At 40.2% G+C, this 262,732-nt stretch overlaps 4 protein-coding genes, 3 long non-coding RNA genes and 3 pseudogenes across 12 annotated transcripts; 6 read left to right on the forward strand and 4 right to left on the reverse strand.

Annotated features, from left to right (window-relative positions):
- The first annotated feature begins 5,273 nt into the window (after positions 1-5,273).
- On the forward strand, positions 5,274-113,604 carry LOC132683219 (uncharacterized). Its single transcript, XR_009612107.3, has 4 exons — positions 5,274-5,624; positions 105,098-105,247; positions 108,773-108,865; positions 111,956-113,604. It is a non-coding gene; the product is annotated as an uncharacterized LOC132683219 (long non-coding RNA).
- TM4SF4 (transmembrane 4 L six family member 4) lies at positions 11,364-40,312 on the reverse strand. The gene is made up of 5 exons (XM_060638924.3): positions 39,851-40,312; positions 38,797-38,886; positions 27,222-27,358; positions 17,742-17,931; positions 11,364-13,899 (listed from the first exon to the last, which is right to left on the reverse strand). The coding sequence occupies exons 1-5, from the start codon at positions 40,022-40,024 to the stop codon at positions 13,882-13,884; spliced, it is 609 nt and encodes a 202-aa protein (XP_060494907.2). The 5' UTR covers positions 40,025-40,312; the 3' UTR covers positions 11,364-13,881.
- Positions 41,881-42,182, reverse strand: LOC132683217 (large ribosomal subunit protein eL43 pseudogene; annotated as a pseudogene).
- On the reverse strand, positions 109,246-128,484 carry LOC132683220 (uncharacterized). Of its 3 annotated transcripts, XR_009612110.2 has the most exons (5): positions 127,718-128,484; positions 125,962-126,043; positions 123,262-123,495; positions 115,438-115,528; positions 115,027-115,102 (listed from the first exon to the last, which is right to left on the reverse strand). It is a non-coding gene; the product is annotated as an uncharacterized LOC132683220 (long non-coding RNA). The 3 variants fall into 3 exon arrangements; XR_009612111.2 differs by lacking the exons at positions 115,027-115,102; positions 115,438-115,528 and adding an exon at positions 109,246-109,326; XR_009612109.2 differs by lacking the exons at positions 115,027-115,102; positions 115,438-115,528; positions 123,262-123,495 and having other exon boundaries at positions 125,470-126,043.
- TM4SF1 (transmembrane 4 L six family member 1) lies at positions 123,745-131,451 on the forward strand. 2 transcript variants are annotated; one of them, XM_060638923.2, is made up of 5 exons: positions 123,745-124,040; positions 125,471-125,560; positions 125,649-125,794; positions 128,521-128,718; positions 130,601-131,451. In XM_060638923.2, the coding sequence occupies exons 1-5, from the start codon at positions 123,864-123,866 to the stop codon at positions 130,704-130,706; spliced, it is 717 nt and encodes a 238-aa protein (XP_060494906.1). In that variant the 5' UTR covers positions 123,745-123,863; the 3' UTR covers positions 130,707-131,451. The 2 variants fall into 2 exon arrangements, with proteins under 2 accessions (XP_060494906.1, XP_060494905.1); XM_060638922.2 differs by having other exon boundaries at positions 123,748-124,040; positions 128,521-128,701.
- Positions 131,452-131,569: 118 nt separating this feature from the next.
- On the forward strand, positions 131,570-136,600 carry LOC132683216 (peptidyl-prolyl cis-trans isomerase A-like; annotated as a pseudogene). The gene is made up of 2 exons (XR_013549826.1): positions 131,570-132,755; positions 133,880-136,600. The product of XR_013549826.1 is annotated as a peptidyl-prolyl cis-trans isomerase A-like (transcript).
- An 8,305-nt stretch (positions 136,601-144,905) lies between these two features.
- Positions 144,906-158,201, forward strand: LOC144617374 (uncharacterized). Its single transcript, XR_013557776.1, has 3 exons — positions 144,906-145,013; positions 145,671-145,846; positions 158,047-158,201. It is a non-coding gene; the product is annotated as an uncharacterized LOC144617374 (long non-coding RNA).
- A 1,072-nt stretch (positions 158,202-159,273) lies between these two features.
- On the reverse strand, positions 159,274-160,454 carry LOC132676786 (SREBP regulating gene protein pseudogene; annotated as a pseudogene).
- A 17,220-nt stretch (positions 160,455-177,674) lies between these two features.
- Positions 177,675-204,397, forward strand: TM4SF18 (transmembrane 4 L six family member 18). 2 transcript variants are annotated; one of them, XM_060638919.2, is made up of 6 exons: positions 177,679-177,840; positions 177,942-178,135; positions 181,193-181,282; positions 197,276-197,418; positions 201,430-201,610; positions 202,371-204,397. In XM_060638919.2, exons 2-6 carry the CDS (start codon positions 177,959-177,961, stop codon positions 202,383-202,385), a joined length of 606 nt encoding a protein of 201 aa, XP_060494902.1. In that variant the 5' UTR covers positions 177,679-177,840; positions 177,942-177,958; the 3' UTR covers positions 202,386-204,397. The 2 variants fall into 2 exon arrangements, with proteins under 2 accessions (XP_060494904.1, XP_060494902.1); XM_060638921.2 differs by lacking the exon at positions 181,193-181,282 and having other exon boundaries at positions 177,675-177,840.
- An 18,156-nt stretch (positions 204,398-222,553) lies between these two features.
- LOC132684241 (ceruloplasmin-like) lies at positions 222,554-252,605 on the forward strand. Its single transcript, XM_078452629.2, has 19 exons — positions 222,554-222,708; positions 223,823-224,073; positions 225,515-225,727; positions 226,227-226,397; positions 227,223-227,465; positions 230,117-230,282; positions 232,081-232,211; positions 232,568-232,708; positions 233,350-233,561; positions 235,235-235,385; positions 236,017-236,229; positions 237,344-237,551; positions 238,368-238,501; positions 240,117-240,245; positions 242,096-242,202; positions 243,143-243,344; positions 245,872-246,011; positions 251,595-251,757; positions 252,459-252,605. The coding sequence occupies exons 1-18, from the start codon at positions 222,554-222,556 to the stop codon at positions 251,751-251,753; spliced, it is 3,126 nt and encodes a 1,041-aa protein (XP_078308755.1). The 3' UTR covers positions 251,754-251,757; positions 252,459-252,605.
- Positions 252,606-262,732: the final 10,127 nt, after the last annotated feature.

The following is a 262,732-nucleotide window of genomic DNA, read 5'->3' on the forward strand; positions in this document are numbered from 1 at the left end:
GGATTGCAGTCACTTTGCCCCCACACATGCAGCGAGCTAGATGCATACGAATTTATATTTTACAACAAGACCTTTAGCCAATGATGGGAGGCTATGTAACTTCTATTTCAAAGTGCCCTGTGGGATCAGGCAGAGACTGCCTTCTCTAGGACTTGGCCTGAGAGCACACTCTTGTCTCCTTCCCTTTCCTGTCCTGTTTCCCCACTCTCTTACCAGTTTCCCCTGTAAATACCCACTCCCTTGAAAAATCCTTTCTTCAGTAATGCTTCTTTAGTAAGTCACTTGTCCATGAGTCCTTGTAACAGGGTTTGCTTCAGAGAATGCGACCTAAGATACTATCTAGAATATACAACAAGCTCTTGCATGTCAAATGAGAAAAACAGTCTAATAGAAACATGGGCCAAAGATATGAATTGAAAGTGTATAGGATGGGAAACTGGGTGCTAAATAACTTGCCAACTTCATTACTAATCAGGAAAATGGAAATTAGATAGTAATGTTGTACCATTTCATTTCTAGCAAATTGCAAAATTGAAGACTGGTAACATGAAGCATCAGCTAGGATTTGAGGAAATGGGGACACTTAGTGCACTGTTGGTGGCAATGTAAATTGATAAAGGCATGAGGCTGGTCACTTGGTCTGTTTTACTGAACAACCACTGTATCTCCAGTCCCTAGGGCGATGCCCCCATCATGGTGGATGCCCAGTAAATTTGTTGAGTGAGTTAATTTTTTGGCACATTGTATTCCCCAAGTAAGTGAATAGTTTCAGAGGTGACACGTGGGGAAGATGGGTTGCAAAATAGGAGGGAAGGGACTTTCTAGATGATTTAGTTGAGTAAACAAATCTGTCACCAATTGATGGGGTGACAGGCATTGCAGCCACACTAGCTCAGAACTGGGACTCATGTTTATAGTGTATCCAAGTTTCCATTTTTTTTTCTTTTAGGATTGCAATGTTAAAAATTCATGTATTTGTATTTCCAATTAAAAAAATTGTAGCTGCCAAACTTAAGATTTTTTTTCCCTTTGGACACTGATTTTTAAAAATTATGATTAATATTGTGTGGATATCAAAGCTCCTAGGTATATAATTTACTTATCTTCCATTGAGAGCACATATGAAGGTATTGTACATGTAAGGTTAAAATCTAGAAAATTTATGATATCTGTCTTGCTGCCCAGAATAAATATATATAATGGATTAAAATGAATTTAGAATTAAGATCAGACACATTATGTCATGTTAGACTTTGTTGGATGAATTTCTAGTCACTGGAGTGAGATGGGTCTGTGAATTCTGGCCCTAAAACAGAATAGATTCATTCCAGGCATGCCTCAGAAGGTACATTCAGGTCCTCACAGCAGAACTCCTTAGAACTTTCTCTGGAATGCTCCCAAATTTCAAGATTCACAAAAACAATTAGCCAATGCATTTTCTTTTTTCCCTGTCTCTGAAGGCTTTGAGAAACTGATCAAAGCTTTAGGTGTTCACAGTAAGATGCTCACACACACATTTTGCACTTAGTTCCAGATGGCTCATAGACTCACTGAAACCCTTCCACTGACCTTAGATTTTGCAGTTCTTTCCTGTAGGCTGTCTGTTGAAATAGGTCCCTTGTAGTAACTTAAAAGTGAGATGATAAAGCCTTAACTGTGGTTCACAGAGATATATAAGTTGTGTTTGGAAGTAATAATTTGCAGGGGTCACAGAGTTTACCATAAAGTTTTGTAGGTCTTAAATGGACTCTCCTGCTTGCAAGTCATTAGGTCATATTAATAATTGAACAAAGTGACACATGCCTCATATGTTTGCAGTTTGAGGACCAGAAATAGGGTGACCAAGTGTCCTGGCTGGCCTGGAATGGAAGGGTTTCCCAAGACTCAGGACTCTCAGTATTAAAATTGGGAAAATCCCAGCAAATTGAGAGAGTTGGGAAGGATGCATCTTGTACTCATTGGCAGGACTGGCTACATAATTTGTGGGACTCAGTGCAGAGTGAACATATGGGGCCCTTGCTCAAATGTATTAAGAATTGACATTAGAGCATTAAACTGTAGAGCTCCTATGAGGGTGGGGCCCTCTGTAATTGAAGAGTAAACATCCTGAAGCCAGCCCTGTTCGCTGTAATCCTGCAGATCAAAGGATTTCCTGTGCTAGTATATCTCTGTGTAAGAAAAAGAAAGAAGAGGCTGGCATAAAAAAGAAAAGAAAAGAACAGAAAGAAAGACATAATTATAAGAATTAAGGTGGGGAATTCTCAACATTTTCTTCTGAAATAACCTTTCACCAAATCTTCCACATAGTCAGTTGTGTTTCCAGCAGTAGGAGAGAGTTAAGGTGGGTCTGAGGCCCTTGGTCCTAAGCCAGATTTGGTTTCTCCTAAGGATGCCAAAGAATGTAAGACTCTCAGGATCTTCTTTGATATCTCCCAATATTCTCAGGGCCACTAATATCAGACGACCAGCAAATATATATTGAACCCACTCTGTACTTGCTAAGCCCCTGCCATCCTGAAGGCACTAAATAAGCATCAGAAACATACGAAGATGAAGAAAACTTAACTCTCTCTCTAGATGAGCCATATATTTAGTCAGGGCCACATATTACAGGACAAAGAGTAATGGGAGCTCAGAAGAGGGAAGGAAGAAAAGGAGTGAACAACCTCAAATAGGACATGGAGTGTGAACCTTAGCTTCTAGGAGATTCTCAGGCATTTCAGGAAAAGGAAACAGCATATATGAAAGCCCAGAATTTTGAAAGCACGATGGTGAGAAGGCCCATGGCCCTGGAGGGACAGTATAGGAAGGCAGTGAGGCAGGAGGTAAGTAAAGAAACAAAATAGATGGAGATAATCCTTGAAGGGGCTCCAAAGCTTTGTTCCAGAGTTACAGTTTAGCCTGAACAATGGAAGCCATGGGCAGGTTTCCAATAGTAGAGTGATTTAAGGAAAACATGCAGAAAAGTGAAGATGAACTGGAATAGAGAGAAGTTGGTGGCCCTCTCCAAGGACAAGGGCCTATTTGGCGCTGTAAGGATAGAAGGAAATTGAGATCATGGCCTCTGCCTCCAAGAAGATAATATACTGCCATGTATTTAGCACCAAGTGCATGCCAACATAGTTCAGGAGAGAGAGAGAGAGAGAGAGAGAGAGATCACTTGGGGCTTGCTGGTAGGATGAGGCAGAGCATTCTGGGGACATGGAGCTGGTAAACAGAGGCATGGAAGCACAAATGGAAGGAAAACAATGTATATTTTGACAACCTACTGTGTGCCAGGAACTAGACATCATTAGTTCCTCTGTGTGTGTATGTATGTGTTTACTGTAGTACCATTATACTTTTAGAGTCATTTAGGCTGAATTGACATCTTTTTAATATTAAGTCTTTCTATTCAATTCAATCTGTTTTCTTCACATCCTCAAAGAATGAGAGTTGAAGATGGGTAGACAAAAACCAAAGAAATAAACTCCGCTAAAACCTTAGTCTTGGAAGTCAGGCATTAGGGCCCGCCTGCTCTATCACAAATGACAGATATATGCAGTTCACCCTTGAACAACACATGGGATTAGGGGTGACCCGCAGTGCAGTTAAAAATCTGCATAAAACTTTTGACTCCTCAAAACTTGCCTACTGTTGACCGGAAGCCTTACTGATAGCAAAAACAGTCAAGTAACACATATTTTGTATGTTATATGTATTATGTGCTGCATTCTTACAATAAAGTAAGCTAGAGAAAAGAAAACATTATTAAGAAAATCATAAGGAGGAGAAAATACATTTGCAATACTGTACTGTATTTATCTAAGAAAACCCACATATAAGTGGACCCATGTAGTTTGAACTTGTACTGTTCTAGGATCAACTGTAATTATAATCTCTGGAAATCCACTTAACCTTTCTGCGTGTCATTTCTTAGTCTCCTTATCCATAAAATGCTTGCTTCCTCATGGCACTAAACCCTCCCATTCTAGAATCTTCCTTAGTGTATGAACAGATACTCCACATTGAGAGGTAGATGGATTTGTCACATACACAAACACACACTCTTTTTGTTACAGCATTTTTTTTCTTGAGACTCCAATCGTTAGACTGGAGGTTGAGAAACTGATATTTTAACTATGACTCTAATACGCAAAAGTGACATAATTTCAGCAAGCATGTTCATCACTGTCCAACTGAGGCCCTGACATTTCTATCACTGAGATTTAGGACTGTTTCAGAAAAAGGTCCCAACTCAACTCTCTCGCTTGGGTATTGATGATGTGACTAATTGGGCTGTAAGTGGAGAAAACAAATTTACAGGATTAGCAAATGATCAACAGTCAGTAATCTCTTACCCTCTAGGAAGAGAATCCATTTATGGAATTAGCATGGAGTAAAATAAGAGTCTCAGAGAATGAGAAGAGGGAAACACTAATAGGGAAAATTGAGGTCTAGCACATTCCATGCAGCATTGCAAGTCCTGGAGAAGGTGGGTGTGTGAGCATTAAGAAAGGGCATGTGTGAGCAGTCCCCTTTACAAATTTGCCATGGGCTTCATTCCTCCAACCAGTTAAGTTCAATGCCATGCAGCTATTAATTAACACCATAGCCTTAGCCAAGTCTCTTACAGTTTTGAAACTTCAGTTTCTTTACATGTAAAATTGGCTCTTGTAATAAAAAGAGGGGGGTATGGTGAGAGAGAGGTGAAGATTAAGAAAAGTGACTTACATAGAACACCCATTCACGGGTGGTCATCAAATGTTCATTTCCTTCTTTTTTGTGAGCTTTTCCCTCTCTTCTTCCCAGGCCATATTTTTCTCCAGAGCACTTATCACCATATAACAGTAAGAGATAATTCACTTCCCCATGTGCCATGAGAACAGGGATTTTTGTTTGTTTTATGTCTGGCACCTTGAACAATGCCTGGTAGACGGTTCAAAACTATTTTCAAAATATTTGTTGAATGGATGAATTTGTGAGAATATTGTCTTTCACATTGCAACCCTTCCTTTGCACAGTGCCATCTTTGATTGGCTTTTCTGTTCACACGTCCAGGTCTTCAACTGATGAGGCTTTGGGAAGAGAATTCTTTACGGGGAGATATTTAGAAAGATGGCCAAACCTGTCTGCTGAGAAACTACCTGCTGAGTGAGCCAGTATGCTGAGCCGCCACTAGAGGGCAGCAGCTGGCTCTGCCAGGGTGTGGCGACCAGCCCCCTGGGCCCCTCACCTTGCAGACTGGGTAAGGGGTGGGGTCTCAAGGAGGGGGAAGTAGAAAGTTCCGGCGGAGGCTGATGTTTTTGTTTCCCTGTTTGCACTCACCTATATATCCGTTTGCCGAGGCCTGTGGCTTTTGGGTGAGAAAATTTGTGTGGGTTTTTTGTTTTGTTTTGTTTTTTAAGAACAGAGCTAAAAAAAAAAAAAAAAAAAAAGGGAAAAAAATTAAGGCATTCTCAGAACAAGATTTATAGTGGACGCAGTGGATCACCTGCCTCAGAATATCCTCAGATGTTAGTGTTAAATGTGAATTTCTCTGACTTCCTGAATCTGAAGGAGGGTGAGGGCTGGGAATCTGCACTTATTTAACAAGCTTCCAGGTGATTCTGGCTCACTCTCACGTTTGATGACCACCACACCTGGTGAGTAGTCTCCAGACTTTTTATCATGAAGCACCAGTATATGCATTTTACGTGTTCATTTCTTTACTTATAAGTTAGTAATGCATAGATGATGGTTCTAATGTGTTGTGTATATTATAAAGCGTTCACAAAAGTAGAAGATTTGAAAGGATGAGAAATCATGCACATTAAAGTTTATGTATGAGCTTCCCACGCCACGTTTTGGATGAGAGGGTGAGGGTAATTCATGCAGGTGAAATGTTATTTAACTGATCCTCAGGGTGATTGTTATGGCACAACACTCATTTTCTCAAGTTTATGACTCTAACGTCAATGGGCATGAGACAGCATGATTTTCTGTAGAGGTTTTATTTCTGTTTCAGTAGTACCACTGGGCATTCTCGCTCTGCTTCCCCACAAAATTCACACTTGGTGCTCAAGAAAGTTGTCATATTTACCCTCCTCCCCAACCTGATGTCCCGAGTGCAAATTCTAGGTGGGAAACCAAGTGTAGACTGGTCAGTGTGTTGGTATACAGCCCGGCAATGCCTGGGTAATACATAAACACACATACACACACATACACACACTCCTGAGGCTGCTTTCAGACTGGAAAGGCTGCAAAATTGTCTCCTAGGAAACCCTGCCTACAGAAAGTTTTAAAGTTAATGATTTGACTCTAAATCTGGCTCTTAACCTCTCTGGGGTCATGGGTCTCTTTGAGAATCTGATGACATCTATGAGCTTTCTCTCCAGGGCAGGGGAAAAAAAATACTCATCCCACTACATGTACCATTTCAGAGGGCGTGAACACTTTGGGAGTTCTTGACGTGTGGAGTCTGAGCCAGCAACATCAACATTTCCTGGGAACTTACTTGAGCTGCCCCACGCCCAAACCTACTGAATCAGAAACTTTGGGGTGGGAATAAGCCCTCCAGGTATTTTTGATGAATACTCAAGTTTGAGAACACTCCAGAGCAGAAGTTCTCAAACTGGCCTCCTTATTAGAATCACCTGGTGCTTTTTTTTTTTTTTTTTTTTTTTTTTTTAAAGGACTGATGCCTGGGCTCCAATCTCCTTTAATTAAATCAGCATCTCTGGAGGTGGATCCTGAACACAGGGATTTTTAAAAGCTCTCCAAAGGAGCTAGGCTCTGTGGACCAAGGTGTTAATAACCCAGGCTACTTCTGACGGTCCCCCAACTAGAGCCTAAAAGCACTGGAGAAGACCTTCGCCACAGCCTGACTCATCACTTTCACTTACACACTGAGAAGCTTTTCCAAGGCTGCACGGTTACTGAACGTCTAGGCAGCCGGTTCTCCCTCTTTCCCCTGTTCCAGGAAGTGCCACACACTGCAATAGTGAACCCCAAACACTTCTGAAGAAGCCTGGCCAGCAAAGACACACGTATTTAAAAGTAGCCTAGACCGGGGCATTTTCAGCTACAGATCATTGACATCAGCTTCCAGTGGTTTTTCCTCTTTGGCTTAACTCTGCTGTTCATTGAACTCAGTTCAGTAAGCTTTCTTCAGAAGAAGCTTAACCTTGGTCTGGCCGGTGGAAAGCAGCAGAGCTGAAGTGGGGCGGTGGGACAGCCTTTCCGATGAGACTGGGACCTATGAGAAGAGAGGTGGGAGATGGGGTAGGAGAGCCTGCTTGGGGGAGGGGGAAGCCCAGGCCCTGGAGCCAGGAGTCCTGGGTTTAATGCCAGCTCTGTTACTGACTCACTCTATGACCCTGGGCTTCTTGCTCAGGCTCTTCATGCTTCAGTTTCTTCACTTCTCAGTAAGGGCGATAATAATAGCACAACTACCCCCATGGGTTGTGACTGCTGAAGGGGTTTGACGCATGTCGGGACTGATTTCCACATCAGACGGCATGCTCTGCAAGTGTAAGCTCGCCATGGGCAGCAGCAAAGTGACCGGGTAAGCCTCCTTGCTGCTGCATGGGAGGCCGAGAGCTTAGGAGCCTGCCTCTTCTTTCCTCTCCATTTTGAAACCCGCCTCCGCATTCCCGATTCTTCTACACAGAGGGGATAACACCTGGAGTAGAAATAATTGGGACATAAAAGGCATAGGAGTGAGCAAGGGACAGGGGCAGGGGATGACTGTGTGTGGTTGGTTGCCTTTTATATAGGTGCTCTGAAAGTTTATATAAAAGTGCTGATTTGGATTCTGATATTTTAATTGATTGCACTAATTCAGGTTAGCATGAATTGTATTTCATGCTGTTTAATTGATTGCACTCTACAGGCTAGCATGAACAGTATAAGTGATGACATAAAAATGACAAAAGGCTACTACTTTCAGTTCTATATAGGAATTTAATTTAGCAGAAGGAACCATCTCTCCCTGGATGCTGTGAGGAGAGTTAGTGAGGTTTGCAGCACTGTGCCTGAGAGTGGGACTCTTACCTTCCAATAGTTAGACTCTCTGGGTTTAGATCCTGGACTTTTCATTTGCTGTTTATGGGGCCCTGGAAAAGTTTATTTTTTCTAAGCCTTATTTTCCTCTTATGCGCAATGAGCTAATCATAGTTTCTATATCACAGGGTTGTGTCAGATGGAAAAAAAAAACAGACTTAGATAAGGAAAAACTTTATTCCGAAGGACTATTGCAACACGAAAATCTCCAATCTCAGGAATCTGCGGGCGTCTCAAAAACAGAAAAGGCTTTTTTTTTTTTTTTTTTTTTTTTTTTACACGGGTCGGGGTAAGCAGACCTTGGCAGGAATGGGAAGTTGGGCAAGCTCATGGCATGCTCACTGGGGTCTGACAGGAAATGTGTCTCCCTGTGGTCAGCCGATTCCCTGGATAAACTAATAAAGGGACACTTTCGTGCTTGCTCAGGCGTGGGGGCAAGCAGAGTTCAGGGGCCTTCAGGGAGGAGAGGAGCCTCTCTAAAGCTGGGGGAAGACAAAGCAGCATTCATGTGAGGCATGCACAGTTGTGAGCACTTGGTCAGTTGTTTTGTGGACTCAGTGAAATTATGCATGTATATTACTCTGGGTGTTACCAAGAAATGCTGGGGTTATTTTATTATTATTATTATTATTATTATTATTCCAGATGCTTGATTCTCAAGTGGTTGGGGGGAGCTTTTTCTTTGCCCTGAGCAGAATAATTCAGTCACACCGTCATGACAATGATAGCACCCATCCAGTGCACATTTCCTAGGTTCCAGGCCCAGGGTTGGGGAGAGGTCCAAACATGGATGAGATGAAGTTTCTGAGCTCAAGGGGTTCTCAGTCCAGAGGGAAAGAAGGAAATGTTATGTGGGGAAGGGCAGCCATTCTGATGTATACAGGATGCTATGGGAGAGTGTGAGGGGGCTGTCGATGAACTGGGGGGACTATCAGGAATGAAGAACCTGGACAGCATGAGCCCTGAATGGTGTCTGGAAGGAGAAGAAGCTTTTACCCTGATGAACAGGAGGGAAAGAACATTCCCACGCACATGGGACAGCATACTCAAGAACAGGGTTTGAAAGAGTGTGTGGGGCCAAGGACAAGGATTCCCAGATCCTGGGCACAGCGATACTGGGTCTGGTGAAGCCAGTGGGAGCTGTGTGATGAAAGCCACTGAAAGGGCAGGGGTGTAGTAGGGGCTGCAGTTAGGACAGTCCTCAAGCGTCCTTCCTGTAGTTCTGCATCTGCTTGATGCAGATGATGGCACTCTCTGACACCAGGGTTTCAAGAGAGCCATGCATGGAGGACTGGAAGAGTTCAGCCCAGAATTGTTGCTTTGAGATGCAAATGAAATGCTCAAGAACAGATATTTAGCAGACAGGGCAGGGGTCTGGGCTGGAGATAAAGATACAGGAGTCATGAACGTAGTCGTTAAAACCACAGCAGTGAAGGGGCACCTGGGTGGCTCAGTTGGTTAAGTGTCTGACTTTGGCTGAGGTCATGGTCTCGTGGTTCATGAGACCAAGCCCTGCGTCAGGCTCTGTGCTGACAGCTCAGAGCGTGGAGCCTGCTTCTGATTCTGTGTCTCCCTCTCTCTCTGCCCCTCCCCTGCTTGCACTCTGTCTCTCAAAAATAAATAAACATTAAAAAAAAAAAAAAAAAAACCCACAGCAGCGAAGATCATCTGGGAGAGTATTTAGACCAAGAAAAGCAGTGCTCTGAAGTCAGAACTCAAACATTTAAGGAGCTGAGCACCTTCTTTTAAATGTATGTGTGTCACTTTGGTGATAGGCAAATATTTCTTTATGCACATACGGGTGCCTTCAACTACTAATTACTGAGCACTTTCCGAGGGTAAAACACCGTGTTGGTTTCCAGGAAAAAGAACTAATGGTTCTTCTCCTCAAGCAGCACATGATCTAGACCAGTGACTCTCAACTGTGGATGAGTGTGCTCCCCAAAGGGGTATCTGGTGATATCTGGAAATATTGTTGCTTGTCAAACTGAGGAGGAGAGGTTGCTATTAGATCCCCTAGGGAGGGGTCAAGGAAGCTGTTAACATCGTGTGGTGCTCAGGACTGCTCTCCCCACCTTGATAATCATCTGGTGCCAAATGTCAATTGGGTAGAGCCTGAAAAACTTTGATCCACGCTAAGAGATAGTATATGTCACACACAAGAAAACGAAAGAACCATTCCTCTCTCTAAACTGGTGACGGTGGCTTTGTAACATGTCAACTTGGCTAAGCCAAACTCCATTCCCCAAACTGCCTTTGTCTATGCTTCCTGTTAGAGGACCCCGAGAACAACTTGGGCAAGCTTTGGAGGGCAGAGGGGAGGCAGCACCGTTTTGTAGCTCATCCACACTGTTGCCAGTCCACTGCCCCCTCTCACTGACACAGAGCAGCAACTGGGCCCTACAGCCACCCTACAGGCTCCCCCAGTATCCCTTGCAGCTTCGCAGACCCCTGGGCCAGGTGGGGGGGTATTTAGCTCTGTGACAAAGGGCCCTGGCTTCCGCAGGACGCCCTTACCACCAAAGCCAGAGGCAACGAGAACTGACATGGGTTTTGTCTGTCCTTCTCGGCTTTAGCTCATGTGGGTTTCAGCTCATTCTCACTGCCTCACGCTCTACATTCATCTCTTCTTCCTGCCGGCCTGCCCTGTGGACCTCAGCTCTAGCCTCAGACGTGAAGGCAACATGTTTTCAGAGACTGCTAGCTAGCTCCCACAATTACCAAGGGCAAGTTCTTTGTGTGTGTGTGTTGTGTGTGTGTGTGTATGGCTGCATATATGTATATCGCTCCACTGACACAACAAATTTATTGATTGCGTACTAGGAACTGGAGGTGCAGACTTGAATCAGACACTGTCCTTGCCTCAAAGAATCTGTAGTCCAAAGAATAAAGAATTAAGTCATATATGTGTGAAATCAACACAAAGTTGGCAACTCCCTGAAGAGAAGCTTTTAGACAGTCTTATGACCAAATGTGTGTGTGTGTGTGTGTGTGTGTGTGTGTGTGTGTGTGTGTAGGAGGATCCACCAAGGAGGGGCCCATACATCTTTACCCTTTGTTTCCTGTCTCTTCCTATAAGCCCTCTAATCCATGGTAAGCTATTTTTTAAAAATTTATGGTAATTGGAGTCAAAGAATGGCCTTTTGTGTAAAAACTTGTCAAAGAATTGTTTAGCTCTTCACCTATATAGTAATGAGATCAGATATGATGATGACTACAATTTCTTCATTTTTAAAGTTGTGAATCAGTGAAAACCACTAAATAAGGAATCGATTGCTCTTATCTATATTTAAAAATTTGTTTTAATGTTTTATTTTTGAGAGAGAGAGAGAGAGAGAGAGAGAGAGAGAGAGAGAGAGAGAATCCAAAGCAGGCTCCAAGCTCTGAGCTATCAGCACAGAACCTGACGTGGGGCTTGAACTCAAGAACTGTGAGATCATGACCTCAGCTGAAGTCGGACGCTTAACCCACTGAGCCACTCAGGCGCCCCTACATTTTTTTTAAGTCTATTTATTCATTTTGAGAGAGAGTGAGCACAGTGAGGGAGAGGCAGAGAGACAGAGGGAGAGAGAATCCCAGGCAGGCTCTGCACTCTTAGTGCAGAGCCTGATTCAGGGCTCAAACTCACAAACCATGAGATCATGACCTGAGCTGAAGTTGGATGCTTAACCGACTGAGTCACCCAGGCGCCCCTACATTTTTTTTGAGAGAGAGCGTGCACATGCATGCTCCCCCACAAGCAAGCTTGAGCAGGGGAGGGGCAGAGGAAGAGGGAGAGAGAATCCCAGGCAGGCCCCCCACTCAGCACAGAGCCCAACAACACAAGAGAGGCTGGATCCCAGGACCGTGATAATCATGATATGAGCCAAAATCAGGAGTCAGATGCTTAAGCAACTGAACCCCCTAAGGTGCCCCTTTACATTCTTATTTCCTCATCAAATAACTTGGGTAGGGGAATCAGTCCTAATGGCCTGATGTCTCTGAACCTCTGGACCATAATTACCTATGTCACCCTTTATAGGATTTAGTACGTACTACACTGTATTAACATTAATCAGTAGAGGGTGAGTTCCCGGTGGGCTGTAATAGGGTCTGACTCATTTTCATCCTTGGTGCCTGTCAGTCTGTAGTCTGTCTAAAGTCAACGGTTGCTCAAACTGACTGGTTTTTAGCATCACCTGAAAGGCTTTTAACACTCAGTAATAGACAAAAGATAGGCTTTTATGCCGTATGCCTAGATTTTCAGATGCAGTAGGTATAGGCTGGGGCTTAGGAATTGTAATTTCAGGACATTTTTTAAGTGATTCTGACAATCAAATTGGAGAACCAGTGTTCTACGCTGACTTGAAACTGTGTGTGTGTGATCTTAAAGCTTATTTATTTTGAGAGAGAGAATGCATACGTCGGGGGCAAAGAGAGAGGGGGAGAGAGAGAGAAACCCAAGCAGACTCCACACTGTCAGCGCAGAGCCTGATGTGGGACTCGAACTCACAAACCGTGAGATCATGACCTGAGGCGAAATCAAGAGTCAGACGCTTACCCAGCTGAGCCACCCAGGCACCCTCGGTGTAGGATCTTAAGTGCCTATCTGCTCACCTTTCTTCCTTCTGCCTATTAAATAGCACAAGATGTGGTCTCTGATCTCAGAGTTCTCACTGTAGCGAGGGCAAAATCAGAGTGTGTAAACTCCATGTCTCCAGTGCCCTATGGCCAACGCTGAGTGGGCAATTGTTAATTGCTTTACTGATGACTGTGGCAAACCTAGGTTCAGTGTGCCTACCCTACATAGTGTAGTCTAAGAGCCTGGCAGGTACAGAAGTGAGACTCTGGCTTGTACCTCTTCTGAGACGCTTTTTACTGTACATCAGTCATGTTGACAATCCCACAGGCCTCCTTGTTTCACCCTGGGGGAGCTTCCAAATTTCTTGGATGGTTGGTTGCCTTTCAGCAGTGCTTTTGCAGCTGGGGAAACTGAGACTTAAGAAATAACTTTCCCAGGATTCCCAAGCTGGTGTGGTGGAGATCAAATCAACAGAATGGATTTGACTGATGGTGCCTGATTCATAAAACCAAAGTTAATCTCGTAATATAACACATAGAATTAATAATACCTATTACCTTCATCCTGGTCATACGCTGACAAAATTATTACCCAAGTCAACTTTTCTAAAACATTGTTTTTGTTGGATCAAAAGAAGCCATTTGCAGAAAAGATGAAGAAAGTGTAGTATTCATTCAGTCTTCCCCCTCCTTCCCAAACACACACAATCTTTATTATATTACCTCTGAATTATGATTTAATTTAATATACATAAGAAAAATCAAAGACTAGACACAGGTGATTCAAATATGTTAGCCAAAAAGACACTAAATAAAATTATTTAGAATACATCAGTCATTCTGTTTTCCTCATAAATCTTGAAAACAAAAACTGGTCTTAGTTTCTCATTTTTAATGAGCTCCTCTCCTATGAATTATGTAAAACTTCCAGAGATATAAACAGCTCTATATACAAAGAAGCAGTGTGGCAGTACATGTGACTTTACATATCTTTCACTAGAAAAGAAAAATCATGAAAAATTTGCTTTGAACCTGTTCTTCAATTCTAAAAGGAAGCTAATTTGAAAGATTTGGAAACCTCACTGAAGTGGCCAAACTATTTTTTATTTGAAAGTAGCATAAACATCTAAGTTGAGCTAAGCCGTGAGCTAAGCTGTCTTGGAAAGTGGAAAGGATAGTTCCGCTGTCCCTAAACTTTGTCAGGGAAGCAGATGGGGAGTGCCAACCCCAGAAAGAAGAATGAGTTTAGTGTAACGTCCCAACTGCCGTCGAGTTAGAACAGCTCACCAAGGAGATTTAAACTGGTCCATCTCCCTAGAAGGTAGAAAAGTTAATTATGACATCATTCTTTTTTTGTTTTGTTTTTGCTTTCTTCTCTCCTCCCCTCCCCGCCCCCCCCCCCCCACCTTCGTCCTGATTATTCCTACCAGGTATTAGTTACCTATTGAATATTTTCAATACTTTTCTGTTTCAGAGCTTTAATCTGTCACTTACCTGTTTTTAGGTTATAAGAGATGAGGTTTCAATTTATTTTGTACCATTTATTATTATTTTTGAAAATGTTTGTTTATTTTTGAGACAGAGAGAGAGAGAGAGAGAGAGAGAGAGAGAGCGAGAGCATGAGCGGGGGAGGGGCAGAGAGAGAGGGAGACACAGAATCCGAAGCAGGCTCCAGGCTCCAAGCTGTCAGCACAGAGCCCGACACGGGGCTCGAACCCATGAACCGTGAGATCATGACCTGAGCCAAAGTTGGACGCTCAACTGACTGAGCCACCCAGGCTCCCCTGCATTGTTTAAAAAAATTTTTTTGATAAGAGGTGCAGAGAGCTTCAGTGAGTATCCAAAGCCACAACAAAGAAATAGAGGAGCCTGGATTTGAACCCAGGCAGGTTGATCCCAGAGACTGTGCCCCTTTCCTTGAAGCTGCACTGCCTCACCAATTTTCATATCTTAGTAAAGAACAATCAGTACAATGGCCTGAGCCTTCTGGCCGTTGATGTCGATGCATATTTATCACCCTGTGTTAGACTCAGCAACCTTAGGAAATAGGTTTAAAAACCGCATTTTGCAGACAAAGAAACAGTTGCGTGCAGCTGACTTTGCCAAGACTGTGCAGCTGGCATTCAACCCCGATCTCATAGCTTGTATTTAAGGCACGTTTCCATCTATTACCTCATTTAAGGACTGTGCCAGGCTCAGAAATCTCTCAATAAATACTTTCTGCTTGAACGGGTGGATCTGCACGCTTTCCGTAAAAGCTCGGCAAGAGGCAGTTGGGGTAACTAAGACTTGAGAAGTTAGGAAGCTTGCTGGGGTCACTCAGCTAGGAGGTTGTGGAACTAGGCCGTGAGCCCAAGTCCCCCCACAGTGGGACGCTGCAGGGGATGCTGACCAGCTGTACGAGAGGCAAGCTGCCAGCAAGAAAGGAATCCTCAGCAGACTGATCGTTAAAAAATGCAGCTCTCGTGTGCACTGAAATATCTGGTAGTGAAGGTTCTTCATGCCTGCAAATGACTTTCCAGTGGCTCAGAAAGAGAGAGCAAGCAAATATGAACAGTTTGTGGATCTAGGTGAAATTATACAGGTGTTCATTTTACTGTCCCTTTAAATTTTATGTACAGTTGAAGTTTTTCAAATAAAAAGTTGGAGAAGAAGGAAGGGAAAGGAAGGGAAGGGAAGGAAGGGAGGAAGGAAGGAAGGAAGGAAGGAAGGAAGGAAAGAAGGAAGGAAGAGAGAAGGAAGGAAGGAAGAAGGAATAGAGGAAGGGAGGGAGGAAGGAAGGAAGGAAGGAAAGAAGGAAGGAAGAGGGAAGGAAGGAAGGAAGAAGGAATAGAGGAAGGGAGGGAGGAAGGAAGGAAGGAAGGAAGGGAGGGAGAAAGAAGGAAGGAAGGGAGGGAGGGAGGGAGGCGTATTCAGGAGGTGTATATTCACCTTCTGATTCTCCGATTCACATGCACTGACAGCTATGGAGTCCATCTACTGTCTTTTGACTATCAAGTGATTTACTTGTTAAAATTGTTAAAATATAGTGTTTGTACAGATGACACTCACTGAAAAAAGTCAATGTACTGGCACCTATGGACATATTTTTTAAATTTACAGATAATCCTCAAATTTAATAAACTATTTTCTATTTAAAGGGCAGCTATATTTCTAATAAATCTTGCAATGAAAATTTGCTTCCTAATTAAATATATGATTCTCTTCTGTGTCAGAAAAGGAAATAATGAAAGTGTTTGAAATGAGATGATTTAGCAAGCATGAATTCATTTTGGATGACCCATAAGATTTAGATGCTCAATAGTCTTAACTTCTATCATAAAAATCATTTTGATGGATTACTCACTGGTAGTTTTCTTTTCTTCTCATTTGTGTTTAAAGACCAAAAAATTTAAATACAACATGATAGAACTGAAAATTTACAGAACAAAAGACCCAATACTCAGTGAAATTTATTTGTAATACATGCATTTTACAGTTAATTTGGGGGACCTTTTTATTTATATTTTGTATATTTTAAAATTTATGATTGTTAAACCTTTTTTTTGAATAATATAAGCTAGAAGGAAGGAAATAAGTTATTTCCTTCTTACCCATCATTTAATATTTGGGTTGGATTTCCTCTAGGTTTCTTTTCAATTCATAGTGTTTTTTTCTTATTTACATGGTTGTTTATTTGTATACTTTTTTTTATCTAGCTTTTTTTATTTTTATCTTTTTTAAAGATTTTAGTTTTAAGTAATCTCTATACCCAGTGTGGGGCTTGAACCCACAATTCTTTAAGATCAAGAGTCACATGCCCTTCCAAACCAGCCAGGTGCCTCTGTATCTTGCTCTTTTTAAATAACACTATCTCATAAGCATTTTCAGTATTATTACAGTTTTAAAAATCTTTTTCAGGGAGGGTGAATAAAAACAATAACGAAGAAACTCTGAGAGGATATAGAAGAAATCAGGTAGAGACCGAGAGGAACTGGGTAGGTAGAAGACAGGGCAGGCTTTCCAACTGAATACCGCTGTATGTTTCTGACACACAGACTTAATTTTTGACCTGTGTACGTATAATGCTTGTTAGAAATTTAAAGAAAATTATTGGAAACATTTAAAATTTGGGCATAACTGGGGCGCCTGGCTGGCTTAGTCAGTTAAGCATCAGACTCTTGTTTGCGGTTCAGGTCATGATCTCACAGTCTGTGAGTTTGAGCCCCGCATGGGGCTCTGTGCTGACAGTGTGGAGCTGGCTGGGGATTCTCCCTCTCCCTCTCTCTTTGCCCCTCCCCCACATGCATGTTCTGTCTCTCTCTTGACATAAATAAATAAACTTAAAAAAAAAAGAATAAAATAAAATTTGGACATAATATTGTATTAAATAGATGGGTCACAGTTTATATTTATTTACATAGTTCCTCAATTATGGGACTCTCAAGTTCTGTTTAATTTTTCCTCATATGTCAGTTTGTGTTTTTAAATAATTCTGTGTGTGTCTGAACAATTGCCTGATCTGGTTTGGTCACTAGTTGAAATAATCACAGTCTTGCAGGCCATACGTTTATTTTTACTTTTTATATTGTTGATAATTTAAAATCATACTTGGAGACTAAATCCTCAGTGATTTCCTTTTTTTCCCGCCCTGCGTGAGAACCACTTCTCTCTTCTATATCAGAAATCTCATCCAGTGTTAGGTTTTGCATTGGTATGTTCTGTTCTTTTCCGGGGAAAAGAAAATGCCCTGACATGTGTTCCATGTATTTCTTGGCAACTTCCATCCACTGTCTAGATCTATTTAGGGAATAGTGAGAACGTTTTGGGCCAGACCATGACATGTTATTGACAATACATGTGTATGACAAATGCCCACTTCCTGGGGGTCTTCGTATAAATAATAATAAACATTATTGTAAACTTCTACATGTATTTAGAGTCCTCTGCCTCCAGGATTGTGGTCAACTGGGTCTGAGACTGAGAATTTTGGTCCACGTCAGCCTGGGTCAGCCACACAGTGTTACCACTCCCCTGAGCTGGTAGAGAGGGCTGCCTGGCCTTTCCAGCCTGGTTTTCTGCAGCTACTGCTGTCTCCACCCTCTCCCCATTAGTGCTGGTGGCCTACCCTGGCCTCCTGAGCATGCCAAGGAGAAAGGACGAGGACCTCAACTCACCCCACAACAGCTGCAACACTGGCAGTCTCCGCACAGGGTCCCCAGGAGGCCGTTGACCACCTGGATGGCACAGAGAAGCATCTGGACTCCGCCTATGACCAGCAGGATGGAGAAGAGGGTCAGATGCCAGGGAACCACATTGGCAGGCTGCCGGCACTTGCTCCATAACGCCTCATCATTGAGGTAATCCCTGTCCAAAATATGGAGGAGAAAGGAGACATTTGTAAAACATATGCAATACGCTGGGCTACAAAGACACCATAATGATTTTTCTTTTGCAATACTTTCCATCCCAAACATAAGCTCCATAAGAGAAATGTCCCATAATGGAGCACCTGGGTGGCTCAGTTGGTTGAGCATCTGATTCTTGATTTGGCTCAGGTCATGATCCCAGGGTCGTTGGATCAAGCCCCACATTGGGCTCTGAGCTAAGCGTGGAGCCTGCTTATGATTCTCTGTCTCCCTCTGCCCCTCTCCCCCATTCACACACACACTCTATCTCTATTAAATTTAAAAAGAGAAAAAAGAAAAAAAAAGGAAACCTATCCCATAATAATAATTTTAAAAACAACACCTAACATTTTTATTAAATATATACCATGTGCCAGACTCTGCTCTAAATTTTGTACACATATCAACTCATTTTTTTCCTCATAGAAGCCTTATGAGAACCTTCTCATAGAAACCTAATGAGGAATCTTCCATTTCACAAATAAGGACATTGAGGCACAGAGAGGTTAAGTGGCTTACCCCTAGGTTGCATAGGTACTAAGTGACAGAGTGATTTTTGTGAGGGGACCAAAAGGATGGGTAAATCCAGTATCTATGAGGGGACTGGGAAAATGAAGATACCCTGGGAGTAGACTCTTACAAATGTTCATGGCCATTATCCTGCCAGTTGTTGTTAGGGACCATTTGGGCTTTTGACAAAATTATCTGTCAAGTCTAGTGGCCTTGTAAAGTACAGTCATTGTCAAAGGGACGCTTAAAGGGAAGAGCTTAATGTTTGAAGGCCTAATTCTAGCCAAATTGCGAATTTTGCTCAACTGTATTTTTGTTAACATGTAGGGATTCCGCATGCAAAAAGATTTAATTAACTAAAAGGAAGAAATAATCTGCTGCCTTAATACATAGTTTATAAAATTTTGAAACAGGAGAAACTGCAATATTTTATAAAAATATATATATTAGGAGTTTACTACAATATAAAGGGCATTGTGTCTTGAAGGAGAAATGGGAAACCTATTGTCTTTCAGACAAAAACAAGAGTAAAAGTGGATAAATGCTGTGGATTACTATAATTTTTTCTCACATTCTTAGAGCCACAAATTGGTCTCTACCTCTGCCTTTATGTATCCTCTATCCTTTCAAGGACTCCATGGGAAACTCCTTCTGGCTACTAAATTAACATCTACTCCTGTTTCTGACAAATTCTCCAGTGCATCAGTGCTCATTTTAAATACATTCCATATTAAGATTTTCAAAAATCTTTGGGATGATGGCAGATACCCTGGAGTTTAATAGAGCACAAGGAATAAAGGAAAGAAGGAGCATTTTGCTCTTGATTTAAAAGTAAAACACTGCATTGTTTGGAGCATTGATTCACTTTTCCATAGCTGCTCATTAACTGTGTGACTTGTGTACTTATCTGTAAAGTGGGAATAATATCATTAAATTGTAGGGTTGTTGTGACAATTACCTGAACTAACACTAGTGACGTGCTTAGGACAGTGCCTAACATATAGTAAGTGCTCAGTAAACGCTAGTATTTTTATTATTTTACTTAACCTGAGCAGTGTGGTCTAAAGGAAAGAGCCTGGTATTTTGGATTGAGTTGAACCTGGTTTGAATCCAAGCATTCATCTTACTCTCTGTGTATTCCTCATACAAGTTACTCCTCCCCACCCCCATAGCATCAGTTCTTCATCTATAAAATGGGCTGAGAACAACCTCACAATTGTGAAGATTCACAAAGATCATGTACTGTATGTTATGTACCGTTGTGGAAAACTTCCTTTTATTAATTACTTGTAAACACTCAACTTTCTGTTCCGCATTTTTCGATGTAGTCCTGTCTATCTTTACAGTTTTCAAACTTGACTATAGAAAGTCGTGAAGACACAATATTTTCCAGGCACATTTTATAAAGAAAGGATTCTAAGATGAAGCAATTGGCAATGCTGAGTTTTTTCCCCTCTGCAAGAGTTTGTGCAGAGATGGGATGACAGCACCTCCTGGTGGCGAAATTGGTGCAATGCTCACGGGGGAGCCTTGGAAGTAAGGGTGGAGTTTGGGCACCTGGAGAAAAAAATCCTCTCAGTTCCACCCACCTCATCCCCCACAAACCACCATAAATACGCATTCCAGACCCTTCTTCTCTCCTCCCAGATTCTCAGGGCCTGAGGCTCCCCGAGATGTTGGCAATGATTGTTGTGGCCAACTCCCCAACCCCACGAGACAGTGGGCCCTAATTTTTTGTGGAGAAAATCATGTTTCCACATTCTGTGAAGCAAGGAGAGCTGAGGCAGTTTAAATCCACTTGACTGGAGTTTTAAAGCATCCCATTATTGTGAAGGGTATTTCCATCTGAGCTGTAGTAATCCCGCCATATCCGTATAGAAAGCCATGGGTTTCATGAGACTCACCTCTTGAAAGCAACAGAGGCAGCTGACGGAAAGAAGAGGGGCTCCCGAATGCTTTGCCTGGCCCACTCTGCCTGGCTTGTTCTGGGGTCACATCCCCTGGGACAAACTCCCCTATCCTCCTCTTGCCCTCAGCTGACGTTGGTAGCCCTTCTGTGCCTCCCAGCTTTCTGTGTTTCCTCTGGAAGAGCACCTAGGACCCTGTGCTATCACCGTCTGTCCATTTTCCTGTTTTTCTTTTCAGGGCTGTATGCCCATGTGGACAGAGACCGTGTCTCCTAACACCGTCCCCAGTTCCAGCACAGGGAGTGATCGATAAATAACGGCAACTGTCACGTACTGGTCCTGCCCACGTGCTTTACATCATCTTTCTGAATCCCACAAGGAGGTGTTCTTTTACTTGAACGAGGCCTTGCATAGAGTATAGCCTCCACAAAACACTCATGGAACGAACATATACACACAGATTAAGAGGTTGAGGCGAGTGAACGGAAGTGCCTGGAAGTGGTCTTCGGTCTGTCTGACTCTGCAGCTAATGTTCTTAATCATTACACGAACTCCCTATGTTGAGTGATTATATCCCTTCGGTATATTTGAAATATGACTTATTTATTACATTTGATTTATACAACATATTTATAATAGCTTGTCAATTAAGGTTTACCTGTACCATGATAAAGGGAATAGCCTCTTTGAGCCTTCATGTGACTGGATGAAAAGATAGGAATTAAATCACAAAATCATTATGAAAGCATAACGTTTCAGAAAGCTCTAATGCATAGTCTGTTCACGGTAATGAGTTATATTCACAAAAATGAATAATAAGGCTGAACGTTTAGCAAACAGCATGTGGCAGTAATTGTGCCAAAGGCTTTCTGTGCATCGCGTTCTTTCATTCTTGCCTGAATCTGTGACGTAGAGCATGCTGTTACCCCATCGGACAGGGGAAGAGCTGAGAGGTCAATGCACTGCCCAAGATGACCCCACTGGTATGTGGCAGGGGTGTGACTGGTCCCTAAGTCCAGTCAGGCGAAGAGCGAAGCTGCTTGACATCCATGAGTGTTTCGTGCTTCCTGAAAGCTGGAAAGCCCGGGGGGCAAGCCCGCATCCCCCTGTCAGTGAGGCTTTCAGCTCTAGGGAATGCGTTCAAGAGCAGCTTACGGGGTTCCTTGCTGATGAGCAATCTCTGAAGTACAAATGCAGATGGTCTAAACTGAAAGTCCAGGCAGAACATTTATTGTACTCACTTCTGTGTTTTGGTGTGAAAGAGCTCGCCACACCTCACCTTCCCCAGGGAGCAGGCAGGGTTACAGCCAGACGGGGGAGTGCTGTGCTTGGTCGGGTCCCTTGTCCCTCCCCCACTGCTATCGTCCTTGGCCTTTCCTCTGGTTCTCCCTTCTGTGGCTGTCCCCATGCCTTGTGCCAGCTGCTTCCCTTTCAGCAGCTCAGGGTCAAGGTAGAGGTAGCCAATTGTCTTAGAAAGGAAGACCTTGGATGGGAGGAGGTCCTACTTCAAAGGAAGGCAAGAGGGTGTATCTCAAAATGTCCTAGGTTTCTTTTTCCTTCTAGGAGGCCTCTTTAGTATGGTTCTCATGACAGAGAAAGTTAACTGTCTTTGCTCTTTTAACAAGATTGCCAACAAACATTTCTGAGGGAAAAACAAACAAACAAACAAACAAACCAACCCAACCCAGGCTATGTCCTATGGCATTGAGTAGCCCTGAATTTTGTGCCCCAAGCTGGAAATCTTGGAGTCCAACTCAATAACCTGCCTCCTATTTCCTCACACCTAATCCTGATGATTCCATCTCAGATCTCTGAAATCTGTGTCCTTTGGAGCCAAATTCCACTGCCTTGCTGGTGATAACCTTATCAGGATTATTACTCCAATCTCCGACTTTTGTCTCTTCTTACTGAGCATGTCTTCATCCTCCACATCACTGACATCACAATCGTCCTAGAAATCCCAGGTGGCAGTGGCATGTCCTGCTTGAAGTCCTCTGCTGGTCCCTGAGGTCCCAAAGTTCTGGCCTACCTGTCAACCACGTCCCCAGGTGGTGTCCCCTTCTGTTCCTCTCCCCCACATTCACCCCGAGCTTCAGGCTTGCAGTGAACAGACATTCTCTGAGCATGTTGGGCCTTTTCATGGTTGTCTCAAGTCCTCCTCTTCTCTCTGCCTGAAATGTGCTTCTCCTCCCTATCTGGAAGGCACACCTTTGCTCATGTCCCCAAACCAGCCCATGTCACCTCCTCAGAGAAGTTTCCCTTGCACTCCTCCATTTCGTCCCTTTCTGCATTGTGAGGGTGTGACCTGTGTTGTCGCTCTAACTAGCCCTGTGCTCGCTGGGGCAGGGGCCACATCCATCCTTGTCTGCTTCATGTTTGGGACAGGCTTCAGCACAAAGTAGGGTACTGGCCAAGTGTGTGTTTGCTTTTTCAAATGCTCCTTCTGCTAATTACTAGCTGTGGAGCGCTGGGCCAATTAATCTTTCTGAATTTCATTTTTCTACTGCAGGGATAAGAATTCTCAGTTTTATTAAGAAGATTAAGTGAGATAATGTGTGCAAAAACATTTAGCCCCTAAACACTGAGAAGGAGAAGGAGGAGGAGGAATAGTAGGAAGAAGAAAGGGAAAAGAAAGAGAAAGAGAGAGGCGGGGGGAGAGGGGAAAGAAAGGAAAGAAATAAAAAAGAAGGAATGAGAAAGAAAGAAAGAGAGAAAGAAAGAAAGAACGAAAAAGGAAGGGAGAAAGAAAAGAAAAGAGAAAAGAAAAAGAAAAGAAAAGAAAAAAGAAAAGAAGCAGTGGTCATGGCTGCCACTGCCATTTGGTAATAAGGAAAGAGTGACAACTGTCCTAGGTCCTTATCTTCAGGCTCATACAAGTGATTAATACTTGCTCCTCACTAGTATCTGTGCATGTGTTAGATTTGTAGCTATAACAACCACGTCAGTGTTTATGCACTGGGATCCCGTGGATAAGAAGAGTCCACGGAAGCAGAGACCCTGAGCTATGCTACACGGAATCTATAATCGACACAAAAAGTAGAGAGTGCAAATCAATATCACTTATGTTCTAGAAAAGCCATTGTGACTTAGACTCAGAAAAATTGGATCTGAGCTTCAGTCATTAGGAAACAGCATTTATGGGGTGCCTGGGTGGCTCAGTGGGTTGAGTGTCCATCTTTGGCCCAGGTCATGATCTCTCAGTTCGTGAGTTTGAGCCCCGCAGTGGGTTCTCGGCTGTCAGCACAGAGCCCACTTTGGATCCTCTGTCTCCCTCTCTCTCTGCCCTTCCCCTGCTGGTTCTCTCTCTCTCAAAATAAATAAACAGAAGGAAGGAAGGAAGGAAGGAAGGAAGGAAGGAAGGAAGGAAGGAAAAGAAAGAAAGATAAAGAAAAGAAAGAAACAGAAAGAAAGAAAGAAAAGCAAAGAAAGAAAGAAAGAAGGAAAGAAAGAAAGAAAGAAAGAAGGAAAGAAAGAAAGAAGGAAAGAAAGAAAGAAAATGAAAGACCATTTCATTTCTTTGGGCAAGTCACTTGTCCTCTCTGGGCCTCAGCTATCTTCCCTCTGAAGGAGAGTTAATAATCCCACAAGTTTTCTGTCAGGATTAAATGAAACATGTGGGTGAAAGCACTTTGTTAACGGAAAAACACCAAGCCACCGAGGTTCGATTACTGTTATAAAAATTCAAGCTGAGCCCCTGCAGTCCGAGGGAAGGGTTGGAGCTGCTGTGGGAGATAAGGTCATAAAGGAATGTGAGTTCTTGCCTGAGAAGATAGGACACAGGATGTAGGAGACAATGGAATGCTGACAGGAGACTGCCAGGTGGCAGAGAGGATGCCATGTGACACATTCCACCTAGATCCCCCCCTCCTGAGAGCCTTATCCTGTGCCAATCTTGGCATATTTCACGCCTTGTACAGAGAGAGGACTTGCACCTTCTGTGGGATTAAATTCCAAAGTCAGGGCGTGAGGAGAAAAAAACCAAACCAAACCACAAATAGTCAAAATCACTCTTAAATAGCCTGTCGATCACCTGGAAAGCGTAGGCTACATGGTTTTGTAATAAACCCCTACACAGCGATATTTGATCCCATGATAGTTTGAAGCCACTATGCAGATATGGTGGCACTCAAACCTCTCTCCTGTCAAAGAATCATCAAAGCCTTACCATGAACAGAGGAGGGTGGAGAATTCTGAAATGTGCCTGCTTGCCTGCAAAGTTTATTCTGTTCTGTTTGTACTGTTAAACCTCTCTGATCTGATACAAGTTAATGAATAGGTTAGTTGTTGTGAGAAGATCCGGTACCATTTGTGAAAGCATCTATCACGGAGTAATGTGCAGTAAAGGGCTATGATGTGCATGAAAACTTGCTTCACCAGAAGGACAGAGGACTTTGAAAAGTTGTTTCCTGTCCTTCCCCCACGCTGGCATTTCCTGTAGTGGCCCACAGACCAGCTGTCACTCTCCTGACCTTGGGCATGGATCCCATTCCATCCCAAGCAGGGAGCGGGTGTGCCAGGGAGGGTGTTAGGGTCTAATGCTATTGTACTGCCTTCGGGCGTTACTGGGCAAGTGTGTTTCCTTTCTCCGTCCTTTGTTTTGGACATAGATTCATTCTAATTGATTTTGAGTTCGTCAAGGGTAGTATCATTCACATAACAGTAAATACAAAAGCGTGTTTAATACTGCGCTTCTGTTGTTGATGGAAATAATAGGAGAAGGGTCCTTGGAAGGAGACATAATCTGTAGTTTCATAAACTCTCAGGGGAAGAACCTCAGGAAATGGATCTGGTGTCTGATTTCTATGCGTAGGCTAACCCCACGGCAGCGGGGCCCCAGCAGTCCTCTGCAAGGTAAGGGGGCACAGTACAACCATTGCCTTTGGGAATCCCTGCATGTGATGTTTAGAGGCCTGTACTCCTGTTTAACTTTATTTTTTTTTAAGTTTTTTTAATGTTTATTTATTTTTGAGACAGAGACAGAGCATGAATGGGGGAGGGTCAGAGAGGGAGGGAGACACAGAAGCAGAAACAGGCTCCAGGCTCCTAGCTGTCAACACAGAGCCTGACGCAGGGCTCGAACCCACGGACCGCGAGATCACGACCTGAGCCGAAGTCGGACGCTTAACCGACTGAGCCGCCCAGGTGCCCCCTCCTGTTTAACTTTAGAAGGAGGGATGATACTTTACACGAATCTCTTGTGAGCTGTATCATAACAGAACCAGTACCCTCTGTCTCCTCATCTAAAGCCTGCTTTTGAAGTTCTTTAGACTCTCGTTGTAAATGAACATGTAGAGTTAATAAATTGGTGTCCTATGGATTTCTTTAGGCACGGTCCCATCGTCCAGTGTAGGGGCACCTCACAACCACATTTCCTGACCACCTAGATGTGTCAGTCACTGTGCCAGGTGGTAATGAACAAAGCAGAAATGGTCCAAGCCCTCCTGGAGGTCAGAGGCTGGTGCAGCACTGTCTCATAGACTGTCTGTGACAGTGGTAATGTCCTATATCGGTGAGGGTCAATGCAGTTGCAACTAGACACATGTGGCTGCTGATACTTGAAATACTGATAGTGTGATTGAGGAATTTTACCTTTATTTCATTTGAATGAATTTAAGTTTGAACAGCTACATATGGCTACTGTCTACTGTGGTGCACGGTATAGTCTATGGGCAGAAGGGTGTGTAGTCTAAAGACACTAGAACTCAAGGGCGCCTGGGTGGCTTGGGCGGTTAAGTGTCTGACTTCAGCTCAGGTCATGATCTCACGATTCGTGAGTTTGAGCCCACATTGGGCTCTGTGGAGCCTGGAACCAGCTTTAGATTCTGTGTTTGCCCCTCTCCAGATCACGTTCTATCTCCCTCAAAAATAAACAAACTTTAAAGAAATTTTTTTTTTTTTTTAAAGATACTAGAACTCAAAAGTTGGAAGGTAGGAGTTTGAGCCCTGCCTCTGGCCTTAACCAGCTGTGCGACTTTGAGCAAGCCAAAATTATTAAGCCTGCCTTGGCAGGGTGTAACTACCGCTTGTGGTTGTTGTGGGGATTAAATTATAAATTTGTTGTGTGTGGGGGGAGTTCTTTATCAGCTACAGAGTTCCATGACAACATGCAGTGTTATTTTAACCAGTTCTATTAAGTCTTGTGAAGAATCTACAATATTCTCAATGTCATTTTCCATAAATTTGTGCCTTAAAAGATAGTCTACTCATAGACGATCTAGGGAGCCTTTGAGCCCTGTTAGTGAGTAATCATTCTCGTTTTCTATTATAAGATTTTCAATGGGAGCCACCACTTTCTGTTAATTAATATTATTAGTTGCCTCATGTCGCTGCTCATAAATGTCGGGGTGTCAGTAATGACACTGCAAATCTCCTTCTCTCAGGCCAGCTGAAGCACCCCCTCTTGGTTATTTCTCCTGGTGTCTGTCAAAAGAGCAATTAAAAGGGCCCCTGGGTGACTCAACTGGTTAAGCGTCCAACTTTGGCTCAGGTCATGATCTCATGGTTCGTGGGTTCGAGCCCCGCATCGGGCTCTGTGCTGACAGCTCAGAGCCTAGAGCCTGCTTCTGATTCTGTGTCTCTCTCTTTGCCTCTTCCCTTCTCACACTCTGTCCCTCTCTGTCTCTCAAAAATAAATAAACATTAAAAAAAAAAAAAGAAAGAGCAATTAGAGTGAGATCTTGGGCAAGTTCACTCCACCCCCTCTCCAGCTCTGCTTCAGAGGAGCAACATGCCTGACACTAGTCAAATGAAGGTGACAGGACCTATGCAGGGTCTCCCTTGGGCCATTTACCTGCCTCGTGGGGACACGTGGACATCACAGGGTGCACCTTACCCATCGTGGAAGGGGTAGCCCCACGTGCTATTGTCCATGAGACATTTAGGACCCCTGTTGATTGAGATGGCTGAGATGACAAATGAGTATCCAGCACCCAAGAATCCAATCACAGCAAATATTGTGGAGGTGAACATCTGAAAGAGAAGGAGAGAGATAGGCGGGTTCTTAAGGTGTTCCAGAGGTTACCCCCAGCACACCTAACCAACCAGTCTGTCGTTGAGCATAGTGTCTCCAGGGAAGTTACGGGGTAAGAGCCAGTCTTCACAGTAGGTGGGAACTGTGGTGTCTCCTAGAATGAATTTTGGTATCTTTTTTCCCCTTCTTCCCCCCATTCCCATATCTTTCTTTACCTATTCATTGATGATTGAAGTGCTAGTTATGGTTGATACCTTTGAACCATGGTTTTTAACCTTGTTAAGAATAGAATCTCCTCCTGATCTTTCTCTTTCTCAGGACTAATATGAAAGGCTGTCTATTACAGAATCAAAGAATCTTAGAATTGGAAGTGATCTTAAAAGTCTTCTGGTCTGGAGTGCCTAGTTGGCATGAAATGGGCATGATAAGGCCTGCCTACAAGGTCTGTTGTGAAAGGTAGACATGACAACTTAAGTTAAATGTCAGGTACTCCCCTTCTCCCTTCTGTGTATTACTAACAATCTTATCACAGAATATAGTTGGCCAGGGGGCGGGGCAGGGATGGGTTTGGGGGTGGAGAGGACCTGATAGTGCCTGGACAATTGGAATCTATGTAATAATGGAGTTCCACTTTAGCTGGTGTTTGTTTTCATATCATATGTGAATGTATTTTTGGTGCAACTATCCAAGACTGACCTCTGCCCCATGTTCCTTATAAAGTCTTATCTGACTTCCTATGTCAAACTAACCATCCTCTCTTTCATCTCTTACCCCAGTACCCTGGACTATATAAACTTCTCTCATGGCACAGTGCCCACAAGACATTTATGCATAGCTTTTTATGTCCGTCTTCCCCAACCGGAACATAAGCTCCTTGCCGTCATGGACAATGAGTTATTTGAAGATAGGTAGGACATTGCTTTACCCTGGCCATCATGTATTTGGTTTTTCTTCTTCCCACCTTTTCAAAGGCACCAAATAACTACTTGTTGGATGTTTTCAAAGACTATGGTTTCATGTTACTCATTATTTGACATTTTCCCTTTGAGTTTTGTGTCTAGGGTAGCCAAAATCCATTCTCACCATTAGTAACATTACTGAACATAATCTAGGTAAGAAGTAAATGAAAATTTTGTTCAATTTATCAAGTTAGAACAGGCCATCTCTTTTCCAAAGGATATCTAGGTGAACAATTTTGGAGATTTCTGGATTATATGAAGTTAAATAGGCTTCACTCCTGTTTTACTTCTAAAAATCTTTGTGATACGCTGAAGTCAGTGAACCTCCAGGAAGGGGATATACTATGTATGCTGGAATATAAACAAAATTATTAGCTCCCAAGTTATCACTGATAAGTGAGGAAATTGCCTCAGAGTTGAGTCCTTATTTTGTCTATCAGACAATTGGGCACTTTCTCAAATACTTTATTTTGAACAACCAAGTACCGCATGGGGGAAGACATTGGTCAGAAACAACCCAAGTAATTTTAGCTGAGAGAATTGTATAAAAATTTTTTTCTGGGGGAGAGAAAAACAATTTTTTTTTCTGAACACTGATGTATTAATTATTCTAGGAAAGTTGGCCTCGCAATTTCTAGTTCTGAATGTTACAGTTAACAAACCTTTTAAAGGGCATTCTAAATGAGCATACGTAGTGTTGACAGTTGTGGGGATCGTTAACATACACCTGAAAGAGAGGTGTTCAAATACTGTCTTTGTCTGACGTGAATTGCTATTGGTGACTGAGTGAAATTTCCCCTGACCAGCATCATACATGGCTACAAAAATGTTGTATCCAAACTTAAATGGAAGGGAAGATGTGCTGTGGGAAACTCTTGATGGCTCAAAAGGTATCTGTAGTAGTAGCAAAGACCTGGTGTCAAAAAAGCAATAATACGTTTAAAAATAAATGAGTGGGGGAAAGACTTATTTCAAAATCAATGTATTAAAATTTTATAGAATGTGATTAAAGTATGTGCCCATAATTCAACGTTTGTATATTAATGTCAGTCAAAGAGCTTAAAAAATTTTTTTAAATGTTTATTTACTTAGAGAGAGAGAGAGAGAGAGAGCGCCTGAGCGGGAGAGAAACAGAGAGAGAGGGGGACACAGAATCTGAAGCAGGCTCCAGGCGAGCTGTCAGCAGGGCTTGAACCCACGAACTGTGTGATCATGACCTGAGCTGAAGTCACATACTCAACCAACTGAGCCACCCAGGCACTCCTCGAAGAGCTTTTTAAAAAACTTCTTTATGGGAAAATAAAAGATGGTTTGATATGCAGTTTAGCCTTATATTTGGGTGTATATGGTGATTTGCAGAGTTTCCTGGTCTCATTGGAACCTATAACTTTTTTTCCATGAGTTCTTATAAGAACACCTTTTGGAAAATGCTGCTTCAATTCTTAGTGACAGTTTATCTGCCTAGTTCTCTGTCTCTGGGCCACCACCATGTTCCAACAAAATTGCTGGTCAGTTAGACACAGCTGATGTAACTCTAGGAATGGCCAGAACATTCTAGTACAGCAATTAAAAACTTATGCTCAGGGCAGTTTCTTCTCGTTACCTTTTTTCAATTCAGAGTGAGGCTCTGAATAGTCTGAAAACATTTGTTGACAGTGCAGTTCTTTGTGATGGATTGGGTTGTCTCAATGAAAAGCAGATTCTGTGAAGAAAAGGTCTCTTAAAGGTATCTTAAAACTGGTTAAAAGTCTTCAAAAGCCAGGATTTCCACTAAATCAATGGTTAAATACGCTTATAATTAATTTTTGTACCAAAGATCCCAAAAACCATTTAATGCAATCATCTTGCCTTTTAGCGAATAAAAATAGCTCCATTCAGTGAGAACCTTAGATGCCTTATCTCATTTAATCCAGGGTTGAACTAAAACAACCCAGGGTTTCAACATCTGCTGATGAGTAGTGAGAGGAGAAGTCTGACTCGCTATTCCTGCTGTGTGAGCTGAGTAAAGGATTTTAGATAGCACTCCTGGAACATTTTAGCAGGCAAATATTTAAAGATGCAGAAAGTGAGTACAAATGCACACGTTCTTCATGTTAGGCAAGTCTGAGTAAATGAAAAACCAGGTTAGTAAAAAATATCAGTTAGATGGTATTTCTCTTTGCAAGCAGTCTCCATCGTAAGCACCTCTATACCAGTACTGTCCAGTGAATTGTAATGAGAGCCACATATGTAATTTAACACTTTCCAGTAACTACCATTTAAAAACTAAAAACAAAAACAAACCAAGACAAACAAAAAAACCACCAGTGAGAATAATGTTAATAATATGTTCTCTTTAACTCAACATATTCAAAAACTATTATTTCAACATATAATCAATATGAAAATTACTAATGAGATACTTTACAGTTTTTGTAGTAATTCTGTGAAATCTGGTGTGTATTTTATACGTATGCTACACCTTAATTTAGATCAGCCACATTCCACTGCTCAATAACCCCATGTGAACAATGGCTGTCCTATATTGGACAGTATAGTCTAGAATATTTGAAAAACTGATCTTTGGTAGCAAAAGTTTAAAAGACGTATGGATATAGTGTGCACTGAATTTATGATTATGGGTACTCTTAGGGAGGAGGGAAATATGATAGAAGAGAGGAGCACAGTGACTCCCAACTGAATCAATAATATTTTACTTCTTGATAAAACTACCTGAAGAAAATGCAGCATCAGGTTACAACTTCAGAAATCTACTGGTGGCATGGTCTGATTTTGTATCCAAATTTGAAATACTTCCCGTTAAAATAAAGAAACAACCCAAACTGATTTTTCATCACTTTTCCAAATCGGATGAACCATATGAAGCAAGGTATACTTTTTTTTAACTTTAAAAAAAAATAAAAAAATTTTAAAGTCTGTTTGTTTTGAGGGAGAGGGAGAGACAGAGAGCGAGCATGAGTGGGGGAGGGGCAGAGAGGGAGAGAGAGAATTCCAAGCAGGCTCCTGCACCATCAACACAGAGTCCAATTCGAGGCTTGAACTCACGAACTGTGAGATCATGACCTGAGCTGAAATCAGGAGTTGAATGCTTAACTGACTTAGCCACCCAGGTGCCCCAAAGCAGGGTAAACTTTATGTCCCTTTGCTTTAAGTAATTTCGCATTCAGAAGTCTTTAAAAAATTATCAAACTCACTACTCAGAGATATTATCAGTCTTAAAACCACTAACTTTTAGTTATGTTAAAGATAACTATATCATGAATTTCATGGTAAAAAATTTTTCATATTAAAAGAAAAGTTATTAAGCTCAAGTTGAATACACGAGGGTAGACATTCTAAATTGTTGTTAAAGTAAACAGGCACGGTGGGGGTACTTGGGTGGCTCAGTTGGTTAAATGTTGGTTGGACTCTTGATCTTTGATCTGAGCTCAGGTCATGATCTCATGGTCGCAAGATCTAGCGCAGCCCTGTGTTTGGCTCTGTGCTAAGTTTGGAGCCTGCCTGGGATTCTCTCTCTCCCTCTCTTGCCCCCACCTGCTCACGCACGTGTGGTCTCTCTCTTTCACTCAAAATAAATAAATAAACATTTAAAAAAAATAGGCAAAAGGCCTGGAAATATCTATGGAAGGAGACACAAAATTGGGAACAGAGGTAACCTCTAGAGAGAGGAGTTGCCAGACTTTTGAGTCAGGAATGTGAGACTCCCTTTGTAGGTTTTGTACTATGCCGATGCTTTCCCTAGTCAAAATGAATAAATAGTAAAGAGAGGCACCACTGTGCAGTGGTCAAGGGCGTGGGTTACAGACATATTGATTTGGGTCTGAGTCTTGGTTCTCTCCTTTATGACCTTGGGAAGTTAGTCTTTCTAAGACCTCCATTTCCTCTTCCATAAGATAAGGCTCAAAAATAAGTACCTGCTCAGGGAGATCATTATGAAAGATAGGCTAATTGATAGTAAATAGGAAATCAAAAGTACACATCTCCACAGGATCAGATAACCTTCAAGTGGGGTAGGCTATTAGATAATGCCCAGTACTTCACTGATAGGATACCTAGAAATCTTTTTTGTCCTACTTCTCTTTTTTAAAGTTTATTTATTTATTTTTTGACAGAGGGAGGGAGAGAGAGAGAGAGAGAGAGCACGTGGGAGCATAAGTGTGGGAGGGGCACAGAGAGAAAGGGAGACACAGAATCTGAAGCAGGCTCCAGGCTCTGATCTGTCAGCACATAGCCTGACACGGGGCTTGAATTCAGGAACTGTGAGATCATGACCTGAGCCAAAGTTGGATGCTCAATCGACTAAGCCACCCAGGCGCCCCTCTTTTGCCTACTTCTGAGTTTTGGATTATTTCCTATGACATTAATAAGCACTTGATAAATGTCATTATTATATTGTAATGTTTTTATTACCATATCCTGACACACTTTACTTTCCACAAATACCGAGAGCATCACGCTTGGCAGAAAAATAACAGGCCAACTCTAAGAACGCACGTTCTGTTCACATTGTTAAAGAAATGTGTTTAAGTATATGCTGTAAACACTTCCCTTGAAAAAGAAGATAAACATGCCCTATGATGAAATGCCCTCGAATTCACCATCTGTCAGCTTTAAAACCTTCCTCTCCGGCAGGCTCTGGAGGCAGAGGACATGGGATTGGACCCCAGCTCTGCTGCTGCCCATGGTGTGTTCTTGGCCAGTTGTGTACCTAGGTTGGCTGAACCCGATGGAGGAACCACTGGGGCCTGGGAAGGGAAGAGGAAAATGGGTGGCTTGGGGACAGCGTTTAGAGACTTGAGTAGTAGCAACGTGTTGCGGAAACATCACTGATGGGCGTGAAGGTTCCTCCTTAACAATTATTCTGAGATATATAGAGATGACCTGATGTATTTTTTCCCCTTTAGGATGTTAACGTTCTGTGTTTTCTGCTTCATCACACTTGGGAAGTGGGGGAGGGCTGGCGGGGTGGAGTGTGATGAACAGAAACTTAACTTGAACGCACCTCTGTTTCCTTAGTTATAAAACAGGGGGTTTAATGCCAAACTCAAAGAGTTAGTGTGAGAATTGAATCCGATAAAGTATAGAAATCACCTGAAATCCCTCCTGAGCATTCATTTGCTTCACTCATTCAACAACCATTTGTGTCCTCCCTACCCAGCCACCTGCTGCTCCTCTCCCTTCCTGGGCACACGGATGCTTGCAACATCTTCCCCCATCCTTGTAGTGCCCTTAGGAAGGGACATGTGTGCATTATCTCTTTCACAGCAGAGGATTTTGAAGCATAAAAAACATTTAGTTTTTTATTTCTTCTTTCAAGATATTCTTCATATTTTATTTCTTCTTTCAAGATGATCTATTATTTCAAAAGAACTGTCTTTTTTTACAATTTTTTAAATGTTTATTTATTTTTGAGAGAGAGAGACAGAGTGTGAGTGGGGAAAGGGCAGAGAGAGAGGGAGACACAGAATCGGAAGCAGGCTCCAGGCTCTGACCGGTCAGCACAGAGCCCGACGCGGGGTTTGAATCCATGAGCTGTGAAATCATGACCTGAGCCGAAGTTGGCTGGTCAACGGACTGAGCCACCCAGTCGCCCCAAAAGAACTGTCTTTCTTAAATTCCCCTCACACTGGCTGTCACACCAAGGAATGCAGAGGTAAAAGAGTCAGTGCTTTTGGCCTCAGGAAATGTTCCCTTCAGAAGTGCTCACACAGGAGGTGTCCCTAGGGGGCACTGGTGAGCCAGGCACTGCAGAAGTGCTGACTCCACATTGAATTTCAGAAGTAATCACTAATTTCAGAAGTAATCACTAATTTCATAAGTAATCAAGATCCTCCTTGGAGACATGTCAGTCAACCATCTGGCCCTGCCTGTGGGTGGGGTGGGCCTTTATCTACCTGATATGCGTTGAGGATGCCGAAATGTTGGCCTGCCCCTAATATCTCCTTTATCAATCTACCCTTCAGTCCCATTATTAGATACTCCTTTGAGTCAAGGCCAAGGTCTTCAAAAGGCTGTTATCTTTTTTTTTTTTTTTTTTTTAACATTTATTTATTTTTGAGACAGAGAGAGACAGAGCATGAATGGGGGAGGGTCAGAGAGAGAGGGAGACACAGAATCTGAAACAGGCTCCAGGCTCTGAGCTGTCAGCACAGAGCCCGACGAGGGGCTCGAACTCACCGACCGCGAGATCATGACCTGAGCCGAAGTCGGACACTTAACCGACTGAGCCACCCAAGCATACCCAAAAGGCTGTTATTAAAGCACAGACTTAACATGAATGAGTGGATAAAATTAAAAGAGATCCTAGGGACTCTGAGAGATCTTTTTTTTTTTTTTTTTTTTTTAAAGGATTAGTGTGCCGGAGACCCTGACCAGCCACAGATAAAGTGCTGGGAGGCCACTGAGAACCTCTTGTAGGGGAGGAAGGGGGTGGAGACCCAAAAGTAAATCCCCCATCTGGGTTTTCAGAGCCCACCTCAGAAGCCACCTTCCTCTCATAGTTTTTGCCCTAGGGCTCACTTTTCTCAACTTAATTTATTAAAAAAAAATTTTTTTAATATTTATTTATTCTTGAAAGACAAAGATACAGAGTGCAAGTGGGGGGGGAGGGGTAGAGAGAGAGGGAGACACAGAATCCGAAGCAGGCTCCAGGCTCTGAGCTGTCAGCACAGAGCCCAAAAAGGAGCTTGAACTCACGAACTATGAGATCATGACCCGAGCCAAAGTCAGAGGCTTAACCGATTGAATTAAGCCACAGCTTAATTTATTTAAAAGAGTGCAGCCCCCAAGTCTGGGCTTCAAGTTTGCTTGGCCTCAGAGGAGAGCTGGCCTCCATTTTCTGGTTTCACCATGAAATATTGGTTAGGTGATCTCAAGATTTTTTCCAGCTCATTGTCTTGCTTTATCTCTACAACCACCATATCCTGCTTCTACTATCTATTGATTATCCTGGTTTTACAGCCAGGGAAGGGGAAGAGAATGATGCAGTGACTTCTGAAAAGTATTCCAGAAAGACTTTAGCAAGGAAGAGAGGACAGAGAGGCCAGGAAACAAATGAGAGCAAGACTGTGGAAACAGCGACAGGATTTAGCCCCATAGCCCTTGGCCTAATTTGTTTCCATCTCATAGGACTTTGTACTTAGCTGGATTTCTTTTTTTTTTTTTTAACATTTATTTATTTTTGAGACAGAGAGAGAGCATGAACAGGCGAGGGTCAGGGAAAGAGGGAGACACAGAATCTGAAACAGGCTCCAGGCTCTGAGCTGTCAGCACAGAGCCCGACGCGGGGCTCAAACCCACGGACCGCAAGATCATGACCTGAGCCGAAGTCAGACGCTTAACCGACTGAGCCACCCAGGCGCCCCTATACCTAGCTGGATTTCTTAAACAGTGTTCTGCAGAAGCCTAGTGTCCCTTAAACGTCTGGCGGGGAATGCTGTGAGCCTTTGGAAAAATAATTTGAATCTTCAGCATTATAGTACTAATCCAAGTATGCTGCAGCCTTTTCCTTTTTGTCTGACAAAATGTTTTAGATTCCTTTCTTTAAAAATGATTATTGCTTGGTGCTCCAGAGCCTGAGAACATGAAGGAAACAGAGCTCTGAAACAGAGGCATGAACTCAAGAACCCTTGGAGGACCCTATAGGAAACACTCCGCCATGCCCACTGTAGGCCATCATTGTGTCAAAATGCAGGCCCACAAGTATCAGGTTCATTCATCTTTTTATTTTTTGAAAAAGAAGTAGGATATCTAAATACTTCCGTAGTATCTCTATTTTCAAAAGCTGGCAACTGATTAAGAACCAAAACAAAAGAAAAAAAAAAGAAAAGGAAAGGAATTTTGCTGGCCACCTAGAGGGTGGCTGTCCCTGCATCCCTGGTCCAAGGTGGCTGTGGTGGGTTGTCTTGGTTGACAGTCTGGCAGAGCTGGTCCTTTGCTGGGCACTGCCCTTGTGGACTATCGGCCAGTCATTTGGAGGAGTCATCCTCAACCCACACCAAGGGCAGATCCTTCGTGGGTGGGGGAGTCGGTTGGGGAGCTCAGACAGACAACCTGAATTGGGCAGACCAAATGTTTCAGGTTTTATTAATGCAACTGTGCTTGTAAAAATATGACTTTTCTCCCTTTCTTTTGGACTTCGCTTAAGTCTATTTAAAAAACAAGGTTCACACAATACTTTGAATATTATTTCACTTTTCACTGTGGTTATATATAAACCTAAAAACAAAAAGTAAACAAACAAAACCCTTGTTTTGATACTGGGTAATCTTCAGCCTTCTACTCAATACCAGAGAATGAGCTGTTAGGTTTCTAAGCAATGACTCTTTTTTAATTTTCATCCAGTTTCTTAATTGCCAGTTCTTTTTCAAATTCTCATCTTCAGCTTATTCTCCAAAAATCCACAAGGTATAACAGGATTACATTCAAAGGGCAAATGAGTTACATAATTCTTCATTTCCCTTATAATTAATTATATAAAAACATACATGTGTAAAACACATGTTATACAACTATATCAAATAAATCATGGTTAATTTTTACATCTCTTTGTAAATGATGATTTTAAATGTTATAATAATCAATGCCAAAAAAAAATGATCCGTGCTTACTTGGGACTCATGATGGTGTTTAGAAGGTAAGAACATTCTCTTTGAATGATCTTTGCACGCAGAAAACCGTAACCGTATGCACAGTATACCAGCCTCAGCCCTTCATATGTGCTCAGTGAATATTTTTTGATTAAATAAAAGAGCAAATAATAATGGGGAAGAAATGTTAGAAAAGATTCTATTTGGGAACAGATGGCTATACCTTTTCCTTTAAGAAGTTAAGTTAAGCTTGAGTAATTCATCATTTGGGGTTCATGAGCCTGTTAGAAGGACAGTTGAACTTCAGGGGGACAACGAGGGCAGGAACAGTCCTGACTCATCAGCCAGACAGTAATTCCAGTTTGACCTTCTTTGTTTTTGCCATATCAGTGTACCCGTGCTCTTAATATTTTTCTTTAAGACAACTCTCTGTTGCATTCATTTATATCACCACTAGGAGTGAAGAGCTAGAAACATTAGCAAAGACAGTGCAGTAGTTTCGAACTTTTAGTTCTTGTTGCTTATGTTCCTGGAGCCTGAAACTTATTCCCCCTTTGTTTTTTGCTTTTTAAAGTTTATTTGTTTATCTTGAGAGAAAGAGGAAGTGTGCATGAGAGAGAGTGGGGGAGGGGCAGAGAGAGAGAATCTCAAGCAGGCTCTGCACTGTCAGCACAGAGCCTGACATGGGGCTAGATATCACGAACTGTGAGATCATGACCTGAGCCGAAGTCAAGAGTCAGACGCTTAACTGACTGAGCCACCCAGGCGCCCGTTTGTTCTCCCTTTGTTAAAAAGGGGGATTATGAGGGTTTGGGATGGCAAAGACCTCTTTCCAATCAAAATTGAATATTCTCTTGATAAAATCAAAAGGACTGAAGGAGAATTGACAAGGGAATAACTTTCTATGCTATTGAAAGATACAGCCCACCTGACTGCCAGCAGAGCCTGTCCCATACTTGGGAAACTCTGATCTAGTTCAACATCTTCATTGTACAGATGAGCAAAGGGAGGCAGAGGGCAGTACAGTGACTCGTCCAGGTGCAGGGATGGGACCCAACCCCACTTCCCAGGCTGGAGTGGTGATGCCTAATCTCTCTAGCTCACCTACTGAAAGATGCTTGACTGCACGAAACAAGAAAGGAAACAGAAGTCCTGAGTCAACAACGTCTGGGTGGAAGTGGGGAAGTACTGGGCACTGAGGCAGTGAAACTGGCAGCAGTGTAGATGGGGAATTTAGAGGGCTGTTGGGGAGGGGCTGTTATCAGCCATTATGCTGCCCCAACTCCCTTTACAGATGAGACAATGCAGGCCAGAGAAGGGAAAAGACTTGCCCACGGTCTCAGGCCTCTCAGTGGCAGAGGGGAGGCTTACAGCCCCCATTCCTGCCTTCCATGCCTGCCATTCTTTTTTTTTTTTTTTTTTTTTTATAAGTCTATTCATTTATTTTGGGGGGGAGTGCAGAGAGAGGGAGAGAAAGAATCCCAAGCACTCTCCACATTGTCAGCATGGAGCCTGTCTCAGGGCTTGATCCCATGAACTGTGAGATCATGACCTGAGCCGAAACCAAGAGTCAGATACCCAACTGACTGAGCCACCCAGGCACCTGCATTCTTTATATGGCCCCACTCCAGTTATCTAGCTGTGACATCCCTGCCTCTTTACAAAATCTAAAATGATACTCGTATACTATAAGTATCGGGGCTTTTTAGTGTTTAAAATTGCATTATTATTGTTATTTTGCACCAGCAAGAAATCCCTATTTAGGTATGTGCCAGCTGCCTCCAGAGTCCTGCCTGGGGCTGGTGATTCATCCCCATCCCCACCATGCCAAGCACAAGAAGACAGTGCACCGTGGACTCATTCTGGCAGCCGCCTTCTGGGTTAACTTACCGCGAAGCGCTTCCCACAGCTCTCGTTGCCGCAGCATCCACAGCAGTCATTGTTCTTCAGGCCCAAGAACACCAGTGCAGGGAAAATCATCTGTCAGCAAGAGAAGCACCTCAGACTGGGTCTGACATGAGAAATGGGAGCCTGTGCCTGCCTGGCTGTGAGTGGAGCTATGTCCGTGATGCGGGACTCAGGGACTAAAAGGGTATGGCAAGAACTTACAGAGCATGGCTGGTGCAGTAGATGGAGTATTAACTGAGTATTACTGAGTGTCTAGTTTCCATGAGGCCTAATTGCAGCTTCAGTGAGGCAAGACTTCAGGACCTGACGCCCTGAGTTTCCATTTACATGGTAGGTTAGGATAGCGATAAGAAACTTGTCTGCAGTCGTTATGAAAAGTGAGTCTAGTCTCTCTCTCTTTCTAAATTGGAGGTTCCCATCCTCTACTGGAAACAAGGGGTAAATGTATCATTAGTGAATGAGTGGAAGAGGAATCCACCAACACCTGCTTCTTTTGGTGGTTTTCAGTCAATCAGTTTGACAGAAAGTGTGTGTCTACAACCCCCAGCACTATCTTGTTAGCATATAGAAATCAGCCTGGGCGGCTCAGGTCATGATCTCGTGGTTCGTGAGTTTGAGCCCTGAGCCTGGCTCTGTGCTGACAGCTCAGAGCCTGGAGCCTGCTTCAGATTCTCTGTCTCCCTCTCTCTCTGCCCCTCCCCCACTTGTGCTCTGTTTCTGTCTCTCAAAACTAAATAAACATTGAAAAAAAAATTTTTTTTAAATATAGAAATTTGGCAGCCCTCAGTCTGGTTCGTGGAATTCGATTGACCCATGAGAACTGCCAGCCCAATCTTGGGAATTCATTACTTATTAAATTTAGTGGACATGCTCTCGTCAGGTCCTAATGGAGAAGGGAAATCATTAAGACACTGACTTTTCGTCATGCAATGCTTGGGCGTTTGTTAGCAATGAAATATCTTCTTGTTCAAAAGTACCCAATTTTAAAAGGATTCGACAGAACTCTCTGGGGGGATTTTAAGGCTTCCCTACTCACCAAGACCCCGCTTCCTAATATTCCTCCGAAAAACCAGACCTCTTCAGAAAGGTGGTCGTTATTGTCTATCACTTTTCCTCCAGGGAAGAATAACAGGATGTTAGCCAGGAAGCCAAACAAGGCAAGGGGGATGAGGGTGCCCCCCAGGCACTTGGCGCAGCCCCCCGTGCACATATTGGGGAAGCACAATACAGGTCTGCGATACAAGGCTCTTCAGCGCTGCCTTCACGGGGTCTCTTCAAAGTTATCAGCCAGAGCGTCCTTGTAAATGTCCCCAGTTCAATCCGTGTTTTGGAGCTGAGAGCCAAATCAGCCTGTGAGCTGTGTCCTTGGAGTTGCTTCTGCTTCTCAGATGTAGCACACCCTTGATGACGATGGACATTTATATATTCTCCCTGACCTGAAGTCCTTTTTTTTTTCCTGCACTCCATAAATGAGATTATGCGCAGAGCAATAATTTTGCCATGGAGACCAATAACCTCTGTTAATAATCCACCAACACAGGCAAGACACTCACATTGTTGCAATCGAACACAGGGCTGGAACAAACAGCATTTAGAATTTGTGCACCTTTAATCTGTCAATGTCACTACCCAGATAAGGAAATATTTCCCCCAGGCTCTTCGTAATCACTGTATAATTGAGTTGCATCCTAAAATCATGTCTCACAAGTACTTAATGGTCTACAGTGTATGTCTTTTTGTTTCCACTGAAAGCCTGGAATGCAAAAGAATTATCCAAAAGAGCTTCTGTTTTCCTCAATAGGAAAATAACAATTTGATGGCCTCATTGGGTATCACTGGGCCCGGACCTACAAAAATTTTTTAAAGGATAAAATCAGAATGATTATTATTTTTTTCAAGTTTGTTTATTTATTTGTAGCACACAAGTGGGGGTAGAGGCAGAGAGGGAGGGAGAGAGACAATCCCAAGCAGGCTGCACATAGCACAGAGCCCGATACAGGGCTTAAACCCACAAACCGTAAGATCATGACCTGAGCCAAAGTCAGACGTTTAACCGACTGAGCCACCCAGGCGCCCTGCAAAGAGCACTTTAAATGCTCCTCATCTTCCGTGAAGAGGATATCATGCCCCTCTATAGGTGAAGACACTCGGGCTCAGACAAGTAAAGTACATTTTGCAAGGTCATTCCAGCATAATAAGGCAAGGAGCTAAGATTATAAATCAAGATGCTATGTTGCCAAAACCTGGGCTATGGTCTCCCTAATAGATGTTCCTTTTCAGAAATTTAAAAAAAAAAAAAAAAAAAAAAAAGATTATCTTTTCAATATAAATAGAATGTCACTATGTGCAAAATATATGGAAACAGTGGGACATACTTCCTTCTGAACAATAATTTTGATTTTGTCCCCTTATTAAAAATCCTATAAATATTCATATATTGAGGTTAAAAAGTCAGATATACAGACAAACAGAAGGATGAAAAGGAGAACCAACTGTGTTCCCACCACCAACAGATAAGGACTGTTATCACTTTTCTGGAAGTTGTTTTCCAACACTCCAAGCAGGTGCAAATCGGCTTTATTTATAACCCTCCAGTTCTTGACAGGGAGTCTTGAGAGTAATCCCACAGAAGAAGACAAGGTTCTAGAAATGTAAGGCTTGAATTAATCATCATTGATGCCACCTTGAAGCTAGGCAGCCCCCTCACCCCCAACCCCCTGGGTCCTGGTAACCTTCTTTCTTTTGCCAGGGCCTTTGGTCCCTAGAATTTCCCATCATGGCATTTGAATAACACTAGTCAACACAACCTTGACATCCTAGACTTTTCAGAGCAGCAACTGGAATTGCCAGTCTACACTATCTGAGAGAATAGATGCTAGTAAAGGGTACTGTGCACCACACCTCAGTTTCCTTCCACAATTTTCTTTCCAATAAAAATTAGAAGGATTTTTAATTTCCAAGTTTTTTGAGAAAGCAAGATTAATGCAGCAAAAATTGGAATATCTAGTTAATAAATTTAACAACAAGCCAAAGTAATTTTGTTATGTGAATTTCCCGTTTATTATAGGCTAGCTAACAATGTTTCAAATGGTAGAATTTCTACTGCTCTTCCAACTTCTTCAGTTGTCTGATGGCTGACTTGACTGTGACCGCAGAAGTGGTTTTGTATGTCCAGGGACCACTGCCTATCGTTTTCATGCACAAACTGCAATGCCAGATACCCACAGCTTGTCTTTTCCTCCTGGTTTTGCCACAGAAAGGGCAAGCGTGCTTGGCCTGCTGGCTTACTTCAGTCTTCTTCACCATTTCCTGAGGGAGGCACCATAACGGATCCCATAATTACTGACCTTCTTGGTATGTTTAGCCATGTCGCCACAAACTAGGTCTGAGCCCAGACAGTCCTTTCACAATTTTTGAGAAGTTGTGGCACATGAGTAACTGTGAGGGAGAGGGCTGAGGTCGTTTATTTCCTGTGTGGAGAAGAGGAAACGCTGATAGTCACTTTTCTGGAATGCTCTGGCCATTGAGACTTCAACACTTGGAGGATGACTAACTCATTTATTGTTCAGCTATTAATTGTGCCTTCAGACCTGCAAGCAGGAAGTGGAACACCTAATCTGGAGAAAAGTGGGGGGAGGGAGGCAGAAATTTACCCCCAGGAAGGGATGGGAGTCACCAACAGACTGCTCTAGGCACTAGAAAAAAATGTTGTGAGATTCTGGCAGTTGTTCTTGTGACACCCAAGCTTGATGGTTTGTTGCTTGCTCTCTGTTGAGCAGTGAAGCCCTTAAGCCAAAAAGGCTCAAGACCTCTTTTTCAGAGATCATAAAGAGCGGGGGAGTTGAGACTGCGTCCCATTTTGGATCCAGTCCTGTAAAAAGACCTCAGAAGTGAAAGCAGATGGCAGCTCTGGGAGGGACATAAAGACAGTAGAGATCTTTGCAGAAAGAATACAAGGATGCCAACATCCTTCAGTGGCAGTCTTGGACTTCACCCTCTGGGAGGTTTGACTGCTGGAGATTAAGCAGCAGGAAGTCCAGGGGTTCCTCTCTGTGATGAGACAGTAAGCACAGGAGTAGGAGATATTTTCCAGGTGACTGATCACCTGCTGGGGTGTGCACAATACTTAGGCGAAGCATAGTACTGTTTCTCAGCCTGCTAAACGTCTTTGCCTTGCAATGGATGAAGAATCATCAATTCAGTGGAATGCAACCAGTCAGTGTGTTTGAAGTGCCCACAATGTGTCCACCAATATGCCAAGTGCTGTTCTGATGAACAACAACAATAAAAATCTGACTGACTTTCTGTCCTCGATGGTATTACAACCTCTTACTTGAGACAAGAGACAATGGAAATCGTGCACAGAGAGTATAAGAATTAACTGCTCCTTAGCAGAAGAACTAGAATAGGCTCTTCTGCTTCTCGGAAAGGAGATCACTCTCATTTATTTATTTATCTAGCACATCATGGAGAATATGAGGGGCCGACACATTCATATTCAGGTGTTAACAATTTAGCTCCCCATCTTTGCTTGCCTACATTAATTGAAACAGCTCCTGAAATGTGATTTCCAAAAGGAGAAAGAAATGACAGAAAATATTAGTGGGCATTGCATGTAACAAGAATTACAGCCATTTTATGAAAGTTTTATAATGTGCGTGTAGATAATGGGTAATAATGCAACATGTTTAATTTACTTATAGATCTCCAAAAGGGATGCTTGGGTGGCTCAGTCGGTTGAGCATTTGACCTCAGGTCAAGTCATGATCTTACAGTTGGAGAATTTGAGCCATCGTGCTTACTGCTCAGAGCCCGCTTTAGATCCTCTGTCTCCCTCTCTCTGCCTGCTTGTGCTGTCTCAAAAATAAATAAACATTAAAAATAATAATAAGGGTCAAAAATATTTTAAGAGCCAATGCTAATCTGATCTAATATGCTCTTGCCTAAAACCCTCAGGAACCTCCCATGACTCTCATACCTTAAACCCATCCCTCTCTAATTTGCCTTCCTGCCAAATCAAGTCAATCATCTTCTTGCTTTCTTCTCTGCTCCCTTCACCTGCTTCCCTCTTCCACATCCCTAGGACTTAGTTCAGTGGTCCCTCCTTCCAAGAAGTCTTGTTGTACCAGAAAAGTGTTTCACAGTCAAGGTATGTTTGTAAAAATCTAGATAATACAAAGTTAAATAGACTTCTGAATGGCATAACTTTTTAGGGCTTGTAATTGGCAAATGCACTTGTAATTATCGAAGGAAAGTTAAGAAATGTAGTGTCCAGTGTTTCCAAAACTTCACCATGCACAACACTCTTCTGTTTTGCCACATCCTGAGGGACTAGGTTACCCAGAACATCCTTGGGAAACTTGGAGCTTGTTCATTTCCCAAGTGTTTGTGAAGGAATCTGTGTTAGCAGGGAGAAGGGGAGGGGTCATTTGAGGGAAAGAAAGGGTAACAAGTGAAAGTTGAAGATGGGATGAAGCGTGGTTTGGGGGAGCTGGATCATGCAGAGGGGCGTGAGTTGGGATCAGGACTGGGAACCAGTTCAGCCTCCACTGTCCTGAGGGATGGGAGATAGCTGGCCTGCAGGAAGGCAGTAGCTAATCTTAGGTGGAATGGTAAACTCTAGTCCTTCATACTTGGGGTCATTTCAACATGTGTGCTCTAAAAGGGGCCCGTGTCCTGGTTGAGATGAGACTATAAAAGGTCCAGATGGCCTGGAGACTAGATGACATGGGGCCCACTCTCAGACTTCTCTGTCTCAGAAAGCTAATAAGAGTTGTCATCCAAGCTTAACAGGAGACAAATTTTACAGAGCAATCGCCATGTGTTGGGCACTAGTCTAAGGGTTTTGCATTACTACTTGTTTAATCTTCAGAACAACCTGCTAAGGTAGGTCTTGTAATTATTGTCCCTACTTTAAAGGTGAGGAAACCAAAACAACTAGTAAGTGTTGTTCTAGTTATCTATCAAGGTATCATAAGGCACGTTAGAGCTTTGTATTTGGAATAGCAACCGTTTTATTATACATATCATGATTTTGTAGGTGAGGAATCAACTGGGTGATTCTTCTGTCCCAGGTGGTGTTGACTGGGGTTATTTGCTCTTATTCAGCTGAAGACTGCGTTGCATTGGTCTGTAGGGCCCATGAAGGCTTCACTCACCTGCCAGGTGCTTTGATGTAAAGGGCTGTAAGACTGGGCTCAATGGGGCCCTCACCTCCCCCTTTAGTTTTAGGGTTCTTCTTGTGGTCTCTGTAGCAGTGTAGTCAGATTTTTCATGGTGGCTTAAGGATCCAAGAGACAAGAAAGTGGAAGCTGCCAGTTTCTTAAGGCCTGGGCCAGAAACTGGGACAGGTCTCCTTTTATTATATCCCCTTGGTCAGAATTGTCAGAGTCATCTCAGATTCAGTGGAAGGGGCAAAGACCTCATCTCTCCAGGAAAGATGTCCACAAAGTCTTTGATACTTTAAATTGTCACAATGGTCGAGGTAGGATTTGAACCCAGGAAATCTGTCTCCAGAGACTGTGCTCTTAACTACCACAGTGTAAAATCTTGGTAACCCAAACTGGCATCTACTCTTACATTATCACAAGGAAGGCTGCCTGTGTGGATTTAGTATCAGATTAAGGGCTTTTCTTAGTTATAGGCTGAATAATCTGGGTAATTCCCTCTATTCATATGAGTAGACACAGCCCGAGTTAAGATTTGGGCTTGGGGATCTTGCAGGTGCCATTAACAAGTAAAAGTCAGTATTTCTAGCTGTTTTCACAACCGGAAAGAGCAAATGCACGCATGTGCTGCCTTATGATTCCAATGGGTGTTGTGTGGCCCTCTCTGTACAAAAGGACACAGCTTGACCTCTCAGAGAAGCATGAGCCCTGGCTGATAAATCTGTCCAAGAGAGCTGCCCAAATATCGACTGGTTTTAGCATTGTTTCATGTCACTATGGTTATAGGTAGAAAATTAACTTTCAACAGGAACTCAGCCTCCACCCACTCTCCATAAAGTATAACATGACTAACTGAGGGTTCTCATCCTCTTTTTAAAATGAAATCTACTCATGGGCTGCAAGAGAGACCAAGTTTAGAAATCCACGTTAAGGTTTTTACAAGGCAGGGAAATTTTAACACATTTGTTCTTTTATATTTACACCTCTGACTTTGTAAGATTATACATTATTCTCTTGGTCTGTACCTTTGGGTAGGTATTTCCCCAATTATTTTTGATACTATTTTTCCCTGGTCATATTTGCTTTAAAAAATTCACATACAGATTAGAAAGGAAGAACAAAAGCAGAAAGAAGACAATTGAAATTTGGAAAATAGTATTGAAAACAACTGGGTGAAAGCATTTATCATATCAATGAGCTAAAATCATGTCAATTTTAGCTTTCATTCATTTATTCTTTTAGCATATTTATTGAGCCCTTATGTATCAGGCACTGAACTAGGCACTGGAGAAGTGTTAAATAGAGCTGATAAGGAAAGGATGATAAATACTGATAATGTTAACAATAGAAAACATGCCTAGTACTCATTACATGCCAAGCAATATATTTCTCATAGCAACTGTATAAAGTAGGTTCTATTATTTTTTATTTTTTAAAAGCTTATTTATTTATTTTGAGAGAGAGAAAGAGCATATGCAAGCAGGGGAAGGGCAGAGAGAGAGAGAGAGAGAGAGAGAGAGAGAGAGAGAGAATCCCAAGGGGGCTTTGCATTGAATGCCTCAATGCAGGGCTCGATTTCATGACCATGAGAGCACGACCTGAGCCGAAATCAAAAGTCCAGCGCTTACTGGACGGAGCCACTCAGGTGCCTGTAAAATAGGTTCTATTATTAATGTGCATTTTACTGATGAGAAAACTGAGAGACAGAGAGTAACTTGCCCAAGACCTTATAATTAGTAGCAAGAGCTAGGATTTGATTCCATGCAGCCTGTGCTAAAACAAACAAAAGTCTGTGCTCTTAGCCCCACATGCTATGCTGCTTCTTGTTAATCACATAGTCTCAGAAACATAATAGCCAGCTGTGACCTGTGCCATGGCATAGAGGAAGCCATGAAAGCGTATATAGTGGCAGGGGGATGCAGGTGAGGCAGGAAAGGCTCCTCTGAGAAGGTAAAAATGCTTCTTTGAAACTGTTCGTTGTCAGGAATAAATCTCAATAAGGTTATGTAGTCAATATTTCTTGTACACTTGTTACATGCTATGTATGACTTTAATGCTTTTCATCTTTAACTCATTTTATCTCTACCACGTCCCTCTGAGGTGGTTACAGTAACTGCCTCTTTCTTATACCAGAGGAAACAGGCTCAGAGGGGTCTGGGGCTTGCTGAAACCCAAACAGCTAGAAAGCATCACGTCAGCCCTTGAACCCAAAACTACACACTGCTTGTCTTAATGAAAGGAAAAGGTAGTGCTGGAGGGCTCATGCTGTCCCACTGCCTGAAGATGCTCACATTGATTGACTTTAAGGACTGATTCCAAACTATAAAAGGATGAGCAAAGAGAGCAAAAAGTATGGTTAAGACCACATTCTGAGGCAGCGAAAACATTAAAACCAAGTTTTAAAGACAGAACTTAAAGTGCTGATCATATCAATGAGCTTTGAACTTTGAAAGGTCAGTTTTAACTTTCACACGTTTATTTTTTTTGGCATATTTATTAAGCCCTTATGTATCAGGCACAAGAATGATATCTAGGACCGATCGATATTTGGGCAGATCTCTTAAAGGTGTAGGCAGCTGGTGTGACATGTACTTACTCTGTGCTGATTCTGCTGCCCTTCCTCTGTCAGTGGTGCGGTCCAGAAGTCTGAGTTCAAGGATATACTTCCCTCACTTGAAATTGAATGACCAGCTCCAAACCACGGGAAGCCAAAGTGAAATACACTGTTTTCCTTTCATAGACTTTGAAGACTGAACTATAATTGCAAAAAAAAAAAAAAAAAAAAAAAAAAAAAAAAAAAAAAATTAATAACAAAAATAAAATAAAAAACCTTCCTACCTAATTACGATCTTTAAACCTAGAGGGTAGAAAATACGTCCCAGAGATCTTTGATGGTCTTCATAGTACCCGCTATCATATGAGACACATTGCAGAGGCCCAATATATTTCTATTGAGATTAGCATTACTGTGACTACCCATATGTATACTGAAGCTTCTAGGAAAGTTATAGACCAGGGCTTCTCAAACTTTAATGTGCATGTGAATCATCTGCTATCTTGCTAAAATGCAGATGCTGATCTAGAAGGTCTGGGATGGGGCCCGAGATATTGCCCTTCTAACAAGTTTCTAGGCGATGCTGGTGGTTTTGTCCTAGGAAATACATATGGCCCTAGGATCACAGTAAAGTTGTACACAGTTATTAGTATATTTATTTGGGGCCAGAAAGATACCCTCCCTTTGACTTTCCACTGGCTCTGCCCTTTGTGGGGTATTTCAGACAGTTGCTACTTGCTCTAGTAAATTTCCATTCTTGAGACAGTCATGGACAACTTGGGGATTTCAGAAGATTCTGGGATTAGAAGAGAGCTTCTCATCACTCTGGCTTGCCCTGTTTTCTGCATGTTTTAAGGCAGTAGTTCTCAAAACGTAAGCCCATTAAAAATTCATGCTGAGGTCCAGTAGGAAGGGCCCTACTGTTCAGCAGTCTTCCTGCCTTACTCATGTATTCCCTACTGCATTCCATGACACTGTTATTCCAACCTTCTCTCACATTCTTCGAGCTTTCCCTTCTTCCCCCAGCCCCTCTCCTTTGCATCCTGTAATCTCTCCTCCCATGTTGTGGTTATGGAGGCCCAATTTCCTCCATCCATCTTCCTTTTAGATTTATAATATTTTTATGCCAACACTCCCTCTTCAACCCAAATTTTATCTTTATTTTTATTCATTTGTATGTTTTTTCTTGTCAGAAAGTTAATTCCCTCACCTGTGCTTTTTCAAAAACAATGAACTTGTGTAGGGAAACAGGGAAACAGAACTTGTGTAGAAAGCTTAGAACTATCGATTACATATGCTACATTTTCCCTGGTCACTGTGGACATTGTACTTATTTTGGCCAAATGTTAAACAAACAAATGTTAAAATCAATATTCATACAAAATTGAGGCCAAAGCCAAAGATCAGCTTCATAGAACAAACATGAGCTATATGAGAATTAATCTGAAACTTTACCAACATGCCTAATTATCATTGCAATTTTATTATTTGAACTTTTAGTAGATGAAATTAAATTGTAAAAAAATGTTTGTTTTTTGAGGGAGAGACAGAGCATGCACAGGAGGGGCAGAGAGAGAGAGGGAGACACAGAATGTGAAGCAGGCTCCAGGCTCTGAGCTGTCAGGACAGAGCCTGACGCAGGACTCGAACTCAGATCATGACCTGAGCTGAAGTCACATGCTTAACTGACTAAACCACCCAGGCACCCCTTAGTAGAGTAAATTTGTAAGTCTGACTAGCCTCAGATCAGTAATTACTCAACACTGTCTACCTCTAGATTTCTGCTGCTGAAGCCAATATCCTGCATGTTTATGATACTAAATAGCTGTTCATTTAACTGAAGCTGGTGGAAAAACAAGGTATTTGGGGACACCTCACTTTTGTCTAATACTTCCTTGTTTTCTTCATACCAGGTTTTTTTTTTAAATAAAAATCATATATATTTAAGGCATGCAAATGATGATTTGACATACATATACATAGTGAAATGACTACCATAGTCAAGCAAATTAACATATCTTTTCACATAATTGCCTTTGTTTTTGTCATGAGAACACTGACATACACTCTTTACACAAAATTTCCAGGATTCAATACAGTATTATTAACTATAGTCATCATGTTGTACAGTAGGTTTCTGTTCATTCTACGTACTGCAACTTTGCACCCTTGGCCAATATCTCTCCATTTCCTCCACCTCCCCGGCCCCTGGTAACCACCATGCTACCTTTCCTTCTACGTATTCAATATGTAGATTCTATGTATAGGTGAGATCATGCAGTTTTTTCATTCCGTGTCTGGCTTATTTCATAAGCACAATGTCCTCCAGATTCATCCTTGTTGTAAATGACAAGATCTTTTTCTTTTTTAAGGCTGAATAATATTTCATTGTATATATATTCACAAGATATGGAATCATAGCATTACCCTGTCTGGATCAAGGATGATTTATCACAGATGTCATTGTGTGATTTTGGAGTTTCTCCTGCCCATGACATTTTAAGTGGTAAAGTTATCTTTATGCTTTTAATATATCCTCCTAATATGTAAAGAATTTCCGATTTGACTTTTCCTTGAAAGATATGGCTTAAATGGAATTTAAATAACCATGAATGAAATGCAATTCCACCAAGGTCAGCATTATTTTATTTTTATTAAAAAAATGTTAAATTTCATATATTAAAAAAATAAATAAAAAAATAAAAAAATAAAAAAATAACATAATGAAACCTTAAAAAAATTAAAAAAAATTAAAAAATGTTTTTAATGTTTATTTATTTTTGAGAAAGAGAGAGAGAGACAGACAGAGCGTGAGTGGGGGAAGGGCAGAGAGAGAGAGAGGGAGACACAGAATGTGAAGCAGGCTCCAGGTTCTGAGCTGTCAGCACAGAACCCAATATGAGGCTCAGACCACAAACTGTGAGATCATGACATGAGCTGAAGTCTGAAGCTTAACTGACTGAGCCACTCAGACACCCCAACAAAGGTCAGGATTATTGCATAAACTGTCGATTGATGTCCCTATTGATCTATTTAGTAGTAGTAGTTAACAGTTGCTTTTGTATATAAAATAAACAACTTTCACAATCATGATTATTTTGGCATTTTACCCTTACAATTGTAAACGTATACATTTACACTTTAGCTGTCCAACAGAACGTTAATGAAAATAGCATGTGAGGAGACTCTCCATTCTAAGTTATAGCTGGGATGGTTACCTATCTTTACAGGTGGATATTCAGATATAAGATATCTAAATGACGTGACAAGCTGTGGCAGCCTGTATTTCTAAAGATGACTGTACCAATATATATATATTTACCCTCCATGCTGTTCTCACAACGTGAGAAAGAGAGTCAGATCTATGTTCCTTCCCTTTGAAACTGGGTGGAAGTTGGGGTACCTGGGAGGCTCAGTTAAACGTTTGACTTTGGCTCAGGTCATGATCTCATGGTTTGTGGGTTCGAGCCCCACATCAGACTCCATCTGACAATCCCAGCCTGTTTGGGATTCTCTCCCTCCCTCTCTCTGCCCCTCCCCTCCTCGTGCTCTCTCTCTTTCTCTCAAAAGTAAATAAATAGACATTTAAAAACAGAAACAAGGCGCTCCTGGGTGGCTCAGTCGGTTGAGTGTCCGCTTTGGCTCAGGTCATGATCTCACAGCTCCTGGTTTTAAACCCCACGTCAGGCTCTGTGCTGACAGCTCAGAGCCTGGAGCCTGTTTAGGATTCTCTCCCTCTCTTTCTGCCCCTCCCCCGCTCACACTCTGTTTCTCTCTCAAAAATAAACATTAAAAAATTTTTAAAAACGATAACAACAACAAAGAAACTGGGTAGAAATGACACTGAGGCTAGGTCATAAAAGGTAATGCAACTTCTGCCTGGTTCTCTCTCTAGGGACTCTTGCCCTGGGAACCCATCTACTATGTTGTAAGGAAGCCCCTACGTGAACATTCTGGCTAACAGCTATGTGCTGTGCTCACAACCAGCATCTACTGCCAGATACATTGGATGAATAAGCTTTTTTTTTTTTTTTAATGTTTATTTATTTTTGAGACAGAGAGAGACAGAGCATGAATGGGGGAGGGTCAGAGAGAGAGGGAGACACAGAATCCGAAGCAGGCTCCAGGCTCTGAGCTGTCAGCACAGAGCCCGACGAGGGGCTCGAACTCACCGACCGCGAGATCATGACCTGAGCCGAAGTTGGAAGCTTAACTGACTGAGCCACCCAGGCGCCCCCGGATGAATAAGCTTTTGATGATTCTGGGCCTGTCTTCCTGCTGAAGCCCCAGGCATCGTGAAGCAGAAACACCAGAAGCTAGCCTCCTGTGCTCTGTCCGAATTCCTGACCCATAGAAAATAGGAGATATGATATATAATTATTATTGCTTTAAACCACTAAGTTTTATTATGCAGCCAGAGTAACCATAGCATATGCCTTGTAATTAGGGTTGCCAGATAAAATATAGGATCCCCAATTACATTTAAGTTTCAGATAAACAGTGAATTTTTTTTAGTACATCCCATGCAGTTTCTGGGATATACTCATACTAAAAAATTACTTGTTGTTTATGCAAAATTTGAATTTAACTGGCCATTCTGTATTTTTATTTGCTCTCTGGCAATCCTACCTGTAATATGAATCTCTGTGGAATCTGCGCTATCATCTTCATTGATTTCCTACAACATTGGGGAGGCCCCAAGTGTAACTGTGGACCCAGGTATGCAGCTTACCCAAAGCTGAGGCTCAAGCAGAAAAACAGATTATGGCTGACTGCAGCTGGAACTGAACTTTCTTCCTGCTGTGGCTCACAAGCTCTGATCCTCGGTCCCATTTATATGATTGTTTCAATTAGAGCTGACAAATGGCTGCAGAAAACTATATTTTGAAGTTTATTTATTTTTTATTGGGAGAGAGAGAGAGAGGTCATGTGTACACACGAGGAAGGGAGGGGCAGGGAGAGAAGGAGAGAGAGAATCCCAAGCAGGCTCCCCACTGACAGCGGGGCTCGATTTCAGGAACCATGAGATCATGACCTGAGCCGAAACCAAGAGTCTGTCACTTAACCCACTGAGCCACCCAGGCACCTCAGAAAACTATTTTTAAATGTGAAGAATACTCTGAAAAAAAGTCTTTACTTTTTGTTTCCCCTGTAAAACTGACCATGATGCATCTTAAGACCCCTTCTGATAAAACTGCTGTTCATTTGCAGTCACACTATTAAATGAAGACTCTCCTTAAATTTCTATATATGAGCAAATGCGATATTGTAGGGCTCCACATTTTAAAATTGTCCTTTTTCTTAAATTTTTTTTTTCCAGTAATGAAAACCAAGTGAAACAAGACGATATCTGGGGATTTACTTCAAAATAGCCACCGGCGTGGGTGGGTGTAGAAACACAACAACATTGGCCAGGGCTGGGAATTTGGTAGCTGGGAAGTTGATGATGGTTATTTGGGATTTGCTTTACTATTCTCTCTATTTTTATCCATATTTGAAGTTTTCCATGATAAAGAGTTAGAAGGAAGGAAGGAGGTATCTATATATATAACATAGCTAAGACTATTTTATGCTTTAGAATCAGAGACTGATAGAAGTAGAAAATAATCTAGCCCAAAGTAGTTATATTGTAGATGATGTAAGGGAGGTCTGGTGAGATAGTGACTAAATCACGGCCACACACTCAGCACTTAACAGAAGCCTTTGAATTCCATGCCAGTGTTTCACATGGGTCACATTATACTGTATTCTTTAATCTTTCCTGTCTCATATATCATAATTTTATAATCATTAAAATTTTGGAAGCTATTTTTAAACAATTATATTCCCTTGGATCTCAAGAGGAATGCATGAATTCATTTATCTTCTCCAGAAAAAGATTTAAGGAAATTTATTAACACTTGAATATAATATAATATAATACACACACACACACACACACACACACACACACACACACTAATAAATAATGAGGGAGGGATCAAAATGATCTAAAAGGAAAAGTGGGTTCAGAAACTCAAATAGAACCAGGACTAAAGATAGTAGTCGTCAACGAATTCATATACCCTAGAAAGTGGTAGGATAATAAGAAAAAAAAAGTTGCCCACAACATCCAGAATGGATTTGACTTTCACAGTTAGATGTCAATACTATTACAAGCTGGTCTGACACTCATGATGTCATTTTGTTGGACAGAGACAATTTTTATAAAATGTTTATTTATTTTGAGAGAGAGAGAGAGAAAGAGAGAGAGAGAGAGAATATCCCAGGCAGGCTCTGCTGTTAGTACAGAGCCTGACACAGGGCTCAGTCTCACCAACTATGAGATCAAGACCTAAGCCAAAATCAAGAGTCAGACATTTAACAGACTGAGTCAGGTGCCCCTGAACAGAAACAATCTTACAAATATCTATATCAAAAGAGGTCACTCTCAGACCATGATTGAGACAAAAACGAGGTCACTGTGCAACACAAAACATTCCCCTTGCTCACTGACTGAGTGTGACTCTCTAGTCTCTTCTCCCCACGAGAAGACCTGTTGGGATGTCCAATCATAGAACTCCCTCCAGGGGTGCCTGGATGGCTCAGTTGGTTAAGCATTCAACTCTTGATTTCGGCTCAGGTCACGATCTCATGGTTTGTGGATTTGAGCCCCATGTTGGGCTTTGTGCTGACAGTGCAGAGCCTCCTTGGGATTCTCTCTCTCTCTCTCTCTCTCTCTCTCTCCCCTCCCCCTGCGCTCTCTCTCTCCCTCTCTCAAAAATAAATAAACTTAAAAAAAAAACTGCCTCCACTTTCTGACAATCCAGAGTAAGTCCCTGCTTCCTAAGACTCTCCCCTGAATTACCCAACTGAAGCTCAAATTATTTACTAGCTTCTTTCTGACACCCTCTTACTGAGATGCTCCAGGTTCCTCCATGTATGTGTTGCCTTCGCAGCAACCTGCAAAAGCTCAGCTAGTTCAACTACAGGTTTTCCTGGTGGTCTTCGTCTGGAGAACATTGATAAAAGCAAAGCCAATTATCTGTTAGTACCATTTCTTCTATGAGACAATAACAGTGCCATCAGAAATGCATGTCTTTTGGCTCTTTAAAGAGTGCATATTTGCACTTTTGTGGCATATTTGGGAAGGGCAGTGGTAAAGATGGGCTAACTTTATGGTGCTTTATTGTGTCAGTATTTTTCAGACTGAAATCAGTAGTTATGAAAATTAAGAGTGCCCGGAGTATTTTTAGGTGTGATAATGTGTTTTACTTGTGTGCATGTGTTTAAAGTACTTATCGTTTGGAGATAGTTACTGAAATCCATCCAGGGGAGAGGGGAAATGAGTGGGTGGAGGTGTGAATGGAAAAAGACTGGTCATGAGCTGATAATAATTAAAGCTGCGTGATGAGTATAACAGTTTATTATGGTATTTTCTTTACCTTTAAAATTTTCCTTAATAAAAAGTAAGAATAAGAAGATTCCTGGAGTCCTCGCTCATGTGTGTTTCCAGTTTGGGGAGCCCCAAGGCTAAATGAGGCTGTGTCTGAATATGCTGAGAATCAGGGTATTGGAATTTAGTAGAGGATTCCAGAGTTATATGTGAGTGTGGAGGTGAGGCAAGGACAGACTTTTGAAAGATGTTGTCCAAAGGGGTTTGGATTTTTAGGGAGATTCTAAGCCAACTACACTGTAACATCCATCAGACAGGGGTGGGTAGCTGGGTATGAGGCAAGTGAGAAGGAATGTGAGATGGAGAACACAGCAATTGGAATAGTAAGTAAGAGTTCAAACCTAGAAATAGCCCTTTAGTAGAGACCACCTAGAGTGCTTCAGGTCATATCTACTGCTGTGGAAGGGATTCTGAAAGCTTACTTTGTTTGTACTGCTTGATTCCAGACTCCAATAATTTCACTTTTCTTTCTTTAAAAAAATTTTTTTTAATGTTTATTTATTTTTGGGAGAGAGAAAAAGAGACAGAGTATGAGTCGGGGAGGGTCAGAGAGAGAGAGGGAGACACAGAATCTGAAGCAGACTCCAGGCTCTGAGCTGTCAGCACAGAGCCCAACACGGGGCTCGAACCGACGAACCGTGAGATCATGACCTGAGCTGAAGTCAGACGCTTAACCGATTGAGCCACCCAGGCACCCCAATTTTACTTTTCTTAAGTTGGATACCAAGATCTCTAAGGTCTAGCAGTTAAAAATCAAACATTATGTTTTTGAAAATGAATTTTTAAAATTTCTCTCCATATTAATGGGTTTACCTTCTTTTACCTTTAAATAGTTCTGGAAAGAGGAAATATTTATTAATTCAAAGAACAGTATTGACTACCTGGTATATACTAGGCACAGGCCTACATGCTGGAGATAAATGGCACCTGAGCTTAGGGTCTAGTGAGGAAGGGAGAAATTAGTCCAACAATCTCTCAAATATAAAGATACAAATTAAGCTAAGTGTTTTGAAGAGTACAGGGAATTATTAAAGCATATGATTTATTCCAGTTGGAAGAATTGCCTGTGTAAGTAGAACTCTTTGGAATCTGGGATTAGGGAAAATGGAAGGATAAGGCAGCGTCATGGAATAGGATAAGAGCAGACTGTTGGTCTGACTGGTCAAAAGCCCTGGTTTTTATTCTGAAGATAAGACAATGAGCGCAAAGTGACATGCTCAGCTGGGGATGAAATTTGTGGGTAAAAAGAGTTCTAAAGTGACAAAGCCATCTTAGCTAACAGAAAAAATGTCATGATCTGATGCATTCACTGAATTTTCCCTTCATTGAGAAATCAATTTCAGTGGTAGGAACTCAGAAGCCTGAGGCATGTGGTAAGTGATTGTTATCACATATTTGGATGAAAAACTATCAGCTAAAAACAGTAAAATCATATGAGTAAATATCTTGTGTTTTTTATCCACATGGAACTCATGTATTGTATCCATTGGTAGTTTATCTCCAAAGATGTTTGGCTTCAATCACTTCCTTGCCTTTGGGTACACATTGCTACTCCCCCATTAAAAGATAGACTCTTCCTCTTCCTTAAATCTGGGCTGGTCTGTAGTTGCTTTGTCATCAGAAAATGGCAGAAGAGGCTCTGGACCTCTAGGCTTTAAGATCACTGACAGTTTCTGCTTTCTTTTTCCTGGAACCTTGAGCCATCACATAAGAAGTCTAGACTGCTCTATGAGAGAAAGTTGTCATGTGGAAGGGTCACTGAGATACCAGAAAAGGGAGTGAAGAAACCACCTTGGATGCCCAAACCAGGCAAGCCTTTAGATAACTCAGCTCCTCACTTACTGTTATTGTACAAAAACAAGCCAACTAGGTTGACTCAACCCCCAAAACCATGACAGTTAATAATACATTGTTTTACGACACTCTGTTTTGGGGTGGTTTTGGTAATAGGTAACCAGAAATCACCTTTAATGACCAGTACCTGCAAGGAGCAGAGCTTGTGCTCCACAAATGCTTGTCTGTCTTTTGTAGAGTATACCAGATCTGTCTAAATTCCTCCGCAGCTTTAAAAAAATTTTTAAGTTTACTTATTTTGAGAAAGACAGAGACAGCGTGAGTGGGGAGGGGCAGAGAGAGAGGGACCCTGACAGAGAATCCCAAGCAGGCTCTCCACTGTCAGTACAGAGTCCGACTGGGGCTCGAACTCATGAAACCCCAAGGTTAGAAACCAAGAGCCAGACTCTTAACTGACTGAGCAACCCAGGTACCCCTCTCTGAAGCTTTTAGTAAGTGGCACTGGGGAAAATTAGCAGAATGGGGTGAATTGTCTTGCACACAGTCCTATGGGACATGTGTGAAACGACAGTGGTCAAGGCAATACTAATATTTACTGAGTCTCTGTTATGAGCCAGGGGCAGCACTCAACACATGCTATCTCATTTCATTCTCAAAACAACCATTCAAAGGAAGTGATATAATCATCCCCATTTTAGAGATGAAAAAACTGAGACCACACAGTTGCTGAATGGCAGAGCCCAATGGATCTGTTTGATTGCAATGCCAGTTCCCTTGCCTAAAATGTGCACTTTAGTCTGGAGGGAATTCATTGTAAGTCACCTATGGAAGTTACTGAAAAGTTCCTATGATGCAGTGGCAGATTCTTAGCAATTGTCCCTCGGAGCCTGACCTGCTTCTCTGATGTTTACCCTTTGTGTGAATGTGGGGAAAGGTGTATTTGAAGGTGGAGGGGATATGGTAATGGCTGTATTGGCGTTCACCCGTGCTCCCTGGGATAACAGCCAAGTCTCCTCCTTGCTATCCACAGATGTGCTCCCCAGCATTCAGTATCACCCAGGTCAGAGCTCCAGAAAGCTCCAGCACTTATCTGAAAGCTAGAACATTCCCAGATCGTGGAGGGGGCCAAGAGAAACAGTCATGCAGTATGGCGCCGGGGGGTGGGAGGGTGTGGGGAGGCCAGCAAAAAAATGATCTGCCACATTCCTTCAGACCTCCACCCGGGCAGGACGCTCATTCCTCCAACACCACTCCTAAACCTCCCAGATAGTGCAGCCTCCACTCTCGGCCCAGAGGCTTCCCTGAGACCGGGAGGGAGGTGAAGGCACCCACGTGAAAAGCTCTGCTTCCAGCGATCTTCCTCTTGGCTTCAGATGCTGAGATCTAGCTTGGCCTCCCTGTGGCTTAGACGTCTGAAACCTCACTACTCTTCAGTACACAACTGGTGTTTCATCCTGCTCCCGGCTTGTTGACGAATGTACGTTGAATATGCTTCAGATATTCTTAAGATGTCTCCTTCCTCCCCCCGCAGTTTTTTTCTTTTCTGAGGGTTTACCCTCCTTCCTCCTGCTTGTAGTCGTCTTTTCTCTTTTCTCTCCACAATTAGGTTTAGGAAAGAAAAACACAGAGACACTCTGTTCCTTCCTGTGGAGTTGGGACTCTCCTTGGGAAGAGTCTCAAAGGGAGGAGTCCAATGTTTGTTGACTGAATTAAGTAATGCTGTGTTGTTCATCTGGAAAGAGAAGTGAAGTTATCATTTCAAGAGCTTGGGGCACCTGGGTGGCTTAGTCGGTTAAGCTTGCAACTTCGGTTCAAGTCATGATCTAACAGTTCTTGAGTCCAAGCCCTGCACTGGGCTCTGTGCTGACCGCTCAGAGCCTGGAGCCTGTTTTGGATTCTGTATCTCTTTCTCTCTCTGCCCCTCCCCCACTTGCACTTTGTCTCTGTCTCTCTCAAAAATAAACATTAAAAAAAATTTAAAAAAATAAAAGGGCTTAAAACACCACTGCACACCAGGGAAACTAGTACTAAGCACTTACTGCATCCCAAGTATTATACTAAGCATGTTAGCTCAATCCTTAAAATATTCTGTGAGTTAAGTATTAATTTCCATTTTACAGAGTAACAAACTAGAGATCAAGAAGTTCAGTAATTTCTAAGTAGCTTTTGGTAGTTCTTTAATCATCTTTTCAATCTATTATATGTGGCCACTGTATATTCTGGTTTTCCATTTCTTTTTGGGCCAATTTTGGTTATTTACATTTGCTAGGAAACTATTCATTTCCTACAGACATTTAAAAATTGCTGCCATAGAATCACACCTTGTATTTGCTCTGGGATTTTTTTTAACTTTGCAAATCAATTTAGTTGCAGCATAATTTGCATATGGTAAAATATGCCTATATATCTATTTTAAGTATTTAATCCAATGAGTTATGACAAAGATAGACACCCATGTGTGTATATTGGCACATTCAAGACATAGAACTTTTCCATAACCCCAGAAATTTCTTTTGCTTCTTTGCAGTCAACCCCCACCTCCTGGCCCAGGGCAACCACTGATCTGTGCCCTGTCACTTTGAATAGATTTTGTCTTTTCTAGACTTTCATATGAATGGGAATATACTACACGTCCTCTTTTGTTTGCAGTGTGTTCATTTTAACGAGTTTAATGGTTTTACATCCATCCATGTTGTTGCATGTATCAGTTTTTTTTTAAAGTTTATTTATTGGGGCGCCTGGGTGGCTTAGTCAGTTGAGCGGCCGACTTCGGCTCAGGTCATGATCTCGCGGTCCGTGAGTTCAAGCCCTGCATCGGGCTGTGTGCTGACAGCTCAGAGCCTGGAGCCTGTTTCAGATTCTGTGTCTCCCTCTCTCTGACCCTCCCCTGTTCATGCTGTGTCTCTCTCGGTCTCAAAAATAAATAAACGTTAAAAAAAAAATTTTTTTTTTAACGTTTATTTATTTATTTTGGGAGACAGAGAGAGAGAGAAAACGTGTGTGCACATGCCTGTTAGTGGGGGAGGGGCAGAGAGAGAATCCCAAGCAGGCTCTGCACTGTCAGCACAGAGCCTGGTGCAGGGCTGGAACTCACCTGAGCTGAAATCAAGAGTCAGACGCTTAACTGACTGAGCTACCCAGACGTCCCCGAAGTTTCTTTTTATTGCCATGTGGCGTTCCACTGAATGAATATACTGCAACGTTTATTGTCCTGTTGTTTTCAGTTTTTGACTTCTATGAATGTGTGTTAGCTATCGCCGCATAATACATTACCACAAAACGTAGTGATTTAAAAAGGAAATATTATTATATCCTAGTTTCTATGGGTCAGGAGTTTGGATCTCGCTTAGCTGGGTGCTTCTGCCTCAAGGTCTCTCCCAAAGCTATAATCCAGATGTTGGCCAGGCTCCTTGCTCTCATCTTCATGGTGTTCGTCAGGATTCAGTTTCTTGAGAGCTGTTGGACTGAGTGCCTCAGTTCCTCCCTGGCTGTTAGTCAGGGGCCTCCCTCAAATACTTGTCATACGGTCCTCTTCAAAGAGAAGCTCGTAATATGCCCCAGTGGCTTCGTCAGAGTGAGTGAGGGCGAGAATAAGAGAGAGCAAGCATATGAAAACCAGTCTTTTGTAACCTAATCTCAGAAGTGACCTCTGGTCACTTTTGCCATAATCTCTTTTGAGAGCTAAGTCACTAGCTTCAGCCCCCTCTGAAGTGGAGGGTGTCACACAAAGGAACCTTCCTAAATTCTAGGAAGCGAAGATCATCGAGATCCCTGTTAGAGGCTGCCTTCCGCAGAATACGACTGCTAGAAACATATATGTACAAGTCTTTGTGTGCACATGTTTTCTTTTCTCTCGGTTAAGTACCTAGAAATGGAATTGTAGGCTCACGTGGACACCTTGTAAGAAATTGTCAGATAATTTCCTCTGGTGGCTGTGTCATATTACACTCCCACCAGCAGTGTATGAGGGTCCCAGCTGCTAAGCTTAACCACACCTCGTACCGTGAGTCTTTCCGATTTTGGCCACTGGAATGGATAAGTGGTATATTTTTGTTCTTTTCACTTGCGTTTCCCTGATGATTAATGATGTTGAGTATCTTTTTATGTGTTTATTGGCTAATTGTATATATCGTCTTTTATGAAAGATCTATTCACATCTTTTGCCTGTTTTCTATTCAGGTGTCTTTGGTTTTTAAGTAATGTTTTCTTCAGTTTTTATTTATTTTATTTTGGGCAGGGAGGGGCAGAGTGAGAGAGAGAGAGACAGAGACAGAGACAGAGAGAGACAGAGAAAGAGAGAATCCCAGGCTGAGCTGGAGCCTGACACAGAGCTCGATCCCACCACCTTGGGGGTCATGATGAGTCAAAATCAAGAGTCAGATGCTTAACTGACTGAGCCACCCAGCCGCCCCTGTTCTGGGACATTTAAAGGATGAAGTTAAGATAGAGGAGGTGGACCTCCTCAAGATGGAGGAGGTCTCCAGATTATTAACATACGGTTATAGGACTTTTTCTGTAGCTTACCTTAATAGCCCTGAGGACAGCCCTCTGAGCCACCAGAGCATGTGGCAGAAAGTAAATTGGAGGTCCCCTTTGGGCTGCTAGTTCAGCCAGGGGTCAAGTCTTTCAGGCCTCTCGCTGGCTCTACTCCTGACTCGTGGGCTTCTATTGGGCACGTTGCTTGTGTGTCACAGTCAACTCCTCTATAAAATAGCAGTATCAAGCCTGAGGGTCTGAGGCACAATTAAATTCATCTTGCGAGTGAGTAAGCTAGTACGCGTGAAGATTAGAAGACATTTCTGCTTTGCTGGTTTGATTTTTATGTCTTGTTTAATCATCGTTTCACCACGGGGTATTTTTTAATTTTACAGAATGATTTCATGTCTTCGTCATCCTTCACACACACGCGAAAACATCATTCGATAGAATCACATGGAAGGGAAGGAGGAGGCAGAAGGGGGAAGGGGCAAGAAGTGAGGAGGGGTCCCCAGGGAGCTACGTGACTTAGGCGAGTCACCGAGTAAGTCAGAATTGAAGGGGAGGGCAGGCTGTACCCTGGGAGTTTTAGTCTCCTTGGCGGGAATACTGCGCTTGTCTTCCCGAAGCCTGGTGGCATCACCACATAGTAGCTCACTGAGAAGTTCGGCCATTCAGGTCAGATGCTTCCTAGGAATGGGAGCTGGGGAAGTCTGGAAGCCCTTCCGTTTCCTATGTCCCACGCCTGAAGTTTGGCACCAGTGGTTGCACTGCTCTAAAACAACTGTTAAATAATAATTTCAGTCACCATGTTTTCTGTCTGAAAACCTGTCTCTGTTCTATCTTTTATAATCCTCTCCCTACACACAGGCCTTCTCCAACAGCCTCCTCGTTTGGCTCCTGCCTCCCTAGTTGGAATCTTAATAATACCTGGTTAATACCTATTCTATGGTACTTGTCAGCTTCCTCCAGCTTGCCAGAGTTATTTATGCACTTCAAATAGTTATGTATCTAGTATGGTCACCACAAATCTCTGTCCTTCCAAAGAATATTAACCAGGGCTTAGTGGGTTCTTACTAAGTCTCAGTCATTGTTCTAAGTGCTCAATATGAATTACCACATTTAGTTACCACAACAGGCCTATGAGGGAGATGATATCATTATACCCATTACGCACAAGAGGAAAAATGTGCAAAAACTTGCCCAGGGTCACACTTTGAGGAGGTGGGAGTCTGGGATTCAAGCCCAGCCAGTCTGATTCCAGTCTTTAGTCTGCTCTGATAACCTGCCTTCCCAATACAGGGCAAACCCCTATGTCATCAACACTGAGTTATGTAAATATCTGTGGAATTAAATTAAATGAGAATTTGTGGAAAAGAAGGCAGGCCATTTGTAACCATTGTATATTTTTATGTTTCAGTGATTGGGCCACAATTTCAGGAAAAGATTTGCAAATGAAACATGCAGGAGAATGACTGACGTGAGGAGAGCCAAGTGTAGAGGAAAGAACTCCAAGCTAGAACTTGGAGTGAAATTTGACTTAATGTCGCACTCATGAAACTTAGCCGCTTAGAGCCCTTAGATGAGGAATTTAGGCTGGTTGAGCCTCACTTTTCTCATCTGTCCAAGAGGACTAATATTTATACCCACTTTATTTAAAAAAATTTTTTTTTAACATTTATTTATTTTTGAGACAGAGAGAGAGCATGAACAGGGGAGGGTCAGAGAAAGAGGGAGACACGGAATCTGAAACAGGCTCCAGGCTCTGAGCTGTCAGCACAGAGCCCGACACGGGGCTTGAACCCACGGACTGCGAGATCATGACCTGAGCCGAAGTCGGACGCTTAACCGACTGAGCCACCCAGGTGCCCCAAATTTATACCCACTTTAGAAGTTTGTTGTGAAGATTAAGTAAGGTAATATATGAAAAGTGTGTAGTCTTTGTAAACTGTAAAGCATTATAAATGTTTGCTTTCATTTGAAATAAAATTATAGAAGCTATGCATCTAAATTTTATTTTTAAAAATGGAATGGAGAAACAAAAACATGTCCTCCTGGTTGAAAAGATCGTTCCAGTTCCAAGCACTGTGATTTGTGAATCTTCCACAGAGTTTGTATTTCACACATCACATCTCTGGCTCAGTTTCCAACTTAGCAATTAGACCCAGAGTTAAGATGTCAACAGCAGTTTTATTTCAATGGAGCCATCTGAAAGTGCTGAGATAAAAGCATTTTTTTTCTGACTCCTATCTGAGAATCAATAGTTGAGTTTTGATTTATTTTTTTTTTAATTTTTTTTTTTAACGTTTATTTATTTTTGAGACAGAGAGAGACAGAGCATGAACGGGGGAGGGGCAGAGAGAGGGAGACACAGAATCTGAAACAGGCTCCAGGCTCTGAGCCATCAGCCCAGAGCCCGACGCGGGGCTCGAACTCACGGACCGTGAGATCGTGACCTGAGCTGAAGTCAGACGCTTAACCGACTGAGCCACCCAGGCGCCCCGAGTTTTGATTTATTTAATCAGAGTCAGGTTTAAACAAAACTATGCTCATATAGAAAAGACCCACTCTCTGTCCCATGTTTGTAAGAAAGTCACCTTGAAAATACTTTCTTTGGCCATGGGGCTCAAGTAGTAGTTTCTCCTGTGAGAGAGGGAGCAAAGAGTAGAAAAGCTGTAACTTTTAAACAGTAATCTCCATCTCTATAAAAAGCATTGTTAGAACAAAAATGGCCTTCTTTCTACAACAAGCAAAATTCCTTCTTCTTCAATTTGTCTTATCCACCAGGAAAGTGATCATGTCAGGAATTGTGGAGTGTTAAAGGGAAAGTAAATTAAAACTATCACGAAGTAGAAATACTTACTCGTGGTCAGGCAATCAATATGTCCTTGAGGAAGTTAAGAGCCCATGTAGTCCCACAAACAGACACTAATAAGTTCTTAAGAAGTATTAGAAGATGAACAAAATGTAACCAATGTGGCAGGGTGACTCTCTTTTCCAGCTCGGAGTAGTGAGCTTCCCTCACCTATCAAAGTGGGAGGCGATCACACTTCTGGTTTTATGATCTCTCATGCCCAAGTGTCTTCACTGACCCCTCCCAGGTCTGTTTTCTGTCTCTCTGTCTCTCCATCTCTCTGTCCCTCTCTCGTCTTGCTGATGACCAAAGGTGATTCCATACAAAAAGAACAAATAAACACTAGACTATTTCAAGCCTTTCCTCATCAAGCCCTGAAATTAACGGTGGAGACCACACTAGTCCTATCCCAGCTGCCCTCCAGCAGGACGCACCCACATACGCACACACTTTAGAATGCGTGCATAGTGAAGTCTCAGCATCAGTGCCTTGTATCAAAGGGAATTTTCCTTTACATGGTGGATTGGAAGCCCTTTAAACTGCTGATTACCTCGATTATGGTAAGCAGACAAAGGATGTGGTCAAGCCCAACACAGTCCATGCACTTGGGAAAAGTCCAGGGAGAAAATATGCAAATGACTTTGGACAAGGAGTTGGACTGCTTTAGTTGTAAGAAACCTCATATTCTTTGTGTTATGGGAGATTTAGGTAATTTTCAAGATAAATTTTCAATATATGCAACTTTCATCTAACGTGATGACTTTAGAAATCAGTCTGCCCCTCCCCATCTGTCATCCCCATCCATCTTTATGATGTCCTTCCCCCATGCCCTACCCCACTGTTTCAAAGTTATTTATTAAAGGGGTGGGTAAATATCAAATGGGTATTTCAGAACAGGAAAACAAACATTAAAATGCTTGCAGACTGAGAGAGTTTTGTGCCTTATTAAAAAAAATAAGCTCTCCTAGGGGTTTTTATTTTACTTTTCTAAACATATATTTATTTATTTTATTTTTAGAGAGAGAGAGAGTGCATGAGTGGGGTGAGGGTCTGAGGGGGGGGGGGGAGAGAGAGAGAGAGAGAGAGAGAGAGAGAGAAAGAGAGAAGAAGCAAGGCTTGATCCCATGACCCTGAGATCATGACCTGAGCCAAAATCAAGAGTCAGATGGATGCTCAACAGACTAAGACACCCAGGTCCCCCCTAAGGACTTTTAAAGGTCTTTAAAGGATGGGTGTCCTAAGATCTACCTGTTCTCCCACCTGTTTTTCTGTCCTCAAATCTCTTCCCCAGGCTCACGTACAGCTCTTCTCTCCTTCAAGTCTCTCATTCTAATGATGCCACTCTGTCCTTCAAAAAACCCTACTGTGCCCCACCCCTCCAGCGCCCCACTGGTGCCTCAGCATTTCTTTGCATCCCTATTGCTCATCTCCAGAGGATATGGTCTAATGCCATGAATGAGGATGAATGCTAGTCTCTCACTCCCATGCTGGCTCCCCTCCAATTAGAATGTGTTCCCATGGTGCAAAGCATTGCATTTCTGTAGAGGTACTTATTTGCTTTAGTGGCATAGGTTTGACCTATTTGTAAGCAAAGTTTTTACTTTTTACTTTTTTATTAAAAAATTTTTTTTGATGTTTATTTATTTTTGAGAGAGACTGTGAGTTGGGGAGGGGCAGGGAGAGAGAGATAGACAGAATCTGAAGCAGTCTCCAGGCTCTGAACTGTCAGCACAGAACCTGATGTGGGGCTTGAACTAATGAACTGTGAGATCATGACCTGAGCTGAAGTTGGGATGCCCAACTGACTGAGGCACCCAGGCGTCCTTTTACTTTTTATTTTTTTAAAGAGCTTGTGATGATGCCATCAAATAAGAACTTAATCCACAGGAAACAATTATTTTTTCAAGTTCGCTTATTTTCATTTTAGAGAGAGAGAGAGAGTGAGCATGCACAAGAAGGGGAGGGGCAGAGAGAAAGAGGAAGAGAGAACCCAAAGCAGGCTCCACGCTGTCAGCACAGAGCCTGACATGGGGCTCAAACTCACAAACCCTGAGATCATGACCTGAACTGAAGTCAGACGCTTAATTGACTGAGCCACCCAGGCATCCCTCCCAGGAAACAAATTTTAAGTACTCAAAAGAGAGAGTTAAAATGGAACAGTGTTTTCTACCTGTGCTTGAAGTTTGAAGTGAGAGATTAGTGACCTTAAGTGGAAGTTTAGAATCATTGTAGTCATAGAATTCAGAGCACGAGTACTCCTTTTATATGGGCTCAGCAAGAGGCAAGGAGAGAGACAGACTGCAACACAGGTCAGTGCTTGTTATTTGCACAGTTAGGACCAGACCCAGAACCAGAGGAGACAGTTGGGGAAGCCAACTTCCTCAAAGACTACAATCTTACATTCCCATCACATTGCCTTCTGGAAGGACAAACAAATGAAGAAACCGCGATTTCCCCCATAAGCCCTAAAAATCCTCAGGCTGCTTTTCTGCTCTTTCCCTATACAAATCTCCATGGTGGAAAATACTTTAGATTCCAGTTAGACCTAGGAACACATAGTCAGTCACAGTGTAGGAAGACACATATGTTTTACTGCTGCTAAAAATAAGTAGAGCAAGCCACACCTCAAGATAACTGGGAAGCAGGGAGTTTAATCACCTCAATGTTTTCTAAGAAAAGCTAATTACTTCCTTCTCTTTAATTGCTTATTTGTAGCCTTCACTTACTACAGAAGGTTGGATTTTAAAATGTCATGGGGCTTGGCTGGCAGAATGTGCCACATGAAACAAGATGGTTTGAATGGAAAAATCTTTCTAATTAAGATCTGAGAGAAAAGTGTGTCGAAAACACAGAGACACAAAATTGGCGGCCTGCAGATCCCAAAGCGTAAGCTAATTCTTTAGCTTATTCTTGAGTGATTTGAATGTAGTTATAAAAGCTAAAGTCTTTATTTTGGGGGGCTGGGAGAGGTGGTACTATTTTTAATAAAATTCTAAATTATCTTTGATCTTATTACTCCCGGTTGAGAAGTTTGTGCTATTGAACAGAATCAAAGTAGACATATTAAAACTTTAAGATGCAAGGATTTTTTTTCTGGGGGGGGGGGGGCTTCTATTGTTTAATAGTAGAATCTTCCTGTCACATATATTCTGTGTTCCTTCCAAAGAAACATCCATAGGACATTACAAATATAGAGAAACTATGGTTCTACACATCAAAACTAGCATACAGAATTACGACCGTATATTTTCAGTATCTTCAGGAAATTTATTGTATGTGGCAGATTTCAATTATATGTAGCGTAAGGCTACTTACTGTGAGTTAGTCATATACTTGCATGCCACCCAATATTAAGTCATAATTTCTAGAGCTAAAACTCTGTACCAGAGGCTGAACCCTTGTGACACTGCAGCATTCTTATTTTGGAAGTGCCTTGGTTTGATCTATAATGATAAAACTAAGTGTGCTTCGTGCACTGGAAAGTAGCTGGCTCTCCTATCCAGCTCGGAAGTCTGTTCCACTCCTCATGTGAAGTACACATGAGGGACTAGGGAAAGAACCAGTGGAAAAATTAAATGAGTTGACAACATGTATAAGAAAAGATAAAGAGTTGAGATGGTTAGGCTCAAAGATGAGAAGGCTAAATAGGAAGTAAAATTTTATGAAGGCTCTATCATTTTGTTGTTGTCTGTACTGGGATAGTCACTTTGTTTTTGCACAACTGTGTGCCTCCTGAAAGCCATGGTTCAAGGAAACTACCATCTTGCTCTGGGGCCTTATAGAAGCAGATTATTACAGCTGTGTTGTATTGTGACATCAAGTGCCAAGAATGATGGGGGCCTTAATATGCAAGAATAGATGTAAAGCAATCTACTGGCTTGAATAATGATTTTGCAGTGACTTAATGGATTTCATGTCTAAGTTTGGGCTGTTTCATGTTCATTGCCATCAGTATTGCTGAATACCTACTAAGTGCATAGCATTTGGGGAATGTCATACTGTCATTTAGCCATCCATTAAATGAATATATTAAAGGAATATATAAAATGCCAACATTTACTGAGCATTTTTCTTTATGTTTTTTATTTCATATGTATTAACCCAGTTAATAATTGTAATTACCTTGTGCAATAGGTACTATCATTATTCCCATTTCATGGATTAAAAAACTAGAAAGGCTAAATAGCTAAATTACTAAATTACTTCCCTAAACTCACATGAATAGTAAATGGCATAATCTGGATTCAAACACAGATATTCTAGGGGCGCCTGGGTGGCTCAGTCGGTTGAGCATCCGACTTCGGCTCAGGTCATGATCTCACAGTTTGTGGGTTCGAGCCCCACGTCTGGCTCTGTGCTGACAGCTCAGAGCCCGGAGCCTGCTTCCGATTCTGTGTCTCCCTTTCTCTCTGCCCCTCCCCCACTCACACTCTGTCTCTCTTTCCTTCAAAAATAAATAAACATTAAAAAAATTTAAAAAAACAAACATAGGTATTCTAAATCTATTACTTGTACTCTTAACCACTCAGCTATATGTGATTTTTTTTTAATGTTTATTTATTTTTGAGAGAGAGACAGAGTGTGAGCTGGGGAGGGACCGAGACTCACTGGGGAGGGACCGAGAGGGGGAGACAGAGACTCTGAAGCAGGCTTCAGGCTCTGAGCCGTCAGCACAGAGCCCGGCATGGGGCCCAAACTCCTAAACCCCAAGATCATGACCTGAGCCAAGGATGGACACTTAACCAACTGAGACACCCAGGTGCGCCTATATAATTTTTTTTAAGTATATATAGAAAGCCATTGAAAATTTTACAAACAGAATTTGATAAAATGTAGATGAAGTGTAGATGACTGTTCTGAAAGCTGATATTAATTAATAATTGCTCTGAGGAAAGAATCTGTGAATTATCTTTTGAATAACCAACAATTACCTATTTTTTTTCTCTTTTTTTCCCCCCAATAACCTTTGTGATTCTTGTTTTACTTGTGAGACATAGTCTTTGCGTTTTGAAACAAAATATCCTGCCCTCTTCTACAGTTATGTTAAAGGGTGGCAATGTCTATCAGTGTAAATATCATAGAACATGGAAGTGTTACGGACTGGGTGGAGATGACTCTGACATTAATGTAAAACCGCAGTAGGCACATCACATGACTTCCTGGGATAATAAGGTTTAGAGATAAGACCTCAGAAGACCATCCTTATAGATAGAAATTCAAAATAGTCATAATAAATTGTGAGATTACTCAGTACTCTCTATTTTTAGAAATCCTTTTCACTTTCCTACTATAGTAGTCTGTGAATTTTATCCATCTTGACTTCCTTGAGCTGTTAAAGCAATAGTAAGGCGAGAAAACACAAAGCATATAAAATACAAGCAGATATCCAACAAAACCAGAAATTCACATTATGTCATATATATTTAACTTTCTTGTTTTGGGAATGAAATAAAATTTCATGAATACAGTTGCATCCCCTTTAACTTTTTCTGTACTCCTAATTCTCTTTTTCGTTTTCCAGAGTGACTGCTATCACAAATATGGTAGGTATCTTTTAGGTCTATGCTTTCAAATATTTTTCTGTTTTTATATGTAATAATGAATAACATATACAATCTTCTGATTTTTAACACTTTACATAGATATGTTATACATCTATTTTTGCACCTTCCTTTTTTTATTCAATATTGCTTTTCTTAAAATTTATTTTGAGAGGGAGAGAGAGAGCACAAGCAAGTGAGGGGTGGAGAGAGAGGGAGAGACAGAATCCCAAGCAGGCTCTGCACCATCAGTGTAGAGCCCAATGTGTGGCTTGAACTCACAAACCATGAGATCATGACTTGAGACGAAATCAAGAGTCAGATGCTTAAACAACTGAGCCACACAAGTGCCCCATTCAATATTACTTTTTAAGATATCATTATGATAATATAGAGTTCATTCATTTTAATTGCTGTATGAGATTGCCACATGAATAAAACACATTTTAGTAATGCATTTCCTTAACCATGGAAATATAGAATGCATCTAATTTTTTTTTAATTGTATTTATAAACAGTTTTGCCCTGAGTTTTTTATCCTTTTGCACAAATGAGGGAACTTTCTAGAGTATATAATTAGAAATGGGTAGGCTGGGGAATAAGATATGTGCAATTTCAATCTTGTTAAAAATTGGCAGGGATGCTGAGTGGCTCAGTTGGTTAAACATCTGACTTTGGGTCAGGTCATGACCTCGCAGCTCATGAGTTCAAGCACTGCGTCAGGCTCTGTGCTGACAGCTCAGAGCCTGGAGCCTGCTTCAAGATCTGTGTGTCCCTCTCTCTCTATGCTCCCCGACTTATGCTCTGTCTCTCTCTCAAAAATAAACAGTAAAGAATTTTTTTTTAATTGGCAACTTGTTATCCAAAGTGGCTGATCTAATTTATGCTCTCATCATAAATATATGAAAATTCTTGTTTACCCAACGTTACTCAGATTTTCAAGATTTTGTCAATCTGATGGATAGAAAATGGTATCTCAGAGCCTAACTACATTTTCAAGTGAATATAAAACCACCACAGAATTAACACTATTATATTTACAAAGTATTATGAGGTAAGAAGTTAGAATTTCAATTCCCTTTTGCTCAGATTTTCCCATGCTTTGCATTCTGATGATTTTTGACAAACTATAAGGAGGTATATTAATTCTCTGCTAACAACATCTGTAAATGACTATTCAGCTAGAAGATATGTTCAGCTAGAAAATATGTTACTTGTGCAAACATTAGAAGATGCAGAATGCAATGAAGAGGAGAATGGCAACCACTTATAACCCTCCATCCAAGATAAGCACTGAGAGCATTCATCAGGTTTTGTTTTGTTTTGTTTTTCCTAGCCATATAAATGCATAGAAAGGTTTTTTTTTTTTCTCACAAAATTTGTATCATGAGCATGTTCTTTTTAAATCTGTATTTCCTTTTTTTCTTTTCTTTTTTTTTAAAATTTAAATTCAAGTTAATTACCATACAGTATAGTCTTGACTTCAGGAGTAGAACCCAGTGATTCATCTCTTACATATAACTGTCAGTACTCATCCCAAAAAGTGCCCTTCTTAAGGCCCATCATCCATTAAACCCATCCCCCCCCACCTTAAATCTGTATTTTCAATTGAACAGTGATTGTACTGTGAGCATTTCCCATTTCATTATCTTAAAAAAAATTTTTTTTTTATGTTTATTTGTGTGTGTGAGAGAGAGACAGACAGAGTGTGAGCAGGGAAGGGGCAGAGAGAGAGGGAGACACAGAATCCGAAGCAGGCTCCAGGCTGCCAGCACAGAGCCCGATGTGGGGCTCGAACTCACAAACCGTGAGTTCATGACCTGAGCCAAAGTCAGACGCTTAACCCACTGAGCCATCCAGGCACCCCTTTCCATTTCATTAAGTTATCTTATGAGACGTTGCCTTTAATGACTGCATACTTCTCCATCAGACGCAGGTAACATTTTATGTAATAAATCCCTTAGTGTTAGACATCTCTGCTCTTTCCTCAGGATAAGTTTCTAGAAAAGGCATGAATGGTTTAAAGAAGGAGTCAGCAAACTTCTTCTGCAAAAAACCAATAAGTATTTTAGGCTTTGCGGGACTCTCTGTCATAGCTATCGCAACATGAAAACAACCGTAGGTAATATGTAAATAAATGAGCATGGCTGTGTTCCAATAAAACTTTATTATGAACACTGGCATTTGAACTTTTTGTAATTTTCACATGTCACAAAAAGTTATGTTCTTTTGATTTTTTTAACCATTTAAAAATGTAGAAACCATTCTTAGCTTGTGGACTGTTATGGAAATGGTGGCTGTGGTTTGCCACAGATCTTGATCTCAGATTCTATTAGAACATCAGAACTGGGTAAACCCTTACGAATGAATGAGTACAACTTCTTCCCTTTTTTTAAGCTTATTTATTTATTTTGTGAGAGAGAGAGAGCACATGTACACGAGTGCATACATGTGTGCATAAGCACAGGAGGGGCAGAGAGAGAGAGAGAGAGAGAGAGAGAGAGAGAGAGAGAGAATGAATCCCAAGCAGACTCCACACTGTCAGCACAATGCCCGACTCAGGACTTAATCTCACAACTGTGAGATCATGACCCGAGCCAGAATCAAGAGTCAAGTCATTTAACCGACTAAAGCACCCAGGCACCCTAGTTCTTCCTTTTAAACATTAAAAAATGAGGGTTAGAGAGTGTAATTGACTTAGTTGTCTGCATTATATATGTACACATAGAAAATCAATAGTACATGTCAGAAGAAAATAATTTCATTACATAATTTGAAAGAACACCAATCCCAAACCACTTAAATAGATATTCCAAAGTGAATGAAGGATGCACAGGATCTCTCTGTTATTTCTTACAACTGTATATGAATCTACACTTATCTCAAGGAAAATTTCAATAAAGAAAGATATATTTCAGTGGAAGAAAATCAAATTTTCTAGAAGCCACATCCTGCTCTAGGAAGAAATCAGGAAACAATCTTTCCCCCTAAATAGCATTTCAGAATGTTTCATTAGCGATCATTTAATTTCTTGATATAGAAACCGATGCCTGCAAGAGTTAATGATATAGAAATCACACTACCAACGACCGTGCCAAACAAATTCACATCCACTTAGAAATAAATGTGCCAGAGAACTTGAAACGTTCTTTATACATTCGGCTCTATAAAGTCTGCTACAGCGAAGTTTTACAGCTAGCTAACTCTTGTCATTAAGGATAAACCTGGTCATTGAGGGCCACTCTTAGGGCTCTTGGAGCCAACAGGGATATCTCTGCACTGTTGTCACTATTAGTGGTCCAGGCATTTGCACCACAGTAGCGGCCAGTCATGTCTACAGTGGGGCCCACCCCAATTCCCAGCCATCTGTAATGGAAAGAAAATATCAGATCCTCATCACTATTGGGGCATCCCTTGTAGAGCACATAGGCTGGTGCTGGAGCTCCTAATGGCCAAATATAGTGTGGAATTTTAAAATAATACATCAAGGTAGGGAGAGGGCTGTGTGATTGCGGATTTCCTAGCATCCAGCAGCACAGATTTCACTCTGTCCCCTTCTTTTTAAGGCTGCCTTCGTGTTCAACCCCATCTGCCATTTCTCTGGTCCAGACAACCTGTTGTATTTTCTCCAGGGCAGCGTGTCTAATTGCATGTTCTACAGTGATGGGAACGCTCTGTTTCTGTACTGTCTAATAAGAGAGTCCCTAGCCACATGAGGCTTTTGAGCACCTGAGTGTGGCTGGTGGCACTGAGGATGTTTAATTGTATTTAATTCAATATCATTTTAGTTAGTTTAACTTTAAACTTAATTAGCCACATTGGCTAGTGGCTACCCCACTGGGCAGCTCAGCTCCAGAGAATTAGCCTCCGGCGGAAGTGGGATAAATATAATTTCTGAGGTGTTTACACAGCTTTGATCCCATCTTGCTTATTTCAGTCTTGCTTCTTTACCCCACCTCCAGAGACAGCTCGTGACATGTATTTGTGGGAATTTGCAAGATTCCATGGTATAAATTGCCTTGGTTCTCATATTTCCTATGGTAGGCTCATTATCACAGGTGGAATTGTGTCCTCCCAAAGTTTTTATGTTGAAGTCCTTCTTCTTGTATCTCAGAATGTGACCTTATTTGGAAATAGGGTCTTTGTAGCTATAATTAGTTAAGATGAGGTCATTAGGGGGGGCGCCTGGGTGGCTCAGTTGGTTAAGCATCCAACTCTTGATTTTGGCTCAGGTCATGATCTCACAGTTCATGAGATTGAGCCCCACACTGGGCTCTGTGCAGACAACTCAGAGCCTGTTTGGGAGTCTCTCTTTCTCCCTCTCTCTCTGCCCACCCCTCCCCCCCACTTCTCTCTCTCTCTCTCAAAATAAATAAATAAACATTAAAAAAAAAAAGATGAGGTCATTAGGGTGGGCCCTATTCCAGTATGGCTGGTGTCTTTCTAGAAAGGAGGTATTTGTACTTAGGGACGTGGACACAGGGAAAATGCCATATGAAGATGAAGGCAGAGACTGGGTGATGCTTCCACAAGCCAAGGAACTCAAAGACTGCCAGAAAACCACCAGAAGCTGGGGGAGAGGCATGGAATAGATTCTCCTTTACAGCCCTCAGAAGGAACCCACCCCGCCCAAACTCTGATGTTGGACTTTGGGCCTCCAGAACTGTGTGAAATAAATTTCTGTTATTTAAGCCATTCACCTTCTGGCACTTTGTTACAGCAGCCCTAGAAAGTGAAGACCCTCCAGGTTCAGTTTTCTCTCTGCCACTCGTCTGGCTTTAGAGCTTTCCTGCTTTTGTTGCAGTTACCTTTCCTATTCTCCACATCTTTGTGGGCATATATCTTAAAAAACCCAAAAACCTTTACTGCTGTGTACGTGAGAATTTAGGAGGGGTGAAATCAGCTGTGTCCATTTGCCATTTTGCCTGAAAGTCTAGATTTTATTTTATTTTATTTTTTTAAATTTCTTTAATGTTTATTTATTTAGAGAGAGAGACCTGGGGAAGGGCAGAGAGAGAGAGAGAGAGGAAGAGAAAGAATCCCAAGCAGGCTCCGTGCTGTCAGCGCAGAGCCCAATGTGGGACTTGAACTCACGAATCGTGAGATCATGACCTGAGCCAAAATCAAGAGTTGGACACTTGACTGACTTAGCCACCCAGGCACCCCTTCCTGAAAGGCTGGACTTTAAAAATTCCTTTTTAACTAATTAGAAATTAAATAAAAAATTTGAAAAAATGCAAAATGAAAAAGAAGGGAAATAAAAAAAATTGCCCCCCCCCCGCCAGTTTTGGATTCAAAAAATTCTTATTTGCAAGCATAAGCCCTGCTTTTCCCCCTCAGTATTTCCTTAAAGCAACAAGATGCCCTTGTTGAGAAAACAAATTAAAATTTCTTCCATGGGGCTCGGCACTGGTTGGAGGAAGAAAAGCAAATCATTTTTAGTGGAGACATGTCTCCACTAACATCTTTACTTTGTTTAAAATAGATAAAGGAAGTTAAAACTCCAGATGTGTGTGGGTGGCCGGGAAGCGGGGAGAGTGGAATATTCATATTTTTGCCTACAGAAGATGCTATATCACCCAGGAAGGAGGTTCAGACCTGTAAATCTGATAAATGAGTGCTGCAGTGTCTGTTTAGACAGCAATTACAGAAAGATTGGAGTCAGGAAGAAAAGCAAGAATGTTACAAGCCATGTATTTATAAACTATTTGATGGAGGCAAGATTCCAGGTCAAATAAGAAATTAATGATTGAGTGTCTCAGATTCCATCTTGGAGAGTTCAGCAATCATAGCAACAAGGATTCTCCAGGGTGGAATGAACTGAGCTCTCATTTTACATTTTATTTTATTTTTATTTATTTTTTATTTAGTTAAAATTTTTTTAATGTTTATTTTTGAGAGAGAGAGAGAGACAGAGCACGAGCAGGGGAGGTACAGAGAGAGAGAGAGATGGAGACACAGAATCTGAAACAGGCTCCAGGCTCTGTGCTGACAGCTCAGAGCCTGATGCGGGGCTTGAACTCACAGACTACGAGATCATGACCTGAGCTGAAGTCGAACGCTCAACCAACTGAGCCACCCAGGCGCCCCTCTTATTTTACATTTAATTTTATTTTTTAATTTTTTTTAATCTTTTTTTTTTTAACATTTTTTATTTATTTTTGATAGAGAGAGACAGAGCACAAGCAAGGGAGGGGCAGAGAGAGACGGAGACACAGAATCCGAAGCAGGCTCCAGGCTGGGAGCTGTCAGCACAGAGCCCGACGTGGGGCTCGAACCCACAAACCGGGAGATCATGACCTGAGCCGAAGTCGGACACTTAGCTGACTGAGCCACCCAGGCGCCCCTTAATTACATATAAAAAATGAAAATCCAGGGGTGCCTGGGTGGCTCAGTTTGTTGAACCTCTGACTTTGGCTCAGGTCATGGTTTCAGGGTTCCTGGGTTGAGCCCTGTGGTGTGCTCTCTGCCATCGGCACCAGGCCGCTTTGGATTCTGAGTCTCCCTCTCTGCCCTTCCCCTGGTCATGTGTGTGTGCTCTCTGTCTCAAAAATAAATAAACATTAAAAAAAAAAAAAAAAAGAAAATCCGTGAAGGATTCAAGAGAATTTTCTTTACCATCCTACCCTGTTCCCATCTCCCATGTAGCAAACTTTTTTTTTTTTTTTGCCAATTTTGTCTGAATAAATACCATACCAACTTCTGAATAATAGTAATACTGAAAGGTTATATTTATTGAACATTCGTATGTGACAGCATTTCAGTTATCTTCTGCTGATTGAGCCATCTGAAATGTGGTGGCTTAAAACAACATGAATTATTATTTCTTACCATTTGACTATTGGATGGACACTCATTTTGCTGGTCCTGCCTAGAATTTCCCATGTGGTTGCATTCAGCTGGCTGACTGCAGTTCTCTGTGTGGCTAACTTGGGCTCCCTCCTGGCATGACAGCCCAAGGGGAATCCTTTTAACAGCAAAGGTGTAGAAACTGCCTGTCCTCTTACGGCACTGGCTTAGGAGCCCCAGGATGTCATTTTCACTGCAGTGTGCCCATCATAAGCAAGTCACACTTAAAGTTTCAGTTGATTGCCAGGCTTGCTAAAGGCCGTCTCTGTATTTAGATTTCAGTAGATTCACTATCTACAGATGCGTGGGTCAATATTTGTCTTGTTATTCTTAATAGGGGAAAAAGTACTTTGAGTTCAATAATTATGGTGATATTTCAGAAGTATCCTTAATACGTGTGCCAGCCAAATTAAGGGTTTTCACCGCAATAACTAAACATGCCACTTTCATCCCGCCAGCATTTTTAAGAAAGCCTTCATGCAAACTTTAGATACTAGAAAAATAGTCAGCAAGTCAGCCCACGATTCAAGGGGAGGAGTAACAGACTGTGCTGCTTGGGGCAAGGAGCGGCTTGTGTGTACAGAGATGGGAGGAATTATTTGGAGACTGTCTACCAAAGGCATGCACTGGGTTTAATGCTTTACATGCGTTCTCTTGTTTAGTTTGCACTAAACAGACCTGTCACAGACGTGACACTACTTGCCTCGAATTCTTTAACGCCCAACCAAAGCCAGGGCTTCCCCACACCAAGTATCTTGCCCTTTTCACCAACTTTGAACGTGAAAAGAACTCCAGAATTAGTTAGAGAGCCAGGGGTCTGAATCTCACTCTATTACTCGCTGGGAGCATTTCTTAGCTTTGAGTCGAGAGCACTTCATCTGTGAAGTGGGAATTATAGATAGAGTCTTGCTTCAAGGGCTCTGGCAATATAACATATAAGCCAAATATACAGTTGAAGGAACTGGAATATTAGGAATGAAGGCCAGTGGTTTTACAAATGAGGATTAAGGAATCAAGAATACTTTTCAGTGCCTCTCATTAACATTTCTGTTAATGAATCATATCCATCGTTTATAAAGAGGACAAATAAAAATTGAGAGTGGTTTGGAAAGATAGTTCCAGTTATCTGTTGCTTTGTATTCAGCCACCCAAATTTTCAGGGCTTAAAACAACAGTTTATTGTTCCTCACAGATCTCTGGAGTTACTGGGTTAAGAATTCCCTGAGGATTTATTGTTATGGTTCTTTTGGAAAACACAGTCTGCTACAAAGTCCTGCCTCGATTCGTTAGTAACAGCCCAAAGCGACGTTTTTTATGAGCCCTATCCCTGTTGTCTAATCTGAGTTATTTTAGCAGATTCCACCACCTGTAATATCTTTGACAGGGAATGTTAACTACAGTAGTTCCAGTATGTTAACTACACTTTAAATAAAACTTAAAAAACAAAAAAGCATTAGGCACTATATAAGGTATTTCACAATCTAATTTTTGCAGGATCCTCAAAGGTTAGGAAAATATATACTGACCACAGTACCCTACCACAAAAACATACACACAGTATAAATTTTGGGTTTGTATGGAACCTGAACAACTTTGTAACGTGTGCTACTTTAATTTGATAGAAAATATCAGAATAATATATATGAGAAAATAAAATGACTTATAATGGTCTCTTTCTAATTCTAAAAGCTTCATTCCGTGTAAGTTTGATTTACATCAGAGACTATTTTAAGAATTTGTAAAAATACTAAATTATAGGGGCACCCGGGGGCCTCAGTCGGTTAAGCGCTTGACTCCTGATTTCGGCTCAGGTCATGATCTCACAGTTCTTGAGTTCAAGCCCCGCATTGGGATTCTATCCCTCTCTCTTTGCTCCTCGCTGGTGTGGGCATGCGTGTGCTCTCTCTCTTTCAAAATAAATAAATAAACTTAAAAAATATACTAAATTATAATCAGTTTTATAGAGCAGCAGCACAAGAATTAGAGTATTGTCTCTTGTGTACTGCAAGCCATTCTGTAGATAAGGAAATAAGGAGCTAGAGAGAGACGTTTCGTTAGGAACATTAGGTTTGGGTATGTTTAGGAGAGAATCATCAAAATAATGACGAGCTTAGAAATTATAGTAAATGAGTGCTTGAAGAAACTGGAATGTGGGCTTGGAGAATTTAGGGAACTATGCTTTCTTCAAAGATTTAAAGGGATGTCATCTGCTGGGAAAGACATTTTGGGTAGTTCTGCCTGATGGAACTAGGTAGAAGTTACGAAGTTCAATGTAAAGATGTTAGGTCAATAAAAGGCATTTTCCAATAATTACAGCCCTTATTCAGGGCTAATGCTCCTGAAACATTGACAATTTCCATTACTAGAAATGCTTAAACAGAAGCCAGATTAGCATCTTGCCAGAGAAGTGCAGGAGTGGTTCAGGCAAACTATTGAAGTAGAGGGTGGATGTGGGACTGGATGACTCTGGGAGGGTTTTAAATTTCAGATTTCTTTCTTTTTTCCTTCAATGACATTCTAAGGTTCCTGACAGCGCTAAGTTTCTACCAAGCAGCACATGGGAAAAAGACTCACCACATTTCTAACAAAGGTTCATGTAAATGTCTCAGTAAAACATTAAGATTCCAGTTGCTGAATGCTCAAAGGCCAGGAGTGGACAGTGTGCAAAAGACAAGGCATAAATAATTCACACGCTTTTAAAAAAATGTTCAGCCCTACTGGTAATAAAAGAAATGCAAATTTCACTATTCACAAGATACCATTTTTCATTTATTAAATTGGTGAAGGTAAGAAAAATAACATACAATTTTGATGGAAGTACAGTGAGCAGTCTCAACATGATTGGTGAAAATAGAATTTTAGACTTTCCAAGAAGCAGATTAATAATGTGCATCCAAAGCATTTAAAATCTTGACGCCACTCTATATGAATATTTGGCCATATTAAAGAATTATTATTATTAGATGTAATTATGGTGTTATAGTGAAGGCTAAAAACAAAAAGTCTTTTTTGTATTTTAGAATACATTTTGAAGTATTTACAGATGAAATAATGTCTAGAATTTGTTTCAAAATTATCCATTGGAGATTGGGTGTGTTTGCATAGGAGTGTGGATGAAAAATGACTGGTTATATACCCATCATTGTTGAAGCTGGGAAATGGTTACATGGGGATTCATTTTGCTATTTTCTCCATTTTTTTAATGTGTGTAAAAATTTCCACAATGAAAGTAAAAACAACAACAATAAAACCACTTCACCTCCTCCGACCTAAATAATTTTCCATTTAGGAATATATACCAATGAAGTAATCTGAATGGTGTACACAGTTTTATGCAGAGAACTAAATGTTTTCTAAACGTTCCCAGGCTCCTATTGTGCAGCGTCTCTCATCTGTGTAAACCATTCCGTGGCATCCTATTGCTGTCAGGATTAAAACCTGGCAGAACTTGAACCTACCTGCAAGGTTTGGAGACTCTGATCTCTATTTACCTCCACTTGCCAGGTGCCCCAAAGCACCCTGGGACCCACCACTTAGCTTCTCTCAGGAAATACCCTCTCCTGCCCATCAGCCTCCTTTAGGTCAACTCCTACTCCTACTTCAGAACCCCGGTCAATACTGCTTCTTCGGGGATGCATTGCTGCATTCCCCAGAAGGGGTTAGACCCTCTGTCCTGTGCTCTCACAACACAATATATTCCTCCTTTTTAGCCCTCCTTTCAATTCAAATTAAGTAGCTAATTAGATAATTAGATACTAGCTGCTTAATGACCTCCCAGCCCCCCATCAGTGACCTCTACCCTCTTACTGTGTCTTCTAGAATTCCCAAATATAACAAGGACTCAATAAGGACAGACTGAATCAATTGACTCACAAAATATATAATATAAACCCAATCCAGCCGACCAAACTCTGTGATTAGCTTTGACTCCTTGCTTATATTTCTGAGTGTTAAAATGGAACGGCAGGTTTTCCAAAGGCAATGGTAGGATGAGAGGCTTAATTTAAGAAAGGTGCCTCCTGCTCTTCTCTAGACTTCTGACGGTGAATATATTTTAGAACTGGTGGGTGCCTCCTTTGCCTTATGAGAAGACCACATCTCAAATGTCCCCCAAACCAAAATCACCTTCATTCATAGGACCACTTTGCACAGCAGTGCTTGACAGAGTAGAGAAAAACTTCAAAATGTCAGTACTTTATCAGGTAATACATGCCTGAGAGAGGTGAGACGATTGGGAGTAAAAAAGAGAAAACTTCAAATTGCACAGTGTGACTCTGGCTTTTATTTCATTAGCTCAGGAATATATGTTCTAGGGGCAGCTGCATTCTCTTAGGGCTTCTGGTCTAAGATAATGAGGTCAACCAATTTTACTCAAGGAGAGATGTTCCTCTTAATTAGGTAATGAGTAGGACTTTGCCATGATCTATATTAAATTAATTTAATTTCCAGAGCAAAAGAGTCTACTTCCTGGCTAGCTCACTTTCATAATCTAGACAGTGGAAATCAGGAGGCAATAGAAAAAAATGGCATCTCTAAATTCTCCTGCAATTCCTGGTGGTTCGCATATACGTGCTCGCTTATGTTTTAAGAGTCCAGGCCAGAATGCCCCTCGATCTGGATCTGTCTGATTGTTTCCCACGATTAGATTCAGATGAAATACCTCTTGGTAGAAATTCTATATGGATGATGGCAGGAGACACATGGTGTTCTTTCAGTCTCCCACCCCACTGCACACACGCTTTAAAAATAGACACACACATAACTGGAAGGCTAAGCCTTTGGGACTTCAAACGGACAGCTTTTTATTCTTTTATATTCTAATCAGGTCACAAACTCAAAGATTTTGTTTATTTCTGAATAAACAAAGATCTGGGCTCATCTCTGGCTTAGCTTTTTCCATTAAACACCATAAACTTTGGCTGGAGACCCTGGACATGCTCACCGTAAAGACTCCAAAGCACTTTTAAAAACTTCCCCCAACAGGGAGTCAATACTTCAGAAGAATTGCCCGTATGTTGCACAGAGGGAAATCTTAGACAAAGGCAGAAGATATGTGGCCAAATGGACATTCTCAATATAGAGCAATTATCTTGTTTTTCAGAGTGATGTTATTTGCTTTCATTCATTCATTCAAACAAATAATCATTGAACCAAGCCTGTCCTAATTGCTGGGTTACCACGAAATCATCTTTCTCCTCCTACTCTAACAAAAATGTTGCCTCTTTTAAAAAAAGTAAATGTTTGTGACAGATTAAAGATGTTTCCCTTGAAATGAATCATTGCTATTTCTGTACTTAGATAAATAAGTCCATAGGGGAAAAAAAGCTCCTGGAACAATGTTGGCGCTTGTTAGCTTTTCTCATGAAAAGGCAGTTCTTTCAGCATTCGTATTTACCTGATTGGCATTTTCCTGTGTTTTTCCTGTGCTACCATGTTTCTGTGTAGCCATGAACTTGTATTAGTTTTGTTACCTAAAAAACAATAAAGCTTTGCCCCCGGTGAGCTCCCAAAGCCCAAGCATGCTGGCCTGAGGCTGAATGGTGTAGATTAAAGGAAAGCCCTGGTATTTATGGGGGTGGGGGAACAAAGGCAAGCTTTGAAGCAAAGGCTTTCTCTGGAGGTCCTGTGGAATTGGAGAGATAAGGAAGTGTATATATATATATATATATATATATAGAGAGAGAGAGAGAGAGAGAGAGAGAGAGAGATCCTCAGGCTCTAGTTCAGGTGAATATCACAAAGATGCCACTTAAATTTTTATTTTTATTTGTCAATGAGCTATTATCTTTAGCTTTATCTTTATTGAGCAAATGAAGGCATGAAAATACCCTAGTATAGCTATGTATTTACTCACTTTCGAAGAAAATTCTAGTATGGAGTAAAGAGAGAAGAGGTAACCACATTACTGCCTAGCGTTCCATTTACCCTCCCAGAGACCCCATGAGAGAGTTAGTAGACTGATGGAGAACTGATAAAGGCCTGAACTGAGCATGTCTGGAGAAACTTCAAGTATGTGTCCTCATCAAATACAAAGGGGAGCCAGCATGAAAAGAGGAGAGTCAATCTGGAGATCATTGATTTGAACTGTTAGCTTACCTTGGAAGGTGTCTTAGTCCACAAGTGTGCCTGCAGGAGGTACACTGAGCCTGCGTTGGACTGGACCCCGAGCTGGGTGCTGGGGTAAATGGTGCTAAGGCGTGTGCTCCTGCCCTCATGGGACTCCTGTTCCTAGAAAAGGGACAGATGATGCAGGGGTGTGACACAAATAAGCAATTTTGAATGTTTAAATATGAGAACCAAGCAGAAAGTAGGGGACAAGGAGCTACTGAGAACCAAAGGGGGAGGCCTCCGAGGCAAGACCATGGAGGCAAGATGCGAGTTGGATTAAAGGGTGAGAATGAGCAGCATTTGCTTGTGAACGACCAGGACTGCAGTACAATTGAGAGATGGCTTTTGTTTCTGCAAGAAGATCCCGAGTTTGCCTCCTATTTCCATTTTCTAGATTCTGAAAGCAAGGCGGCCAGGAAGTTTTCTCTTATACTTTAGCAATTTGAGAAGTCGAGAAAGGGGAGAATGAATTTTGTTTTGAACTCCAATTTTCGTACCATTTTAATTCATTGAAAGAATTCAAATCAAGCTCACTGATCAAAATCTGGTTGCTCATTCCTGTATTTGAAGCAACCACAATATGCCGTGAGACATCTAATGTTGGATTTTTATGCGGGAACAAGTACTTCTCCATCCAACAGCCATTGCTATGGGGATCCATCCCAGACATTTCTTCTCTACCTCATGGACAGATAAAAGCAACTGTGCCATTTTGTATTGACTTCCCCATACCCATCTATAGCTAAGTTCCTTGGTAGCTTTGAATATTTGAAAGTTCATCATGCAAACACTAATTTATTTGATCACAGTAATACCTTTTTTTTTTTTTTTTTTGCTTCCATTGTTAAGTGGGTAGCTAATCACTTTATCTAGGTCCTTTATCAGAAAAACTATTACTAGGCTATGACCAGACAATAATAATCGCTTTCTGGTTCTCTTTGTAATATTTTATCACAGTTCCATAAAAAGATCAAAGTTAAGTCTACAGAGAGCAGAATTTAAGAGGGCTCATGGTTGTGGGGTTCCTGGGTGGCTCAGTTGGTTAAGCTTCTGACTTCAGCTCATGTCATGATCTCGTGGTTAATGGGTTTGAGCCCTGTGTCGGGTTCTGTGCTGATAGCTCAGAGCTTGGAACCTGCTTCAGATTCTGTGTCTCCCTCTCTCTCTGCCCCTCCCCCGCTCATGCTCTGTCTCTGTCTCTGTCTCAAAAATAAATGAACGTTAAAAAAATAAAAAGAGGGCTCATGGTTGTAAGGATTTGATAAAGATGCTGGAAAAGTAGAATCACAGTGTAACCTAACACAGGAAGACACTCTGCTTTGGCATCTCATTAGATGATCCCAAGAACGGAGCCATTTATGGGGTGCTTGCCGTGTATCAGGCCTGGGACTGAACACTGCACATGCATCCTTTCATTGAACTCCCATGAAAACCTGTAAGACCGAGCATTCCCGTTTCACAGAGAAAGAAACTGAAATTCAGAGAGGCGCCATGGTCCACAGATGCCCTGCCAGCTAGTAACCAGGGACCGTGGGCTTTCTGACTCCAAAGCTCATAGCCCTTCTTAATCACTATGAAATGCTGCTTTTCTTCCTGTTTTAATTCACTGAAAGAATTAGACGTTTCATAGACAAACCACACAGTTCATCTGCTGCTCACCTCTCAACACTTGGCATTCCATGAAGAAACCTACTTTCTAGTGACATTAGTGAAATGCCATACAATAATAATAGTAGAAAATCTTCAACGCCAGTGAGAAATAAGGAAAAGAATACGTGGGGTAAATACTGAAGCATGAAATAGTGATGCTGCTGCTGATGCCTGCTGGCATTTAAAACATGTCCTCAACAAGGAACATATATAAATACTTACAGGTATTGTCATTCATCACTGTAACATGCAGATATAATATCATAATAACTATAGAGGTTTGGCCGTTCCCAGAAAAAAAATTATTTATTTTGTGTTTATTTTTGTATTTTATTTAAAAATTTTTTTAATTAAAAACCTAGGATCCAGATGGCAGGTAAATATTAACATATTTAATATTTTAAAATGTATTTCAAGTTAATAAAAACAGATGATCATAACAAACAAAAGAAAAAAAGGACCTGACTATTTCAGAGTGGAAATATACATGACTAATAAACCCATAAAAACGGCTAACCTTGAAGATAACCAAAGAAATGCAAATTAAAATCAATAACTCTGCATCCTGTTTTCCCTATCAAATTGGCAAGGATGAAAAAATTGATAACACCACAGGTGAAGTGGGAGTGATCTATTCCTGAAGGGAAAGGAATTGATATAATTTTTCTAGAAAGCATTCGGAATACATGTTTCATTAGCCCCAAAACGTACCATCTACATAAGGGATTATTAGGTGTTAACATATTATTTTAAAACAATATTTAATGACGTACTAAAATGCTACAATATTAAGTGAAAGAGATCACATTACAAAAAGATCCGTTTTGTACTGAAAACACTTTATATAAACATGTGGAAACCAGACTGGAAGCAGAAGCTGAAAATGTGATGGACTATCCACAAGTGATGGGTGACAAGGAGATGCTCTTGTTCCCTGGAGTCTGGCTTCCTCTCTCGCCAGGCCCCAGTTTTCTCAGCCTTATCACATCTAAGATAGCCTGATCCAACCAGGATCTTTCCATTCCCAGGCTCCTTTCCCTGGGGCTGTAAACAGGCACAAGTACCCCCAACTTGAAAGACTCTTGCAGGCCCCTCTAGCCATGACTGTGTGTCCTTTCTGCTCTTGAACCCCAAAAGTCCTTATTTTTCTCCTTAAATAATTTTCCTATTGAAGATGTATAGTCAATACATGATGAATCTTTAAAGTTGAAATTAAAAAAGATTTTTTTAAGTTTTAAATTTTATTTATTTATTTATTTATTTATTTATTTATGAGCGATAGAGACAGCATGAATGGGCAAGGGGCAGAGAGTAAGGGAGACACAGAATCTGAAGCAGGCTCTGCACTGAGCTGTTAGCACAGAGCCCAACATGGGGCTCGAAATCACAGACCATAAGATCATGACCTGAGCTGAAGTCGGTCGCTCAACCGACAGAGCCACCCAGGCGTGCCCCGATTTTTTTTTTTTTTTTTTTAAATGCTGCATGTTCTTTTCAGAAAGTTCCTGTAGTTTGTCTGTTCCTAGGTAAGGGCGGGGCCGACGTTTTTCTCCTCACATCCAGGCAAACCTGTTCCCTGCAACTTGCCCCTCCTGGAGCCCTGCTCCTCTCAGTTAAAACGATGCAGCCTGAGAAAGAAAAAAAAAATGAAGTCAGAAAATGAAAGTTACCTATAATCCTGCTACTCAGAGACGGACACAAGTAACATCTTGTGCAGATCTGTCCAGGGTTTTTCGTCATAGCCAAGCCTCTTGGAAAACTGGCCTTCCTTCGCTGTCTTCACTTCCTCATCTCTTTCTTGGTCCTCAATCTGCAGAGACATGGCCGGAGCCTCTCCCCCACCTTCCTAGGCAGGGTCAAAAATTACCCCTCTTTGGCCGTGTTCAGTGGATAACTTGTCTACTGGAGCTCTCTGCTGTGTTTAAATTTACTTCTCTGGCAACTCAACTTGCTTAGTGTATAAAACTCCCATCTCTCCAGGTTCTCCTTGAACATCTCTGGTTCTCAAGGCCTTTTCATCCACTGCCCATCTCTGAAAACAGGAACACAGCTCCATCTTTAGCCAAATACTCTCCTCTCTCCGCAGGCCCTCCTTGGGCAATCTAAAACAAATTTTCATTGCAAATCATTGTCTCCAGCCCGACCTGTGATTCAGCTCAGGCGCTACTTGCTGCTTGGGTATAAATGGACTCAGCAGCCACTAGAACAAAGAACAAAGGGTTTGGAGTTAGGTGTGCCTGGGTTTAAAACCCAGATCTGTCCTTTACTATCTGTGTAAATAATGGCAAATGATTTAATGTCTCTATAACTCAGTTTACTCATTTACAAAATGGGCCTGATAATAGTAATTCCCTCATGAGGATGTCGTGTGGATTAAATTAAACGGTACCTATAAAGCACTGGTGTGAAGGCCCAAAAGATTCAGTCACCGTTACTGTATTGTTCCAAAGGCATTTCAACCTTATCAGCTAAAACTGAATTACACTCCTTCTATCCAATACCCCAAGCCAAAGACTTAGAAGTCATCTTCCTGTATGAAGAATGACATACACAGATTCCTGGGTCCCACTCCAGACTTACTACATCAGAATCTCCGGGGGTGTGGCTGGGAAGTTCGTATGTCTATCAACCTCCCCATTTGCTTCTCAGCAGAGAAGGGGAAATTTCTTTATGCTCCTCCCTCTCCTTCCCCATTTCATACCAATATTCCCTACAGATATTCTCTCCATCCCTGCCACTACTATCATACTTCAGGCCTTAATTCATCCCCAGCCTGACAACTGGGCTAGGCTTAATCTTATCCATAGTCGATGTGCCACCGAGTGTCATTGGAAATGGTCATCAGAGAGTCTCTCTCTCTCACTCTGATGAGAGGCTCACCACAGCCATCCTCCTCAGGAGCAAGCACCACTCTGAAACTCAGCCCTCGGGCCCAGTTGGTTGGGTCCCTGACTTAACTATTCCAACTCTGCCTTTCTGAACTTGGCCCCAGCCCCTGAACTCCACAACTGGCAGGAGTCCTATAAAGTCAGAATGGATGTGTGGACTTATCAGGCCCACTGACTTCCAAGTGTGTAATTGCCCCCAGGTTCTGCTCTGCTCCCATGGGGCTGCCTGCCTGTTCAGACAACCATAATTAATATATAATATATGCATATAAATAATTGAGTGGCATGGATCATTAGAAACACCGACCCCAGCCAATTCTGTCACTTAGCTTAGTCATGTATGGTTTTTTGTTTTACTTTCCCGGAAACTAGGTCTGTGACTTTAGAAAACAGCAGATTGCAAAAAAAAAAAATTAAAAAAAAAAAAAAAAAAAAAAAAAAAGAAAACAGCAGATTGCACAAGTATCTGCTCAACTTGTGTAAAAGGTGGGGAGAGCCATGAGAAGGGAAGGGTTCGCAGGATGTTTAGCCATGAAATTAAGACAATGAACACCTACTACGAGCTTCTCACAGTAGCTGAGTATTTGACACATAATAGCTTATGATCCCCCATCATGAGAATTGATCTCATGAGACGTGATAAGGGCCTGCGCTGTTTGAAAACTCCATTCCCTTCACAGTGGGAAAGCATGGCTAAGGAAAACTGATTCATAACTGTTAGCGTCCTCTTAAGTGTTGAGATTCACTGTGATTCAGAATCATGGAGCCAAACACTGCTTCTTGATCTGGTCTATTTTTAATAGCATATTGGTATATAACCCACATATCATAAGCTACCTGTATTTTAAAGGCAATCTGATAAGTCTTGGCACATGTATACATCCACGGAACCACTACCACAACTGAGACTACAAACATTTCCATTTCCAAACAGATCTCCTTGTTCCTTTGTAATCCTTCTCCTACATCCCTCACCAGGAATCTGTGTTCCGTTAGTTTATTAGTTTGCATTTTCTAGAATTTTGTAAAAATGTTTCACATGGTATAGGCGCTTTTTAATCTGGCTTCCTTAACTCAGTATAATGATTTTGAGGTTTCTCCATGTTGCATATATCAAGAGTTCATTTCTTTTTTTTTTTAAATTTTTTAATGTTTATTTATTTTTGAGAGAGAGAGAGAGAGAGAGAGAGAGACAGTGTGTGAGTGGGGGAGGGGCAGAGAGAGAGAGAGAGAGAGAGAGAGAGCGGGAGACATAGGATCTGAGGCCGGCTCCAGGCTCTGAGAGCCCGGCACGGGGCTCAAACTCCCTAGCTGCGAGATCATGACCTGAGCTGAAGTTGGATGCTTAACCAACTGAGCCACCCAGGCGCCCCAAGAGTTCATTTTTTTGTCACTGTATGTGCCATGATATCATAAGCTAGGATTTGTCTATCCCTTCATCTGCTGATGGACACTGGGTTGTTTCTGACAAACAGTAATTTTATTTCCTCAGAACCACTGAGCACTGTAATTTTATTTCCTCAGAACCATCTCATAAGTCATTCTTTCTCCTCATTTTATAGATGATGGAATGGAGACTCAGAGAGGCCAAGATGCATACACAGGAGTTGGAGCACAGCGTCATAAATTGTTAGAATGTTTGAGCTGACCGGGTCATTAGGACACCTCTCTCTGATTTTAAAAACTTTTTGGTGTTGAGATTTGAACTGTGGTCAACAAGAATTAGCCGTTTCTCTTTATTCAGAGCGAAGTCAGCAAGTGCTTGTTTGTTAGCTAAATGCTGATAGCCTTTTATTGGAAATCAGTAACATGCTTAACATGCCTCTATAGGGAATATTCTGGGATGTTCTATCAGCCTCAGGTGACCTCTTCCCATAGAAGCAGCAGCATCCGAGAGCTGACTTGTACAGGCTCACAAGAGCTGATTGTTAAACTTGCAGAAGATAAACAATGCAAGTATAAAAATTAAATAATATAAAAGTGCCTCTACCTGGGACACACAGCTTTCCTTTCCTCCCTCAGCTCGTGGCTTTCCTGACCTCCCAAGTCTGGATCAGATGCCCTTCCTAAGGGCATCACAAGTGTCTTCTTTATAGCACTGCCACTGTCAGGTCAAGGGAGAGGAAACTGTTTATGCCTCATTCACAGTTGCATCCCAAGCCCTCAACAAATACTTAGGGAGTGAGTGGATGAATGAATAACCACTGAGGCAGTAAGGGGGAAAAACCACCTGAGTGAATGAGGGCCCGCAGAAATTCTGCCCCCATTCTCTTCATTGGTCTTCACACAACTGTAGGAGACAGGAATTACTATCCCTATTTTACAAGCTCAGGAAGTAAAATGATATTAGAATCCAATGCTGACAGACTGAAAAAACTCTCTCCACAATATTACTCTGTCCCGGGGCGCCTGGGTGGCTCAGTTGGTTAAGCGGCCGACTTCGGCTCAGGTCATGATCTCGCGGTCCGTGAGTTCAAGCCCCGCATCGGGCTCTGTGCTGACAGCTCAGAGCCTGGAGCCTGTTTCGGATTCTGTGTGTCTCTCTCTCTGACCCTCCCCCATTCATGCTCTGTCTCTTTCTGTCTCAAAAATAAATAAACATTAAAAAATTAAAAAAAAAATATTACTCTGTCCCTCCACGGTATCAGTCTCTCCCCAGTGCAAAGGCAAACACTGATAATTACCATGGCCTGTCATGGGTGTCTGTGTCATCTTATTCTGTCTTCACAAACCACCCTAAGAAATGACATAGATGGTGTAAGGAAATAGGACTGCCAGACTTCACCAGAAGTGAAGTTAAAAAGTGGCATAAATTTCCCAAAATGAAAAATCCCTCTGAGCAGGAGTAGGCTGAGAAGACTTTGTGGTGGAAAAGATCGGAGTTGATACTTGCAGAAAGGGTAGTAGTGAGGTGGAATCGAAATTGTCAGGAGCAGGGCTTCCAGTCAGGGAGAGAGAAGTATGGCCTAAGTGAGGACAAACCGTGAGGAGGCCAGATGACAACAGTGAAAGTTCATGATTAAGAGTTAGGAGGACACGGGGTGCCTGGGTGACTCAGTCGGTTCAGATCCCACTTCAGCGACTCCATCTCAGGTCATGATCTCACAGTTCATGAATTTGAGCCCGTCTGCTGTCAGCATGGAGCCTGCTTGGGATCCTCTCATTCCCCCTCTCTTGCTCTCTGCCCCTCCCCCATGGCGCGCTCTCTCTCTCTCTCTCTCTCTCTCTCTCTCAAACATAAATAAACACACACACAAGAGGAGGACACAAAGGTGCAGAAATTGTTTGGACCATGTTATGGAAAGTGTGGAAAAATAATGTCTCTGAAGTCATATTTTAAAGGAAGTTGGAATAATTTTGTAGACATGACTTGATTAAGGGTGTATTGGATCTTTCCTTTTCTTTAAAAATAGGATTTAGACGTGATTTATCTGACTTCCCTGAATATTTTACTTTAGCTAATTTCTGTTTTCCTTCATAAGAATCATGACTCATCTATCTGAGAGACAGAAACCGTGAGAAATGCGAAGCGGAAAGAACCTTTGAACTCTACTATTTCAGGGCAGAGCAGGACGTACAATTCCACTCTGTGGAAGACTTTCTGACTTCTTGGAGTGGAGAAAACATTGGAGTCATGTGTGATTTGTGGGGCGAGACATTCTGAATAAATGAAATGGCTTAAGAGGGAAATTATGTTTTCCTCACTGTCCTTAATTGCTTCCAAACTCAGGTCAGAAGCTCTCAGCAAGGATCAGCAATGCGCTCCCGTGATTAATTTTTTTTTTTCTTATATTTGGCCTTTTTTCAAAATCCTTTTTTGCTCATGTTTTCAAAATTGGATTTTCGTGGGATTCCTACGTGCTTTTCATTGGCATACTTTCTTTCGTTCTCTTTACTTGCATGGAGATCTGATACTGGAACACAGCTCTGCCTACCACCTGCTCTTTAATTAATGAGACTCAAGGGTATGTGACCTATATCTACTGTAGATTTACAGTCCAACCTTGCAGAGACAAAGGTTGACCAGTATTTCTTGACCTCCTCTTTGTGATAGACCATGCACCGAGGGAAGCTTTAGTAGAAGGATGCTTTAAATGCAGAAAGCCTGAGACCAGGTAGGAGCTGAGCATTTGTGCTCCTGAGGCCTGACTTCCATGGACGGGCTCCCAGCTGGCTTGGTAACCCAGAAATTTCAGTCCCTGCACTTTAGACTCATTCCTGCCAGGAGACACTGCCCTGACTAGGGTGATTATCTTATTTATCATACAGACTGGGACATTAAAAAAAAAATTTTTTTTTAATGTGTATTTATTCTTGAGAGAGGCAGAGAGACAGAACATGAGAGGGGGAGAAGCAGAGAGGGACGGAGACACAGAATCTGAAGCAGGCTCCAGGCTGTGAGCTGTCAGCACAGAGCCTGATGCGGGTCTCGAACTCACTAACCTCAAGATCATGACCTGAGCTGAAGTTGGATGCTTAACCAACTAAGCTACCCAGGCGCCCTGGGACATTTTTTTTAGTTTATTTTTGAGAGAGATGGAGAGAGAGAGAAAGAGAAAGAGAGAGAGAATGCAAGCGGGGAGGGGGGCAGAGAGTGAGGGAGACAGGATCTGAAGCAGGCTCCATGCTTTCAGTGCAGAGAATCTGACAAGGGGCTTGAACCCACAAACAGGGAGATCATGACCTAAGCTGAAGTCAGACCCTTAACCTACTGAGCCACCTAGGCACTCCAGTCTGGGACATTTTTAAGAATGAATGAGGAAAGCAAAAAAGAATAAAAGAGATTGTTAAAAATAATTAAAGCTATACAGTTTAAAAATTTTTTGAGTTGCAAATTAGTTTTATTATAATATTGAACTTATAAGGTAGTTTTATTCAGAAGTGGTTTAACGAATATAGGTGCTGCAGAAATATGGACATTTTCCATTTCATTCTATTGTAGTACAGAATACAAATTCAGGCAATTAAAAATAAAAGGTCCACCAAATATTTCTTCATGTTAAGTCAAATAGTCCAAAGTATAGCTATGGAATTTTAAAATTAAATCTTGTAAACCATTTAAAGTTTCCTTCTTTGTTTTGTTCAGTTCTTCCCTTGTTTTTGTATGGCTTATTTTCATTATCTTCCTGTTTGCAAGCTTTATTTTCAATGATTGCAGTTTGCTAGAATGTAAAAGCTGAAGTTTGGGAGTGCTCCATTCATCACTTTCATTAGAGATTTGCAACTGATTTTGAACAAAATGCAACCAAAATTTAAAGGATACACTTACAAAAAATGTTCAATGCTATTATAGGGCACTTGTTAGACTCCACTGTTTCTAAAATCTAATTAATATCGGACACAAAGAGTAAATTCACAGACTGCCAGACTAAAGTATTTTCTTGCTTCAACATCCTTGTCTTCATGAAAATTATGTAGTTCAGTAATTTTATCTGTGTATTTGTAAAAATATTTGTAAATGTTGATAATAGTTTCTGATACAATCGGTAGAATATCACAGCTTGTTTGAATGCATTTATGAATCATGTGCATGGCAATCAATTTCAGGACATTTCTGCCTCATAGTTTCAATTTAGTAAGTGCATTGTTTTTTTTCCACAAGTCCATATACCACCAAAATTTGTAAGCATATTGTGGCTGCAAAAAGCAATAATATAATCCTTCGTGTTGAACTCTGGAACTGAATTTATAAGAGCATTCACAATAATTGAGGATGTTTTACTTTCTTTTCTTTTCTTTTTTTCATTTACATCTAAGTTAGCATATAGTGCAACAACAATTTCAGGAGTAGATTCCTTAATGCCCCTTATCCATTTAGCCCATGCCCCCCTCCCACAACCGCTCCAGTAACCCTGTTTCTTCTCCATATTTAAGAGTCTCTTATGTTTTGTCCCCTTCCCTGTTTTTATATTATTCTTGTTTCCCTTCCCTTGTGTTCATCTGTTTTGTGTCTTTAAGTCCTCATATGAGTGAAGTCATATGCTATTTGTCCTTCTCTGACTGACTAATTTCACTTAGCATAGTACCCTCTAGTTCCATCCACGTAGTTGCAAATGGCAAGATTTCGTTCTTTTTGACTGCCGCGTAATACTCCATTGTGTATATATATATATATATATATATATATATATATATATATATATATACTACATCTTCTTTATCCATTCATCCATCGATGGACATTTGGGCTCTTTCCATACTTTGGCTATTGATGATAGTGCTGCTATAAACATTGGGGTGCATGTGTCCATTCGAAACAGCACACCTGTATTCCACGGATAAATACCCAGTAGTGCAATTGTTGGGTCATAGGGTAGTTCTATTTTTAATTTTTTGAGGAACCTCCATACTGTTTTCCAGAGTGGCTACACCAGCTTGCATTCCCACCAGCAGTGCAAAAGAGATTCTCTTTCTCTGCATCCTTGTCAACATCTGTTGTTGCCTGAGTTGTTAATGTTAGCCATTCTGAAGGATGTTTTATTTTCAACAAAATAAAATGCTAAAAGTTTCACTTTGATCGCAGGAAAAATGGAATGAAAATGTTCAACTATTAGAGTTAGCTGTATTTTTATGCCAATCACCTGATGACATTGATATAAAATTGGCATCATTTCATAGTTTGGCAAATTCTTTGTATACTAATGGAGTAATTTTCAGCTCTCACTTTACAAGTGTATGTACATGAGCAAACTTGGAACTAAAGAAGAACAAAATTAAAATAAGACAGTGATGATTTGCTCTAAATCCAAAGACATGCTTCAAAAGGGGTTGTGTAGATAGACTTACTGAAGCTCCACCCGCTCAACTATTGTCATCAGTTCCAATCTTCTTAAATTATTAACATTTGAGGTCGAATCTGATGATTTTCCAGGAGACTTGTATCTCCGTACTTTCGAGTGGTTAGTGATATCACTATGGTCCCATAAGTGATGGTAGATGTTTACATTTTGTGCAAGATTTAATTTCTTAACTAACTTTCTTGTGCAATAGAAATTTTGTACTTAGGTTTCCATTCAACTCATTTCCTTGAGGTCATTGCTATTGAAAGCATCTATTGAAAAATAAAAAAGCATTGTCAAACAATAAAATAAGCAGTCGTGGCTTTACACCATTCAGGAATTGGCCAAGGCACCACAGCATTCACATTACACAATGAGTTCTAGGCAGGACTGCTCACGTTCTGTTTCCTGGACGTAATCTGTACATACCTAACCCATAATTTGACATGTTTCCCATTAATCTGGTGAGTCGATGACTTGGTGACTTTGTACATCGACACAGAATGTCACAAGCTGATACACCAGGTGGTTGGCAGGGTCAGCAAGCAGAACATTTCTCCCACCACCACCTGAGACTGGAAGGGATTATTTGTCCCTAGCAGCTCATGACTGCTACACTTCATTTTATCAGCGGGAGCCCTGCACGGTGGCCCTGACAAGGAAACATCAGCTCCCTTGCTTCTGGGAAGAGCTGGGAAAAAAGAAATGGGTCATTGCTGATTTTTTTCAGATCTTCCCATACATTAGAGTGAAAATTCAACATCACCCAAGCATCTCATATGCTACTCACTGAGACTATGGCAGAAGCTGGATGTATAAAGTGGCCGTCTGCCCAACCCATTCTGGCTCATTTTAACAAAACTACTAATAAAAACACTTCACTGAAAAATGAAGTACTTGAGACAAATGCTACACCAAAGTAATGCTGAGAATATAGATGCAACCTGGGACTCTTCTGAGCAAACTGGTACGTGCGATCACCCTAGCCTGACCCATTTTTTTCTCATTAGATTTGGCTACGTGACACTGTCATCTTCCTGAGTTGTCATTAAAATAAACCCTCTCATATCATTATTCTTAAAGTAAAACAATTCACCGACTTGTGAGTTTATTTAACTTCTGGCACAGGACCTTTAGTAAAGCATTATTACTTTATCACTATCACACCCTGAAAAAAAAAATCCCGATTTATGGCCCACAAGATCTTGTGTAGGAGCCCCTGCCCCTGAGTCTTCAGCCTCATCTTTTTCTCCTCCTACATCAGCACGCTCTGCCGTGCTTGTCTTCTTTCTATTCTTCAGATATACCAAGTCTTATCTGTCCTCAGAGCCCTTGGAGGCTGCACTCTCTCCTTGGTTTGTCCTTCCTCCCATGATCCCAAGCTTGGCTCCCCCGTGTGTTCCGGGGATGATCTCAGCTGAAGCATCACCTCTCTGGAGCATTCCTCCCTGGCTGCCTTCCTAGAGGAGGTGTCCCTTGGTTTTTCTAAACCTCAGCTCATATTTGTCTCTTTCATAGCACTCGTTGCTTTTGGTTGTAGTTAGCTTTTTTGTTGGCTTATTTATTTTACTGACAGCTCCTGCCCTGAGAATGTAAGTCCATGCTCTTTTCATCTTCATAACCCCAGAGCTGAAAGGGTGTCTGGCACCAAACACTGAATAAATATTTATTGAATGTATAACATACATTAAGGTGCAAAACACATCAAAAGATCTACAACCAGTTGGGTCAAGTTTAACATATATGAAAATGTTGATTGCGATATCAAGTTTCTAAAAATGTCTTATTTTCATAATGATTTCTATTATGGATTGGCAAGTTAGCCCCAAGGGCATCACTGTGCTCGCTGGAGAGGCACCTCCTCAACCTTTCAAGTCTGCAAACAAAAGGACAGGGTCTGATCTGCTCAAGTCCCACTTGCTGAGATGGTTCTGAGGACCTTAGCGTTCCTTCAAGTGTGTGGGGTTTAGATGCTGTAGAAAAGAGGGAATTTATGTCTATCGACTTCCTTTCCATTTATACCTTCATAAACCTGGCCTTGTATGGAATTGTGGTTTGTGAACAAATGGCTGAAGTGCCTTTGTTAAACACAAGAATTTGTCGTGTTGTTTTCATACGCTGAAAACCACAGCTAACCTTATTTGCATTATTTGATAAACGCGCTCTATTTCTCCCAGCATTTCTGCCCTGCAAATGTTCTGGTTTCTGGAAAAATTTACTCTAACTTTATTATGCCTTCTGTAAAATCAGAGGAACATGTTCCTATATTTTAACATTTAAAAAGATAACCTCTTCAATTTAACATTTAAAAAGATAACCTCGGTCCAATTGATGTCATAATTGTGAGTAAATCATTTGCAAAATAGTTTTAATGCCCCGCACTGTTTTCCAGGTACGCATTCCTTCTGCAAAAGGCTTCTTTACAAATAAAATATTCCATGTGTGATTTCAGCTAAGGGAGGTACACTTGTTGTGAGAAAGTAGAGAGAGCTGTGTTAACTCTCCATGAATGAAGTTGACTACAAGGGAAAGAAACTCCTACCTCAAGTCACACACAAAAATCAGTTTCATTATTATAGTCCATACGGTTTCAGCTCTCAGCAATCGCTCTGCCTGCCTAGGTATCCAAGGGAGCAATTGGATAATTTATAGGAGATCCATGCTCTGGAGTACAATATAGCATTAAAACATCATATTGTAGAAAAATATTCAATGACACAAAAAACTGATATATTAAGAGAACAAAGCAGGAGATACAAGCATATGTGCAACATGAAGTCTTTTTTTCTTAATTTAAAAAGGCAGAGAAATATTTATGTGGAGAAAAAAGACTGAATGGTAATGTCAATATGCCAAAATATTAACCCAGAAATTTAATGTTGGCTTTCCCTGTGTGGTGGGAGTAAGAGTGATCCTCCCTCCCTCCTTCCTTCCCTTCCTTCCTTCTTTCCTTCCTTTCTCATTAAGATTAATGAAGAAAAGGAAGTAGGACAGAGAACAATTAGAATAAGAAAATGGTTAATTTTCTTCATTTAAAAATATACATGAACATGGTTTAAAAAAAGTGAAAAAGTAGTGAGTGGGAGAGTAAATATCTCTTCCACTCACGTCTCCCTGCCCTCCAATTTTTTCCTCCCATAGGCACCTCTGTTAACACATTTTTTAATTTAAATATATCCTTTTTGTGAATAAATAGACATAATATATTTTGTGTGTATATACTTCCTTCTCTTTTTTATACAGATGCTAGCATAGTAAATCATTTTGCACCTTTATTAACAACTTATCATGAAAATTTCCCCTATATATCACTACCTAGACTCTTTGCCGTTACTTAGTGTTCCATTGTCTGAATGTACTATAATTTATATAACCTTTTCCCCAGCCATGGGTGTTTAGGTCACTTCCAATCTTTGCTATTACTGATGTTTTTGTGATGAAGATACCTCAACGTACATTTGCTCGTGCGTGCTTTTTAACACCTGCCAATCTGTATGTAAAAAAGTGAGCCAGTGGTTTTAATTAATTTACTTTCTCTTATTATGAACTAATCATGATATTCCAGCTGTATTATTTTAAAAGATATCTAAATTATTGTTTTAAAGTCCTCACAGGAAGGGAGATCATTACAAGGATGAAGGTCTGCTGGGTCTGGGTAAATGAATACCCAGAGTATGGATGCCAGCCAGGTTAGGGATGGCTGACAAAAAGCATGAGTCTTGCTCTGCTCCCTTCTGGTCAATAATCCATTATGTCAATAACACATCAGAACTGACATCTTAGCTTATACTATTTGCCATACTTGTTTTAGGTAGCTTGTAGTTAAATAAAATATAGAGGCAAAACCCTGAGCTATGGGACCCACATGACAACCGATTTAAAAGAGAAAATTCCAGCTCCATGAATCTCTGTAGGATTCACCCTGTGCCATAGAGCCAGTTTGACTTGTTTCCCTTTTTTCACAGAATTATTGGAGACATCCTAAGCTCCAGCAGCACCCAGCAGCACCTGCTTCCGGACACACATTTCAGGGGCTGCTGTCTTTTCTAGCTTTTCTCCCCTCCTCCTTGAGTATTCCCTTCACCTTCCAAATAAACAACTTGCATCCAAACCTGTGACTCAGGTCTTTTCTGGGGACCCAAACCAAGACACAAACCTTATCTTATTTAGTTTTTATAACGATCTGTGAAGTTGGTGTTAAAATTTCCATTTTACAGGTGAGAAAACCAAGTTAAGTAACTGAGTCAAGATAGAGAGTGGTAGCAAAAAGTCTTTACCAGGTAGACGTGCTTTTTTTGGTTTGTGTGTTTCCATCCCTTGAGTTCTTGCTCAAGGTAATAAACAGAGCACCTGACTTGAGAGGCTACAAACCTGGGGATGGGCCCTGGCTGGAAAGCAAGGCCTGATACTGGTTGTTGGGGAGCAAACAGATAGAGCACAGAAAGGTGCCACTCTTTTCCGTGATCCCAGGCTCCTGCTTTCACGCTCCTTCCGGTCTCATCTCATCATAACCGTCGCTAATGTAATGTCAAAGTAATTCCTTAGAGACATTAAACCTTTTTAAGATGTGCAACTTTTGTCCTAGAAAGTGCAACTTTTAGAAATTCCATTTGGGTGTAGATACCCCTACCTTGCAATCTCATCTGCCTCCAAATGAAATGCCCACAGCTCTCTTTGCTTAAATGGATTGGCTTATGGCTTTTCAATTCCTCTGAGTGGTCTGCCATCTACCTTTCTCATTACTCAGGATACTGACAACTGGGAAAATGCACACACTTGCTAACTGATGAGGACCCAAGAGCAAAGAATAGAGAAACAAATTTGACTCTGATATATTTTTTCTTCTTTCCTCCTTACACATCCAAGGAACTTTTACTCTGAAAAATTTGCTATGAATGAGCATAGGAGTTGGCTAGGTGGGGTCTCATGGATGTGTCTCATCAGGGCCTCTTATCCCTTCACACTGAACCCCACCTCACACCCATTACATAGAGCAGAGTAACTCCTTCAGACACAGTCAGTAGATACTACAACTGATATTTATTACTGTTTTTTTTGTAGTGATTAAATTTCATCATTAAAAAAATTTTTTTGTTTATTTCTGAGAGACTGAGAGAGAGGATGAGTGGGGGAGGGGCAGAGAGAGAGGAGACATAGAATCCGAAGCAGACTCCAGGCTCTGAGCTGTCAGCACAGGGCCTGACACGGGGCTGGAACCCATGTACCATAGGATCATGACCTGAGCTAAAGTTGGATGCTTAACTGACTGAGCCACCCAGGTGCCCCTCATGATTTTTTTTTTAAGTTTATTTATTTATTTTGACAGAGAGAGAGAGAGAGAGAGAGAGAGAGAGAATCTCAAACAGCCTCCGAGCTGTGAGTATGGAGCCCAATGCGGGACTTGATCTCCTGAACCATGACATTATGACCTGAGCCAAAACCAAGAGTTGGACACTCAACTGACTGAGCCACCAGGCACACCCAGAATTTCATGATTTTTATAATCTCTGTTCCCTAAGAAATTCAGAACATTGGGTACATCTAAATATGGTGATAAGATGACTCCCTCACAGTCCTTTACCCACAATCAAAGTACATTAGAGGCAATACTCATAGAAAAATTGTTTGAGACCCTGGGAAATTGAACAATTTCCTGTAATTTCTTAAGTGTTAACATATTTTGGAATGATAAACTATTTGCAGGATAATTGCACCATTATAATGAAATGGACCTAAGTCATCTAAACTACATTGTGTTTCCATGCATTTAGGCCTTTTTTATCCAATATTTTTCTACTATGTCTCAAAATCAAACACACACATATACATATATTATATATATAATATACTGTATATTATATATTATATCTTAGAGGAAATAGTTATAAGATCAAAGAATTACAGATATAACTATATAAAATGATTTGGAGATTGTCATTGTTGTAGACAGTCTAAGAAAATAATATTAGCTGATAGGCAATACTGAAGTGTAGAAAATGGTGCTGTGTACTAAAGACTACAGAAGATGCTCAACAAGTTCTTAAATTTTAACTTTTATGGAAAAATCAAGGAAAAAGTACAAATAGAATGATTATTACATTGAAAAGATGTCAAAGGGAGAAAATCATTTGGTTAACCATTCAGAGTTTTCCAGAATACATATATTCATCAGTGTCCCAGGATGAGCCCACTGATGAGCATAAGTATTTCTCGATGGTATGTTTGAATTTTCAAAAACTCCCTTAGTTATTTTCATGTTGCTCAGGGGAAATCAGAGTCTGATGGAACTGGCTTGTATTAACTAAACTTATAAGGGCTTGATTGATAAAACAGGTTTCCAATTAACTAATTTGAGGTGGAAAAAAATAGAGCTATTAAGAGGTCTGGAATTTCAATGTTCTCAGGAAGATATTTTCTCTTATTTGTAGGGAAGTCTACCGGAAGTCAAATAACTATGAAAAAATGCTTCATAAAAACAAAGTCAGAATAAAGGGAGCTGGATCATCTTAATGAGAAATGCCATTATAAAGAATCAATGAAAATTGAAACAATTTGGATAAAATGTGTCTTTTTCAGCGGCTCAAGCTGTATATTTTCAGCAGAACTTTAAACCTTCTCTTTTTAATACATTCTGGTGGTAATTCTCAACTCCCCATAGAAAAACTTGCCTCTAAATTCTATTTTAAAGGTCATTTGTGGCTGATTTATTTGCTAGAGCCAACTATTTTGGTGTGGCTTGACTCTAATTTCTTTTATAACAAAGTCCTACCAGTATAATTAAGACAGGTTTCCCTCATAATATTTTTCTATCAGCTTTCACTTCTTTCATTAAACATCGTTATCTACTTCCCCTGCCAATGACCTTTACCTTTATTGTCATTTGAGTCATTATGCTACAGACTGGATGCTTTGGATGGAAATGCTGAAATATTATGTTCTAATGCAAACACAATGTTTTAGTTCCATTTTGGTGGCATTCAGGACTTCGTCATGACCAGCAAACAAGTTGGGAACCGAAGAGCAGGATTTCTGGGTGGTGGATCCTCCATCACTTTTCTCGATTATAAAAATCAAGTTAAGGAGGGACACCGAACAAACTATACTTCCCACATTTTCTATGAGCAGAATTTGATGGTTCAATTTTATGGGTGAATTTATTAGCAATAATAGGCTTATCAGGAACAAGATAGCATGTTCTTTCTTCTCATGTTCATAGCTTTAGCGTCTATCAAGTGTCTGGAGAGGTAAGTGTCAGAAAACGATTCTCCGTGGATTTCTCGCATTTCTGCACATCTTTTGAATAGAGGCATTCTCGGGAGCGTCTCCCTCAACAGCATTAAGCAGGTGTGCTAACTGTTCAGGACAAAAGACCTGATTTCTCTAAGCTTAGCAATGCTCTCAAACGCAGACACTGAGTACTGCTCCTGCTCTAAGTAAGGCAGTCCTTTGTCTCTGACCTAGGAGTTTCACGACTCCTCCCAGCTTTCAAACTGTGTCAAAGTTAACTTGTTAGCTTGAAAGTAGGGTAAGATCTCATACCCTTCATGGTTCTTGGGAAAAAGTGCTCAAAAAACAAAAAGTTTGTTGAATGAATGAATTAAAAAAGTGTTTAGGGAACTTCATACCCTTATGACTAATAAACAGTTACCCAGAGAAAGAGCCCAAGAACTTCTCTTGGCAAGGAGCTATTTCACAATATTTTTTCGTTAGAGTACCAGTGTGTGTTAGTCACCCTGTGTTTATTTTAGATATCAGTGTTGACTTAAAATTGTTGGCAGCAGTATGTTTGGAATTGGCTAAACACTGAGTTGTATGATGGGAACTGATTATTTATTCACGCATTACCTACTCATATAGGAACTATAGACTTTGGATAGTTTCTACTTTGCTTCTGCATCAGCGTCCCTAATGGATGAAGCCATAATTTTGGTACAGAGGGCTGAAGTTTTAATATCTCTTTCTAAAAATAATAACTAATTATCTTTAGAATGACACTTTCAGTGGGGACCCAAAATACTGACTTTAGTGTTTATTTTTCCATTTGCTTTAGAGGTGGATTTGTTTTTCTTTCTGTTTTAGAATGCCTGACAAAGGTGAGCCTGGAAACCCTTTACCAAAAAGAAGTGACCTAGTCTTTATTTTCTTTCTTTCTTTCTTTCTTTCTTTCTTTCTTTCTTTCTTTTTTTAATTTTTTTTAATGTTTATTTATTTTTGAGACAGAGAGAGACAGAGCATGAACGGGGGAGGTTCAGAGAGAGGGGGAGACACAGAATCCGAAGAAGGCTCCAGGCTCTGAGCTGTCAGCACAGAGCCCGACGCGGGGCTCAAACTCATGGACTGTGAGATCGTGACCTGAGCCGAAGTCGGACGCTTAACCGACTGAGCCACCCAGGCGCCCCTTTTCTTTCTTTTTTTATGTTTATTTATTTTTGAGAGAGACAGAGTGCAAGTGGGGGAATGGCAGAGAGAGAGGGAAACACAGAATCAGAAGCAGGCTCTAGGCTCTGAGCTGTCCTCACAGAGCCCGACCCGGGGTTCGAACTCACAAACTGTGCTATCATGACCTGAGCCGAAGTCAGACACTTGACTAAGTCACCCAGGCACCCGAAGAAGTGACCTGGTCTTTATACATGGCAGATGATCAAACTTCCACCTGTTCCCCTCCAGTTAATCATGACTCCAAGAACTTGAGCAGAGGGCTGGTGCCAGGCAGCTGGGGATCATGGGAGAAAATCACTTTCTGAAGGCATAGCTATCTTAGAAACTACACGGCATGCCAGGAGAGAAAATGCTAGGATCCAGGAGATATAGGTTTGCTTCTAGACTTGCCAATTTTCTGTGATCCTGGGTCAGTCATGTGACTTCACAAAGTTATAGTTTTCCCAGTTGTAAAATGGTAACAATAATACCTACTCTGTCTATATCATAATAGTGTTTTGAGCATCAAATGAAATAGCTCAATGCTGGTAAGTAAGTGTAATAATTTATATTCTCAACATTTTGGTTATGAATTTAGAAGGGACTTGAAAGATCTACACAAATGGAGGTGTTATTAGTGAGGAGTATGTCTACTTTTAAGTTCTTCATTTTTATCTATCTATCTATCTATCTATCTATCTATTTATTTTGCACTGAGCAAAATGTCACTGTAGGGAATCAAGCAAATATAGCCTTGAATGCTACACCCACATGATTAAACTGTTTAGACCATAGCAAAACTGACTTGTTCTTTGGACACTTTTTATGTGATAAACTGGATCAAAGCACTCAGAGTGGAATCAAGGCAGCATTTGATAAAGATGTAGAAGTTGTGATTTCTTTCTGACTCATTAGGCTTTCTTACAGAAGTTAAAACTTGGGCAACTACCCTTGACCCAATTTGCCCCAGGAAGACCCTGAACAGGATGAAGAAAGGTTGTCTCACAGCTTGTTTATTTCTGTAATGAATCGGCTCCCTGGGTGCAGAGAGACTTTTCCCCATTCTCAGAGAAGGGGGACCAATGACACAGGGAGCTGGTCTTTGTGGTAGCAGTCACCATTGCCGTGATCACAGGTGTTCTTTTTTTTTTTTTTTTTTTTTTTTGCTTTTATGGTATCGCATGATAAAATAATCTTAAAACCAGTTTTTGTGGAAATATGGAACCAAATTCACAAATACACATTCATAGAGACACTTACAAAAGTGACAGAAGAAATATTCCTTTTTTTATAACTTAAAAAGTAAGAAACCAAGTCACTTCCTTGTGCTTCTAGCGTTTACTCCTAAATGTGAAATATTCATCCGAATGTGAAGTTTTAATGATCCTGAGGAAAATAGAAATGGAACAATTTCCAGGGGGCTAGTTTGAAAACTTCTTCAAGTTTGATCGTCAGGATCATGTGTAAATAGGTTACGGCCACTTTACAGTGTTGCCCTGTAAAACTGTAATCACCACTCTCATATTTCTTATGAGATAACTCTTTTCAAAATGGCTCTATGGCTTAACCGTAAGATAAAGTGGTGAATTATTTACGTAAAGATATATTATCTCAGATTGTGGATTCACTTATAACTTGTTGAAAATATCTTTATTGCACTGAGGCTACCATATGTGCCTCATGAATTGAAGATATGATGATGCCCTCAAGCATTCAGTATGTAATACAGTGTCTCTATTATGAATCCTATTTCTGCTTCAAATATATACTATGTGTTTTTGACACAAGGCCCTTAAATCGATCACCTTGTTGACCACCCACATACATTTTTAAAATAAATAGTTATCTTAGTCTTTAAAAAAATTTTTTTTAATGTCCATCTATTTTTGAGAGAGAGAGAGAGAGAGTGCCAGTGGGGGATAGGCAGAGAGAGAGGGAGACACAGAATCGGAAGCAGGCTCCAGTCTCCGAGCTGTCAGCACCGAGCCCGACACGGGCTCGAACTCACAGACCGCGAGATCATGACCTGAGCCAAAGTCGGATGGTCAGCCGACTGAACCACCCAGGCGCCCCTGTTTGCATTCATTTAACATAAACACGGAATACCTTTGTTTTTCCTTTTGGACAGGTAAAGCTTCTAAATATTTTTATGGTGGAAAAATTCAAACATATACAAAGAAGAAATAGTAGGATAAAACTTCATGCACTCATCATGCAGCTGCAATAAATATTAACTAGTGGCCAATCTCATTTCATTCCAAGATACCGCAGTGTGTTTCTCTAAAAGGTACATGTAAATCTTAAAATAATAACCATTCCCTTGAAATGAGATATGGCTTCAGTATTTGTAGAGTTTGGTGGAGTATAGGCTGAAGAGCAAGAAGTGTGCCCTGGGATGTAACAATTTCGCCCACAAACATTTGTAGGTTTAAATATTTATTCCAAAACAGAAGGGCCATTGTATTCCCTGGTGGCTCTACAGTTGCAATTGGTTGGCACCTGCAAAGCCATTTCTAACATCCTCTCATTCTTATTTATGGGTTGATGGGTAATATGTATTTGGTTAAAGCGTCCTGGGGGAGCTTTTCCGGTTCTCATAGAGGCTGGTGGGGCCGGGAGTGTTTATACAGTCACAAAGTAGCAGGGAACGCAGCTCTGAGACGCTCCAGATGCAGGACAAAACTACTTTTCTCATGCTCTGTACCAGGCTCTGGCCAGTGACACCACTTCCTTAATGTGCTGTCAGTGATTTTGCCTTTCTCTGGCCCCAGTGTCTTGTACAACAGCGAGAAGAAGATATACAGGAGACCGTGTCCTCCATAAACGTGTGGTGGCCTTCCATTGTGTTTGCACTGCTCATCAGAACTTACAAAGCATTTCGGAGATGGTGTCACCTTTGACCATCACCATAACGTGGCTAGGTGGGTATTATTGTGCCGGTTTTATGGTGAGTGAACCAAAGATCAAAGTTAAGACACTTTTATCAAGGTCATGCAGGAGATGAGGCTGGGACCCAGCCCTCTGGAAGGAACATAGTTGTTTTGTTTTTCTGGGCTGTTTCTGGACTAAAGCTTTTATTTTTATTTCTTAAATGAATTCTGAAATTATAAAGGATAAAGGAAAAACGTGTGGAATGAGTTTACAGTGAAGCATTTTAAACTTAATTTTTTTTTAATGTCTTACGTATTCTTAAGAGAGAGAGAGAGAGAGAGAGAGAGAGAGAGAGAAAGAGAATAGGAGCAGGTGAGCAGCAGAGTGAGAGAGGGACACAGAATCTGAAGCAGGCTCCAGGCTCTGAGCTGTCAGCACAGAGCCCAATACGGGGCTTGAACTCATAGAGTATGAGATCATGACCTGGGTCGAAGTCGGACCCTTAACCGACTGAGCCACCCAAGCGCCCCTACAGTGAAGTATTTTAAAGGAACAATGCAATAGTAGACCTTCTCTTCCTTCTTGTACCTCCTCTTCACCTCCTTGGAAATGAAGATGTCCTTTGTCTTCTCATGGAGGGATGGGTCTTATTAGGATGATCCCTGTATTAACAGTAGAAATAGAGTCAATGTGTTGATTCCAGGGTTAAATAAGTGTTCTTTGTCTGGGTGCAGGGATAGAATTCAGCAGCCCATGCACTTGGATGAAGAAAAAATACTGTTTTTTTTTTTTAAAGATTAAAAATATTTTAAGTGTATTTATTTATTTTGAGAGAGACAGAAACAGCATGAGTGGGGGACCGGCATAGAGAGAGGGAGACAGGGAATCCCAAGCAGGCTCGCACTCTCAGCATGGAGCCTCATGTGGGGCTCAAACTCACAAACCACGAGATCATGACCTGAGCTGAAACCAAGAGTCAGATGCTTAACCAACTGAGCCTCTCAGGCACCCCTGAAGAAAAAATATTTTTTAAAAATTCCTTGAACCTCTAGTAGTCTCCACAATTATAAATGTAGATTCTGAATCATAATTATTAACTGTTCCTGTGAATCTGCCACCAGGAGAAATCAAAGACTTGTTCCTATCACATTAGGACTGTTGCAAATATCTTGAAATATCCTTTATACTCATCACTACTTCAAAATATGGTAGCTATGAGACCTGCAGCTGGATCTTTTTATTTAATGTGTTAATAAAGACACATATTATTTTATTATGAAGTTTAGAAAGCCATTTTGATAATTGTATTTCTAGAACGGAGGGTTGCTGGAGGGGAGGTAGGCAGGGAGATGGGCTAAATGGGTGATGGACATTAAGGAGGGCACTTGTGATGAGCTCTGGGTATCATATGTCAGTGATGAATCCCTAAATCCTACTCCTGAAACTAATATTACACTATATGTTAATTAACTAGAATTTAAAAACTTGAAACAAAAAAAAAGAGAAACATTTTTGAATATTGACCAAAACATAAACATGTGGATTATCTATTTTCAGTGTAATCATATGTATTTTATCTTATGCATTTAGAAACAGTACTCTGAGAAGGGGTATAGGTATCACCATGTTGTCACAGGGGTGCGTGGTACAAGTACAAGTTTTAAAAACTTGCTTTGAAGGAACAAAAAAATCTTAAATTATTCCCAGGCAACAACATTTTCAAAAAATTTTTGGAGGAAGGAACTAAGTTGAGGCAACAATTCCTCAGTCTCGTTGCATTTCTATCTCTACTTGGCACACAGAATTCCTGAAAAACATGTCAATTTGTGCCATAAACATTCGTAGAGAATGATGCTCCTTTGTCTTCATGGAGGAATGAACGGACTGCTAAAAACACACTGAGTCTAGTTCATGGGACACTTCCCAAAAGGAGAGATGGTTTAAGATGGAGAGTAAAGCAGAAGGTGGGGGGGAAATACCTGCATCAGGGAGTTAGCCGAGGACAAAATCTTACATGATAGACCTTCTGCACTGAGTCTGAAAACCACATTTCTCTTCATGTGGGAAAGCATGTCATGACCTAACCTTTCTGTGTCCCCTCAACCAGAGGTAATCAAATTATGCATGAAATAATTTAATAATTTTATTTTCAGTTGGCAAGCACTAAATTTCATGTTAAATCTGTCCACATATGGGAAGATATTTGTGGCAATAACATCTCCTATTATGTGCTATTCTCAGAATATATTATATTACAATTCTTAACCTAGGTATGGAAGTGAAAAGGTCTAAGCATCCGACTAATATAACTTGATGATTCATATATACCGGGAGGAATTCAGGACTTCCATATGATTTTTCTGATTAAACCCTCCTGATAGTATAGTCTTTTACTTTGCTACTGGAAATCATTTCACTTGGCTTGCTATTTCTTCTGACATATGTTCCAACTGAGCAGAGTCTTTGAGAAATTAGATAACCATTAAGGACAGTATGTAGAGCATAATGTGTAGAAAGAGCAATAGGCAGAACCAATATGTGATTGCTTCCTTTATAGCTTATATATTTTTTAAATTTTTTGATGTTTATTTTTGAGATAGACAGAGCGTGAGGGGAGGGGGAGGGGCAGAGAGAGAGGAAGACACAGAATCTGAAGCAGGCTCCAGGTTCCGGGCTGTCAGCGCAGAGCCTGACGTGAGGCTCGAACCCACAAACCATGAGATCATGACCTGAGCCAAAGTCAGACGCTCAACCAACTGAGCCACCCAGGTGCCCCTATAGCTTATAATGCGAACTCTATGGTTCATAAATAGACCATATTTTTCATGTCCCCAAAGATTTGCCCTGGTTCCTCTCCCAGGAACGTTATTCTGCTCTCATTTACCCTCTGCAAACTCAAGATCTGCTAAGTCATCATTTCTTGCAAAAACTTACCCTGATCCTTCCTCTCATTCCAGGTTGAGTTACTTGCCCCCCTGTGCCATTAAAGTCCTCTGTCCTCCTTCTAGAGACATGAACTGTTGTCACTTCCCCCTACCCATACCTTCTACTCTGTGCTCAACATTATGCTCTAGCCTATGAACATCTGGAGGACTGGAATCCCACCTTTGAGTTATAGGCGAATATTAGGCACTCAATAATTTTTTGTAGAATTAATTGAAATAATAAGTTAATGTAGCCAACAAATAAGACTAATGCGACAGGAAACGTGAAGACTGAAGGGTGGATAGGGAAGGGTGGAGAGGCAAGTCAGTCCTAGGCAGTCTCATTTCCAAGATGCCAATAGAAGCGTGTGTGTGTGTGTGTGTGTGTGTGTGTGTGTGTGGTGTATGCATGCACACATGCACAGGCATCCATGTTTGCATGGGAGTAGTGGTAGTACAGGGGAGGTGAGATTTATACTTGACTCTAGATAGATACTTCCAATGTAGCCATACGAATGTCACACTGCCACTTTCCGACATGCAAATGCTACATTTCTCTAAATCAGAGAAATTGGTTCTGTACTTCCACCCACGTGACTGGCAGAAAAACTCAACCTCAGTCGTGTTTGGGAATTCTCTCTCATCCTCCAGGGGTTCATGCAAGGATCTCCTGGTATTTGAGATGCCATACTCTGCAGAGTCCTGATCACCTCCTCCGTTTGCTGTGACTTGTCAGTTTCCAAGGTATTTGTCAGGCAATGTGTTCCAGGAAGACCTGGATGCTCGTCCTGCTGGTCCGCTCCTCTACCACACACAGGCCCGCAGGGGCCCTCAAGACCTCAGAGTCTCCAAAAAGACTGAGGAAAACCATGCTTCCTTGATTAGGTGGTTTGTGTGCCTTCAACTCCAAAGCCCTAACCTCCATGCTTTCCTCTGGGGAACACATTCTGGGGACATTTTTTGTACGGGGTGTAATCGGGGGAAAAAAGGAACTGGAAATGTCACTTGTTCCTTTCTTAACAACTCACCTGGCTACACAGTTTCTTCAGAAGCAACAGGAAGTTTTATCTCCCTCCTTCCTCCCGAAGTCCCCTGGCCCCCGCCCCAATCCACTGGTGATCCAGCCACTTTTTCTCTTTCAGCGTCAAAGAGCTCAAAGCACAGAGCCTTGGCGGTTGTCCCGGTTTTCTTCATCCTGTTCATGACTCCAAAGAAAACACATTTCTGACTCAAAAACAAACCAGGGGTTTCTGTTGAGACCTCAAATATTTTCCCAGAGTCCGCCATGAAAATAAGGTTATGTTGTAATTTTTAAGTGATTTATTCGACTTCTTGTGGCAAGACTCTGCTATAGTTTTGCTTGTTGTGCAAATAGCCTCGAGTCTGCTTCTAAACAAAATGTTTTCCAAAAACAAACGCAGGCTTCCCTCTGCTGACCCAGATCTCAAGGAGAATCAGCATTTGTTATAATGCTCCACACAAATACTTACAAACACAATTGTTTTGCAACTTGCATGCTGTTGGCAATCAACACTCATACAAGTATTGTTACTTGGACTCAGCATTAATATTTTCTTCAGAATATTTTACTTTGGTAGTGTAAATGTTCCCTGTATTGCTGAAGACACACGAGACAAGCGTGGTCATCAGTGTATTGTACTGAAACTTGGCTTCATTTCGAAAACGGTAGGAAATTCACGACAGAGGTTTTGGGAAGAAGAAATCTTTTAGTGATCTAATCCCATAATATTTGTGCTTTCTTAAATAGTAGTAATTAGGCTGCACTTGTGACAACACTAAAAATCTACCCCATTCAATGAGTAAGACTCCATTTTAAAATAAGTGTATTATGAAACGTGAACAAGTAATATTGGAGACTAAAAATGCATAACTGGTGAACATTCATGTGCTTCTCTTCATTGCCCGGTAGGAATAATTCTGCCAGTGCCAGCTCGCTTCGTGAGCATTTGTTATGCAGCGGAAGTAGAGACGAGACCGCAGTGTCTGCTTTGAATTGGAATAGGCTAGATTTTACTTCTGGAATAGCAAATGCTAAAGGTATAAGGAAAGGCAAGAGCCAAGGAAGTCTTGGGAAGGTTTTTAAAATTTTTATTAAATTATTTTTTTTTAATTCTTATTTATTTTTGATAGAGAGAGAGCGAGGGAGCGAGTGCGTGCGTGTGCAGGGGGAGGGGCAGAGAGAGGGAGACACAGAATCTGAAGCAGGTTCCTGGCTGTGAGCTGTCAGCACAGAGTCCGACACAGGGTTCGAACCCACGAACTGTGAGATCATGACCTGAGTCAAAGTTGGACGATTCACCGACAGAGCCACCCAGGCGCCCAGGAAGCCTTGGGAACGTTTTATTGGGGGTTTGGACAGAGTAGGAGGTTAAAATGATAAAACCCTCAGGGCTTTGCTCCAGGTCAGGCTGTGTGTGGTTCCAAAGACAGGGTGGGGACTGGACTTTGAGAAGTTCTGTTGTGGCTGTGTATAGCAACCCCCTTGACAGACGCTAGCACAGAATTTTTAAATGCCGGGTTTTATTTAACTTTTGAATAGATGATACCATCACAACATTCAAAAATTAAATGTAGTATGAACTGCATCAGGGAAAAAAGTCTCCCTAACAGTCCAGGCCCTCAACCACCCAGTTCTCATCCCTGGAGGCCACCACTATTTCCAGCTGCTTGCCTGTCTTCCAGAGGTATTTTACACACATACAAGCAGATAGGCATTCATATTATATAATGCCCCCCCCCCCCCACTTTTTATACAAGTGGTAGAACACTGCACACATTGTTCTGAGTGCTGCTTTACTGTCTTTCTTCACAATATTTGGGATATTGTTTCATTTTATTAAAGAGATTCCTCTTTTTTTTTTTTTTTTTTTTTTTTTTGCAGCTGCAAAGTATTCCACTATAGCAACGCACAAATATTGTTTAGCCAGGTCACACTTTTGGAAGCCTCCCATCCCATGTTATATATCACAGCAAGGCAATGCTGTTCAATGCAATGCAATGAACTACTCTGTTCTTAATTTACTTTGTGCCATGCACCCCTTTGGTCGTCTGGTAAAGCCGATGCATTTCTTCTCACCATAATGTATAAAACGAAATCCTTGAGATTAAAAGGAAATCAACTACACTGAAATACAGTTATCAAAATATTTTTTTTTATTTAAAAATATGTGCACTTATTTATTCATGAGTTAAGATGCAAGATCTAGTGGTGGGCCTAATAACTACTCTAATATCAAAGTATGGACGAAACAAATGATATTGCAGAATGACTGCAACAACTGAAGTATGCATGGAAGATCTGATTTTTACTGGTAACAAAGGCTCAGGTTGACACTATTGTGGCTTCCTGCCTACTTTCATAATGAAAGGAAATGATAAATTTCGGTTAGAGCGTAATGAAAACCAAAACACAATTTCTCCCCCTTCCAATCTAATAAATCCCCTAGATTTTTCTGTGCAGCCCTTATCAAGAAGCCCTAGTGTATATATGCATCATTTTCTAAATAGTCAAGTATCTTTGTATATATTTGTAAGTTGCCAGAAGTGTTTTAAATGAGCAGATATGAACACATTTGTCATTGAATGCCTGCTGTCAAACTGCCGGAAATACAGGCATTCCACCAGCATTAAAGGAAGGTGTGTGAGCAAGCATTTTCATCTTTGCCAATCTGAGAGATGAAGAACAGTATCCTGGTGTAGTTTTATTTTGGGTTTGTCTTATTAAAAGCAAACCTGAGCATCTTATCGTATATTTAAGAGCCATTTCCCATCTGTTCACGTCTTTTGCTTACGGTTTTATCGGTTCCTTTGCAGGTTTGTTGCTGCATCTATCACCACGACGAGGATGTAAACAGCGCCCCCTGGAGTTAAGCACGGAGACCCTACTTTACTGGTCAAGGTGAAGATTTACATTGCTATCCATTGTATTTTTACCTCAGGTTATTGTTTCTTTGAGTCATCCAAATAGATTAAAATAGAATGTGGAATCCTTCGGGCACTAGTCATATTTAGGGAACAGTGTGGTCTAAGATAAAGTCTGAAAGAAGTCACAGCAATTTCATAAATGCAGTTATTGCTGGCAAGGGAAATGTCATGGAAAAGGTATGAAAGAATGTTTACTTCGACTTTTTTTTTCAACTCTGTAATTATGTACGCAACAAACAAATGATAAGAATGAATACACGTGGTGAAAATTCAAATAATACAGAGGAGTATGGAAAGAACAGTAAAAGGATCTCTTTTCCCAGTGTCACTCCAACATCGGAATTTTAAGAACAATTACACTGGGGATGTTCCTTGAGCCCAAATTGTGATTTTGAAATACGTTTTCCCACTACAAAGATCCAGGGCTTCTGAGAGAAATAACGGGTTCCAGGTCTAGGGCAGGAAATGTACGAAATGAGCCTGGTGCTTCATGTTATACCAGATAGCAAGAAGTTACCAAAGACTAGTGGGTCATAGCAAAAGGACACAGGACTCAACTTGACCTGAGAGGGAACATCTTGAGCATCAGTATGGATAATAACTGCCATGGCCTGAAGTGCAAACCAGAATACTAAACCAAAATAGTATACAAAATAAAAAATAATTGGTCACACTGGGAGGACAATTGGTCACACAGGGACACAGCAAAGGCCCAGCCAGGAGCATGACTTTGATAGGCAAACTAGCCAATCTAGAGCCTCTTCTCTCAGGTTCATGATTTTGGGAGGCCACATTCTTCTGCCTTGACCATCCAGGTTGCCAGGCAACCCGGGACCATTCCTACAGCTGAGAGCTCACCGAAATTATTCAAACTAGCCACATTTTAAATTATTTAACCAGCCCTGCTTTGACTTGCCCTTAAGCTTCAATAAAGGTGGCCTAGGCTCTGCTGACTCCTGCCCCTCTGCCTGGTGTTTTTTCCAGGTGGCCCTGTGCTTCCTGTCTCTAGGGCTGTGAGTATAATCTATTTTGTTTCCCCAAACTTCTTTGTCTCCTCTGGCCATATCCGACTGACCATCGCATAAAAGAACACAGAACACTGGATAAGACATCCCAGAATTATCTTGTGTTTCCCTTGCTTCAGTTCTAGAATCAACCATGTCTTCAAGGAGTCCTGATTCCTTTTATTGAAGAATGGTATTTAGAAACCAATATCTGAGCACTAAGTATATTTTATGTACAGTGTACAATGCTTTTGTCAATATTTGCTCTTATCTGACCAAGCCCACCAGGTTGAAGGCGGTATGATGTCGCGGTTAAGAGAGGGGGCTCTGGATTCAGACTGCCTGAATTCAAATCCTAGCCATCAGGTTCAAGGTTTGAGGACTTGGGAAAGTCATTTAAGCCCTTCAATTTTATCACCCGTATGATGATGTATAGTACCTACCTCAAAATGTTGTTGTGAAAATTAGTGAGCTAGACAACTAAAGTTCTCAGACGTGCATGCAGGAAACACAGGAATTACTCAATTGATATTTGTGGAATGAATGATCCTCATTCACTGATCAGAAATTCTTTCAGAAGAATGAAAATGAGAGGAAAATTCTGATTCATATCCTTTCCAGAAAATGAATAAAAAATGAATTTGTCAGAGATCCTTAAAAATGTTTTCCTTCAAAATTCCTCACAATAATTGTATTTTATTTTTTGAGAGAGAGAGAGCGCATGCGTGCGCACATGAGTGGAGGAGGGGCAGGAGAGGGACAAGGAATTTTAAGCAGGCTCCATGAGCTAGATCTCACCACCGGGAGATGATGACCCCAGCCAAAGTCAAGAGTCAGACACTTAACTGACTGATCCACCCAGGCACCTCTCCCACCTCCAACAATAATGTTTTTTTTTTTTTTTTTTTTTATGTTTTATTTAGTTTTGAGAGAGAGAGAGACAGACAGACAGACAGACAGAGCACGTACAGGGAGAGGGCAGAGACAGAGAGGGAGACACAGAATCTGAAGCAGGGCTCAAACTCAGGAACCATGATATCATGACCTGAGCCGAAGTTGGACGCTTAGCCTACTGAGCCACCCAGGTGCCCAATAATAAGTTTTAAATTATCTTTCATATATTGTGAGCAGTGAAAGGACATGCCTATGTAATGTCACATACATGATTTTAGGGAAAAAATGCTTTCCACTTGTCTATGTTCATGTTCTTTTTTCTAATTATAAAAAAAGTCGAAAGAAACACACAAGCCTGGTGCCAACGTAGATGTGATGCTGTATCTGGGCTTCTGATTCCTAAAAGTATCAAGTCATGGCAGAACACACTGGGAACCCCGGAAAGGCAGTCAGGAAGGTGGGGGAGGAGGGCGGTCTAGAAGGAGCAGGCCCTACAGTCATTCTCCCCAGTGTTGTCTTGAGGGGGCGTGAGAGCTGCCAGAACCTACATGTGCAAAAAGAGATGCAAGGCAAAGCAGGGATTCCACATCCCCAGCTTGCTTTTAATAGCATTCCCTGCACAACTGGCATTTCTATCCCAGATTCCTGATTCAATGACTCATAGGGAGAGCCACTCTAAAGGATCTCACCAGAGAAGCTTATTTGGTTCCTACTGGGCAGGAATTAATGCATTACAGGTATTCTAGATAATTTTTAGGCTTCAAGTTGGTGTTTCAGTCCCTTTGCAATTCTTGCTCAAGTCTTTTCCTCATCTTGTAAATCTGAAAAAGTAACTTCCAAACCACTTTTTTGAAAACCCATGACTCTGCAGAATCTTTTAGTCATTTGAAATGGGGCAGACTAATTATTTAACATAAAAATGGAATGGATTTCACATCAGCATTCCCATAGTAGGCTACTACTGTGTTTTTGTAACCTAACACAATGAAAGGCGTTGTCACTGGATGATTCAGCTAGTTAGAATCTCAGCTCCCTTTCTGGGGAGGAAATTTGAGGCATGGCGTTTATATTAGATGCTAGGGTAGTGCTTACCCGGACAGTAATGCTTCAATTCTCCTCCATCAATGCCAGGCAGAGACTATGAATGAGGAGATAGGAAGTTAGGTCAACCAGCCACCTTGGCCAGAAGCAAGCAAGCATTGTTGCCAACCCAAATCTGTCTTGTTTCCTTGGTGTCTGTCTGTCCCTCTCTCACACACAACACATGCACACACACACGGAGTCTCAATTGCTCCATTGCTGTAATGCCCTTCTCAGTAAAATTCCCTAGGGCAAAATCAACAGTTACCTGAGTTCTCAGCTCATTCAGTATCAGTGGGAAGCGTGCCATGTTGGACTTTGACTGACAGTCACAAAAAACCAGTTTGACTGAGAGTGGCAAGGCCACGAGGTCTGAGTGGAGTATTAACTCACCAACTTGGAATGGTTCCTTGGAGAACGCTCACATTGCCTCTTATTTATGCTTCAGCCTGAGTCTCCAAGAGTGTCGAAGTCATAGAAACGACTAAACAAATGTACAGCAGGAAGATTTGTTATTCAGAACTCAACCACACACGCACACATAAAAGCTCCTCTGTCACCAGGGATCCCTGGAAAGTGGTATCTAAAAATCTGCTCTGAATCGACTGCCTTCACTTCTCATCTTTGTGTGATCTTTGACTCCCAACTGACAGAAGCCCCATGGAACCAAATTTTAATTGGCATGAGAGCAAGAGGGGGAGAGTTTCACCCCCACTTTTCTGAAAAAAGGCAAGCATATTTTTTATCTAAGGTCCAAGGCCAGGTGGGGAAATCCTTTTCCACATTAGACTGGAGTAAAGAAAATGAAAATAAGCTTTATTGTTTCTTTCCTGTACTAAGTGTAGGAAAAAAATTACTCTTTTTTTTTGTTTTTACTTTTAATTGTGCTCATATCTTAATTGTTGACAGTTCTATTTTGCTACAGTAAAACCAAGTTTATTGAATACCACCATAGCCTTAGTACTGTGCCCACCAGAGTTCTGGTAATTTCACTCACATTGGTGTAAAGTCTTCCTATTTGAAAAACATCGGATTGATTTTTAGAAAAAATCAAAAAAATAAAAAAAAAATTTTTTTAAATCTTTATTTATTTTTGAGAGAGAGAGAGAGAGAGACAGAATGCAGGCAGGAAAGGAACAGAGAGAATAGGAGACACAGAATCCAAAGCAGGCTCCAGGCTCTGAGCTGTCAGCACAGAACCCAATGCGGGGCTCAAACTCATTCAGTGAGATCATGACCTGAGCCAAAGTTGGAGGCTTAACTGACTGAGCCACCCAGGTGCCCCCAGATTGATTTTAAAATCATTTATCTAATTAAAGTAGAGCCCAAATGATTAGTGTCTTGGAATTGTGTGATTCAGAAATATCAAATAAAAAATCCTGTAAGTCATTTTTCATGGGTGACAGTGTTGGGAAGTAGTATAAATAAGCCAGATGTGTGAAGGAAGAATATGAGTGTCTGAGTCAGAGAGATCTGAGTAGGAATCCAGAGCATGTCACCCGCCAGCCTTGTGATTTTAGCCTACGTACTTAACCCATCTGAGTCTCCCTTTCTTAACCTGGAAACGGCTCCACACAGGAGAGCTGTAAAGTTCAGTTACAACATGGGAGAAACTGACACGTCTGTATTCTGCATACTATTTAATTGTCCTCTCTTCCTTCCCCTAAATGTACAGAAGCTGGATAACAGTTTTTTGTTTGTTTGTTTGTTTGGTTTTGTTTTTGCCATTCTCCCCAAAGGCAGCTGGGATCTGGGGAAGCAAAAGAATCACAGAGAACCACCTGGTTGACCAGGTTCAAAATACACAAGCAGAGGAATGAGTTTCCATGTTTAGGGTTTGTTTTTGTTTTGATTTAATCTGTGGCTTTGCTTCTGAACTGAAATTAATCTCTCTAGACCTCAGTGGTCTCATTTATAAAATTAGGAAGTCAGACCATCTACCTCAGTGGATTTCAACTTTGGCTGTGCAAATAGAATCACGTAGAGAGTTTTCTTCAAATGAGATTCCTGTCCCCACCCTTAGAGATTCCCTGTTTCCCTAGGGCTGAATCAGCGTGTGTGGTTTTAGAAACCCACAGGCCACTCTCCATTGAGACTCAGGTGATCTTTGAGGCCTTCCACCATTTCACGTGTCTGACTCTATTATAAAACCCAAGGAAAAGATACTCAAACTAGAAAACAAGTATTCATGTGCTGATTGTCACAGGCATGTTCTGGAAGTCCTCAGCTCCCCTATCCCTCAAGGGAGCAAGCCAGCCCTTTGGAGCAGCCAGACCCACATCTTGAGCTTCAGACCATGGGGCAGGCATCCCAGGAGCTACCTTGTCTGAACATGACAATGAGACCTAGGAGATTCCCTGGCTTGATGAGGGGGTAAATGGCCACTGTGAGATGCTGAACTACAACTACCAGATGGGGATGGGAGCATGGAAGAGAAAGGGCAATGCAGGTTTAATCTTGGGCCAAGAAGCATATTTATTTTATTTTATTATTTTTTTTTTGAGAGAGTGAGAGTGTGTGTGCATGCCTACATGTGCAAGTGGAGAGGGGCAGAGAGAGAGAGGGAGAGAAAGAATCCCAAGTAGGCCCTGCTGTGTCAGTGCAGAGCCCCATGTGGGGCTCGAACCCATGAACTGTGAGATCGTGATCTGAGTGGAAACCAAAGAGTTGGACGCTTAATGGATTGAGCCACCCAGGCGTCCCAAGAAGCTTATTTTTAACCCAAGAATAAAATTAGCCACAGTCTAAAGTGAGGAGAGAGCCAGGAGATTGTAGCTAAGATGACTTAACACTGCTCCTTCTCTCCACCTTTCTTTTCCTGCAGTTGTATGTCCTGATTATAGTTTCAAATAAAGCACAGTTCCCAGCCTCTCTGCCTGGTCCTATGCTCATGTTTCCTTTAGAATGCCTGTTCCTCCATCTCCATGGGTGCAGAGATGGCTCCCAGCAGCCATGTTTATTCAGTCCCCACGTATGTGAGCGCATCCTTGTCCAGTGTAACTCCCTTCCTTCAGAATCTGAGGTTGATGAGTCTCTTGAACAGAGAAAAATGTAAACTTGTTAACTGTCAGTAGCCATATTCTCTTGTGTGGACTGTGAAAGAGACAAATGAGTCTGCATTAAGAAGAATGAAGTTACAGCCAGAAGAGTCAAAAAGAGGCCAAGATGGAAAGTAAAGACATTCTGGATTTCCTATGGAGTTTGTTCCCCCTGTCCATCTGCATTCTTACTTTTTAGTTCATAATTAATGTCCCTTTGGTTAGGGCAGCTAGAACTGGCTTCTGCTACTTATATAGTTGACCCTTGAACAGCCATGGGTTTTAACTCCATGGATTCACTTATACTTGAATTTTCTTTTGATAAATATAGTACAATATTGTAAATGTATTTTCTCTTCCTTACGATTTTCTTAATAACATTTTCTTCCTCCAAGCTTACTTTACTATAAGAATACAGCATATAATACATATAACACAAAATATGTATTAATTGACTATTTATGTTATCAGTAAGCTAGTGCTCAACAGTGGCTATTAGTATTTTAGAGAGTCAAAAGTTATATGTGAATTTTCAGTTGTATGGGGTGTCAGCACCCCAAGCCCTGTGTTGTCCAAGAGCCAGCTATAATAAAAAAAAAAAGCTCTAACAGGTACGGTTACTATGTGTGGATCATTATATTTTTCATGTCCAAATGAGTGAGAAACTAGTGTTTTCCCAATAAGGAAGGGCAAAGCAGATTTGGAAAAAAGCAACCAGGAGGCAGGAGGTCTGGGTTTAAATCTTCCTCTTAGAATCCCACAACCATATAGAATCATAGACTATTGACATTAGTTCTTAAAGGAAACTGATTTCCACTGCCCACTAGCTGGATGATGCTGGGAAGAGTTTTTAACGCTTGTGAACTTAACTATAAAGTGGCCATAAAGATTCTGTAAAGGGGTGAGAGCTGAACCATTCACTCTACTGAGGCTTCTTCCAACATTTAAACCTACGATATTATCAAAAGGAGTTTCCCCTGGAATTATTCTTGAAGCCACATTCTGCACATCAAATGGTTAGGAGAGCTAACCATAAGGAGCCATACCAGCTGCTCTTATAAATGACAGGTAAAGCTGAACATTTAAAAATGTAAGTGTAATAAGTGCCTGTTGTGCCCAGCTTTCCATAAGACATTTTGGCTTTGCTTAAAAGCAAATAACCTTAGACCTGAACATATTCAGCTCCCCTATTTATTTGAACAAAATGTAGCAAGCACTTATTGAGAGCTAGGGAAATGCCTGCGACTGTGCCTGCTGTTGTATCCTCAAAGGAAAGATAACCTGCTCTCTGGGACCTCTGCAGAGCCAGGGAGGGGAGGCTGATGAGAATGCACACTAGTACATCGTGATCTGATTGGTGCCGAATGGGGGGAAAGGGGGTGTGTCCAAGGACGATGGGGGGAATGGGGGTGTGTCCAAGGACTATGTGGGAGTGACGAGCAGGTCTAGGAGGTCGGCAGGGGTGTGGTAGAAAGTGTCATGGAAAAAGTGATGAGTTCAGCCAAGGGAACAAAGTTGGGTGGGGTGGGCTACAATGAGAAGGAAGATCAGGGCCTTTCTGGCAGTGGGGCAGCACACCCAAAACACGGGGTTGACAACCACTGTCCAGAGCTCAGAGGCCTGCAGTCCTAGGATGAAGTAAAGAACACTCTTTTCAAAGGTGTTCGTGCATTGGGGCTAATTGCAGAGAGAATGATGGAGATAGAAGTGACCTTTTCTTTTAACGTTTATTTATTTATTTTGAGAGAGAAAGCATGAGCCGGGGAGGGGCTTAGAGAGAGGGAGAGAGAATCCCAAGCAATCTCTGCGCTGGAAGAGCAGGGCCCGACGTGGGGCTCGAACTCACAAACTGTGAGATAATGACCTGAGCTGAAATCAAGAGTTGGTTGCCTAACCAACTGAGCCACCCAAGCACCCCAAAAGTGAACTTTTAATATAACTGTGGGAGCTCCAGTGTCTAAAAATTAGTCACAAATGATAATAAAGGGATCCAGTACATAATGGAGTAATGGAATCCTAGAGAAGTAGATATATCATAAAGGGAGTAGAGACATCTTGCCTGGGACAGGGGGCTGATGAAAATAGCAATAACAAGTAACATTTATTGAGTTATTACTAAATGCCAGGTGCTTCATGCTTTGCAAACATTGACTCACTTTATACATCACAACTCTGTGATGTAGGTTCTATTATTATCCTGTCTCAGGAGGCCGTCTCCCTCCCTTGTCTTTTCCCCTTTCCTGCACTTATCACCACCTAATGAACAAGGTATTATATTTATTTAATATGATTTTGTATGTGTATTTTAATATGATTTTCTGATAGAACAGACTCTCCTTAGGGCAGAGATATTTGTTTCCTGCTGTATACCCAAAACTTAGAAGACACAGTAGGAGCTCAATAAATATTGGTGAACAAAGAATGATAGAAACTGAGGTACAGAATGGTTAATGCCACCTCAGTCAGTTAAGCTTCTGACTTTGGCTTAGGTCATGATCTCGTGGTTTGTGAGTTCGAGCCCCACGTTGGGCTCTGTGCTGACAGCTTGGAGCCTGGAGCCTGCTTCAGATTCTCTCTCTCTCTCTCTCTCTCTCTCTCTCTCTCTGTGCCCCTACCCTGCTCATATTGTCTCTGTCTCTCTCTCTCAAAAATAAATAAACATTAAAAAAAATTTTTTGAAAAGACATTGATTCACGTATTTATTCAATTTTTCAGCAAATATTTACTGAGTACCTACCACACACCAGGCATTGTTCCAAGCCCTGGGAAATAATGGAGGGTGAGGCAGAAAGGGTTCTGCACAGACAATAGAAAAGGAAACTAGTGAATACATAGGTTAACTTCAGGGATGATAAATTCTTGGATGATAACAGAGCAGCATGATGTGATGAAAAGTAACTGGGGGAGGGTGCATAATGTCATTAGATGGGGTCTTTGGAGAGGGCCTCTTTGAGGGGATGTGTAAGCAGAATCCTTCAGCAGGAAGCTCCAGAAGGCAATGCTTAGAGCAAGGAGGACAGGGAGGCCCGGGAGGGTGGTGGGGAGGGCCCGGGGTGGGATTTGGAAAGTGGGATGAAACCCAGAACATGCCCATGGAGATGGCAGCTCTGTATAGGAAACTGAGAGTTCACAGCCAGGAGAAAAAAGCCAGGGTCATCTGTGGGACAGAGTCTGGCTAGGACCAGAACCAAGTAGTTAAACAATTGTCCACAAAAGCATATCTGATATTAAAAGAGGAGCCCAAACCAGAAAAGACCCTGATTTAGGTTCCCAGATGAGGGGCAGAAGCAGAGGGTACCATGCAGAATGACAGGAGTGTGGGCAAGGTGGACAGACTCCATATTACAAGTGAAGCCTGAAAGTGGCCTACATCGAGTGGCACTTTGTCCCCCCACCACTCATGCATATGGTGTATGTCTGTCTAGAGCTGTGGAGCCAGTGGAGGTGACAGTGGCCTCAGGGAACATGTAATACAAACGGTATTTACCTGGCCTGTGGACCAGTGATCCCCAACCTGAGCTAACATAAGACTCATTTGGAGTACTTGTAAAAACTTCAGATGACTGGGCCTCATCCCTAGAAATTCCTATTTATTCTGTTGAGGGTGGACCAGGTATCTGCATCTGTGATGCAAATGGTCTCCAGACAGGATTCATCCGGAGAAATGTGGAAGAGAATCCACTAATGGGCTTCAGGGAGTCCATGAAACCCTGAAAGTGAGTGAAAAATGTGTGTGCTTGCATACATGCACATTCTCTGGGCAGGGAGAGAATCCATACCATCACAAGAGTCTCAAAACTTAAGACCCACTGATCCAATCCTGTCCCACACTTTAGAGAGGAGGAACCAGAGTCCCAGGAATGTGATGACTTCCCTGATCCACAAAACTGGAAAACAGCAGAGGTAGGCTGTCACTCCAGACTTTTTGCATGACCCTCACTCTCTTCTCCACACTCTGTTGATCGTAGGGGTGGGGGAGAAGGGCAAAGGTGATTAAGCACTCAGGAGCAAAGTCGTCAAACGATTGCTCACCCTCATTTTGGCCCCAGGTGGGGTGGATCAGCAGAGAGGAGGTTTGCAATGATGATGCCTTAACAAAGGGCCCAGGCGTTCACCTGTATGCCACCCCAGGCCTTGCTATCTGTGGCATCTCCTCTCCATTAGGACCTAAAGCCAGGGACAGAGGGTGCATGTGCCCGGTTGTTGGATGCATGGTGGAAACAGAGCAACGTTCTTGTGAAGATCTGCCCACCTATGCCCGAGCAGCTGGGCAGTTCCAGGCTTCTCCACCTACAGTCAGTTTTCCATCCCTCTACTTCCTCAGGCCAGTCTGGATCATGGCCCCACCTTTGTGAGTATGTTCCTCCCAGTCCAGATTCTATGTGACTAACCCCAGCTCGCCTCCTCAAATTTGGTATGCATCCTGCCCTCCAGTGTTGGCCTAAATCCTTCAGACTCCGGTCTCAGCCTGAGCTGCTGGATTCGACAGCCTTGCTCACCTTCCTCTTCTGAACTAACAGTACCCCATCTTGGACTTCTGCCTCTTTTCTGCACTCACTATTCTGTCCTGGGCACACGTCCCCTCCAGTCCTGGCCCCACCTGGCCATCCCGTCCTTCCCCAGCCTACCTGGCTTGCACAAGCTGCTCTTCAAGGGCTAAACTTACTCACAGTCCGACCCCTCCTTCTGTAAGATAGAAGTAATACCCTTTCCCTGCCTTCACATGTAAGCCTGCAACAGCTGGTTCAGGAGCTGGCTGGGTAGACCACAGGTAGACCCGGGCCCTGATCAACAACCCTGGCTCTCCCGCTCATTCCGCATTCTCTCCGTCCTGTTTCCCTGCTCTGCTTGCCAAGTCCCTTTCTCTTCTCTCTTTCTTCTTCTTCCTTCTCGTCTTTTTCTTTCTATCCTTCTCCCATGCTTTAGGCCTCCCTTGGCCTTTCCTGGCATTGCTTTGCCTGAGAGTAATACTCAGGAATAGACAGGTGCCGGAGCCCTTTGTGTTGACTAACGCCACCTTTGTTTTGGTACCAGATTTGTTTTGGAGGCAGATATCCAGGAAAGCTGGACGGTCGGATCGGTCCTACAGAGCAGGCAGTAGGCAGAGGAAAGAAGCCTGGTTGGTAATTTTCCCAACAGCCACCTCAAATCTGTGGGTGATGGCTTTTAGACACCTTACCTTTAACAGACAAGGAGACAACCTCAGAGCTCAGGAGACTTGCCCCAGGTCTGGAATTAAGTCAGTGCAGCAGGGGAAGTGAACACACAGCCCTCAGACTGGAAGCTGTCCAAACAGCTGCATGGAGCAGGATCACAGCTCGCTGCCTTTCACAGCCTCAACCGGCACGGTCACACTACGGACACTTGACAGTTACTGGAAAGTTGTATTACGCGTTCCTGTCAATTCTTCATCCTGTGAAGGAGTAGCACTGTGAATTTCTCGGTGAAGATTAATCATTTTCTTTCTTGCTTAAGATTGAGGCTGTTTCCCACATCCCTACCCTGGTTTCGCTTGTCTCAAGGATTTCATTGCAAGGGCGGGACATTCCCCCTACCTCCCCCCACCCCAACCAGAGCCTGCAATCAGGACCAATGAAAGCCAAGTACCTCACCGCCTCCCCCTCCCCCAACCCGGTGACTAAGAACTGAGTATTTAAGAGGTTGCAGGAATGGGCTGAGAACTGCTTTTGCTTTCTCCACAGACAGGCATACTCTCTTCTGACTTGGCCATCACTGAGCTGCAGAGTGAAGAGGGAAATCCTCGCAGCCTCTGCCACCACCATGTGTTATGGAAAATGTGCACGGTGCATCGGACATTCTCTGGTGTGGCTGGCCATCCTGTGCATTGTAGCTAATATTTTGCTTTACTTTCCAAATGGGGAAACAAAATATGCCTCCGAAAACCATCTCAGCCGCTTCGTGTGGTTCTTTTCTGGCATCGTAGGAGGGGGCTTGCTGGTAAGTTGTTCAGAATTATTACAAGCTTAAAAAAGTCTCTTCTGTTAAAGAGGTGTTTTCATGGAAAGTTTTCTACAATGCCTATTTCCAAAGCCAGTTATTTTTGTTCATCTTCTTTTGAAAGCAGATTGCACAAAAGTTGAGCTACGTCTAGTGTATTAATTTTATCAGACGTTTTACAAAGTCGTCTTTCAACCAACAACGAACTTCCTTTTCGCTAAGCTCTCTCACTTTACAGCTAGAAAACAGATATTAGCTTTTCAATCAGATCTGAGAGTGTCTAGAGTTTCTAGAACTGAAGTGGGTAGGCATTTAACATTTGCCCTAGGGAGCTGGGAGGGCGTCACTGGTTCTCTGTCTAAATCAACAGTTTTGGATCCAAATTATCTGCTGTTTATTCTCAGACATCTGTGACAGGAAAAATTATCAATTATGAGTGTATTGCTACTTAAAAAGAAGGATAAATTTTCTCCTTTATGTAATCCTGGGTGTGGTGTCTAGGAAAAATCCTCCCGTTAGCAGCAGATCAGGATCTGAAGCTAACAGCGGAATGTGTTGTTTTTTCCAAGGTTTGTTTTTAATTGAAGTGAGAGGAATTTGCCTGCCAACCTGGGAGCTGGAAGTATTAGCTTCAACCACAGCACGGAAAGAATGTGGACAAACTCGAGCTTGCCACTTTAAATGCTGGGATTGAGAAGTTTAAAAAGACATTTTGTGGAATTGCTCATACCACACAGAATATTTTTCTTAGTCAAGAAAAGACCTGAAAACATTTAAATTTAATGCACTAATTATGGTATGGCAAATCGGTTTTGAATTTAAGTATCGCTGCCATGTTAACAATGGTTTGTCCTTAATATAACGTCACCCTTGTTTAGGCTTCTTTTCATCAAACTCAGAGTATTTCATACTTACTTTATTTAAGGAGCTTTATTGTGAAGCAACAACCATACAATCGCGTCATCAAAGAAACGGTTTTTATATATTATATGCTGCTTTCATCTCTCCCACTTACAAAAACGTTTCAATTATTATATTAAAGACTTGTATCATCTATGTGTACAAGGGGGGAAAAAACGAATTAAAGGCGGGGTGTAACAGAAACAGAGTTTGCCTCTGGGACTACATTAGGGAACTCTTGTGGAAGAAACATATTTATGGGTTATTATTCTATCCCTCCCATATGACACCTTCACCCTAAAGAATGCTTTGACACATTACATGAAAACAAGCAGATATTTCATTTAGAGGTGTTGTTTGTTTCCCCCTCATAGTTTTACATTCTTTGTGATACTGGGCCGACCTAACCCAAAGCCATTCCACATTGTCAGAAAGCAAGGTATTTTACCAAAAGATGCTTAGCCTGACCCTTATGACAGGCTTTAATGTGGGGAAAGATGGTGATTTTAATTTGATTGTTTTCTAACCAGATGTTCCTGCCGGCATTCGTATTCATTGGGTTGGAGCAGGACGACTGTTGTGGCTGCTGTGGCCACGAAAACTGTGGCAAGAGATGCGCGGTAGGTGCTCCAGCTCGGGTGGTGAAAGGGGTCCCTGGGAGGCAGGTGCGACGCTCCGGCTCACTTCTGCCGTCTCTCCTTTCCCTAGATGCTTTCTTCCGTCCTGGCGGCCCTCATTGGGATTGCAGGATCTGGCTACTGCGTCATCGTGGCAGCCCTGGGCTTGGCCGAAGGGCCAGTATGTCGTGATTCTCTTGGCCAGTGGAACTACACCTTTGCCAACACCGACGGACAGTAAGTCATTGTTCCCTGTCCGACCACACATTCTTGTCCACCGCATGGTATAGGGGCAATCCCATCGAGTTAGAAAGGCATCAATTATCCATGTATCCGTGCACTCAGCCAGGCGGTGACTCAGGCACCAGGCAGTGGTGTCAGAGGGTGGATGCCCAGTCTCTGACCTGGAGAAGCTCTAAGTGCTTTTAAATGGATTCACTGATTCAGCCCTCATGATACTCTAGGAGTTGACTTCCACTCTTGCTCCTGTTTTACAGATGAGGAAAAAGAGGCACAGAGAGCTGAAGTAATTTATCCAAAGGCACATTCCTAGGACATGACAGCCAGGCAGCCTGGCTGTAGGGTTCGTGCTTATGTAGTGTGTGCACTATACCAAAACAGTTGGCTGGTTTTACTATTTTATAAGAAAATATTGTGGAATCCTTATGGATGGAAAGCATCTGAATTTAACCAACTCCCCGATTGATCATACTATCCTCATACACACACTCACAATATAACATAATCGCTATGTACAACAAACCCTTCAGGCGGGGCACCTGGGTGGCTCAGTGCATTAATTGTCCACCTACAACTCAGGTCATGATCTCACTGTTGGTGAGTTCGAGTCCCGCCTCAGGCTCTGTGCTGACAGCTGGGGGCCTGGAGCCTGCTTCAGATTCTTTGTCTCCCTTTCTCTCTGCCCCTCCCCTGCATGGACTCTGTTTCTCTTTCTCTTTCTCTCTCAAAAATAAATAAACATTAAAAAAAATTTTTTAAATAATAAAAATTAAAAGAAAAGTAAAGTGATCAGGCTACATAAGACAGTCTTATACATGATCTTAGCGTCAGGATAATTTAAGCTCCATTGTTTTATGTCGGTACTTATTTCTTATCTATTACTGAGAAAAGAACAGAAATAGCTCATAGAAACTGATGTATATGACAGCAAATGAATGACATCCTTCGTTGAATTTTGAAAGGCTTCGTTATGAGATTCATGAGTGGAAATAATATGAATAATGAATTTCAATTGCCCTTACCCTATCGAGACTGTCCCCCATGAATTGTATAGCATACAGTGAGTTTGTAAAATCATGAACATGGAATTATGTGGACTTGGATTTTATCCCAGCTCTGCATTTCTCCCTCAGCAACCAGGAAACAGTGAACTGAGCTCTGTGTTTCTCAGTTACTTTGTAAAATAAAACCAATGGCAGTTGTCATAGGATAAATGAGATAATAAATGTAAAGTATTTATCACACAAGCTGACACACTCTGAGGCTGACCTCTGTTGGCTGTTAATATTATCTGCTAACTGACAATGAATACAACCCAATAGTAGCCTCTGAACAAATGTTAGCTTTACGGGGGTTTGAAATTTGGGTGGCCAATATAGTTATGGATCGTGATTCAACTTTGTTCAGAACATACTGAATGTGTGAGTGGAAATTGGCTATATATGCACAGACATTCAAGCTACTGCACAAACCCACCTCCAAAAAAGATCATGATTGGTGAAGCTGGAATGCAAGGAGAAGTGAGAATATCACTCAGCATTTTACAGCTGTTTGATTGTATGCCCCTCCCACCAGCCACCCCAGCTTCTGTAAGAAGCCTTCTGCTTCTATATCATTCCTCACTTCAACCTGTACAGGGATTTCAATATGAGGAATAACTAAAGGTCACAAGCCAGTGATTAATTGCTCAATAGCCAGATGGGGACAAAGGAATTTTTTACATTGTGTCCTAAAATTACAACTTCCCCCCACCTCCTGATATGCAGAAAGATGGGGTCATAAGGACAGAATTCTTTTTTTTTAATCAACACATTGAGTTTCTGATTGGCTCAATGAACCATTCAAAGTTAGGTCTCTAATTCTAAGCCCCTTTGTTCTGCTGTGGTAGGAAGAAGTGATAAGAAAAGATTTATACCAGACCTCTTTGTGGGATTAAGTCAGTTGTAGGTTTTCCCACGATTGAATCCTATTTCATTAAGAATCCAAATGCTTTATGATGTAGCAAAGGCTGAAATTCTAAAAGAGCAATCGGAGATAGAATTTTTCAGACTGTAAGAATATCCAGGTACTTAGAAAGTCTCCTAAGTTGTATATATACGTGTATATGACTTCTGTGTGTGTGTGTGTGTGTGTGTGTATAGTCAAATGTGACTTCAGTGTGGTTTGCTAACATTTCACAAAGTGACCTCAGATTATTTATCATTCAATTACTTTTAAAATGTGTTCAGTACCTACTATGTACTAGATACTGATCTAGGGTCTATTTATACAATGATGAAAGGTCTGGTTCCGGACTTCATGGAGCTCAGACTTGTGGAATAGTTACATAAGCAGGTACTCTCCTGGCCTAGGGGAGATGCCCTTCCTCACACTTGGTCTTCCTGATCAGTGTACTGGTTACATTGAGATTGCATATTGTCTCCTCCCTTAGATGCTATGCTCTTCCAAGGCAGAACCCATGCCATGTTCACCATTATATCCCCGGCCCTGGCTTGAGGTCTAACTCACAATGAGTGCTCAATAATCTTTGTTGAATTTTATGTTTATCATTGCAGCAAGATCTGAATTTGTCACTTTGTGAAATGACAGACTAGAAAAATTTGACACAGGTCATTGAATTAGTTTCTTTTTTTCTGAACAAAAAAGCACCACACAGAAAGTAGCTTATGAGACATCCCCTTAGATGTGGTCATATATCAGAAGTTTCTTCTTTTCATCCACAGGTACCTTCTGGATACCTCCACATGGTCCCAGTGCACGGAACCCAAGCATATTGTAGAATGGAACGTCTCTCTGTTTTCCATCCTCCTGGCCCTGGGTGGAATTGAATTCATCTTATGTCTCATTCAAGTAATAAATGGTGTGATGGGAGGCATATGTGGCTATTGCTGCTCTCGCCAACAGGTAAGAGCTGTGAAAATGTCACAGCCCGGCCCTGGGGTATTCAATTACTGTAACACACTGTTATTTTCATCATAAAGAAAAAAAAGGCAAAGTCAGATTCTGCTCCAACTACCAACGTTTGTTCCTACATCATCTTTGTGGCAAAGCATTTACAGCATTCAATTTTGCTTTCAGTAATAAGCTTCCTGAATATCATAGTTGCTGGGTTATCTTTTTTTTTTTTTTTTTTATAGTTGGCTCTATGTATATAGGAAAATGCTGCCCGTACCCAAAGTTTCCTTTCAAGAGCAAACTCACTGCCCCTTTCACTACCCCTGCTCTGGCCAAAGAGACACAATTTTGCTTGCTCTCATGTTCCCAACTAGTATATGCAAATAGTGGTCAATGTTCATTGCACCAGGCACGGAGCTAAACTCACATTTCAGAAGAGACTATGAGTCAGATATTAAGCAGTATGTCTAAGATCACCTAGGCAGGAAGTAACAGGCTTCAAACCCTAGGTCATTTTATGCGAGCTCCTTCTCTCAACCTGTCCGCAACACTTGCTGTTCTGTTGGATTTTCTACAATGCCTTCTAATAAGGAGTCACAAAAATACCCAAACAGCTAAGCACAGAGAATCACTAATAACCTTTGAATAGCAGCTCATGAAAAAAGCCTTTCATGGTGAAAGAAAACCAGGAAGCACTTGTTTCCTGGGGATATGATTTCAGAGAGAAGTATGCATTTGTTAGTAGCGGGGAAAGTTCTTGTTTCTATATCCTCCTAAAAAAAAAAAAAAACACATAGTAATGAATTGATGGAAGTCCAGCTTTGGTTCAATTTTGGGAGGTTAGTTTTATGTCTTATTCTGTAAAACAGGATTAGGTAAACAGAAACTTATTTAATTTATATTTTCCTAATCATTTACTCCTTTGGTTCAAGGTCTCTTAACTGTCTTTTAAAATAAGACAAAATCTAATTAAAACTGAAAGCATGTGGCTACCGTGAAAAACCTTGTTATGAATAAAAGGAAACTTTCTAATTTTTGAGGGGACGTTAAAAGAAAAATCTAGTTTTCCTTATCAGGCAAGTACAGCAAGATTAATAATTTCCTTGGGAGCCTGCCAAATTTCCAAGAAAACAGCGCAGTGGGAAACCTTCAATATGAAGTTGTTTCCAGGCAATATGGTTGGGGAGAGGCAGAGGAGAGTCCTCTCAGACTTACTCTAATGTGACCTATCTTTAGCCTTGGATTTCATACAAGGCAGAGTTTAAATTAGGTGAGGCCCCTTTGGACATCAGCACTTGTGCATTTTGGGGACAGGCATAATATGTCAATGACCAAAATTGCTCTAGTGATTTGCCAGAGTGACCCTCTTCTCTGAGCGGGGGTGGGGAGCAAGTAGTCCCACGGGGTTTCCCGTCTGAGTCACCAAAGAGATGGCTTTTTCACAGACACCACAGTGCAGATCTGCTATTTTTGTTTCTAAGACAAAAGACGCTTTCAGAGGGCAAGGTTTTTAGTGTAGATGAGTCAAGTCTGTAACTTGGTAGCACTTAATTGGGAAGGTTACCCATATTGAGCCCACTCCTGTGTGAAACTCCCATGGCATTATCTCTTAAATCCCTAAGATTAAAAGCCTACCCCAAACGCATTGGAAGCCAAGCAAACACCAGTAAGCTGTGGTTTCCATGGCCCTTTCCTGCAGCTTTTCCTAAGAGAGGACAATGGATCTGGTTTGTTTAGGAAACATTTCAGGAACATTGTCCAAGCTCTCAGTGTTGTTGGCCAAAAGCTCTGGGTAGTGGAGATCAGCCCACTTTATGTTTGCTTAAAACAGGAACTTTTAGGACTAACATGGCATCGTTGTTTGTTTAGCCTGATTGTAACGTAATGCATATTTCATTTTCTTTACAGCGATACGACTGCTAAAAGAACCACCCCACAACAGAACCACGATCTTCCTTTATTTCATTGTAATTTATATATTTTACTTGTATTAATTTGTAAAACTTTGTACTAGTGTATCATACTCCGTATATTCTACTTTTATAAATGTGTATAAAAGCTGGCATCTTCATGTGATGTCAGTGTTTGAGCGTAGCAAACTGTTTTTTTAGGAATGAGAAAATCCATGAGGTAATTTACAGACTGAATGACGGTCGGTCCTCAGCATAGCTGAGACAAACTCTGGCCTGAGTGATGTTTTTTAGAAACATTATAAGGATAAGTATCACACTCCAGTTACTATTATCTATGCCTGGGTTTATTAAAGGAAAGATTTCTAATTGCTTTTTTTAAGATCGTGAAGGAGAAAATCCAAAAACTTGAAAAGATGTGTCTTTTTTCACTGTTTATATGGTGTTTCCCATTCATATGCCTGCAAATCTCTGGCAAGAGGCCTTTTTGAAGTGTTTCATGTTTCATAAGAGACAGACACTTGCCCAGAGAGGGAGGGCTGGTTGAGAGTGCCCTGAGCTAAAGGAAGGCATCAAAATATGCAATGCTGCCGAGAGTACTGGCAGGTCCTGTTTCTCTAACAGGTAGAACACTTTTTGTCCTTCAGAGACAAGCACCAAGGATCATGTACTGACAAAGAAAAAGGCCTGGATAGTTGGATGAGGAAAAGATGGGAAACGGACTAAAGCAGTTTCATCAGCATCATGGGAAAATGGGGCAGAGGGAGGAAGGGCAGAAGGACCATGGGGAAACACCCCCCAACTTTGATGGTTTAAATAGAACAAAATAAAGTATCCACTACAAGTTTTTTTTCTTGTTTAGTTTCACTGTCCTTTGTTTAAGGTTCCCCCTTTTGGGGTGCCTGGGTGGCTCGGTCAGTTAAGCGTCCGACTCTTGATTTTGGCTCAGGTTATGATCTCACGGTTGTTGAGTTTCAGCCCTGCATCGGGCTCTGTGCTGATGGTGCATTTGCTTGAGATTCTCTCTCTCCACCCCCCCGCCCCTCCTTTACTCATGTGCATGCTGTGCATGTGTGCTCTCGCCCTTTCTCTCTCAAAATAAATAAATAAGCTTAAAACTTCTCTCCCTATTTTTTTTTTTTTTTTTTTTTACAGCCTGAGGGGTGTGCAGCCCTTATTGCTTAGGGCTTTGTGTCTTCTGGGTTTTTTATCCCACTTTCTCTCCCTCATCCTCTCCTTCTTCTACGTTTCTCTGTTCTCTGTGCATTGCTGTTGCTGTGCCATTACCTTGGGGTCATTACACCACTTAGGTGCTTTCTACTGGATGCCTGAGGCATCAGGCTCCTGGGGAGGGTAACAGACATTTTCTCCCTTGATATTTTATATCTGTTATACAGAGTTAGGCCCTTTCAAGAGACAGGATTCCCTGATCTATTGGGAATTATCTTCAGAAGTTTTCTGCTTTTCGTGTTTATTGGCCTGGGTAATAGATGAGTTAATAAAGGAGCTTCTCGGGCTGTTGGACAGCAGAGTCCCTCCTGTGTGCTGGGTGCCCTACAGTGGCTTCCCCATGGAACGGTTCTAATCTTTTCTGTGCTTCTGTCTCCCTCTGGCAGTCCTATGAAGACTACAGACTTCTTTGAAGAATGCCATTTAAAAGTGCATAAAATAAAGCATGATCTTTAATCGAATTGTGATATTTCATCAAAATGTTTTTGATAAAATATTGTGATATTTTTATCAAAATATTTTTGAAAATTATAATACAGTTTACCTGACAGCCAGCTCCATCACACCAGCCTCTGTAGACAGGAAGGCAGGCAGTGGTCTAGGGGGTGGGTCTAAGAACAACTGTACTTTTGATACAGAAGTAACATATAATTTATATATTGTTTATAATCATATATGTTTTGTATTGTTAATCAAAGCATGATCAGCATTGCTGATACTACTGTGAATTGTTTCATGTAGTCATAACAAAGGAAATACTATATTTTCCTTACAGGTTAGTAAAAACATTGGCATTTTTTTTTCCTCTCTGGAGTTTAACACCCCTTCTCCCAGGTATCTATCCCTGGGTCTCTTGGGAATTCTTGGGCACCAGATTAAGAGCCCCTGAAAGAGAAAATCCAAACAAGAGGCATAATGATCAGGTATAAGCACCTCTTTTTCTTAAAGTTTATCCTCAAGGCAACAACAATAATAATGATTAATCATGATAGTAACAATAGCAACCATTTATTGAGTTCCTTCGATGGGTCAGTTACTATACTTAGTTTCTACACATATTATTTCACTGAAATCTCTCAGCATTCCTAGGAAGTGTTGCTTGTCTCCACTGTACAAAGTCAAAGCTCAGAGAAGTTAAGTAATATGCCCAAGGCATATTATGATATGACTTCAGGTCAATCTAACATGAAAACCCATGCTTTGCTGGTTTTCTGTCCTTGGCCCCCTCTTCCTCTTCTGCTACCCCTGCCCAGGTGCTGGGGTCTTGTCTCCTCCAACACTGACTCAGCCTCTCCACTCACCCAAAGGGGACTTTGACAGGTCCCTGTGACCCTCAGTCATCCCACCCCAGAGCTGAAGTTTGAGTGACTCAAAGTTTTCCCTAGTTTGTAAATTCTTTAATAGTAGACATTGCCATTTTCCAGAGGAAATAGCAAAATAAATCACCTTCTACCCTAGTTTATTTATATTTATAGCTCACATGGTGGGTCTATAATATTCCAAACCCTTCAATTTGACTGGAAACTCCCTCAGAGATTGTACCAAAACAGCTTATTATATCACCTGGCAACATAAAAGCAATACAATTACTGTAGAATCTGAGTCACCTGAATAGCACACATGGCCCAAAGGTTAGATAGTTCCCTCCGAGTATAAATTTACCATAGTTGCCAAATTTATAAATAACTTGCTAGATATAGGGAATCTCTTGAAGTAAAGTCTGAGGAAATTGATGGAGCATTACCTTCACTACAGTTTGTTTCTTGTACGCATGTGAGACCCTTTTGACTATGTTTCCTCTGATGCTTACCTACCATGGGAACAGGTATGGGATTTGGTGCAACTTTTCAGAAAAGCAACAATCTGTAAGGTCTGCATATCCTTTTTAACCCAGTGTATGTGTGTATGTGTCTATCTGTCTATTCTATTTACCTATCTATCATCTGTCTACCTACCATCTACCTCCCTATCTATCTATCATCTATCTATATATCTATAACTTCTAGTAATTTATTTTAGGAGAATCATTAAGGATATTTGATTTCAGCCTTGCAGATGCCACCACTCGGAGCCCCCTGAGCCTCCCAGCCACAGTCAACTCCACCGAGTTCTTCAACATTGCTATGGATGGCAAGCTCTTGGGTCAAATCTCCATCGAGCTGTTTGCAGACAAAGTTCCCAAGATAGTAGAAAACTTTCATGCTCTGAGCACTGGGGAGAAAGGATTTGGTTATAAATTTTCCTGCTGTCACAGGATTATTCCAGGATTTATGTGCCAGGTGACTTGACTTCATAATCCATAATGGCAAGTCCATCTGTGGGGAGAAATGTGATGATGAGAATTTCATTCTGGATCACACAGGTCTTGGTATCTTGTCCATGACAAATGCTGGACCCAACACAAACAGTTCTCAATTTTTCATCTGCACTGCCACACCTGAGTGATTGGGTGGTCGGCATGTGGTTTTTGGCAAAGTGAGAGAGAGCATGAATATTTGGAAGTATAGACTGCTTTGGGTCCAGCAATGGCAACACAGCAAGAAGATCACCAGTGCTGATTGTGGACAAATCTAATAATTTGGCTTGTGTTTTATCTTAACTACCAGCCCATTCCTTCTGTAGCTCAGGAGGGTATCCCTTCACCCCCATCGACTAGAAATATCCTATAATCTTTGTGCTTTCACTGCAGTTCTATGGGTTCCATATTTTCCTTATTCCCCTCTAAGTGTAGCTTGATTGCAAAGTTAAATTTATGATTATGAAATAAAACCTAAACAAATAAACAAAAAGATGTTCAGTTCCAGGGATAATTTTGGGAGTAGTATTTATACCAAGAAAAATAACAAGAGCCTAAATGTCCAACAAGGAACTGGTTTGGTAAAATGTCAGCACAATAAAATTTTATTTATATTTATATTTATATTTATTATATATATGCACTAAAAAGTAATTTTGGTTAGATTCTGGGTGATTTTTGTCTTGATTCATTTTTCCTATCTATACCTACTAAAGTTTTTACAATAAACACATACTACATTTGGAAAGAAAGCAAAAATGAGAAAACAAATATTCATTCCTGAAATCATTCAGGGAGTCATCCACAGTCTTTGAAGGAAAATCCCCAAGTATATGAGAAAACCATTGTTCCTTTCGGTGGACAGAGGAGTCATTCTTCAGTGAACTCTGGAGAATAATTGTGCAGGAAATTAGCTGAAGGGCTGGGCCAGGTGAGACAGGCAGTAACCACAGGCTAAAAATATTGTGGGGAGGCTATAATTCCCACTCTGTGTTTGGGAAATGTAAGTACGTGGTGTCTACTTAGTCTAGCTACCAAATAAGATTTTTATAAATATCAGTTACATATCTGTTTTTCCATTCTTAAAAATGAAAGCAATGAAATGCTTTTACTTTGAGAATTGGCCTTTTATCAGGGGTTTTTGTAGCATAGCTTGAATTTTCCTCATTTTCCTCTTCTGAGATGAGAGGGATGGTCAACAACGGGGTTATAGGACATGGTCCAGCCTGGTTTGTGGAGATGATTCACAGCACATTATGTAGAGAAATTGTCACCCACCCCAGGCTAGTAAAAATGGTCCTTCCTCCCCTTTTAACACAAAATAATTTTTGTGTTTGTTCATCTTTGTCAATTTAGATACTTTTTAAAAAAGTGGGCCAGGTTGGGATCTCACAGAATACTTAACTCCCTATTGTTTAATCCCTTGGCTAAAGTAGATGTTCTAAAACTACACTCAGTTCTGTCAATAATCTCTGACACCTAGGTTAAGTTTTTAACTTTTTAAACTTTTATTGAAATGTAAATTTTTTACATGTAGTAAAATGCACACAAAAATGTGTAGCTCAGTGAATTTTTTTAAATTTCAATTTATTTTTGAGAGAGACAGAGAGAGCATGAAGGGGGGGAGTGACAGAGAGAGAGGGAGACACAGAATCCAAAGTAGGCTCCAGGCTCTGAGCTGTCAGCACAGAGCCCAACTTGGGGCTCGAACTCATGAACCCCAAGATCATGACTTGAGCTGAAGCCAGATGCTTAGCAGACTGAGCCACCCAGGTGCCCCTACCTCAGTGAATTTTTACATATGTTTATACACATGTAACCACCATCTAGATCAAGATGTAGGACTCCCAGCACTCAGACAACTCTCTCGTGTCCTCTCTGAGACAGTATGTACCTACCATCACCATCACCACACACACTCAGAGTAACTACAGTTCCGATTTCTATCACCATAGATTAGTTCTGTCTGTGCTTGAACTTTATAGAAATTGAATAATAAAGCATGCTTTCCTTGTGTCTGGTTTTTCTCACTGAACGTTATGTTGTTGAATGTTGACTCCTGAAATATCAGCAGGACAATCTGTTCATGAGACAACGCTGAATGTATTGCTTACGGCCATCAGGGAGAATACCACCTTGAAAGAACTTTCATTGGAGGGAGAAGGAAAAGGCTGAATTTGAGATTTTGATTCTGGTTCAGGTGAGTCTTTCAGTGCGAAGACTTGAATAGGATTTGTAGGAATTCTATCATTTAGGACTGTGGGAAAAGCATGGCAAGGATTTTGAGGTGAAAGGTTCAAAGACTCCTGAGATATGAACTCTTGATGTTTTCTATTGAAGAGATGATGGGGTCTTTTGGGAAGTTCTATAATGAAAAATAAAGTTATTTGCCTGGGCAAGAGTATCCTGGAATAGTAAAGCTATGTTAATGAAGACTATGGAGTAATAAAATCATGGTAATATAGACAGTAAGCTGTGGAGCAGTTTATGGTTTTAGTCCTCAGTGTCCAAGTGGGGGTTGGAAGGTAGGTGGTTTCAATTTGTAATAATTTTGGTATTCATCTGTGTTGTCTTATGTAGCAGGAGTTCTTGTCCTTTGCTGTATAGTGTTCCATTATTTGAAAATAATACAGTTTATTTACTCTGATTCTATTAATGGATATTTGGGGTGTTTCCAGCTTTTGTATCTTTGGAAATATGTTCTTATGATCATTCTTGTACGTGTTTTTTTGGTGCATATAGTACCGGTGTTGGTTTGTTTGCTTTTGCCTTGGTAAGGACTCGAACTGCCGATAGAGGTTCTTTTGTTGTGCTCTAGTTAGCATTCCAGGGAACCCAGAGTTTCCCCCTGGCCCAGCACCCCGAAGGTTTGGCTCATCTCTTCATCCAAGGGATTTTCAATCAGTCACGAGTTCAGTATATCTGAACTGACCACTACATGCCCTGTCCTGTACAAGGTGCTGACGACCCAGCTGTAAACAATATTTTACAAGCTCTAGTATGCAGAGCCCTTGACCATGTGGCTCACCCTGGTATTCATGGCTCCTAGAATAATGCCCGGCAGGTAGCAGGTACTCAATGATCAGTGGGTCAGCAAATCTGGTCTGCTGCCTGTTTTCGTAAATAATGTTTTGTGGAAAGACAGCCATACTCATTTGTTTACGTAGTGTCTATGGTTTCCTTCCTGCTGCAGTGGCAGAATGGATAATTGTGAAAGTTAACTTATGTTCCACAAGACCTGAAATATTTACTATCTAAATCTTTACTGAAAGAGTTTGCTGACGTCTAGTCTAGATGGCCATTTGTCTCACTAAAAATTGACACTTCCATTACAACAGGAGAAGAATGGGTATTTTTGTTATTTTTAAACTTATTATAGAAATTAAAAAACATTTTAATAAGTAGAGAGAGAAAAGAATGAAACTGGTTTACTGGCCAACCAGCTAGAAGAATGGATACTAGGGAATATATTAGTTTCCTAGGGATGCCATAACAAAGTACCACAAACTGAGTAGCTCAGAGCAACAGAAATTTATTTTCCCCCGGTTCTAGAGGCCAGAGGTCCAACATCAAAGTGTCAGCAAAGCCATGCTCCCACTGAAGTTGCTAGGGAAGGATTTGTTTCAGGACTCTCCCCTAGCTTCTGGAAGTCTCAGGCATTCCCTCCACTTGTAAAAGGACATCCTTTCCCTATGTCTCTTCATGTAGACTTGTCTCTGTGCATATCTATATCTGTGTCCAAATTTCCCATTCTTAGAAGGACACTAGTTGAATTGCATTAGGGTCCACCCTAATAACCTCTTGATTAATTTGATTACCTCTGTAAAAACTGTATTTCCAAATATGGTCACATTCTGAGGTACTAGGTATTAGGACTTCAACATATCTTTCTTGAGGGGACACAATTCAGCCCACAACAGAGGAAATACTAGCTGTCTCTGGGACTTCATCAGCGTCTTCTAAACTAAACAGATGTCCTATGAGACCTCTTTGGAAAAAGTCTGGGAAATAGTACACACAAGACAAATCTTCCTGAAGATTCACCACACCCATTAACATTCCATAAACTCTGAGAAGTCTTCTTGTAAAACCTGTTTAACTCAAAACTTCCCAAATTATTTAACTCACAGACCTTAGGGCTGCAGCTTTGGAAAGAAAGTAAATAGCAGATAAGAAGAGAATCACGGATTTGGAAATATGGTAAACTTGTAAAGGGACAATAGATGATAGAGGTCAGAGGAAATTTTTAATGATGACCAGGAACTTAGGATGAAAGAAAAAAAATTCTCAATATAATTAGCTGCTGCCTGTTCAATGTACAGAAACTCTGATGTGCTTTATCTACATCTGCTGTTCTTGAATAGCTATGCAGGGTTACCACCCTTCTGGATCTTGCTCCACTTCCCTAGGAGAATATTATCTGTCCTTCAAGGACCCCAGCTCCCTAGGTTTGTAAGGAGTGCCGATTTCCAATGTCACAATTTTGGAAATGAAAGTTTCTACTGTAGCTGTCTTGGCCTCCAAGCGGGAGATGTCTCTGAGTGGGACAGACAATAGAATTTCAGAGATATAAGTAACTTAATTATAAGTCATTTCGTCCCTCCATAGTTTAGGGTCAAAGCCAGATCTTCCACCAACTCCATTTCCAAGTCCCAATGTGTTTATCGTGGGGTGTGCTTGTATGTGAATGTGGGCACTGGTATATGTAACCTACAAACCCTTGCAAAGACTGAGAAGAAACTTTCCTCTGCATTTACCTATGCATCCTCTTGTGCATGGGTGTAGAGGTATGGGGAGCAAGGACATGCCATGGATGTGAGGCAGGCAAAGCTTGAGGTTAGAAAGAGACAGAAATGAAATGACATATTAGTAACCAGTTTCTGCAAAGGCAAGTTGGATGATTCAGTCTTTAGCACCTCTGGCTAGAGGGTTAGGGTGTCCTGTGAGTCAGGTAATCTGTGAGCAATTAGGCGTTTCTTTGGCCCAGGGAAGTGTCACACTAGAGGCAATGGTGAGTCTCATCTTGTATAATGAGAGAAGTATTCATATTCACATCTTCAGGACTCCCTATGCAGATGAGAACATCAGGGTTTGGAAGCTTGTAGATGTGCTAGGTGGGAGAACCACACCCAGATACAGAGAAAGTATGAGGAGGGCTGCAGAGGCTCCCTTGACCTTCCCTGAGCACCACACTTTTCTTGGCTCCACACCTTTTACTCTCCCATCATCTCTGTTTCTGAGGGTAAAGCAAACTAAATGAAATCGTTTCCATAGACCACAAGGGGGTGGTTCTATTTTCCTTTCTGAAGATTTCTTTCTTTCTTTGGAAGTCATCCCCCCTTTTATTAAAAACAATTTTTTTTAAGTTCGTTTGTTTATTTTGAGAGAGAGAACATGAGTTTGAGCGGGGTGGGATAGAGAGAGGGAGAGAGAAAGAATCCCAATCAGGCTCCATGTTGTCAACTTGGAGCCCAGTGTGGGGCTTGAACTCATGAACCATGAGATTTGACCTGAGCTGAAATTGAGTCAGCCACTTAACCGACTGAGTCATCGAGATGCCCCTCACTCCCCCTTTAATGCCTCAGGGAATTAAATGACAACTGGACTCCGACTTTGACTTTTACCAAATAACAAGCACATTTGAATAACTAAAGGTCCACAGAAATTTGATTAGCCAAAGAACCATGCAGAATGGGTGCTGGTTTTCACTCAGGAACCTGGGATTTGGGTTATGACTGGTGATCTTGGAGAAGTCATTTTTTTTCTCTCTGAGCCTCAATTTCCTAATTTGCAAAGTGGAGATAATAATGTAATCTCTAACTGCCTATCAGCATTAGGATGGTCAAACTAGATCCTATATGAGATCATTGTAATTTATAAAGTTTTGTGTCATATTATTATTATTTTGTCCATGAATAAAAGGATTAGAATAGTAGTTCCATTCTATTATCACTCTCATTAATTCTTGCCTCATCATCATCTTCCTCACCCAAGTCATGAACTCTGGGATTCAGGAGCCACCCAACATGTGAAGACTTTGCATATAACTTCTTCTTCCTTTGAACTTTAGAACAGGAGCTCAACTCTGTATGTTAAAATCACCCAGCAACTAGGCACCAACATCTCTCATGAACATAGAGGTAAGAATTCTCAACAATCTAGTAGCAAATCAAATCTTAACAATGTATAAAAAGAATTATCTATCACAGCTAAGTGGGATTTAGCTCATGAATGCAAGTCTGGTTCAACATTTAAAAATCAATTAATGTAATCTGCCACATGAACAGACTAAAAAAGAAGAAAAATTACATCTCATACCAATATATGGACAAAATCCAACACCCATTCATGATAACAAAACAAAACAAAACAACTCTTGTCAAACTAGGAATAGAGGGAATTTCCTCAACTTGATAAAGAATATCTACAAAAATCCACAGCTAACATCTTACTTAAGTGAATAACTAGAGTGTTTTCTGCCAAGATCAAGAGCAAAGCAAGTATGTCCCCTCTCATCACTCCTTTTCAACATCATACTGGGAGTCTTAGCTAATATAACAAAACAAGACAAAAATGATATAAAAGGCATACAGATTGGGAAAGAAGAAATAAGCTGGTTTTGTTTACAGCCGACATGATTGTCTCTGTAGGAAATCCAAAAGAATCAACAAAAAAACTCCTAGAACTAATAAATGATTTTAGAAAGTCGCTCACTGATCTGTAGCAAGAAGGGCAAATTTCTGGAATATATGCTGCAAACTTACTTGTCCTGTCACCCATGGCAGACCTCACTGACCTTTCCCAAACTCTTTCCCAGTGAGCCCAGACATGGCCTTAGGATCCTTCTCAGCCCATCAGGTGGGCATCAATAATTGATCAGAGTTTGCCAATGGAATCCCCTTTGTCATCTCTGCTTTATAGATCCACCCCATCTCCAAACCAGGGTCGGCTTTGCTGGATCTTCTTCCTCCTAGTCCTGGCTCCTTCTCCATGACTTGAAAAGTTTGGTGTTTTCACAGGAAAGCTCTCCAACAGAGGCTGAACAGACTCTGTGACGGCTGCTCAGGCTCTAGGACAAAGCTGTACCTTCAAACTGTGCTTAGTCTTTAGCTCTCAAGGACTTTCTGCAAACATTAACTCATTTATTTGAAAAGTCTGGGGCTATGAGGACTAATGAGATAATGCTGATGAAACACTCTGTGTTCCCAAGATGAAAGACAGCAGGCTATTCATATAAAAGGCATTTTTAGAGGCTACTGAAAATTCTCACGGGGGTTGGCTGCCTTTTTTGCTTTGCTGTGACTATCGTTTAAGGCCAGGAGACAAGGCCTCACTACTGTTCTTTAGAGAAGGCTCGGTGATGTGGGAGGGGTAGCGGTGAGAACAGCTTGGTAGCACTCCTGCATCTATCACTTTCTAGTTTTATTATCTTAAGCAAGTTTCTTAATGTCTCTTAGCTGATTTTCCCTCCTATGTCCAATGGGAATGATAACGTCTGGTTCAGATAATGTATGTGAGAAGAGACACTTGATGTCAGCTCTTCTAAGGAGTTGGGCCAGCTTGGGCTGATTTTATAGAGCGACACAAGCAGTATATTTGCACCTTAGTAAGAGGAAATGTAGAGGATGGTGATGATTAAAAATCCAGAAAAGAGCCTTTCTCTGACTAACACGAGAATTAGGAGTGCTCAACTCTTTTAGAAATTCCCCTTATTGATCTTTAATTAAAAACAAGAGCCATGATGAGCCCAGCATGGCTCTAGAAGTCAGGTTGTATCCATTCAGACAGCTGACCTCTCTATTCAAAACATACTAAATGGTTACTCCACACCAAGCTAAATAATGGGGATGAAAAACAAAGCTGTCATTTTCCCAATGTGTGAGAAGAAATCCCTGCTGCAAAATACAGATAACACATTTCATTAATTCTAAGATGCACATTTTCATCACACTGTAACATACCTGAAATTGGAGTGCATCTTAGACCTATCACAGTTTAAATAACAGCACTTCCTTCTTTTATTAATGCATCACAGAATAAATGAAGCATCTTGCAAATGATGACATCAGATTCAGTGAAATACAGCAATAGGTATCTCTCAGGACTATTTGCGGGTTAAAGGGAGTAAATTGGAAAAGCACCTGTATTTATGATCTACTGCTTCATAGCAGATAACCCCAAAATTTAGCAGCTTAAAGCAATAAACTTTTTTTTTTTTCCTCATGGTTTCGGTGGCCAGGAATCCAGGAGCAGTTTAACTCAGGTTCTAGGTCAGGGTTGCTTATGAGGCTGCAAAGGGAACTGGGTCTACTGTCATCTGAGGTTTGACTGGGCATGGAGGATCCACTTCCAAGATCATTCATGAAGCTGTCAGCTGGAGGCTTTAGTCCCTGGAATGTAGCCTTCTCCATTGAGCTGCTTATGACAAGGCATCTGGCTGATCCTAGAGTCAGTGGGGTGTGTGTGTGTGTGTGTGTGTGTGTGTGTGTGTGTGAAAGAGAGAGACAGAGACAGAGAGAGAAAGGCCCAAGATGAAAAGATTGAAGCTGCAGGTGTTTATACCTAGTCTTGGAAGTTACATACTGTCTCTTCTGCCACATTCTGTTGGTTACACAGACCAACACTGGTACAAGATAGGAGGGTGAGGAACACTGGGTGCCATCTTGGAGACTATCATAGTACCTAATACACTGAAGGATGAAAAGAAAGTCAGAAATAAATATTAGTTTTTCTCCCTGTGTAGTACTCTCCTTTTTACCTCATATAAATTCTGTTGGAAGAGATTGGGTCTTCATTTAGGTTTATATCACCATCCAACTCATACTTTCAGTTTGCACAGCTATCTAGCCGGAGTGGCAAATGTAATGAAAGTGAAAAGATGTCAAAGAGAAGTTTCTGTGTTTGACAACTTGGTGTGGCTGGGGATGGAGACCTTCCCTTCTGGCTTGTGTTCAAAATGGAGAATCTTAGGATTTTACTGATCTCTTTTTATAAAAAAATGCATCCAAATTTAGAGGCTAATCATCCAAGAGAACTCAGCCACCTTAGGGCTTCTGACCTTCATAGAGGGATGGTTTGGCACCACATGATGGCCTAAATACAAGAGCTCACAGGATCTCAGACCTAGAATCTTTTGTTAGGATGTAAGGAAACTGGCTAAGCAAATCATCATTTGCCAGTGTAGTGAAAAAAAATAAACAGATGATTGTAAAATTCTGGAGCCATCAAATCCTGATTTCCAAGTATTATTGGAAATAAGAAGCCTGGTTATTCACAAATGAATTTAGAGCAGGCCTGGATCCTGTCCCATGTACCCTAAATCTATGGTTCTGGAAGTGTGGTTCTGGCCCAGCATCATCAGCGTCACTTGGGAACTGATTTGAAATGCAAATTCTCAGTCCTCACTTCAGATCTGCTGAATCAGCCCACATGGGAGTGGAGCCCAGTGAGGCTTCTGTGTTTTAATAAGCAGGTGATTCTGATGCTTACTCAAGTTTGGGAACCACTGCTCATTGTAAAATCCTTTCCTTTGATGTAAGATATATCCCAACTGTCCCTCCATCTGCCCTCCACACACACACACAAAGCAAAAACTAAATTACGGTGTTTGGGGATGCACTTGGGTAATACAATTATGAAGAAAAATAAGGAAATGATTACTGTAAAGTCAGGAGAGTGGTTACTTTTGGAGAAAAGGGAGGGAGATATGGGTTGTGTAGGAAGGGGCACATGAAGGGCTTCTGGGATAGAAATGTTACCCATTTCAAGGAGTGTGGGATCACTCACTATGTGTCCAGCATGTGCTTTAGGAAGGCAGAGACAATGCAAATATGATGGCTGGGATGGACACATTCACACCCCTAGTTCCAGCACAGAGTAGCAGTGCTATTATTTTCATAAAAGTAGAGTCTCAAACAAATGAAACCCAGTAAAATATAGTGGTTTTCCCACACCAGCAATCAATTTTCCAATACTTTGAACATCAACAGTTGTCTGACATTTTTCTCTAATTTAAATATGATTCTAATTACCTGGAGTTAGCGTCAGATTCCACAGATTTAAGAGCTCAGTCCCATAAGACTGTGTGATCTATGTATCTCCTGGCTGGGCCAGCCATGCCTGGGGATGATATGACCTGATAAGATGGATGCTGGCTTCACTATACATAGATTTGGTGGGAACCCCTTATTGGGTTACTTTGCACCCAAGATGGAGAGAGGGACAGGGAAAGTGTAGAGCAGAGTGAGGTGACTCCAAAGACCAGCAGCAGTTTGAACTCAGCAGTCCTTGGAGAAAGACGTGTGTTCAGTGGTGGAAGCAGATATTGAGGAGTCCACCTTAACCATTCGCTTTGACTTATTTCTATCTCCCATCCGGCTGCTACTTAATCCCTTGGCCCTCCTAGCCTGGTAGTATCGTCAGAAATGGAGATGCAGGGTAGTGTTGCAGAAAGAGCACTAGACTAGGGGTCAGGGCTTTCATCCCAGGTTTGCCGCCTGACTTGAGTAAGTTCACTCCCTTCTCAATGCCCGTGACATTAGACCAGACCATATATAAGCAGATTATAGTAAAAACACGCACAGGGCTGGAATTGGAATTGGAAGGATAAAATACCTCTAAGGGCATTGGATGTATTTCCCATAATGCAGATATTATATTACAGATCTATAACTTCATTGAAAAATAAAGATGATAGAATGAAAATGTATTTGGTATTATTTTATCATAATTTTGTAACAGGAGTTAATCTTTCTTGTATCTATTTCTTTAGTGAGAGAAGTGGAAGTTATTTTTCCTAGTGCCAGGGTAGAAAATGGCTACGTGGACTTCCCCAGGGGAGTTTTCCCTTAGGAGGATACATATCAATTTACACTGTAGAAGACAGGTAAGTAAAGGGTGAGGAGCCCTGAATATCCAGGGAAAGATGAAATAGAGAGGCCCTTAATGTTTGGAGAGTTGGGGGGTAGGGGATAGATGGTGGAAATAATGCCGCCACTCCACCTCTTGGGGATCACTGGAGTGAAAGGACTGAGAATTCTGTAGACAGTGGAATCCATTCCGACTCAGAGATTCAGGGGCCAGCTCTGCGTGTACAGAGACTAAAAGAGCTGGGTTGAAAGGGTGGCCATATGAGGGCCTCTGACAGAGCCGGGTGCTGCAGGGAACTGTCCCTGAAGAGCCCTTATGGCTCCTTCAGAACAGAGCATGCTATGGGCTCCTCACAGCAGAGGAATCATTTTAAGGTGAACCAATTGGTCTTCAACAGCGACACCATGTGGCTGAGAGAAGTAAAGACAGCACTGGACTTGAAAGATCCAGGGTCAGCCTGCGCCCAAAGGAACAGTGAGTGGGTGTACGTAGGTCAGGAGGAAGACTGACCTTTTTATTACTAGACTAGGTAGGGACTACAGTGATTTTGTTTGGTATTGGTACTTTGAGTTTTGGGAGCAGTTCATACTAGTTAAATACATTCTATGATAAATGTTAAAAATAGATTTTACATTTCTGGAAATCTGTAACTACAATGTTTTGACTTTTGCAGGTTTTGCTGGAGCCTCTGAGCATCACACTGCAGTCTACTGAACACAAGCATTGTTTGGTTTCCTCTTTCACTGCATGGTGTCCAACCTGTTTTTTGAAAAGGAAGAGGGAGAATGGAGGACTCAATTTTTGAATTTCAAATGAGATTACACCGGGGTCATTACATTTTTCTCTAAGGTACCTTTCAGCTCAAATGTCTATAGTTGTATATGGAACTTTTTAATGTTTTAAGAATCTCCTGGAAAAGTTATTCATGCTCTCACTGTGGACTTCTAGTTGATCAAATGTTTCATTTAACTTCCAGCTGAATAGCACAGTATTGGTTTCTCAAAGCATTTATTGTAAATGTATTAGGAATAAGACTGTGTTAACTAGTCAAATGGGTATAGTCCACATGGTTTAGAGTGTCATTCATTCAAACAAATAGGTAAGGTGTGAGTCCCACTGTGTGTCAGGCATTGTTCTGGTCATGGAAGATACAAGGGTGTAGAACAGAACATGGCACCTCCCTCAAGGAAGGAAGGCACCACCTTCCTTCCTTCCAGAGAGGAGGAAGATCTGAGCCAGTCTCAGTTGCCAGCACTGATTTTGAGGGGCATAAAGGCACAGATAGATGAATGCCAACAACCAAGCATAGAACCAGCCCATGGAATCAATAATTTACATGTAGGCAGGGCTGCTCAGAAGTTGTAGTTGAGAGTTGGAATCAAGACTACTTGGGTTTGAATCCCAATTCCACCACTTAGCAGCTATATAATTTCGGGTATGTCACTAAAGCCCCAAGTACCCCTAGTTCCTTACCTGTGAATTGGAGAGAATACCTACCTCAGGAGAAGTTTAAATTAGAGAATATTGGTAAAGTGTAATGTTGAGCAGCATTGCTGTATAAATTGAGCTTTATTTTAATAATAATAATAAATCAAAAATTTGTAGACCAATCAGATCATCAGTGAATTTTTGTTATATTTGAATCAGGATTGACCCATTTAATAAAGACTTGCTGGTTTAGACCAGATGAGATTTACCATATTTCTCTATTGCTCTCGATATTGACCTTGGCTGCATATCAGAGTCACCTGAAGAATCTTAAAGCTGATGCCTGGACTTCAACCCCAGAGTCTGATGCAATCAGTCTGGAGTATGCTTTGGGCTTCAGCGTTTTTAATCATGCAGCCCAGGTCTAGCTGAATATGGAAAGTGAGCAGATCTGTCCTTGGGTCACAGGCAACCAAGGCAGTTACTGATGACTTTCCCCTTATATACCTGCATTCTGAGCTAGAAGTTTTATTGGAAACAACCAGTGGGAGAGGGAGTCACCTCCACCAACTGGTGCTAAAAATTGACAGAGGCACCTGTACTTCTAACCCCATGAGGCATTTGTTAGTCCTAACTGTACCAGGACGTGTTCCTCAGCCAGCAGCTATGGGATGCCTGGAATAGATGCAGTTAGAAAGGTGGATTCCAGGGACAGCTTTGCTATAGCCCAGGCAAGAGACTATCGACAAATCATTCTTCCTGCTCCATCTCGGTTTTGTTATCTGTGTCTGTTTATGGAGACGAGAATACTCTTTCCGTATGCCCATAGACCTGTTCTTAGGTCCATGAGTTATGCTGGTAAAGCACTTTACAAGCCATAAAATACTGTATGAATGAAATAAAATACCCAGTAGAGATTTGACATTGCACTTTTTGAAACTAAAAACTGCTATTTTGTATAGTTTCTGCTGTCCAGAGCTAAGTTTTTAAATACCTTATACAAAGCTGTGATGATTGAGACCATTTTCTATAGCAATTCTATGTCCTAGGTTTCACAAAAACAAAACAGCAGTGAATTCTATTTTCTATTCTAATCAATAATTTATCGTGATAAAACTTTTGCAAAACACCATCTAAGGTGTGGGCCTACAGGGTAAAATGACTTCTTTTTTTTATGGAAAAGTAATTACTGTAATGAGTTTTTGTTATGTGTGAGGCTCCGTAAAGGAAATCTAATTCAAATGGAGTCAGAGAGCTGAAGGTAGAGCTCTCAAACCAAACCTCTGGCTGCAGCCCTTGTATTCCCAACAGGAAGAAACCTATACTTTACAACCCCAGCAGGAAGAAAGATTTTCACCTTACGTAGCAACAGCCAAGCCAATGAGAGACTGTTGCAATTCAGCCAATGAGAAGACACTACCCTTTGAACTCCCAGTTTATTCAGATGGACTTTTTTGTTTATAACAGCCTCTCCCAACTCCCCCAACTTTCCTCTATAGAAGAACATTCCTCTCCTTTGTTCTCTGAACTTGGAGTATGGTTTTGGCATAGCTTGCCTGTCCTGAGTTGAAATTCTCTGCTATTCCCAAATAAACCCATTTTTTGCTGGTAAAATAACTGTCTTTTTTTTTAAAGTTAACATATGCAAATATAAAGCACTTGGGGCCATGCAATTTTATTGAGGATAAAAAGTAACCAGAATTCAAATTAAGGGTTCTAATTAGTAATGTAAATTAGCAACATAAATTAGTGAGGTTTTTTTTTTTGTTTTGGTTTGGTTTTTGGGATTTTTTTTTTTTGTAGAATTATTTCCTTTCAGGTTATGGAGACATTAGAGAACATTTATTTTTCTTAAAAAACACAATTCAACTAAGTAAATTTTAAAGATCTTACTAACTTTATTCAGAGATTCATGAACCCGGCAGCACCAAAGCTACCAAATAAAAAGGAGCCCCGAGTAGTTGTACAATTCAAGAGGGCTGATAGACGAAAGTGAGCAGGAACAGAAAGTTACACTGGGCAAAAGCAGATTGGTTATTGCAAGGTTACCTTCCTTACAGCTAAGGGACGTGTTGGAGCTGGGTCAGGTTAGCTGCGCTGAGCAGACAAGCACTGATTGGTTGACCTGGGCCTTTCTTTCTTGGGAGGGCTGAACATAGAAACTTAGTTAAAAGTTTTGGTTTGCTGACATCAGACTGAATGTGAGTGACTCCACCTTGAGCCCAAACTGGTCACGTTACCACCTTCCTAAATCTGATTTGGACTGCCTAGCAAATACGCATTGTTGTATGTTCTTCCAGAGCTGTGTGTGCTGTGCTGTGAGCAGCTAGATGCCGATTTGGAGCTGGTAGGTAGGGACCACTGGAGAAATCTGCAGTCTGATCTCTTAATCTCATGCTGCAGGACAAGGTTATATGAAAAAGACAACTTTTCTATGGAAAAGTTAAAAGTATGTTGAGAGGCTACAGATTCCATCCAGAGTCACAATGCCCCCTTTGAATCCCAGTTTCAATTTTTACCAAGTGTGTGACTTCAGGCAAGTAACTTAACCTCTCTGTGCCTCAGTTTCGTCTTCTATTAGATGGAGGTAATAGAAGTAACTACATCATTAGGTTGTTATGAAGATTAAATGAGTTAATAAAGGTAAAATGATTAAAACAGTAGCTGGGACATAATAAATATCATGTAAGTGTTAAGTAAAATACACTTTTTAACACAGTGTTACAGCATCTGTAATTTACTCTAAGGCATATTGGTATAGACAAACTATAGGAGAATAAATAAACTTTATTCTACATCTTCGTGGTGAAAAATTAACAATGAAATACCCAATTTGAGAATCTACTTTCCGAGGATGGTTAGAGCAGAGCTTTGAATATTGCCAGATAAATCTATATCAGAAGGTAAGTGATTTGATTTAGTGTTAAAAAGAAAAAAATAGCGGGGTGCCTGGGTGGCTCAGTTGGTTAAGCGTCCAACTTTGGCTCAGGCCATGATCTTGTGGTTCCTGATTTCAGCCCTGCGTCCGGCTCTGTGCTGACAGCTCAGAGCCTGGAGCCTGCTTCGTAATCTGTGTCTCCCTCTCTCTCTGCTCCTTCCCTGTTCATGCTCACTCATGCTCTCGCTCTCTCTCTCTCAAAAATAAACATTTAAAAAAAAGAAAAAAATAATAAATGATGGTAACAGCAAAAAAGCAATTTGTTGAATAATATGCTTCATACACTGTCATTTACATTTATTCAAATGTACTGTCAAGTACATTTATTCACTCAACATATATTTATTAAGAATCCACTACATTCCAAGTACAGTGAGAGGCGTGAGATACACATTTGTCTAAAATGGACGTGAAGCCTGCCCTTTGGGGCTTCAAGATGAGACCTAAAGGATGAGGTGGTGCCCACCAGCCAAGGCAGGTGGGGATAGAGTTCCAGGCAGTGGGAACAGCAAGGACAGGACCTGAGGGCAGGATACTCAGCAGGTTTGGGCAAACGAAAGGCAACTTGGGTGGTCGGATAGTGGGGGGCAAGAGGATAGCAAGCAGCAGATGACTCTCTGGGAGTGTTTTGCTTGATCTTCCCGAAGCACTGGACCTATTGAACCTTGAAATTGTATCCCCCTTGATTTCCACGTTGCCTCTACCACTTGATTTTCTCCCTTCTTATACGAGGTTGAATAGTGTTCCCCAAATTCATATCTACTCAGAATATGACCTTATTTGGAAATAGGGTCTTTGCTGATGTAATTAGGCAAATGATTACATGGATTACATGGATTACATGGATTAGAGTGGGCCCTAAATCCAAGGATAAGTGTTCTTATAAGAGGCCCATGTGAAGACGCATAGAGAGATGAAGGCCACGTTATTACAGAGCCAAGATTGGAGCGATGCAGCACAAGCCAAGGACCGCCAAGAATTGTCACCACCACCACTGCTGGCATATAGGCATGGAACAGTCTCCCTCAGAACCTCCAAGGAACCAAACCTGCTGGCACCTGAATTCAGACCTCTAGTTTCCCAAACTGTGAGACAGCAAGTTTCTGTTGTTTTATAACACCTGGTTTGTGGTAATTTGTTATGGCAGCCCTAGGAAACTAACATACATCTCTTCGACTGTACATTCTCAGTCCTTTTCCTGGTTTCTCCTTCCCATTCATACCCTTGGTGTCATCCAAGGCTTCTATCCTTGTTGATACTCACTTCTTACATCCTGTCCTTGGCACCTATTGGCAAACAGCCTTACTCTCCACCCAAGGCAAATAGGAAAGAAGTCTGGGAGTTAGCCAATAGGGTTTCCTCTATTTCAGCTTCCACATTCAGTTAGTCACCAAGTCCCATGAACACTGCACTCTTTTTAAAAATTATTTTTCAAGAAGAATGGGTGGGTAATACTTGCATGTGATTTTAAAAGATATAACATGAATAGATAAATACACAGACCAATGGAACAGACTAGACATTGCAAAATAGATCCAAACATATATAGAAATTTATTAAAGAATAAAGATAGTCACTAGAAAAAAATATTTACTTAAAAAACTGGTGTAGGGGGGGCACCTGGGTGGCTCAGTCAGTTAAATGTCTGACTTTGGCTCAGGTCATAAACTCATGCTTTGTGGGTTCAAGCCCCACAGAGGGATCTGTGCTGACAGCTTAGAGCCTGGAGCCTGCTTCGGATTCTGTGTCTCCCTCTCTCTCTGCCCCTCCCCACTCGTGCTCTGTCTCTCCCTCTATCTCAAAAATAAATATTAAAAAAAATTTTTTAATGGTGTAGGGACAACTGGATAGCCATTTCAAAAAAAGATAAAATTAAATCTTTTGTATTTTTTTAAATTTTATTTTTTATTTTTTAAAACTTACATCCAAATTAGTTAGCATATAGTGAAACAATGATTTTAGGAGTAGATTCCTTAATGTCCCTTACCCATTTAGCCATCCCCCCTCCCACAACTCCTCCAACAACCCTCAGTTTGTGCTCCATATTTATGAGTCTCTTTTGTCCCCCTCCTTGTTTTTATATTATTTTTGTTTCCCTTCCCTTATATTCATCTGTTTTGTCTCTTAAAGTCCTCATATAAGTAAAGTCATATGATATTTGTCTTTCTCTGACTAATTTTACTTAGCATAATACCCTCCAGTTCCATCCACATAGTTGCAAATGGCAAGATTTCATTCTTTTTGATTGCCGAGTAATACTCCATTGTATATATATACCACTTCTTCGTTATCCATTCATCCATCGATGGACATTTGGGCTCTTTCCATACTTTGGCTATTGTTGATAGTGCTGCTATAAACATGGGGGTGCATGTGCCCCTTCAAAACAGTACACCTGTATCCCGTGGATAAATGCCTGGTCATGCAATTGCTGGGTCATAGGGTAGTTCTATTTTTAGTTTTTTGAGGAACCTCCATACTGTTTTCCAGAGTGGCTGCACCAGTTTGCATTCCCACCAGCAGGGAAAAAGAGATCCTCTTTCTCTGCATCCTTGCCAACATCTGTTGTTGCCTGGGTTGTTAATGTTAGCCATTCTGACAGGTGTGAGGTGGTATCTCATTGTGGTGTTGATTTGTATTTCCCTGATGATGAGTGATGTGGAGCATTTTTTCATGTGTCAGTTGGCCATCTGGATGTCTTCCTTGGAGAAGTATCTATTCGTGTCTTTTGCCCATTTCTTCACTGGATTATTTGTTTTTTGGGTGTTGAGTTTGATAAGTTCTTTATAGATTTTGGATACCAACCCTTTATCTGATATGTGGTTTGCAAATATCTTCTCCCATTCTGTCGGTTGCCTTCCAGTTATGCTGATTGTTTCCTTCACTGTGCAGAAGCTTTTTATTTTGATGAGTCCTAATAGTTCATTTTTGCTTTTGTTTCTCTTGCCTCTGGAGACGTGTTGAGTAAGAAGTTGCTGTGGCTAAGATCTAAGAGGTTTTTGCTTGCTTTCTCCTTGAGGATTTTGATGGCTTCTTGTCTTACATATAGGTCTTTCATCCATTTTGAGTTTCTTTTTGAGTTATTATTTTCTTACAAGAAAGTGGTCCAGGTTCATTCTTCTGCATGTCGCTGTCCAGCTTTCCCAGTCCCACTTGCTGAAGACACTGTCTTTATTCCATTGGATACTCTTTCCTGCTTTGTCAAAGATTAATTGGCCATACATTTGTAGGTCCATTTCTGGGTTCTCTATTCTGTTCCATTGATCTGAGTGTCTGTTCTTGTGCCAGTACCATACTGTCTTGATGATTACAACTTTGTAGTATAGCTTGAAGTATAGAGGGATTGTGATGCCTCCTGCTTTGGTTTTCTTTTTCAAGATTGCTTTGGCTATTCAGGGTCTTTTCTCATTCCATACAAATTTAAGGATTGTTTGTTCTAGCTCTGTGAAGAATGCTCGTGTTATTTTGATAGGGATTGCATTGAATATGTAGATTGCTTTGGGTAGTATTGACATTTTAACAATATTTGTTCTTCCTACTCAGGAGCATGGCATCTTTTTCCATTTTTTTGTGTCTTCTTCAATTTCTTTCATAAGCTTTCTATAGTTATTCAGTGTATAGATTTTCCATCTCTTTGGTTAGATTTATTCTGAAGTATTTTATGGGGTTTTTTTTTTTTGTGCAACTGTAAATGGGATCGATTCCTTGATTTCTCTTTCTGTCACTTCATTGTTGGTGTATAGGAATGCAACCGATTTCTGTGCGTTGATTTTATATCCTGCAACTTTGCTGAATTCATGAATCAGTTCTAGCAGTTTTTTGGTGGAATCTTTTGGGTTTTCCATGTAGAATATCATGTCATCTGTGAAGAGTGAAAGTGTGACCTCCTCCTGGCCAATTTGGATGCCTTTTATTTCTTTGTGTTGTCTGACTGCAGAGGCTAAGACTTCTAATACTATGTTGAATAACAGTAGTGACAGTGGACATCCCTGTCTTGTTCCTGACCTTTGGGGGAAAGCTCTCAGTTTTTCCCCATTGAGGATGATATTAGCATTGGGTCATTCATATATGGCTTTTATGATCTCGAGGTATGATCCTTCTATCTCTACTTTCTTAAGGGTTTTTACCAAAAAAGGATGCTGTAAAAACTAAATCTTTATCTCATACTATGGACCAGAATAAATTCCAAATGAATCAGTAATCTAAATGCAAAAAAAAAAAAAAAAAAAAAAAAAAGCATGAAAGAAAACATAAGCGGGTTTGGAAAGAACTTCTTAAAGCTATAAAACAAGATCCCAAAGTAACAATAGAAGATCTTGATAAATTCAACTACATATATATATATATATATATATATATATATATATATATACACACATATATATATGTATATATGTTTTATACACATATATATGTATATATATGTTTTATACACACACACACACACACACACACACACATATATATATATATATATATATATATATATATATATATATGGGTGGTTTTTTTTTTTTGGCAAGGCATACAACATCACAAAGAAAGCCAAAAGGCAAATGACAAATTGGTGGAAAATACTTGCCACTTACATTGGGACTAATCTTTTTAATATATAAAGAGTACTTACAAGTAAAAAAGAATGGAATGTAAGACCTGATAGAAAAATGGACAAAATCATAAACAGACAATATGAGAAAGGGATATACAGTTGACCCTTTTTTTTTAATGGTTATTTTTGAGAGAGAGAGACAGAGTATGAGAGGGGGAGGGGCAGAGAGAGAGGGAGACACAGAATCCAAAGCAGGTTCCAGGCTTCAAGCTATCAGCACAGAGCCCTCCAGGGGCTCGAACCCATGAACCGTGAGATTATGACCTGAGTCAAAGTGCTACACTTAACCGACTAAACAACCCAGCCACCCCATAGTTGACTCTTAAATATGTAAAAAGATGTTGACATTTACTCAGAATAAATGCAAATTAAAATTATACAGAGATAAAATTTGTCACCTACCAGATTGACAATAATTCAAAAACTTGGTAATATACTCTGTTGGTGAGGCTATGGGGAAATAAACACTTCCATACAATGCCCATGGGGCTGCAAAATGATACAGTCCCGGGTGAAGGGAATTGGACAATTCTTAATAATAATTATGTATTTACCCAGGAAAACCACTTCTAGGAAATTACCTTGAAAGGGAACTTTCATAAATATGAAAGAATGTGTGTACAATATTCCTCATTGCAATATGACTTGTAATAGTAAGATAGTGGAAACAATCCACATGACCACCAATAAATTAAACTGTGGTACCGCTACAGGAGTACTATGCAGTCATAATTTAAAAAATATGAAATATTTCTATAACCTGATATGGAGTGGTTTCCAGTATGATATTATTAAGTGAAAAAAATGAGGTGTAAAAAACAAGGAAACATAAAATAAATATATATATATACATATAAATATATATATATTTATTTATATATGTACACATATATATGTTTTTGCTTATTTTTTGCAACAAAAAAAAAAAAGGGAACACAAGAAGGATAAAAGCAAGACTAATGAAAATATCTCCTTCTGGGGATGGTAGGAACAGAGTGAAGAAAAGGGATGAGAGTGGCATTTCTTTCCTTTTTATATTGTTCTGATTTTTGAACCAAGTAAAAGTGGTCCATAAAACAATTCAATAAAATGTAGTAAAAAGATTTTTTAAATCAAAACCTAAAATCAAATGTAAAAAGAAGCAAATGAATCTCTATCAAATTACTATCAAGATTTCTTTGCACTCCCTTTTGTTGTCATGTGTCTTAGGAAAGATGTACAGAGGACTGTGTTCAAAGTTACTTGAATTACCCTGTTCTGTACTTTACACAGTACCATGATTGCCCATCCTTGGTGTCCTTAATTGTAAAGAAAAAAGGAGATTACAAAACATCTAAACTCTACTTCATAGATTTAAGATGGTATTAACATTAGAATTGAGATTCTCAAGCTATTTTGTATATACAATATTGTAGAATACAGCAAAAAGGTAAATATGTGAATGCAGTTAGGGGCCAAGATTTTCAGAGTGGTCATGTAGAATATTCTTGGTCTTAGAAGATGCCTACTGAAGTTTTTCCAGTGAAGTTCATGATGTCTACAACTTTCTTTTAAATGATTCGGAAACAAAAAACATGTGAGAAACATAGAGCAAAGAGAGCAAAATATGAGCAATTGATAAATCTAGCTGAAGAATAGTGATAGAATTATCTTTGGATAATTCTAATTTTTTCAATTTTTCTAAGTTCAAAATTGCAATAAAAATTTTAGAACAAGCAATATATCTCATTGGTATTTTATAAAACACGTTTTGCTATTAACTCTAATCAGAAATACATCATTTATAGCAATAAAAGTAAGCTAGATTTTTGCTCCATTAAGAATCAGCAGGGGTGCCTGGGTGGCTCAGTCCATTGAGCATCCTACTTCGGCTCAGGTCATGATCTCGCATATGACGAGTTCAAGCCTTGCATCAGGCTCTGTGCTGACAGCTCAGAGCCTGGAGCCTGCTTTGGATTCTGTGTCTCCCTGTCTCTCTGCCCCTCCCCCCACTCATGCTCTGTCTCTCTCTGTCTCAAAAATAAATATAAACATTTAAAAAAATTTAAAGAATCAGCAGTAAAATATCAAGGGCTTAGAAAATCAAAGGTTTATTTCTTGTTCATGCCATCTACCCATCACCCAGTCTGTGCAAGAGGAGAAAGAGAACTGTGGAAGGTCTCCCACAAATAATGAATTGCTTGACTAGAAATGGCACACACAACTCATTAATCACATGACCTAACTCACCCCTATAGGGAGTGAGACATTGGGAAATATCTGATGAGCAGTATAAATGATTATCACCTTGCTCGTTCACTATGTTTCATGCCACAGTAAACATTGATAGATGTGAGAAATTAATACAGTGTAGAGATTAAGAACACAGGTTCTGCAGCCAGATTACCAGTTACTAGCTCAATCACTTGCTAGCTAATCTTGGGCAAGTTACTTAATCTCTTTGTGCCTCATTTTCTTCAGGTGTAAAAATTGGGCCTAATAATAAGTAACTGAGGAAAGATTAGGTAAGTTAACATAGTTAAAGCATTTAGAACAATGGCTGACATATAACTATCATCAACATTATTATTTTATAGTATGAAACTCAAGATAATGCATTAAAGAAATTTCGCAATGTCCCTCCTCCAAAGCAAACAGTGCAAAGATTTACAGTGAAAAGTGAGTTACTCTCTCACATCTGAGCCTCATCAATCAGTTTTTCTCCCCAGATATGATTGTTACCAGCTGTGGCATTTATTGGCTGGTATTTATTGCCTTCCAGCTCCCATCTCCTAATCATCTCTCTGCTTCTGATAAATGAAGCATCTTTCCTTGCCCCCTGACAGAATGTTAAGCTTTGCCAGTAGAGGACACTGGTGGGACTCTGGAGGAAAGATGGGCTTCTCTTCCTGGTTCTGGTGGGTTTTCTGTTCTTGCACGTGTGGCTGGGAAGGTGTGTGGGAGACCCAGTGATGGTGGGGGCCCCAGCTGGCTTCCCCAGGGCCAGCTCAGCAATGCTCCTGTAAGCAGTTTATTTCCTGGCAGGTTTCCACCTCGGCCAACTAGTGGCCCAGCCAGCTTCTCATCAAGTTCAACAGCACTCTCTGTGGCAGTTTCCCAGAGAATTCCATCAGTAACCCCCAGCAAGTGATTTCTTTCCTACCAGACAACTGGTTCCTCACTGGAGGTATTTCCAGCTTGTCAGCCCTGGATTGTCAACCAGCTCTGACTCAAGACAACCCAGCAAAATACTGCACCATGGCAGGGAAGGGGCTTCTTTTCTTTTCTCCAAGGAGGTCTCTGGGTCCAGCCTTGAGGCTTCATCTTCCAAGTTCCTTCCTTTCTTGGGAACTCTTTCTCAGCTCTAAGAGTTCCCTTATTATCATTTAGTAAACTACCTGTAAATAACCACTTTTTCTCCAAGAACAATTTTGTGATTTATTCAGAAGACTGGCTTCCAGATCACTGTGGACAAGACCCAACTTGGCTGGAAGACACAGTCCTTGGCAGAACCACACGGACAGCTCAGATGGCCAAATTTTATTCTCAGAAAGGATCAGAGATAAAAATACTCTGATTTCCCTAACGCCTTGTTTAAGTAGCCAGGAGGGTGTAACTCTCGTATTGAAAAGCAAATCGTTTCAAGAAAAAAATTCCACTATAGGGACGTTCTATAATATATGCAATTATGTCATGCAAATTCAACAATAGGCATCCAGCAGAATAGTAAAAACAATAATAACATAATAATAAGAGAAAATACCGGATAAATGAATGAAAGTGCCAGGCAAGCTTTTACCTGCCATTCTTCTCCCAGCGTGAACCTGGAGGCCATTCTGTAAGCCTCTGCCTCTGAGTGCCTCTGTGCCCCAAGCATGAGTCCAGTGCTTAAATATCTACTGTTTTCATATATCTTCTAAAAGCTGGCCAGCTTCTTCATCTGGTGTTCAACTGAACAAACAGTAACCTTCTCCAACACCATAGAAAACCTGGCTGCTCTGGACTAATGGAAAAAACACAATAGTCTCCAATTTAATGTCTCTCAAGGGTTTTCACAGGTCATTTCTGACCATAGAAATGTGTGTTCCTCTCCAGAGTTCCACGAACTATAGAGCTGCCCTACCACATCAGATAGGACTACGCTGGAGCCTCAAAGCTGACCAGAATCAGGTTTGGTCCATATTGTCAAGGCAAATATTTTCTGGAAGCCAGGACTAACCCTATGACTGGGTTCAGTAGGGGCCACCGTGGAGGTAAGATTAAAGGCAAGTCAATCTTAACCATGCTACACTTGATCTTAGCCAAAAGGCCGAGAAGCGATGATCTTAACCATGCTATACCCCTTTTCTCATTCCCTTGACACTTGCACCCTGTAAAAAAAAAATGAAAAGAAAAAGCCCTAGAGAAAACATTTTTAATCTGATTGTGCTACCTGAATGAGATAGCTCTTTAATCCTCAGTAGACTAGCAACGGTCAGTTTATTCCCTTAGCCAACAGCCCGCTAAAGATTGGGGGTGGGGATTCACAGATCTGGAAGGCTCAGCAACTTGGGGAACACCGAATCAGTTCTTGCTCTCTCTCAGCTTCTTCCCCACTGCATACAAACTTCCACTGCCCACAGAATGATGTCCAGTTTCAAGAATCTTTGTCTGCTGGACCAGGATGAGCTGAGTCCCCCAAGCAGGGTCTGGTTCTCACTCATCTGCAGGTATGCCCAGCACTGAGCACAGTTAATGGCACATAAGCCAAGTGGAGCTCATGAATGAATGGCAACTGAGTGAAAATGTAACCCACAGAAAACACAGGCACCATGTGTGCAAGTCTTGGTACAGTCTCATGTCAAAGTAAAAAAAACAAAAAATTAACTGGAGAGCCCTTTATTATTTTTTTAAGTTTGTTTATATTGAGAGAGAAAGAGACAGCATGAGTGGGGAAGGGGCAGAGAGAGGGGGAGGGAGGGAAAATCCCAAGCAGGCTCTGTGCTGCCAGAGAAGAGCCTGTTGCAGGGCTTGAATCCATGAAACCGTGAGATCATGACCTGAGCCAAAACCAAGAGTCAGATGCTTAACTGACTGAGTCACCCAGGCACCCCAACTGGAGAGCCCTATAGATCTTTGCCAAGTTTCTCAAGGAATACCAAAAAACTCTGTTTATAATGTAAAGCAAACTTACGAACTTATATCTCACCTCCATGGCAGCTGGCCCCAAATCTCTCTCAAATTACCCCCAATTTTCTTAACTTTCCTCATTCCCTTCCCAAGTCCCTTTCCAAACACAGCTTCCACTCTTTCCTAGAAGTACAGAGTAGCTGCTTAAAAACGCAAGCTCTGGGGCTTACCTTGATGGTTTCAAATTTCTGTCACCATTTAACTGGAACAGGTACTTGGCATGTGGTAAGTGCTCAATAAATACAACTGGTTATTTAAATCCTACTGGCTTCTCCAATATCTTTTCTTTCTTTCTTTTTTTTTTTTTTTAACTTGGCCTCTTTTTCCATTAATACAAAAGAAATGTCTATTAGTTTTCCAGGGCTTCCCAAACAAATCGCCACAAACGTGGTGGCTTAAAACAACAGGAATTTATTCTCTTGCATCTCTGGAGGCCAGAAGTCCAAAGTCAAGGTGTTGGTAGGGCTGTTCCTCTCCAGAGCTCTAGGGGAGACTCTGTTCTTTGCTTCTTCAAGCTCTCGTGGGCTTTCAGCATCCCCCGTTTGTAGCTGCATCACTCCAACAGCTGCCTCTGTCTCCACATGGCTTTCTCCTGTGTGTATCTCCTCTGCGTGTCCACGGGAGTTTTGTCATTGAGTTTAAGGCCCACCCAGATAATACAAGATGATCTCATTTCAAGAATTCAACCTGCTGTGAAATGACCCTGGGTCCTTCCTCTTGTGGGTAGCGAGTGGGGAAGGACTGGATATACCTGTGATTTAATTTTTTTTCTTTTACCCTTGTCATGATGAAGATATCAAATCAGCAGCCAGCATCAACTACTTGGGAACCTGGGATGAAGCCCTGCATTCAGCCGAACACGATTCAAAGTGATCTTCCAGGGCCATGAAGAGGTTCTGGAACGCCATAGCTGCCCGGTGGAGGAAGCGCTCCAGAAGTTGCCTGCACGGTTGCGTGCAGGAACACGCAGTACCCGAAAGCACCGCAGGAGCCGTTGGGCAAGCAGCCGTCCCAGTGGTACTGCTTTGTGCCAGGCAAGTTGATGTTACAGCAGCCATGCCTTTCTTTCACAAATGTAGTCTAGCTCATCTGTGATGAGGTGCTTCCCTTGGATGGAGTCCCAGCATTGGTTGCCAGGAAGACTGCTGTTGCCCAAGTGAAAACGAACTTTCTACAGAATGGGCGGTCATGGTCTTGAACCTGGAGGAGATTCCAATCTCTCACTGCCCTCTCCTCCTGCCTGAAGGTGCTGGTGAGGAAGTGGAAAGACAGCGCCAGAAGACCAGGGTCAGAACCTACCTCTTCCAGAGGAGCCAGTGCCACACCAGCTGACTATTCAAATTATTAGGTCATTACTGTCTCCTGAATGGACCCTGACAGATAAAACAGCTTCTGGTCATAGTCTTCCAGAGATATTCTATGGCTGTGCTGTGTGTGTGTGTGTGTGTGTGTGTGTGTGTGTGTGTGTGTGTGTCTGTCTGTCTGTGTGTGTCTGTGTGTATGTGTGTGTGTGACATTTCTTTTGTTGCATAATTAGCAATATTCTGTACAATGTTTTCTTTTTCTTTTTAAATTTCTTTTAATGTTTATTTTTGAGAGAGAGAGAGAGAGAGAGAGAGAAAAAAGAGAGAGTGGGGGAGGGGAAGACAGAGGGAGACACAGTATCTGAAGCAGTTTCTAGGCTCTGAGCTGTCAGTACAGAGCATGACGCTGTACTCGAACTCACCTACTATGAGATCATGATGAAAACCTAAGTCCTAAGCTTAACCGTCTGAGCCACCCGGTGCCCCAGTTTTCTTTTCTTTCTTTCTTTTTTTTATAACTCGCCATCATTGCATATAGGCACACATATATTTGTCTCATGTTTAACAACTACATAGTATTCTGTTGTACAGATATGTCATCATTTACTTATCCATTTTCCTATTGGAAAATTAGACTATTTCCACTCTTTTCTCCTTACAAATACTACAGTAGTATTTTTTTTTTTTTATTAAGAGAGAGGGTGAAAGTGAGGAAGGGCAGAGAGAGAGGGGACTCACCTGAAGGGGGACTCATGTTCTCCAGAACCCAGGCCTGAGCTCACCCAATAGGGGGCTCATGCTCACAAACCAGGATATCATAACCTGAGTGGAAGTCAGATGTTTAACAACTGAGCCACCCAGGCACCCCCACAGTAGTATTCTTTTTTTTTGGATGATAGGGTTTTTTTTTAATTTATGTTACATTTTCTTAATTTACATCCAAGTTAGCACATAGTGCAACAATGATTTCAGGAGTAGATTCCTTAATGCCCCTTACACATTTATCCCATCCCCCCCCACAAGCCCTCCAGTAGCCTGTTTGTTGTCCATATTTAAGAGTCTCTTATGTTTTTTCCCCCTCCCTGTTTTTATATTATTTTTGCTTCGTTTCCCTTGTGTTCATCTGTTCTGTGTCTTAAAGACCTCATATGAGTGAAGTCATGTGAATTTGTATTTCTCTGACTGACTAATTTCACTTAGCATAATACCCTCTAGTTCCATCCACGTAGTTGTGAATGACAAGGTTTAATTCTTTTTGATTACAGAGTAATACTCGATTGTATATATATACCACTTCTTCATTATCCATGTCCATCAATGGACATTTGGGCTCTTTCCATACTTTGGCTATTGCTGATAGTGCTGCTATAAACATTGGGGTGCATGTGTCCCTTCAAATCAGCACACCTGTATCCTGTGGATAAACGCCTAGTCATGCAATTGCTGGGTCATAGGGTAGTTCTATTTTTAGTTTTTTGAGGAACTTCCATACTGTTTTCCAGAGTGGCTGCACCAGTTTGCATTCCCACCAGCAGGGAAAAAGAGATCCTCTTTCTCTGCATCCTCGCCAACATCTGTTGTTCCCTGTGTTGTTAATGTTAGCCATTCTGACAGGTGTGAGGTGGTATCTCATTGTGGTGTTGATTTATATTTCCCTGATGATGAGTGATGTGGAACATTTTTTCATGTGTCAGTTGGCCACCTGGATGTCTCCTTTGGAGAAGTGTCTATTCGTGTCTTTTGCCCATTTCGTCACTGGATTATGTGATTTTTGGGTGTTGAGTTTTATAAATTCTTTATAGATTTTGGATACTACCTCTTTATCTGATATGTGGTTTGCAAATATCTTCTCCCATTCTGTCGGTTGCCTTTTAGTTTTGCTGATTGTTTCCTTCACTGTGCAGAAGCTTTTTATTTTGATGAGGTCCTAATAGTTCATTTTTGCTTTTGTTTCTCTTGCCTCTGGAGACATGTTGAGTAAGAAGTTGCTGTGGCCAAGATCAAAAAGATTTTTGCCTTCTTTCTCCTCAAGGATTTTGATGGGTTCCTATCTTACATTTAGGTCCTTCACCCATTTTGAGTTTATTTTTGTACATGGTGTAAGAAAGTGGTCCAGGTTCATTCTTCTGCATGTCGCTGTCCAGTTTTCCCAGTCCCACTTGCTGAAGAGACTGTCTTTATTCCATTGGATATTCTTTCCTGCTTTGTCAAAGGCTAGTTGGCCATATGTTTGTGGGTCCATGTCTGGGTTCTCTATTCTGTTCCATTGATCTGAGTGTCTGTTTTTGTGCCAGTACCATACTGTCTTGATGATTATAGCTTTGTAGTATACCTTGAAGTCCGGGACTATGATGCCTCCTGCTTTGGTTTTCTTTTTCAAGATTGCTTTGGCTATTTGGGTCTTTTCTGGTTCCATACAAATTTTAGGATTGTTTGTTCTAGCTCTGTGAAGAATGCTGGTGTTATTTTGATAGGGATTGCATTGAATATGTAGATTGCTTTGGGTAGTATTGACATTTTAACAATATTTGTTCTTCCTATTCGGAAGCATGGAATCTTTTTCCATTTTTTGGTGTCTTCTTCAATTTCTTTCATAAGCTTTCTATAGTTATTCAGTGTATAGATTTTCCACCTCTTTGGTTAGATTTATTCCTAGGTATTTTATGGTCTTTTGTGCAACTGTAAATGGGATTGATTCCTTGATTTCTCTTTCTGTTGCTTCATTACTGGTGTATAGGAATGCAAGCGATTTCTGTGCGTTGATTTTATATTCTGCAACTTTGCTGAATTCATGAATCGATTCTAGCAGTTTTTTGGTCGAATCTTTTGGGTTTTCCCTATAGAGTATCATGTCATCTGAGAAGAGTGAAGGCTGACCTCCTCCTGGCTGATTTGGATGCCTTTTATTTCTTTGTGTTGTCTGACTGCAGATGTTAAGACTTCCAATACTGTGTTGAATAACAGTGGTGAGAGCGGACATCCCTGTGTTGCTCCTGACCTTAGGGGGAAAGCGCTCAGTTTTTCTCCATTCAGGATGATATTAGCATTGGGTTTTTCATATATGGCTTTTATGATCTCGAGGTATGATCCTTCTATCCCTACTATCTTGAGGATTTTTATCAAGAAAGGATGTTGTATTTCGTTAAATGCTTTCTCTGCATCTATTGAGAGGATCATCTGGTTCTTGTCTTGTCTTTTATTGATGTGATGAATCACATTGATTGTTTTTGCGGATATTGAACCAGCCCTGCATCACAGGTATAAATCCCACTTAGTCGTGGTGATTAATTTTTTTAATGTATTGTTGGAGCCGGTTGGCCAATATCTTTTTGAGGATTTTTGCATCCATGTTCATAAGGGAAATTGGTCTATAGTTCTCTGTTTTAGTGGGGTCTGTGTCTGGTTTTGGAATCAAAGTAATGCTGGCTTCATAGAAAGAGTTTGGAAAATTTCCCTCCATTTCTATTTTTTGGAACAGCTTTAAGAGAATAGGTGTTAACTCTTCCTTAAATGTTTGGTAGAATTCCCCTGGAAAGCCATTTGGCCCTGGACTCTGTTTTTTGGGGAGATTTTTGATTACTAATTCAATTTCTTTCCTGGTTATGGGTCTATTCAAATTTTCTATTTTTTCCTGTTTCAGTTTTGGTAGTGTATATGTTTCCATGAATTTTTCCATTTCTTCCAGATTGCCCATTTTATTGGTGTATAATTGCTCATAATATTCTCTTCTTATTGTTTTTATTTCTGCTGTGTTGGTTGTGATTTCTCCTCTTTCATTTTTGATTTTATTTATTTGGGTCCTTTCCTTTTTCTTTTTGATCAAACTGGGTAGGGGTTTATCAATTTTGTTAATTCCTTCAAAATACCAGCTTCTGGTTTCATTGATCTGTTCTACTGTTTTTTTGGTTTCAATGGCATTGATTTCTGTTCTAATCTTTATTATTTCCTGACTTCTGCTGTTTTTGGGTTTTATTTGCTGTTCTTTTCTCAGCTTTTTACAGTGTAAGGTTACGTTGTGTATGTGAGACCTTTCTTCCTTCTTTAGGAAGGCCTGGATTGCTATATACTTCCCTCTTATGGCTGCCTTTTTTGTGTCCTATAGGTTTTGGGCTGTGGTGTTCATTTTCATTGGTTTCCATGCACTTTTCAATTTCCTCTTTAACTTCTTGGTTAGGCCATTCATTCTTTAGTAGGATGTTCTTTAGTCTCCAAGTATTTGTTATTTTTTCAATTTTTTTCTTGTGGTTGATTTTGAGTTTCATAGTGTTGTGGTCTGAAAATATGCATGGTATGATCTTGATCTTTTCATACTTTCTGAGGGCTGATCACATCCCAGTATGTGATCTATTCTGGAGAATGTTCCATGTGCACTGGAGAAAAATGTGTATTCCGCTGCTTTAGGATGAAATGTTCTGAATATATCTGTTCAGTCCATCTGGTCCAGTGTGTCATTCAAAGCCATTGTTTCCTTGTTGATTTCCTGTTTAGATGATCTGCCCATTGCTATAAGTGGGGTGTTGAAGTCCCCTACTATTATGGTATTATTATCAATGAGTTTCTTCATGTTTGTGATTAATTGATGTATATATTTGGATGTGCCACATTTGGAGCATAAATGTTTACAATTGTTAGGTCTTCTTGGTGGATAGACCCCTTAACTATGATATAATGCCCTTCTTCATCTCTTGTTACAGTCTTTATTTTAAAGTCTAGATTGTCTGATAGAAGTATGGCTACTCCAGCTTTCTTTTGTCGACCATTAGTACGATAGATGGTTCTCCATCCCCTTACTTTCAATCTGAAGGTGTCTTTAAGTCTCAAGTGGGTCTCTTGTAAACAGCGTATAGATGGATCTTGTTTTCTTATCCATTCTGTGACGCTATGTCTTTTGACTGTAGCATTTAGATCATTGACATTTAGAGTGAGTACTGAAGATATGAGTTTATTGCCATTATGTTGCTTGTAGAGTTGGAGTTTCTGGTGGTGTTCTCTGATCCTTTCTAGTCTTTGTTGCTTTTGGTATTTATTTATGTATGTATTTAATTTATTTATTTAGTTTTTTCTCCCCTCAGAGAGTCCCCCTTAATATTTCTTGCAGGGCTGGTTTAGTGGTCATGAACTCCTTTAATTTTTGTTTGCTGGGAAACTTTTAATCTCTCCTTCTATTTGGAATGACATCCTTGCTGGAGAAAGAATTCTTGGCTGCATATTTTTCCAATTCAGCCCATTGAATATATCCTGCCACTCCTTTTTGACCTGCCAAGTTTCTGTGGATAGGTCGTCTGCAAACCTGATCTGTCTTCCCTTGTAGATTAAGGACTTTTTTCCCTTTGCTGCTTTCATGATTCTTTCCTTGCCTGAGTCTTTTGTAAATTTGACTATGATATGCCTTGCTGATGGTCCATTTTTGTTGAATCTTATGGGAGTCCTCTGTGCTTCCTGGATTTTGATGTCTATGTCTTTCCCCAGGTTAGGAAAGTTTTCTGCTATGATTTGCTCACATAACCCTTCTACCCCTTTTTCTCTCTTTTCATCTTTTGGGACCCTTATCATTCTGATGTTGTTCCTTTTTAGTCAGTCATTGATTTCTCCAATTCTTAAATCATGGTCATTTGCCTTATTCTCCCTCTTTTTTTCTGCTTCATCATTCTCCATTGTTCTACACATAGCTGATTCTCTGCTCTGCCTCATACATCTTTGTCACCGTGGCATCCTTTCTAGATTGCAGCTTGGTTATAGCGTTTTTTGTTTCAACCTGACTAGATTTTACCTCTTTTATATATGCAGAAAAGGATTTTAATCAATTTTTGACTCCAGCTCGTATTCATATTCTCGCAATTCTAAATTCTGGTTCAGACATCTTGCTTGTAACTGTGTTGGTTAAGTCGCTGGCTTTCCTTTCTTCCTGCTCTATCTTTTGGGGTGAATTCCTTCATTTTGTCTTTTTGAAGGGAGAAAAGGAATTGATAAGGTAAAAAAAAAATTAAAATTAAAATATTAGAAACAACACACACACACACAAGTGAAATAAATGATGCTAGATCCTAGGTGTGTTTTAGTCTGGGTGTGGAAAGGGGCTTGATAGATTAGAGAAAAAAGGGGAAAGAAAAAAAAGGAAATCATTTGAAAATTTGAAAAAATACATACACTGAAATAGAATAAAATGAAATGATGGAAGTAAAATAGAGGTTGAACAAATTTACACAAAAGTAAAAAATATAGTAGGAAAAAAAGTAAAGAAAAATATTTAATAAAAATTGAAAATAATAATAAATTTTTTCTGTTTCTGTATTTAAGAATAAAAAAGGAAATTGAAAGGATGGACCAGCGAACAGACTGAAATATTATTGAAATTACTTTGTTTTCCCCTAGAAGTCAAACTATGAAGGCATTTATAGTCCGGAGACTAAGCAGCTGGAAGGATTTGTGTTCCTGAAGAGCAAGGTCGGCCCAGTTGGGCGGGGCTTAGTGTAACAGCTCTACTCTCCACTAGATGGCGCTGCTTAGCTTACTGAGGTGGATTGTTGCAGTGGCGCTTGTTGGTGTGTGTGCGCATGCACAGGAGTAGTAAATATGGCGTCACCCAGCCACCCAGCCTCTAGTATCAGAATTCTGTTCTGGATCAGCAATCGCACACCCGTCCTTCATTTCAGCTTTCCTCCACTCCCCACTGTTACACTGTCCGTCCTTCGTTTCAGCTTTCCTCCACTCCTCGCTTTTATACTTTCCGTGACCAAGCCCCAGGTAGTACCTCTCTCCCGAGTTTTGTCTCAGATGCGGCTGTTTTCCCCGGCCTCTTACTTCTGAGGGACTGTGGCTTTGACCTGTTCCACCCCTCTGCGGAAGGTCTCACCGAGCAATGGCCGGGTGCCGGCTGCACCCAGGAATGTTCACGGGACCATGCTGCTGCCGGTGACCAGAGACTGTGGCTGGGTGCCAGCCCGCCTCAGAAAAAGTTCACGCAATTGTGTGGCAGCTGCATTTCAGGGATTATGGCAAATCACAACACACATCTGGCAGCAGGCTTCGCCCCCAACGACCTTGTTCCAGCACCAGCAAATGTGGTTGTTCTCCCAGGTCCACTGGGACCTTTGCCTGTGGCAGTCTACACAGCCTCTACCAGATATCCTCCCAGCAGGGGAACCGCCTCTCCCCGTGGCCTGAAGACCCTGGACTTCACTCTGCTCCCGGGTATTCGCCCTTCTCACCAGAGCACCACCAGGTATTGAGCTGCAGAGTTTCAGACTCTGCGCTCCCCCTGTTTTTAGAGTCTTAATGGAATTTAAACCCTCTCCTTTCTCCTTTCTCCCTTTTTAGTTTAGTCTCTGTGGCTGTTTCCAATTTTCCACTTTCTCTCCAGCTGCTTTTGGGGGGGGGTGCTTTTCCCGTACTCTCCCTCCCACCCCGGTCTCCGTCCTCTCTCTGCAAGCAAAAACAGCTCTGCCCTCCGCAGCTTCTCTCTGCCCCAGTTCACCTTTCCGTTCCTGCTGAGTTCTGTGGTTCAGGTTGTGCAGATTGTTGTGTTAATCTTCGGATCAGTTTTCTAGGTGTGCAGGATGGTTTAGTGTTGGTCTGGCTGTATTTCATGGATGTGAGAGGCAAAAAAAACTTCCATGCTGTTCTGCTCTCTTGGCTCCTCCCCCCACCCCCAGTAGTATTCTTATTTGTGAGGTCCATATGCCCACGTGCAAGCATATCTTATCTGGAAAATCATTTCCTGGAAAAGATTCTACCTTCTTAAATTCTCTCCAAACTATCTCCATGCTGCCTTCTTCCACCATATCACAGGTATTTTTCATTAAAAAAAAAAATAATATATATATTTAGTGTTTTTTATTAATTAGAATTAAGAAAGCATTTTGCATGTAAAATCCATGAAAAACTTAATCCAGGGAAAATTATCATCAGATATTTGAGACAGGAATGCCTACACACACACACACACACACACACACACACACACACACACACACTTTTTCCCAGAATTTAAGTTTCTTCTTGAGAATCCATTATGCACTTTCTAAAGTTAATAACATTTTCCTCATACTTGCATCAAACTGACTGCTAAAATAATAACATAAAAACAGATGAAAATATTTTAGTACATTGTGAATTCCACCTCTATATAACTTGATTGATCATTTTATTCTTGTAGCAGTTAACTGGCTGTATCAGGTGCTGTCTCTGACATTTACACTTCTTGTATTAGTGTATCTGTTTTCTTGATCACCAAAATATCTTTCACTTTTCCTTTTCCTATTCTCTATCCATTCAATCTTCATGTCCTATTTTTCTTTTTTATTTACCTTTTTAAAAATATTTATTTTTGAGAGAGAGAGAGAAACTGAGCAGGGGAGGGGCATAGAGAGAGAGAGAGAGGGACAGAGGATCTGAGGTGGGCTCTGTACTTATAGCAAACAGCCCAATTTGGGACTCAAACTCACAAATCGTGAGATCATGACCTGGGCCGAAGTTGGACACTTAACTGACTGAGTCACCCAGGTGCCCCATTATTTTCCTTTTTTTGAATTGAGGTATACTGAGATATAATTTCTATACAGTGAAATTCACACTATTAGGTGCACAGTTTTGATAAATATATGTAGCTCTGTAACCACCACCATGATAAAAATACTATATAAAATATTTTCCCATACCCAGAAAGTTCCATGTGCCCCTTTGTAGGCAACTCCTTCCCATACCCTAGCACCTGGTAACTATTGGTCTGATTTCTGTATCAATGGCTTTGACTTTACCAGAATGTCCTATCCATGAATCATACAGTGTGTAGTTTGACTTCTTTCACTTAGCATAAGGCTTTTGAAATTCATTCGTGTTGTTGCACGGTGTTTTGTTTATGAATGTACACTTTACCAATTTACTAGTCAATACTCCCAATTTTGGTGATTATGAGTAATGTTGCTCTAAACATTCCTGTCAGAGCATTTGTGTGGACTCCTGTTTTAGTTTTCTTGAGTAAATACCTAGTAGGAAAATGACTGGGTTGAATCATAAGTATATATTTAATTTTGTAAGAAATCGCCAAACCCTTTTCCAAAGTGGCTTGCTTGGCATTCTCCCCAACATTTGGCCTTTTTTATTTCTGATGGAATTACTGCACTTGTCTCTGCAATGATCTCTTAGTTCTATGCCTTCCAAACTCTGATCCGTCCCTCAAATGAGCCTCTAAAATGCTCTCCACTCTTAAGTAGTCTGACTTCCTGGGGATAAAGTCCAAACTCTTCAGCCTGACACACACAAGGGTCTTGAAGCACTGAGGTCCTTCCTCACCCACCCTCCCTGCCACATTCATTTCCACTCAGGCAGCTGGACACTGGCTCCAACTTGCAGAGTTGGCCCCTCTTTCCTAACTCAGTGCTTCTGGGTAGCCTAATGCAGCTGTTTGGGCAGAGCATTTATTTGCTATTTTGAATTCCCAGCATGAATACACTCCATGAATTTTGGGTACATTTATCCACCTGAGTGTGTCTACCAGGTACTTTTTTTTTTCCAACTATTTTTTATGAAAATTTTCAAAAACTTGAGAAAATTGAAAAATTAGTACAATGAACATCCAGATTCAGTTCAACAGTTGTTCACATTCTGTTATGTTTGATCCCTTTATCTATCTACCATGCATTCATTTTTCCTCCCCCTGCCCTCCTCTCTCCTCCCCTTCTGATTTCCCTCCCCCTCCCCTACCTGCTCCCCTCCTCCCCCTCCCTCCTTCTTCTTCTTCTGCTTCTGCTTCTCCTCCTCCTCCTCCTCCTCTTTCTCCTTTTCCTCCTCTTCCTACTTCTGTTAAACCATTTCAGATTTCAGATGTTTGCTAAACCATTAGCAAAATACACTTCAAGTATATGTATCTCCTAAAATTTAGAGCAACCTCATTTGTAACTACACCATTACTTTACCCAAAATAAATTTAAGACCCCTTCTAATATTGTCTAATACTCTCTGTATTCAGAGTTTTGTAATTATCCTCAAGATATATTTCACCTCATTTTCCAAGCCAAGCTCCAATCAAGCATCATACAATACATTTATCTACCAGTGAATGTTTAACTTTGATTGAGTCTCGTTTTGCCCAACTACCTGTTTCTTAACCTTGGTGATTCAGTTCTTTCCCTGTCCTTTTAAGAAATCTCCCATGAACCCCCAGTTCCATTCAAGTTCCCTTTGCCTACTGTACTTCCATGAAGCCTATGCTTAAATCTACTGGAGATTTGACATTTTGTATCACAAACCTTTTGTTGAACTTTTCTATTTCCCCAATTAGACTCTGAGCAGAGTGCATGTTGAGGGCAAAAAATGGGTGTTCTTTGCCTTCCTGCTAGATGACAATTGCTCAATACACATTTAAAGACTAAACGATGGAATATAGTTCTTTAATCCCTCCCTGTGAAGAGCTGCAATAAATAAATGGACACTGAGGCCTGGGGCCAGGAAGAAGAGGGAAAAGGGCAGGTAAGATAAAAGTTTTAGAGGTCATTCCAAATATAGAACACTGCTTGGAGAGCTTTGAATATGAATTGTATACTTCTTCCCCTCTCTCAGTAGGTGAAACACTAGGTGTTTACCTTTAACTAGAGATAAACATAGAGTCTAGCAGTCCCATAAACACTTTTGGCCAGATAATTCTCGAGAAAGAATTATAAACACAAAAATCAAGGCTACTGCAAGCCAGTGGTCCATTTCTGTTTACACAGCTGTTCTGCTGCTTTTAATGTATTTTTAAGGAAACATCCACTCCCAGTGGGTCCCTAGATTGGGCCATGACTAACACTTTATGCCCCTGGTCACTGAAGAAAATCACAATTCATCCACTTTGAACCTTAGGGATGAAGTTTCTCCCTGAATATTAGCCTTTTCGGCAGTTAAATTTTCATCTTTGTGGCAAACTTTTTTCAGTAAACTTGTTTGAGATACTTCCTTCTTCTCCACTTCCCATCATCTGTAGGATTACTTTCAGGATCCCACATTAACTTTGATTCCAAAGTGACTCAGAAGCTGCACACCAAGACTATTTTAGGTGGAGTGTTTCCTCCTGAGTCACCTTGTCCCCTGGTAGCAAGCATCCTGCGGATTTCCTCAGCTCTGCCGTGGAGAACAGGAAGCCAACGCCAGAAGCAGCCAATAAGCACAGCAGCCAGAGACTCTTCCTGGTTCCTGGAGGACCAGCAAGAAAATCCTGATTTAGTAAGAATTCCTTGGCAAGAAAATTGGGAGTTTACTGGAGACAAATGGCTTCAGGAATATTTTTTTTTTATGAGTACACATGTTTTTTTCAGGAGGCAGGTTATAAAAGAGTGTTCTTAGAAATGAACTTAAGTACATTTTTGTTTTTTTTAGTTGTCCAGGGAGACTTCATTAGATGTTTGTATTAATGGGATAACCAAAATAAGGACATTACTCAACTCCCCCTTTGACAATTTTTAAAACGTTTATTTATTTACTTTGAGAGAGCAGAGCGTGTGCGGGAGTGGGGGAGGGGCAGAGAGACAGGGAGAGAGAGAATCCCAAGCAGCCTCCGCACTGTCAACACAGAGCCCTACATGGTCACTTAACTGACAGAGCCACCCGGGTGCCCCTCCCTTTTAAATAATTTTATCAAGTTTTCCAGCCTGTCATATTCTCTTCATTCACTTCTGTCACTCTTACTGAACAATCTTCCAGATGACAATTAGCCCTGCTCTTCCTCAAGTCTTCATAACTACCTGTGACAAAAACATCACTGGAGACATCTTTCTGGGCTTGACTAAGACTGGGGAATATTAGTCATGCTTGTTGCCCTTCCATGACCCTGTCTCCACAGCAGACATCAATAATCGATCTAACTAACCTATCTGGCCTGTGTATCTCTCTAACTGAAACCAGCGTGTCTTTAAAATAATATTGTAGGCAGCCACTACCAACAAATCAGAATATCCAAATTCAAAACCCATTTGCAATGAAGAGGGGATTAATGCACAGAAGTGTATCAGGCAAGGGTAGGTGAAGAGTCCAAAGAATATAAAAGTCTTGGACTTAACGTCTAAAGTTGAGCAAATTTAAATTTTTTTTCTTAGATCCATTTTTTTTCACATGCAAAATGAGATCAATAATGCCTTTGCCTCAGTGTCGTTGAGCTCATTTTTTGTTTTAATGTATGTCAGAGCTTCTAATACTGTTTCTAGCTCAAAAAAGAGATATTCATTAGATACCAATTCATCATTATTTTGAGGGACACCCTGTTTAGGGGTGACCATTCAGCTCAGACACTAAAATTTACTGGAAGCAATAGCATTTGAAACAAAATAGAAATTGGTCAACGATTTCTATTCTCTGTAAACTTAAAAAAAAAGGTATTCCTAGTTACTCCTCTTCAAAGTGAAAAATATGAACAATAAAAACCTTTACAAAATCTCAACTAAACCCTTTTGATTCTTTTTTCCAATCCTCTTGCCTCCCACCCTGCTCACCACTCACTCCCATGGCCACACCTTGTGTTAATCTGCTGGGGCTGTTATAACAAAATACAGACTAGTGGGTTTAAACAACAGAAATTTATTTTCTCACAGTAATGGAAGACAGAAGTCCCAAATCAAGATGTTGATAGGTTTGCTTTCTCCTGAGACCTCTCTCCTTGGCTTACAGATGGCTGCCTTCTTTTGTCCAATGAAGGTCTTTTCTCTGTGCACCTGGGTATCTCTTTGTGTGTTCAAATTTCCTCCTTTTATAAGGACACACGTCAGATTGGATTAGGGCCCATCCTACCAACCTTGTTTTAACTTAATTACCACTTTAAAGGCCCTATCTCCCAAATATAGTCACAATCTGAGGTTATAAGATTTAGTGCTTCAACATATGAATTTTGAGGGGACACAATTCAGTCTATAATATACTGTTAGACTTTATCTTCATCAATTTTGGAAACATCTTAATCTCAAATTCCAGTATCCCACTTCTCAATCACTAAATTCTATCTTTCTACCACTTTCTCTTTCTGCTACCCCAAACCAGTAATTCTTCAACCACACTGGGACACAATCTCCAAATCCAGCCTTATTTATTTGAACTGTTCTTCACATTCTCTTATGTCCTTACTTGCCTTCTTTCTTGCACTAAGTTCCACAGTCCATCAATGTAATCACTCTCTTACATACATTCTTGAGTCCTTTGCCCCTCTCTCCTCATGGTACTTGTCTAGCAGAATACCAATCCTGGTGATTCCAGCTTTCTTTCTACTCTCCCCGCACCTCTGGAGCTAAACTTCACTAGAAAAAACACTCAGTTATGTTGCCTAGTCTCACCATAAATTCATGACCTCATTGGGCCCTCCCTGCCTGCTGGTGATCCTGCCACATTGCTGTAGACTATTCACCATCCTAGGCAACTGTTTCATACCTTTTTCTCTTTCTCCAAACCTTTAATACTCTCTCCCACTCTCATTCTTGGCTGGTAAACCTGCTTCCTGTTTCACTGAGAAAACAAAAGCAATCAGAAATTCCCACTACTTTCAATCCCATCTGTTCAGTCTTCCCTTCTGTGAGTAGGACTGAAGTGTCCAGGCTGTTAAGACCAGCTCCTCTATCCGTGTGCATGCTCCCACCCCTTCTCATTTACTCGAGGACACGTTCCAACAATTCTCTCCTTTCTCTCTTGCATCATCAAACCCTACCTCCCCTCCCCCACTCTCAACAAGAACATGCCCATCAACGTATGGACATGCTATAATTTTTCCCATTAAAATTTTCCCTTGACTTCCATTTTACCTCCAGCTATTGCCTCATTTTTCTGCTCTCCTTGGAGTAAAACTCCAAAAGAGCTCCCTTTGTCTCTCTTTCCAATTCCTCTCTTTCCATTCTCTCATGAACCCATTCCAGTTACACTCCCATGTCTATTGCACCATCAGAGTTTCTCTTATCAAGGTCATTGGTGACCTCCACGTTGTTAAATCCAATAGCCAACTCTCAGTCCTCCCATATTACTTGCTCTATAGGCAGCATTTGACTCACTTGATTACTTTTTCCTAAGCCAGAAACTCAACTTCTAGGATAAGCTTCTGGTTTTTCTTCTAACTCACTGGCCACTTCCCAGTCTCCTTTGCTGGCTCCCTGTCATTCCCTCAAACTGAAGTCATTGGACTACCCAGGACTCAGTCCTTGGGCCTCTTTTCTGTCTGCACTTATTCTTGTACTGTCTTATGGCTTTAAATACCATTCAAATGCTGACAACTGTCATATTACTCCATCCCACATCTCTCCCCTAAACTTCATATTTGTATATCTACTGCCTAATTGACATCTCCACTTGGATTTTAATAGGTATCTCAACACTTGGAATGTCTGAAACTCACCACCTTATCTTCCGCCTCCCAAACCTGCTCAACCTGTTGTTTTGTTCATTTCAGTTAATGACAATTTCATTTTTCCAGTTGCTTGGGCCTTGAACTACGTAGTCCTCTTTTTTTTTTTTTAATTTTTTAAAATGTTTTTTATTTATTTTTGAGAGAGAGAGAGAGAGAGAGAGAGAGAGAGAACGAGTGGGGGAGGGGCAGAGAGAGAGAGAGGAAGACACATAATCCAAAGCAGGCTCCAGGTTCTGAGTTGTCAGCACAGAGCCCAACGCAGGGCTTGAACTTGTGAACCACCAGGTCATGACCTGAGTTGAAGTCAGATGCTTAACTGAATGAGCCACCCAGGCACCACCCCCCCCCCCATATAGTCATCTTTGATGCCTCTTTTTCTCTTATACTCAATCCAGTCTGTCACCAAATACTGTTGATTCTGTCTTAAAAACATGCAGGGGTACCTGGCTGGCTCAGTCAGTAGAGCATGCGACTCTTGATCTCAGGGTAATGAGTTTGAACTCCACATTGGGTGTAGAGGTTACTTAAAATAAAATCCTTAAAAAAAATACATACAGAATCCAACCTTTTCTTACCATCTCTGCTACTTCTGTCATGGTCTAAGCCACTATTATCTCTTACCTGGATTACTGACATGACTTCAGAACTCATCTCCTTTCTTTCAGCTGGATCCTTTACAACCTATTCACAACACAGCAGCCCTGGTGAGCCTTTTAATATAGCAAGTCATTTTCCTACTCAAAACTAATCTCAGATGTTACTACTTTTCCCCTCTTGCACTTGGCTCCAGCCACAGCGGTCTCTTTGACAGAATTAACTTCTACCTCGGGGTTTTTGCACACTTGCCATTTTCTCTGCCTAGAATGCTTTCCCCCAGTTTCCCTGTATGCCTCACACTCTCTGCTTCCTTCAAATCTTTACTCAGATGTCACCTTCCCAGTAAAGTCTTTCCTGACCACTCTGTTCGAAATGATAACCCCAACCCCATTCTCTGGCACTCCTACTTGTCCTTTTCTTGATTTATTTTAGCCACACTTATCATTACCTGACAAGCTGTTTTTTTTTTTTTTTTTTTTTTTTTTTAATCATTAGTCTTCCCACAGTAGAATGTAAGCTCTACAAGGGCAAGGATTTTGGACTGTTGTGCTCACGGATCCATCTCTCCCCACCTCTTAGAACAGTGCCTAGCACATAGGAGGTGCTCAATAAATATTCAGCCAGAACTGTTGCTTTTCCCATCATCTTAAGGGTTCAAGTAAATATGATTTTAGTTTGCTTCTATGTCCCTGGGGGAAAAAAAAAAGATTTAATGACTAGACTTTGTGATACACTTTGCTGGAAAACACTGTACAAAACAGAATACAACAAAACAAAACAAAATCACATTTACCAGGGGGTACCAAGTAATCTCTTTGGAACCCATCATAGAATAAGACTGTTAGTTTCTAAGTTTGTTTTATTTGAATCCAAAAGTGGTTCAAATATCTCAGTTTTTGAAAATAAGCACTTTAAATATAATATAATTTAAAATTATTTATATAAAAATAAGTTTTTATTCTCTTGAGTTAAAAGTATATATGTTGCTAGAATATTAGTACTCTCTGGAGGACACCAGAAAATTACTGTAAACACTCTGGGATCAAGATTTTAAGAGCTCATGATACAGATATTATTTGGGTACCAAGAGAAGATAAATAAACAGACTTTACTTCTGATCTCTGTATTATTTTGACAATTAAGTCCCTCTAACTTCCCTCCTTCTTCTTCTTCTTCTTCTTCTTCTTCTTCTTCTTCTTCTTTTAATGTTTATTTATTTTTGAGAGAGAGAGAGCACGTGCATGTGTGTGCACAAGTAGGGGAGGGGCAAAGAGTCGGGGAGAGAGGATCCCAAGTGGGCTCTGAGCTGACAGTAGCAAGCCCCATGGTGGCTCAAATTCATGAGCCATAAGATCATGACCTGAGCTGAAGTTGGATGCTCAATGAACTGAGCCACACAGGTGCCCCATTTCTTTTTATTATTACTGGTGGCTCCTATTTATTGCCTATTCCTTCCATATCACCTGACACTGTGGTTTGCACACATAATCTTGTTTAATCTCCACATTATTCTTCTGAGGAAGGTAACTTTTTTTTTTTAATTCCCATTTCATAGATGAGGAAGTTGAGATTAAGAAAGTTAAGTTGAGCAGGGTTCTGACATTACCAATAAAGGAGCGGCAACGAGGCCGGGCAATCCTTGAGTTCCTTACCACCATTGTCTACATCACTTTTAACATATTAGTGTCAGAATTCCTTCCCTTAATCCTTTCCTCATGCCATCCAAATTGGAGGAGATCTGTGACTCTTTCAATTTAAGACAATCATTTGGAATGGAGAATTCTTAAATCCTTGTTTCAAACTTATTGCTCATAAAGTCTTAATCAAATTACCCCAATTCTTTTACCCATTTTCCTAAACAGTAAGAAAGATATGAATTTAATTCTGTTATTTTTCAGAGAGATAGTAATAACAGGTATGAACTCTTAGAAGGAAAGCTTTACTGGTATTACAACAGTAAACTCACCAACAGTGTTATCTTGTTTTTCTCACTCACCAGCCTGTCTCTTTCTTTGTTCTTTTTGTGGCCCCTACAGTTTGAACAAAGTTTGGTGATAGTGAGCACAAAATAAAGAACATTGAATAAAAGGCTGGTATATAAAGTCAGGATATTTGAGCAAGCGCACCACATACTATGCTATGATATAAACTCTCTTGTTCACTGTTGGATGAAATTTGCCAGATTCAGTTCCAACCCCCACAACCCCAACTTCCTTCTTAAAATTATGCTCAGGGTTAAGTCTTCAGTTTTCTAATCCGGAGGAAAATGACTTATTTTAAAATGCAGTAAAAATACCGCATTCCTTTGGCACAGGATGAAGACCAGCTCAGCTCTTCAGCCGTTGATCATTGTCTATTGTTCTCCAAACAGTAAACCACTATTTCACACCAAGAGACTGTGAGCGGCAGTTCTGGCTGAGTCCTGAGCTTTTCATGAATATGAAGTAAAGGGCTCTGACCCAGAAAGTGGTAGGTAATCTCAAAGAGAAAAAAAAAAAAAAAAAAAAAAAAGGACAGGTAGGAAGAAAATTAGGTTTTATGTAATTCTACACTCTTGAAATCTCCTGCAGGTTCTGAGCAGGGTAAAATGGGGTCTCGGAAATGTGGAGGCTGCCTAAGTGGTCTGCTGATTCCGCTTGCACTTTGGAGTATAATTGTGAATATATTACTGTATTTCCCAAATGGGCAAACTTCCTATGCATCCAGCAATAAACTCACCAACTACGTGTGGTATTTTGAAGGAATCTGTTTCTCAGGTGTCATGGTAAGTGTGACTTTGGAGACTTGGGATTGCAAAGGGGGATGTTTTTACTAAGAATTGTCTTGTTCCTAGCAGAAATGATGAATAATGGAAAAATCATTCTACTAATCCTGGGTTTGGGATTTGGAAGATGGGTGGGGGTAGAGAGGCTGATAGTCCGTGAGGACTTTGGAGGGCAGCTTTGTTTTCGGTAAGCTGCCCATTTATGTCACTCATGCAATGTAGGAAATTAGTCCTAATGAAAGTTTGTGGGACGCTGGCTTTAGAAATATTATGTCCTCATGAACCGTGTGTGTAGGTTTAAGCTATTTAATTTCCAGTGGCATTGCTCTTTTCCAGAATAGTTTCTATCTGCCCTCACAATTTCTCTAGATTGGAGAGGTATGAAGACTGTGTGGAAATAGAGATTTGGAGGTTCAGACAAATTTGCATTCAGATATAAGTTCTGCCATTTGTGTCATGAGACCTTGAGCAAGTTACTCTGTCTTTGAGCCTCAGTATCCTGTTTGGAAAATGGGACTAATGGCATTTACTTTTTAGGGTAATTGTGGGGATTCAATAAAATCTCATGAATGAAGGGCCCAGGATGGAGGCTGATATGTAGTAGGGAGTCAGAGAATATTGTGATTATAAATACTCGATGATGGGCCACATTATCATTAAATAATCTTATATTTTACCCCTAATAATGGAGCATGTTTTTGAAAACTAAATTGAGTTATTTACAGTAAGCATCCATGAGTGTTTTCCTGATGACTTTGTACTCTTTAAAAACAAACTGACAGTAAATCATGTTGGCAACTTAGAGGAAAAAACACTTTTCCTGACCATGTCATATCTAAAAACAGCACATTGTGCACTGTAAGCTTATCATACTTCCAATAACATAAAAAGAAAATGCATTATAATTTATCTCTACATCTTTGTGGGTGTTTATTATGGTATTTGAATAGCTATGATGAAAGGCAGTTTTCATTTGGTTACTATTTTGAATAGCAAGGTAGTCAACTTTAAAGTATTAACACCCAGTGCTATTAAAGTTGCTATGTGATAGGTACATAGTGAGTGTTTGGTGATCAGACTATAAATGGATGCAAACCGTTTGGAGAAGATCTTGATATGCTATATTAAGATCCATGAAAATGTCTGAAAATTCATTCTGAGGAAATAATCCATAATAAGGAAATTGATGCACAGATATTTCTGGCAGCATATAATTAGTAGGAGCACCCTAGCATAGAATTGGCCAAGTAAACTGTGGTACATTCCACTTCATATGGTGATGAAAATTATAATTGTGAAGATGTAATAACATGGAAAGTGCATATTATTTGGTGCTAGGCAAAAAAAGATACAAAAAATGTGAATAAATTACGATTGCATCTAAGTAAAATATATCCATGTGGTAAAACACTGGGAGTAAATACATAAAAGACATGTGAGGGTGGTGGGATTTGGGGTAATTTTCCTTTAGTATGCTTGAGCCCTGTGTTTCAGTTATTTAGTTATTCGGTTTTTTACAATAAAAAAAAGAAAGGAGTTTCTCTTTCAACACGGGCAATGCCTGTGATTCTCTTTTGACACAGGGTTCCTGGGTCCAGGTCTAATGATTTCTAATAATATTGGAATGAAGCCTGTTACTATACCTGATGAACCGTGACTTCTCTCACCATTGTTTCCCTCGATAAGTAATTGTAATAAATGGACCAGTTGTATGGCATCACTAAGATTAAACCAGAATCTACTAAAATCTGTGATACCTAATGGTGTTGAAAGGAGGAGAATATAGGACTCTTTTGTTTATATTCCGTATAAAATTTAAAACTTGGAAAAAGAACTTGTTCTCTATTTTCCATGGTCAAGGAATTCTTGAAAAACATTATTCTTCCTGCATTGAATCCTTTTTGGAGAAAGAAGAGGAATATAGATAAATAAATAAACAGACAAATGAAATCTGAAGGAATTTGGAAACTGGAAATGTTGAGTACACATAGTAAAATAACGATGAACTCAGCTTCAAGATTCAGTCCTGAACATTGAGAGTGAAGGATAGGTAGAGAATTTTCTAGAAGCAATTCACGGTCCATACCTGCCCAAATCAGGAACTGTAACAATAAAGAAATCTATGTTCTTTCCAGAACTTGAGCTCTTTGTCTAAGATACCAAGAAAGGGAAGTAGAATACATTGAACTCTCCCAGCCTGTTGGCTTGATAAAGACAAAGCACACTCGAAAATTTGAACCTTAGATGGTTTGAATGCTTAGGGAAATTAAACCGACTTTACTTTGAACTAAGACATGTAGTTTCAATTTATTTTCTTTTTTTTTTAAATTTTTTTCATGTTTGTTTATTTTTGAGAGAGAGAGAGAGAGACAGAGAGAGAGACAGAAAGAGAGAGAGAGAGACAGAGAGCATGAGCAGGGGGAGGGGCAGAAACAGAGAGGGAGACAGAATCCAAAGCAGGCTCCAGGCTCTGAGCTGTCAGCACAGAGCCCAATATGGGGCTTGAACTTACAAACTGTGAGTGAGATCATGACCTGAGCAGAAGTCTGACGCTTAACAGATCACCCAGGCATCCCAAGACCTGTAGTTTCAGATTAACTATGCTTCTTACCTGCATTCCCAGAGGGCAGTAAATGGAGAGAGTCTGGCAAACAGCAAATTCTGGTGAATGATTTTCCTTTGACCTCCACAACCGAGTCAGTGAGAAATGTGGGTTTGCTGCCCAGGGTGGTATTCCTATGTCCATACCATTTACTGCTTAATCATTAACTTTTGATGACTGATAATCAGGATAATAATAGCTATCATTTATCAATCACTTACTATAAATCAAGCACTATGTTAAAAATTTTACATACATTACCTCATAACAACCCAAAGAAGTGAGTCTTTAAAACCATTTTATAGGGAAGGACTCTCAAATTTGCACTGCTAGAAAATGGCAGACCTGGGATTCGAACCTGGGTCCCCTTGGCCCCAGAGTCCCTACTCTAAATCACTGTGCTCTGATTATGACTAGTATTCCATTTCTGATATCTCCTCTCTTTCCTACTACAGATGCTTATAGTAGCAGCAGTTCTTCTTGTACTGGAGAATGATAATAACTGTAAATGTTGCCAGAGTGAAAACTGCAGCAAAAAATACATGGTAAGAGCAATAGTACTTTGAGGATGGTTGAGGGAGCCCTGGCTCACTCAGACACATGAAAATATTGACACTATTATACCCTCTGCATGCTCCTTTCAATTCAGAGCCCAAGAGTTTCCTCAAAAAAATTATCTTTCATTTTGTTTACAGTCTTTCCTCCACCTTTGCCCTGCTGATGTTCTTCCAGAAGTTCAGGATTTAAAGATACACAAAATTAGAAAATAATACTACCTTTTCCTAACTGGGTTTCTGTGAGTTTATTTTTTTTCCCTTTTCTACTTCATTGAGGACAAATTTGCATAAAATAAATAGCATCCATTAAAATTGTACATTACTATAAGTTTTGACAGCCAAATACACTCATGAAACCACCATCACCATCAAGACACAGAACACTTCGCATCAGCCCCAAGAGACTCACCTTTGATCTGCTTTATATCATAATTAGCTTGCACTCAATGTAAATAGAATCATGCAGTATCTGTCTCTTGTATCTGGCTTCTTTCAGCATAATGATTAGATTTATCCACGTGTTAGGTATATGTGATGTACGTTTTTTGAACTGGGTCTTTAAAAATAATTTAAATAAAATCAAGAGAGAATAATACAACCAAATTTTCTAAGCCTGTGTTCAACAGGCAGGTGCTAGGCTCCTACATTTCCATCATCGTCCTTCTCCTCCTCAAGGTTAGCTTTGAATCTTATTTGCACAGCACTTTATAGTTTTTTCACACTTATCCAGTGAATTAGATGATTGTTATCCATACTTTCTATGAGTTATCTGTGGCTCAAAGGGAACATGTGATGTATTAACTAAAAAGAACTTTACTAGAGGCCTGGCAGGCACATCTTGCAACGGCAGTTGCCCACCTTGGCTGAACATTGCAATCATCTGAGGGCTTGGAGTTGGAATCCCACCTCCAGACACCCTGACCTAGTTGGTCCGAGGTGCAATCAGATTTTAATGTGCAGCCAAGATGCATGGCCGGCTTTCTTTGACAGATGCCTTTGGATGACTAAAGTAGCTGCTAAATTTAGAACTGTGCTCCTGGTGGAGAAGAATTGAAAACTTGAAATGCACTCTGTGCGCGTGCATGCACATATGCGCTGTGTGTATGTGTTTTCTTAACCAACTGACTCGGCATCCCCCTGTAGCTGCTGGTATTCTGCTTATGGAAACGCTTGCAAAATGGCTTAGGTGAAGCAGTAGATTCAGGTAAACATTAACCTATGATACTCAGGGAATCTCTAGAAAACAAACCATGTGCCATTAAGTTTGTAATAAAAATAAATGTGTCCATTTTGCCTTGACTCACTTTTAGCATCTCCGGCACAAATGGATGCTATAAACAGTGTGGAGTCTGGACAAGGTCTTAAAATGAAATTGAATGAGATGACTGGCATCTCAAAGGGAAGAGCAGGGGGAAGGGAGGAAGCATTCCCTGGATTCTCTGCTTGGCTCCTTCAAGGTAGGCTCTCGAATAGGGCCCCAGTTTATATGCCCCGGGAGTCAATACCTGATGGAAAAGAGAGAAGTTAGCCTGGTAGCCATTAGAGCAAGATTTCTATTTAAGGAAGAGAGGAAGCTGCTACTGAAGTCCAGCCAAAGTTATCACGACAACACTGGGCAATGTTTCTCCGTTGTCAATAGAAAGTAGAAATACAGAGTTTTATGTAAAACTTCTCAGTTATGTTGGTAATTAATTGTCATTTAAATTAAATAAAGCACATCTTGCAGGCTAAATGTGAGTCTGCACCAGTTTGCAACTGCTGAAGTTCTGCGATGGAAATTGATTCACTTTACAGTGGAGAAAAAGTTTTCCTCAAGTTTCCCTCCTCCTTAACAAAAACACACCTCCATTACTCTTTATTTATTAACCAAAACACATGCCTTTTTTTGAAAACAAAACAAAACACATCTTTTTTGTATACAGGGTTGTATACTAGTATTTACAGTAGTTTTATTTTTTTTTCGGGGTTTTAATTACATATATTCACTAGAATTCTTAACTCTTAGATACCTTAATTTCAAGGGAAAACCAGGAAGTAAGCAATTGTGAAGTGTTGTATATCAACATTCAGTTGATTGGCAAATTCATGAATATGCTATTTCATAATTCCTTTTGTTTGCCATTAATAAAACATATGCTTTGATTTTTATTTTATTCTATCTTTGGCAAAGGGCTGGCATAAACTTGTCGTGATTTGATTAGCATTATTTTTTTTAATTTAATTAATTTTTAAAAATTTATATCAAAGTTAGTTAGCATATAGTGCAATAAAGATTTCAGGGTAGATTCCTTAATGCCCCTTACCTGTTTAACCCATCCGCCCTCCCACAACCCCTCCAGTAACCCTCTGTTTGTTCTCCATATTTAAGAGTCTCTTCTGTTTTGTCCCCCTCCCTGTCTTTATATTATTTTTGCTTCCTTTCCCTTATGTTCATCTGTTTTGTATCTTAAAGCCCTTGTATAAGTGAAGTCATATGATACTTGTCTTTCTCTGACTAATTTCACTTAGCATAATACCCCCTAGTTCCAACAACATAGTTGCAAATGGCAAGATTGTATTCTTTTTGATTGCCAAGAAATACTCCATTGTGTATATATACTACCTCTTCTTCATCCATTCATCCATTCGATGGACATTTGGGCTCTTTCCATACTTTGGCTATTGTTGATAGTGCTGCTATAAACATGGGGGTGCATGTGTCCCTTCAAAACAGCACACCTGTATCCTTTGGATAAATACCTAGTAGTGCAATTATTGCTGGGTCATAGGGTTGTTCTATTTTTAATTTTTTGAGGAAACTCCATACTATTTTCCAGAGTGGCTGCACCAGTTTGCATTCCCACCAGCAGGGCAGAAGAGATCCTCTTTCTCTGCATCCTTGCCAACATCTGTGGTTGCCTGGGTTGTTAATGTTAGCCATTCTGACAGGTGTGAGGTGGTATCTCATTGTGGTGTTGATTTGTATTTCCCTGATGATGAATGATGTGGACCATTTTTACATGTGTCAGTTGGCCATCTGGATGTCTTCTTTGGAGAAGTGTCTATTTATGTCTTTTGCCCATTTCCTCACTGGATTATTTGATTTTTGGGTGTTGGGTTCAAGAAGTTCTTTATAGATTTCAGATACTAACCCTTTATCTGATATGTTGTTTGCAAATATCTTCTCTCATTCCGTCAGTTGCCTTCTAGTTATGCTGATTGTTTCCTTCGCTGTGCAGAAGGTTTTTATTTTGATGAGGTCCCAATAGTTCACTTTTGCTTTTGTTTCCCTTGCCTCTGGAGATATGTTGAGTAAGAAGTTCCTACAGCCAAAAAGAGGTTTTTGCCTGCTTTCTCCTTGAGGGTTCTGATGGCTTCCTGTCTTACATTTAGGTCTTTCACCGATTTTGAGTTTACTTTTGTGTATGGTGTAAGAAAGTGGCCCAGGTTCATTCTTCTGCATGTCGCTGTCCAGTTTTCCCAGTCCCACTTGCTGAAGAGACTGTCTTTATTCCATTGGATATTCTTTCCTGCTTTGTCAAAGGCTAGTTGGCCATATGTTTGTGGGTCCATTTCTGGGTTCTCTATTCTGTTCCATTGATCTGAGTGTCTGTTTTTGTGCCAGTACCATACTGTCTTGATGATTAGAGCTTTGTAATACATCTTGAAGTAAGGGACTGTGATGCCTCCTGCTTTGGTTTTCTTTTTCAAGATTGCTTTGGTTATTTGGGTCTTTTCTGGTTCCATACAAATTTTAGGATTGTTCGTTCTAGCTCTGTGAAGAATGCTGGTGTTATTTTGATAGGGATTGCATTGAATATGTAGATTGCTTTGGGTAGTGTTGACATTTTAACAATATTTGTTCTTCCCTCAGGAGCGTGGAATCTTTTTCCATTTTTTTGCATCTTCTTCAATTTCTTTCATAAGCTTTCTATAGTTATTCAGTGTATAGATTTTCCACCTCTTTGGTTAGATTTATTCCTAGGTATTTTATGTTTGTTGGCGCAATTATAAATGGGATCGATTCCTTGATTTCTCTTTCTGTAGCTTCATTATTGGTGCATAGGAACACAACCAATTTCTGTACATTGATTTTATATCCTGAAAACTTTGCTGAATTCAAGGATCAGGTCTAGTAGTTTTTTGGTGGTATTTTTTGGATTTTCTATATTAGAGTATCATGTCATCTGGGAAGGGTGAAAGTTTGACCTCCTCCGGGCCGATTTAGATGCCTTTTATTTCTTTGTGTTGTCTGATTGCTGAGGCTAAGACTTCCAATACTATATTGAATAACAATGGTGAGAGTGGACATATCTGTCTTGCTCCTGACCTTAGGGGGAAAGCGCTCAGTTTTTCCCCATTGAGGATGATATTAGCATTGGGTCTTTCATGTATGGCTTTTATGATCTTGAAGTATGACCCTTCTACCCCTTCTTTCTTAAAAGTTTTTTATCAAGGAAGGATGCTGTATTTTGTTAAATGCTTTCTCTGCATCTTTTGAGAGGATCATGTGTTTCTTGTCCTTTCTTTTATTGATGTGATGAATCACATTGATTGTTTTGCAGATATTGAACCAGCCCTGCATCCCAGGTATAAATTCCACTTGGTTGTGGGATTTTTTTTAATGTATTGTTGGAGCCAGGTGGCTAATATCTTGTTGAGGATTTTTGCATCCATGTTCATAAGGGAAATTGGTCTGTAGTTCTCCTTTTTAGTGGGGTCTGTGTCTGGTTTTGGAATCAAGGTAATGCTGGCTTCATAGAAAGAGTTTGGAAATTTTCCTTCCATTTCTATTTTTGGAACAGCTTCAAGAGAATAGGTGTTAACTCATCCTTAAATATTTGGTAGAATTCCCCTGGAAAGCCACCTGGCCCTGGACTCTTGTTTTATGGGAGATTTTTGATTACTAATCGATTTCTTTCCTGGTTATGGGTCTGGTCAAATTTTCTATTTCTTCCTGTTTCATTTTGGTAGTGTATATGTTTCTAGGAATTTGTCCATTTCTTACAGATTGCCTATTTATTGGCATATAACTGCTCATAGTATTCTCTTCTTATTGTTTTTATTTCTACTGTGTTGGTTGTGATCTTTCCTCTTTCATTCTTGATTTTATTTGTTTGGGTCCTTTTCTTTCTCTTTTTGATCAAACAGGCTAGTGGTTTATCAGTTTTGTTAATTCTTTCAAAGAACAAGCTCCTGGTTTCATTGATCTGTTCTGGGTTTGTTTGTTTGTTTGTTTGTTTGTTTGTTTGTTTGTTTTTGTTTTGATAGCATTGATTTCTGCTGTAATCTTTATTATTTCCTGACTTCTGCTGGTTTTGGGTTTTATATGCTGTTCTTTTCTCATCTCTTTAAGGTGTAAGGTTACGTTGTGTATGTGAGACCTTTCTTCCTTCTTTAGGAAGACCTGGATTGCTATATACTTCCCTCTTATGACTGCCTTTTTTGTGTCGCATAGGTTTTGGGATGTGATGTTATCATTTTCATTGGTTTCCATATACTTTTCTATTTCCTCTTTTATTTCTTTTTAGCCCATTCTTTCTTTAGTAAGATGTTCTTTAGTCTCCAAGTATTTGTTATCTTTCCAAATTTTTTCTTGTAGTTGATTTCAAGTTTCACAGCATTGTGGTCTGAAAATATGCATGGTACAATCTCGTTCTTTTTGTACTTGTTGAGGGATGATTTGTGTCCAGTATGTGATCTATTCCGGAGAACGTTCCATGTGCACTGGAGAAGAATGTATATTCCGCTGCTTTAGGATGAAATGTTCTGAATATTTCTGTTCAGTCCATCTGGTCCAGTGTGTCATTCAAAGCCATTGTTTCCTTGTTTATTTCCTGTTTAGATGATCTGCCCATTGCTATAAGTGGGGTGTTGAAGTCCCCTACTATTATGGTATTATTATCAATGAGTTTCTTCATGTTTGTGATTAATTGATGTATATATTTGGGTGTGCCACATTTGGAGCATAAATGTTTACAATTTTTAGGTCTTCTTGGTGGCTAGACCCCTTAACTATGATATAATATCCTTCTTCATCTTTTGTTACACTCTTTATTTTAAAGTCTAGATTGTCTGATATAAGTATGGTACTCCGGCTTTCTTTTGTCAACCATTAGTACGATAGATGGTTCTCCATCCCGTTACTTTCAATCTGAAGGTGTCATTAGGTCTAAAGTGGCTCTCTTGTAAACAGCATATAAATGGATCTTATTTTCTTATCCATTCTGTTACCCTATGTCTTTTAACTGGAGCGTTTAGTCCATTGATGTTTAGAGTGAGTACTGAAAGATATGAATTTATTGCCATTATGATGCTTGTAGAGTTGGAGTTTCTGGTGGTGTTCTCTGGTCCTTTCTAGTCTTTGTTGCTTTGGTCTTTTTTTCTTTTCCTATCCTTTCTTTTCTCTTCTTCTTTCTTTCTTTCTTTCTTTCTTTCTTTCTTTCTTTCTTTCTTTCTGTCTTCTCTCCCCTCAGAGATTCACCCTTAAATTTTCTTTCAGGGCTGGTTTAGTGGCCATTAACTCCTTTAATTTTCATTTGTCTGGGAAACTTTTAATCTCTCCTTCTATTTGGAATGACATCCTTGCTGGAGAAAGAATTCTTGTCTGCATATTTTTCCGATTCAGCACATTGAATATATCCTGCCACTCCTTTCTGGCTTGCCAAGTTTCTGTGGATAAGTCTTCTGCAAACCTGATCTGTCTTCCCTTGTAGATTAAGGACTTTTTTCCCTTTGCTGCTTTCATGATTCTTTCCTTGCCTGAGTCTTTTGTAAATTTGACTATGATATGCCTTGCTGATGGTCTATTTTTGTTGAATCTTATGGGAGTCCTCTGTGCTTCCTGAATTTTGATGTCTGTCTTTCCCCAGGTTAGGAAAGTTTTCTGCTATGATTTGCTCACATAACCTTTCTACCCCTTTTTCTCTTCATCTTCTGTTACCCCTGTGATTCTGATGATGTTCCTTTCTAATGAGTCACTGATTTCTCTAATTGTCAGATCGTGCTCTTTTGCCTTAGTCTCCCTCTTTTTTCCACTTCATTTGTTCTTCGTAAGTTTGTCCTCTATATCACTGTTTCACTGTTCTGCCTCACGCATCCTGCTGCTGTGGCATCCGTTCGAGATTACAGCTCAGTTATAGCATTTTTTAATTTCATACTGACTAGATTTTACTTCTTTTGTCATTGTAGACAGGGATTTTAATCTATTTTTGACCCCAGCTAGTATTCTTATTGTTGTGATTCTAAATTCTGGTTCAGACATCTTGCTTGTATCTGTGTTGGTTAAGTGCCTGGCTGCCGTTTCTTCCTGCTCTTTCTTTTGGGGTGAATTCCTTCATTTCATCATTTTGAAGGAAGAAAAGGAATTAATAAGGTAAAAAAATAAAATTAAAAAATTAAAAACACCTCCCCCCCACACACACAAAAGAATCAAATAAACAATGTTAGATCCTAGGTGTGTTTTGGTCTGGTTGTTAAAAGGAGCTTTATTGATTAGAGAAAAAAGGGGGGGGGGGGGAGGAAAACGTTTGAAAATTTGAAAAAATGAATACACTGAAATAAAATGAAATGATGGACGTAAAATAGAATTTGAAAAATTCACAAAAAAGTAAAGAATACAGTAGAAAAAATAAAGAAAAATATTTTTAATGAAAATTAAAAATAAAAAAATTTTTTTCTCTTTCTGTATTCAAGAAAAAGAAAAGAAATGAAAAAGAGAAAAAAAATCAAATAGATGGACCAGTGAACATACTGAAATGTGATTGACATTGCATCGTTTTCCCCTAGAAGTCAAAATATGAAGCAATTTATAGTCCCTGAACTAAGCAGGCAGAGAGATTTGTGTTCCTGAAGAGCGAGGTTTGCCCAGTTGTGTGGGGCTTAGTATAATGGCTCCATCCTCCACTAGATGGCACTGTTTAGCTTACTGGGGTGGATTGCTGTCGTGGCGCTTGTAGGTGTAAATGCCCATGCACGGGAGAGGTGAAAATGGCATCACCCAGCTACCCAGACTTCGGGGAGAAGTCTCTTCTCCCTGATCAGCAATCACACACCTGTCCTTTGTCTCCGGCTTCCATTCACCCCTCGCTTTTACACTGTCCATAACCAAGCGCGGTCAGGTTGCCAGGAGGCACCTCCCTCCTGAATTTTATCTCAGATGCAGCTGTGTCTCTCAACACCTCACTTCTGAGGGACTGCGGCTTTGACCTGTTCAGACCTTCTGGGGGAGCGTTCACGGAGCAATGGCCAGGTGCCGACCCCACCCAGGAATGTTCATGGACCATGCTTCTGCCAATGCCCAGAGACTGCAGCTGGGTGCCAGCCCGCCCTAGAAAATGTTCACACAACCGTATAGCAGCAGCGTTTCAGGGATTATGGAAAATCTCAACACATGGCTGGCACCAGGCTTCACTGTTAACGGCCTTGTTCCAGCACCAGCGAATGTAGTTGCTCTCCAGGGTCTCCAGACACCTTTGCCTGTGAGGCCGTGGGGGAGGGCACACAGCCTCCACCATATGTCCTCCTAGCAGGGGAACCGCCTCTTTTCTGTGGCCTGAGGACCTTGCTCTCTGCTCCTGGGGATTCGTCCTTTTCACCAGAGCACCACCTGGTATCCACTGCGGAGTTTCAAACTCTGTGCTCCCCTTGTTTATAGAGTCTTAGTGGAATTTAAACCCTCTCCTTTCTCCTTTCTCCCTTTTTAGTTCAGTCCCTGTGGCTGTTTCCACTTTTTCTCCTGCTGCTTTTCACGGGCGGTGCTTTTCCCATACTCTCTCCCCCTTCCCTCTGGAAGCAAAAACAGCTCCCTGCCCTCCACGGCTTCTGTCTCCCCCAGTTCACCTCTCCATGCAGCGTTCCTGCTGAGTTCTGTGGTTTGGGTTATGCAGTTGTTGTGTTAAACCTCAAATCAGTTTTCTAGATGTGCAGGGTGGTTTAGTATTGATCTGTCTGTATTTCATGGATGCAAGATGCAAAAAAAAAACTTCCATGCTGTTCCCCCATCTTGGCTCCTTCTCTGCTATTTTATAATATCTAAAGCATATGTTTCCTCATAGTGTGATTTTTCAGTGTGGCACAAGACATTTACTAACAGACCCAAATATCTTTAGTTCCTCCCTAATAAAAAGAGAAAAGTAGGTAAACTTACGTTCAGTAAGCAATGTTTCGGTAACTTATTTTGTTTGCAAGTGATGTACCTATTCAATGAATTACCATCATTTAACTTGACTTAGTGTAACTTTAAGGTTTTAAGTTAGCAAAAAGATTTTGGAAGCTAATTTAAAACCAATGTATTTTATAAAACCTAATCATTATTGAAAAATTCAGTATTAAACTTTTATCACATATGTATTTAACTTGCTCTGAACACTTAGGTTACTTAGATTACTCATGAAGATTTCCTGACACAATAGACAAAGTTAGCTATCATTTTTTTTTAATTTTTTTTTATTTTTTTATTTAAAAAAAATTTTTTTTAACGTTTATTTATTTTTGAGACAGAGAGAGACAGAGCATGAACGGGGGAGGGTCAGAGAGAGGGAGACACAGAGTCTGAAACAGGCTCCAGGCTCTGAGCTGTCAGCACAGAGCCCGACGCGGGGCTCAAACTCACAGACCGCGAGATCATGACCTGAGCAGAAGTCGGCCGCCCAACCGACTGAGCCACCCAGGCGCCCCTGTTAGCTATCATTTTAAGTTATTTTCTGGTTGACAAATTTTGTGAATTATATATATATTAGGCAAGCTTCAAACACTATAGAAATGAAACACCTAAAAAGTTGAACATGCATTTTCTCTCTTTCTCTCAACTGCTGTGCTTGACATACATTCAGCAATTTATTTTTACTGTAGGCTTTTGTTTTAGGTTGAATTTATGGTTCTATATTCTTAAACACACAGTAGAGATAACATAAGTTTCTTTGACTAGTAATCCTAGATAGAAAAAGATTGTATGACTGTGTTATGTTTAATAATGACAACTCTAAAGATATGCTTGTTAGGTTTTGTCCCCAACAATTTTTAAACTAGCTTTATTTACCAAGGATTATCCCAGATCTTGTGAACTTAAATTTTTTTTAGATTAGTCTCTGTGTTTCTGAGAGTTTTAAGAATACTTAATTTATATGAGAACTCATTTATCTCTACTCCAATTAGAATAGAACACTTTTGAGAGATTTTATAAATTGTTTTGGTAATATCATCTGAAGGTAGGAAAATATCACACATCTGTAACATACACATATAGACATAAAGAAACATATAGACAGACACAGAGATTGTACAGCCTTTGTTTTGATACAAAACTCACTAGTTTATAAAAGAGTCCATATTGTGTTTCTGGTAGAAGAAATCATGGCTACCAGCTCAGTTAGCTATAGCTTTTTACTAACATTTGTGGAGAAGACTGTTAAGATTTTTATCTGCCCTTGACAAATCATTTTATGAAGTCTGCGGACCAGATTTGGGGTGAAGGAATTTCTATAGCAGTTTTTTTTTTTAAACTCCTCCCCTACCTCCAGGCCCTCCCTCCCCCACCCCTTCAGTCCCAGGCAATTGTGAGCAGTGTTTTAATTATCTCCTGGGATGTTTACATTTCAAAGACATGGTAAGAGTTATAGCTCCCAGGGATAGAGAATATCGATTCCCTTTCAGAAGGAGTTTGGGGGCATATTTGTCTATTATTAAGAGGTCTAGAAAAATTACTATTTAGATTTTTTCCTCTTTTACTGAAGCTTGGGGGCAATTCTGTTTCCAATGTCCTGATCTTTTACAACATCTACAGGCATTTCGAGATGAATAGGTTTGGGAATTGGTAAGGATAGATAGGGGGAACTTTGAATTGCTTTTAGCTTCTAGTTCCATAAAGACTAGATTTGTAGGGCAAGGAGAGTTGGTTTTTAATTACTGAAGGAACTGGGTCACAGCCTGAATGTTATCAAGGGACTGGCCCACCCATCCAACTACATTATCTTCAATTTGCTTCTTTATATCAGGAAGACAAATTTCAACTAAGATGCAAGTAAAAAAATTTCTGTGTTCTAGATTTACAGTGGTGTATCTTTCTAATATTTTCAAAATTATTTCACAAAGCCTTCAGCATCCTTTCTTTCCCTCTGAGGGCCCCATTTCATCTTAGGAGAGACGGCCTTGATTTTAAGTGTCTATCAGGATCTGAATATGAATTTTCAGTTTGGCCAACTTCTGACCATAGAGCCCTTTAAAAAAATTGTTTCAAATATTTAAACCGAAAGTAAGTCCATCACGTGACTCAAAACCAAAAGTAAGTCTATCAAGTGACTCAAAACCAAAACCAATACTTAACCATGAATATAAAAGACGTCCCCAAAGAGGATGCAAAAGATACAGTCCTCGCAAGATCCAGAACCACTCCCAAAGGTAGCAATAGCAAAGACATAGACACCTCCTCCTGAGAGCTGGTGGACAGTTGGTAGAATGCTAGCCACAAGGGGGGTTGCAACCCAATTTCTGTATGGCGTATTCTTGGGGGCCCGATCTGACAGTTGGTCATCTCCAAGAACTGACACTTGCCTGCCTGACAGGCAGAAAGCCAAGCCAAGTTCTCAGAACTCAAATAAGAGACAAACAGGAAAGTGATAGCTGTTCCTGGGAGGGAAAGGATCAATAACTAATGGATGACTTGAAACCAGATTTTAACCAGAGTTACAATCCAAAGAACCAATTCCGACTATGTTTTTCTCCTGCCAATATGAATCTGAAAAGGAAAAGACTCCTACCACCTTTGCTCGACCAGTCCCCCACAGGCAGAGATCCAAACAACTGACATGGCAAGAATTCTTCTGTGGATTTTGTCAGAGATCCAGGATCTCTAACTGTAGCTCCTGAACTGAGCAAGCTGTCCCTGGCCAGTGTGTCCTGTGTTGGGTGCCAGAAACTGTGGGGGGGTGGGGGGGAGTTTTACTCAGCTCTCTTACGGTTCCTGGCTTAGTCTGAAAATTAAAACTGACAGATTCACCAGAGAAAGTCATACACATTTTATTACGTGTACATGGGAGCCTTCACAAGAGAATGAAGACCTGAAGAAGTCAGAGTAGCAAGTTTCTATGCCTTTTAGATAAAGAAACAGCAATGAATTTGTGAAGAATTGGTAGGGGCACCTGGGTGGCTCAGTCGGTTGGGCAACTGACTTCAGCTCAGGTCATGATCCCACAGTTTGTGGGTTTGAGCCCTGTGTCGGGCTCTGTGCTGACAGCTCAGAGCCTGGAGCCTGCTTCAGATTCTGTGTCTCCCCCTCTCTGTTCCTCCCCTGCTCGTTCTCTGTCTCTCTCTGTCTCTCAAAAATAAATAAATGTTTAAAAAAAATGTTTTTTAAAAGAATTGGCAAGAGTGGGGGGTTTGAGCTAGGGGTAGTAAGTGGTGAAGAAGTAACTAGGAAGATAAGGTTTAGTTTATCAAGGTTTGTTTATACAGGTTTCTTGGCCCCAAATTCCCTGTCTCTGCTGATAAGAATGTTTTCCTTCCTCCTGGTACAGAGAGGGTAATAAAACATGGCAGTTTTATGACCTGTTTCAGCGAAGAAGGGCAAAGAGGTTGGGAGGGGTCAGAGTGACCATCCTGCTTCTGCCATTTTCTTGAACTCCTTCAGTTTAAGGTATTCACTATGCTAAGGTGCCATATTTTGGGGGTGATCTGAACCCTATAAACTTATTGCTTACTCTTCATTCTTCTGTGGAGCTTCATTTTCTACCAAAATGCTGTAGGTTGTTATCCCTGGAAGCAACTATCAGCTAAATCAAGGCACTTGGAATAATAGATAATATTTTAATTATATTTACACTTTTCAAATAATTTTTATATCCACTCTGTCCTTTAATTTTGAAACAGTCCTGTTACGGAGTTACTATAATCATCTGTATCATTTACATTTTATAGAAGATGAAACTAACTCAGAGAGATTCTAATTCTGGATTTATTTTGAGGCTTATCTGGGTTGTGTAATGGTATGCACTCATTAGACTGTAACTTATATATGTACACACACACGTATTATTCTATGGTTGCCAGTTTCCCCAAATGAAAAAATTCTTCACTGATCTTTCCAGTGAATGTCCTAAGAGCACATTTGGTAAACAAGGAGCTCAATCTTTTCAAAACATCCTTCTTCCTTTTTGGAAGACTGCATCAGTGAATAGGTAAATTTTCTTTATAAAGTGTAACAAATAGTAATCTACTGTTAAAAAAAAGGGTAAGTGTGTTTATCGCATCCCATGATGGGGCAACATTCTATTAAAGTCAATATGAAAAATATAATTTGAAAGATATTTTAATCATATGTGAAGACATCAATGAAATAATACCAAATAGGTAAAAAGCCGAATTGTTCTTTTCTTATGTTTTTAAAGTATATTTTTCTGATTTTCCATAATGAGCATGTATTAATGTTATTAATCAGTAAAATAATGCTAACTTACTTGAAATATATATGATTTGAGATTACTTTTGTTCCAAAAAAATCACAGAGTTGTTTTGCTCAGTTTTTCTGGTTTCAGTTTTTGAGTTTATTGTTAACTAGCTTGGCTGTTCTACTCTCACTTGAAAGCAACATTTCTAAAACTAGATTAAATTGTCTCCCAAACCAAACTACCCTTCTTGGCATCCCTATTTCTGTCCTTTTTGTTCAAGTTCCAAACTCTGGAATTTTTTTTTTTCAGTCCATCTCCAGCTACCTATTTCCATCCCAATGTCTTTTCTTTAGAGCATCTCTTTGTCACCTCAATTTAAAGTTGTCTCCACATGGAATCCTCATCTTGGGCTCTGTCACTTCCAGCGAGCATGCTGTCACTGCCAGAGCCATCTTTCAGAATTATGTATTTGCTCACGTCACTTCCTTGCTCAAAAACCAAGTACATGGCTTGTTGGAAAAAGAGCTATTCTGGGTCTTTATCAATTCAAAATGAACTGGGTACATTTTGTTTCAGGAAGCAAGGAGGTGCTCAAGGAATGATAGGGGTGTCTCAAAGGGTACAGAAATTGACTTAAAAAGATGTTCCCACTGCCATACTTGGACCAAATGAGCATCTAAAAGAATAATAACAGTTATGAATTATAACACATTGAATTAGAAAATCCATGAGTCCACAATAATAGGAAGTTAAAAATGCAGAAGAAACGATAGAATTAGAGAAGCGGCACCCTGCAATCAATCACTGTGATAACTGGTAATCAGTGGATATGAGGATCATGAGTGGATGGTAAATCCATTAGTTGAAATGTCCTTAGGGAATAGCATATGACACAGTCTCAAAGTTATTACCGCACAAATTACTAGTTGCAAGGGGGCATATGTTTATAGGTCTGAAAAACATCATCTTAACCAACAGATCAAAAGCATCACCAATTGTAGTGAGAGGCCCATAATGTATGCACATCCATTAGGTGTTCTTGACAAAATGTTGAACCTAAGTTTGGTTGTGAGGAAGCAATCAGAAAAGCCCAGGTTGTGGGACATTCTATAAGGCAACTTGCTGGTATTCTTCAAAAACAGTTTAATATTCTAAAAAACTAAACGGCAGCAAGACTAATGTAGATTAAAGGAAACTAAAGAGATGTAACCCTGTGTGTAAATTTTCATTGGGTCCTGTACAAAAAAGTAAAAAACAGTTGCAGAACAATAGAATATCTTTATTTTGGGGAGATATGTACTGATGTGTTCAGGTGTGAGATATCACAATATCTACAACCTATTTTCAAGGGGTAAAGCAATAAAAATGTGTAAATAAATAAATATATGTGCATGTATATGTGCATATACATACAGAAAAAGGGAGAGCAAGCAAAAATGGTAAAATATTCACAGAAGGTGAGTATACAGAGGTATACAGAGGTATATTGAGTATACAGAGTATACAGAGGTATATTGACTATGCATTCAGCCTTTTGGTAGATTAAAAAAATCTACAGAGTAGATAAAGAGTATACAAAGGTATATTGACTATGCATTCAGCCTTTTGGTAGATTAAAAAAAATTAATGAAATGCTACTGGATATAACAAGTTGTGCTCATTTTGTAAGCAACTCAAGGGCTGAGTCATGTCCAATAACCTCATTTCCCCAGCATTAGCACCCCATGTCAATCTGGTCTTCATAAGCTTCTCCCCTCTGATGCTTGATAAGAGCCCTCTCTTAGGTCAGACCAGTCTACTTATGCTTACAACTCTGCTTGTACCCATCCGCCTATGAATACTGCTCATTCTGTCTACTCAAATGAAAACGTTCTCCTCCTCATCAATACCATCCTCACCTGAACATAAATATGGTCACCTAGGGGGCGCCTGGGTGGCTCAGTCGGTTAAGCGTCTGATTTCAGCTCAGGTCACGATCTCGCGGTCCGTGAGTTCGAGCCCCGCGTCGGGCTCTGGGCTGATGGCTCAAAGCCTGGAGCCTGCTTCCGATTCTGTGTCTCCCTCTCTCTCTGCCCCTCCCCCGTTCATGCTCTGTCTCTCTCTGTCTCAAAAATAAATAAAACCTTAAAAAAAAAATTAAAAAAAAAATATGGTCACCTAGGCTGACACCTACTGTTTCCCCCTCATATTTATATAAGTGAAGATATTCACATATCATCCTCACATGAGAAAAGCAATGGTCATAGCTTGATTCTTAGAGAACCCACCCTACCTAGAAAATAACGTCTTCAATAAAGAAATATAGGTTGATTGATCACACATCTTCACTGCATTAATGTACGATCATTATTTTGATATCAAAATTCCATAAGAAAGGAACAAATTTACTAAATTAACTAGTTTCCTCTGTGGAATGCCGAGCAAAAAGTCATTTTAAAAACTTATTTTAAACATTAGGTGCTTTTGAATTAAGTGTTTCCATTTTTATGTGGACATTTGGTATTACACAGTCTGCAGTAGGCGTGGATGAGTAGGGGAAGGTACCTATCTGATCATTTATCCACAATATCTCCTTGTCTCATCCTATAGCATTAACCGTCTTCTTCTATGTTTAATTTAGACACTGCTGTCAATGATTTTTTCTTCCCTTGGAATTGCTTTCTCTGGATACTGCCTGGTCATATCCGCTCTGGGCCTTGTTCAGGGTCCATACTGCCGCACTCTCGATGGCTGGGAGTACGCCTTTGAAGGCACTGCTGGACGGTAAGGAATAATTCTCCAAATCAAGAGGCTCAGAAAACCAGAAACACCTGGCTTCATGCTCCTGCTCACTTTCCATGATAACTTTGGGGTTCCATGTGGTTACGTTAGTGCAGAATTTTCCTATTAGTTTAATAACACATAGCCAATTTCTTCCTACACAGATCTCTGGTGAGATGGAGGGGTTTTTTTGCCAGTCTTTTAATGTCCTATGCATTCACTATTTTGAGGCTGATGTGGAGATATCCAAATGAAAGGTGTGTTTTTCCTATACTTCAGAACAAAGCTTTGTGGTTATTGTGGTCTGGCAACTGCTGGAGCCTGGGACTTGAGTGGTTCTAGCAACTCAATCTTGTTTTGTGGCCAATTTGGATGTGTGGTCCATTACAGATGGGAAGGGGCTTGGCTGGGAAAGAATCACAGTACCCATGGATGGTGTTACCCATGCTATGCCATCAAGGACAACACAGAGATAGAACTGGGCAGGGTGAGCAGCAAAGTGCAGAATGAGATCCAGGGACGTGACCAGGTGCAGGAGTTTATGGAGGAGCCAGGAGATTATCTAGCATGTATTGAAGAAGAGTCTAGGGCGGTAGCCTTACTTAGAGGGCTGGTGGTTCAGTCAGGTGTTGAGGAACCCAATCGTAGATCGAAGAACACCTCACACTGACATTGAGCCTACCAGCACCTGGTTTATTGACCTGCCAGCACCTGTAGAAACAGCTCTAGAGGAAGCAGGGCCCAGTCGGAGATATAGGAGAGGTTCATTGAATCTCTCCCTGTCTCGTCTTGTGCTCAGAATTCTAATGGTATAAATTGAGGGAGTGTCAGCATCACTCCATAGGGAAGTTACAGTTTCTTCTCAACACCATATGACTGGGTCTATTGTTCAAGGCCCACATTCATTTGAAGGCTTGCATGCTCACCTAGGCCTGCATTGCAAAGCTACTTCTGTGCCCATAGTCACCTTCATTCATTCTGAAGCTTCTAGTGCCACGTGCTTGAGCAGAGCTCTCTTTCAGGTCAGGGGAACTAGAAAATAACTCTGAGCACTCTTGTGGGACACAAGGGGCTTAGGAAAGGGGACCTAATGTAGAAAGTCCCACTGGGTGCAAAAAATCGTTTTTTGTGCCATCATCCCCTGAACTTTCCTCCACACCCAAACCACTGAAGACTTCCCTTTCAAAGCAAGAACCTCAGACTTCTCACATGCCTCTCCATTACTCTTTAAAGTTGCCCTTGATAGTCGTATTCATCCAATCCCAACTATATACAAATATTTGGAGGTAAAACATCGGCAGCCACGAAGGGAAGTTAAGTCTCTGGTCTCCTAAAGAAATTTCCAAGGCTTGGCAATTTCTGGGTGAAACAAGTGTTAATGTTGAAATTCTACAAATCGGTTATCGATTTGCACATTTATGCAACAAAGATTTATTGAGCACCTACTATGTTCAGGTCTTGAATTAGGTGCTAGAGAGTCAAAGATAAATTACATAGGTTTACTTCCCTCTAGGAGCTCAGACAGACCTTACAGAATAGAATGCTAAGATGGGAGCTTTTTTGTAGCAGAGAGTCTTCAATGCTTATACATCTGGGTTCAAGTCTTCTATATGCTACTTACAAAATCTATGACTTAAACAAATATCCCTAAGCCTCTGTAAACGGGAGATCATGATCATTTCTATCGCATAGAACTCACAATTAAATGGAAGGAAAGCACAAATTAGATTTCATAAATGCTTAAGACATGCCAGCTTTTATTACTAACATCATTACCCTGTGTAATCTTTTATGCCACATGAGGTCCTTCACCTGCCCGGGTGGGGTGGGGTGGGGTGGGGGACAGTAGACTCAGCCACTGACATGGTGACTGGTATTTGTTGATCTTTGCCATGTACCAGGCACTGCTTTAGGTCTTAGACCTGGCTATTCAGGGGTGCATAAATCACAACGGGGCTCTCAGAGTACACAGTTTAGTGAGGGAATAGATATAGATACAGATAAGATAAAATTACAATATAATAAAGTAAAAGTTGTGATAGAGCCATATATGGAGGTTGTGGAGTAAAGGACTATCAGAAAAAGTGTCTCTATTCCTTCCAGACCCTGCTAATGCACTTACTAGTCTGTGGTTTACACAAAGAATAAATAGCACCATAGTCCAGGAGAAAAATCGAAACCCTGCAAATCACCTTGCTTAAAAGTGTTGGGTGATCTGTGCATAGCATATACTGGGAACAGTCTAGAGTAAGGATCTTGAAGGGATTAGCTTCCCTAGTGGCTGAGACTGAGTTAAGTGTATGAGGGTGTATGAAATGGGTCTAGGGTAATAGTAACAGAAAATTATACCTGTACCATGCTTTACAGGCTCCAAAGAATTTTTTACACACTTTTCAACAAATATTCATAATAACCCTAGGGTTAGATATATTAAGCCCATTGTCCAAATAAGCCTCTAGAGGTCAGAGAGGTAAAGTCTCTTGCTCAAGATCCTACAGATTCAGGAGTTCCATATTGAATACTCTTTGCCGCTTGAGACCTAAGGGCTATTAACAATATCAGGAAATTCTCAGAGTGCTTCTGAGTTTCCTGGAGCATAGAGAGTAGGAAATAAAGAGAGGAAACAGAGAACGAAAGAAATAGGAGAGAAATGGAGGGGGGAGAAGGAAAAACTAAGAGAAGAGAGAAGTCATGGTGGTAGTGTTCCTCAAAATGCAGAATTCATCTCTTTCTACCACAGACGCTAATGCTCAAGGCCACTTGTCCAGTACCCAGGTTGCCTTAGTTGCTGTCTTAAGGAAAAGCATATTGCTGTTGACAAGACATTTATAAACAACTCTGCCATATAAATAGGTTCGATTGTTTTTGTTTGGGGAATTTTCTGAGGCCAGTTTTCCATTTTGATTCAGTTGAACAGTGTCACCCTTAGGACAAGTGCTGATAGCCATAGCATTTCTGGAAGTGAGCATAAGTCAGCAGGGTAGATTTAGCATGGTTTTAAGATTATCTTCATAGTGGTTTAATTCTCACAATCTAGTGCAAAACTAAACTAATTGAACCTTTCAATCTTTTGCATTCCCACCTCAGAATCTAAATCTTAGCAGCAGTCAAGCAGCAATGTTCTAAAGTCACCCTGTGGACTCCAAACCAGGAACAATAGTATCACTGGGAACTTAAAATATCTTGGGGCGCCTGGATGGCTCAGTCAGTTAGGTGTCTGACTCTTGATTTTGGCTCAGGGCATGATTTCATGGTTTGTGAGATCGAATGCTTTGTTGGGCTCTGCTGGGACAGTGTGGAACTCTCTACCTCTCATTGCCCCTCCCCCACTTACTGCCTTTCACACGTGCATACTCTCTCTCAAAATAAATAAAAACCAATTAAAAAAAGAAAAAAGAAAAAAGAAAAAGAAATGAAAAATCTTAAGCCCCATCCAGACCTTCCAAATCAGAAATTCTGGGGTGTATCTCTGTAACCTGCATTTTCAGAAGCCCTCCAGATAATCCTGATCTATGCTCAAGTTTGAAAACCAGTTTGAAAGGTCTTTGGGACAGAGTCTAGGAATTTCTAGCAGCATTTACCTTTGCTATTTTGCCACATGTGTGATTTTTGTATCTAGCACAAGCTCAGCTTTGTCTCTGACAGCCCAGGCTAACTTCTGGACTTTTAGGGAAATGAACAATCTTCAACTTTCTTGGTATTGATACATGCTGCCTTTTGTTACTAGTGAACTTATCCATATGTGCTTGCTTTCTAACTGAACTAAAATGGTCTCTGAGGCAGGCATCATGTTTAAATAAGCATAGCCCAATGCTATGCATACTATATATATTATATATATATATATATATATATATATATATATATATATATGAATGATTTTTTAAATGTATTAATTCACATTTAATAATATTATGTATTTCAATCATATATATTAATTTCCCAAACAGACCAAACATCTGTGGCCTTCTTGCTTGGACCAGTCTTGCTGACCATATCCCTCCTCTCTGTCAGTTTCCTTACAGATTCCAGCATCTGGATTCAGTGCCTGGAACCTGCACATGTAGTGGAGTGGAATATCATTTTATTTTCCATTCTCATAGCACTCAGTGGGCTTCAGGTGATTGTTTGCCTCATCAGAGTAGTCACTCAGTTATCCAAGATACTGTGTGGAAACTATTCAGTCATCATCCAGGTAATAGATCATTAGTGGCACCTGTACGTCTTCCATTTTACCCCCACTGTCCAAGATTCAGTGACTCTTGTTGAATGGTTTTTAGACTCCCATCATTTTCTTTCCCTTCCTACTGCCCTTGTCTTTACTCAAACTTTAATATTTCATTTTTTTGATATTCCAATGTGTCTGTTGGCTTGCCTATATGAAATGAATCAATGGAATAGTTATAAAATCTGCACTCAGTGTTTAGTGGTGAAAATAGCAGAAGTGTTTTGCATGAGCAACATTTCAGTGTTCTGTGTAGAAATAACCCAAAGCACAGAGAAGTATTACTGTTTATTGAGAATTTCCCTGTTCATAAGATAACTGAAGGCTCATAACATTATCCTATTGAAATAATTTCTCTTCTGAATGCTGCTACATTAACCTAATAACTATTCTTTATACTGAATCATTAGCAATTGATTTTAAAGGAGAGAAATCTGTTTTTATCCCTTCAAAACTGCTTCTGCTTCATCTACTAAAATACTGATGTTAATTTAGTTTGGTTGAAACTGCTAAAACTACCCGGCAAGTCCCAAGTGAACAGAAATCATGAGTGAGTAATCTTGCGTCTTATTTAAAAATAGCTACACCCTTCCTGGTAGTTTCAAATAGATATTTTCCAAATTCATCATGTTTTGATTATGAACTATAATTTTAAGTTGCTACCTGGATTATGGATCATTAATCAAGCCAAATTTACTACTTTACTCACTTTATTTTTCTTTTTTCATAGCCTGGAATTATTTGAATAAGGACAAGAATGTTTTCCATTATCAAGATATGCCATCTGTTTTTCTCATATCTACTGTATAGACTTAAGGGCAATATTCCAGTGATGATGTTTTCTCCATTTGGTGTTTGTTGTGCCTGCTTATGAAATTTACATTCCTCACTGAATGTGCCAACTATGCTACCTTTCCACTTAGAATATTTTTCTAAGCAATATGTGTCAGGATCTTCAGAAATGTTTATACCCTTTGGTCAAACAAATCCATTTCCAATAATCCATACTATGGAAATAAATAAGAATAGAAGATAAAACTTTATGAAAATATAAATAATACATTATTTAATATTCTGGAAAATTAGAAATATCCAACAGTCTAAAGTTAGGGGAAGAATTAAAGAGTAGTATATTAGTTGTAATATAAAGTCATTACAAAATATGTCACACAGTCATTACAAATTACATTTTTAAGATTATGAATACTGCTAATTTACAAAACAGATTATAAATTCATGTTTATAGTATACATATAACCACCTAAAGTAAACACCAAATAATCAAAATTTACAATAAAAACTAAATCTAGAAGGATTTTCAGAAAAATGTCAACTGTCATTGACTTGGATCATAGGTGACCCTTCCTACTTTTCTATATTTTCCAAATTTTCTTTATTATGTTTTATCATTAAAATACATTTTTAAAACTCATATTTTTACTATCAAGATTTTTTGCTTTTTTCTGTTTAAAGATACTGCGTTTTTCATATGTTTTCCTACCTCGAGTATCTATAATATATCATAAACTAATACTTAATGTTCAGTAAGGAAAGTAGTGAGGTAGAAAAGACAAAAAAAGTTTTATATAAGCCTATATAATCTTACTGAGCTGTTAGCCTAATTTTCTCATTCCTGATGATGAGTGTGGTGGGCTACAAGAGGTAGCCTTGAAATAAATGATCAGTTGAGGATATGCTCAATGGGTTAAAGAAAGTGACCATTGATCAGTTGATACCTATATTATGGGCAGTTACCACTACTTGCATTTATAGAAAAAAAATTAAGTAAAACATTTAGAAACTTTCTACCTATACTTACCATGACTTCTTGGAGAACAGCAGCCATGTTTTATGTTTCCCATCATCCATAGGACATAGCATAAAGTGGGCATAGTAGACACTCAGTGTTGGATATTCATGTCAGGCCCTTCTCCCCTTCATTGTTGCTCTGCTGAACACCTGTCTCCAACATAGGCCCACCAGGCCATAACACTTCTGCCACTTGCCCATTGCTCTCCTCCATGAACACTGTCAACAATACTCTGTCAACACTTGCTCTGTGCCAAAGCTGGGCAGTAGCCTGGGGCAAAGGGGAAAATGCTTCTCTCTTTGGTGCCTGCTCTGCCTACATCCTCCTTTGAGGGCAGCCACCCTGTCCACAGCCTTTGCTGATGTAAGTAAGCATCCTGAAAGCAAGCCATGTTGTATATCAGATGACCTCCATGCCCTGGACCCAGCAGAAGGAATTGGGACGGGCACCCAAGCCATGGGCAGCCTGTTGTTACCCTACTAGCTTTGACTGAGCCATGAGTGAAACACTATCCAAATGAGATTGGTGGTCATTCCTGCTTGAGAATCTCAACTAGGAAGCCAAGAATGAAGCAACCCAGTCACTGCTTTCAGGAAAATAATTAAAGGATGAGAAAGGATGCCAAAATACTGAGAGTATCTGATTACTCCACCAAGCCCATAAACTTGTCATATCCAGCACGCTCTTTTCTTAGGTCTCCCAATGACTCCTCAGTCCTCTTGTAAACAGACTTCTGGAAGGTCAACCCCACCAGTTTGTCAGACACGTTCAGACTGTCTCAGTCTTATTCAGATTCAATACAGCATCATACCTTGAGTGGACCATGAGTAGACAGACGTCAGCTGAACGACTCTGCCACAGAACTGGAAACATTGTCTGAGAACAGGGGTGCAGCCAAATGCAGTACAGTGTATGTATTATTAAATTATTAACACAGCCATCCAAAATTTTGTTTTTATTTATTTTTTTAATGTTTTATTTATATTTGAGAGAGCACAAGCAGGGGAGGGGCAGAGAGAGGGGGACAGAGGATCTGAAGCAGGCTCTGCTCTGACAGCAATGAGGCGATGTGGGGCTTGAACTCATGAACTGTGAGATGTTGGCCTGAGACAAAGTCGGATTCTCAACCAACTGAGCCACCCAGGTGCCTCCCCCAATTTTGTTTTTAAAGAGCATTTGCTAATGATTTACTTTCAAAGAAAAAAGCTGGATACAAATCTATGTGGGAAGTTTGAGCTCAAATTTTTAAATAACCATCTGATTACATGTAGACATGTATAAAATTTCAGATACAGACCAAAAAAGACAGGAACAATACCTAAATGTTAACAGTTAAGAATTATTCCCTAGTGATGGGATTATGACTTATGTTTTTTTATTTGAAATTTTCATTTGAAAATGTATTTCTTAAATAATGAGAACAAAAATCTCATTTAAAAAGAAAGTATCCTCTCATCCTATCTGTAAAATCTGTTTAAAGAGCTGAGAATAGAGAAACCCTAAACATGAAGGCATGTGTGTGATAGCCTTTTTTTTTTTTTTTTTTTTTTTACTCTTTTCATTTTCTAATTCTCAGAGAGACTGACTATTGCTAGCTCATTTTAATTAGGAATGAATTCTGCTTTATACATTTATGCTTTTATATTTGTAATTTCTCTCTTATTTCTTTTGCTTCAATCTCAATGTAATTTTTCTGACTTCTTAAATTCAATGCCTAGCTTATCAATTTTCAATCTTTCTTTTTCTCTTCTTAAAATAAGCATCTAAGACTTCGTACTTTTTCTGTAAGTACCACTTTGGTTGCATCTTCCAAGTTTTGAAATGTTGTATTTTCCTTATTACTTAGTTATAAATATTTTCTACTTTTCTTTATGATCTTTCCCTGTCTATGTGTTTTTAAATGTGCTTTTAAAATTTCCAATTATGTGAGTTTGGGCTTTTTTTTTTCATTGATTTCCAGCTTAGTTATATCGTGATTATACAATGTGGTGTATATGATTCTGATACTTTGAACATTTTTAAAACATGTTTTATGGTTACTATTTGTAAATATTTTATTTACTTTTTTTAATTTTATTTTTTATTTTTTAAAATTTACATCCAAATTAGTTAGTGTATGGTGCAACAATGATTTCAGGAGTAGATTCCTTTATGTACTTTAAAAGTATATGTTTATTCAAATACTGGGTTCAAGATTCAATAGTGTCCATTAGGAGAAGTTGTTAATTTTGTCGTTCAGATCCTCGGTTTCTTTTTGGCTGTTTGCTTGATCTATAGTATCTATGAAGATTAAATGGGTGTATGTATGTATACTAATTTGTATAATCTTATTTACATATTATATATAATATAAATATAGAATCTATTTATTATATATTATTTATCATATATTATATTATAATTAATTATATATTAATATATTATATATTATAATTATATATTATATTATATATTTATTATATGATTATATATTATTATGTTATATATTATTAATATATTATCTATATATTATATATTATATTATTATATATAATAATTATATTATATATTATTATATAGATATATAATAAGTAAATATATAAATACACACATATCTCAGAAAACAGTGTTTGGCACATGGATACAATTTATAAGTAGTCTATAACGTAGTGGCTTAAAAAAATTTTCTTTAATGTTTATTCATTTTTGAGAGACAGAGTGTGAGTGGGGCAAGGGGCAGACAGAGATAGGGAGACACAGAATCTGAAGCAGGCTCCAGGCTCCAAGCTGTCAGCACAGAGACCAGCACTGGGCTCAAACTCACAAACTGCGAGATCATGACCTGAGCCAAAGTCAGACGCTTAACCAACTGAGCCAACCAGGCGCCACTATAATGTAGTGGTTTAAAGATGTACTATGGAGTCAGAATGCTCAGATTCAAATCTGGGCTCTGCCTTATTAGCTGTGTGATCCTGGTCAGGTTTATTTAAGGCATTTGTGCCTCTGTTTCTGAATTTGTAAAGTAGGAATAAGAACAGAGCTGTGTACATTTTGAGTTGGTACATATAAAGCTCTTAGAACCAGGGTGACTCAGAACCCAGTGTAGTTGGAGCAGATTTGCAATGTCTAGGACCTGGAAATACCACAGCTACAACAGAATGGGAAGGGAGTGAAGAAAGGTCCTAAGGTTCTAGGGAGAGAATAGGGTCAGAAGTCTGAGGAGGGAAAGGTAAAGTAGGCAAAGGTAAGAGCAGGCATTGCTAGGCTAGAGAAAGTGCAAGAGAGGCGAGCACTTCATTTTGTCGTTTTGACGCATGTTTGGAGAGTATAAACATAATAGCCATCATAATCTGATTCCTAAAACCCTAGTCTCTGGTGTATATACTTCCATCCCACTGAAAAGGTACAAGGAGGGGGTGTCTGGGTGGCTCAGTAGGTTAAACATCTACTCTTTATCTCAGCTCAGGTCTTTATTTCAGCTCAAGTCTTGATCTCAGTGTTGTGAGTTCAAGCCCCACGTTGGGTTCCATGCTGGGCATAAAGCCTACTTAAAAAAAAAAAAAGCTACAAGGAAAGGATACAATTATGAAAACTACAACTATTTATATTTAGAATGACTCCTGCTAGTTCTGCTTCCTGCTTTGTGAGATGAAGCTGGAAGTTAGGGACAAGATTCCAGTCCCAGAGGAACTGGGATACCTGGTAGGAAACCAAGGTAAGAAGTCAAGCTTGAGTGTGTGTAATTGGGCAGATAGGGCAGGACACACAAACCTGGCTACTAAAATCCTTTTACTACATGTGATGCCTGGCTACCCTGGCCAGAGCCAGCCCATGCCTGACCCAAGGAACAAAACCAGTTCAAATCAAATGTTTTTTCTGCATTAATATGAAAACACACACACGCACACACACACACACACACACACACACACACACACAATCTGATTTCACTCCTGCCTGAAATCACACTAAATTTATAATAAAGGTTTTTTTTAAGATGTAAACCAACAAATATTCAGAGATTAGGGGAGACAGCAGCAATAAAATTACAGAAGCTACAAAGCATACTGATAAAACATAACTGACAAAACCACCTTAAAAAAACATGAAAATCCCAAGCTTTAGGAGTAGGGGTGGTAAGCTGAGAGCCAGCATAATTTACATGTCAGAATCTTCAAAAGACTCCCCGATGGATAGCACCAGATACATCTGGAACTGGGAGTAAAGGAAGACCAACGAGAAGGATTGGGTGAGTCCCTGTATCCCTCTCTATGTCACTGGAAAACGGCAGACACTTGAAAGTTTATCCTCTGGAAAGGGTAAAAGAGAGGGTCTCTGAGTTCACCAAAGAGATGGATATTACACCAAAACTAGAGAGATTAAGTGACTGTTACATCCTGAATGAGGGATACTGAGACACACCTGCCCCAAAGCCCTTTTAATCCACTCAGATCTCAGAGTAACTATTAGCCAGAACTTTCCCTTCTAAGTTGGAGCCTCTTGTAGGGAGTCTAGCCAGTGCAAGAGCGAAAACTTAGATACTAACTGTGGTAGGCTGAATAATAACCCCCCAGAGTGTCCATGTCCTAATCCCAGGGGACTGTGAATATGTTACCCAGAAATGGACTTTGTAGATGTCATTAAATTAAGGATTTTAAAAAGGGGAGATTATCCTGGATTACCCAGGTAAACCCAACATAATCACAAAGGTCATTATAAGAGGGAGACAAGTATCACTTTCAGAGAAAGAAGATACAAGGACAGAAACAGGAATCGGAGAGGAGAGAAGCTGTCAGGAGGGGGTCAATCAAGGAATGCAGGTAGCCTGCAGAAGCTGGAAAGGTCGAGGAAATGGATTCTCACCTAGACCTCCAGAAGGAACTTGGGCCTGCTAACCTCTTGATTTTATAACAGTGAAACTGATTTTGGACTGTCATTCCCCAGACCTGTATGATAATAAACTTCTGTTGTTTTATGTTACTATGTTTGGAGTTATTTGTCACCACAGCTATATGAAATAATATAGTGGCATTTGCAATGCTTCAATAAATGGCTCACCCAGTTTACCCAACAATGAAGTTCAGAGTCAATAAGCACACACTCAACTTCCAATTAGCTCTTCCCTTCCTTCATAATCATGAGCAGATAGGCAAGGGCCCTCACACATCTGAGGAACACGTCTTACATGAAAGATAGAGACTTTTGTTTTAGTCTCTATCTCTATCTAAATGAAGACCGATTCAGAGGAAACCAATTTGGAAAGACGAAAACTTTAAAAATATATATATCATGCATTCCTCAGGAAGATGAGAAGATTTTGTGTTCATGAAGGAAGACAAGAATTATATATTTTTTAAAAGCATTCAACGAACAACAACAAAACTCTTAGAAATTAAAAATAAGATAGCATAAATGAAAAACTCAGTATAAGATTTGGAAAATGAAGTCAAGGAATCACTTAGAGACTAGAGCAAAAAGAATAAGATTTTTTTAAGTGAGCAAAAACTAAGGAAAATTAGAAAACTAGTCAGTCTAAGAAGTCAACACCAACTGATAGAAATTTCTGGAAAGAAAGAACAGACAAGATGGAAGACAAAAATAACAATGCAAGAAAATTTCATGAAACGGAAGAGCATGACTATCCATATAGAAAAGTTATTCCAAATAGAGTTTTAAAACCCCTGATTGAAAGAGGATATTCTACAAGCTTTCAGAGGAAAAACGGAACAGGTCACATAGAAAGTATAGGGAATCATATTGGCTTTAAATTTCTAATAGCTAAATTAGAGAACAACTGGAGAAATGCCTTTAAAAGGAAGGAAATAACTTTGAAGGAAATTATTTCCATGATACATGACATTTTCTATGAGCAACTTCTCAAAATATCACCTTCCTGGAGAATGCACTCCACCAAAATGAGAGAATTCTTCCTCCTTGAAGAGGAAGAATTAAGATTCAGGAAACAGGAGATAGAACACAGAATAAAAGTGAGGGGAATTCCCAGAAAGGAGGAAAAGTGTGTTCCAAAATAACACCTGTTCACCAGGTGTAGAGCAATAGTCCCCTGGAGCAGTATGACTTGAGACACAAATATACATCAAGGGCAGTGATCACAAAGAGCCCTGATGCAAACATACTATCCTTTAACTTGAGGACAGTATGCCCGAGTGAAATTTGTATCTATACCTGGTCTGGCTTACCCATGTGCTGATGATGTTCCTGCTCTCCCTTCTGTTGTCCACTCTTTCAATCAGCTGAGGACCCTCAGCACTTCTGCAAAGTGCTCCTCTGCCAGCTCCTAAGAACTGAGAGGCCATGGGACTGTTCCACTTATCTTCTCCCAAGAGCCTTCAGCCAAAAGTTACACAGTTGCCCTTTTCGAACACAAATGGGTTTATGTTTGCTATTAATTTTTTTCTTCAAAAAGAAACAATATATTGTTTAAGAAATAGATATCTTAAATAAAATGATTACAGAAAAGAGCAGCTTACTTTCCAGAGAATGAGCTGTGTTCACCTAGGCCAATTCAAACCTCTCCCTGCCTGTTCCTGGGTCTTTGACAATAAGTTCTGGATTTCATACAAAATGGTTTTTTGGAAGTCAGGGGAATTTTAGTTCAAGGAAAGTCTCAAGCACAGCAGTGCAGGAACTTCCATTAATATTGAGGTTTGGTAGCCTTTCCCACTTTCTCCAAATTTGTAAGCAATCATATGTGCAACCTAGATCATGTCCTCCATATTCTTCCATGTGCCCTGAGGTATTTGGGCACCCTTAGGAACTCTGGTTCTGGTAGAGTTCATGACTTGCCCTCTAGGCACTAAGGTTAATATATTTGAGTGATTCTAAAGATTTTTATAAAAACTTATTTTTATTTATAGACAAAGTTGGGAGCCTGAGATCTTTAGAGAACAACTCACTATAGTTTCTGGACTACCCTTCATCCCTTTTATTTTCTGTGAGAATCTGGTTCTCTGTTTCCAGAACCACTGTATCTAATGTCGAGATACAACAGAAGATACTCAATGGAAATTGGAACTCCTTTAGGCTGGGAGCTGTGGTTTCGTCTGCAGACCACGTACATAGATCCCTGCCGAATGAGTACCACTGAGCAATCTTGGCTTCAGGGCGTCCAGTTACAGCTATTCCCGAAGGGCCTAGAAAAAAGAACCCTGGAAAATCAGCAAATGTGAAAGCTTCCATTCCAGGGAGCAGGAAGAGGTACTCTAGCTGAGTCCTGCAGCTCTAGGGAATCCATCGGGTCCACCGTGGTGGAAATCTCCAGGAGTACAAGTGCTGACTGTCATGGAGGAGTCTTCCATCAGCTTCTCCAAACTGGAAAATGAAGCTCCTAGGAGTCATTTGGTGTTCGTGGATATGACAGGGCATATCTCACTGCTTAACCTCTAAGTTTAAAGCCTACTCTTCCCCTATTTTGGCAGAGGCAGCAGTATCCAGCCTAGGGGAAAGACAGGAAGATGGAAGAGAAACATTTGCAGGAATCCTGGAGGCAGTTCTGAGTACCTTGCGTCAGCTTTTATAATACTACAACCCCCTAAGGATGAGTTCTTTTGTACCTGAAGATCTAAAAGGAGAGCCAAGGGGAAAAACTATGGCTGACTCAGAGTTCAGGGGCCCAGATTATAGCTCTTTTGGAGCTCAGTGATCAGAAATAGGGTTTGATCCCTTATGTTAAAGAGTCATAGTAAAATCATTGAGTAAAAAGTATGTTTGGGGAATATGATAATTATTTGATCTCAAAAAGCACTTTTGAAATTGTAAATTACAAAGGGGTAAAGATACCTTTTTAATGGAGATATCTGACATCACTTTCTCTAAGTGACCCAACTGAATGTAGGAGGCATGTCGGTGCCTTTTGCATTTCCCCTAAGTTCACCCCATAGGGCCTCTGCAGATAGTTCCAGTATAGGCAGACAACTTTCTGCATCTAACTGAATATATTCTCTGGATGTAGGGACGTGCTTATACAGGAAACAGGGAGGCCAGAAGTGCCTGGGAGTCAATACCCCAGCAGTGACCTTCAAGTGAGTAAATTTCATAACCTCCATGCTTTTCGATCTGATAGTTCTGAGGGGGTACTATTCAGTTTTTCAAAGAATCCCCAGCCCGACTGAATCCCAGCTACCCACAGCATTAACTCACTTTTTGGCTTCTTTCCCTTCTTTGATTCACTTCCCAGTGCCAATTAAATGTAAATATTGCAGGATTTTAAAGTCATTGAAAGTAATGAAGAACTGCTCAAATCACACACAAGGTTTTGACAAATAAGGATTTGGCAGGTTAGGTTAGCAAATGTTTGAAGAAAAGTAAAAAAAAATTATGACAGGTTATATGTGTCAAAAGAATGATTTGAATATGATAGATTAAGAGATGCCCTTAGGGGGCGCTTGGGTGGCTCAGTTGGTTAAGCGTCTGACTCTTGGTTTCAGCTCAGGTCATGATCTCACGGTTCGTAAGTTCAAGCCCCACATCGGGCTCTGTGCTGACAGCATGGAGCCTGCCTGGTATTCTCTCTTTCCCTCTCTCTCTGCTCCTCCTCTGCTCTGTCTCTCAAAATAAATAAACTTAAAAAAAAAATTTAAAAGGATGCCCTTAGTATTCCCTTCAATATTTAGCAAAATGACCCTATTTGTAAAGGTACTACATATATCGAAAGTGAAATGAAGGAATCTATATTGTGCTCTCTTAAAGCTTTGTTGACAAAAATTATAACATTTAAATCCAAATAACACTTGAATTGCTTTTGCCTCATCCTAAGATTTTGTCCAGACTTACAGGCCTAATCAAAATTGTGTGTTAGTGCCGGGGTGCAGGTCATGATCCCAGGGTCATAGGATTGAGCCCCTACATCGGGCTCCAATGAGCATGGATACTGCTTAAGATTCTCCTTCTCTCTCTCTCTCTCTCTCTCTACCCCTCTCCCCAGTCATACTTTTTTTAAAATAAAAAATAAACAAATAATTTTAAAAATTGTGTTAAATATAGATTAAACCATGTAAAACTTATTTTTAGAAATAAAAAAGTAACATTTAAACTGATATAAAATAAAATAAGCTTATTTTCCCAATTGGTTTCATTTCTTTTTTTAAAAAAATTAATGTTTATTTATTTTTGAGAGAGAGAGAGAGATTGAGAGAAAGAGAGTGTGTGTGAACAGGGGAGGGGCAGAGAGAGAGAAGGGGACACAGGATCTGAAGCAGGCCCCAGGCTCTGAGCTGTCAGCACAGAATCCAACACGGGGCTCAAATCCATGAAGCATGAGATCATGACCTGAGCCAAAGTCAGATGCTTAACCAAGTGAGCCACACATGCCCCTATAATGTAGTGGTTTAAAGATGTACTCTGTTTTCTTTGAAGAATTCTGATCTACAAAATCACAGTTTGCTCATTCTTAAAGATATTAGGGGAACCTGGATAGACAGGACTAGCCAACATTGTACTGTTGTGGGAGGGAAAAAAGTTTTCTCATGCACAGTTGTGTCATAGTTGCACCTGAAAGTAGGAAGTAGGAACATTATGAAGGATATGCAATGTGATGTCCCCAGAGCCATCAGTTCCTGGTTCCTTCAAGTCACTATCTTATATCTTAGTCTGAAAACCATGAGCGAAGTAGGTAAAACAGTGAGGCAAAGTGACATACAGTTTTATGAATATGGAAGGATCCTTTAAAATACTGTGGCACAACAATTTGTAATGAAGAGGAAAATGCTTGAAGTACAGAGAGGATAATCTGATTTTTCAGCGTAGCACGTTGCTTATGAACTTGAGCCCTGGAGCCTGAATGGCTGACTGTTCAAATTCTGGCTCCGTCTCTAATTGGCTGTGCAACCTTGGGTGGGAGTCTTACCTTCTTCCTTCTGCTTTACTTGTCTCACTCTTGAGGTGGTAGAGATTAAATGAGTTAAGTTCCTCAAGTGCTTAACACATGTAGAAAGCAGACCAAAATTGTCATTATTGTCACTCTTATTGTTTTTCCAGGTCACAAAGCCAGTTTCAGGGTATTCTACAATGCATTCATTCAACAAACATTCATTAGGCACATACTGTGTGAGAAACACTGTTCTGGATGCTGAGGATACATCAACAAACAAAACCAACAAAAATTTATGCCCTAATGGAGTTTACATTTGGTAAGAAGAGACAGACAACAAACCTGATAAATAAGATTTGATAGTAAATTGGAAGATAAATGCTATGGACAAAAGGAAAAGTAGGGAGAAATCCCACATGCTGGGGAGAGGGGAGGTGGAGCAGGTGTTGATATTAAATCATATGGTCAGGGTAGACCCCACTGAGAGGGTGACATACATACATATTTATTTATTTATATTTTATTTATTTATTTATTTATTTATTTATTTATATTTTAAGTAGGCTCCACACCTAACGTGAGGCTTGAACTCATAATCTTGAGATCAAGAATCACATGCTCTACCAACTGAGCCAGCCAGGCACCCCAAGACGGTGACACTTAAATTAAAACCTAGTGGATGTGAAGAAAGGAGCTATGAGGATACCTGAGGGGATGCATTCAGGCAGAGGAAGTGTCAGCGCAAGAGGCTTCTGTTGCAGGTGTGGCTGGTAAGGCTGGGGAGCAGCAAAGAAGCAAGCCTGGTCAGAGCAGAGCAAGCAAAGCAGAGAAAAGTGGAGGTGGGAGAAAAGAGGTAACAGCAGGTGAAATCCTTAAAGAGCTTTGAAAGTCATAGAAGGGACTATGGATTTTATCCTGCAGGAAATGGAGAGCCATTGCAAGGCTTTGAGAAGAGGAGTGACCTGATGGAATTTATATTTTTAAAGGGTCACTCAGGCTGTGTTAAGAACAGACTGGAGGGAGGCTAGAGCAGAAGCAGGAAACTATTTTGGAGGCTGTTACAGTTCCCAAGAGGGACACAATGAACGGCTTGAACCAGGGAAATGTTAGGAGAGGTGGTGAGAAGTGGCTGGATTTTAGATTAAGTAAAACCTTGGATTGCAAGTAAGTTGTTCTGTGAGTGTTCCGCAAGATGAGCAAACATTTCTAATACATTTTAACTTGATAAATGAGTGGTGTCTTGGAATACAAGTAGTATGTGACACGGAACATCACATGATCACAGATGAGCCAATGATTCTTCTCTCTCTCTCTTTCTCTCTTGCTGCAGGATTGTGGGTGATCATCTCCCATGCTCAGATGCTTGGTCTCAGGCTGCGGCGTTTGGCAGAAATCAGTGATTTTTTGGAACATTGGAAGGTGCCCACTACTGGTACTAGTGTTTTTCTGTTTGTATTTTTTTTGTTTGTTTGTTTTGTCACTTCAGAGCACCTATGGAAAGTCCTTTGCTTTTCCATGCAAGAGTAAGCTTAGGAAGGCTTTGCTTCATTCTAGGTCAGGCTGCCTGCAGGTAGACCCTTTCTTCTGCTGCCTCACTGCCAGTTACATTAAATACAGTATATGACAAGAGTTTATGAATACTGTACTGTAGTCAACATCTGTGCGAACGTATACTATGGCTCTATGCTGAAAAAGGTTGAAAAGAAAGGAGGTAAAAAGATGGAGCTGATTACAGTGGAAGTTAAGAAGGAAATCATCAAGAAGTGTTAACGGGGTATGCGAGTGGCCGAAATTGCAAGATTTTATAAGAAGTCTACGTCTTGCATCTCGTCTGCAGAGGAGGGGGAGAAAAAGGCAGAGGAATACCTCACTTCAAATGAGATTAGGGAGATGTGTAAAATGTGGGAAGCAGTGCAAAATTTTGTAGGAAAGCATCACCCGAATAAGGCTGTAGCAGTGAGAGCGATGAATCTGTTTAACGACAATGCAATGTCACATTTACGCGAAATCCTCAAAAGGAGGCAAAATCAATTGTCATTGGATAGGTTCCTTGTTAAAGTGGCACGAAAAGGGAAAGATTCCATTGAGCCAATAGATAGCAGTGATTCCGTTAGTGATAGTGAAAGTCGTCCTACACAATAACCCTCCTCTCTCTTGTCTCCCTCATACCAGCCATGAAGGTTTTCAAAGGTAAGTGCAGGTTAATTTTTCTTCATCTTTTGCATTTGCTTTATTATTTTGTATTATATTAAATTATTGTATCATTTTTATATGAATATTTTTGGGTTGTAGAATAAATAATCTGAGTTTCCTTTATTTCATATGGGGAAATTCGCTTTGATAGGCAAGTGCTTTGGATTACAAGCATGTTTCTGGAATGAATTAGGCTCACAAACCAAGGTTTTACTGTACACTTTGAACAGGTGACAAACTGAATGTGAAATGTGAAAAGGAGAGGAGATAAGGCTAAATCCAACGTTTCTGACCTGGCTTAGAAGGCTGAAAGTGCCATGAACTGAGATGAAAACGGCAGTGAATAAAATGGTTTTCGCAGGATGAGCAAGATCGGTTCAGTTTTGTGATTCTTCTTCTTGTTTCTCTACAGGTAAGATATTTTCCTCTTTCTGGCTTCTTTCAAGATGTTCTCTGTAGATTGAGTATGATATGCTGAAGTATAGGGTTTTGTTTTTGTTTTTTGGTATTTATTCTAGCATTTGTTTTCTGAGCCGTTCGGATTTGTAGCTTAGTAGTGTCTGTCACTAAATTTGGAAACTTCTTGGTCCATATTACTTTAAATATTTATTTTAGTCCATTTCTTTCATTCTTCTTCTGGCCCTCCAATTTTGTTACATTTAAAAATTATCTCATAATCCTGGAATATTCTCTGTGTGTATGTGTGTGATTTGTTTGGTTTGGTTTTTTGTTTTCATTCTTTTTCCTCTTTGCATTTCAGTTTTGGAAGTTTCTATTGACTGATCTTTAAGCTCACTGATTCTCTCCTTGGCTGTGTCCAGTCTAATGAAGCATCAGAAGCACTTTTATTTCTGTTATAGTATTTTTGATTTCTAGTATTTTCTTCTTCTTCTTCTTCTTCTTCTTCTTCTTCTTCTTCTTGTTATTATTATTATTTAGAATTTTAATCTCCCTGCTTGCATTACTTCTCTAATGGGTTCAGGAAAAGTTGTTGATTTCCAGTTTGTCCAGTGTTTCTTATTGTAAGGATGGTAGTGATGACATCCAAGCTCTTAACATGTTGGAGCTAAAAATGAAAGTCTTAGAAATTCATATTTGGGCATATTGATATCGAGATGTCTATGAGGTTGTTGTTACTCAAAGTATGGTTCATGAATCTGCAGCACTGGCATCCCCAGAGAGCCAGCACAGAAATGCAGAATATTGAGCTCTACCCCAGACCTACAGAAGCAAAATTTACATTTTGAAAGATCTTCAGACTTTTATGGGGATTCATCTGCATGTTTGAGAAGTGCTGTATTAAACAATTAGGCGGAGAGGTCCAGGTTGGAGACATAAATTTGTGAATTTTAGTCATGTTGACAATATTTTATTTTATTTGGAAATTTTTTTCTTAATGTTTATTTTTGAAAGAGAAACAGAGCATGAGGGGGGAAGGGGCAGAGAGAAGAAGACACAGAATCTGAAGCAGACTCCAGGCTCTGAGCTGTCAGCACAGAGCCCCACACAGGGCTTGAACTCACCAATCGTGAGATCATGACCTGAGCTGAAGTTGGTCACTCAACCGACTGAGCCATCTAGGCACCCCTATAATATTTTAATAGTAGCTATGTCATAGACTTTTTTTCTAAGGGAGATTAGCCTCAATGCACTCCAACCAAACCACAGGAATTTACCTATAATTGAATAAGTTGTGTTTATTGCTCGTTGCAGTGTAAGACAACACATACCGTGGAGAACCACGGAGTATCTCAGACAGAAGGTGTTACAAAGGACGTATAGGATTGGTGCTTGTGTTAGGTGATTTAAGGGATGTTTAAAGAAGTAGGGCTTTAGGGGCACCTAAGTGGCTCAGTCGGTTGAGCGTCCAATTCTTGATTTCAGCTCAGATCATGATTTCACGACTGAGATTGAGCTCTGCACCTAGCTGAGGGTGGAGCCTGCTTAGGATTCTCTCTCTCCCTCTCTCTCTGCCCCTCCTCTATCTCTCTCAGAATAAATAAATAAGCATTAAAAAAAAAAAAAAAACGAAGCAGGGCGTCTGGGTGGCTCAGTCAGTTAAGCATCTGACTTCGGTTCAGGTCATGATTTCATGGTTCATGAGTTTGAGTCCCATATTGGGTGAGCTTGAGTCCCACTTTGGGTGAACAAGAGCCCCACTTCAGGTGAGCCTTGCTTCTCTCTCTCTCTCTTCCTCTCTCTCTCTCTCTTTCTCTGTCCCTTGTGAGATTCTTTCTCTCCCTCTCTCTCTGCCCCTCTCTCACTTGTGCCCTCTCACTCTCAAAAAAAAAAAAAAAAAAAAAAAAAGAAAGAAAGAAAGAAAAGAAAAGAAAAAGAAAAGGAATCAGGGCTTTGCTCTAGATTGGATGCAGTATTGATTCTATGATTCAATATCTTAACAAAGCAGTCAGTTATAGCCAGGATAAGAGAATACTTGGTTATTTTAAAGGTTTGGGTAATGTTTGTGTTCTTCATGTGTGTTCAGACATTACTTTGGAGTGGACTTGTTTTTGTCTTGATCCATCATAATCACAGTAGTGTTGTCTGATGTACTTTTCTCTTTATTCTTCATTTTCAACATCTTCCCACTATTTCATTCTATGCCTTATTTTGTGGGCATCTAGTCTCTCATGGTGTCTACCCCATACTCTGAAAGCTTGTGGTTTACGTATTTTTAACCTGAGAAGGACACAGGGCTCTAGCCTAAGTGTACCTCTCTGACCCAGCTAATAGTTGCTCTACTTATTTAACTCTTATCTGGTTGATAGTTGCCCTGAGTTGCCCAGAGTACCAGGCGGGGAGGTTAGTAGTGAGAGCATCCATTAGGCTTTAAGGCCTGGGTTTAACTTTGACAATAACACCTAATTGCTTTGGTAAGTTCCTTACTAGAACCAAGTTCTAGTTTTCTCAATTACAAGGAGCCTAACAACTTTCCTTTCAGGATTTTCTGACACAATTAGAGTTACTGTTTAGAAAGTGACTGAGGATGTGACTTTCAACAAATGGTGGCTATTGGTAGAAGAAACAGAAAGAATGGAAATGGGTGGAAAAGTTGCTAACATCTACCCCACTGTCTTTAAACTCCCCATCCTGCCCCCACATCATTTACATCCCATTGGTCTACCTTGTTGGAAGATACAATTAGAGTTTTATATTCTGAGCAAAACTTAGCATTTATTGATTAATGTAGAAGTACATATGCTTAAACTACTGAAGCCAATTAATAAGGTCACATGGAAGAAATATTTGACTTGGAATCCCGTGATTTCTATTTGAACCCTGACTGGCACCATAACTTGGAAGTGTAAATCCTGTGGCAAATTACTAGGCCCTCTGAACTTTAGATGCTTCATGTAGTAAACAGGTATAAGGGTTGGGTTGAGGGAGAGTGTTTTGAAGATAACATTTTGAAGAATACTGTTAAAGGTATTTTGTATATTGTAAAGCTTTTAAAACATAAGGTGCTATTATCATTAGGTCCCTGTGCATATTTTCATGTGCTCTATTTATTCTTAGACTTATTTTTAGCTGTGGAATAGAAAAACCAGGAAGGAATCCAAATTTTCCTCCAAGGTGTTTGAGCTTATACATTTGAGCCAAATTCAATAAAGCTTAGCTAAGTAAGTTGCCTTATGTTCTTGGGATACAAACCAAGAATATAATCAAATAATGGTTACCAACTTCAAATACTGCTGTACCAAGACGGATGTATTGAGGGCTATGCAGGAAGGGAAGGGCAGAAATTTTTATTTTGCCAATCCATAAAATATAACATTATCTAAGAAAAAGTACCTCCTTCCAACCTCCTCCCTACCCAACCACCACCACTACCACCACACACACAAAAAAAAAAAAAAAAAAAGAAAAAAAAAGAAGCCAGTTTCCCTATTCATTTGTTGAGAAGAAGAAGAAGAAGAAAAAAGAATATTTACCAACACCATTTTCATTGTCTGAGGGGAGGATGTTTAACTTTCTTTGACAGACTAGAAGCTAGGTCCTCACTGGACCACCAAACTTTGATTATTATTACCCTCATGTTACAGATAAGGGGACTTGGGTTCAGAATGATTATGCAACTCATTCCAAATCACACAGCTAATAAATGGTGGAGTTGGGAACTGGAGATAGATTTATTTGATTTGAATACACTAGACTTTTCATTTCTTAGGGTACTTACTGAGTTAAAAAAAAAAAAAACAAAAAAACAGTCAGCTGAATGGGTCTTCTATTATCCACCTTCCAGAATAAAATTAATGTTTCTGGGAGGATGAGGAAAGAAGTCACAGAATTTCAGGATAAAGAGACATTAGAAAACCCATTTAAGGGATCTTGCCGCCCCTACGTGATGGGTAGATTCTTCCAGAGCTACTGGTCTAGACCACAGGGAAGGTCCTAAGGTTCTTCCATATCCAGAGCTAAATATGTGAACCAACTATTCCAACCCATGGATTTCCTCCTTGAAACCACAGAGCCCATCTTAAACTCCTCTCTCTCATAAGACCCACATGTCTGACCCATGTCTGGATCTTCTCTTCAACCCTTTCAACTGTTTCCCAAAGGGTGCCACTTGTGAATCCTTTCCTCTTGATTTTTCTATGGGCAGTTTCTCCACACACTGAGGTCCCACCAGGCCCAGCTTTTCTGAATTTCTTCCAATGTCTTCTGGTGACCTTAAAACCTACCAAAGCAGTGGACTGTTTACCCAACTTCCTTTTAATGTTTGTTTATTTATTTTTGAGAAAGAGAAAGAGAGAGACAGAGCTCAGGCAGAGCAGGGGCAGAGAGAGAGGGAGACACAGGATCTGAAGCAGGATCCAGGCTTTGAGCTGTTAGCACAGAGCCTGACATGGGGCCCCAAACCCATGAGCCATGAGATCATGACATGGGCCAAAGTTAGGTACTTAACCAACTGAGCCGCCCAAGCGTCCCAGCCCAACTTCCTTTTAAAACTCACCTAAGAATTCACAAATGTGAATAAGTTTTGTGATACAACAACATAGAAGTTTTGATTTTGGTAGAATTTAGCAATTGTTGCTTATGAGGAAGATTGATAGCCTCTTTAAAAAAAAATTTTTTTAATGTTTATTTGTTTTTGAGAGAGAAAGACAGAGCATGAGTGGGGGAGGGGTAGAGAGAGAGGGAGATACAGAATCTAAAGCAGGCTCCAGGCTCTGAGCTGTCAGCACAGAGCCTGATGTGGGGCTCAAACTCATGAACCATGAGATCATGACCTGAGTTGAAGTTGGACGCTTAACTGACTGAGCCACCCAGGTGCCCCTATAGCCTCATTATTTTTTAATGCAAGAAAGAAAAAATGCAAATACTTTGATTTTTAGAATCAAGTAATATAGAAATGCATTCTCCTTGTAAGAAATAAATATAATAATCGTATCTCTTCTCAGTGCTGTATGTGTGTTTGATATGTACCCCCCCCCCCTTTTTTGGCACTTTCTTAAGTTAGTATAGACATCAGTCTGAACACCCAGTAAAAATATACTTTGATCTTGTATGTTTTAAAAAATAAAGAAATTACATTCATGATAAAAACATGTTGCACTTAAAATGAAAGAAGTAGACTTCTAGGCAGTGATATGTAAAGGTGTCTCAAACATGTAGTTGAGAAATAAGAGCAAGCTGCAAAATAATACATGTTATATGATTGCAATGCCTTAATATTCCTAAGTGTGCATTTCTAAACCTAAGTCAGAATACCACTCTAACTGTTGAAAGGCATTGTGGCTTTCTAAATGGAAAGTCTCAAACAAGGTCTAATAGTAACAGATATCCCAATATATGATGACACATAAATCAATGGCAAAGACTCCTGTTCCTTTCCTTACTTACTGTAACTGTGGCAAAGGCACTCTATTTATTTGTTCCAAAAAATTTAGCATTTATTCCTTGACATTCCTAGAGGATATACAGAATAAAAAGAAGAAATCTGTACAATTTACAATCTGTTGGGAGTAAAGAAAGTCCATGAAAATTTAAACAACAGTACAAAACTGTGTGGTCAACTACCAGGCCTGGACACTGTAGCTGGTGAATTCAGAAAGAGAGAGGTGTCTATAGGCCGAAATAATCATGGCAGTCTTCACTGAGGAGGTAAAATCTCAGGAGGCTTGAAAAATGGGAAAAATTTGGATAAGACGAGGAAGGGAGAAGGGGAGGGAGGAAATATCAGGCTGGGGATTGGGTGTGCATATTATCAGATGAATTCAGAAAGCCCACTCTAACAATGGGGAGGAAGAAGGTAAATAACATTTGCTAAAGGCTGACTGTGTACCAGGCTCCTCATGTGTCCCCAAGGTCCTCTATAATGTGTGCTGTTTTATCTAATTTTCACAGCTTCCTAATTGGGAAAGTAATTGTTACTATCATTTGATAAGTGAAGGAATTGAGCTCCACAATTACACACAGGTTACACAGCGGGTTAAGTGGCAGAGTTAAGTAAAATGCAAACTCAGAGCTGTCTGATCGCGGGGCTCAGGTATTCCTCCGCACCCTGCTCTGTGTCCCTACTCAGTCAACTTCCCAGAGAGAAGGGATACTGAAGTTGAATTATGGAGACGAACTTGGAATATCAGATTGGGAGCTAGATTATGGATAGTCTTCGATCTCAAGAAATTTGAGAATGATGTAAAGTATTAAATGACAAGGAATTTAAATGAGCATCTAGAGGAACAAATTATTAAAATTAACATATAATGAAGAATCGGGGAATGGTACATAGATGGACTGGAACAGTGGGAAAGTGGAGGCTGGAGAGTAAACTGCAGACAATTCCAGTAATTTAGGAGTAGATAATAATTGTCCCGGGCTGATAGATGATCTGGGTAGCCTATGTACCCAGTAATTGAAGCAAGCTCTAATACTGGCGAAGAATCAGTGTTCTCTATTGGTTGTGCAACATTTCACCCAGCCTGACTAATGAAAACTAAATGCATTTAGAACCAAAATGACGTATGTGTAGATGAAACACATGATGGACTCTTATGCAACCCTGATTTATGTAAATGGATACAAATAAAGGAAGAAAGCCTGGATTATAAAAGAAAGGCAGGCATCACTCATTTAGCCTCTCCAGGCTTAGGGCTTCAAAATGAAGGCCCTTTTACCATTAATGTTTCTGTTTTTTGTTAGTTCTCCAGGTTGGGCAAAAGATAGGCACTACAGCATAGGCATCAAAGAAACCACTTGGAACTATGCTCCTACTGGTAAAAATATGCTCAATGGGAAGCCTTTTTCAGAAGATCAGTAAGTAATACCTTTGCAGGGAAAAGTTGCTCTCAGAAACAAAAGTTGATAATTGTTATTCACTGATAAAATGCTGATGAAAAATTTCCCATGATTGACCCTTTAAGGGCACATTTGTTATTAGAACCACTTCCTTTTGTTCCTTTGTTTGTTTGTTTTCTGTTTTTGCATTTATTTATTTATTTATTTAGCTAAGCATAGCACGGAAGACAGATATTGATAGAAATCAGAAATCATTCCTTTAAAAATTTTTTTAACCTTTACTTATTTTTGAGAGACAGAGAGAGAGCATGAGCAGGGGAGGGGCAGAGAGAGAGGGAGACACAGAATCTGAAGCAGGCTCCAGGCTCTGAGCTGTCAGCACAGTGCCCAACACGAGGCCAAACCCACAAGCCGTGAGATCATGACCTGAGCCGAAGTCAGACGCTCAACTGACTGAGCCACCCAGGCACTCCAAAATTATTCCTTTTAGAATTGTCACCACTCTTGCCATCATGGAACATTATTTCAGGGATCATCTCTAATTCTGTGATTATCATCAACTTTGTGTGGTGCTCAAGATACGAAACAACATTTTTTCTTCTGATATGGAGGGTGTGATGGAGATTGTAAAAATTGCAGCTGTCTTCTTGATTTCTCTTTTCAAATAATTGGGAGGAAGAAATCTAGAGGTTATGGACGGGGTTCTGATTTACCATGTTTGTTGGCAAAATGACCCTAAGTCTACCAACAAATATACAAATCCATTTAAACATGTAAATAATTCTAAGTCATAAGAATTGATCTAATGCTCGAGATCTAAATTACCCTTCAAGTGAGGTTAGAAACCTTCTTGTGGCTTAGTACAAAAAATTTGTTAAGTCCTGCAAACCAAAATGCCATGTATATTTGTATTTGTATTTGATCTCTTCATCACATACTCCAAACATTCTCCTTGCCTACAGTACCTTTTTTTTTTTTTAAACTCCCTTAGCATTTTCTCTAGTGTCTTGAATTTTGTCTATCAAAATCAGACTGCAAATCTTCTTACTTCTAGTTTGAGTTGATTTAACATTTTTTCTTTCCTGTCAAAATATGTTAAAGTTCTTGCTTTTTGTTTCTTTATTTTTTACAGAGAGTTTCAGTCCTATGTATATCTACAACGAGGCCCAAACAGGATAGGATCTGTTTATAAAAAGGCTTTGTATTTTCAGTATACTAATGACACATTTCAAACGATCATTGAAAAACCATCCTGGTTGGGATTTTTAGGTCCAATAATTAAGGCAGAGACTGGAGACTTCATTTATGTACATGTAAAAAATTTTGCTTCAAGAATCTATAGTTTCCATCCTCATGGACTCAGCTACACTAAAGAAAATGAAGGTAAGTAGATTCTCTTACCTTATATTTCTGAGTTGTTGTTTATGGAAAGTATGAGCCCATCACATCAGGGAAAGCAGGGTAATTATCAACTAGTAGTCATTTGGGATGAATGCAGACTCTTACTTTTGATGTCTTTAAAAAAATTTTTTTTAATGTTTATTCATTTTTTGAGAGAGAAACAGAGCACAAGTTGGGGAGGAACAGTTGGGGAGGGGCAGACGGAGAGGGAGACACAGAATCCAAACAGGCTCCAGGTTCTCAGCTGTCAGCACACAGCCTGATGCAGGGCTCGAACTCACGAACCGTGAGATCATGACCTGAGCTGAAGTCGGACGCTTAACTGACTGAGCCACCCAGGGGCCCCTGATGTTTATATCCAAGACAATCCTTTTTCATTTTCTCATCTTGAATAAGTGACTACTCTTCTGCAATTCCTGGGAAAGAAAACATACTTTTTACTTTTCACTAGTAATAATAACACAAACTAACTATATTCATGGCTTAATGGAGAAAGCATGGGTCATGTTCAATTTTTTTTTTTTTTTTTTTTTTTTTGGTAGGAGACACTCATGAGAAAATGTTAGGTTAGCAGAAATACTATTCTACCCCCACCTCACTTCACTTCCTCATGGATGAGGATTAGCCTCTTGAAAACATCAGCATCAAGAGCAATGATTTTTTTCCAGACAGTATCTTGTCTCCCAAACATCAACACTCACAGTTGCCTAATGGTGCTGGAAAAAGGAAGGGAAGAAAAAGCCAACAAAGAAGGTTTTTGTGTTCAGCGTGGAGAAAGGAGGGTCTTGAAAGATGGGTAAATGTGTGAGCGGTTGACCATGCTTCCAAATCTTCTATTGAATGGAGGAATTTTATTCATAGTTATGAGGGCTCCAGCCTCAAGAGAGAAAGATCTGAGGCAAAATTCTAGGAAAAGAAGAAAGAAAGAAGAGAAAGCCTCCAGATTCAGAACTGGGGTGATAGCTCAGGGTAACGTAAGCTATGCAAAGGGCCACTTTTGCACTCTAGTGGACTGCTTGGAGGACACATGGATGCCTCTCGATGCCTGGGGTCCCAAGTCTAATTTGCAGTGAAGAGAATAGGGAAGGCAACTCAGGAGCCCAGACTTCTGTATCAAAGGTCTAGGCATATAGTAGATGCACAGTAAATATTTCTGGAATTCATAATAATGGTGATAATGGTATGCAATCATGCTGCTTGCCTCATTCCACTTTAGTCTAGAAACTGGACAAGCCGGACATTCAGGTGGATGCCAGTTAAAGAAGAAGAGACAGGAAGCAGGAAAGAGGAGGGGAGAAATGCTCACTTGATTCTAAAAATGCAAATTAACATACATTTATGGCTTAACAGAGAAGCATGAGTCACATTCAAAACAGTGCTGCCCAATAGTTATTGTGACCACAGTGCAGATTATGTTTTCTAGGTGCTCTCTATCCTGATAATACTACAGGATGGCAAAAGGAAGATGATCGCCTGGAGCCAGGGGCACAATATACTTACAAGTGGTATGTAGAAGAAAAACAGGGGCCTGGCCCCAATGACAGTAACTGTGTGACACGGATTTACCACTCCCATGTAGACACTCCAAAAGATGTGGCTTCCGGTCTTATTGGACCAATTCTGACTTGTAAAAGAGGTAACATATTTTTTCAAATCTCATTGTAGCAATAGAACCAGAATAAGCGGGCTCTCCCTCGCTCTCCTAGTGGAATTTTTCTATCAAATGAGCTCCCTTTTCCTGCTTTGACCTTGATTCTCCAGTCGAAAAAGTAAAGTTGCTCTCTCAGACTCTGAGCACTAGATGGCGATGGTGAGTCCGAGGCCTCAGTTCAAGTTCAGTGACGCAAGTTGGTCACTAGATGGTAGTCAAACCCGGTAAACTTCACTTGGTGCCACCTTTTCACAAAATGACCCCTTTCTCCTACAGAAATATGTTGAATCAGCAGAGTGCAAGAAAGTAGGAAGATGAGAAGTTGTCTGCCTATTCCTTGCATGCTTTGCTCCTTACGGTTCTGTCTGTAGATGTGCAAGATTTTACTTTTATATTTTAAGTTGAATCAGTTAGAATCACCAGTTTATCTCACAGCAAAAATAATTATTGCAAAAAGCAAGTTTTGTTGTTCTTTATGTTTCAGGCACACTGGATGGAGACACCGAAAAAAATATCGACAGGTCTTATGTTTTGATGTTATCTATAACTAATGAAAACAGTAGCTGGTATATCGATGAAAACATTAAGAAGTATACTGAATCCGGCAAAGTAAATACTAGTGATCCTGGCTTCCAGGAGAGCAATCAGATGCACTGTAAGATTAAAGAAAACTTCCTTATTCATAATATCCTGTAATTCTAACTTCTGTGGTTCTATTTAGTGATTTCCTTTTGTTCAAGTTTGTGTGGTTGAGTCTACATTTTCCAGTTTTTCGCCCAGGGCACACTGGTTGATATGCAAGAGTCGTCTAGTAAGTCCTGCTGGTTTGCAAAGTGTCGTAGCACATAAAGTTAGGTAGGTGCATATGTTTTCTATAGTCTGATATTGATCAAAAGTGCATGGGAAATACATAGGAAGGATGTAATCTTAAGGTAATAAAATATTATGGAAGAACAAAAACATAACTGACCAGATATTTTACGAAAATGTGTTTCTACATAGGATTTTTCAAAAAAGATGCTCTCGTTATCCCAGTCACCTCTATCCTTGTTCTCTTCCTTCTGGGACTTAGCTTCTTTCTATTCTTTTCTCCTCAGCTCTACTCTCTGCCTTCCAGCTTACCTTCCTCCTCTTTCCTCTAATCTCTGTGCTTCTAACACTTCTGATTATATAGATATATATAGATATATAGATATTGATAGCCTCTTTGTGTGTGAAACATAAATCAAATCCTCTGGTAGATTATGCGTGAGAAGAATGCTGACATGGTGAGGTTTGTGTAATATGAGGAAATGCGCAGAATGTACAGCATGTGGTCCTGATCTACCACGTGTGATAGATCAAGGCACGTTTGTTTTCTTGGCTTAGTTGGTAGAGCACATGACTCTTGATAATCGGGGTCGTGAGTTTGAGCCCTGAATTGGGAGTAGAGTTTACTTAAAAATAGATAAAGTAAAATAAAGTATATGTTGGTTTTCAGCAATAAACGGATACATGTATGGAAATCTGCCCAATCTCACCATGTGCTCAGAGGACAGGGTCAAGTGGTATATTGTTGGCATGGGTGGTGTGCTGGACACACACCCCCTCTATCTGCACGGACAAACTCTGATATCTCGGAATCACAGGAAGGACACCATCACTGTCTTCCCTGCCTCACTGGAAGATGCCTTCATGGTGGCCAAGGGCCCTGGAGTATGGAAGCTGGGATGCCAGATATATGGTAGGGATTTATTACCTTTATGTAATATAGGTTCAGAGAACTTTCAAGATTACAACCCACCACGAATGCCTTATCTTCCAAATGGAGAAACTGATTTCTAGGGAGGTGATGGCATTGCCTTTTGGAAAGTCGGTAAAGGGATTAGAACTGGAACCCAGGTGTCTGACACTTAACTCCATAAAAAGGAACCCTTTTAGATATACTAGGATGTTTTGTTTTGTTTTTACAAAAAAAAAAAAGTTTTGTATTTATTCGTTGGTGAGCCTTATGAAAAGCCTGAATGTCATAGCACATATTACCATTTGTCTGTTTGTTTTTTAGTTGAGAAAACAAGTTTCAAGAAGTTAAAACACTTGCACAAAACCCTATAAGAAGAATTGCCAGGAATTATGTAGGATCAAATGATTCTAACCCAGAACTCAGGAAACCTACGTATTTTCATTTATTTACCTCTTCATTCACAGTCTCCATTGAATAACACGATGGCCAGTTATGATGTTATTAATCTTTTCTATTCTTAAATAGGATCAAACTGTACACATAATCTTGCAAATGTTTTGTTTTACCTTTCAATCAAAAAACATCGTTGTTATTAGAACTGAAGAATTTCACTTTTCTTTTTTTGTACAAAAATGGGGTTTACTTCTCTGATCAAAACCCATCTTTTTCTAAGTCTCATCCTTTGGTTAGCATCATGCTTCAATTAATTACTTAAAGAAGTATACAGCAAGTATTTATCAGGATTTGTTATATGCTGTGGCCTTCCTAGGGCTATGGGAAAGAGAACCCCATGAAGTTCCCATAACTCAAGGATCGACTTTAATGATTAGAAGTTTCTCACTTAGAGGGGCACCTGGGTGGCTCAGTTGTTTGAGCATCTGATCTCAGCTCAGGTCATGATCTCACAGTTCGTGAGTTTGAGCCCCACATTGGGCTCTGGCTCTGCTGACAGCTCGGAGCCTGGAGGCTGCTTCAGATTCTGTGTCTCTCACTCTCGATGCCCCTCCCTGGCTCACACTCTATCTCTCTGTTTCTCAAAAATAAATGAAAGTTTAAAGAAATTTAAAAAAAAGTTTCTCACTTAGAAAGGAATATCATTTTCAGGTGAAAATATACACTCAGCCCCACTCTTCCTAGTTATTTACTTTGCAGACGGTGTCTTCAAGTCAGGTCTGGCCCTCAACTCTGCTGAAAAAATAGGGTTGGCCCTAAGCACAATTGAAGAAATTTCTTAGAGTTCCTTGTCTGATTTGATTGACTCTATAGCTTTTCGTGTGTTTAATCAATCTCTTTCTGAGTCCTAGAATTGTTTGTGGTTTTAAAAATTTACCTCCACTCTTTTAAAAGTGTTTAAAATTTATTTAAAATTTTACTTTATGTTGTTAGTAATTACAGGATACATGGGTAGACTTTTGCTGGAAAGAAAGGAAGGACAGAAAGGGGAAGGAAAGAGGTGGGGCGAGGATTAGGTGGGAGACAGCAGGCAGAAAGAGTGAAAGTCTAATGTGATGTATGTGGGCCAGCTTGTGCTAGCTCAAGAGGGCTGAGAGTTAAGTCAGCCAAATGGTAAACTCTTGGTAACTTCAGACTGCCCACAGTGGGAGTGTTTAGACCACAAAAATTAGCAAATAAATCAAATGTTGTGTTTTTTGTCTTTAGAGCGTCTAAGAACACACCGTTAGTCCAACCCTCCCATCACCATCCTTGTCCCTCCCAGACATTACACCCTGGGTACGAATACTTGGAAACCTGTTTCCTATGCATTTTCACATAATGTATGTGAACATGTAGAAACAAAAATACATAGCTATATTTTGTGTTTTGTTTGACATAAATAGTTCATATTGCATATAATTTTCTACTATTTGCAATCTTTTCTATGACATTTCTTGAAATTTTTTCTATGGCGTTCCCCATACATCTAACTTGTTCTTTTAAATTGTTGTATAGTTTTCCATACTGGGAATGTATCCTGAATTGTTTAACCATTTACCTACTGATTGGCATTTGAATTGCTTCCACTTTTTTGGCTTATCACCAATTTTATAATTTACATATTTTTTATTTGTATCTTTTTATGTATATGCAAATATTTTTCTTAGTTGACTACCAATAAGTGAAATTATATACTGGAAGGTGTTTAATTTCAACAAATTCTGTCAGATTGCCTTCCAAAAAGTTACCCTAATTTACACTGCCACTGACAGTGCTCTGAAATCAAAGCACAAGACTGATGCCTTCATGGAAATGTTCCTGCCTTGATTTTCTTTCTGTCTGCCAACTAGTTAATCTAATAAATCAACTAATTCATTTGTGACTGATGGTAGTAATTTTATACCCATGAGGAAAGATGTTTTTGGCCAAATAGACTCTCAAATTCTTCCTGGTACACAGGTGCCATCTTCTTCTAGGGTTTGGTCCAATGGTGGTTATTATTCTTTGGTAATATATGTTCCTCTAACATTATCTTGGTATCCTGCTTTTTGTACTTGCTTCATACATTTTAGGTTTTTACACAGAGTCTGGAAGTAAAATGCTTTGAGTTTCTCAAAAAAGGAGACGTTGCAATATTATTGACTAAAATACAAAATATATATGGAATAAGAAAAATGTTTTAATAACATTCTCTACTTGGGTTTACTGTTTTTCAGATAGCATGCAGGCCTTTTTCAATGTAACGAATTGCCACAAACCTTCAATAGATGTTACTGGGACACGTATTATACGTTACTATATTGCTGCTGAAGAAATTGTTTGGAACTATGCTCCATCTGGTATAAATCTCTTCACTAAAAAAAATTTAACAGCCGCTGGAAGGTAATCATTCAGGGATTAAAATATTTATGATTAAATAAAGATAATTGAACTTTTTCATAACCAGCTACTCTTAAAAAGGATTTAAGTAACTTATAATAAAAAGGTACTGATAAAATAAAAGTAGACAAATAATTATATGGGTAATTAGAAAATATTGAGTCGAAGGATCACTACTACACAAAATAGTTCTCTATTTTACCTGTGCCTTGACAGCCAGTGCAAAGTAAAACATACTTGCTCATTGTTTTTTCTTAGCACTAAATTTTAAAATAGATTTATTATGTATAATTATGAGACATAGTGGATAATGTCATCAATAACAATTTTACAAAGATTCAAAAAGTTGCCATGTATAATTTATACTTTCTTGCTAAGGTCTAAAGGCATAATTAAATAATTTCCTGTGAAATTATTTTTTTTAATTCTTTTAAAATTAAGAATTTAATTTCTTAATTAAAAGAAGAAATGAAATTCTTTTTTAAATTATTTTTTAAAAATTCTTTCCTGTGACATTCTTAAGTCACATTTTATAAATATTTTTTATTTAATAACACCTAAGACTATATTACCAGTTGCTTTTTTAATGACCCAAACTAAGACCAAAATACATTACTGTGGCATCAGCATTTAAAAGTACACAAAAAGTCTTTCTGACTTTTATATTTACCAATTCAAAGATTACAGGAGTTTTATTTATTTAAAAAAAATTTTTTAATGTTTACTCATTTTTGAGAGACAGAGTGACAGAACATGAGCAGGAGTGGGGCAGAGAAAGAGGGAGACACAGAATCTGAAGCAGATTCCAGGCTCTGAGCTGTCAGCACAGAACCTGATGTGGGGCTCAAACTCATGAACCATGAGATCATGACCTGAGCTGAAGTTGGATGCTCAACCAACTGAACCACCTAGGCACCCCAAAGATTATAGGAGTTTTAACCCTTCTGGTCTGTTGAATGAGTTATATGTCAGAAAATATCAAGTTCTAAAACCACCAAGAAATATTTCCCATTATATTTATTTTTCTCCAACTTGCTTACAGAAAATTTGAGAAAACTAAGAATGTTATATCAAGGGAATATTTTTTGTTACATCTTAAATGCTCATCAACAAATTACTCAATCCGTGTAATGGAAATTTTATATTAATTGTTAGAAAGATATCTGGGCTTAGAGAAAAAATTAGATTCAGAGTTAGGTCCAACTCTCATTGTATATTAACTAAAATAGGTATGAATTAGTAGATTTCTTTCTTTCTTTTTTTTTTTTTTTTCTTTTTTCAGCTTGCTTGATTGTCCTGGCTATGAAATTCTCTGATGTCTTAGTATGACAAGTCACTACTTCACTGCTAGGGAATACTTTTTCTCAGGGGACCCAACTTAATTTTATCATAATAACGTTTAAAAATAAGAATGACATCTCTCATCTTAATATTCTAGCATCTCTGCACATAGTTGTTTAAAAAGTAGTGTTTGTTACTACCTGACTGAAAAAGAATGTCTTTTATTCCAGTAGAAAGTGTGAACTACCAGGTAGACAAAAATACCCATGCATAGATAAAAGGCTGAAAAGAAATCCATGGAAAATGTTGACAGTGATTATATGTAGATAATGGGATTATGAAGATTTTTAAAATTTTCATCGTATTTCTTCTCATTTTTCAAATTTTCTAAAATTAACATGTGTTGCTTTTATAAATAAATTGCAAGTACTTTAAACCAGATATATGTAGATTCTTACTTTCTTTTCACATGATCACTGTTAATTTGAAAGTTCTTTGTGTATCTATTTTCTCTGCACAGTGAATCCCAGGTATATTTTGAAAAAAGCCCAACCAGAATTGGAGGATCTTACAAAAAAATAGTTTACCGTGAATACACAGATGCTTCCTTCCGAACACAGAAGGCAAGAGAAAAGCACCTTGGAATCCTTGGTAAAATTCTATTCATAGTTTGCAGAGTTATAAACACTGTTTGTACATATTCTGTGCAATCAAAATAGAAATTTTAGCTGTCATCTTATAACCTTATGAAAACAATACATTCTGATTCACCAATTCTAAACTATAGTCTTTTATTTCTATACATCCAATAAGATTAATATATTCATATGATCCAAAGTGACTTTCTAAAAACACCCTGCATCATCTAGAGCTCTTGAAGTTGGAAGCGTTTCTGGTTCATGACATCATCTCTTTAATTTGTTCCTAAAAGAAACTTACTCAAGTAACATACCTGACAATTGTGTTTGTGAAAACCGAGAACAACTACTAATTCTGTTGGTTTCTAGGCCCTGTCATTAAGGCAGAAGTGGGACAGACCATCAAGATCACATTTTATAACAATGCTTCCCTGCCACTCAGCATTCATCCTCATGGACTACGTTACAACAAGAGCAACGAGGGCTCATTCTACGAAACACCTGGAGGAGGTAAGTATAGCTCAAGGGAGGTCCAAGCAAGCCATACTGCAGTAGAATGTCATTTGGAAAATAAAACTCCTCCTGGGCACCTGGGTGCCTCAGTTGGTTGAGCCTCAAACTTTTGATTTCTGCTAGGGTCATGAGATTGAGCCCCGCAGCAGGCTCTGCACTGAGCATGGAGCCTGCTTGGGATTCTCTCTCTCTCTCTCTCTCTCTCTCTCTCTGCCCCTCTGCTCACTCACACAAGTGCGTGTGCACGCGCACTCTCTCTCAAGTAAATTTGAAAAATAAGACAAAAAGAAAAGAAAAATTTTCCTAAAATCATTATGAGCCCACTTTTCACATCATAACAGCTCTGTGTCCTTATTATGGCAGTAATCCATCCCTAACACCTTTCAACTGCCACCCAAGCTGCTATGAGGTGAGCAAGATACAGTCTTTGCTCACAGAGATCTCACAGTCTAGACCAGGGTCCTTCTGGTGTTAGGTCCTATTTCACAAATATTTATTTCTTACTAGGTATCCCTCCACCCTCCTCACATGTAAATCCTGGCATGACATTTGTCTATACCAGTCTAGAACAAGGGAAAGTCTAGACCAGGGTCCTTCTGGTGTTAGGTCCTATTTCACAAATATTTATTTCTTACTAGGTATCCCTCCACCCTCCTCACATGTAAATCCTGGCATGACATTTGTCTATACATGGGAAGTTCCAAGAGATGTAGGTCCTACCTCCGTGGATCCCAACTGCCTGACTTGGTTATACTATTCCTCAGTAAATATGACAATAGACATCAACACTGGCCTTGTAGGGCCTCTTGTTGTGTGCAGAAATGGAAGTCTCGGAGAGGACGGCAAACAGGTGAGTCATGGAACTATGTCTGGATATGCCTTGGTGAGAGGTTGCCTGAGACAGAACTGCAGGGGAAAAGCAATGTGGCAATCAACAGTTTCAATTTCTTCTGTGTGCTGATTCTCCCAATTCTATCCTTTTCTTAACTCCAGACCTGTATCTTCCCCTGCCCAATGAACACCCACCCTACCATGTTCCAGATACCTCTAATTCCACTTGACTGTTTTAACTCTTTATCTCACTCTGGACAACCACTACCTGCCCCTCTCTCCTGTAAATCAGCCTTTTTTCCTCTACTCTGTCTCTTAGTTAATGACATCACCCAGCCCAGGACTTCCATCAACAACTCCTTTCTCACCTTCAGTATTAGTCACCAAACTCCCAATACCCCTGCTTTTTTGAGGCACCATCTCCTCTTTCTGAATTTCTTTAACCTCCTGACTCCTGTTTCCACTCTCATTCTGCTTCAAATTAGCTCCACAACCCTTCCTTCCAAATCCAGCTATAGCAGTCTCCACACGAAAAATCATTTTATAGTTTGTTGCCTCAGAAGTCAACATACGAGGCCCTGTTGATCCCTCCAAATCCATGCCTCCTTCCCTGCCACCTGCACACACAATTCTGGCTCCACTGCAAAATTAGCTTGCTAGTTCCTGGGGAAGAGAGTCTAATTCACATCTCTTTGATTTTGCCCTCTTCTTTTACCTGCTGAAACTGGAGACATTTTTAAAACTCTGAAGGTCTCTTCCTGCCCTTCACACAATATTCACTAACTAATGTGGTTTCTGCAGGTTACCATAGTTCCTTGTGTATGTTTCTGTTGGAACACTTATCTATGCAATTATGTTTACTGGAATTTCTGTCCCACTAGACTATAACTTTCTTGAAATCATAACAAGGTTTTATTAATTTTTTTGGAACAACCACAGCCCCTCTCTGACATTGTAGGAGGTGCTCAATAAATGCTTGAAGAATGAATTTCCCTTGTTCCTCACTCAAAGTGAACTAATATCCAATTTCTTTTTTGCATTTTTCTGCATTTTTTCTTGTATTATCTTCTCATAATTTATAAGGTAATAAAGCCTAATAAATCCCTCCAAATAAATATATGTATAATTGAATGTATATTTTACTTAAAAATGAGACTATATATTAATAGGCATCCACATAATGAAAGTGTTTCAAGTCTCATAATTCTTACCGTACATATAATTTTTCTATTTATACAAAAATATAAATATGTGTACAAATTTAATTTCTTCATAAATGCTAAGAATGCAGACTTCTTCATAAACTTCATAAACTTCTTCATAAATGCTAAGAATTCAGACGTTTCAGAATTGAAAATATTTTACTTACTTTCTACAAAGCATCTCATGAAAAGCCACTATACACATCTATGATCACACAGTTTAATTTTATGAAGTTCAGATGTAGGGCCTTGTAAATTCAGAGAAAAAGCTTTAAATGCAAATAGCTGTAGATAATTCTTGACTTCTTAGTTCTGTGATAAATCCATTCACTGGGATTCATGCCTTTATATAAAATGTCCATAAGTGGATTTTTTCAGAAGTATACAAATCCCTTTATATAGGAAATCCTATGTACATATCAACTATTTGACTAGACTTTGTATATAGACTATATTTCACATCTATTCCTTTTTCTATTCTCATCCACAGAAGGCAAAAGACAAAGAGTTTTACCTGCTCGCCACAATATTTGATGAAAATAAAAGCTATCTCTTAGATGAAAATATCAGAACATTCACTACAGAGCCTGAAAATGTGGATAAAGAGGATCCAGACTTCCAAGAGTCTAACCAGATGCACTGTAAGGGAACATTCAGTTTATAAGACAAATGTATTAAGAGTTGTTTAATTTCATTGAGCCTAAAGGATTATGGATTGTTTAAGAGAGACAAACATTTTCCCCCCAGAGTTTTGGCTACTATGTTTCATGTTTCTTTTAAAGTTAATTTCCCCACAAAAATATTAACTATTAAAATGATTATGTTAAATTCAATTGACTAAATATTTAACAATGCCTTTTTGGTGCACTATATTGTTTAGCTATTACTAGATGTGAGACAAAATTCATGTATTTTTCTACTGCCAAATTAGTGGTATAGGTGGGTGGAGTGTTTATTGAGTTGGTTAGTTAGTTGGTTGGTTGGTTGGTTGGTTGGTTGGTTTTTGAAAACTGCAGGTATAGGGGAAAGGACTGGTCTAGAATCTAGAGACGTAGACTCTGATCTTAACTGCTCTCAATATTAGCTTAATGACACTGGACAAATAATCGCCTCTTTGGCATTAGTTGCCTTAAGTCTAAAAGAAGGGGTTTAACTCAATCTTGAGATTCTTACATGAATGAGCTGCTTTATGATTAGTCCTTCACTGAGTTTCAAGAGATGGCAAGTTACAATAAATTAAATATTCTTTTCTTTGTCACAAATGTCTTGTAGCCATAAATGGATACATGTACGGAAATCTGCCTGGACTGGATATGTGCTTAGGAGACAACATTTCATGGCATGTTCTTAGTGTGGGATCAGAAAAAGACTTACATGGAATATATTTTTCAGGAAATACCTTCACTTCCTTAGGATCAAGGGATGACACCATCCCTCTGTTTCCCCACATTTCCCAGACACTTTCTATGACACCAGATTCCTTAGGTAAGTAGTGGATATTCTCTTTCAGACAGAAACATGTCCAAATTTTGAAAAACAGTGTCTTTACATGAAGTGAATATTGTTTGTACAGAAAAAAATGAACGTATACAAAATGCTTAAAAAACCTTTCCCCTGCTCCATTTAATTTATAGGAGCAGTAGTATATCATTTTCCAGGACATAAAAATAGCCTTCACCCCTCTCAGTTTTCTCTTCTTGGGCGCCAGACTCCTCACTCCTCAAAATCAACCCACACTCCTCAAAAGCAATGAAGATGCCTTGAAGAATTTGAACTTGTTTTCATTCTATTCTATTCTCCATTTCTTACTCTTCTGTGCATTTGTTTCCCAGCCCTCCCTTCTGTTCCTGTCTTCTCTCTGCCTTTGCTCTGTAGGGAAATGTTTTCACTTCAGTGAGGTTGATTGTTGATGGCAAAAAAAAATTTTTTTTTAATAATATTTTTTTTCGTTTATTTTTGAGACAGAGAGAGACAGAGCATGAATGGGGGAGGGTCAGAGAGAGGGAGACACAGAATCTGAAGCAGGCTCCAGGCTCTGAGCTGTCAGCACAGAGCCCAACGCGGGGCTCGAACTCACGGACCGCGAGATCATGACCTGAGCCGAAGTCGGACGCTCAACCGACTGAGCCACCCAGGCGCCCCCCAAAATTTTTTAAAAGTCACCCCATATCAGAAAGTTGTTAGGGGTGTCAGGGCCGACCCTTGATCATCCTATAGAATAATGCTCATTTCACTCTTGAGCTGCCCCCTGCCCCTCTCTGCCTCACCCAGGATTCTCATTCCTCTTTACACTGTTCTGCCTTCTTCTTTAATCCATAGCTCTTATCAGCTTCCAACTCCATCAAAGTTACCTGCTGTGTTTATTGCTTACCACCCTCCCAGCAAAATAAACCCTAAGGACAAGGATTTTTAACTGTTTTGTTCATTGATGTTTAGAACTATGCCTGGCATCAAGATAAATAAGTATCTGTGAAATTAATGGAAAACAAATAAGTGGACTGTTTTACTGTATTACGTTTGGGGGTCTATATCCTATAGATGACTTCACAGAGAAATCTGAACCCAGAGCTTTACCCACTCATTTCTTACTTGCCTCTAGGAACTTTTAATGTGGTTTGCATGACAACAGAGCACTATCTAGGAGGCATGAAACATAAATACCACGTGAGGCAGTGTTCGGAGGCAAACCCTGATCAAACACAGTATGAGGAAGAGAAAACCATTTATATCGCAGCTGAGGAAACCGAGTGGGATTATTCTCCCAGCAGGAAGTGGGAGAAACAACTGCAGCATTTACAAGGAGAGAAGTATGGCCCTAACCCGGAAGGGTTCATTCTGGAGTCCCCCAGTCTTACTTTTTCTGTCTCACACATGTGCGTGTGTGTGCATGCATTGTGTTTATCTGGTGTGCCTTGTGCGTATGGCGTGCATGTGTGTGACAGGCGTGTGTGCGTGGTATGTGTGAGGCATGCATGTGCTTAGGATGTGTTCCACTGCAAATAACTTCACAGACTATCCGTGTGTCATTCCTTCAATTATAAGTGGCTTCAAGTCCTCCTAAATATCTGCATCACTTACTTCTTTCTATGCTCTGTTTCTTCCTGTCTTTCTTTTCACTTCTTGCTTCCAATCTTCCTCAGGCGTGTTACCATCCAATCTCACCACATTGAGGTGTCATAAACGTACCTTCAACTACATTTAACCTTTGGCAGATTTTCTTTTTGTCTTCATTTGTTTCTGTCAATCTCTCTTCTTTTGGGAACCTCAAACTGAAGACTCTCATTTTGTGTGTGTGTGTGTGTGTATGTGTGTGTGTGTGTGTGTGTGTGTGTGTGTAAAATTTGATTTCTTTCTCTGACTTTCACTTACACTATTTATTCATTTATCAAAACTAAAATTTCATCCTGAAAATATGTTTTGAAGTACAGAGTGAATAACCAACAGCCTTACCAGAGGTAATTTTTTTTTTTAAGGAGAATTACTTTCCATGATAAAGTAACCTCTAGACTTTAATCAGTTGTGCTATTTCAATAAGGAGTCCTTCCACATGAGAATTTGTCTACTTTAATGGTTAAATTAACTAGCTTTGTGTGTTTTTTGTTTTTGTTTCTATTTCCATAAAGCAAAACAAACATATATTTGGATAAAATATATCTTGGGTCCAAATACAAGAAAGTCATATACCGTCAGTATGATGATATCACATTTACGAATCAAACAAAAAGAAGTGAAGATGAAAAACATCTGGATATACTAGGTATTGACACATAAGATTGGTCTTCAGGTTTTTCTTCTTGTCTTCAGCCACTAGAGACTGTTGCAAATGTGAGGATATTGTCAACCTCCACCTTTACAGAGGAAAGTGCCTATAATTCAAACTTTAATTTGTTGATAGGCAGTTTTTTAATCAAGCAAATTGATTCAAGTGCTGTTTCACAGAAAATGAAGAGACCCATAGAAAATTAATGTGGTCAGTTTCAGATTACCTGACTTCTTACCCTGAGAACCCAAGAATTCTAGAGAGACCTTATAAGTAGCATTAGGGATCACTTCACTGATACTAAACTGAAGCCCAGAAGCCCTACAATAGTGAAGAAGGGACCTCTTTGTTTAAGTGTTTAACTTAAACACTTGAAGTGTTAATATTTAGTTTCATCTTCTGTCCAAGAGTGAGGAAAATTACAGCCCTTTCTTCTACCCTTGACAGGTAAGCTAAGGAAATTATAAGTCATCCCAATGCATGTACATGTAATATCTCCCAAAGTCACACAGCATTTCCAGAGGTCACATGATGTTTTCATATGTCCAAAGACATTTCCATATGTTGCACAGTATTTCCAAAAGTCACATGGCATTTCCATATGCCCAAATTTTATTTGGGTCTTGATATCTGTGTGACTGTCTATTGGAGGCTATTTTCTGGTGTGGGACCCTGAGAAGATGGATTTACATGCAGTTATAGAAACTATTACTGTTCTTGGCTCCTCATTGGCCTCATGGACTTCCCTCTTTGTGACCCCAAGAAAGAGGTCTATGCTATCCAGTTCCTACTGCTATTGGGTGGGCTCCTATCTTTAGTAATAGCAGGTCGTTAGTTTTCACTAGGATTCTGGCTGAGTGCATCAAGATAAATAACATAATGTGACCCTCTAGATTCCATTATTATTTATACAAAAAAGGAAAAAACTTTATGGAAAAGAGAAAACAAGCATAGTGTTTGAGAAAGTGGGATGGCCATGGGGACAAAGAAAGGATGTCTCTAGGTACCATCTAGTGTCCACCAGGTATCTTCAGGGCTCTGATTCAGTAATTATAGCACAAGTTTGAAGAGAATTCTTACTGCTTAGTTCATCTCAAAACCAGAATTTTTAGTCACTGATATAATCTGCTCTAAATAGAAAGAAGATTTAAAAGAAATTTTTTACCTCCAGTTCTTGACCTGGATGGAAGGGAGAGAGAGTACAATGAAGGGATCTTCAGTCTGTGAGAAAAAAAATCACCCTTGGTCAATAAAAAGGCCTTCCAGCTCCTCCTAATTCTCCACTAAAGGGGGAAAGAATAAAAGGTTTCAATGATAAGGTTGGTCAAGAAAGAATATAAAAGATTTCACTTCTAAATTGTGTGTTTTTGTAGGCATTAACTGATGCTCACCAAAATAAGTTTTCTAGAGACTTAAATTTTCCAGGCAAAAACATGTTTCATAAATCAGCAATGATCCGTTTGTTGAAAGTGTGTTTTATTTGGCTGCGTGTTAAGGAAAAAGGATAAAAATAAGTCACTGTATAAATACTTAAGGGGACAGATGACTCATAATTTAAAATAAATAACAATTTATTGTAACATTATAACATTTTCCTTTTTATATTCCCTAGGTCCTATAATATTTCTCACTCCTGGTCAAAAACTCCGAATTATCTTTAAAAATGAAGCCTCAAGACCATATTCAATTCATGCTCATGGAGTGAAAACAAACTATTCCACTGTTGTTCCAACACAGCCAGGTAACTGCTTTGGGAGAAAGAACAGTTTCAAAGCTTTTATGCAGGACTATATGCTAATGTTCTTTCTTAAATACTGGTGTAGTTCTAGATGAGAGAGACCAGTGAACTAGTAACAAGATTCTAAAAGAGTTTAGGAGCAAGTTCCTTTCACAAGTCTTGAGTTGGCTTCCAGGATGGGTGCCATGGGCAAAACTCCCCAGTTTACACAATTCTGTCCTAGAACCACCTTCCTTCCCAGCTCTCCACCAGTCTAGCTACCAGGTATTCTCTTTCTATGCTCCACCTCTCCAATTCAAGTGCTAAAGTAGGAGTTGAATATAAGATGTAGTGTGTGAAGGAGGGGGCAGGGGAGAGAATTGAACCACTAAGAGGAAGTAATGAACCTCATGTGCTAACGTTTCTATGGCATCATCACTATACAGCATGCCATTCCACATGCCTCATACAAAAACAAATGCTTTTTAATATAAATGCCCAAGGGGCAGACTCTGAAATGAAAATTTGTGTTCAGATAGTGCTCTTGGGATCAAAGGCAATGGAGAGAAAGAGAAGGAAACAGAATTGGGTAGGGGGAGAGGTTAGGCAGAGATGCAGCTTCAAAAGAAATCACAGCCAACCCAGAAGTTCTGAAGATAGGGTGGCATTCAGCTGTCCTGAGGTAGGGTGAGAAAACTGGGCCTTTCTGTCCCTGCATCTGTCATTGCATGCAAGGTTGGGTGAGGTGGCTCTCTTCCCCCAAGGCTATCCTGAAGGGGGTAGACAGCCTATGGAGCAAACGTTCCTTCATTCTTAAAGGGGATCTGAGTGGGGCATCTGGAGCGTCTACCATATTTGCCCACCAGAACAAGTAATTCTGGGAATTGAAGGTATCACCTAAAGAGCCAAATTCAGAAAGGGAAGACATGTGGGACAGAGGGATGAAAGACAGATTTTGATGGGAGGTGGAATATTCCCTTTTGATTTTAAAAAAGAGATGATCCCATAGTGGTGTCAACATGAATCTCCTATTAAGGGAGTTCGCAAGTCAGCACTCTTCTCATTAGTCAGAGAAGGATCACATTACCTACTTTCCACAAACACTTATGAGTACCTGCTGTGCCCAGGCACTGTGTGGTGCTTTGGAAGGGGAGGGTTGGTACTAAGTAGATTGATTGTTAACAATTTGGAAGCAGGGAGGCTAGGGATAGGAGTGGATGTGCTTGGGAAAATTAATTTAAGCCTCTGGAAGTGGCAGATGCAAGATCATTCAACAAGGGGCAGGGGTGGGAAGAGAGGTCCAAAAGAACTTTGCTGAAATAGGCAAGAATATAGGATTCAGAGTCAGTAGGTCTAATGCAAATGCTTTGGGAGCAGGGAAGAGCCACATTTGATCTATAAATTGGAAGGATCAGAGCTGGAATTCAAAACAAGTTCGTCACATTTCAAACCCCGAGTTATCTTCACTGTAGTAAATATTTGCAGAATGAATGAGTTAGATATTTAATGACTGCCGTTTTTCAATGACAAAATCACTATAAGGTTTTGCTTCAGTAACCCTGAGAACGTAATGGCTAGCAGTGATGGTTACATCAACTTCACCCTGTGGCCCAAGTAATGCAACACCAGTGGCTTCATTTTGCACCATCTTGTCTAATCCCTAAATTCCCATTTTATGTGCATGAGAAAACAGAAGCTCAGAAAGTGTAAACACATTGGCTAAGACCAAAAAAAACAGTAAATCCAGGAGTAGAAAACTAGGACTACACTGCCTAATATTTGTATGGCTTTAGGGTTTGCTCATTTTCTGGGTTCCCATAAAAACATATGCTTTAAAAGATTCTGTTTATATACACCGTATTTGTCTGTTTTAGGAGAGATCCAAACATACATTTGGCAGATTCCTGAAAGAGCTGGTCCTGCCTCAGAAGACTTTGAGTGCATACCTTGGTTTTACTATTCAACTGTGGATGTGGTTAAGGTAAACTTTAAATCAGGTCGTGCTTTTCCTCCTATCTCCTCTTAGAAATTATAATGGAAGAAAGAAGGAATTTAATTGTGTTAAAAAAATATATTAGTTCTTTGTAATCTTTCTTTTTAAGTAACCTAAATGCTGCTCAGCTTTTATTCTACATAGGTTTGCATTTTTCACGAGCAAAATCATTGCATTATGATTACTTAGATTCGTGATACTTTCCGAAATGCCACTGTGAGCTGAAAATATAATAATATCCTCCTCTTTGTTTCATTGGCTAGGATTTGGATTACAGAAGACAAAGTATGGAATTTAAAATTCTCTGATTTAATGAGAAATAGACACATACACATATATATATTTTTAAAACCATCAACTCTGGAGTTCAGTTTATTTGCATTTAACAACAACAACAAAAGTTTCCTCTCCAAACTTTTAGTTATTTTGGCCCTCTCTCTGCCTTGCACAAGAATCTATGCAGACATTCAACCCAAAACCAAAATGAGTATAAACAAACCAAGGCTCCCAGCTGAAAGCAGCTGTGGGGGCAGAGGCATCACAGGAGAAAGGATCTAAGACCTTTATACTGCCAACCAACTCCAATGCCAAGAAATTCTAATTAAAATCAAAGCTCTGGGTTTTGTTTTTTTTTTTAATTAAAATTTCAAAAATAGAGCTAAATCCACTGAGGAATGTGTCTGAAATCCCTTTTAGGAGTTAGCTATTCTCTTTAGACTTCAACTCGAATGAGTGGGATGATAATTTTTCCTTAATCAAGGATTTAACATGTCAAACATTTTACTCTTTACTCTCAGGCTTAGAATCCTAATAACTAAAAACTCAGCATCTGACCTCACTAGAACTAACCTTTGATTCTACTTGTTTCACTGGTTGGGGGAAATTTTTAGTTCTGGGCACAGTTAATAATCTTGCTTTCCCTCTTCAGGATCTTAACAGTGGACTGGTAGGTCCTTTGATAGTATGTCGCAAAAACGCCAATGCCACCTTAGTTCACCGTGTTCTCCACTTCATGATTTTTGACGAGAACAGATCCTGGTACTTTGAAGAAAACATCAATACCTATTCTTCAGAACCAAACAAAGTAGACAGGAATGATGAAACTTTTTACCTCAGCAACCAAATGCACGGTAATGTCCACTCACTGACTCATCATCTGTGGTCCATAGGTTGTTTTCCACAAAGGAACAAATGAAGGTTCACATTTGTCAAACTCAGCACCTCAGAGAAGATAGTCACGTAGAGCTGTTGTGCAGATCATGTGGACCAGGGGTTGGCAAACTATTTTTCAGAAACGGCCAGATAGTAAAGAATTTAAGCTTGGAAACTGTACAGTCTCTACCATAAGCTATTTTCTACTCTGCCATGGAGCACAGAGTTACCCGTAGACAGGATGTCAATAAATGGATGTGGCTATGAGCCAACAAAACTTCATTTAAGGACACTGAAATTTGTATTTCATATAATTTTCCCATGTCAGGAAATACTCTTTTTTGTTTTTGTTTTCAACCATTTAGAACTTTAAACCTATTACTCATGGGCCATAGAAAAACAGTCAGTGAGTGGGCTGGATCTGGCCTAAGGGCTGTAGACTTAACAGTGTGGTAAATTCCAGTGCCTCTGGAACCATGTGGGTGGGTGATGTAAAACCAAGAATACCAGTTATAATTTCTGAAGGGCTTTACTACCCACATTTCTAAGTATTTTACTGGGATGAACACAGGTAGAGGTGGGGCTTGAGGCACACTGGAGAGCACATGGCCCCACCTGATTTTCCCACCAGGGAGAACTTTCAAACACCCCACGCTCATCAACCAAAATTCTTCTATAGTTTGGTTATGATTAGGCATGTCCAGTTTATGTCTTCCCTCCCATCTAGAATCATAGTAATGAGACAATTATTCAAATAAAAAGCACATACACATCTCAATCACAGTCATACTCAGACTTCTGGTCCCAGTCCTTCCACCTGAGGAAACTAGGGGGTACGACTAGATAAGGGATCTTTAAGTAAGGCAAACCCAAATGTGATCTTTTTCAATTTCTTCATCCCCCCGACCCCAAACATATATAGAAAATTTAAAATTAACCCAAGGACTGCATCCTTGCTACCCATAATCATTTAATAAGCCTCATAGAGGGCTTGGAGTTCCCTACTGAGTGCTAAGGAGATACAAAGGCCCATAAGATGAGGCATCTTCTCTCAAGTTGTTCACAGCACAGGGGCAGCAGACTTGTGCATTGTTACAACGCAAGGCTGACCTTGGGGGGATGCTGAAACAGAAATATAAACACAGTGCTGTGTTTTAAATTCCAATTTGGAAGAAAGGCTTCATGAAAGGGAGGGGACTTTCTAGTTGAGTATTTAAAGATGCACGGGAGTCTGTTGAGTAGAAAGGCAGGGGAATGACATTCCATGTAGATGGAAGAATAGGAACTAAGAAAGAAAGAAAAGAGAAAGCCAACAGGATTGTGCAAGACCTTGAATAGCCTGTTAAGAATTTAGACTCCATCTAAACTGGGGTTTCTCAAGCTTGCCACTATTCATATTTTCGGTCTGATAACTATTGGGGGTGCTCTCCTGTGTATCGTGAGATGTTTAGCAGCATCCATACCCTTTGCCCCTGGGAAGCCAGTAACACCTTCCTGCAAGTTGCGCAACACAAAATGTCCCCAGGCATTGCCAAATGTTCCCTGCAGGACAAAATCCTCTTAAGAACCACTGTGCTAAAGGCAGCAAGGGCACTGAGTGAGGGAACAACAGAAATAGTTGTGTACCACAGGGACAGCTCTGGCAGTCAGCTAGGAGTGTGTGTTCCAGGTATAGTCCATGGAATAGCAGCATCAGCATCACTTGGGAGCTTGTTAGAAATGCAGAATTTCAAGCTAAACAGACCTAGTAAATCATAATCTGAATTTCAACAAGATAGGCCAGGCCACATACACATTAAAGTCTGAGAAGCACTGTCTAAAGCAGAGTCTCCTAGTTGTTTCTAGAATATCCCTCCATCAGCTAAAAGGATTAGAGCCCAACCTCCATAGATATATGGTTATAAATTATGTATTTGTACCTTTGTATTAATGCATTTTTGGCATTTCAAAAGATGAACACAAAATAGAAGGGTAAAAAAGGAGGATATATTTATAAAACACATATAACTAAATCAATATTTTCTTCCTATTACCCTTTGGAAACCACACCTATAGAGGATTAGACAGAGGGAAAGACGAAAGGCCTGGACCTCAGTCAATGGACATTCTAGTCATACCAGTGACAGATCACAAAAGTCTGACTTGGAGCAGTTAAAGAGGAACACACTCAACTTCAAAGCATCTTGTGATCATCTTAAATATACTTTAAATATGTAGACATCTTTAAGTATCCATCAATTCAAGTATTCTTAGTTGTGAAATATTCTAGTTCAACCTAATTATGTTAAAGCAAAGTCAATGCCTCATTTCTTCAGGCAAGGAAAACTCTAGAGTTAGACTTATCCATGAATGGATGGCTTGGTCACATTTAACAGCTTCCTTAGGCTGACTTTAAAATCCTCATGGCCTCTGAAAACATCCGTGATACTTCTATGAGGTGTTTTTAAAAGAAGCCTACATTATTTAAAACCTTTGTTGAATACAATAAATTGTGTCCCTCCACAGCAATTAATGGAAGAATGTATGGAAACAACCAAGGTCTGACGTTCCATGTTGGGGATGAAGTGAACTGGTATCTGATTGGCATGGGGAGTGAATTTGACCTGCACACGGTTCACTTTCATGGCCACAGCTTTGAATACACGGTAAGAATCCTGGACAGCTTCGTTTAATTATTGTGGTGTCTGGTAAAGTAGTCATTGGGGCAGCATGGCAGGATAACAGGACTAGAAAGGAAATGACTAAGCCAGAACTGAAATTCAATATCTACAATCTATACTATATCAGGTGCATGTAAATAATTATACATTCAGCTCTTTGTGCCCTACGAACACTCAATAAATGCTTGTGAATGCATGACGTGCCTTTATTACTCTAATCTGGTGTCACTTGTTAGATAAATAAGACTTCTATAATCACCTTTAGTTTCACCCTTTATATCCCAACTTTTTTTTCAAACCCTCAGTAACATAAAAGAAAAACACTTTGAACACTCATACACATCTTATCACATTTTCTCTCTCTCTCTTAGTTTTCTGAACCAAACTTCAGAGCTTGCTTCAGATTCTGTTTCCCTCTCTCTCTTCCCCTCCCCCACTCACTCTGTCTTTCTCTCTTTCTCTCTCAAAAATAAACATTAAAAAATAAAAGTATCACTTTCCTCTTGTAATTAATAAGTAATGTGTGAAGTGACTTTTTTTTTTTTTTACGTATTTTATTCTCCAACCATATTTCACCTTGTAGCTTTAAGAAGGATTCATCGATGATTCTTGCTGGAATCAAATTTTACAGTGGGAGTTACAAATGGTAACTTTCTACATCTATCATTCCTTCACTAAGGTAAATTGCAAACATCACGACTCTTCACCCCTAAATACTAAAGCCATATGCGTCCTAATACTAAGGAGAATCTCTGCCCCACCACAATAACACTATCACGCCTCCAATGTTAACATTAATTCAGTAATATAAGCTAACATATGGTCCATTCAAATATCCCCAATAGTCCCCAATATGGCCTTTATAACTTTTTTTTTTAAACCAGGATCTAATTATTTATACATAGCATTTGGTTGTCATTGTCTTATCTTTCCTAAAAGAAGAGACCTTTATTTTTTTTTCTCAATCCTTCATGCCATTTCATTTTTGGAGTGTCCAGGCCAGTTTTATAAAATGTCCCATATTCTACCTTGGTCTGAGGGTTTCCTCATAATTGGATCCATGTTAAACATTCTAGACATGGACACTGCGTATGTGATATTATGTGCTTCCCGGGCATCACATCAGGAGGTGCATGATGTCAATAGGTGCTGACACTGATGAGGCTTTTTTGATAACTTTATTATGGTGATGCCTACCCTTTCTCTCCATTTTAAAAGTATTATCTTGGGGCATGGGTATCTCCGTTGGTGAAGCATCTGAACTCAGCTCAGGTCATGATCTCACAGTTCATGGGTTTGAGCCCTGCGTCAGGCTCTGCGCTGACAGCTCAGAGCCTGGAGTCTGCTTCGGGTTCTCTGTCTCCCTCTCTCTCTTCCCCTCCCCCACTCACACTCTGTCTTTCTCTCTTTCTGTCTCAAAAATAAACATTAAAAAATAAGAGTATCACCTTCCTCTTGTAATTAATAAGTAATCTGTGAAGTGAATTTTTTTACATATTTTATTCTCCAACTGTATTTCACCTTGTACCTTTAAGAAGGATTCATTGATGATTCTTGCTGGAATCGAATTTTACAGTGGGAGTTACAAATGGTAACTACGTCTATCATTCCTTCGGCATTTGTTAAGAAAATAAAAATGTGGAATTAGGTGATAATTGACTTTATGGTACCTTGTTTTTTTATAATTATCTCCATCTTTTTCTACTTTGTGTAGTCTTAGTCTCTCTATATCTCTGTCAGAATTGCTTTCTCCCACCCCACAAGTCATCCTCTTTACAATTATTTCTTTACTGACCACTTTTGCCTGGCCATTTCTCTAATTTATTACATTTTGAGTTTTACCCTTCCCCTTTGCAGTGTCCAAGTCAGTGTCATGTATTTGCTTAGGGAGAATTTTCTTTAGCTCTTCATCCTTATCTCTTAGATAAATATTAATGCACAATTGAGGGCTAATTATGCATTTGACACCAGAAACATTTAGTCTAGCCACTTGGCATAACACAGTCCATTTTTTGGCATCGATAAAAGTTTCAGATAAAGCTTTTCTGGATTCCAGATGTGTATTATGTTTGTGGTTTCTTTATTGCTCAGGGCCTGTTAGACTAATTGAATGAATGCGCTTGACTTGATTTGCACAAAGCTTTATTGGTGTGCTGCTTTCTTTTCTGTCCTTTAATGAACAAATGTATTCCTCTCGAACCTATTTGTTTTGCTTTAAAGCTATTTTTTTTTTTTTTTATTCTGGGGGATTTTATATGACAAAGTAGACAGAATAATATAATGAATTCCTTTACCCACCACCCAGGCTCAACAATCATGACCTTCCTGTACTTCCATCTACATTCCCCATATTTTTGAAGGAAAAGCCTAGGTATTAGGGTTGTTATTCATAACTGTTTATGTTAGACACTTTAAAAATTAGAACAAAAGAGAGAGATTTAAGCTTTGGCTATAGTTTTTTTTTACAGTACATTTGATGTTCAGTTCAGATCAGTTCAGTTCAGCAAATGCCTCTGACATTTCTAGAACCATGCCGAGTGTTGTGTGGATAAGAGGAAATCAAAGAGTTAGCTTTCAGGGGCTAGCTCTACACAAATGATCGTACCATAAGGCATCAAATTAAGTGCAATTTATGGTAACATTCCTCTAATGATAATTAAAGCTAACCTTTATTAAGTGCTTCTTATGTGCCAAATACTATGCTTAGTTCTTTGCATGGATTGCTCATCCAACCTTCAGAGATAGGGACTATTTTGTCACCATTTTATAAGGGAATGAAATGGGGGCGCCTGGGTGGCGCAGTCGGTTAAGCGTCCGACTTCAGCCAGGTCACGATCTCGCGGTCCGTGAGTTCGAGCCCCGCGTCAGGCTCTGGGCTGATGGCTCGGAGCCTGGAGCCTGTTTCCGATTCTGTGTCTCCCTCTCTCTCTGCCCCTCCCCCATTCATGCTCTGTCTCTCTCTGTCCCAAAAATAAATAAAAAAAACAAAACAAAACAAAAAAAAACGTTGAAAAAAAAAAAATAAGGGAATGAAATGAAGGATTAGCAAGGTAAAGAACTTTCCTATAAACAATAAGTGGTAGAAGGGGGACTTGTGTTATGCCCAGAATTCGTGATCCCCAAAGACCACTAGGGAGCCGAGTCCGATGTAAAAGCAAAAGAGCCTTTATACGAGCTAGCTCGAGCTCAATCCCCTACCTGCACCGACGCAGGGGTGAGATACCAGGGAGAGAGCGAGTTTCAAAAGGACAAAGGTTTTATTGGGGCCTAGGGGCAGTTGGTGAGGTAATGGCTGTGGCCTCAGCCGATTGGCTGGGGAAGGGTCCGAGCCCTGTTAGGCAGGTGAGGGGGGGGTTACTCAAGGGGAGGAGGTGTGGTCAAGGTGAAGGACACAGAACAAGATGGAGTTGGCCGGCGTAGGCCCGCCCTTTCACTTGAATCCCCATCTCTCACTCCAGAGTCCCTCACTCTTTTAAGTTTATTTATTATTTATTTTGAGAAAGGGCATGTGCACAGGAGAGGAGCAAAGTAGGGGGGTGGGCGCGACAGAGAATCCCAAGCTGTGCTGTCAGCACAGAGCCCAGCCCCATGCTTGATCCAACAACTGTGAGCTCGTGACCTGAGCTTTGAAATCAAGAGCCGATGCTTAACGACTGAGCTACCCAGGTGCCCCTAGAGTCCCTTATCCATATGCTTCACAAAACTGCTCTTTTCAGAACAATTCTATTAAATTGAAGAAACAAAATGAACAAAGAAAAAAAAAGAAACGAACAAAAAATGAGACTCTTAAACACAGAGAACAACTGGTGTTTGCCAGAGGGGAAATAGTTGGGAGGATAAGCGAAATCAAGGAGATTGAGACTACATGATGAGCACTGAGAAATGTAGAGAATTGTTGAATCACTGTATTGTACACCTCAAACTAATATAACACCCTACGTTAATTATACTTGAGTTAAAAAAAAAGAGACTAATCCTATTACCTAATCCTATTAAAAGAGTAATAATATCACAAAGCTTAGTACCAGCTGCTGTCAGCTCTAGCCATTCACCCTAAACCTATCACAGATGATCACATGTAGCCTTCCCCTCCCTGGAGGTGGAATTTAGTTATTCCAGCCTTAATGCAGCCTCTGAGCTTTACTCCCTGGAACTCCTGGGTATACCAAAGCAGCCCTCTGGGGTTACTCACTTGGTCTTGGAACACCCAGTCAGTCACCTGTTTCCTAAGAATATGGTCTCCCTTGGTGCCAGGGCTCCAGGTACATAGTGCACACTTACTGGTGCCTAGGACATTGTCCATTCTTAGTTAAAATTGGTTCATATCGTTCTCTGCATTTTCTAACATCTTAGAAATGTATCCATGTGACCCATATTGTCACCATGCCAAATTAATCTTCTTAAATAACAGTGACTCAGGCCCCCACTTTGCAGCCAGGGGGAAACAGCTTTGCCTCCTTCCTCTCTATTCTCCAATATCTCCAGGGACTTTTGAGAGCCTAAGTTTCTAGTCACCTCCCACTCTCACTCCCTGCTTCCATTCATCTCCCTTGCCTCTCGCCTCCCTCCTGTGGCTGGTATTTTCTTATCTCTGTGCAGCTCCAGAGTGGGACACATCTCCATTTCCTCTGACTCCCCTTAACAACCACAAAAACTAGGCCATTATGGGTCATAGGCTCTTAGCAAAAGTTTAGAGGTAGATGAATTCTTTTTTTCCCCAATACTCCACAATAAAACATTTACCATGTGACATCAGACACCCCTGTCTTCGGTTATCCCTCTGCTATGCATCATCGAGAAATACTGGCCCTGCAGCTCTTTCTGTCACCCTCAGGACTTCTTTCCCCACACTCTTCCTCTCCAGACTTGCGTGACATCTGTTCTCTCCTCAAATTATTCCAGACTCCATCTTGAACTGCATTCTTCAACATGCCCCCATCCTTCAAATACCTCTCATTGCATTGTAGAGAGCACTTCATCTCCTTCCTAGGCTCTTCCAAATCCATCCTAATCCAGCCAGGCCAGGCCCCAGGGCTTTATCTTTCAAAATCAAAGTAGCTCACAGAGGAGGTGGTCTTCTAAACATCCGGTTCTCTGCTTAGGAGAAAAAAGAGCCACTAAGGCCCTTAGTCTTCAGCCCCTGGCCCCAGAAAGCAGATGAGCTTCTCTCCTTCCTGTAGCCCTGAGGTTTCCTGATTAGCTACACCTCAAGGAATGATCATCATGTCACTAATGTCCTTAGAAATATTTCTGTGAAAACTTTTGGTATTTGTAAGACCAGATGTTGTCTGAAATCTAAAGCATTCTTCTGCAGGAAATGCTGACAAGGTATCTGACACTGATAATGACACGAGGTCCCTTCAGACTGAGATATTTCTCTGTGGCCTGTCCCTGAAATGTTCTCAGACTTGCTTTTCCTCTAAACCCTCAATTGTACTCAGAGGAGACATGCAATGTCACCTAATGCTTTCCAATTGTCATCTAACAAAGTATATTAGAATTGATCAAATGTGTAAGTGACTAATCTCTTTTATAAGTTATTTAATGGTGTTTTGTCTCCTTATTGAGGATGCGGGACTGTATCGCTCTGATGTTTATGACCTTCCTCCTGGAGTATATCAGACTGTAAAAATGTATCCAAGAGATGTTGGCACCTGGTTATTTCATTGCCATGTTAGTGTTCACATTGAGGCTGGAATGGAAAGCACCTACACTGTAATCAGATGAAAAGGTAAGCCAACTTAATTTGAAGTGATCATATTTAAATAAATTCTATGTTTATATAAGGATATCTTATCCATTGAACATTTACATGATGTGAAATGCTACTCATTCATTCAAAGGTTACTGTTTTGAGATGACCAAGAAATTCTGGTTTTATCCTCTTCTCAAATTTAGATAACTGTTTCTGATCTGATTAAAGATACTCTGGAGTTAAATATACTATTTCCAGATTCATGTAATATACACATAAGGATTTGAACACACACAACGTATAGAAAATTAAACACAAGTGACTATTGAGCTTGTAAAGATATGTAACTTTGCTAATAATCAATATCACTTAAAATTGCATTTAACAACAGTAAGATACATTTTTCAAATAAGAAAGTTATTGATATTAGGCTATATATACATATATAGCCTATACTTTGGTGTAAGTGTGAAGGCTTTTGACAGCTCCTGAAAAATCTAAATAATGATTATGTATTATTTCATATTCCAATGATACTTTATTTCTTCTCATTCCCATCTTCCCCTTTCTCCAACACATTTTACTAGCAACTTAAGGATTAAAATATTATCTTTGTTTCTGATTTTTCATCAGCTCCTTGGTTACTTAGGCCATTACCCATTGGTCTCTTGATAGAATGATTGTAATATTTCAATGCAGTTACTTCTTAGAACATTATGAAACATTCTTTTCCACAGCATAAATATCCTTCTGATATGAAGATAAGTCCATGAGCAGACCTACAGTGGCTGAAGAAGAAACACCAGGGATGAAGGAATCTAGAAGGGCCTGATTGAAGACTTTCATGGCAATCTACTAGGGAAACTGCTGGAAATAAATTTTTTTGGCCAACTTTGTATGTGAGCTGCTTCCTCTTTCTTTCTTTTTTTTAAATTTGTATTTAATTTATTTGTTTTAATTTATATCTAAGTTAGTTAGCATATAGTGCAACAATGATTTCAGGAGTAGATTACTTAATGCCCCTTACCCATTTAGCCCATCCCCCCTCCCACAACCCCTCCAGTAACCCTCTGTTTGTTCTCCATATTTAAGAGTCTCTTCTGTTTTGTCCCCCTCCCTGTTTTTATATTATTTTTGCTTCCCTTCCCTTATGTTCATCTGTTTGTATCTTAAAGTCCTCATATGAGTGAAGTCATACGATAGTTGTCTTTCTTTGACTAATTTTGCTTAGCATAATGCCCTCTAGTTCCACCCACATAGTTGCAAATGGCAAGATTTCATTCTTTTTGATTGCTGAGTAATACTTCATTGTATATACATACCACATCTTCTTTATCCATTCATCCATTGATGGACATTTGGGCTCTTTCCATACTTTGGCTATTGTTGATAGTGCTGCTATAAACATGGGGGTGCATGTGTCCCTTCAAAACAGCACACCTGTATCTCTTGGATATATACCTAGTAGAGCAATTGCTGGGTCATAGGGTAATTCTAGTTTTAATTTTTCAAGGAACCTCTATACTGTTTTCCAGAGTGGCTGCTCCAGTTTTTATTCCCACCAGAAGGGCAAAAGAGATCCTCTTTCTCCGCATCCTTGCCAACATCTGTTGTTGCCTGCGTTGTTAATGTTAGCCATTCTGACAGGTGTGAGGTGGTATCTTGTTGTGGTTTTGATTTGTATTTCCCTGATGATGAGTGATGTGGAGCATTTTCTCATGTGTCGGTTGGCCATCTGGATGTCTTCTTTGGAGAAGTGTCTATTCCTGTTTTTTGCCCATTTCTTCACTGGATTATTTGTTTTTTGAGTGTTGAGTTTGATATGTTCTTTATAGATTTTGGATACTAACCCTTTATCTGATATGTCATTTGCAAATATCTTCTCTCATTTTGTCAGTTGCCTTTTAGTTTTGCCGATTGTTTCCTTCGCTGTGCAGAAGCTTTTTATTTTGATGAGGTCCCAGTAGTTCATTTTTGCTTTTGTTTCCCTTGCCTCCAGAGACGTGCTGAGTAAGAAGTTGCTGCGGCCAAGATCAAAGAGGTTTTTGCCTGCTTTCTCCTTGAGGATTTTGATGGCTTCCTGTCTTCCATTGAGGTCTTTCATCCATTTTGAGTTTCTTTTTGTGTAAGGTGTAAGAAAGTGGTCCAGGTTTATTTTTCTGCATATCTCAGAAAATTGCACCACTTGCTGAAAAGATTGTCTTTATTCCATTGGATATTCTTTCCTGCTTTGTCAAAGATAAGTTGGCCATATGTTTGTGGGTCCATTTCTGGGTTCTCTATTCTGTTCCACTGATCTGAGTGTCTGTTTTTGTGCCAGTACCATATTGTCTTGATGATTACAGCTTTGTAGTATAGCTTGAAGCCCGGGATTGTGATGCCTCCTGCTTTGGTTTCCTTTTTCAAGATTGTTTTGGCTATTCGGGTCTTTTCTCATTCCATACAAGTTTAAGGATTGTTTGTTCTAGCTCTGTGAAGAATGCTGGTGTTATTTTGATAGGGATTGCATTGAATATGTAGATTGCTTTGGGTAGTATTGGCATTTTAACAATATTTGTTCTTCCTATCCAGGGGCATAGAATATTTTTCCATTTTTTTGTGTCTTCTTCAATTTCTTTCATAAGCTTTCTATAGTTTTCAGTGTATAGATTTTCCACCTCTTTGGTTAGATTTATTCCTAGGTATTTTATGGGTTTTGGTGCAACTGTAAATGGGATCGATTCCTTGATTTCTCTTTCTGTAGCTTCATTATTGGTGTATAGAAATGGAACCAATTTCTGTACATTGATTTTATATCCTGAAACTTTGCTGAATTCATGGATCAGGTCTAGTAGCTTTTTGGTAGTATTTTTTGGATTTTCTATATTAGAGTATCATGTCATCTGGGAAGGGTGAAAGTTTGACCTCCTCCGGGCCGATTTAGATGCCTTTTATTTCTTTGTGTTTTCTGATTGCTGAGGTAAGACTTCCAATACTATGTTGAATAACAATGGTGAGAGTGAATATCCCTGTCTTGTTCCTGACGTTAGGGGGAAAGCTCTCAGTTTTTCCCCATTGAGGATGATATTAGCATTGGGTCTTTCATGTATGGCTTTTATGATCTTGAGGTATGATCCTTTTACCCCTTCTTTCTTAAAAGTTTTTATCAAGAAAGGATGCTGTAATTTGTTAAATGCTTTCTCTGCATCTATTGAGAGGATCATGTGTTTCTTGTCCTTTCTTTTATTGATGTGATAAATCACATTGAATTCTAATCTATTTTCAACCCCAGCTAGTATTCTTATTATCTTGATTCTAAATTCTGGTTGAGACATATTTCTTGTATCTGTGTTGATTAAGTCCCTGGCTGTCATTTTTTCCTGCTCTTTCTTTTAGGGTGAATTCCTTCGTTTCATCATTTTGAAGGGAGAAAAGGAATTGATGAGGTAAAAAAAAATAAAATTAAATTAAAAACAACACACACACAATAATCAAATAAATGATGCTAAATTCTAGGTATGTTTTGTTCTGGTTATTGAAAGGAGTTTGATAGATTACAGAAAAAAGGGGGGGGAAGGAAAATGTTTGAAAATTTGAGAAAATGAATACAGTGAAATAGAATAAAATGAAATGATGGAAGTAAAATAGAATTTGAAAAATTTACAACAAGGTAAAAATATAGTAGAAAAAATAAAGAACAATGTTTTTAATAAAAATTTAAAATAAAAATAATTTTTTTCTTTCTGTATTTAAGAAGAAAAGAAGCAAAAGAAAAGAGAATTGAATAGATGGGCCAGTGAACAGACTGAAATACGATTGAAATTACATTGGTTTCCCCTTGAAGTCAAACTATGAAGAACTTTATAGTCTGTAAACTAAGCAGGCAGAGAGATTTTCGGTGTTCCTGAAGAGCGAGGTTGGCCCACTTGGGCGGAGCTTAGTGTAACGGCTCTGTACTCCACTAGATGGTGGTGCTTAGCTTACTGGGGTGGATTGTTGTGGGACTTGAATGTGTGTTTGTGCATGTGGGGGAGGGGTGAAAGTGGTGTCACCCAGCTACCCAGTCTCTAGTATGGGAACTGTGTGCTCTCCCATACCAGCAATCATGCACCTGTCCTTTGTCTCCGGCTTCCATCCACTTCCCACTTTTACACTATCTGTGACCAAGCTGTCAGGTTGCCAGGTGGCACCTCTCTCCTGAGTTTTATCTCAGATGCGGCTGTTTCCTGACCCCTCACTTCTGAGGGACTGTGGCTTTGACCTGCTCAGACCTTCTGGGGGAGGGTCTCACTGAGCAATGCCCGGGTGCTGGCTCCATCCAGGAACGTTGGTGGAACCATGCTGTTGCCGATGCCCAGAGACCGTGGTTGGGTGCCAGCCCACTACAGAAAAAATTCACATGATCATGTAGCAGCAGTGTTTCAGAGATTATGAAAATCACAACACACATCTGGTGCCAGGCTTCCCCCTAATGACCTTGTTCCAGCACCAGCGAATGTGGTTGTTCTCTGGGGTCTGCTGGGACCAGGTGGCCACACAACCTCTACCAAATGTCCTTCCAGCAGGGGAACTGCTTCTCCCCATGTGGCCCGAGAACCTCCTGGACCCACTCTGTTCCTGCGGATTCGCCCTTCCCACCAGAGGACTGCCAGGTATTGAGCTGTAGTTTCAGACTCTGCGCTCCCCCTGTTCATAGAGTCTTAATGGAATTTAAACCCTCTCCTTTCTCCTTTCTCCCTTTTTAGTTCAATCCCTGCGGCTTTTTCCACTTTTCCACTTTGTCTCCAGCTGTTTTTGGTGGTGGTGGGGGAGGGTCCCATACTCTCCCCCCACCCCCATCTCCGTCCTCTCTCTGCAAGCAAAAACAACTCCCTGCTCTCTGCAGCTACTCTCTCCCCAAGTTCACCTCTCCGAGACATGTACCTGTTGAGTTCTGTGGTTCAGGTTGTGCAGATTGTTGTGTTAATCCTCAAATCAGTTTTCTAGGTGTACAGGATGGTTTAGTGTTGATCTGGCTGTATTTCATAGATGCAAGATGCAAAAAAAACTTCCATGCTGTTCTGTCATCTTGGTTCCACCTGCTTCCTCTTTCTGTAAGCTGTACCACTGGAGTAGAGTCTGCAGTGGTGTAACAAGGCTTTCAACACATAGAAGTGGGCTTGGTCAAGAGGAACAAAGACAGTGGCTACAAACTGAAGTCTAGCTCAATTAAAAAAAAAAAAAAGAAGACAGGACTAAACTGCAAACATCAAAAAAATGAAGTTCTCATAGTATGGGTGAGAATTTGAGTCAGTCTTTAAAATACAACTCCATATATTATTGGAAGTGGCAGGTTACAGTATGTATAAGTACCAGATTTCCAGAACCAAGAATGAGGAGTCATGCTCTCACCTTGTATCTAGCAATATTAACATTTGAGATGTGTTCTGCTGCAAGTAACAGGAGACCCAGCTAAGAGGGGATTATCAGTGGTGTTTCTTTCAAAATTTTAAGAAAGGAGATAGGTGGCTGCTAGGGTTGGTTTAGCAACTTGATGATAAAAGGCCAGTGTCTTTAGTGCCCTTGGCCTTTCCCTCATGACTGTTGCCTTGCAGTTGCAAGATGGGTGCTGCAACTCTAAATCTTGCATCCACATTGAAGGCAGAGAAGAAGAAAAAAAGAGTAATAACTGACTGCAGCATCTCCTTTTATCAGGAAAGTAAAGTCTTCTGAAGAGACCCAGCTAACTTCTTCCAATGTGTCATTGGTCAAACCCCTGTTATCTGGCTACTCCTAACTGATTAAGGCTGGGAAAGAGCCTTTGTAGCCTTAGAGGGAACAGGAAGTAGGGACTAGACATGTCTTGTGCATTGGCTAACAGCTCATGCCTTAGACAATAGCTAAGAATATTTGAAATCAGGAATTGGTGAAATAAAAGGGTTCAGCATGGGATTTGAAACCAAAGCCAGACTTTTCATTCCTTTTACTTTTTAACTTTGTAAATTCATAAGTAATATATAAATACCTGGAGTCTTATCAATCGTATCATTTTGCCCCAAAATACTCTAACTTGTGTCCCCAGAAGTGTACTTTTAAAAATTAATATGCTAATAATGCTATTATAACATTGGATAAAAGTAATAATACTACTTCACTCTCTGTTGTTGAAACCAATGAGAACCTATGAAATATGGATGCAAATAGCCATCCCTCCCTTTCCCACAAGAAACATCCAAGTTTGAAAATTTTAAAAGAATTGCTGACAAAACTACACTACTCTTTAATTTTTGAAGATGTTGCCCGAAATTCACCAAAAACAATGCTTAATTCATCTACTCGTTCACTTAAGAGCACAATCCTAGACTTTGAGATTCAGAGATGGACAGGAGTCATAGTCTAGTAAAATAAACTCTATTTTAATGGATACATGAAGTGTGACTTGGTGAATGGAGTTGAATGGAAAAGTCCTCAACTGCATGCATTCTTAACAGGAAGAGTCAAAGACTAAGAATGCATCAGTGGGATGTGTCTCCAGCACAACTTTCTGCTCTCATTTTAATGATGAGTACTCATTATTTCAACAGAAATATTGTTAGTGCAAAAAAAAAAAAAAAAAAAACAAAGAAAAAAATAAAGGAATATGCCTTAAGAATATACACTCTTTTGGTCAAATTCTATACTTACCAAGAAATTTTTTTCCCATAGTTTGATTTTTTAAGTAGACTTATAAACAAAAATTTAAAAACCCCAATAATATATGAACCACCTGGCTGGCTCAGTCAGTAAAACATGTGACTCTTGATCTCAGGGTGGTGAGTTCAAGCTCCATGTTGAGTGCAGAGATTACAAAATAATAATAATAATAATATATACACATCCTCCTTTACTTTTAAATGAATACATTACCACATTGATTTATTCTCCAAGTTTGTTTGTAATCAGTGAGCCCTCTAAATCTAGTCATCTTTTTGTCAACTGACAAAATGAAGGTTCTAAATTTGCCAGCTGCCAACCAAACCCTGGCCAGAATCCTTCCACAACACAGAGAGACTGAGAGGCCCAGCCCATAGTCTGGAACCATTCTCTAATGCCCAGAGGATCACAGTGCATCTCTGGGTCAGGCAGGCTTATATTTGAATTCCATCTATTCCACTTGCTAGATATGGGGTCTTCAACAAGGGATAAAATCTCTCTTATCTGTAGTTTCCTTGTCTGTAAAATGAAGATAATAATAATAATATCTATTTGTGGTATACTGTAAGCAAAATAATGGCCTCCCAAAGATGTCCTCATCCTAATCCCCGGAACCTATAAGTATGTTATTTTACATGATAAAGGTGAATTAAGGTTGCTAATCAACTAAACTTAAGATAGAGAAATTATTCAAGGTTATCAGGTGGGTCCTTAATAGTAGAAGAGGGAGACAGAAGAGAAGGTTGGAGTGATGCAATGTAAGGACTCATCCTGCCATTGTTGGCTTTGAAAATGGAAGGGGGCTCTGAGACAAGGAATGTGGGCAACCCCTGAAAACTGGAGCAGGCTAGGAAAAGGTTCTCCCCTAGAGACTCCACAAAGGAATGCAGCCCCACTGACCCCTTCATTTTAGCCTGATGATACAGACATCTGGTTTCTGACATATAGGCCTGTAAGATATTAAATTTATGTTGTTTTAAGCCATTGAGTTTGTGGTGATTCATTAAAGAAGCAATAAAAAAACTAATATATCTAATTGGTTGTTTTGAGGATGAAATGAAATAAAATGTATAAAGCACTGTGCTGGCACACAGTCATCATCTAATAAATGTTATTGACTGTTATTATAGTTAACATTTATTCATTCTTTCAATTTTTATTAAGTTGTGTGTCAACCATTATGCTAAATGCCTAGGATTCAACACAAAACAAGGCATAGTCATTGGTCCCCCAAGAAAGCCCAGTCTAACTGAGGAGACAGTCACATAAACAGATAATTCCAATAAGAAATATGCTTTCATCATGTTTTTAATTTTCAATATTTTATGATGCTTTGACATCTTTGGGGGATCATGCTAGTTGGGAAAAGACTGTCATCATCTTTTGTAAATTAAGACCCAGGCAGATTTCAAAGTGTTAAGAGCTATACAGAATGTATTACCCCAGCATGGAATAGAAGCAAGAGGGAATGGGGTCAAACATGGCAAGAGAGGAAGAAAGTCACATATTTGAAGTTGCATGTAATTAAGCCTTGTGAATAAGTTATTCTTTAATCTTTTATAAAAGTAATTCTAGAGGAGCCTGAGTGGCTCAGTCAGTTAAGCCTTGGACTTCGGCTCAGGTCATGATCTTGTGGTATGTGAGTTGGAGCCCCACATCAGGCTCTGTGCTGACAGCTCAGAGCTTGGAGCTTGCTTCAGATTCTGTGTCTCCCTCTCTCTCTTTCTGTCCCACTCTCGTGCACTCTCTCTCTCTTGCTCTCACTCTCGCAGGTAAATAAACATTAAAAAAATAATTACAAAGTGATTCTACTATTTTGGTTCTCTTCCATTGCTAACAAATCATATGCTTTGATTTCTACATTGTGCATGGTAGTAAGAAAACAAGAATGGCCATTAAAATATAATGCCATTAAAAAACAAATCTCCTCCATTGTAATGTACACATCGACACCAGCAAGGCTTTTGTGGGATTAGAATCTAGGCTTTCTCTTCCCCCGCCTGTGACCCCTCTACCTGCCAGAAGGTGATGAGCCCAACCTTGACCCACTAATGGGCAGCCAAAGGGGATGGAGCAACCAGAGCCCCATCTATGTGACACTCCCTAAATAGTCACGAACTGAGCAGTAGAGGAGAAGATCAGCCAAGCCGGTGTTATACTAGTTCAAGTCAGGGGGCTTGTTATCAGAGTTCTTCATGTGACCCCACTCGCCGATAACATTCCAGAGTTGCACAATTTCCTGTAAAAAGATAACATCATGGTGGTCTGACTGGTCATGAACAGACTGCTATTTTATAGTGAGTGTTTCCTGCTGTCACAGAGTGAAAGACTGTCCTTGGCAGTTTGTTTCTCAATAATTCTGATTTATCATGTTAAAAGCTTCATGGATCAACCAAAAAGAATCTGGGGGGTATAAGCAGGAAATCTTGCCAGAACAGAAATAAAACAAAAGCTTCCTTGATTTTAGCCATTATCAGCCCCAGGACCTTAACTGCTAAATGCACATAAGACTCACCCAATCCAGAAATCTTTCAGACAACAACAAAGAAAGAAAGAAGGAAAGAAAGAAAGAAAGAAAGAAAGAAGAAAGAAATTGTGGAAAATGATTAAAATTTGTGCGATGTAACTCTAAGTATGCAGTGATTATTTATAACAAACTACAAAGATATACCCCAGGGTTCTGAGATAACAACCTTCTGACAGACACAGCCAAGTGGATAAGCTACTTGGTCCCGTCTAGATTCTTCTCTTCTTTCTTGCAATGCTCCAAGTCAGCTAAGCCTCTCCTGGTGGGCCCTCTGCTCTTCTTGTGTCACTCCAGTTTGTGCTGCTGTGACACATTTCTGGAGTGCAGAAATTCTCAATTGCAGCATTATTCAAAGTTCACTTTTGAGTACCAGCTCTGGAATCACTATAAGATTTGCAGTGTTAAATGACCCTGTCAATGGCTGGTTGCTTATTAGCCCACAGTGCTTATTTAGACAGTCCTGAGGCTCAGCGCATTCTCCCTACTTCCTGCCACTCAGCAGCTTTATGGGAAGGGTAACTGTCACAAAACAGGACAGAAATGTGGACTTCCTGACCTTCTCTGCATTGCAACATAAAATATTTACTCCCACTGGCCAGGAGTATTACTGTTTAACCATTTCATTTCACCACCAATATAAGTGGTGCTAGAAGTATACATTCTGGAGCCCTCCATAGTACTACCTGAGCTGCGTGTGTGTGTGTGTGTGTGTGTGTGTGTGTGTGTGTGTGTTAATTAATTAATTTATTTATTTGGTGGGAATGGGGTAGACTTACTGAAAAAAGTGAATTCAGGGATTATTGCTGTGATCTGATCACTGTCCTCCCATCTCTCAGGGCTGAGTTTGAGCATGGAGTAGAGAATGAGAAAGAAGGAAATGCTCGGAAAGCTATTGGCTCATACAGTGGCTTTGTGCCATTCTCCCTTTGGGAGTATGAACTGCTAAATGATGTCCCCTACAAGTAGAACATTTGGGAATAGGAGCCCCTCTGGACACCAATGTTTAAAAGGAACAGCATCTTGCAAGGCACAGATTTTGGCCAGTGTTCCTCTCAGTGGACATGAGGGCACAATAGTTAAAGGTGGCTCTAGAAGGAGGTCTTGGGGCATACCGAGCATTGGAACTCAGTTTTCTGTATCAGGGCAATTAGTTAAGATTATTATAAGCTGGTGGGAGAAGTATCTCTATGCCTTAACTTAGTAGATCATTTCAATTACCATTTGGACAATAGTCCTCCCAGACTGAGGTTTTACAGGTGAGGAAACTGAGGTTAAGTTTCTTGCCTGATATGACATGGTGCCATCAGATTTTGATCTTCATCCTGCTGTCTTCCCTGGTACTTACTATTGTCCTTCTCTGATTTTTTTTTCCATAGCACTTGTTGCTAATACTAGCTGTTTCTCTCTTCATTTGTACATTACCAGTCTCTTGCAAGCAGAACATAAGCTGATGAAAGTAGGGTTTCATGTCTGCTTTATTCACTGCTGTATCTGCAGCACTTGGAACAGGGTCTGGCACACAGTGGGCTCACTCACTAATACTTATTAAATTAATGAATTATGCAAACATCAGGGTTCTTTCTCCTATGCCAATCTATTTCTATAAATAACTTGGGACAAATACATAAAATGCATTGAAGGATTATATTAACACAAAATGTGCAGTGTTACAACCAGGATTTTCTGTTAATAAACTTGTATTCACTTAGGGTATAAACCCCTATTTACTAAGACCAACCTTTGCCTTTGAAAACAGATCTACTTATGTCTGCTTTCTTTAATGATAAAACAGAATTATCACCCCCTGTTATGCTCTGCTAGTTATTTTGCATA

The sequence above is a fragment of the Panthera onca genome, chromosome C2 (genome assembly GCF_046562875.1).
Source record: "Panthera onca isolate mPanOnc1 chromosome C2, mPanOnc1 haplotype 2, whole genome shotgun sequence".
NCBI lineage: Eukaryota > Metazoa > Chordata > Mammalia > Carnivora > Felidae > Panthera > Panthera onca.

Coding starts and splice junctions, on each gene's coding strand:
- TM4SF4 (XM_060638924.3), bottom strand. CDS start 40,024: ATGTGCACGGGGGGCTGCGCCAAGTGCCTGGGGGGCACCCTCATCCCC. Junction 38,887..39,850: donor TATTAGGAAGCGGGGTCTTG/GTGAGTAGGGAA, acceptor TCTTGCTGACAG/ATGATTTTCCCTGCACTGGT. Junction 17,932..27,221: donor GGCTACCCCTTCCACGATGG/GTAAGGTGCACC, acceptor TATTTTGGACAG/GGATTACCTCAATGATGAGG.
- TM4SF1 (XM_060638923.2), top strand. CDS start 123,864: ATGTGTTATGGAAAATGTGCACGGTGCATCGGACATTCTCTGGTGTGG. Junction 124,041..125,470: donor TCGTAGGAGGGGGCTTGCTG/GTAAGTTGTTCA, acceptor TTTTCTAACCAG/ATGTTCCTGCCGGCATTCGT. Junction 128,719..130,600: donor CAGGTAAGAGCTGTGAAAAT/GTCACAGCCCGG, acceptor TTTTCTTTACAG/CGATACGACTGCTAAAAGAA.
- TM4SF18 (XM_060638919.2), top strand. CDS start 177,959: ATGGGGTCTCGGAAATGTGGAGGCTGCCTAAGTGGTCTGCTGATTCCG. Junction 181,283..197,275: donor ACTGCAGCAAAAAATACATG/GTAAGAGCAATA, acceptor TGTTTAATTTAG/ACACTGCTGTCAATGATTTT. Junction 197,419..201,429: donor TTTGAAGGCACTGCTGGACG/GTAAGGAATAAT, acceptor CCTCTCTGTCAG/TTTCCTTACAGATTCCAGCA.
- LOC132684241 (XM_078452629.2), top strand. CDS start 222,554: ATGAAGGCCCTTTTACCATTAATGTTTCTGTTTTTTGTTAGTTCTCCA. Junction 230,283..232,080: donor AATTTAACAGCCGCTGGAAG/GTAATCATTCAG, acceptor TTCTCTGCACAG/TGAATCCCAGGTATATTTTG. Junction 240,246..242,095: donor TGTTGTTCCAACACAGCCAG/GTAACTGCTTTG, acceptor TGTCTGTTTTAG/GAGAGATCCAAACATACATT.